Source organism: Salvelinus namaycush, chromosome 20 (genome assembly GCF_016432855.1).
Source record: "Salvelinus namaycush isolate Seneca chromosome 20, SaNama_1.0, whole genome shotgun sequence".
Lineage (NCBI taxonomy): Eukaryota > Metazoa > Chordata > Actinopteri > Salmoniformes > Salmonidae > Salvelinus > Salvelinus namaycush.
The window spans coordinates 20,374,834-20,614,614 of NC_052326.1; the positions used below are offsets into that span (position 1 = coordinate 20,374,834).

At 42.8% G+C, this 239,781-nt stretch overlaps 6 protein-coding genes and 5 non-coding genes across 16 annotated transcripts; 3 read left to right on the plus strand and 8 right to left on the minus strand.

The window, feature by feature from the left end:
- Positions 1 to 9,985: 9,985 nt before the first annotated feature.
- On the plus strand, positions 9,986 to 49,951 carry LOC120065620 (coiled-coil domain-containing protein 3-like). The gene is made up of 3 exons (XM_039016676.1): positions 9,986 to 10,341; positions 39,746 to 39,920; positions 49,667 to 49,951. Exons 1-3 carry the CDS (start codon positions 9,986 to 9,988, stop codon positions 49,949 to 49,951), a joined length of 816 nt encoding a protein of 271 aa, XP_038872604.1.
- A 36,435-nt stretch (positions 49,952 to 86,386) lies between these two features.
- Positions 86,387 to 181,247, minus strand: LOC120065109 (calcium/calmodulin-dependent protein kinase type 1-like). The gene is made up of 12 exons (XM_039015835.1): positions 181,127 to 181,247; positions 161,783 to 161,896; positions 106,044 to 106,175; positions 95,498 to 95,572; positions 90,509 to 90,647; positions 89,889 to 90,015; positions 89,472 to 89,547; positions 89,211 to 89,323; positions 88,657 to 88,735; positions 88,418 to 88,505; positions 88,085 to 88,232; positions 86,387 to 87,710 (listed from the first exon to the last, which is right to left on the minus strand). The coding sequence occupies exons 2-12, from the start codon at positions 161,866 to 161,868 to the stop codon at positions 87,607 to 87,609; spliced, it is 1,167 nt and encodes a 388-aa protein (XP_038871763.1). The 5' UTR covers positions 161,869 to 161,896; positions 181,127 to 181,247; the 3' UTR covers positions 86,387 to 87,606.
- Positions 181,248 to 181,257: 10 nt separating this feature from the next.
- Positions 181,258 to 191,517, plus strand: LOC120065108 (serine/threonine-protein kinase Nek4-like). Of its 3 annotated transcripts, none has more exons than XM_039015834.1 (16): positions 181,258 to 181,327; positions 183,167 to 183,433; positions 183,594 to 183,791; positions 183,936 to 184,043; positions 185,286 to 185,440; positions 185,581 to 185,716; positions 187,709 to 188,368; positions 188,487 to 188,543; positions 188,662 to 188,799; positions 188,895 to 189,053; positions 189,767 to 189,833; positions 189,985 to 190,091; positions 190,185 to 190,276; positions 190,418 to 190,635; positions 190,780 to 190,913; positions 191,001 to 191,517. In XM_039015834.1, the coding sequence occupies exons 2-16, from the start codon at positions 183,320 to 183,322 to the stop codon at positions 191,097 to 191,099; spliced, it is 2,442 nt and encodes an 813-aa protein (XP_038871762.1). In that variant the 5' UTR covers positions 181,258 to 181,327; positions 183,167 to 183,319; the 3' UTR covers positions 191,100 to 191,517. The 3 variants fall into 3 exon arrangements, with proteins under 3 accessions (XP_038871762.1, XP_038871761.1, XP_038871760.1); XM_039015833.1 differs by lacking the exon at positions 181,258 to 181,327 and adding an exon at positions 182,418 to 182,788 and having other exon boundaries at positions 190,188 to 190,276; XM_039015832.1 differs by lacking the exon at positions 181,258 to 181,327 and adding an exon at positions 182,420 to 182,788.
- A 19-nt stretch (positions 191,518 to 191,536) lies between these two features.
- On the minus strand, positions 191,537 to 194,633 carry spcs1 (signal peptidase complex subunit 1). Its single transcript, XM_039015837.1, has 4 exons — positions 194,472 to 194,633; positions 193,863 to 193,922; positions 192,069 to 192,155; positions 191,537 to 191,820 (listed from the first exon to the last, which is right to left on the minus strand). Exons 1-4 carry the CDS (start codon positions 194,505 to 194,507, stop codon positions 191,695 to 191,697), a joined length of 309 nt encoding a protein of 102 aa, XP_038871765.1. The 5' UTR covers positions 194,508 to 194,633; the 3' UTR covers positions 191,537 to 191,694.
- A 1,993-nt stretch (positions 194,634 to 196,626) lies between these two features.
- glt8d1 (glycosyltransferase 8 domain containing 1) lies at positions 196,627 to 211,925 on the plus strand. Of its 4 annotated transcripts, none has more exons than XM_039015842.1 (10): positions 196,627 to 196,711; positions 199,521 to 199,567; positions 208,498 to 208,596; positions 208,779 to 208,995; positions 209,104 to 209,221; positions 209,669 to 209,753; positions 209,848 to 209,960; positions 210,126 to 210,292; positions 210,434 to 210,546; positions 210,960 to 211,925. In XM_039015842.1, exons 2-10 carry the CDS (start codon positions 199,552 to 199,554, stop codon positions 211,136 to 211,138), a joined length of 1,107 nt encoding a protein of 368 aa, XP_038871770.1. In that variant the 5' UTR covers positions 196,627 to 196,711; positions 199,521 to 199,551; the 3' UTR covers positions 211,139 to 211,925. The 4 variants fall into 4 exon arrangements, with proteins under 4 accessions (XP_038871770.1, XP_038871769.1, XP_038871768.1 ...); XM_039015841.1 differs by lacking the exon at positions 196,627 to 196,711 and adding an exon at positions 199,246 to 199,328; XM_039015840.1 differs by lacking the exon at positions 196,627 to 196,711 and adding an exon at positions 199,267 to 199,339.
- Positions 211,926 to 211,989: 64 nt separating this feature from the next.
- LOC120065111 (guanine nucleotide-binding protein-like 3) lies at positions 211,990 to 217,329 on the minus strand. The gene is made up of 15 exons (XM_039015838.1): positions 217,208 to 217,329; positions 216,940 to 216,998; positions 216,463 to 216,603; positions 216,223 to 216,339; positions 216,051 to 216,143; positions 215,747 to 215,882; positions 215,537 to 215,640; positions 215,205 to 215,355; positions 214,723 to 214,810; positions 214,266 to 214,443; positions 213,799 to 213,941; positions 213,455 to 213,591; positions 213,222 to 213,364; positions 212,906 to 212,981; positions 211,990 to 212,622 (listed from the first exon to the last, which is right to left on the minus strand). The coding sequence occupies exons 1-15, from the start codon at positions 217,218 to 217,220 to the stop codon at positions 212,519 to 212,521; spliced, it is 1,683 nt and encodes a 560-aa protein (XP_038871766.1). The 5' UTR covers positions 217,221 to 217,329; the 3' UTR covers positions 211,990 to 212,518.
- On the minus strand, positions 212,762 to 212,837 carry LOC120065760. The gene has a single exon (XR_005478712.1). It is a non-coding gene; the product is annotated as a small nucleolar RNA SNORD19 (small nucleolar RNA).
- Positions 213,077 to 213,149, minus strand: LOC120065762. The gene has a single exon (XR_005478714.1). It is a non-coding gene; the product is annotated as a small nucleolar RNA SNORD19 (small nucleolar RNA).
- LOC120065761 lies at positions 213,672 to 213,746 on the minus strand. Its single transcript, XR_005478713.1, has one exon. It is a non-coding gene; the product is annotated as a small nucleolar RNA SNORD19 (small nucleolar RNA).
- On the minus strand, positions 214,573 to 214,648 carry LOC120065763. Its single transcript, XR_005478715.1, has one exon. It is a non-coding gene; the product is annotated as a small nucleolar RNA SNORD69 (small nucleolar RNA).
- Positions 215,032 to 215,106, minus strand: LOC120065759. The gene has a single exon (XR_005478711.1). It is a non-coding gene; the product is annotated as a small nucleolar RNA SNORD19 (small nucleolar RNA).
- Positions 217,330 to 239,781: the final 22,452 nt, after the last annotated feature.

Here is a 239,781-nt window from a genome sequence, read left to right on the forward strand (position 1 = left end):
CCCAGCAAACATGTCCACATTGGTACGATGTGGGCCAAATACAGAAAATAATGTCCCTCCTGTATGTACTGCAGGCCGCCCACATTGGGCCAATGCTCCTTTTCTATTTTGTTTATGTCTTTTTTGTACGTTTTACACTCCTTTTTCTCCCCAATTTCATGATTACGATCTTGTCTCATCGCTGCAACTCCACAACAGGCTCAGGAGAGGCGAAGGTCGAGTCATGTGTCCTCAAAAACATGACCCGTCAAACCGCGCTTCTTAACACCCACTCGCTTAACCCGGAAGCCAGCCGCACTAATGTGTCGGAGGAAACAATGTTCAACTGATGACCAAAGTCAGGCACACCACAAGGAATCGCTAAAGCGCGATGAGCCAAGTAAAGCCCCCCGGCCAAACCCTTCCCTAACCCGGACGATGCTGGACCAATTGTGCACCGCCCTATGGGACTCCCAGTCACGGCCGGTAATGACACAGCCAGGGATCAAACCCCAGGCTGTAGTAACGCTGCAACACTGCTTTTTAATAGAAATGTGTTTATTTATAATTGAATTATTACAATTTAATGAAATGCATAAATTGCATCATTTTCAAGCCTAAAAGGTAATTAGGGAATATGTTACATTGTAGCAGAATGCCAACCAAGCTGATACTATCATACATATATTTTTACAAGAGAAACTGTTATGTTTCTCATATGTCATATGCACTTATTAGAGTCTTTTTGGCAGTGTACAATACTTTTTTTAAACTTCTGAATCAAAAAACATAACATTTAAACTGGAACGACAATCTCAGTATGTATGAGCCCCCGCCTCTAGCTTGGCATGATATGGTGTGGGCTATAGCCTGTGTTGGACTGGTGCGGGCTAGCCCGTGCTGGGCTCGGTGTGGGCTGGTCTGTGTTGGGTTGGTGTGGGCTAGCCCATTTTGGGCTTGGCGTGGGCTGGCCCGTGTTGGGCTGGTGTGGGCTGGTCTGTGTTGGGTTGGTGTGGGCTAGCCCATTTTGGGCTTGGCGTGGGCTGGCCCGTGTTGGGCTGGTGTGGGCTAGCTATTGTTGGGCTGGTGTGGACTTGATGTGAGCTCGCCCGTGTTGGGCTTGGTGTAGGCTAGCCTGTGTTGGACTGATGTGGACTAGCCTGTGTAGGGCTGGTGTAGGCTAGCCCGTGTTGGGCAGGTGTGGGCTAGCCAAGTGGTTCCCAACCTTATTTGGGTACTGTACTCCTAAAGCACTTTGACCTACCTGAAGTTCCCCCTCATGTGTGTGCGACCGGCGTGATTCATAGATCACGTGTAAATTTGACAAAAATGAGGTTAAACACTTTCACTGTGTCATTCAAAACATAATGTAACTCAGGACATTCTCTTGCTAGCCAATGCCTCTCTGTGAATGATACAGTGGGATTTATCTTCTTTATGTGGGCAATTAATCATTTCACTCTTCCAGCGCAGTGGCGATGCTAGCTTGTATGGCTCCCTGGGCGAATCCCCCCTTCAGCCCCCCCAACAACAACAAAAAGAACCATTCTGCACTAACTGTCATTTTTATTCAGACATTTGGAACAACAAATACATAACCATAACATTTAAAACTATATAAATATAAAAATACAAAAATAAGACTCATAAATATCAAAAAGAAGTAACAGAGACAAATAGAAACAAATTGTAGTATATAACTACAAATAAAAAATGTGCCCATGGACCTTTACCGTCCAATATTTCCTCCCATGTCCATGAATCCTGTGATCGCTGTTGCTTTCTCCCACGCCGCTTGGTCCTTTGTTAGTGGGTGATTCTGTAACGGCTGTCTAATTCCTCCTCCTCGGATGAGGAGAAGGAGTAAGGGTCGGACCAAAACGCAGCGTTGTATGATGACATACTGATTTATTTAAATAAAGACGAAACACGAAGAACACTTGAATTGATTACAAAATAACAAACAACGTAGACTGACCTGAACATAAGAACTTACATAAACACGAAGAACGCATGAAACAGGAACAGACTACCCAAACGAACGAACAAACGAAACAGTCCCGTGTGGTGCGACACAGACACAGGAACAATCACCCACAAACAAACAGTGAGAACAGCCTACCTTAATATGGTTCTCAATCAGAGGAAACGTCAAACACCTGCCTCTAATTGAGAACCATATCAGGCAACACATTTAACCCAACATAGAAACACATAACATAGAATGCCCACCCCAACTCACGCCCTGACCAACTAAACACATACAAAAACAAGGAAAACAGGTCAGGAACGTGACAGAACCCCCCCTCCCCCCCCCCTCAAGGTGCGAACTCCGGGCGCACCACCTAAAGTCTAGGGGAGGGTCTGGGTGGGCATCTGTCCACGGTGGCGGCTCCGGCTCCGGACGTGGTCCCCACCCCACCATAGTCAAACCCCGCTTCTGTATCTTCCTCCAAATGGCCACCCTCCAAATTAACCCCACTGGATTAAGGGGCAGCACCGGACTAAGGGGCAACACCGGAATGAGGGGCAACACCGGACTGAGGGGCAGCTCCGGACTGAGGGGCAGCTCCGGACTGAGGGGCAGCTCCGGACTGAGGGGCAGCTCCGGACTGAGGGGCAGCTCTGGCTGCTCATGGCTGGCTGACGGCTCTGGCTGCTCATGGCTGGCTGACGGCTCTGGCTGCTCATGGCTGGCTGACGGCTCTGGCTGCTCATGGCTGGCTGACGGCTCTGGCTGCTCATGGCTGGCTGACGGCTCTGGCTGCTCATGGCTGGCTGACGGCTCTGGCTGCTCATGGCTGGCTGACGGCTCTGGCTGCTCATGGCTGGCGGAAGGCTCTGGCTGCTCATGGCTGGCGGAAGGCTCTGGCTGCTCATGGCTGGCGGAAGGCTCTGGCTGCTCCTGTCTGGCGGAAGGCTCTGGCTGCTCCTGTCTGGCGGAAGGCTCTGGCGGCTCCTGTCTGGCGGACGGCTCTGGCGGCTCCTGTCTGGCGGACGGCTCTGAAGGCTCAGGACAGACGGGCGGCTTTGAAGGCTCAGTACAGACGGGCGGCTTTGCAGGCTCAGTACAGACGGGCGGCTTTGAAGGCTCATTACAGACGGGAGGCTTTGAAGGCTCAGGACAGACGGGCAGTTCAGGCGGCGCTTGGCAGACGGACAGCTCAGACGGCGTTGGGCAGACGGGCAGTTCAGGCGCCGTTGGGCAGACGGGCAGTTCAGGCGCCGCTGGGCAGACGGCAGACTCTTGCCAGCTGAGGCGCACTGTAGGCCTGGTGCGTGGTGCCGGAACTGGAGGTACCGGGCTAAGGACACGCACCTTCAGGCTAGTGCGGGGAGCAGCAACAGGACGCACAGGACTCTGGAGACGCACAGGAGGCTTAGTGCGTGGTGCCGGAACTGGTGGTACCGGGCTGAAGACACGCACCATAGGGCTAGTGCGTGGAGGAGGAACAGGGCTCTGGAGACGCACAGGAAGCCTGGTGCGTGGTGTAAGCACTGGTGGTACTGGGCTGGGGCGGGGAGGTGGCGCCAGATATACCGGACCATGCAGGTGTACTGGCTCCCTTGAGCACTGAGCCTGCCCAACCTTACCTGGTTGTATGCTCCCCGTAGTCCGACCAGTGCGGGGAGGTGGAATAACCCGCACTGGGCTGTGTATGCGAACCGGGGACACCATGCGTAAGGCTGGTGCCATGTATGCCGGCCCGAGGAGACGCACTGGTGGCCAGATGCGTTGGGCCGGCTTCATGACATCCGGCTCAATACTCAATCTAGCCCTGCCAGTGCGGGGAGGTGGAATAACCCGCACCGGGCTATGCACACGTACAGGAGACACCGTGCGCTCTACCGCATAACACGGTGTCTGCCCGTACTCTCGCTCTCCACGGTAAAATCGGGGAGTTGGCGCAGGTCTCCTACCTGACTTCGCCACACTACCCTTTAGCCCCCTCCTCCCCCAAGAAATTTTTGGGCTTGACTAACAGGCTTCCTACCGCGTCGTCGTGCTGCCTCCATTCGCCGGTATCCCTCCTCACACTGTGCCAGAGAATCCCAAGCGGGCTCCGGCACTCTCCTTGGATCGATCGCCCACCTGTCGATATCCTCCCACGTAGTGTAGCCCAGATCCTTCTCCTGCTTCCGAGCTAGCTCCTCAAAACGCCGCCTCTCTGCTTTCGCTGCCTCCAGCTCAGCTTTGGGGCGGCGATATTCTCCTGGCTGTGCCCATGGACCTTTACCGTCCAATATTTCCTCCCATGTCCATGAATCCTGTGATCGCTGTTGCTTTCTCCCACGCCGCTTGGTCCTTTGTTGGTGGGTGATTCTGTAACGGCTGTCTAATTCCTCCTCCTCGGATGAGGAGAAGGAGTAAGGGTCGGACCAAAACGCAGCGTTGTATGATGACATACTGATTTATTTAAATAAAGACGAAACACGAAGAACACTTGAATTGATTACAAAATAACAAACAACGTAGACTGACCTGAACATAAGAACTTACATAAACACGAAGAACGCATGAAACAGGAACAGACTACCCAAACGAACGAACAAACGAAACAGTCCCGTGTGGTGCGACACAGACACAGGAACAATCACCCACAAACAAACAGTGAGAACAGCCTACCTTAATATGGTTCTCAATCAGAGGAAACGTCAAACACCTGCCTCTAATTGAGAACCATATCAGGCAACACATTTAACCCAACATAGAAACACATAACATAGAATGCCCACCCCAACTCACCACATACAAAAACAAGGAAAACAGGTCAGGAACGTGACAGAACCCCCCCCCCCCCCCCTCAAGGTGCGAACTCCGGGCGCACCACCTAAAGTCTAGGGGAGGGTCTGGGTGGGCATCTGTCCACGGTGCCGGCTCCGGCTCCGGACGTGGTCCCCACCCCACCATAGTCAAACCCCACTTCTGTATCTTCCTCCAAAAGGCCACCCTCCAAATTAACCCCACTGGATTAAGGGGCAGCACCGGACTAAGGGGCAACACCGGAATGAGGGGCAACACCGGACTGAGGGGCAGCTCCGGACTGAGGGGCAGCTCCGGACTGAGGGGCAGCTCTGGCTGCTCATGGCTGGCTGACGGCTCTGGCTGCTCATGGCTGGCTGACGGCTCTGGCTGCTCATGGCTGGCTGACGGCTCTGGCTGCTCATGGCTGGCTGACGGCTCTGGCTGCTCATGGCTGGCTGACGGCTCTGGCTGCTCATGGCTGGCTGACGGCTCTGGCTGCTCATGGCTGGCGGACGGCTCTGGCTGCTCATGGCTGGCGGAAGGCTCTGGCTGCTCATGGCTGGCGGAAGGCTCTGGCTGCTCATGGCTGGCGGAAGGCTCTGGCTGCTCCTGTCTGGCGGAAGGCTCTGGCTGCTCCTGTCTGGCGGAAGGCTCTGGCGGCTTCTGTCTGGCGGACGGCTCTAGCGGCTCCTGTCTGGCGGACGGCTCTGGCGGCTCCTGTCTGGCGAGCGGCTTTGAAGGCTCATTACAGACGGGCGGCTTTGAAGGCTCAGGACAGACGGGCAGTTCAGGCGGCGCTTGGCAGACGGACAGCTCAGACGGCGTTGGGCAGACGGGCAGTTCAGGCGCCGCTGGGCAGACGGCAGACTCTGGCCGGCTGAGGCGCACTGTAGGCCTGGTGCGTGGTGCCGGAACTGGAGGTACCGGGCTAAGGACACGCACCTTCAGGCTAGTGCGGGGAGCAGGAACAGGACGCACAGGACTCTGGAGACGCACAGGAGGCTTAGTGCGTGGTGCCGGAACTGGTGGTACCGGGCTGAAGACACGCACCATAGGGCTAGTGCGTGGAGGAGGAACAGGGCTCTGGAGACGCACAGGAGGCTTAGTGCGTGGTGCCGGAACTGGTGGTACCGGGCTGAAGACACGCACCATAGGGCTAGTGCGTGGAGGAGGAACAGGGCTCTGGAGACGCACAGGAGGCGTAGTGCGTGGTGCCGGAACTGGTGGTACCGGGCTGAAGACACGCACCATAGGGCTAGTGCGTGGAGGAGGAACAGGGCTCTGGAGACGCACAGGAAGCCTGGTGCGTGGTGTAAGCACTGGTGGTACTGGGCTGGGGTGGGGAGGTGGCGCCAGATATACCGGACCATGCAGGCGTACTGGCTCCCTTGAGCACTGAGCCTGCCCAACCTTACCTGGTTGTATGCTCCCCGTAGCCCGACCAGTGCGGGGAGGTGGAATAACCCGCACTGGGCTGTGTATGCGAACCGGGGACACCATGCGTAAGGCTAGTGCCATGTATGCCGGCCTGAGGAGACGCACTGGTGGCCAGATGCGTTGGGCCGGCTTCATGACATCCGGCTCAATACTCAATCTAGCCCTGCCAGTGCGGGGAGGTGGAATAACCCGCACCGGGCTATGCACACGTGCAGGAGACACCGTGCGCTCTACCGCATAACACGGTGTCTGCCCGTACTCTCCCTCTCCACGGTAAAATCGGGGAGTTGGCGCAGGTCTCCTACCTGACTTCGCCACACTACCCTTTAGACCCCCCCAATAAATTTTTGGGCTTGACTAACAGGCTTCCTACCGCGTCGTCGTGCTGCCTCCATTCGCCGGTATCCCTCCTCACACTGCGCCAGAGAATCCCAGGCGGGCTCCGGCACTCTCCTTGGGTCGATCGCCCACCTGTCGATATCCTCCCACGTAGTGTAGCCCAGATCCTTCTCCTGCTTCCGAGCTAGCTCCTCAAAACGCCGCCTCTCTGCTTTCGCTGCCTCCAGCTCAGCTTTGGGGCGGCGATATTCTCCTGGCTGTGCCCATGGACCTTTACCGTCCAATATTTCCTCCCATGTCCATGAATCCTGTGATCGCTGTTGCTTTCTCCCACGCCGCTTGGTCCTTTGTTAGTGGGTGATTCTGTAACGGCTGTCTAATTCCTCCTCCTCGGATGAGGAGAAGGAGTAAGGGTCGGACCAAAACGCAGCGTTGTATGATGACATACTGATTTATTTAAATAAAGACGAAACACGAAGAACACTTGAATTGATTACAAAATAACAAACAACGTAGACTGACCTGAACATAAGAACTTACATAAACACGAAGAACGCATGAAACAGGAACAGACTACCCAAACGAACGAACAAACGAAACAGTCCCGTGTGGTGCGACACAGACACAGGAACAATCACCCACAAACAAACAGTGAGAACAGCCTACCTTAATATGGTTCTCAATCAGAGGAAACGTCAAACACCTGCCTCTAATTGAGAACCATATCAGGCAACACATTTAACCCAACATAGAAACACATAACATAGAATGCCCACCCCAACTCACGCCCTGACCAACTAAACACATACAAAAACAAGGAAAACAGGTCAGGAACGTGACAAAAGAGAATCAAATTATTACACTATTGCTAACAAAAAACACACAAATAAAACTAAATTGCACAAATCCTAAATCACACAAATACACAAATAGGATAACACACTTATAAAGAAGATAAGAATAAAGAAGATAACCTGATTATTACACTATTGCACTTCAAACAAGAAACACACAAACTAAATTGCACAACTAATTGCATGACTAATTGCATTAGTACTGTACAAAGTTAGAAGTGCGGTATTTGATAGATTCCCTGCTCCCCCTACCTCGGGCTTCCAGTGGGGAGTCCTGAGGTCAACCTACCCCGCCCCCTCTCCATCTAGTACTTCTGAGTGGGAGACCTTCCCAGACAGTAGCCTGCCTAGCTCACAAACTAGAATCAGAGCGCCCACTCAGACAAGGTTAATTGACCCACAGTCCCACACGGTGACATGATATCATTGACGTGCCGTGTAAATGAGCGATAGAAAACCGATCGCGCAAATGTCACCATTCGGAATATTATTATTATTATTTATTTATTTTTTGTGCGGGCGCCCCATGTCGCCAACGCAAGATACCCATGCCCATGTCGCCTATGCCTAAATCCGCCACTGCGAGTCCCAGGCATTGATGCAGCACGAACCGTGCACACATGAACACAGGATTTCCCAATCCAGATTGTGCTGTGAGAAAAAGGTGTCAATAACGTGAAACACATCCTCACCCGTAGTTCTCCCCATTTGCTTCTTGCAGAACAGAATGTGCTCATTAATTTCCTAAATGTTTCTGTATGGCACAAACGCAATCAAATTGCCTTCCCCAATAACATCAGTCGATTTGTCCAACTGCAGAGAAGATGGACCGGAATTTTAAAAAATTCAGCACTTGATAAACAATATCAACGCCCATGTCCTCGATCGTACAGCACACTATGCTATTTGACAATGGTACCGTCTTCAGTGCATCAACTGCTGTCTTATCAATCATAGTTTCTGCGAGGATAACAGCAGCAGGCACTCTAGCACACAGAGCAAAGGATCACGTGCACTCGGCGCAAGCAGAAGATCAACCATTGACCCAGCAGAAAAGCCCCCAGTTATCTTCTCTTTAGTAACCTCATCCAGGAACGAGATTACCCAGCAAACATGACCCCTATGTTGTTATTCGGTGGGCACGGGTATCCCACACTAAGCCCACACCAGCCCGACACAGCCTAGCCCACAACAAGCCCAACACAACAAGCCCATATTAATCCCACATCAGCCAGACATGGGTCAGCCTAAACCCAACATATAGGCTAGCCCAGTGTTTCCCAACCGGGGTAGGTGTACCCCTGGGGGTACATGGGCAGTCCCCAGTGAGTAAGTGGGAAGATTTTTTTTAAATGTGAAGAAAAAAAATATTGGGAAAAATATTACCAACAAAATATATGTTCAAGTTATTTAAATCTTAATAGGCAGGAAAACATTTACCGAGGTCACTGGTGTGAGATCTCTAGTTATTTTATATTTATAGGCCTATTTTTTAACTATAGTTTCTGCTAATGCGCGCCCGCCCTTTCTTGCTGGGAAGGACATTCCCATGACAGAGGTGCAATGCAGGGACACAGACATGATGTTCTGCCTGGGGCTTTTGAGCCTGAGACATTTGGGAAATGTACAGTATTCTTGACCTCTGACGCTTAGCAGCAACTCATATATTTTTCAGATACCAGACTGATTAGAAAGTTATCTGGTGGTCTAATTTGCTCTTAGGTGTAGCCTAATTTGTGACTGCAACCCCAACTTGTTATCACACGTGGAGTGGGCGGGCCCGTTCATCATATCTCAGAAGTCATGACCCCATAAGACATAGTTTGTGTCTGTGATAAGATTGCTGTTGTAAGGGGCTGAAAACGAATTTATTTTTGTACATTTTACAAGGCTAATTGTGATCGAAGAAATACAGAAGTATAGAAATAAACCCAATATTATGTGATGTTGGAAATGTATGGAAGTAGACCATGGTCTGCAATTTTGGAGGATTATAAAATAAAAACATTCGATAGGCTCTCAATTTTAAGCAATGGCACTGTTGATAACCCCGATCAATCAATCACATGTATCAGTAGATGTCAAAAAGGGCCGATACAGAAACCCAAACAGCAAGCAATGCAGCTGTAGAAGCACGGATTACCCCATGCATGTATAATTGAGAGAGGTTATGTATTATAAAGTGTTAGGTAATAGACAAGGTGTTCTCTTGGCTAGTCAGAATAGCCTACTTTAGTGCGTGTCAGATGTCAAGCGCACAGAGCGCCTCTACTCACAGGATCCAGGGAAGCTGCGCATAATTTTAGATCAGCACTCACAGTGTAGCCTAGCGTGCAGGAGGGGATGAGGGAAGAGGGTTTAGCATAAGTAACTGCTATTGTATTTGAATGCAACAACTTACTTTGTCACTTTCCTGATATTATTTATAAAAAGAGCATAGCCTACTTGTATGATACCTGTCACATATTGGTGCTGCATGCGCTGACAAGCCCATGGAATACAGTCGTGCCTGACAGTTTGATGAGAAGTCAGTGGTCCTGGTCCTGTAACTCTCATCAGCCCGCACACCCTTCACTGCCCCGAATTTGCGTTTCATAGTGGCTGCAATCGAAACCCGCAGTTGCCAGACATGGGTGCTATTTTTGCGTTGATTCTGGCGACCTGTCTGAGCGGGGTTTGGGGATGTCAGTTGGCCCACGACTGGAGACCCCAGACTGAGGCGTGCCGTGCGGAGCTCGCGGAGATCATCGTGTTCGCCAAGGTGCTTGCGCTGCACAAGGACTCGTACAGTGTGTATAACTACCTGCCTTGGCAGTATGACACGGACCTCTTCTTCTCCGCAGAGATCGAGCTGCAATGCGACCAGGCGTGGGGCAGCATGCTGGAGGTCCCCACCGGCTCCCGGTTCAATGTCACCGGGCTGGGCTACTTCCCCTGTTACTCCTACAGCGTCGTGGAGAATAGCTCTTACTATTTCTTTCTGAGGTAAGAGACCGTGAAGTCCTGGTGTTGATGGAGGAGCGTTTATCACTTTCAAGCAAGTTTAAATACTGAAAGGACACAAGTACAATACACCAGAATATAGACATATAGTGATTGATTGTTTGTGTCTAGATATAATATAACCCTTACATTTCCAGCGGTGTTAACCTTTTTACAGTTTAATGAGAAACTTTTGTCTGATGATAAGACACTAGGTGGAATAGAGTTGAAAGTGCTGGGTCTGCCCTTAGGATTGTCTTGGGATATGTTTTGACTTTGAAAGACCCAAGTGGCAAGCAAACACAGCAGGAAGAATAAACCAAACCGTGGGTATGTGTGTGCGCGCAATATTATAGTGTGTCATGTTATGTAGCTAGATTCCACAAACCGTTTCGCATGTGAGATAAATATCAACTGATTGAAAAGATGATCAGATTCAGGTCGTTTAGAAGTAACCCCTGTAAAGTTACAAATCACATTTTATTTGTTAGATCATTTATAAACAGCAGGTGTAGATTAACAGTGAAATGCTTACTTACAGGCCCTTCCCAACAATGCAAAGAGAAAAATCTAGAGAAAATTATAACAAAAGGAATAAATACACAATGAGTAACAATAACTTGGCCATGTACACGGGGTACCAGTACCGAATCAATCAATGTGCAGGACTATGAGATAATTGAGTTTGATACAGTGCCTTCAGAAAGTATTCCCACCCCTTGACTTTCTCCACATTTTGTTGTTACAACCTGAATTTATAATGGATTAAATTTAGATTTATGTGTCACTGGCCTACACACGATACCTCATAATGTTAAAGTGAAATGAATAGAAAATTAAAAGCTTAAATGTTTTGAGACAGTGAGTTCGCCTCTCCCGAGTCCGTATGGGAGTTGAAGCGATGGGACAAGACTGCAATTACAAATTGGATAACACGAAATTTGGGAGAAAACGGCCCACCCGCCACCCCCTTTGTTATGGCAAGCCTAAATCATTTCAGGAGTAAATAATTGCTTAATAAGTTGCATAGTATCACTCTGTGTGCAATGATAGTGTTTAACATGATTTTTGAATTGATTACCGCATCTCTGTACCCCACACATACAATTATCTTTAAGGTCCCTCAGTCGAGCAGTAGATTTCAAACACAGATTCAACCACTAAGACCAAGGAGGTTTTCCAATGCCTTACAAATAAGTGCACTTATTGGTAGATTGGTACAAAAAAAATGTTTTAAAGCAGACATTGAATATGCCCTCCATAATTATTGGGACAGTGAAGCACTTCTTCTTCTTTCGGCTCTGTACTCCAGCACTTCAGATTTAAAATTATACAGTGACTATGAGGTTAAAGTGCAGACTGTCAGCTTATGTATATTCACTTATGTATATTAAAGTAGTCAAAAGTTTAGTATTTGATCCCACATTCCTAGCACACAATGATTACATCAAGTTTGTGACTCTATAAACTTGTTGGATGCATTTGCTGTTTGTTTTGGTTGTGTTACAGATTATTTCTACGTTAATGTGGATGCTACGATGATTACGGATAGTCCTGAATGAATCGTGAAAAGTGATGAGTTATAAAGTTACAGATGCACAAATCATGCCCCCTCAAAAATTCTTACCTCTCCTGTTATTGTAATGGTGAGAGGTTAGCATATCTTGGGGGTATGATATTTTTTTGCGTCTGTAACTTTCTCACTCATCATTATTCACGATTCATTCAGGACTGTCCACAAACATGGTAGCATCCATATTGATGTAGAAGTGTTTAGAAACATATTCTATTATTATTTGTGATAAAAGTGACTCCAAAATTACACATGTGGAGTACATTTTTTATGTCACTGTCCCAATAATTAGGGCGGGCACTGTATCATTGAGCATGGTGAAGTTATTAATTACACTTTGGATGTTGTATCAATACACCCAGTCACTACAAAGATACAGGCATCCTATCAGAGAGACTTGAAAAGCAGAAATATTATATCTCTTACTGAAACGTGTCTGGATGTTGACGCTACACACGTAGTACTTGTTGGAGTCTCCATGCAGCGGCAGGATCATATGGCTGCTTCAGGAAAGTCGAAAGGAGGTGGAGTGGAGTGTGTTTTTTCATAAATAACAACTGGTGTTCTGCTTCAAGTGTGAAGGAAATCTCAAGCTTTTTCCCACCTGATATAGAATACCTCTGTCATGCCTGCTCCCGCTCTCCCTCTCCGGCGCTGGAGAGGCTAGGCTGTCCTTCATTTCGCACATCTGTCACCATCATTATGCACAGCAGTGCTCATTGGACTCACCTGGACTCCTTCCCTTTGTTAATTGCCCCGTCTATAACTGTCTCCTCCCCCGTTTGTTCCCTGTGTCCGCATTAATGTCGTTATGTGTTCTTGTCCAGACGCTGTCCTGTTCCGTTCCATGTCCGTTGATAATTAAATGTTCACTCCCTGTACCTGCTTCTCATCTCTACCAGCGTCAACCCTCACAACCTCATGGTAATCTGCTGACCCTTTAATCTATCAAGAGAGTTCTCATTTGAAATTATCATGGCTGTCTACGTGACTCCACAAGTCAACACCACTCTGGCAGTCAATGAACTGTATGAGGCCATAAACAAACAAGAAACCGCTTGCCCAGAGGCAGCGTTTCTGGTGGGAGGAGACTTTAATGCGGGGAGACTTAAAACTGTCCTTCGTCACTTCTACCTACAAGTCTCCTGCTCCACTAGGGGCACAAAATGGTCTCGTGGTCCCGTGTGGCTCAGTTGGTAGAGCATGGCGCTTGCAACGCCAGGGTTGTGGGTTCAATTCCCACGGGGGGACCAGGGTTCAATTCCCACGGGGGGACCAGGATGAATATGTATGAACTTTCCAATTTGTAAGTCGCTCTGGATAAGAGTGTCTGCTAAATGACTTAAATGTAAATGTCTAGACCACTTTTATTCTACCCACAGAAATGCATACAAGGCCCTCCCTTGTCCTCCCTTTGGCAAATCTGACCCGGACTCCATTCTCCTGCTGCCTGTTTACAAACAAAACTCAAGCAGTAAGTATCAGTGATGCGCTCAATACAGATGAAGCAGACGCGAGGCGACAAGACCGTTTTGCTAGTACAGACCGGGATATGTTTCAGGATTCATCAGATAGCATTGACGCGTTTACCACAACAGTCACGGGCTTCATCAATAAATGTATAGACGATTTCGTCCCTACAGTGACTATAAAAACGTTTCCAAACCAAAAACCATGGATTACAGGCAATATCCGCGCTGGGCTAAAAGCTAGAGCTACCGCTTACAAGGAACGGGACACGGACATGGACTCATACAAGAAAGCTTCCGACAAGACATCAAACATACAAATGGACAATATAGGATGAAGGTGGAATCCTGTTACACCAGCTCCAACGCTTGTCATATGTGTCAGGGCTTGCAGACGATAATGGATTACAAAGGGAAACCTAGCCATGCAGAACTCCCAAATGAGCTAAATGCCTTTTTATGCTCGCTCCAAGGAATATAACATGAAAGCCCCTGTTTTTTCAGATCTCACTCTCCATGGCTGATGTGAGCAAAATGTTTTAACAGGTTAACACTTACTAGGCCGTCAGGCCAGACGGAAAACCAGGGCGCATTCTCAAAGCATACCCAGACAAACTGGCAAGTGTCTTCACAAACATTTTCAATCTCTCCTTGTCCCAGTCTCTAATCCCAACATGTTCCAAGCTGACCACCATTGTCCCTGTTCCTAAGAGCTCCAAGGTAACCTGCCTAAATGACTACCGCCGTGTAGCAGCTTTGAAAGGCTGCTCACGACACACATCAATACCATTATCCCAGACACCCTAGACCCACTCCCATTCGCATACCGCCCCAAAAAATCCAATGTTGACGAAATCTCAATTGCACTTCACACTGCCCTCTCCCACCTGGATAACAGGGGAAATAACTAGGTGAGAATGCTGTTCATAGACTACAGCTCAGCCTTCAACACCATAGTCCCCTCCAAGCTCATCACCAAGCTAAGGACCCTGGGACTAAACCAATTCCTCTGCAACTGTATCCTGGACTTCCTGATGGGCCGCCTTCAGGTGGTAAGGGTAGGCAACAACATCTCCACCATGCTGACCCTCAACACAGAGGCCCCTCAGGGGTGTGCTTAGTCTCCTCCTGTACTCCCTGTTCACCCACGACTGCGTGGCCATGCACGACTCAAACACCATCATCAAGTTTGCTGACGACACTACGATGGTAGACCTGATCACCAACGGCGATGAGTCAGCTTACAGGGGGGAGGTACGAGACTTAGCAGTGTGACACAAGGACAACAACCTCTCCCTCAATGAGCTGATTGTGGACTATAGGAGAAAGAGGGGGAGAGCACGCCCCCATTCACATTGAGAGAGCTGTTGTGGAGCGGGTCGAGAGCTCCAAGTTCCTTGGCATCCACATCACTAAGGACTTAATTAACATGGTTAACACACACCGGCACAGTCTTGAAGAGGGTTTGGCATGGGCCATTGCAAAGCTCTACAGAGGATGGTGCGGACAGATCAGTACATGACTGGGGCCGAGCTCCCTGCCCTCCAGGTCCTCTTTATCAGGCGGTATCAGAGGAAGGCCCGAAAAATGGCCAAAGACTCCAGTCACCCAAGTTATAGACTGTTCACTCTGCTAACATCCCGCAAACAGTGACGGAGCATTGGTTCTCAGACCAACAGGCTCCGAGACAGCTTCTACCCCCATGCCATAAGACTAAATAGCCAATTAATAGTACCCGACTATCTACACTGACTCTATCTTGCACTGACCCTACACACACTCACTAGACTACATATACAAACCATATACACGCTCACTCACACACACTACATTGCCACTCCCAGACAAAACCCACACACATTTACATATATTACGTATGCACGCACACACACACACAAACACACACACGCATACTGACACAACACAAACATACACAGCACACACACACACTTTTACAATCATCATTTGCTGCTGCTACTCTGACTTTATTTTACTCTTATTATTATTATCTATCCTGATGCCTAGTTACTTTACCCTGCCTTCATGTACATATCTACCTAAAATACCTCGTACGTCTGCACATTGATCTGGTTCTGGTACTCCCTGAATATAGCTCCATTCTTGTATATTTTATTTATTTTATTTATTGTGTGTTACTATTTTTAAACTCTGCAATGTTGAGATGGGCTCATAAGCAAGCATTTCAAGGTAAGGTCTACACTAGTTGTATTCAGCATTTCAAGGTAAGGTCTACACTAGTTGTATTCAGCATTTCAAGGTAAGGTCTACACTAGTTGTATTCAGCATTTCAAGGTAAGGTCTACACTAGTTGTATTCAGCATTTCAAGGTAAGGTCTACACTAGTTGTATTCAGCATTTCAAGGTAAGGTCTACACTAGTTGTATTCAGCATTTCAAGGTAAGGTCTACACTAGTTGTATTCTGCATTCCAAGGTAAGGTCTACACTAGTTGTATTCTGCATTTCAAGGTAAGGTCTACACTAGTTGTATTCTGCATTTCAAGGTAAGGTCTACACTAGTTGTATTCAGCATTTCAAGGTAAGGTCTACACTAGTTGTATTCAGCATTTCAAGGTAAGGTCTACACTAGTTGTATTCAGCATTTCAAGGTAAGGTCTACACTAGTTGTATTCAGCATTTCAAGGTAAGGTCTACACTAGTTGTATTCAGCATTTCAAGGTAAGGTCTACACTAGTTGTATTCTGCATTTCAAGGTAAGGTCTACACTAGTATTCTGCATTTCAAGGTAAGGTCTACACTAGTTGTATTCAGCATTTCAAGGTAAGGTCTACACTAGTTGTATTCAGCATTTCAAGGTAAGGTCTACACTAGTTGTATTCAGCATTTCAAGGTAAGGTCTACACTAGTTGTATTCTGCATTTCAAGGTAAGGTCTACACTAGTTGTATTCTGCATTTCAAGGTAAGGTCTACACTAGTTGTATTCTGCATTTCAAGGTAAGGTCTACACTAGTTGTATTCTGCATTTCAAGGTAAGGTCTACACTAGTTGTATTCTGCATTTCAAGGTAAGGTCTACACTAGTTGTATTCAGCATTTCAAGGTAAGGTCTACACTAGTTGTATTCTGCATTTCAAGGTAAGGTCTACACTAGTTGTATTCGGCGCATGTGACAAATAACCTTTTATTTGATTTGATTTTTGTTATGCGTATGCTTGTCATCGGACTAGGGAGTTTTTTTTAGGATAAAAAGCAACGGAATAGAGCTAAGCACAGGCAAAATCCTAGTTGAAAACCTGGTTCAGTCTGCTTTCCAACAGACGATGGGAGACAAATTCACCTTACAGTGGGACAATAACCTAGAACACAAGTCCAAATATACACTGGAGTTGTTTACCAAGACGACATTGAATGTTACTGAGTGGCCTAGTTACAGTTTTGACTTAAATCGTTTCGAAAATCCATGGCAAGACTTGAAAATGTCTGTCTAGCAATGATCAATAACCAACTTGACAGAGCTTGACGCATTTTTTTAAGAATAATGTGCAAATATTGTACAATCCAGATGTGAAAACCTCTTGGAGACTTACCCAGAAAGACTCACAGCTGTAATCGCTGCCAAAGGTGTCAGGGTTGTGTGCGGCGAAGTAGCAGAGTCAAATGCAGGACACAGGTGTTGAGCGAAACACAAAACGTTTACTCAAAAATCACAGCAAAATTCCACAAAGGGAATAATTACAAAAACATCATAAGAAATAACAACAACCACTAACGTAACAAACAATCACGGACAAAACAGAAATGAAAGCCAGAGGGTTAAATAGGGAACATAATAGGGGAATTGAAACCAGGTGTGTAATTATGCAGACAAAACAAAACGAAACAGAAAAATGGATCGGTGGTGACTAGAAAGCCGGTGACGTCGACCGCCGAACACCACCCGAACAAGGAGAAGGGCCGACTTCGGCGGAAGTCGTGACAGTACCCCCCCCTTGACGCGCGGCTCCAGCAGCGCGACGACACCGGCCTCGAGGACGACCCGGAGGGCGAGGTGCAGGGCGATCTGGGTGGAGACGGTGAAACTCTTGTAACATAGATGGATCTAGAATGTCCTCCACCGGTACCCAGCATCTCTCCTCCGGACCGTACCCCTCCCACTCCACGAGGTACTGAAGGCCCCTCGCCCGACGCCTAGAATCCATGATGGCTCTTACGCTATACGCCGGGACCCCCTCGATGTCAAGAGGGGGCGGAGGAACCTCCCGCACCTCAGACTGCTGGAGCGGACCAGCCACCACCGGCCTGAGGAGAGACACATGGAACGAGGGGTTAATACGGTAATCAGGGGGGAGTTGTAACCTATAACAAACCTCGTTCAATCTCCTCAGGACTTTAAATGGCCCCACAAACCGCGGACCCAGTTTCCGGCAGGGCAGGTGAAGGGGTAGGTTTCGGGTCGAGAGCCAGACCCGATCCCCCGGTGCATACACCGGGGCCTCACTGCGGTGGCGGTCGGCACTCGCTTTTTGTCTCCTGATGGCACGTTGTAGCCGTACGTGGGCAGCGTTCCAAGTCTCCTCTGAGTGCCGAAACCATTCATCCACCGCAGGAGCCTCAATCTGGCTCTGATGCCATGGTGCCAGGACCGGCTGGTAACCTAGCACACACTGAAAAGGTGATAGGTTGGTAGAGGAGTGGCGGAGGGAGTTTTGGGCCATCTCGGCCCAGGGGATGTAAGCTGCCCACTCCCCCGGCCGGTCCTGGCAATAGGACCTCAGAAACCTACCCACATCCTGGTTTACTCTTTCCACCTGCCCGTTGCTCTCGGGGTGGAAACCTGAGGTAAGGCTGACCGAGATCCCCAGGCGTTCCATAAACGCCCTCCAGACTCTAGACGTAAATTGGGGACCCCGATCAGAAACTATATCCTCAGGCACCCCGTAGTGCCGGAATACATGGGTGAACAGAGCCTCCGCAGTTTGTAGAGCCGTAGGGAGACCGGGCAAAGGAAGGAGACGGCAGGACTTAGAAAACCGATCCACAACGACCAGGATCGTGGTGTTACCCCGCGACGGGGGAAGATCCGTCACGAAATCCACCGATAGGTGTGACCATGGTCGCTGTGGAACGGGAAGGGGTTGTAATTTCCCTCTGGGCAGATGTCTAGGTGTCTTGCACTGTGCACATACCGAACAGGAGGAAACATAAACCCGCACGTCCTTAGCTAAAGTGGGCCACCAGTACTTCCCAGAAAGGCAGCGCACCATCCGACCGATACCAGGATGACCAGAGGAGGGTGACGTATGAACCCAACAGATCAAACGATCGCGGACATCAAACGGAACGTACAGACGCCCAGCTGGACAGTCATGTGGAATGGACTCTGTACGTGACGCCCGTTCGATGTCCGCGTCCACCTCCCACACCACCGGTGCCACCAGGCGAGAGGCTGTAATTATGGGAGTGGGATCTGTGGACCTCTCCTCTGTATCATACAGCCGGGACAGTGCATCTGCCTTAACGTTCTGGGAACCTGGTTTGTAGGTAAGGGTGAAATCAAAACGGGTGAAAAACATGGCCCACCTTGCCTGGCGAGGGTTCATTCTCCTCGCTGCCCGTATGTACTCCAGATTGCGGTGGTCAGTCCAAATGAGAAAAGGGTGTCTAGCCCCCTCAAGCCAGTGTCTCCACGCTTTCAGAGCCATGACAACAGCCAGCAACTCCCGGTCCCCCACATCATAGTTTCGCTCCGCCGGGCTGAGCTTCTTCGAAAAGAATGCACAGGGGCGGAGCTTTAGTGGCGTACCCGAACGCTGAGACAGCACAGCCCCTATCCCCGCCTCGGACGCGTCCACCTCAACTATGAATGCTAAGGAAGGATCAGGATGAGCCAGAACTGGAGCCGAGGTAAACAGAGCCTTCAGGTGACCAAAAGCCCTGTCCGCCCCAGCTGTCCACTGCAGTCGCACCGGTCCTCCCTTCAGCAGTGAGGTAATGGGAGCCGCTACCTGACCAAAACCCCGGATAAATCTCCGGTAGTAGTTGGCAAACCCTAAAAACCGCTGCACCTCCTTTACCGTGGTTGGAGTCGGCCAATTACACACGGCTGAAATGCGGTCATTCTCCATCTCTACCCCTGACGCTGAAAAGCGGTACCCTAGGAAGGAGATGGATCGTTGGAAGAACAGACATTTCTCAGCCTTGACGTACAGGTCATGCTCCAACAGTCGACCAAGCACCCTACGCACCAGGGACACATGCTCGGCGCGTGTAGCGGAGTATATTAGAATGTCATCTATATACACCACTACACCCTGCCCGTGCAGGTCCCTGAAGATCTCATCCACAAATGATTGGAAGACTGATGGAGCATTCATTAACCCGTACGGCATGACGAGGTACTCATAATGCCCAGAAGTGGTGCTAAATGCTGTCTTCCACTCATCTCCCCCCTTAATACGTACCAGGTTGTAAGCGCTCCTGAGGTCCAATTTTGTGAAGAAGCGCGCCCCGTGTAATGACTCGGTCATACTGGCTATGAGTGGTAGCGGGTAACTGTATTTTACCGTGATCTTATTTAATCCTCGATAATCAATACACGGGCGCAAACCTCCATCCTTCTTCTTCACAAAAAAGAAACTCGAGGAGACAGGTGAGATGGAAGGCCGAATGTATCCCTGTCCCAGAGATTCGGTGACATATGTCTCCATAGCCACCGTCTCCTCCTGTGACAGAGGATACACATGACTTCTGGGAAGTTTAGCGTCTACCAAGAGATCTATCGCACAATCCCCCGGTCGATGGGGTGGTAATTGAGTCGCCTTCTTCTTACAGAAGGCGAGTGCCAAATCGGCATATTCGGGAGGAATGTGCATGTTGGAAACCTGGTTTGGACTTTCCACCGTAGTGGCACCTAAGGAAACACCTACACATCTACCTGAACACTGACAGGACCATCCCTTGAGAGTCCTCTGTTGCCACGAAATAATCGGATCATGAGAGGCCAACCAGGGAAGACCCAACACAACAGGAAACGCAGGAGAGTCGATCAAAAAGAGACTAATTCTCTCCTCGTGATCCCCCTGCGTTCTCATAGCGATGGGCGCTGTGACCTCCCCAATCAGCCCCGACCCCAAAGGACGACTATCTAAGGCATGTACAGGGAAGGGAACATCAACAGGAATAATAGGGATCCCTAATCTATGTGCTAAAGAGCGATCAATAAACTTCCCAGCTGCGCCTGAATCTACTAGCGCCTTATGCTGGGGATGCGAGGAAAACTCAGGAAATTCTATATGTAACCACATGTGCGCAACAGAAGACTCTGGGTGAGTTATGTGCCTACTCACCGGAGATTACCCATCAGTGCTCCGCCTGCTACCTCGACTACCAGGAGAAACACCCCAGCACCGGACAGCAGTGTGTCCTCTGCGTCCACAGTTGGTGCATGGAGTGGTCCTCCCTCCGGTCTCCCTTCTAGCAGCCCCTCCTAACTCCATCGGTGTAGGATCCAAGGGGCTGGGTAATGGAACGGGCGGACCCCGATCTAGACGTCCGCGGGAGGCCAACAGGTTATCCAGCCGGATAGATAAATCCACCAGCTGGTCCAGGTTAAGAGTGGTGTCCCTGCAGGCTAACTCCCTACGTACGTCCTCTCGTAGACTACACCTGTAGTGATCGATCAGGGCCCGCTCATTCCATCCCGCACCAGCGGCCAGAGTACGAAAGTCCAGGGCGAAATCTTGAGCGCTCCTCATCCCCTGTCTGAGATGGAACAAACGCTCTCCCGCCGCTCTCCCTTCAGGTGGATGATCAAAGACCGCCCGGAAGCGGCGAGAGAAGTCATCATAGTCATCCAGGGTTTGGCCCTCTCTTCCCCAGATGGCGTTGGCCCACTCCAGGGCCTTACCAGTCAGACAGGAGATGAGGGCGCCCACTCTCTCTCGTCCTGAAGGGGTCGGATGAACAGTTGCCAGGTATAACTCCAACTGTAGGAGGAACCCCTGACACCCGGCTGCTGTACCGTCATACGCTCCTGGGAGCGAGAGCCGAATCCCACTGGGTCCTGACGATGGAGGGATGACCGGTGGAGTAGGGAGAGGCGCGGGTGGGGGTGATGGGGTATGATTTACCGGGAGACCTCCTCTCTCCCATCGGTCCATTGTCTGCAGCACGCGATCCATGGCGGTCCCTAAACTATGTAACATGGTCGCGTGCTGTTGAACTTGCTCCTCGACTGGGAGAGAGGGGCTGGCTGTGCCTGCTGACTCCATTTGAAGTTTGGGTCCGTGATTCTGTCAGGGTTGTGTGCGGCGAAGTAGCAGAGTCAAATGCAGGACACAGGTGTTGAGCGAAACACAAAACGTTTACTCAAAAATCACAGCAAAATTCCACAAAGGGAATAATTACAAAAACATCATAAGAAATAACAACAACCACTAACGTAACAAACAATCACGGACAAAACAGAAATGAAAGCCAGAGGGTTAAATAGGGAACATAATAGGGGAATTGAAACCAGGTGTGTAATTATGCAGACAAAACAAAACGAAACAGAAAAATGGATCGGTGGTGACTAGAAAGCCGGTGACGTCGACCGCCGAACACCACCCGAACAAGGAGAAGGGCCGACTTCGGCGGAAGTCGTGACAAAAGGTGAATGTAACACGTATTGACTCAGGAGTGTGAATACTTACGTAAATTATTTATTTCTGTATTTAATTTTTTATAAATGTGAAAAAAATGATAAAAACATGTTTTCAATGTGTCATTATGTTGTATTGTGTGTAGATGGGTGAGAATTATTTTTTTAATCCATTTTGAATTCAGGCTGTAAAACAACAAAATGTGGAATAAGTCAAGGGGTCTGAATACTTTCTGAAGGCACTGCATCTCCCTTGGTGTTAGAACAACACAGCAGTCATAGAAAAAAGTGGCCATGGCTTTCCAGCTTGTGTAATTAGAGGCCGACAGTTCCCAACCGCTTAGGGGAGACCCTCAAAGCTAGGAGTTTAGGCTGATGGTGTTATCTCCACACCAACCACAGGCTGGCTGGGAAGTCTTTTGTTTCCCAAACACGGAACAACCCTGCTGAATAACACCAGCCTTCTGTTCTGGGAGATGAACTTGTGCCGACACGTTTAACTGATGTCTCAAGTCTTCCTGTGTTCCTTTCATTCTCAGCACCTAGAACAGATAAGTGCACAGTCATTCAAAGAGTTTTTCAAAGGCATTTCAGCTATCCCGCATGGAGGTTCACCGCCAAGTACAATAGTGACCGTGTGTTTAGATAGTCAGAGGGAAAGAGTGTGTGTGTGTAGATGAGTTGGATGGCCAGCTGCATTTTCAATCGTTTTTTGAATACCCCAGGTTCATAGGCCCCCTGCTGCCAATCCATATCCTCAAACACACGCACACACTCCCACATGAACACACAGACATTAACACAGACTACATGCACGCACGTTTTAAACACACACAGAAAATTGTGTGTTCCGTTTGAGAGGACAGGTTGATGGTGTCATGATGTAGCCCTTCTCCATTATTGGGAAATCCTAAAGGCATTATTGGGGGTTTTGCTGATCTGAAAGTGTCCTCAACTACAAGCCATAGGGATTAACCCTGCAATCAGTCAGCTACTATGGGAGGAAACAACCTAATAAGGGTTACAGTAAGACACAGACATATGGGCCCAAGGATTTAGGGTGCAATGAAAACTAGAATAAAACAGCCCGAGACATTGACATTTAGTGTGCTGTGTTAAACTGTCACTAAAAGTTCCTTAAAAAGCCAATATAAGAATACTGTATACATCCTCTGATGCATCTCTGAACTACATATGTCGGACCATAATTTGATCACTCTTTTGTTTCTGAGAATTTTCCTGCATAGCAGGAAATGCAAACTTGTAGTGTATTCAAGGTTTAAAAAGGCTTCTAAAGTTTGTAATTTCCACTTTAAAAGGTCAGACTTTATTTGCCCTAATGAAAAATGTATCAACAAAAATCCATTATACATAATAATTCACATTTCCTGTTGCTTCAGGATAATTTCCCTGCTGTAGCAAACGGGCTCAAATAAGATCCTACATCTGTACCTTCCTTCATTAGGATGCTGGGATGGAGGGGGATGTGTCTGCCTGAGCCTCTAGTGCTGCTCTGCAGCTTCTCAGCTAATCTCAGACCTCCGTCTTAAACTTTTAACAGAGGAGTCTTCAGTTCAAGTAAGCATTGTTCTCGTCATTCTGCAAACATGGTTCTCTCAGGCTTTGAATCAGCAAGCCAGTGCTGAAAAGTTTCCATCAGAGTCTCCAGTGAGCTCCCATTTCCTGTTAAAGCCCACCAAATGACACAGTCTGAAACAGCCTCTCCTAATCAATCGCGACTATGAGTGCCCAGGACAGGACTAAAGGATAGTTTAGCATAGGAAGAAATGCAATAAGGAATCTCCCACTGGACCCAAACTGTAGACTGGTTGATTGGTCTGCCTGTCTGTGCCAAATGTAGCAGTCTCACTCCCATAACATTGTTGCTGGTCTGCTGTTTAACAAAGTGAAGAAACAGATTATTATTCTTGGAGTAGAATGTGTGTGTTAAGGCTTTACAGTTAATATCATGGTTAGGACTTAATAGTTAATCTCTTGCTTTCATCTAACCAGATTAAGTGAAGGGGTCATGACAGCCATTCTTTCTGAACTCACAAGGGGGTCTTCACAAGTTACTGTAGGTCAATAAATCTCAATGCAGTGGTGGTACTCTGACTAGCTTTAAGCCTCAAGACACTCAGCTGCCTGCCGCTAGGGAGGCAGCTACTATAAACTGGAAGAAGTTTCCTACTATAAACTGGAAGAAGTTTCCTTCTCTATTTTCTAATTACTAGAATAACTGATCTGATAAGATAGAATAGGTGAAAGCATTGTCTGAGAGCAATAAACACTTGATCTTGTCTACTGCAGGGCTTTTGTCACAGTGCTATAATATCTCCATTGTGTTCAGTTCACTTACGTAAGTACGACTTGGTAACAGGCCCGGTCCTGGCTGATATGCCGCCCTCCCCCTAACCCAGCAAAGTAAAATAGTAGCCTAGTAGCCTGCAATGCACTTTTATGAATACCATCCATGTGCAAGTTATCGTTTGTTAAACAGGCTGTTGCATTTGCTTTATAGTCCTGATACCTGACAAAGACCTAAGAATAATCCTTCTTGCTATTCAAGCTCTGAATTTCAACTACTGTACCATAGCCAGCACATTTTAAAGTCAATTGAAATACATTTGCCAAAATTATATAATTACTCCTCTCTTTACAGAAATAAATACAATAATTTCAAAATAGTTCACCAGAAAGCATGACTTAGCTGCAGAGGATCATCAGCTTCTTAAAAAAAATTGCTGTGGTTTGTTTCAAATCACAAGAACGTAGGCCTATGCTTTGTTTGGAAGCCAGCAATTTGGGCAGCACGCATGGCAATAGCCCTAGCTGATTATTGAGTTGCAACTGTCAGGGAAAAGCATTTAAAATATGTGTGAAGATAATGTCATGAGTATATTGTGAAATCTCTCTCCAGAATGCACTCAGCACTCCATCCAGTTCTTGCGCATTTAATTCCCTCTGGGTACAGACGTTCACCATATATTCCACGTTGGCTCAACGTTCATTCAACCAGTGTGTGCCCAGTGGGTTGTTTCATTGTGTGAATTGTTTGCCCTTTGATTGTTTATTTTAATAAATTCCCCATTACATATGTAACCGGTGGTAAATTTACCGTTAATCCCTGTCATTTGGTTACATTCATTTATGAAAATGCATAAATTCATTTTCAGAGTGGAAAAGTTGTTTGCAGAATTCACATTAACCTGCTACACTTGTGAGAAGTAAGTTTGGGTTTTTGTTTCATACCATTTACAAGTTTTGTAAATGTTTTCCTTGTCTTTTGTTTGGAACGATCCATGTGAGCAGTGAACATGTCTCTGGTTTATTTCTCTGTCCTGCTAATGTTGACGGAGTGCGCGCGCCTGAGCACGCATAAAGTAGGATACTTCTGACTACCACTAATAATAAGCTGAGCTTCACCTCACCTCACACAGTAAGTCAACCAAGTCAGCTTTTTTTAACATCCATTGCAAATGATAGGCTAATAGTTCATGTCACACCCTGACCTTAAAAAGGCTCTCTATGTCTCTATTTGGTTTGGTCAGGGTGTGGTTTGGGGTGGGCATTCTATGTTTTGTTTTCTATGATTTTGTGTTTCTATGTTTTGGCCGGGTATGGTTCTCAATCAGGGACAGCTGTCTATCGTTGTCTCTGATTGGGAACCATACTTAGGTAGCCCTTTTTCCCTCCTTTCGAAGTAGGTAGTTGACTTGTGTTTGTGGCACTATGCCCTCGTAAGCTTCACGGTTGTTTATTTTGTTTATTGTTTTGTTGGTGTCATTCCAAAATAAAGGATAACGTACGCTTACCACGCTGCACTTTGGTCCACTTCCTTTGACGGCCGTGACAGTTCCTCACAGCATTTGAAAAATCTTTTCAACACTCTCCCCCTCGATAACCACCAGGCCTCGGTGTGAAAGAGCAAAATGTCATGCTTTGATGATTCCATATATCCTTTTGAAACATAATAAACTGCCTGAACACTTCCCTTGTGCAAAAAAACTGTCCTGAGCTCACTGGCATAGGAAAATTAAGGCCTGGTACAGGTTAGTTGATACAATGTTGCAAGTTCGCTAGTCACAGCTTCGGAATCTGGACCAATGACATGCAGTCCAGGTAGGAACTGTCTATTGAGCCCCATCCCCAGAAGCCCATACCCATCACTTTATTCTGCAGAACACGGAAGAGTGCATTAGTTTTATGGAAATTTCCATCATATGCAATGAGCAAAAAGCAAACACGGTGGCAGTCTCTAGATGGGTTGCTAACTGTTCATTCAAAGCATTTTATACTTCCACATAGTTGCCCCTGGGCCTGTTTCATGAGCTGGCACTCTCATCGTTGTCACGAAATGCCAACTTCTGTTTACCTAGGTAGCATGTAGTATTAATTAGCTAGGTCTTTCAAAATCTCACGGTTCTCTTTTTCCTTTGCACTGTGCTGATGTTCAATATCTGTTGTTCATTCAATGTCAAATCTATCCGTGAGCTGCCAAATTTCTTAAGAGCTATTGTATCTGGCTTTGGATGTGAGATACCGATTTCTCATGCTTGTTGAGTGCTATTGGCAAGTTATTTAAGTTACAGTAACCGACTCAGAGTTGGTTGCTAGCAGTGCAGCCACAGAGCCAGTCTTTCCATTGATACCACTCAAATTGAAAATATATTTCTATTTTCTGTCCCTTCCTTTGATGTAGGTCCCTAAACTCAGCCTAGGGGAAAGGTAGCCTCTAGTAATTTATATGTTAATAGATGGACGGTAACTACATAATATCTTCAGGCCGGTGATGCTGACACCGTTACGGTGCAACCAGCTGTCTACGTTGCTGAATGCTTGCTGATACGTTTTGCTATTTGCTGCCAGAGCCATAGCTATATTTGTAGTAGACGAGTACCATCCTTCATTTATTTTTGCCCTAGAAAATACACATACTTTTATGAGAACAGGCATGTTGTTTTGGGTTAGCAGACGAAGCCCCCAAATGCTAGCTAGCTACCCAACTTGCAAATCCGTGTCAGTTATCATTATCTTTGTCCGACTTGAAATTAGTTGGCTAGCTAGCTAACACATTTGCTAGCCAGTTCGAGTTGAAACATTATTGAAAGCAAGCTGGCTATATCCTATGATTAGTTAGCAAGCTTGTATCCAAGTGCTTGCCCTGTATTAACCCTAAATGCCAATGGGCTACAGTTAGCTGCTGTTAGAAAGGTAGCTAGCTAATGTGAGCTATGCACATCTCCCTCTTATATGCTACATCACATGTTAGCTTGGTTTATTTAGCTATTTACAGTATCTTTCCCCTTTCATCTGTGATATCATAGCTAGCCTGGCTCACTAGCATTAACAAATATTATACAACGGGTGGGTCTAATCCTGGATGCTGATTGGTTAAAACCCCATTCCAGCCAGTGTCTATTCCAAGATACCACCGGCTAAGGCTATGACGTTGAAATGCCTATTCACTATTTTCCAGTATTTGACTGTGCAATCCACTGTCTCATTAGCCAAACCAGGAAATGTATAAACTTGATCTCCACTGTAAAAAGCATCTAGACATTATCTCCCATTTCTTTCAGACTAGCATTTAATTTTCAACTGCGGAGATTTGTATTAACCTTGCTTGACAGGCAGCAGAAGTAACCATGTCTGATGTAATCCATTCCTGGCCATCTGGCAATATTGTTGAAATGCATTGGAAGTTTACACCAACTTTATGAAAGTCTATTTTATTACATTTTTTCCTTTTTATTCCAAGTACAAATTACAAAATCCAGCACAACTATTTGTTACACAGATTATCAGCAATCAACAATTTACATCACTACATCAAACATGTCTACCACAAAACAAAATGCATAGTTAAAACAAGAAGAGACCTTAAATAAAAAATAAAAATTGTAATTGTTTTCACTCAAAGAATCTCATAATAATTCAAGGACCATTTTTGTTATTAACTAGGGATTCAACTCAATCAGAAATATTTGTAATTTTGGTATAGCTTTCTGGAATTTTTGTTTATGTTTAATGTATTTGGTAACAAGATTGCAATCGTAACATACAATATCCTTCATGTCAACAACATTGGTAGTGTTCAAAAAGCTAAATATGTACTCCGCAAGGTTTTATCCAAAAATCTATCATAGATTTACATTCTTAGAAAAAAGTGCATGAGATTTTCACCTTTTTTGCAGAAAACACATACATATCATCAACATCAAGAAATGTGGACACCGTGGAATTATATGGATGTATAGTATCTTATGCATTAACCCTGCTTTTTCCAGACAATGTCAGGAATAAACATGTTCCAAACAATATGTACCTCTAGGCATAAATTTGTTCCTTGAATGGAAAGTGTCTTTATGTATTTGTTACAAGATTTCTCAAATAAGCCCACACCTTACAGGCTGAGTTCTGGATAAGCTTTGTGATCATCACCAAAGCTAAGATTAGTTTTCCTTAGTGTAGTCAGACCACTAGGAATGGCTTTGATCACAGAAATAAACTCTCTGAAAGGTATTGGAAACTCATTCAATGTAATAAATTGTTCGTATGAAAGAATATTACCCCTGTTGTCGAATACATATTTCATGCCAGCTAGGATAGAACAATGACTTACTCCTTACAGTTATTTCTGAATTATTCCACAAAAGAGCATTATGCGGGGAAAAGTTGTGAAGGAAAAATATTTTCCAGGACATTAAAGCGTGTTGGGGAAACCTACCTAATTTAGTAGGTGATCTTTCAGGAAAATAATTACATTTCAGTCAAAATGTAAGACCTCTCAACTTATTAAATACATTGTTTGGAATGAAATACCAAATGGATTCTGTATTGACCGAACATCGTTTCAACCAATTGACCTTGAACATGTTATTTTTGTCAACAAAATCCAACTGTAACGGTCGTTCTCCTCCTCTTCGGCCGAAGAGGAGGAGTAGGGATTGGACCAAAGCGCAGCGTTGTTATATGACATAATGAAGTTTATTAAAGTAAGACGAAACACGAAAACACTATAACAAACTACAAAACAAATAAACGATGTAGACAGACCTGACTTGAGAACTTACAAACTACGAAGAACGCACGAACAGGAACAGACTACATACACGAACGACAAACGAAACAGTCCCGTGTGGTAGACATACAGACACGGAAGACAACCACCCACAACAAACAATGTGAAACAACCTACCTATATATGGTTCTCAATCAGAGGAAAACGTAAAACACCTGCCTCTGATTGAGAGCCATACAAGGTCAATTAAACCTGACACTTAACATAGAACAAACAACACAGACTGCCCACCCAGCTCACATCCTGACCCACTAAACACAACTATACAAAAGGAAAACAAGGTCAGGAACGTGACACCAACACTACCAGACCTCCTTCAGATCTCTTATTTCAGAGTATAGACTTTTTAGTTTGTAAGACTTTTACAAATAAGAAATGCCTTGTCAATCTCATTACAGGTAGAGGGATTTACAAATAAAGACAATGAGACGGTACACAAAGTGAGACAGTCCCTCTGCTTTGGACAGAAGCACTCTTCCAAGTGTAGATAGATCCCTTTGTAGCCAATTATTAAATATGTACTTTGTTTTCTTAATTTTAGGGGAGAAATTCATATATGTTCCTAAATATTTAACGCAGTCCTTTACAGGAATATTTTATATTTCTTTATCATTAGAGTCATATACTGTAAACATAAGATTTCACATTTAGAAACATTCAGTTTTAATCCAAACGCGATAGAGAATGCATTAAGGGAATGGGCGACCTGGTCTTAGTCTCTTAAAAGAAGAGTAGTATTGTTAGCCAGCTGGTAAATTGTTATATCTCAGTCAAAAATTGATAAGCCATGCAAATGTGCATACCAAAATGAATAAGAAAGGTGAAGACAGACATCCCTGTCGTACATTTATGTTGATACCGACTCTTTTGGATATATTAAGGTTTAGTATCACAGAACTATTTAAATCTTTGTAAAACATGTGAAGGACTTTGATCACATTTTTACCGAAACCGAAAGAGAAATGAATGTTCAACTGTGTCAAAGGCTTTACAGAAATGCAATCTGAGTCAATTGCATCTGTACAATCCATAAGGTCCAACCCTAAACTAATGTTGAAACTTAATGTGACGGCCTTTCATAAAGCCTGTTTGAGTGTCATTTATAATTTGATCTATTAATTTCTTTAATCCTTTGGCATAAACCAGAGCAATCAATTTGTAATCAATGTTTAACGAAGTGATGGGTCTCTAATTGCCAATGAGAGAGGGGTCTTTATCAGGCTTCGAAATCAGTGAAATAAGGCCCTACTTCATAGTGGAAACCATTTCAGAAGTTTCAATGAAACCTTGAAACACATAAAAAGTAACTCCCAAAACTGCATATAAAATTCAACTGACAGGTCATCAGGGCAAAGTGATTTCTTTAATTGACACTATTGATTCGCAAACTGAGTGGAATTCATCCTCAAACACAGGGACATAGTTCTGAATGTAACTTTCTTAACCATCTACCTGAAGTTGTGAGTTGTAAAGGTTTTCATAAAAGGAATTGGCAAACGTTGATATTTCAGTGGGATCTTTTCATAATACATCATTCATTTTGAGTGCAGTTATAGATTTTCTTTTGTAGTTTCTATTTTCGAGTGCAAATAAATAACTGGTGTTTCTTTCCCCCTCTTCAATCCATTTTGCTATTGATCTGACAAAAGCACACTGCCAGATCTGTGTAAAACTGTTCTAACTCTAGTTTTAAAGATTTAAGTTCAGACTCTAATTCTTGAGATAAATTATCTTTCTTTAGAAGACTGTCAAGATTGCTCATTTAAAAACATTATCTAAGGGCGGTGCACAATTGGCCAAGCGTCGTCCGGGTTAGGGGAGGGTTTGGCCGGCCTGGTTGTCCCTGTCCCATCGCTCTCTAGTGACTCCTGTGGTGGGCCGGGCGCAATGTACGCTGACACAGTCGCCAGGTGTACAGTGTTTCCTCTGACACATTGGTGCGGCTGGCTTCTGGGTCAAGCAAGTATTGTGGCAAGAAGCAGTGAGGCTTGGCGTGGTCATGTTTCTGGGGATGCACAGCTCTCAACCTTCGCCTCTCCCGAGTACGTACAGGCAGTAATGGGATAAGACTGTAACTACCAATTGGATATCACGAAATTGGGGAGAAAAGAGGGGTTAAATAAAATAATAAAACACATTAAAAAACATTATCTAAGGTGCTTTAGGTGCTTCAGCTCTTTGGCATGTTTAATAGATTAAAACGCTGACTTTAAATTTGAAGAATTTCCCATTTACTTCCATGACCCAATTCTTCTCTCGCAAAAATGTATTTGGCTATTGATTTGATGTTCCCATTGAAAATAGGTTATTTAAGAAGTGTGTTGTTTAATTTCAAATAGCCTCGATTACCCTTAGATAATCTACATCTACAACAAATTGTAACAAAGAGGGGGAAATTAGGAATACATTTATAATAGATTTTAGTGACATAATTTTGTTGGTCCAGGTATAACCCCTTGCATCCAGATTGAAATAAGACCAGGCATCAACAACAGAGGGGGGTTGGAAAGTGTTCATATAAAGTTATAGTTCGAACGGTAAATTTACTATTGGCAGTACTCACAGTTCAAGTGTGGTGTCATGTCACAAGAATCAACCAGCAATCTTTCATCCTTCAATGAACACGTGGGCCCTTGAACCCAGCTTTTTGCCCTCTTGTCGAGCATTCTGTATTAGCGGCCACAGCTTCTCCCTGGGAGTCTGATCCTGTGGTATACAGAGCCTCTTTGATGCGAAGCGTCTTCTAGTCCAGCAACTTGTTCCCCTTGGCCGCTTTCCAGATGATCTCCCTGTAGTGGCGCATGGTGAAGCACAGAATTACATTGCGAGAAGGTCCATCAGAGTTTCGATTCCCAAGTCGATGAACCACATTGATCACATATCTTAGTTTGTCTTTGATGCACGGAGCCACCTGCCCCAGGATATGATGACGGCTTCCCTGATGTCCTCTCGCTCTACCTCTCTTACACCTTGGATTTTCAGATTCCACCTGCGAGAGTAACATTGAAGTTCAGCTACACTCTCACTCAGCTCCATGTTTTCTGACTGCAGTTTCTTCCCCTCATTCTTTAGAAACGTTATCTTTTCCTTGTTCCCGCTCACATCTGTGTGAAGCTGACGGACATTTTCTGACAAACCATCCATCTTCATTGATATTTCTTTGGTAGCCCACTCTATGGTGGACACTTTGGAGAATGTGGCGTCTTGTTTAGTAGTTAGGGTCTGGATTGCAGTGAGAAGTTCAGACATGGAAATGTCCATTTTCACTTTTTTCCGCCGGTGGACTTTTGCCTGAGGTAAAGAGGTTGCAAGTATCTCATCCTGGTCCATTTCCTTCTTTGCTTGCTTGAGCTCGCACCATTTTGTGTGTCCATGTTGCTCTAGCTGTCATCGTTGCTATCTAGCATGCCTGCCATCTTCTGTGAGACTTAGGTATGTCGTCTTCTGTTGTCTTTCTGTCGTGTTCTGCCCATTCAACTTGAGGAAAACAAACTCTAAACTAAACTTGCCATATATAGCTAAAACCAGTAATAGTTAGTTTAATGCTACATTGATAGCAAATATTGGACGAGCTAAATGTGCGTGCATTGCACTCATATGCAGACTTGACGATAAATGTCCACATGGCAGCTGGGGGCAGAGCAAAACATGTTGTCTCTGGGCAATTGGGTGTCATTGGCAAAAGTGGGCATGTAAGTATTCCATACTAGAGGTCTTCACGGATCCACCTTTACACAAATACCCAAGACCCGAACTTGGACCCAAGCGGGTCCGGATCTGAGATGATTGTCGGATCTGATATGATTGTCATAGGTCTCGGGTATTTGTAATTTTAACTGACTTGTCCGGAAGGGCCCATACAGATCCAAACGCGTCTGCTGCAGTAGAGAGAGAGAGAGAAATTGTATCATTTATACTGCTGCTCTTGCTTTTCACGAGCACTTGTGGCACTTGTAGCTTGTTGGCCAATCATAAGTCATCAAAGCGGCAATAGGCAGTCATAGATGATGAAACACAGAGAGATGAAAGATAGATAAATTATTATTCAAATTTTTTGGTACATTTTGGGGAGAAGGCTGGCTTCCCTTGGCATCCATGAATACACACCACTGAGGCTACAACAACCAAGAGCCAACAGGTAGGCAGGCTGCTACTAAATATTCTGAATTAAGTTATTGGTAACTGTAGGATGATAAAGATCATGCACTGCAGCCTCAGTTAGCTAGCTTAACTAGATTTTCCCAGGTTGATGCAGTCCAAGACAGGTACTACGTAATCATATTGATGTTAAATAACCTAGCTGTGGCAGCTATTAGTCTACTGTAGCACAAGTCGGCTTGATCGGTTGCGGTCTCTCGTATCTCCCTCCCTCCTCCCCGTGTCACTCGCTCACAGTACGGCTCCTCCCCCTCCCGCTAGAGTGGCACCTCTCTCCTTCTCTGGCTTTATCAGCTCTGGTTAATAAAGTAGCTTAAAAAATTACTTTTCTGCTGCTTCCCTAACTCAGACCTGGTCTGGATCCGACCAGGTCTATATGGAACGGGTCTAGTTGTCCTCGGGTACGTTCGGAACAGGATCCGTGAAGACCTCTAATCCATACCCAACCCTCCAGTAAATTGTGATGAACTCACTTACAAAACTCAGTTTGACAAGACTGACTTTATGACCAAAATTATGCTATTTACACTTTGTAGTCAATTTTGACACTAGAATTAATATTGCTGACTCATATCGATGCCACATAGGCCATTTCAAACCAGAGAAGTTGGTTCTAAGGGGCATTTGACCTTTCATATAAGGAATTTGATTTATAGCATTTACTTTGACTTAAGCATGACAATTTAGTACTTTTTCCACCGCTGTACTTAAGTACATTTAAAACCAGATACTTTTTGACTTTACTCAAGGATTATTTTACTGGGTGACTTTCACTTGAGTCATTTTCTTTTACGTTTACACAGATCAGACAGACAAGTGTGATACCTCAGATTCAAGGGTGTTTATTTAAAACAATAAAGAAAAAGAAGAAACAGGTTTCCTCCTGGTTACCGCATTCTGGGCTCGAGGGAATGCTGTCTCCTCTGGGGTAGATCACCGAGCCCCTCGGATCTAGCAGACCTTGAGTACGTCTATCCGGTAGCAACCTCTCACTATCTCCATCCCTCCCGTGTGCTGCCCTCATGGCAGTTTTATGGGCCCCGTACGGGTGGTGAGCAATCAGCCCCAAAACACCTCATTTGGTCTTCATCCACCTGGGGAGGGTCCTTTAGCCTGGCTGACTGTCGGATTGTGGAGTACGGTGGTCGGGTCGTCCTTAAGTCCCCTCCAATGGCTCCCGGACTCATCCTGCGTCCCCTTTAGCAGAGCCTCGGTATTCTGGTGCGTCTCCACGGCTCCCAAGAGGTCCTCCAAGGTCTGGGGCGTGCATAGGCTCGCCATCCTCTTCATTTTGCGAGGTAGCGTCTGTAAGAAGTGATCCATGACCACTTTGTCAGTAACGGGGAGGGTGGTTACGTCGATTAGGAGCCATGCCCTGGTGATGCACAGTAGGTCGCTCATCTGGGCTCAGGGGGAAAGCGTCGGCCACGAACCTCTAGTGGTGGACCAGTTGGGCCGGACGGGCCAGGCTGTACCGGTAGCGGCTGAGTACCTCCCTCTTGAGACCGTCGTAGTTAGCCACCTGTTCGGTGTTGAGGTCATAGTACGCCTTTGGTCGTCTCCGGACAGGGACGGGAACAGCAGACTCGCCCACTTCGCCTTGGGACATCCTTCCCGGAGTGCTGTCCGTTCGAACGTGCAAAGGTAGGTCTCGATGTCGTCATCGTCCATTAGCTTTATTAAAAATTGATTGGAATGCAAATCGATCTGCGTTTCTCCCCACAGCTTCCTGACTTCCTCAAGCAGGCAGACTTTCTGTAAAAGCTGTTCTCCCAGCGATCATTCCTGAATGTCCTGTTGCGCTTGTTGGGCCCAAACGAACTGAGCTGTCAACCCGTCCATGCTGATACCGCGTAAATGTCAACCCTGATCCGACCACGTTGTCAAATGCCGCGTTCTCCACCACTTGTGGCAGATCAGTGGGTTTACTCACCAGCCTCAATCAGCCCCAATTAGTCCTGGCCGGACCCGTCGAGACCTGGCACATCCAGCAGAGGGAGCCACTGCCGCTTGATGTAGACTCCGTCTGTCACCTGGCTTCAACGAGTCTCCCCCTGGTGGCTTATCCACTGTACGCCACATAAGGTATCGTAACTTTTATTCAAGTATGGCAATTGAGTACTTTTTCCACCATTGTGTGACCGCATCATGAACCAACCAGCCAGCTTGTTCCATTTCGGTAGGGCAAAACTCACCAGTCAAACCATAAAAGAAAAGCTAAGAAATAGGAGAGAGGCTGCATTAATTAAACCAACATGCTTTTGACTAAACAAGGTTATGACGAGAGGACAAGCTTTCCTATGAAGGAACAGGGTTTTATGTGGAGGGATGGGAGAGAGAGGGAGGTGAGCTGTTTAAAGTTGGGGAATTTGAGAGGGGATGTGAAAAGGGGTCTGAGGGTTTGAAACAAAGGATAATCCCTATAACTGCTGTCCCATTGACTCTACTGTATGTAGTTGATACCTTATGGTGAGGGTGTAATGTAGATGATACGTTGGTTTGGTAGAACTGCGACAATATAGCTAGCTAATACAGAAAGCGCATCCAGGATATTACTTAGCTAAGCCAGCATTTTTTCTACAACCATTGCCTGGGGAACTGTTTGGGAATGTACACAAGTGGTTGGGGCTTAATTATGTTTCTGCTAAGTGCCATGGAATTTGTAGAAGCTGAGTAGAAATTTAAACCAGTGGAAACATTGGCCTGTATTTACTAGTGCTGGTTGACATTAGTGCGCCCTCTGTGAGTATTTGATTGGTTTATACATCAGCTTGTAATCCAATAGGAACCAAATGTCCGGAGACATAGGCCTCATGCTAGACTTGAGAAGTAGGGGAAACACTGGCCATATGCAACAGAGCAAAGAGTGAGAGAGGAATGGATGGAGGAAGGGTGAGAGAGATCGGGCAAGGGATGGAGGAAGGGAGAAAAAAAGGGACAAAACGTACGGTTCATGAATGATGTGGTATAAAACAATCCACAAAGCCATGATTGTCAGGATGGGAAGTATCCATGTCTCAGGAGCATGGAATTAATTAAAACCAGTGCATCAGTTATTGTTTTGAGGGAGATATTGGTTCCAGCGTCCTTCAAAATATATAGTTAAATTAATTTCAAAGCTATTGAAATGAGTACACACAGACGTTCTCGGTGGTCTTGTATATTGTGAGCGTGTTATTGTGTCTGTGCAAAATAGTTAATTAGAACCATATGCATTTTTTGGGGGGGCCAACACAGTCAAACACAGAGTGTTATTCCCGCCGGATCCTCTCTCACCAGCCACATACAGTGCCATCGGAAAGTATTCAGACACCTTACATTTTTCCACATTTTGTTACGTTGCATTTTCTAAAATGTATTAGATAGTTTTTTTCCCTCATCAATCAACACACTATACCCCACAATGACAAAGCAAAAACAGGTTTAGACATTTTTTGCTAATTTACTAAAAATAATAAACAGAAATATTACATTTACATAAGTATTCAGACCCTTTACTCAGTACTTTGTTGAAGCACCTTTGGCAGCGATTACAGCCTCGATTCTTCTTGGGTATGACGCTACAAGCTTGGCACACCTGTATTTGGGGAGTTTCTCCCATTCTTCTCTGCAGATCCTCTCAAGCTCTGTCAGGTTGGATGGGGAGCATTGCTGCATAGCTATTTTCAGGTCTCTCCAGATATGTTGGATCGGGTTCAAGTCCGGGCTCTGGCTGGACCACTCAAGGACATTCAGAAACTTATCCCGAAGCCACTCCTGCTTTGTCTTGGCTGTGGGCTTAGGGTAGTTGTCCTTTTGGAAAGTGAACCTTCACCCCAGTCTGAGGACCTGAGCACTCTGGAGCAGGTTTTCATCAAGGATCTCTCTGTACTTTGCTGTGTTCATCTTGGCCTCGATCCTGACTAGTCTCCCAGTCCCTGCCTCTGAAAAACATCCCCACAGCATGATGCTGCCACCACCACGCTTCACCGTAGGGATGGTGCCAGGCTTCCTCCAGATGTGATGCTTGGTATTCAAGCCAAAGAGTTAAATCTTGGTTTCATCCGACCAGAGAATCTTGTTTCTCATGGTCTGAGAGTCTTTCGGTGCCTTTTGGCAACCTCTAAGCAGGCTGTCATGTGCCCTTTACTGAGGAGCGGCTTCCACCTGGCCACTCTGCCTGATTGGTAGAGTGCTGCAGAGATGGTTGTCGTTCTGGAAGGTTCTCCCATCTCCACAATGGAGCTCTAGAGCTCTCTCAGAGTGACCATAGGTTCTTGGTCACCTCCCTGACCAAAGCTCTTCTCCCCCGATTCCTCAGTTTGAACGGGCGGCCAGCTCAATGAAGAGTCTTGCTAGTTCCAAACTTTTTACATTTAAGGATGATGGAAGCCACTGTGTTCTTGGGACCTTCAATGCTGCAGAACTGTTTTGGTACCCTTCCCGAGGTCTGTGCCTCGACACAATCCTGTCTCGGAGCGCTACAGACAATTCCTTCGACCTCATTACTTGGTTTTTGCTTTGTCATGCACTGTCAGCTGTGGGACCTTATATAAACAGGTGTGTACCTTTTCCAAATCCTGTCCAATCACTTGAATTTACCACAGGTGGACTCCAATCAAGTTGTAGAAACATCTTAAGGATGATCAATGGAAACAGGATGCAACTAAGCTCAATTTCGAGTCTCATAGCAAAGGTATTTCTGTTTTAAATTTTTTATAAATTTGGAAAAATCTCTAAAAACCTGTTTTTGCTTTATCATTATGGGGTATTGTGTGTAGATTTATGAGGAAGTTTTTGAAAATTGTAATACATTTTAGAATAAGGCTGTAACGTAACAAAATGTGGAAAAAGTCAAGGGGTCTGAATACTTTCCGAAGGCACTGTAGCTCTTAGGGTTGACCTTGTGTTGCCTCTGCTAACATTCCAGTGCCGGAGTTGGCCATCATTATCAACGTTATGAGTGACCCCCACCGTAGGGACAAAACATCAGGCTATCTGGGTCAGACAAAAACATACAAACATAGAGCTCACGCACACACATACACACACATACATGAGGTGCCTTTTTATTTTGTATTTTTGTGCCATACTCGATTTTCGTTCACTACCCTCAAAACCCAATGTAACACTTCTCGCATGCAGCTACTGTCACTCATAACCTAGATGGAGTCTAGACATGGGCTGGGGTGGGGGGGAGGGGTTGGAAGCTGTTGATTGGAGAAGATACTGTAACATTTACTGTTCCGTGATATACTGTTTGTTCTGTGCTGACCGTCATTATTTGTACCTAACAGAATGCATGAGAAAAGTTTTCTCTGAAGAACACTGGTTCAAGCATCTGTCAGATGTTGATTGCTTGAATCATTTGAATAACACAGCTGTTTAACTCCTGATAATCACATTAAAAAACTATCTGTTTGGACAAACACACAATTTCCTTCCAGCTTTATAATTCAAAATGATGTCATACCAGCCCATTGAACATTTTCCTGCATTTGGAAACAATCCATGGAACCCACTTGTCCTTCCTTCACCGCAATGTAGGCTTGATTATTACTTATAATAAACTCTGCAGGCCATTTCGTGATCTATTCTCTGAAATTAAGTAGCTCAAACATAAATCTGAACTTTTCCTCAGGCTTGCCCTTGGAAAGCAGCCAAAGCTCACAGTAAAGAAAGGAGCAGTGCCCTTAACAAGAGGCAGACCAAATAAGTGTGTTATTTCTCCTCCTTTTATGCCAGGGTAACCATGGTGTTGTATTAATATGTATTTTGCCACCTTGAGAGATGTGATAACAGACTTCCTTCATTTGATGGGAGGCGTGCGCGTGCGCGTGCGCGTGCGCGTGCATATATGTGTGTGTGCAGATGTCTGCTTGGAGAGGTTATGAGTGACATTTTTAAAACACCACAATTAATAAAAACAACAGAACGAAAGAAGAGAGAATGTGAGACATAGAGAGAGTATGCCACTTAGTTTAGATGAGTTTGGATGTGACTTTCAATGTTTCACCTGGAGGTAAATGTAATTGTGCTGCCAAATGCCTTTGTAATGCTTAAGTAATTTTGTGTAGCTGCTGAAGAATTGTCATAATATTTTACTGCAGGTGCTCTAACTGTTATGCTACGGGTATTCCCCTCTGTGTCACACGATTGGAGGTTTTATTAGACAGCTGTGGCCCAAAGCATAGTTGAGATAAACAGATACCAAAGCCACACACTGAGGAGAATAAAATACATGTTATTTTAACCCTGTCTGACACCCCAACAGCCGCATCACAAAATCTGCCACACTTCAGTCTCAAAGCCTTACAGTATGAGTGTGTGTGTGTGTGTGTGTGTGTGTGTGTGTGTGTGTGTGTGTGTGTGTGTGTGTGTGTGTGTGTGTGTGTGTGTGTGTGTGTGTGTGTGTGTGTGTGTGTGTGTGTGTGTGTGTGTGTGTGTGTGTGTGTGTGTGTGTGTGTGTGTGTGGAATTCAAATGCAATGTATCTTGATCCCCTGTCTCTCTGTGTTCCTCAGGATGGATGAGAACTACAACATCATCCCCCATGGTGTTAACTTCCAAGATCCAATCTTCCCAGACACACCAGAGAACCACCGCATGTTCGCCAGCCTCTTCCAGTTCTCCAACTGCACGGCCGGAATCACAGTCCACACCTACACCCCAGAGTGGGAGGCTCAGGAAGACAGCCGGGTACGAATGAATCTTATCTATCGCTCTTGTTTTTGTGTGCCTTTGTTATAAAAGTCTTAACAGCACTGCTTAAACAGCAGCTCCTAAACCACCAAAGAGCAAGACCGGCAAAGAAAAACAACCTAGGTTGGAAGAATCTCATCAAAACACATGCAGGAAACCTTTGACAGACACACTATAAACAGCTGATCAAATTTTCTTGCCATTCCCCATGGCTGAGGTAGCATGCAGCGTTGCATATTGTAGCAAGTCTTCCATGATCACCTGCACTTGATAGACAGGAAGTTTTTAGCAAAAGGTAGCGCTGCATAGTATTATGTTTAACTTAAACTCCCCTTAACCCCCAATCAGGGAACAGTGCCTATAATGAAACAGAATGCAATAGGAGCAGTGGTGTTTTGAACCCCACATTTTTAGCCCCAAAAATATTAATGATACTTGAGTTAATAAAGCCTCCATACAAACATACAAACATGGTCTCTTTTTTGCTTTCTTGAGTAAAGCAGCTCCAAAATGCAGGTGTTTCAGCCTAGCTCAGTGCTTTCTGTGGTGGTGGGGCAGCCAGCGGAAAATGCGGAGCGTAGGGGTTGGTAATGTTCTCTAGTTGCGCTGTGATTGGTTTAGTGTTCTGTCACACATGGGGACACTACATCACTGACAAATCTAAGGGTAGAGCTACAAAATTCAAGCCCCTTGGGAGCTGCCATAGAGTTACATTATAAGTGCCCATCCAAGAAGGCTCAAGGTCATTGGCCACAGATAAAATGATGTCAAATCACATTATATCTACAGTAGCTTTGATTGGACATACTTTCAAAATCTTAGCTAAAAGTTAAGGGGTAGGTAACACATTCACCACGCTGATCCTCAACACGGGGGCCCCTCAGGGGTGCGTGCTCAGTCCCCTCCTGTACTCCCTGTTCACTCATGACTGCACGGCCAGGCACGACACCATCATTAAGTTTGCCGATAACACAACAGTTTGATTTGATTTGAGCATCATGAATCAAGTCAACAATCTACTGGCAAATCCTTTTTAATCCTTGTCATATGAAGCGAAATAATGAAGAGAAATTATATATAAAAAGTATCGGTGCTCATCGGGCATTGGACATAAACATTATACAGCAAGTTGGAAATCGTACCTTCAACAATGAGTGGTTTGGAAGGAATCAGTGGCTAACTGTAAGCATTGCAAAGCAATCACTAGCCTGTTATTCATTGGAGTGGGTATGTGGTCCCAATTCTCGGTTTAATGTTCTCTTTTCCAAGCTTAAAATTATAAACATTCAACATTGGCCATGCTGTCAATCCAGCATGATTTCTGTCACGCTCATAACAAGTGTTAACTCAGAACTGGGAAATCTGACTTCAGGGAGTTCAAGACAACTGGGAACTCAGGAAAAGACTAGCTCCGACTGGGAAAATACATTTTGAACGGTCATCCAACTTCCAAATTGGAATTGTAAATTGGGAACTCGGGCCTCATTCTAGAGCTACTCCAGGAAGATCACTGACATCCTCATGATTCAACCTTGTTTTTCCGAGTTCCTAGATGTTTTGAAAGCACCATAAATCCACAGAATGCCAAACTTTGATGATAAAGTTTGACAAAATTTGCCAACAGAGGACTGCCGCGCCTCCTTCCTGTTCAAGTGAGTACAGCACAACAAGGTGAGTCCATAAATGTCTTGTATGCTGCTGCACAAATTATGTAATATGCCAGGGAGATATGTATACTGGTGCTAAGAAAGTAATACTAAGTGTATGTTGTGTAGTAAGCTGTTAGTAGCCCATGTGCCTCACCCTAATAACTTGGTCTATTTTCCCCTCTGAATTTTGCCTACCGTTCTGACTTGTTGGTGCACATGTAGCCTATAACCTGTTTTAGAGGAATGTAATCATCAAATATTGTAAGAGCTTTCATTGTCGGCTTATATGCTCCCTTTATTTATCCTACGGTTCTGACTTGATGTCCAGGGAGAACACTGTAAAAATGTTCTGAACAAACAGTTATATTGACCAAATCCGTCCTAGCTCGCTCATTAACGTCTTAATCAAAATTACAGATTGCCTCTTATCCGCTTGTCGTCCCCTTATGCCATAGTTTGTACATCTCAATTGTCAGTAGAAACTACATTTGTTTTTAAGCATGTCAGCCATATCAGATATGTTTTTTTAAAGGCAGTACATTTTTTAAATCTGATTTCCCACTAGCTGATCATTGACTGCAGCGAGCTCTGTGCGTAGTGTAATGAGACAAACAGGGAGAAGTGGTCAAGTCGATTATCCACGCTTATAAACACAGGGTTGCTACTGTTATTGTTATTTGTGGTGGTAATCATTCTTTTTGAGTACATTTTATGAGGGGGGAAGGTATGTAAATTATTTTTACAGTACATGGGGATGGCCATGTGAAAATGTTTTTTACATCCCTAATAGTGGCTTTGTAGTCAGGGCTAACCACAATCTTCAAAGGTCCACTGAGGAGAGGCTTGTAAGTGTAATTTGTTCTTTGTGGCTGGGAGACCAGAATTCTTTAGGTGGTGGATAGAGGCCTTGCTCTGATGGTCCAGACAGTCAGACTCCCATTGGTTAGAGCTCTGCTGTGCTTCTCTCTAAAAGTGTCAATGCAGAATAGAGTATGTTGACTGGAGAGTAGGATGTGGGATGCGGCTGAGAGACAAGGAGAGGCATACAGGTTTTTTATCCATCTATGGAGTTTTCTACAATGAGCACAGAACAGAAATCTATTAGACTGTACTTCTTGTAATGGCTATTTGACCAAGAAGGAGAGGGATGGAGTGCTGCATCAGATGACCTGGCCTCCACAATCACCCGACCTCAACCCAATTGAGATGGTTTGGGAGGAGTTGGACCGCAGAGTGAAGCAAAAGCAACCAACAAGTGCTCAGCATATGTGGGAACTCCTTCAAGACTGTTGGAAAAGCATTCATCATGAAGCTTGTTGAGAGAACCCCAAAAGTGTGCAAAGCTGTCATCAAAGCAAAGGGTGGCTACTTTGAAGAATCTCAAACATAAAATATATTTAGATTTGTTTAACACTTATTTGGTTACTACATGATTCTATATGTGTTATTTAATAGTTTTGATGTCTTCAGTATTATTCTACAATGTAGAAAATAGTCAAAATTAAGAAAAACCCTTGAATGAGTAGGTGTGTCCAAACTTTTGACTGCTACTGTAGGTAAAACCTTTTGGTAAAACTTTATTTGGGTAGTCCATCTGTAGATACTCTACAGGCTATCAGGAACATTTCAACTTAACTCTTAACTTCTTATGGCTGGGGGCAGTATTGAGTAGCTTGGATGAATAAGGTGCCCAGAGTAAACTGCCTACTACTCAGTCCCAGAAGCTATGGGTATGCATATTATTAGTATATGTGGATAGAAAACACTCTGAAGTTTCTAAAACTGTTTGAATGATGTCTGTGAGTATAACATAACTCATATGGCAGGCAAAGACCTGAGAAAAAATCCAACCAGGAAGTTGTAAATCTGAGGTTTGTAGTTTTTCAACTCATTGCCTATTGAATATACAGTGGGATATTGGTCATATTGCACTTCCTAAAGCTTCCACTAGATGTCAACAGTCGTTAGAACCTTGTTTGATGCTTCTACTGTGAAGGAGGGGGGAATGAGGGCTCTTTGAGTCAGGGGTCTGGCAGAGTGCCATGAGCTGACCACGCGCGTTGACGTGAGAGTTAGCTTGCGTTCCATTGCATTTCTGAAGACAAAGGAATTCTCCGGTTGAAACATTATTGAAGATTTATGTTAAAAACATCCTAAAGATTGATTCTATACATTGTTTGACATGTTTCTACGGACTGTAACGGAACTTTTGGACTTTTCGTCTGCTCGCGCCTCATGAATTTGGATTACTGGGCTAAACGCGCGAACAAAAAGGAGGTATTTGGACATAAATGATGTACTTTATCGAACAAATCAAACATTTATTGTGGAACTGGGATTCCTGGGAGTGCATTTTGATGAAGATCATCAAAGGTAAGTGAATATTTCTAACGCTATTTCTGACTTCTGTTGACTCCAACATGGTTTTGTTGTCTGAGCGCTGTACTCAGATTATTGCATGGTTTGCTTTTTCCGTAAAGCTTTTTGGAAATCTGACACAGCGGTTGCATTAAGGAGAAGTCTATCTCTAATTCTGTGCATAACACTTGTATCTTATATTAAAGTTTATGATGACTATTTCTGTAAATTGATGTGGCTCTCTGCAAAATCACCGGATGTTTTGGAAGCAAAACATTACTGAACGTAACGCGCCAATGTAAACTGAGAATTTTGGATATAAATATGCACTTTATCGAACAAAACATACATGTATTGTGTAACATGAAGTCCTATGAGTGTCATCTGATGAAGATCATCAAAGGTTAGTGATTCATTTTATCACTATTTCTGCTTTTTGTGACTCCTCTCTTTGGCTGGAAAAATGGCTGTGTTTTTCTGTGACTAGGTACTGATCTAACATAATCGTTTGGTGTGCTTTCGTCGTAAAGCCTTTTTTGAAATCGGACACTGTGGTGGGATTAACAACAAGTTTATCTTTAAAATGGTGTGAAATACTTGTATGTTTGAGGAATTTTAAATATGAAATTTCTGTTGTTTGAATTTGGCGCCCTGCACTTTCACTGGCTGTTGTCAAATCGATCCCGTTAACTGGATCTTAGCCGATCTCAGCCATAAGAAGTTTTAACCTAACCCTAATCTTAACCCTAAACCTTACTCTAACCCTTTTTCTAAACCTAATCCTAACCGTAACCTTAGCAAGCAGTTGCTTAGCAACAGATAGTTTGTTGATAGTAGGACCATCTTTAGAGCATTTACAGATGAACTATCTGGACTGTTCAAATTAAGTGTGACCAAATTATTGGATCAGTTTCAAAGCCCTGTCCCGTGGTCCTGATTTGAAGTAGGTTGAGGGAAAAGTGTGCCTCATACGCATTGTAAGATACTGAATGCTAGTAAACATGACTATGAAGTCTACACATTTCTCCATAACCTATCCATGGTTCACCTCAGAGTTTCAGTGTCAAGATCAACGCCAGTGATTACATCATAGAGTCCTGTACGGTCCCTTTATAGAAACGAATAGTCTTTAGACGCCATTCATTGAATTCAAGATTTACATCAGTCTTCTCTGTTTCCAATCATGTGCTGACTGCACATAAAAGCCTTCTTTCACGGTGAAGGAATAAGAATTGGCTTATGTTTCCATTAATGACCACATCTCAGCTCAAATCTGTAATCAGAGTCAAAGCCAAGGAAATGCACAATGTTTTTCTTATGATTACACTCGTATTACAAAATAACTGGAAGGAATGGCTCGGCCCACAGGCTGCACTGTGTGACAGCACAACGCAATCATATACTGTCATCATGCCACACAGACATGACTGTTACTGCTGTGTAAGAATGACATTCTAGGGACTTCACATGTAAAACGAATGATAATTACCCAACACACATGCTGTTATGATTATAGTCGTCATTTTCCTGCGCTAGACTGAAAATCTCATGCCCATGGAGGTATCTTCAACTGGGACCCACAGCTGTTTTCCCTCAAAAACCTTTAAGATGTCCCTCTGATAACATGGGAAAATGTTCCACTAAGGCTGGAAATAAATGTATTAATGAAGAGATGAGTGTCAAAATTGCATGTTATGTCAATGATTCTATGGAACCTGGGTCCCTACCATTATGACCACAGTGATACATCATTCATCTGCCACTTGTGATTAGTGTTTTTTGGTTTGGTTGCGTAAACATTTGAATGTATCAACATTTTTCTAACTGGGTTGGCTGCCATGTGAAAGATATGATAGGGATAGCATTGAAAGATGTCTACGGCTATTATGTAGCTGTGGTGCAGGTGTGGACCATACGTTGGATAAAGATGCACAGATCACAGTCCAGATTTTTCAACTCCAGACATTTTCAAGGGCAATTAAATAGGTATGTGTCCACAATGGAGCTTGTTCTGGAAAACCATAGCATTTCCAAGAACAATGACAGAAAGATGTGGAAATGGGGACTTTACTGTGGGTACCTCTGGTCTGAATGAAACACATACTCAGGCAAACAAGCTCCATCTCTCCTTCCAAATGTTTTGGTTACCTGGAATTTGCTGTTAAGAGTTACCTGCTGAGTGGCCTGGCTGGTCTAGCAGTAATGACGCAGCCTCCAGCACATACTGTATATACTATATACTGTATACAGTGTCGGCATAGGTTCGAATCTGGCCTACTGCTATTTGACAAAACCTCATTGTTTTTTCCCTATTTACTCAGTGGTCGATAGAGCTATAGATACCATATCTTATGACAAACAACTTACAGTGCCCTCAGAAAGTATTCATATCCCTTTATTTTTTCCACATTTTGTTACGTTACAGCCTTATTCTAAAATTGATTAAATAAAAAATGGTCCTCATCAATCTATACACAATACCCCATAATGACAAAGCAAAAACTGTTTTTTAGACATTTTTGCAAATGTATTAAAAATAAAAACTTAAATATCATATTTAAGTAAGTATTCAGATCATTTACTCAGTACTTTGTTGAAGCACTTTTGGCATCGATTACAGCTTTGAGTCTTCTTGGGTATGACGCTACAAGCTTGGCACACCTGTATTTGGGGAGTTTATCCCATGCTTCTCTGCAGATCCTCTCAAGCTCTGTCAGGTTGGATGGGGAGCTTCGCTGCACAGCTATTTTCAGGCCTCTCCAGAGATGTTCGATCAGGTTAAAGTCCGAGCTCTGGCTGGGCCACTCAAGGACATTCAGAGACTTTTCCCGAAGCCACTCATGCATTGTCTTGGCTGTGTCGTTGTTCTGTTCGGAGGTGAGCCTTTGCCCCAGTCTAAGGTCCTGAGCACTCTGGAGCAGGTTTTCATCAAGGATCTCTCTGTACTTTGCTACGTTGATCTTTCGCTCGATCCTGACTAGTCCCTCAGTCCCTGCATCTGAAAAACACTGTAGGGATGTTGCCAAGTTTCCTCCTGAATCGTGTTTCTCATGGTCCTTCAGGTGTCTTTTGGCAAACTCCAAGCGGGCTGTTGTGTGCCTTTTACTGAGGAGTAGCTTCTGTCTGGCCACTGTTCATCAAGCCTGGATTGGTGGAGTGCTGCAGAGATGGTTGACCTTCTGGAAGGTTCTCCCATCTCCACAGAGGAACTTTGGAGCTCTGTCAGAGTGACCATCCGGTTCTTGGTCACCTCCCTGACCAAGGCCCTTCTTCCCCGATTGCTCAGTTTGGCCGGGTGGCCAGCTCTAGGAAGTGTCTTAGTGGTTCCAAACTTCTTCCAATGAAGAATGATGGAGGCCACTGTGTTCTTGGGGACCTTCAATGCTGCAGATATTTTTTGGTACCCTTCCCCCGATCTCTGTCTCGACACAATCCTCTCTCGGAGCTCTACGAACAATTCCTTCGACCTCATGGCTTGGTTTTTGCTCTGACATGCACTGTCAACTGTGGGACGTTATATAGACAGGTGTGTGCCTTTCAAAATAAATGTCCAATTGAATTTACCACAGGTGGACTCCAATCAAGTTGTCGAAACATCTCAATGATGATCAATGGAAGCAGGATGCACCTGAGGTCAATTTCGAGTCTCATAGCCAAGGGTCTGAATTCTTATGTAAATAAGATATATATATTATTATTTTTTAGACTTTTGCAAACATTTCACTTTGTTATTTTGTTATTTGTTATTTGTTATTGTGTTATTGTGTGTAGATTGATGAGGGGAAAAAAATATTTAATTCATTTTAGAATAACAAATTGTGGAAAAAATCAAAGGGTCTGAATACTTTCTGAATGCACTGTATATAGGAGAGGTCGCAATTTACGCGATCAACAGTCCATGCCAACAGCCAGCCACAAAATAAAATGAGCCAGGCTCTTTTACGCCCTCTTCCGAATGGTAGCTATAAAGGCAGAGGTTGCGCACAGTGCAGCAATATGATGAAGTGTGAAAGTTTCTGCCACCCACATAGAGGAAAACAGTTCCAAATAAATGACATTGTTACATGCTCCACCACCCATGTTATCTACATGATTATATGTCCATGTGGGCTGTGTAGGTAAAACCTCTCGTTCTCTGAAACAGAGAATTAGTGAACATCAGGAGAAACGACAGGGATTTTCCAGTCGCAGTACATTTTAATGACCAAAAACATGACATTTCTACCTTTTAGATTTTGTGGCACAGAGAAAGTTAAGATATCAGACAGGGGAGGGGATATAAATAATACCCTGAGCGACAGAGAATGTTTTGGGATTTTCACCCTCCAGACATTATTTCCTGAAGGTCTTAATGATGAAATGCCCATGCATGTTATGTTGTAAATGTGAACATGAATTAATGCCACCACTTCAGATGACTCTGACGTTTTTCTTGCGCTGTACCCAATGATTTGTGAAAACTTGCTTGATGGGTCGATGTCCTCATTGTGGTTTTACAGATGTGTTTAATACGTTTTATGTACACACTTTTCGAATATTTATGAAATGCGCATTGTTTTATTTGGTAACACTTACTTATTTTCCCTTGACTCCAACCACATTCGATGTATTGAACGGATGTGGGTGGAGCTATGTCTACATAAGGGTGCTAATTTAAAAAACTCACAAAAGCTTTGACGAAGGCCGATACATAAAGCTTAATTAATAAATAGCAGTGATACTATCAAGAGCAGTGTGCGGGTTTCTTCTTTTTTCTCATCTTATTCAACTGTTACCATGCACCTGCAAAAAAGCTAGCTCAGATGTGCAAGTGTCTTTTGAATTTTAGAACTACTGGCTATAAAGTATCCAAAAGAACCAGGGAATCTCTTTAAATACATGTAGACTTTACTGTTGGTCTTAGAAGATTTGACACTATCAACAAACATGATAGGTTACTCTCCTCAGTACTACCACTGTTAACTGATGACACCTGTCATCATTCTGAAGAAATGACCTTGTGTTTATCGTTAATCATTAAAGTTGTGCGTCATGTGTTTTGAATGAAGGGGATATTCTTCAGTTGGATGGTATGTTCACCTACAACTTAGCTGTAGAAGTTTCTCACTCGTTCTCTTTGAGATGTACTTTATCTCATAGCAACCTGATTTTTTAAAATTAAAGTAAAAACACAGTAAATTAGCAGATATCTTTCATCCTCAATCTCAGTGTATTCTCTTTCAAAGGATTAGGTCTAATTCGTGACATATGAGGTGAAAAATTATTAGAATCTGTCTCAGACCTTCCATCACTGAAGTGGAACAGTTTCTAGGTTTTAGTTTTCCATCTCTATTGTTTGGCACAGAATAAATTGTGGCTTGACATGACCATTTTAGCATATCCCCCCTACAAGGCAAGCATTTGTTTTCTGAAATATGTTTCAAAGAAAGGAGATGAATATATTGGCCTTTTGAATTAAATTATAGATTTCCAAACATTAAGACTGTATCAGGAACTTGAGTAACCATAGGATCTAAAGATTCAGGACTGAATTAGTGTAACAACTTGGTTGGGGTTTGTGCAATGGATCATCAAAGGTCTAAAACAATGATGGGAGCAGCATGCTAAACAACAGCCTGAGACTTTATTCTCTGAACTCACACATCATCTGAATCAATTATGATCAACTTCAATCTGGTAAATTAGCATTTTGCTCACTTCCTGTTGACTGACTTCCTGCTTCCTGTTTTTTTCCAGCTGCTGTGCTCGACGGTGCAGAAGGCCCTCTTTGAGGAGGAGGAGCGTGTGAAGACTCTCTCCCAAAAGGTGCGTTCTCTGGAGAAGGCCAACAGCCATCTGCGGGACAAGGTGAAGAACATGAAGCGCCTGCTACGCCAGGCCAAACGAGACACCAAGGACCAGAAGACCCTTCCAATGAAACAGCTGCACAACCCCGAGCCCCCCCACCCACACCAGGACACCACACAGGACCAGAAAAGACCCGCCCTCAAAAAGATCCTCACCAAGACGCTAAAAAACTGAGCCTAAACCCACCCCTACCACCACCACCTGTTGCACTGCAGACATGGACAGGCTTAAAAGGATATAAGAACTGTATAGAATGTGACATCAGGAGAAGGATAAGTAGGCTATAGACAGGTATTGTATGTAATAGTGTATCATGTCAAAAGCTTTGGAGATAGAGGAATTGCATACCCTTAATGTGATGCAGACTAGGCACACCTCTGTTACAAGAAAGTGCATTCAGCAAATCAGAATGTTTTGTATCCTGAAAAAAACAACGATGCAGTAAAACAACGATGGAGGTTTCTTATTATTTTTCCCTTCAATAATATAAACCTATAGAATAGCCTTCATAATTTCTAAATATAAATCAAGTTATTTCACACACATATACTCGGTATGGATCTATAAGGAATGCATACACTACAATGTGATAAGCATTTATTGTCATTGCAATCACATTGTGTCACTCTGTGTTTACCACAGGAAGAGTAGCAGGACAATTTGAGGAAACCCAGCTAGCAATGAGGAATCGGCCCAGAAACGGCCCTCTTCCGGGGGGGCGGAACTGATTGAATCGGCTGCCCAGAATCGGCCCAAGTACATCGGCCGTTTCTGTCTACCGGAATTCAGCCGACTTTGCCGGCATCTTACCAGAATCCCCCCAGAAGCGGCCTGATGCAAATGTAAATAAATGCGTTCAAAATTACCCAATTTCGTCATTTTAAATATGACTATTATACATTTTATACATACAAATTATACCCATCCACAAAAAAACACCATACACCTGGTGACCGTGTCAGCGAGTCGCTACAGCGTGATGGGACAAGGACATCCCAGCCGGCCAAACACTCCCCTAACACGGACAACGCTGGGCCAATTGTGCGTCGCCTCATGGGTCTCCCGGGCGCGGCCGGCACGGGTCTCAGACCAACATCTGTAGCTCCATCCACAAAGTTTTTAATGCTTATCAATTGCCTTGCACAAAGTATCAAACTTCTAAAATACTACACAGGACGCTTAAAGAATAAAATAAAAAAATTGTATCACAGAAACAATGAGAAAATATGGAAAAAATGTATAATGAAATGTTAATTATATAAAGCAGCCCGTGTAATCATCTGCCAGAGAGTAGCCGCAATCGGCCTGAGCCTAAAGTAATACATTTGGGCCAGATAACTCTCACCGGAATCGACCCGAGCACCAAGTTATACATTTGGGCCAGATAACACACACCGGAATAGGCCCGAGCTCAATCCCCGCATCCTAGCCATAAGTAATACTGCCAAAGGTGGCCCAGACTCAGTGCCCCGACTCTCAGCCGGAATCGGCCCAGATCCACTGTGCTAGCTGGAAAACGTTGTCTTGGGATCAAATGTGATTTCCACACACAGGCTGAGACGGCACTCTTGCTTCATTACGACTCACTGGTTATAGAACAGTGAGAACAAAACAGACGGGGGTTCGCTTCGATTGTTGACAACATGTAAGCTGTATTTAGTCTCCAAATGATTATTGAAAACATAAATACATTTGCACAATGAGGACTTCTCTCAAACACATCGTTACACTTTTTGGATAGCAAGCTAGTGAATTTTTGCCATTTTGGAATTGACATGAAATCAATGAAAACACCTCAAAACAAGATATGTTATCAAGAATAAGATAAAACAAGATAAAACTAGCTGAAACGAGCCAGCTACGAATCGCAAAATGGCATCTTCTTGTCATTTTTGCTAGCTATCTGATCATTCAGAATCATAACAAAGCAAGGCCACATTGATGCACACTCATAATTTCTGTGACGTTGTCAGCCAACCCGTCTATACAACTGCTTTGTTACAAACATGTAAGCTGGGGGATATGGTAATCACAAAGTCTCATCCCACCGGGCCTTCCTGACCCCCTATCTCATCCAAACTTTGCTCCCATACTCCCCCCCCCCCCCCCCCCCCCCAGGTCCCCCCAGGCCTTATCCTCCTGTGAGGGTATAATATTGAAAAAATTAATAACATTCTGATAAATAAGGTGAGGTGTTTGAGCTATGTTGGCAGGTCAAAGTCTCCCCCTGTAATTTTACACACCTCTCACACCCCAAACATGCCCAGGCAAAATATTCTGCCTTCCCCAGAGTGGAGTTCGATGCCAGTCTCCATGCCAGGTGAGATGCTGCCATGGTAGCTGACACCTTTTGGAGAACTAGTGGGAAAGTCAAAGAAAGGCCTACAGGTGTGCTGGCAAAACCATGTCAAGGACCTCACACTGCTGCCCTGAGGATGTGAAACCCAAAACAGTCATACTGGTTAAGAACATCTGCTAAATGACTTGAGAGTTACATGTAAAAGGTTACATTCTGTCCTTAACTTAACTGATGCTGGATCACCTCTACAGAGTACAGGGAGTTTGATTTAGTGACAACACAGACGATAGACAACACAGATGCTAAACTCTTAATACTGCATCTATGGCTCTGATAAGCTCTCCCGAACCTTCCCTCCCCAGTCCCAACTATAACCATTACACACTAAACAACAAATTCTGTTGAAATCTAGATGTTTCTCATTTTGCCAGTTATATGGTTATTATTTATCAATAATAACTTTATCCCAAGGGCTTCCAGGTTTATTTGTTATTTTTTTAAGATCCCAGCTTTTTGTGGGTGGTTTATACATTTCTATTGAGTGAAACATTTGTTTTTATATTTGAAACGGGGTGCTGAGCACTCAATAAATACAACCACTAGCCAATGAGGTGTGATGTGGTACAGTAAAATATTTTTCTGTGTCAGAACTGAGAGGCGTCCCTAGTCTCCTATTATGTGTTGTACTTGGCTTTTATGTTTGTCCTCTTCAAACAATAATCATTTGGTTGCCTTTAACCTTAGTATATTCATGTATGACAGCAAATAATGAAAAAAATAAACATACATTTTTTTACATTTGTATTGCCATCTTGCAGATTCTCAATAGTATGAGCTTGTAGTTTTATTATTAGCGAAAATGTTGTGATTGACTTCCAGGCGTCCATATCTACTGTAGCATCGCAAAGATCAACATTGATCATTCCCTAAATCTGATCCTTGCCACATACAGTATCTCATTAAAGACCAGTACTGATTAGCAACAAACAGGTCACTGCATCCCAATGGAACAAGATTGTCATAATCGAGCAAAATAATTAAATTCAATGCCTGCAGGACGTTATTATTTGGCACACTTCAGACACATTGAGGCTCTTACGATATGATAGGTGTTTGTTAGGTCAAGCCCACACTTCTCGCATACACTAAATATACAAAAGTATGTGGACACCACTTAAAATTAGTGGATTCGTCTATTTCAGCCACAACCTTTGCTGACCGATGTATAAAATCGAGCACACCGCCATGCAATCTCCATAGACAAACATTGGCAGTAGAATGGCCTTACTGAAGAACTCACTGACTTTCAACTGTCATAGGATGCCACCTTTCCAAAAAGTAAGTTTGTCAAATTTCTGCCCTGCTAGAGCTGCCTCAGTCAACTCTAAGTGCTGTAAGTGCTGTTATTGTGAAGGGGAAACATCTAGGAGCAACAACAGCTCAACCACAAGGTGGTAGGCCACACAAGCTCACAGAATGGGACCGCCGAGTACTGAAGCGCCTGTTCTCGGTTGCAACACTCACTACCGAGTTACAAACTGCCTCTGGAAGCAACTTCAGCACAAGAACTGTTTGTCAGGAGCTTCATGAAATGGGTTTCCATGGCCGAGCAGCCACACACAAGCCTAAGATCACCATGCGCAATGCCAAGTGTCGGCCGGAGTGGTGTAAAGCTCGCCACCATTGGACTCTGGAGCAGTGGAAACCCATTCACTGGAGTGAGGAATCAGGCTGGACCATTTGGCAGCCCGACAGACAAATCTGGGTTTGGTGGATGCCAGGAGTAAACTACCTGCCCCAATGCATATTACCAACTGTAAAGTTAGCCGTCTTTCATGGTTTGGGTTAGCATTTCGCTACACCCGCAATAACGTCTACTAAAGATGTGTATGTGACCAATAAAATTTGATTTGATTTGATGAGGGATGACGCTTTTTTTTCTTCAAAGTAGCTACCCTTTGCATTAATGACAGCTTTGTACACTCTTGGCATTCTCTCAACCAGCTTCACATTTACATTTACATTTAAGTCATTTAGCAGACGCTCTTATCCAGAGCGACTTACAAATTGGTGCATTCACCTTATGATATCCAGTGGAACAACCACTTTACAATAGTGCATCTAAATCTTTTAAGGGGGGGGGGGGTTAGAAGGATTACTTTATCCTATCCTAGGTATTCCTTAAAGAGGTGGGGTTTCAGGTGTCTCCGGAAGGTGGTGATTGACTCCGCTGACCTGGCGTCGTGAGGGAGTTTGTTCCACCATTGGGGTGCCAGAGCAGCGAACAGTTTTGACTGGGCTTCACGAGGAATGCTTTTCCAACAGTCTTGGAAGTGTTCCCACATATGCTGAGCACTTGTTGGCTGCTTTTCCTTCACTCTGCTGTCCAATTCATCCCAAACCATCTCAATTGGGTTGAGGTCAGGTGATTATGGAGGCCAGGTCACTCTCCTTCTTGGTCAAGTAGCCCTCACACAGCCTGGAGGTGTGTTTGGGGTCATTGTCCCGTAATTTCTTTTGAATGATAGTCCCACTAGGCGCAAACCAGATGGGATGGCATATCGCTGCAGAATGCTGTGGTAGCCATACTGCTTAATTGTGCCGTGAATTGTAAATAAATCACTGACAGTATCACCAGCAAAGCACCATCACACCTGCTCCTCCATGCTTCACGATGAGAATCGCACATGCAGAGATCATCCGTTCACCTACTCTGCGTCTCACAAAGACACGGCGGTTGGAACCAAAAATCACAAATTTGGACTCATCAGACCAAAGGACAGATTTCCACTGGTCTAATGTCCATTGCTTGTGTTTCTTGGCCCAAACAAGTATTTTCTTCTTATTGGTGTCCTTTAGTAGTGGTTTCTTTGCAGCAATTCGACCATGAAGGCCTGATTTACGCAGTCTCTTCTAAACAGTTGACGTTGAGATGTGTCTGCAACTTAAACTCTGTGAAGCATTTATTTGGGCTGCAATTTCTGAGGCTGGTAACTCTAATGAACTTATCCTCTGCAGCAGAGGTAACTCTAGGTCTTCCTTTCCTGTGGCGGTCCTCATGAGAGACAGTTTCATTGTAGTGCTTGATGGTTTTTGCGACTGCACTTGAAGAAACTTTCAAAGTTCTCTAAATGTTCTAGATTGACTGACCTTCATGTCTTGAAGTAATGATGGACTGTCGTTTGTCGTTGGTTATTTGAGATGTTTTTGCCATAATATGGACTTTGTCTTTTACCAAATAGGGCTATCTTCTGTATACCACCGCTGCTTGTCACATCACAACTGATTGGCTCAAATGCATAAACCTCTACGGGATCGGTGTCCCTAACCTGGGACGGTTGTTGCTAAAGTGCGCTAATGTGACTAGAATGATGTTAAAAGTAACAGCCAACTTTCCAGGACATATACATGTCTTGTTAAGGCAAAAGGCTTAAATTCTTGTTAATCTAACGGCACTGTCCAATTTACAGTAGCTAGTACAGTAAATAAATACCATGCTATTGTTTGAGGGGAGTGCACAGCAACAAACACTTTTATCACGCCAACTGGTTTGATACATTCACCTCTGAAGGTAAATAATGTACTTACAGTACATTCAGTAATCTTTTTGTTTTGTTTGTTTGTTAAAATCCATTTTTAAATTCAAATGTAGGAACTGGGTTCTACAGTTTGAACCCCTGCTGTCTCTGTTTGTCTATTGTTGTGACCTAGATGAAAATCAGATCAAACTTTATGACCAATTTATGCAGAAATCCAGGTATTCCCAGAGGGTTTCCATACTTTTTCTTTCCACTGTATACAGGTCAGAGTGTCTAGCTAGCTACATTTTCAGATAGCATACATTTCTAATTTTGTCAGAAAGTAATTTTCATTGCAAATTAAAGCGTACTGTTAGCTAGCTAACATTAGCTGGCTGGCTCACTAGCTAACTTTACGTGTATGATATGTGTAGTAAGGGAAGTCCCCCCTCAATTGTACAAAATAACATGGCAACTTATTGGCACCGAGCGGACCATATACACGATGGGATTGTGTGGGATTTCATATTACATCCGGCGCTGTTTCGTCCAAAGTTGATGACAAATGCCATATTGTAAATGAGCTGTGTAACACCCCAAAAATCCTATAGTGGGCGAGTGTGTTCCATCTTAATTTTTCATAGGCTTACTGTAACGCAAGTCAAGACCCAAGAGTCATATTTTGAAATTTTGAAATATTGAAAGTTTTGGCAAAAACTTATCACCCCCTTAAAAAAGTGCTTTCTGGACCGTTTTTCGAAATTCTTTCGATTTTTATGTCAATTACACATGTGTAAGAACTGTATGAAAATACTTTTGTCAAATTTTATTAACATAATTTTTTTTACATTTTTATTTGGACTTAAGGAATATGTTTTGTGCATTTGGAATGTGATTTCTTAGGAAGTCAAAAGTCAAAAGTCAAAAATGTCAAAAATTTGGAAAAAACGTATCACCCCCTTTAAAAAAGTGCTTTCTGGACCGTTTTTCGAAATTCTTTCGATTTTTATGTCAATTACACATGTGTAAGAACTGTATGAAAATACTTTTGTCAAATTTTATTAACATAATTTTTTTTACATTTTTATTTGGACTTAAGGAATATGTTTTGTGCATTTGGAATGTGATTTCTTAGGAAGTCAAAAGTCAAAAGTCAAAAATGTCAAAAATTTGGAAAAAACGTATCACCCCCTTTAAAAAAGTGCTTTCTGGACCGTTTTTGAAATTCTTTCGATTTTTATGTCAATTACACATGTGTAAGAACTGTATGAAAATACTTTTGTCAAATTTTATTAACATAATTTTTTGGACATTTTTATTTGGACTTAAGGAATATGTTTTGTGCATTTGGAATGTGATTTCATAGGAAGTCAAAAGTCAAAAGTCAAAAATGTCAAATATTTGGAAAAAATTTATCACCCCCTTTAAAAAAGTGCTTTCTGGACCGTTTTTTGAAATTCTTTCGATTTTTATGTCAATTACACATGTATAAGAACTGTATGAAAATACTTTAGTCACATTTTACTGTCATCATTTTTTATAAATGTTTACTTGTACTTAAGGAATATGTTTTATGCATTTGGAATGTGATTTCATAGGAAGTCAAAAGTCAAAAGTTACAAGTCAAAAATGTTAAAAATGTGGAAAAAACGTATATTCCATTTAAAAAAGTGCTTTCTGGACCGTTTATTGAAATTCTTTCGATTTTTACGTCAATTACACATATATAAGAACTGTATGAAAATACTTTAGTCACATTTTACTATCATAATTTTTTATAAATGTTTACTTGTACTTAAGGAATATGTTTTGTGCATTTGCAATCTGATTTAATACGAAGTCAAAAATGTGAATAAATTAGAAAAAACGTATCACCCCCCAAACCTCCATAAATCACTCAGGCCAGTACCCAAAAACGTATCACCCCCCAAACCTCCATAAATCACTCAGGCCAGTACCCATTGATTTTTGGCCGTAGAATAGTGCTCCCAGAGCGGGTATGGAGGTCTGGATGCCCCTAAACGCAATTTCAACCATCTTGAAACATGGCACCTGGTAACCCCAAAAAAATACCAGGTGCACGAACAGTTTGGACTTGTGTGTGTGTGTGTGAGCTTTTCTTTGACATCTGTTTAGAGAAATGACTGATTTACACTTCATGAGGGTTGCCTAATCACACACTTAAAGTTTTGGAAAGATCTGACTTTTTTAACCCTTTGAAACAGCACCTATGACCCCATTTTAAGGCACTTCCGGTTGGCACAGGAAGCTATAAGTAAATACCTATCCTGATCGGGGTATGCTTTTACAGAATCCTGAGTTTTAAGTCTATACGTTAAGAACTGACTGATTTACACAGGGTTGAATGCACTATATATCACAAACTGCTGGTTGGGTATGGCAAAACCCTTTTAGGGTGATTTTATCACTTCCGGTTGCTCCAGGAAGCTTAGAATCAACACAGGTAGACCTCATAGTGGCTTGATGGATTGTCATTGAAGACAGGTTCATAAGACATTCATAACCCACATAGGGTTTATTTAAAGAATGCACGTTACATTTGCATATGATTCAACAGTGAAAAACACCACATCATATTGCAAACATAACACACTGTTGAATCATATTGCAAACACACACTGTTATATTTGCAATATGATGTGTTGAATCATATTGCAAACATAACACACACTGTTACGTTTGCAATATGATGTGTTGGATCATATTGCAAACATAACACACACTGTTACATTTGCAATATGATGTGTTGAATCATATTGCAAACATAACACACACTGTTACGTTTGCAATATGATGTGTTGAATCATATTGCAAACATAACACACACTGTTACATTTGCAATATGATGTGTTGAATCATATTGCAAATCTAACGTGCATTTGCAATATGATGTGATGTTGAATCATATTGCAAATGTAACGTACATTCTCTTAAATACTTTAGAAATGCAAAAGTCAACGTCCTGATGACCTCAGGATGGCCGGGCAGTGATAGTGGTTCCTCTCCATCGCTCGTTGTGTTAAATTTCATCATGTCGCTTTTTCCTCATGGTACCTCCCCGTTGAAACATATTGCAAATGTACAAAAGTCAAGTAGCAAGTCGGTGTCCATCAGTCAATTAGATATATTCAGACACCAAACTGATACCATCTGACACCAAACTCACTTTTACCAACTCCTTTAGAAGCCAACTATCACATATTTCAGAGCAGGCCCAAAATTCACAGCGCCTTCCATTTAAACCATAATAAAACAAATAATACGTAGTTATGTTCTAGCTGCGGGTCCAATATTCACATTATGTTTAGCCCTATGTGAGGCGACCTGGAATCCCAAGTTTCGGCTCGATAGGTCATTCGGTGCCCGAGCAAAACCCTAATTGGTGCTGAAAATCCACTTTTTTCCATGCCTTGCTACGGGGTGCTTGAATGAGCAATCGGACAGAATCGTTGAGGTCCATCTCTATGGGCCGAGCCGGTTTCAATGCACCTAGTCTTGAGACTCTGGGACTTTTCTAAATGTCGTCCGTTTCGTTGAGCTGAAAATGAATTGAAAACATAGCAAATACACGAGGCTGTTTATCGGTCTGAGAACCTTCTAGAGCCACATAACTCACCGTGCACAATCGACCTGAGGTCTAGAACAGGTTTGTAAATTTTCAGAACTCTAGGTCTGACGGTTCTTTAAAAGTTGGAACAAAAGTAACTACCACAGGCACTGTCTGCCTCTTAGCCCCTCAGTGTGTCCCTCCATCATTTCTGTTTGGGTGTGTAAATTTTTCTTTGAAATCTGATGGGACTAATGACTGATTTACAGTTCAGGAGGGTTGCCTAATCACAATTATGAAGTTTTGGAAAGATTTGACATTTTTAACCCTTCAAAACAGCCCATTTGACACCAATTATGGCACTTCCGGTTGGCACAGGAAGCTGAAAGTAAAGACATATACTCACTGGAGTATGCTGTTACAGAATCCTGAGTTTTAAGTCTATATGTTAAAAATTGACTGATTTACATAGGGCTGAATGCACTATTTCTCTCAAATTGCAGGGTGCTTATTGCAAACACTTTTAGGGTGATTTTAACCACTTCCGGTTGCTCCAGGAAGCTTAGAATCGACACAGGTAGACCTCATGGTGGCCTAATGGACTGTCATCAAAGACAGGTTCATAAGACATTCATAACCCACATAGGCTTCAGGTTGAATTTAGGGGAGCAGTCAATGTATTCCTATGGGGCGAAATGTCATTGTAAACTGTTTGATGTAAACACCTTCTTTTAACTGTGAAGGGTTAATGCCACAAGGTCAAAGTTAGGCTTGCACAGATCGGGAGGACCTTAAGAACATTCCTGAGGTGAAATTGTGTTTCTAACCTTAACGGTTCTCTCTCTGTCTCCCAAAAGCAAATAAAATTGACATTGAGGTCAAAAGGTCATTCGTGTCCGTTCTCTTGTAACGGTCGCTGCTCTCAGACCGAGTGAGCTACGGTCAAGCGGGGCATCTCGTTGAACTCGGCACGGCCTAGGGATAATGGGAATGCCATTGCCGGCTTTGTGTGTCTTTAAGCACCGTACTTTTTCACTCCATCATTGCTTTGTGTGTGTGTTTTTGTGTGAGAGAGAGCTTTCCTTTGACATCTGCTTAGAGAAATGACTGATTTACAGTTCATGAGGCTTGTCTAATCACACAAATGAAGTTTTGAAAAGTTCTGACCTTTTTAACCCTTCGAAACAGCACCATGACAACATTTTAAGGCACTTCCGGTTGGCACAGGAAGCTATAGGTAAACACATATCTTGACTGGGGTATGCTGTTACAGAATCCTGAGTTTTAAGTCTATACGTTAAGAATTGACTGATCTACATAGGGTTGAATGCAGTGATTTTCAAAATTGCAAGTCATGTATATCTGGACACTTTTTAGGGTGATTTTAACCACTTCCGGTTGCTCCAGGTAGCTTAAAATCAACACAGGTAGACCTCATAGTAGCCTGATGGATTGTTATCAAAGACAGGTTCATAAGACATTCATAACCCACATAGGCTTCAGGTTGAATTTAGAGGAGCAGTCAATGTATTCCTATGGGGCGAAATGTCATTGTAAAATGTTTGATGTAAACGCCTTCTTTTAACTGTGAAGGGTTAATGCCACAAGGTCAAGGTTAGGCTTGCACAGATCGGGAGGACCTTAGGATTGTTCCTGAGGTGAAATTGTGCTTCTAACCTTAACGGTTCTCTCTCTGTCTCCCAAAAGCAAATGAAATTGACATTGAGGTCAAAAGGTCATTTGTGTCCGTTCTCTTGTAACGGTCGCTGCGCTCAGACCGAGCGAGCTACGGTCAAGCGGGGCATCCCGTTGAACTCGGCAAGGCCTGGAGAATATGGCGATGTCATTTTAGTGGTGATTTCAGAATGCTATTTTGGTGCATTCATGGAAGGCGCTGTGAATTTTGGGCCTGCTCTGAAATATGTGATAGTTGGCTTCTAAAGGAGTTGTAAAAAGTGAGTTTGGAGTCAGATGGTATCAGTTTGGTGTCTGAAAATATCCAATTGACTGATGGACACTTGCTAGTTGACTTTTGTTGACACTTGCTAGTTGACTTGCTAGTCGACTTTTGTACATTTGCAATATGTTTCAACGGGGAGGTACCATGAGGAAAAAGCGACATGATGAAATTTCACGCAACGAGCGTTGGAGAGGAACCACTATCACTGCCCGGCCATCCTGAGGTCATCAGGACGTTGACTTTTGTATTTCTAAAGTATTTAAAGAATGCACGTTACATTTGCAATATGATTCAACATCACATCATATTGCAAATCTAACGTGCATTTGCAATATGATGTGATGTTGAATCATATTGCAAATGTAACGTACATTCTCTTAAATACTTTAGAAATGCAAAAGTCAACGGTCTGATGACCTCAGGATGGCCGGGCAGTGATAGTGGTTCCTCTCCATCGCTCGTTTCGTGAAATTTCATCATGTCGCTTTTTCCTCATGGTACCTCCCCGTTGAAACATATTGCAAATGTACAAAAGTCAACGAGCAAGTCAGTGTCCATCAGTCAAATAGATATTTTCAGACACCAAACTGATACCATCTGACTCCAAACTCACTTTTTCCAACTCCTTTAGAAGCCAACTATAACATATTTCAGAGCAGGCCCAAAATTCACAGCGCCTTCTATTTAAACCATAATAAAACAAATAATACGTAGTTATGTTCTAGCTGTGGGTCCAGTTCACACATTATGTTTAGCCCTATGTGAAGCGACCTCGAATCCCAAGTTTCGGCTCGATAGGTCATTCGGTGCCCGAGCAAAACCCTAATTGGTGCTGAAATGCCACTTTTTTCATTGCCTTGCTACGGGGTCCTTGAATAAGCAATCAAACAGGCTCGTTGGGGTCTGTCTCTATGGGCCGAGCCGGTTTCAACGCACCTAGTCTTGAGACTCTGGGACTTTTCTAAAGGTCGTCCGTTTCGTTGAGGTCAAAATGAATTGAAAACATGGCAAATACACGAGGCTTTTTATCGATCCGAGAACCTTCTAGAGCCATATAATTCACCGTGCACAATCGACCTGAGGTCTAGAACAGGTTTGTAAATTTTCAGAACTCTAGGTCTGACGGTTCTTTAAAAGTTGGAACAAAAGTAACTACTGCAGGCACTGTCTGCCTCTTAGCCCCTCAGTGTGTCCCTCCATCATTTCTGTGTCGGTGTGTATTTTTTATTTTTGAAATCTGATGGGATGAAGGACTGATTTACAGTTCATGAGGGTTGTCTATTCACATATATGAAGTTTTGGAAAGATTTGACATTTTTAACCCTTCGAAACAGCCCATTTGACACCAGTTATGGCACTTCCGGTTGTCACAGGAAGCTATAAATAAACACATATCATCACTGGAGTAGGCTGTTACAGAATCCTGAGTTTTAAGTCTGTATGTTAAAAATTGACTGATTTACATAGGGCTGAATGCACTATTTCTCTCAAACTGCAGGTTGGCTATGGCAAACACTTTTAGGGTGATTTAACCACTTCCGGTTGCTCCAGGAAGCTTAGAATCGACACAGGTAGACCTCATGGTGGCCTGATGGACTGACATCAAAGACAGGTTCATAAGACATTCATAACCCACATAGGCTTCAGGTTGAATTGAGAGGTGCAGTCAATGTATTCCTATGGGGCGACATGTCATTGTAAATTGTTTGATGTAAACACCAGCTTTTAACTGTTAAGGGTTAATGCCACAAGGTCAAGGTTAGGCTTGCACAGATCGGGAGGACCTTAAGAACATTCCTGAGGTGAAATTGTGCTTCTAACCTTAACGGTTCTCTCTCTGTCTCCCAAAAGCAAATAAAATTGACATGAGGTCAAAAGGTCATTTGGGTCCATTTTCTTGTAACGGTCGCTGCGCTCAGACCGAGTGAGCTACGGTCAAGCGGGGCATCTCGTTGAACTCGGCACGGCCTGGAGATAATAGTCATGCCATTGCAGGCTTTGTGTGTCTTTAAGCACCGTACTTTTTCACTCCATCCTTCCTTTTTTTGTGTGTGTGTGTTTGTGTGAGAGAGCTTTTCTTTGACATCTGTTGGGAAAAATGACTGATTACACTTCATGAGGGTTGTCTAATCACACAAGTGAAGTTTTGAAAAGATCTGACCTTTATTACCCTTCAAACCTGACCCTATGCACCATTTTAAGGTACTTCCAGTTGACATAGGAAGCTGAACGTGAACACATACCCTCCTTGGGGTAGGCTCTTATTTAATATTGAGTTTTAAGTCTTTATGTTAAGAACTGACTTATTAACAGAGGGTTAAATGAGTGTGTGTTACTTCATAAAATCACATAAAATCACAGAATTCTCGCAGAGCTTCGAGACCCACTTTAAAAATGTTCGTGTGAACAAACTGCAACTGGATCTGTGAATTTTTTGAAAAAAAAATTCCTCTTCGTGAACATCACCAAATGGACAATGTACGATTTCTCTTAAATTACGATAGATAAACGGCTGGTTCTTTTTTTCCTGACACCGTATGCTTATGTACTTTGACGTGAAGCGGTCAAATTGCACCCTACTTTGTGTTTTTGACCTTTAATCCCAGAAAAATGGCCATAACTCAAAAAGCGCAGAGGCCTCGACGCCATCTTGTTCGGGGCCAACTTCCCTTTACTCCAAACCTACGCTCGCCGAGTTTCGGCTTCGAAATATTTTCCGTTTAGGAGAAAAGGCTGCGCTCGTTTGCCCCGTGTTCGTGCGCCTGCAATATGATTTATTTGCCCCCTTGTGGGAATTTTCGAGAATGCAGAGTCCAAGTCAAAAATTTATTATTTTTATAAAACGGTGACTGAACGTCCGAGACGATTTCTTCGATGACTTCCTGAAAGAGCTCCCCCCCGCCCTCGGCCCGACGCCGTCCGCGATTTTCCGAGACGAAGTCGGACGTCTAGTAAGGGACCGTACATTCGCAATGGGAGAATCTTCACCGATCATATGGCTCCCGTCTCACACTTCCCTTATGTATGTAATATTATTTGTCTCTCAGAAAGCCATTTGCATTGCTAGTTATAGCCTAATATTAGCTAGCTAACATTAAACCTAGTTGGTTAGCTTTAGCTACAGTGCCTTGCAAAAGTATTAATCCCACTTGGCTTTTTTCCTAATTTGTTGCATTACAAACTGTAATTTAAATAGATTTTTATTTGGATTTCATGTAATGGACATGCACAAAATAGTCCAAATTGGTGAAGTGAAATGAAAAAAATTACTTGTATCAAAAAATTCGAAAAAATTTAACATGGATAAGTGGTGCGGGCATATGTATTCACCCCCTTTGCTATGAAGCCCCTAAAAAAGATCTGGTGCAACCAATTACCTTCAGAAGTCACATAATTAGTTAAATAAAGTCCACCTGTGTGCAATCTAAGTGTCACATGATCTGTCACATGATGTCAGTATATATATACCTGTTCTGAAAGGCCCCAGAGTCCGCAACACCACTAAGCAGGGGCACCACCAAGCAAGCGGCACCATGAAGACCAAGGAGCTCTCCAAACAGGTCAGGGACAAAGTTGTGGAGAAGTACAGATCAGGGTTGGGTTATAAAAAAAGATCCAAAACTTTGAACATCCCATGAAGCACCATTAAATCCATTATTAAAACATTTAAAGAATATGGCACCACAACAAACCTGCCAAGAGAGGGCCGCCCACCAAACCTCATGGACCAGGCAAGGAGGGCATTAATCAGAGAGGCAACAAAGAGACCAAAGATAACCCTGAAGGAGCTGCAAAGATAAGCAAACATGTTTGGTGTTCGCCAAAAGACATGTGGGAGACTCCCCAAGCATATGGAAGAATGTACTCTGGTCAGATGAGACTAAAATTGAGCTTTTTGGCCACCAAGGAAAACGCTATGTCTGGCACAAACCCAACACCTCTCATCACCCCGAGAACACCATTCCCACAGTGAAGCATGGTGGTGGCAGCATCATGCTGTGGGGATGTTTTTCATTGTCAGGGACTGGAAAACTGGTCAGAATTGAAGGAATGATGGATGGCGCTAAATACAGGGAAATTCTTGAGGGAAACATGTTTCAGTCTTCCAGAGTTTTGAGACTGAGACGGAGGTTCTGCTAAAGCAACACTCGAATGGTTTAAGGGGAAACATTTAAATGTCTTGGAATAGCCTAGTCAAAGCCCAGACCTCAATCCAATTGAGAATCTGTTGTATGACTTAAAAATTGTTGTACACCAGTGGAACCCATCCAACGTGAAGGAGCTGGAGCAGTTTTGCCTTGAAGAATGGGCAAAAATCCCAGTGGCTAGATGTGCCAAGCTTATAGAGACATACCCCAAGAGACTTGCAGCTGTAATTGCTGCAAAAGGTGGCTCTACAAAGTATTGACTTTGGGGGGTCGAATAGTTACACACACTCAAGTTTTCATTTTTTTTGTCTGATTTCTTATTTGTTTCACAATAAAAATATTTTGCATCTGTACCTGCATATTCATGCATGGTAGTAACGATATGAGTTGGGATTATGGTTCCTTGTTTATCTAGCTAGCTAGCTAGCTACATGTCTAAACAAAAGACTCCACTACGCAAGTAACTGTTCCGTTTACACCTTCTGTATCCTGTTCATGTGACAAATAAATGTTGTTTATCAAACACGGTAATGTGAAGAACAACATGACCTTCACCAAAGTTAAATTAGGATATAACATTAGGCCAACAAGACAGCGTCCAAGTTCTAAAATTCTCTGGTAAAATGCCCTGCTTTTATTTTGTCACACTCACAACCGTAAAACATTTCTGTAATTAGCTCACCATTAACTTGTAAATAATGATCGTGTTGTGAGTTTATTTTCCTGTAATAATGAACCAAAATTTGCTGAAGTTAAGACGTTGTCAGCTATGATATGGTCATTATTTAACTTAACCTTAGCTAGCTAGCTATCAAGCTAGAAACTAACCAAAACATTGTTTAGAAAGTTGATTTTAGTTGCCTGGTTTGCTAGATTGACATATACAGAATACATTTTTAAACCAATGGGTTAATTGGTGTTAAAATAGACCAGTTATGCTATTTTGGACCACCAGGATGCTGATGTCATGCAGCCTGTTGTTTTTGTGTTTATACTTTTTCATAAAGACAATGACAAGTTTGATGTTGGATGACAATAGAATGTTCATGATGTCACTGCGACAACTGTCTACAGACATGTCAATAAACGTAGTATAAACCAGGCTTTAGTCTTGAAATATTTGGTTGTTTAGTACACTACCATACTCACTCTGTTTAGCACATAGTCTCACATGTGAATTCTTAAAGAGATGAGTGGGGATAAGGCTTAAGAGGGTATGAATGATGCTGAATGGGTGTAGACAAAGAAGAGCTCTTCAGTAGGTGTATCAAAACATTCAAGGGCCATCTTCTCATAAGTGGGGTTACAAGTTTATCAACTTTCAAAGCCCTTTGTTCCTCAACTGTAGTGTATGATATTTCATTTTCTAGCTCTGAGTCTCTACTTTTATCCAATGTAAAAAAAAAAAAAAACACATAAGACCGAATCGAGCCGGTCAGTCACAAATGGTTTGTTGAGATCGGTTAGGAAGAACTTGACTGGCCTGCACAGAGCCATGAACTCAACCCCATTGGAATGAATTGGAACAGCGAGCCAGGCCTCATTATTTATTTTTTAACTAGGCAAGTCAGTTAACTTTTTAGGGATATGACTGCGTGCTCCTCGTTGTTTTTCTCCGGTATTGGAAACAGTTTATTCCGTCTTAAATTTGATCGATTATTTACATATTAGGGTACCTGAGGTTGGATTAGAAACGTTGTTTGAAATGTTTGGACCAAGTTTACAGGTTACTTTTTACATTCCTTTGTAGGCATGTTGGGCGAGTTGGAACAGGTGTATTTCTGAATCATACGCGTCAAATAGACTGACATTTTTGGGATATAAAGAAGGACTTTATCGAACAAAATGACCATTCATTGTGTAACTGGGACATTGGGGATTGCAAAAAGATGAAGATCTTCAAAGGTAAGTGATTTATTTTATCTCTACTTCTGGTTATTTATCTCCGGTATTGAATATACTATTTTCCGTCTTAAATTGTATCGTTTATTTACATATTAGGGTACCTGAGGATTGATTAGGAACGTTGTTTGACATGTTTGGACCAAGTTTATTGGTAATGTTTGGGATTCATTTTGTATGCATTTTGAACGAGGGGAAACCGGTGGATTATTGAATGAAGCGCGCCAAATAAACATACTTTTTTGGGATATAAAGAAGTACTTTATCAAACAAAATGACCATTTGTTATGTAACAGGGACCCTTGTGATTGCAACCAGATGAAGATCTTCAAAGATAAGGGATTTATTTTATCGCTATTTCTGACTTTCGCGATGCATCTGCTTGGTTGGAAAATGTTTTTAATGCTTTTGTTTGCGGGGCGCTGTCCTCAGATAATCGCATGGTGTGCTTTCGCCGTAAAGCCTTTTTGAAATCTGACAACGTGGCTGGATTAACAAGAAGTTTATCTTTTAAATTATGTATGACACCTGTTTTTTCATGAAAGTTTAACATTACGATTTCTGTCATTTGAATTTGGCGCTCTGCAATTTCACCGGATGTTGTTGAGGTGGGTCGCTTGAGGCACGCCTAGCCCAAATTAAGATCAAATCCTTATTTTCAATGACAGCCTAGGAAGAGTGGGTTAACTGCCTTGTTCAGGGGCAGAATGACAGATTTTTACCTTGTCAGCTCAGGGATTCAATCTTGCAACCTTTCCGTTCCTAGTCCAACGCTCTAACCACTAGGCTACCTGCCGCCCCATAATTGCCCAACATCAGTGCCTGACCTCGCTAATGCTCTTGTGGCTGAATGGAAGCATGTCCTCGCAGCAAAGTTTCAGCATCTAGTGGAAAGCCTTCCCAGAAGATTGGAGGCTGTTATGGCAGCAAAGGGGGGGACCAACTCAATATTATTTCCCATGATTTTGGAATGAGATGTTCGATAAGCAGGTGTCCACTTACTTTTGGTCATGTAGTGTATGTGGTTGGAAGGAGAGACAAAACAAATATTGCTGAAAAATATAAATGCAACATGTCAAGTTTTGGTCTCATGTTTCAGGAGCTGCAATAAAAGATCCCAGAAATGTTCCATACGCACAAAAAGCGTATTTCTCTCAAATTGTGTGCACAAAGTTGTTTACATCCATGTTAGTTAGCATTTCTCTTTTGTCAATATATTCCATCCACCTGACAGGTGTGGCATATCAAGAAGTTGATTAAACAGCATGATCATTACACAGGTGCACCTTGTGCTGGGGACAATAAAAGACCGCTCTAAATGTGCAGTTTTGTCACACAACACAATGCCACATATGTGTCAAGTTTTTAGGGGGCGTGCACTTGGCATGCTGACTGCAGAAATGTCCACCAGAGCTGTTGCCAGAGAATTGAATGTTAATTTCTCTACCATAAACCACCTCCAACGTAGTTTCAGAGAATTGGCAGTATGTCCAACTGGCCTCATAACCGCAGACCTTGTGTAACTATGCCAGCCCAGGACCACCACATCCAGCTTCTTTACCTGTGGGATCATCTGAGACCAGACACCTGGACAGCTGATGAAACTGAGGACTATTTATGTCTGTAATAAAGCCCTTTTGTGGGTAAAAACTAATTCTGATTGGCTGTGCCTGGCTCTGCAGTGGGTGGGCCTATACCCTCCCAGGCCCACCCATGCCCAGTCATGTGAAATCCATAGATTAGAGCCTAACTAATTTATTTCAATTGACTGATTACCTGATATGAACTTTAACTCAGCAAAACCGTTGAAATTGTTGCATGTTGCGTTTATATTTTTGTTCACTATATATAGTGAAATAACTAGATACTGTATATTATCTACAGATTATCACCTCCTATTCCCAGAGAGCTATATAGAACAGTGCTGATATACAGATATGATAACGCAGTCAGCCAAAGAGCTTTCAGCACAGAGATGAAGTGAAAGAAGTTCCATGTTAGACTGAGGCATGAAAGCAGTCTCGTCCCTCTACTCCCCCGCCACTTGGAGCAGATTTGTGGTGTACACTATACCCTAGAACTAGACTGGAGGATCAGTGAATCCATGGGATTTCCTGGAGCCATCGGTAAACAGTTGAGGAGAATTTGTTTGGGATTTAGAATTCCAAGGGGTACCATATTGACACCAAAGGTTACAAAACGATTACATACATAGTGTCATGGAATGTTTGGTGCCAACAAGGATAGTTTGCCAAACTCTTTTTATCTATGGATCTGTTATTTCAACATAGATGTGTACAGCCAAATGTTAGAGCTACCACCGGGAGAACTTAGTTGCAAAGAGAGCATACAGAACAGACTCAAATCAAAAACAGACAAGATGTTTCCTCTGTTCTGCTGTGTGACAGCTTGTGATAGATTCCTTCTGGCATTTATGGGGTCTGCAATGTGATACAAAGTGAATAAATCATGATTTCTTTTGCATGAATACAAAGCAGGATTCTAAATAGTCAGCCCAGATTTGGACCTTTTCCTCGAAAATATCCTTTTGTACGGAGTTAGGTATAGCGACGGAGGAAGGATCATTTCCGATCTGGAATAATCTTGGCAGACAGTTTTCTATAAAAACTTTCAACACAATTTCCAGGAGAGAACTGAACCCAATCTCTTCCATATAGGCCGTTTCATAAAAGAGAGGGAAAGGGGAAGTAAAACTCAGAAATGACAACATTAAAAACACATTTTGCAGTGTGTAAACCTCTTCCAGTGGTGAAAAGGGAGACATATCACAGATAATATGAGTGTGGGCGACTTTTACGAGCCCTTTCTCTCTGTTTGGGGCCTCTGGCAGGCCTCGGTTGACCTCCGAAGGGGAGACAGTTACAGAATATAACTCTCTCCATTTCTCCTCTCCACTCTCTCAAAGCACTACATCAGACAGTTTTGCCTGCAGGAATATGTCATAGCCCTGTGGAAGTGGGCCAAAGATGATACATGTACATACACTGCCTTTTCAACATAAAACCCTCGCGCCCCGGCAAGCTGCTGCAAAACAGATGTCAGACAATATGGCCGCATTTGTGGTGGTCCTCCCTGGCGCATTCAGCCTAATTATAGACCTGGTTTATTTATCTTATTTTATTTATGTGGTTTGGGATTTTGTTGTTTTTATGTCTCTTCGTAAACTGTTTCATACAATTTAAATGTTGGAGTATTCTGATTACTGGTATAATAAACGGTAAGGGGATTTCTGTCAGTCTTCTCTTGGAAATATAGCATTAATTATCTATGTCAAATAGCTAGGTTGGTTTCAATCCGATCCTAGGTTATTGGCATGAAGGTTTTTAAAGAAATGTTCCCATTCATGGTAAACGCTGTATATGTTGGCTCAATCGGAAATTACCTTTGAAAGCTGCAATGCCTATAGCCCATGATCGGATCGAATCCTGGCATAATTTCATGCAATATACAATTCCATACACATATAGTTCGTGAGAACCTCATTAGGTTCTCAAACCATCTTTGTATCACTTCTATGTATATTTTTGTATCTCTCTCTCTCCCTCTCCTGTTTCCTCCTGTCATCTGTCTCAGGTCTCTACCTTGTGTTATTAGACAGTTGAGGAAAAACAAATGATTGAAGAAAATGAGATGGCCCCCTGTTCCCTATAAAGTGCATTACTTTCGACCAAAGCACTATGGGTCCCCGTATGATACATGTTTCATTGTGTAATGGTTGAACCTGTGATACATCACCTCCTGAAGGTATTATATGAATCGCTTTGGCAACAGTGCAGTTTGGCAATGTCAGTTGTTACGTACAGACATGCTAATGAAGCATTATTGGTTTGAATCTACTCAAATGTATATTATGGTAACCCTAACCCTGACAAGCTCAGCTCAGATTTGAAGTGCATGCATGCCTTTTCCAGCTGAGTGTGTTTCAGTGAGGACTAGGTGATTTCCATCATTGCTTGTCTGTGTCTGTTTCAATAAGGAGCAGGGAAGTGTGTATTTTTCCTCTGGTCAAAAGTAGTGCACTATGAAGGGAATAGGGTGCTATTTGGGATGCAGATATGGAGATATTATACAGATTAATTATTTTGTTGGCAAATATAGTGTCTAGTCAATAAGATTCCTCTCAACTGGCTCAACCAACTCCCTCCCCCCCAAAAAATGCAGACAATTACAGTTTAGAATCCTTTTCATGGCTTCTAAATTCTGCTAAGTGGTTTAAAAGATGGTTGGTGTCATTGATCAAATTGACTGTCTAGTTAATAGGAGAAATTGTGACACTGAAGCACTGAAGGAAACACCAGGGTTGCATTCCAAATGGCACCCTTTTCTCTATGTAGTGCACTTATTTTGAAAAGGGACCATAAAGCTCTGGTCAAAAGTAGTGCACAACGTAGGGAATAGGGTGCCATTTGGGACATAAACCAGCTCGTCACCTACACCACGAAGTTCAAAGTGCTTTACCCAATATACAATTATCTTTGCTCCAACAGGCATCCATATCTTCAAAGATAAATCTTACTTACTCGTTATGTCATACAGAATAAAGTATATTAACTCAATATAATAAATATGTTATTTATCCAACCTAAGAGACATCTACCATGTGAACATGAACAGTCTCTGGTCTAGGTCACATCTGCTTCTGTTGGTAATAACTCAAATATGTACCATAGGAGCCAACACTTCCTTTTATGCACAGGAATTCCAGTTCCTTTAGGTTTTTAATCACTCACCCTACAATAAAACCCCAGTCTCTGGCACACCAGTGTGATTTTCCTACATTCCTTCAGGCGCACTGGCAAGCAGCTTGTACAGCTCCAAAGCTGTATGATACATGTTTCATTGTGTAATGGTTGAACCTGTGATACATCACCTCCTGAAGATATTTATAATCGCTTTGGCAACAGTACAGCTTGGCAATGTCAGTTGTTACATACAGACATGCTAATTAAGCATTATTGGTTTGAATCTAAGCAAATGTATATTATGGTAACCCTAACCCTGACAGGCTCAGCACAGATTTGAAGTGCATGCATGCCTTTGTCTTTATCTTAGCGCTTTTCCAGCTGAGTGTGTTTCAGCGAGGACTACTGTAGGTGATTTCCATCATTGCTTGTCTATGTCTGTTTCAATAAGGAGCAGAGAAGCATGTCTTTTTCCTCTGAGGCTGCTGTCATTCCTATAGTTCTCTGTCAGACGATGATTACAATACCAGGCCTCCTAAAAGGAGAAGAAAAGAGCAATATCCATCAGGCCGAGACAAAAGCTGCTCTGACCTGAGCTGTATCTCTCTTTACAGAGTAGGATACTGGTGCTCTCTCCTGACTAAACGACTCAGACAGTGGAGACAGTTTCAGTGCCTTCGCGTGAGGAAATCACGCACACATAGAGAAACACACGCTCACATCTGGGACAGTCATTGAGAACTCTGACAAAGTACACACCCTCAAAGTTTGCCGATGACACACACCAGTCTCACACACACAGTCTCAGAACACATTGGTTTTGGTATGCCCAGCACGCAGCAGTAAAATACACTGTGGTGGTTATTGGCATGGAGGGAGCAGCAGAGATCAGCTCAGTTCAGTCCTGCAGAGGAAAAGGACACATGCCGGTTGTTTTCTCAGTGCTCATCCCTTCTCGTTTTAAATAACACCTGCCAGATTACCACCAAAAAGGCCTACAGTATATACAGTCAGCATGGGGAATGTTTACACTACAGATGTAGGATCTTCATTTTTGAAAATTTGCTATAGCAGGAAAATAATCCTGCCACAGGAGGAAAATTGAATTATTATGCGGATTATAATTAATTGACATTTTTCGTAAGGGAAAATCAGGTCTGAAAATTCTAAGTGGAAATTAAAAACTTCAGAACCCTTCAGAACCCTTCAGAACCCCAGAAACCTCAAATACAAAATGTCCTGCATTGCAGGAAAGTTATCCTGCAACATTTACATTTAAGTCATTTAGCAGACACTCTTATCCAGAGCGACTTACAAATTGGAAAGTTCATACATATTCATCCTGGTCCCCCCGTGGGAATTGAACCCACAACCCTGGCGTTGCAAGCGCCATGCTCTACCAACTGAGCCACACGGGACCAACAAGATGATCAAATTAAAATCCTACATCTTTATTCATCAGATTCTGCTTGGATTGTGTATTTGTATTTGTGTATGTTGTTTTGTGAAGGTTTACTGTATGTACAGCACATGTGAAATTCCCTTGCTTTCCTTTGATTTCCCTGCTTCCCTTGCTTTCCAAGGCTCTACATATAGCCTTACTGTTAAGAGTAAATGTATGCTAAACTCCAGAGGAGGGCCACAATGAATTGATTGCAAAGAAAAGCAGGGGGAAATGAGCTGGAACCAGGTGGGGGAAGTTAATATAACCATGGAGGGAAATGTGCAATATTTTCACTGGCTATGACATCAAGCTGTACAAACAGAAGGATCCTGGGCATTATTACCAGACAAAGAGACATGTCGGTCAATAAGAAGTAGACTTCAGCATTTCATTCAGTGGATGCTCTCCTGAGTAATGTAGCTAGTTGATCACAAACAGGATATAAGAATGTGTGAGGCTTTTGTCAACCATATGTGCATGCATGCATGTCTGTCTGTGTGTGTGTCTGTGTGTCAGTGTGTCTGTCTATGTGTGTGTCAGTGTGTCTATGTGTTATTTGACTTTGACATAACAGTACACCTTCCGGCTGCCATCCTCTCTCCTATAGACAATAAAAGCAGTGCACTGCCAAGAAAAGCTAAGCACAACACTCTCCTAATGAAGGGATGGTCCAGTGCCAGGTCACAACAGCCCTCTGTCAGGAAGAGGAGACAGAGAGAGTTATGCTTTTTATACAGATGACTGGTCTGTAATGTGAATGTGGTTGTTTTACATCTCAGCATATTATTGGATGTTGAAGATATTGAGCAGTATTGGCCTGGTACATTTATTTGTTTTTGTTTGTTTGTAAATGTACTTGAAATTTAGTTTGTTTGGGGTATTGTTTTTTTCTTTAGTTAGCAGTGGTCACTTGCACAAAAGGATCCCTAACATTAACTTGAGCCAATAAGATTTAAGAGATTTTTGTTGTGTTTCCGTCTGAACTCTTAAGATGACACAGACGATTTCCCAAGAGTTTCTCTGATCTGCAGCCACCATCCCTCACAATAAGGAGTGTTGTCTGTGGGGAGATCTAAACAAAGCCACTGGCTGCTGTGGAGGAGTTTATGTACAATGATGGAAAGAACTTGATGGTGATGAGTTAAGGCTTTGATCGAGATAGTACTTACTTCTAGTTTATTGTCTGTATTGTAGCAATTACTTCAACGACATATTGTTTGGTTTCCATATTGTGTGTCAGAGTTAGTTTACTGTAAGAGTGCAGGAGTTACCTCTTTTACGCCTCTGATGGCTACCATTTGGTAAATTATCAAACAGTCCCATCATGACATGATTAACTCAGCCTTCTCCTAACACTTCACTGACCGCCTTCCATCCACTCTCTTCTCTCCCTCTCTCTTCCCTCGCTTTTACTGCTCTCTGTTTTCTTTTCTTGTCTGGGCCACAACATAAGCAGCATGTGACTTCATGTGTTTGTTGTTAGCAGTGCATAATTGTGTTTTAAATCTATTCGCTGACTAGGGACGAATTAGGTTAACGTTCCCATATTTTCCGCCCCAGTTGTTTAACCTGTTTGGGATAGGGGACAGCATTTTCACGTTCGGATGAAAAGCGTGCCCAGAGTAAACTTCCTGCTACTCAGGCCCAGAAGCTAATATATGCATATTATTAGTAGATTTGGATAGTTTCTAAAACTGTTTGAATGATGTCTGTGAGTATAACGGAACTCATATGGCAGGCGAAAACCTGAGAAAAATTGAACCAGGAAGTGGGAAATCTGAGGTTTGTAGTTTTTTAACTCATCGCCTTTCTAATATACAGTGTCTATGGGGTCATATTGCACTTCCTAAGGCTTCCACTAGATGTCAACAGTCTTTAGAACCTTGTTTGAGGCTTCTACTGTGAAGGGGAGAGAATGAGAGATGTTTCAACCAGATGTCTGGCAGAATGCCATGAGCTGGTCACGCGCGTGGCCGGGAGAGCGACCTGCGTTCCATTGCATTTCTAAAGACAAAGGAATTCTCCGGTTGAAACATTATTGAAGATTTATGTTAACTTCTTATGGCTGGGGGCAGTATTGAGTAGCTTGGATGAATAAGGTGCCCAGAGTAAACTGCCTGCTACTCAGGTCCAGAAGCTAAGATATGCATATTATTAGTAGATTTGGATAGAAAACACTCTGAAGTTTCTAAAACTGTTTGAATGATGTCTGTGAGTATAAACCAACTCATATGGCAGGCAAAAACCTGGGAAATCTGAGGTTTGTAGGTTTGCCTATCCAATATACAGTGTCTATGGGGTCATATTGCACTTCCTAAGGCTTGCACTAGATGTCAACAGTCTTTAGAACCTTGTTTGATGCTTCTACTGTGAAGGAGGGGGGAATGAGAGCTGATTGAGTCAGGGGTCTGGCAGAGTGCCACGAGCTCACTCAGGCGCGCCCCTGTGAGAGTTAGCTGCGTTCCATTGCATTTCTACAGACAAAGGAATTCTCCGGTTGAAACATTATTGAAGATGTATGTTAAAAACATCCTAAAGATTGATTCTATACATCGTTTGACATGTTTCTACGAACTGTAATGGATTTTTTGGACTTTTCGTCTGGCCTGCGCGTCATGAATTTGGATTTGTGAACTGAAGACGCGAACAAAAAGGAGGTATTTGGACATAAATTATGGACTTTATCGAAAGAAAAAAAACATTTATTGTGGAACTGGGATTCCTGGGAGTGCATTCTGATGAAGATCATCAAAGGTAAATTAATATTTATAATGCTATTTCTGACTTCTGTTCACTCCACAACATGGTGGGTACCTGTATGGCTTGTTTTTGTGTCTGAGCGCCGTACTCAGATTATTGCATGGTGTGCTTATTCGTAAAGCTTTTTTGAAATCTGACACAACGGTTGCATTTAAGAGCTTGTGAGAGATTGTGTGGCTCGTGTTTTCACGGCACGGACCAGAAAGCCTTTCTTGATTGATGTTGGACAGTGTCGTTCCTGATTATTAATGTTCAGCTCGATGCCCAATCCTTCTTTTCCTCTGGGCCTTCCTCGACACCTCATCAACCACTAAAGCCATATATCTCAGGCTTGGTGTATTCAAAACAAACTCATTGTTGCTGTTACAATATCTTATCAATCATTACACACTGCAAAGAGGATTCTATGCATGATCAAGAACGCAATCAAACAAAAAACAAGTTCAGGTCATACACCCTCTTATCCCTGAATAATGTTTAGGATTGCCTATGATTCTTCATGACGAAAGAATAACAAACTGGAGAATTCCTAATGTTACCATGATTGTAGTTGGGGTGTCAGTATGTTTTGAGTTGACTTAAGCCAATGTGACGTTGTCTTGCCAGGGCAATAGAGTAGTTGATGCAGAAACGTCAGGTATCTATCTACCTAGGCTACGATTGCTCATGGTCTACAATTTAGGCTTCAATCACAACCTTAGTTATTCCATCATGGCCATGGAATGAAAGATTAGAATTAAGGATTAGTAATGAGTATCATTGCTCTGATGTCTCTACGCTACAAAATGACCGTCAATGAGGCAACCCTTAAAAAAACATGAAAAAACACTTGCTTTCCATACACTTGTGAACAAATCACATTTGGTTTTCAGACGTGTGTTTTTTTGCACTACTTCCAGCTACATCTGGTCTCCCATTCAAGGACCAATCAGGATGAATCCTGCTTAGCTCCAGAGACAAATCCACAGTGGGATGCAGGGTGATATGTTGCTGGAATGAATGTGCCAAAACTTGTAACTGTAAAAAAGGTAGCAAAAGCAAAGTCCAGGAAAACATAACCAAAAATAGGGAACATTGCAGGAAAGAGGGAGGCATTATATTTAATAACTTTATAATAAAATCACTAAGAACAATTTATTTGTTCTCGCATTTCAAAATGATTTCCGTGCAATATTTTGTTTTGCTATGTCGGCCTTCCGCATCTGCGGTGGAAGGTGGCAGAACTTTGTCTGAGGTCGATATCGCTGATGAGCCAACTTCTGTCTGTAGCGTCTGAACCATTTGGGCTACACACTAATATGACCCTTCTATGGAAAGATGAGACCACAGTTTCTAAACCAAACATCTTGAGAATTCCGGAAACACTTGTGAAACAGACCAAGCAGACCTGGCTGGGTTTAACATTTTTTGGGGGGGTTGTTCATTTTCTTGAAATCTAAAGGCACAAGCTAGATTAGAGCCAATATCTTAAGTAGTTGAACATGTTATTACTCCAACCTCGTGAAAGTGACAAACTGACACATTTTCATTTTCGTCAAAAACAACTTTATGTCGAAGTAGTGCCTTTGATCTGATGGCCTACACATGTGCATGCAGTTTGGCACGAGACGACTGTTAGACACGATGACGTGTTTCTGCGCATGCGCTCAGCTAGCCAACGTCGCCATAACAAGTGTGATCAGGGATTTCTATTGGAGAACAGTTTCTGCCTATCTTCATACTGTACTGTTATTGATGAGACTCTCATGAACTCAATGGTGTTCTCTGTTTTGCTCTACAAACCCAAGTGTCACGGGACTCGTCTGGAGGTAACCCGGTACCTAAAACGTATGGAAGTGAATGGGGCATTTCCACATCAAAGGTATACGGATAATTCCACGTTTTTTCTGTCCACTGCTCCGCGAATGTCCTGCACAATCATTCCCTTGTCCGCATTTGGGCTTTTAAGATGTGGTCAACATGTTAACACCATATTTTCACGTGAGGAGAATAACATTATTTCACCCCCACATGTGAACATGCAATTACACATGTGAATATTTTCACATGTGGAGTTTTCTTGCATGTGATCCTGCAAATTAGATTTTCACAAGTGAAACTGCAATTCTCCTCACATGTGAAATGGTGGTGTTAACATGGTTTCACGTGTGAAATGTAAGCTCAGCATGTAAAACAGCAAATTTAACATGTGTTTTTTGTAAGGGCACACTTCCTTGGTATCTGAGGGTCACGTTCAGAATGTGGCTATATATAGTTTATTTTCCCCAAACTGCTGTTGGGACATGGCTGCTTAGGGGGAACCTGATCAGCCTATTTCGGGATGATATAATTCATACAGGGCTTCAAACACATCTGTGGGGAGGTGGGAGGAAGAAGGGTTCACATGCTGATCTCTGTTTCTCAGCCCAGTGTCAGCCAACTGTCATTCATCCTGGCCAGGCTGGTGAGGTAATGGCAATCAGATCTCCCTGTCTGCTGGACTGTGGATCCGGAGGCCAGAGCAGCTTCATTCAGAGAGTCAGAGAGGAGACATGGGACTCTGACCGGACACACTGAACTCCTGACCATGTGCTCATTCCCAACCCTCCCTCGCCCCCCCTCCTCCTACTCTCTCCCTTCCTCCCTCCCTCTCTCCCTCCCAAACCAGGTCAGCAGGTTCAGATACATAGAGAGGAAGAGAAAGAGACAGAAAGAGACAGAAAAGAGAAAGAGAGAGAACAACACAGCAAGCAAGGGAAAGAAGAGAAAGGGAGAGAAACATTGACAGAAAGAGAGAGAGAGGGAGGCATAGTGAAATCATAGCAGTTTATGATGGATGGCAGGAAGAGATGGCCAGTACATTTGACACACTGCTCTCTGACCAGACCATTGGGAGGACCAGACATTACCAGAACTTTGAATCCTTGGTAACTGTCTCCTTGTAACAGACATGGAGAGAAAGCAATCCTTAAAAAGGCGTTGTTGTCTGCCATGAAGCATCAATGTGTACACACCAAACGTGTTATCCCGCTGCTGCTACTGGGATAAGCATGAGTCATTCTGGATGAGACCCTGGAAAAGGATTCAGGATTCTGGGCGGAGCACGCCCGAATTTGTACGTTGACATCAGCATCAGCACCTGATCTTGTAAAATGTGGTAATGTCCAGTGTGAACTATAGTTACCTCTTCCGTCCTGTTCAGGGACATTATGCCATATTAATTATTTCCCATTTGTATTGGTCCATCAATGAAATCTATTCATCTACGATGCCTATTCAACTTTATCTTCAGACTGTTGTCAACAACAGATTTGTAATTTGTGATAAATACCTGGCCAACTGGCACATTGAAACACAGGAAGCATGGTAGAATGATTAAAACAATCACTTCAACACGGATCTATTTAGATCACAGAATTTAGAAAAGTCCTAGAGAAACCTTCTGCATATTCTAAACACACACACACTCACACACACACACACACACACACACACACACACACACACACACACACACACACACACACACACACACACACACACACACACACACACTATTTGCTCGTTCATGCACCTCCTCCTCTGTAGCTCTCCCAAAATGTCTGTATATTTATGAGACCTGAACGCCACATAAATTCTCCTTCACAGGACGGTTGGCAGCAGCACCTCTTTTCCCATCCCAGGCCTTAAACCCAGAGCACCTCACACACACACACACACTCACTCACTCACTCACTCACTCATGCACCTACACACACACGTGCGCTCTCACACACACAATGCACGCTCTCACAAACAGTGGGTCGTCTGTCTGGCCTGCCTTTGTGAGCGCTGATCGGTTCGGTTCTGGGAAACTCTCCCTTTCCTCTCTCTACATCACCAGTAAAAGCTCCCCATGAAAAAAGGTCTGAATGGCCTGTAGACACGGAACAATGTGAAGACAAGGTAATGGAAGGATTCTGTGTGGGCTAGGGTTATTTAAACACAGATATCGTAAATTAAGATGGATGTGACTGTAAACGACAGACAATGTTTGTTACTGTCTAACGTGTGTTTGAGTGTGTTTGTCACAGAGGAAACATCATGTCAAGACTAAAGTATTATAACTAATTACATTTGGCATTTGCTGTTGATTTACACTATACTAAATGTGCACATTTTAAAAGGTACTTGCATGACAGCTAAATGTGTTTGTGTGTGCGGGTGTGTGTGTGCATATTGTATGTATATGTGTGTATAACCCAGCTTGTCCAATCAATGAGAAGGTGTTCCTGTCTGTGTACACATTGCCCCGAGGAACTCAAACGACCCATGGCCCTGAAATTCCATTCTCTCTCTGGTCCTTTCATCCATTGTTCTAATGGAAGCATTCTGAGAAGAATCGCATTCTAAAGAGGTAAGACTACGGGTACGGAAAAAAACACTCATTCATAATTCTCTTTCTATCCCTCTCATTCCATGCTCTCTTCATAACCTCCATTTTCCCCCTCTATTTCTGACACTCACTTGGGAGCTCTGGGCTGTCTGTTTGCCTGTGTATGTGAGAGTTTTGTAATAATTCCACTTTTCATAAAGAGTAGGGTATCAAACCTGTCAGTAATACAAATAGCATGTGTCAAGTGTCTGGCAGGGTTTGATCCACTCTGATGGGACATAGACCCCTGAAAGTGGAAAAATAACCCATTCTCCTGCGCTCACTCTCTCTCGCTCTCTCTCTCTCTCATCCATCTCTTTTGACTGCAACAAGTAGTTTGATAGATGGTTTCTGTTAGATTTACCAGCAAACATCCGCCTGCAGACAGATAGGCTAGAATGTAAGCAGGTTGAAAGATAAATGTGTAGACTGACAGATGTACTCATCATAACAGACAGGTAGACAGGCAGGCAGGCAGATAGACCGACAGAGAGACAGTTCACACATTTCCCCAACTCCCTATTCTCCTTTCAGAAACCTACTTGTAAAGGTTCTGGATTTATTTTGGATCCAACATTGGACGATTGACAATATCTAGGCCAAATTAATATTTTTTGTCTAGAGAAAAATGAAGAGGCGCATTTATTAATGAGAAAGGTTTTACGTTCACAAGCCAGCCTTTTTCACTGTTGCTCTGGCACCTTGCGGAACACAACGTTCCAGGTTTCGGACCAGGAACCCATCTCATATGTATATACTGTTTTCTATACTATTCTACTGTATCTTTGTCCGTTCCGCTCTGACATCGCTCGTCCATATGTATATGGTTTTAATTAATTCCTACTTACATTTGTGTGTATTGGGTATACAGTATGTTGTGAAATTTGTTAGATATCACTTGTTAGATATTAATGCACTGTAGGAGCTAGAAGCACAAGCATTTCACTAAACATGCAATAACATCTGCTAAGCACGTGTATGTGACCAATACAATTTGATTTGACTTGATTTGAAAACATGACCTTGTCCTGTTCGACAGCCCTGTGAACACACACTGGACACACCCCGTGGTGACTTCATAGTACCCTCTGGGGAACTGAGGTGGCGTGACTGCGCGGTGACGCAGCTCTAACCAACCTCTATAAAATAAACATAAGATATTTGATTGATGGGTCAGTGAAGTAACTACACATTTGCGTATTTAGGGTAATTTAGGATTACATTTATGGTGGTAGAGATAGAAATATAGAACCAGTGTCCAGGCACTTTCAGTCCCCAAGTATAGATGGACACAGGGGGCACATGTAACTCCCGGCAGCGCTGGCAGACACGGACCCAATGTGGTACTGACGACAGGCGTATGGGCAGTGAGAATGACATGAGGTGTGTGTGTGCACACCATGAAACATATAATTTATTCCAATACACTCCAGGCCCAGGCCTTTGACATACTGTGAGCAAGATAACCTTGGATATTGAATAGTAACATTTAATTATAGAAGCAATAAAGGCCTAGTGAGCAAATTTTGTGAGAGAAAAATAACATTATTTATCAGCAACACTACTTCCCACGGCTATGAATGAGTGGTCATTGGTCAGAGTTTATATGAGGTCCAAGGTCAAATTCTCAGGTCAAATCTTCAGTCCATCAGGTCAGCAGGTGAAACCAAACATGTTTCCCCTGGGCTTACACTCAGGTGATAAAGTATTCCCTGTTAGAACAGGTTTTAGGACTCTACTAACGAAAGAACAAGGGAGGGAGCTGAGGGCTTTCAAATTGATCGTGTCACTCCAAAACCCCAACCGTGAGATCCTGTCTGAACAGTAGAAGATTCAAGAGGAAGTCTTAACTGGATATATCCACGTGTTAAATGGGGAACTGGGAGGTGGGGCAGCCCTATTGTGGGGGTTAAGGTTGTGGTTGAGGGTTAGGATGTGGACATGAAGCTAAGGTAAGAGTTAGGTTTATGGCTAGGGTTAATGCTGAGAGTACAATGTATTAAAGACCAATGGAGGGATCGGAGAGAGTCCTAGCAAGGGCTTAGGAGCTTTATTTGTATTGTCCCTATTGGTCAGGTTGGAACTGGGGCAGGTGAGGTGGCCTCTGTTGTCTCTCTTCCTCTCAGTCTCTCTTGTTGTCGATCTCTCTCCCCCAGACAGGAGGAATGCTGGGTAAATGAGGCTGTGGTGAGATGAGGCAGGGGAAGACTACTGCAGATAGACAGAAGGAGTCTGGCAGTCTCAGAAGATAACTCACAGGGAAGGAATTATGCTGGTATTGCCAGGAAAATGTTACTGATTAAAAATAGAGAGTGGGACGATGTGGATTTTTATAAAAAAATGTAACCTTTATTTAACTAGGCAAGTGAGTTAAGAACAAATTCTTATTTTCAATGACGGCCTAGGAACAGTGGGTTAGTGGGGCAGAGGAACAGTGGGTTAGTGGGGCAGAGGAACAGTGGCCTTGTTCAGGGGCAGAACGATGATGAAGGTGAGAGAGTGAAAAGATGCAGAGAGGAAATGATTGTTAGGCAGAGATGTAGGGTTAGGGTGAGACCACACAGAGAGTGGATGGGGTCCCACTCTCTGGTTCTACCCAAAGTTCTCCCTTCCTAGGGGGCCATTGAGCACTTTGCATTATCTGAAATGAAATTGATTTGTTGAATTATCACTTGATTTTGCTGAGTCACCCCACTCCCCCTCACTCTCCTTCCTTCTTCTCTCCTTACTCTCATCATCCCTCTGTACTTCGGACTCAGCTTCCCAGCCCGGCCCAGGGCCATAATTTCACATTGCTGACATTAATCTAGGGTTTTCATCCAAGCCACCAAGTCTCCCCCTCCCTTTTAAGGGGAAGAGAGATAAGTTTCAGAAGGCTGAGGTTAGTGGGGTATAAACCACTAACATCTGAGGGAAAGTTACATGGCCGGTAGTTATGCAGGAAACCTGAACATCCAAACAGCAAAGAAAAAAAATATTCATCATCAAAGTGAGTGTAACGGAGTGCGTACTGGCGGCAGAGAAGTCAGGCGCAGGAGAGCGAAAACTGATTTACAACGGTGTCGTTTAATAAACATAAAACCCACCGTAAACAGAACAATCAATGAATGGGTCAAACAAGACCCGGTATCCACCAGCATAACGTACACAAGCACTACAAGAAACAATTCCGGACAAGGACATGGGGGGGAACAGAGGGTTAAATACACAACATGTAATTGATGGATTTGAAACCAGGTGTGAGGGAAGACAAGACAAAACCAATGGAAAGTGAAAGGTGGATCGGCGATGGCTAGAAGGCCGGTGACGTCGACCGGCGAACGCCGCCCGAACCAGGAGAGGGACCGACTTCGGCGGAAGTCGTGACAGTGAGTGAAACTTGAATGAATTCACTATCCTGGTGTACTTTGTCTGCAACAACAGCATCATATCAGACTTTTAGGACACAGCCTGAGTATCAAGATGGACTTCAAGGGCCAATAAGCTGTAAAGCAGGACACAGTTAGACAGACAATGCATAGACAGAGTAGTTTTAATATACCATCCGTTTACAAATCAGTTCAAAGTACAGTACAAATAATTGGCTTTGATACTTAACAATACTCCGCAGTTAATATTCAATAGCTCACAATGCATTGCATCCGTGCATTAGTATTGTAGCTTTTACAAAAAAAATACTATATTATATACTTCACTATGCATACACATATTCATTTATATAATTTACTTCCAATAAAAAACATAAAGAACAGAAAATATAACTAAATACACTTTTCTTATCAAAGAACTTGTTCAGATTGTTAATTTGGAGTAAGCAAATGTCAATGTGTAAACTCATCAAATAAACATCAGCTATCAAATAACCATCACCTATTTAGATACAGTGAAGCCCTTCATATACATTTTGAATACAGAATGTTTACCACTTGAGGTAAGGCTAGAATGCCTTGTGATGTGCAAATGTGACAATAGCGTCCTCTCTAAAATACCTCTAGTCTTCATCTACTATTCGGCTACAAGAAACTACTAAACTATGCCTAACTGTATCCTCTAGAACTGTCTGTTTCTATTCCTTCATCTCTCTCTACCCCTCCTTCTCCTCTCTCAGTCTCCCTCTCTCTTTATTTCTCTCTAATCAGAATGAATGGGTTAAAGCCCTGGGCAGTGGACATAGAGGGTTAACTGCCTCCTCCAATCTACCCACCCTTGTTCGGACACTCTACCCTCACACACTCTATCACAAACTACTTCACTATCCAAACAAATTAGTGGAGATCAAATAGAAGATAAAGCCAATAATACATTTTAAAGAATTACTCACAATTGTTACTGTTAGTCACACTTGAAGATATGACAACTTGCACTGCCCTTGTCTCTGTCCACATGTCAAGCATCCAATTTGATGAATGTAATTTATCTAAAATAAAACATCTGTTGGTATGAAGATTCCTAATTTCACTATACTGTATACAGAACAAATAAGTATTTTAATGTGTGTAGCTTGTGCAGTGTTTGCACAATACATGTTTTATTCTCTCTCACACATTTTGATCACACCATGCAGCAATTGGACAGGCTACAGTTAAAATTGTTAAATGTCTTTTACAAATGGCACTCACTATTACCGTAGTTTAACAAAGGAAACAATCACAGAATCAAACGATACATTCAGGGGGAAAGCTAGGGTTGGAGAAGTTAGCCTCTCTTTTAATTTTCAGAACATCACTGAGCAGAAAGAGATCAGTCCCTGTCCTCCACTTTATCTGGAAGACCTCAACATGTAGTCAGTCTCATTGGTTTCCAACATGTCAATCTCAGCTCATGAAACCAAATGTTGGCACCTTTTTAGTGATTAGCCATTAACACTGTACTAATTTGACTTGAAAGTCATTCCTTAATGAAAATGGCACTACTCTTAGTTTAATGAATGTCTCTTTAAAAAATAACTGACGGGGCATTGTGCAGAGTAGACCATTGAGTACACTACATTGAGAGCAAAACTCAATCAAAAGGTCTATGTTGTGACAGCTCAATATCATCAACAAGCGGAACAGCACAGCCAATGAGAATTTAGAACCAACACACTACACAAAAGCCACTGAAACAGGAAATGTCAAGGCAAATTTGTGTCAATCATTTAGCTTTGAATGCAATGCAGGCTATGGCAAGTAGGTCTGTAGAGTCAATGCCTGTGTGTTGGACTAGCTAGAGTGAGGACAGAGAGGATGTCCCTCTAGTCTCGCGTTGCCACACTTCCAAGTCTTGTTCACTTGGCTATTGAAATTAACGTGTAAAAATCCTAAATCTTACTTACAGAAGGAGCTACAACCCACTGGACTGGACTGGTAATGGAAACACATTGTACCCTTCTCATCAGAGAATTCAATCAAGTCAGTATGTGTTTATTAAAAGTGTAAGCATTATATGGCAGAGCCATCGTCAGCTAATTTGAGTACAGTAAATGTATGAAGATGATGGATTGAATGTAAACTGAACTGTTGAAAAAACAAAGGAACAATAACAAATGAGTAAAGTGAAATTCTTTGATATAAAATCCTGCATTCTCTTTTAGGTAACCAAAAGTATGTTCTAAATGACCTTATAAACTGGGTGGTTCAAGCCCCGAATGCTGATTGGCTGACAGCTATGGTATATCAGACCGTATACCATATGTATGACAAAACGTTTATTTTTACTACTCTAATTACCTTGCTAGGCAATAAGGCACCGCGGGGGTTTGTGGTATACTGTATGGCCAATATACCACGGCTAAGGGCTGTATCCAGGCACTCTGCGTTGCGTCGTGCAGGGAACAGCCCATAGCCGCGGTATATTGGCCATATACCAGACCCCCTTGTGCCTTATTGCTTAATTATGATGAGTGAGAGAGAAGAAATGATGAGGTGAGACAATGAGATGTATATTTACATTCTTTAATTCAAGTTCTCTCTGTACAGATACAAAGGCTTGAAAAAATGAAGTATTAACTAGTACTAAGAGGAATGGCTGTGTATTACACTTCTCAACTGGAAAAGCGATCTGGACAGATCTGGACCGAGGTGAAAGTCTGTATTTAACGATAGAATTGCCACATTGAAATATATACAAACATACAATTATAGAAATGAAATAGTCGCTAATGCTCCTTCAACTGTGCAGAGATATAGAAATGTATCTTCAGATTTCTAAAAGCCACCAGAAAATAAACATTTGATACTGTTCTAAAGGCACCATAGAGAAGAAGTCCCTGTGCTGAATTTGTTAAAATCAGAAAGCCTTCTTTTGTTACAAGCCTGGGGTGGGAGCACAACTACAAACGTACAGTTGTGAAACACAACCATGCTGAGAAAAAAAAGAAGAAAGAAAGAACAGATCTAGCTAAATGCTGGGTCTACCGTATACTAGCCCAATGGATGGACTATTCTCACATTGATTATCCAGATGTGGTATTAGGTGAATGCATCTACGGCTACATTTATATATAAAAAGAATATTAAGATACAACAAAGCCATACAAATGTAATGCTGAAGGACTAAATTCATTAAGGTCATAAAGATGTGTATCTGCAGTACAGGAACTATAACATAATGATTACCACCATACACGATTTTGCAATAGACTCTTCACGCTATAAAACACCTGCTGCCAACATGCAAGGGGACCTGTCACCTCATCATGCAGATATCATCCGTGGATTCTGTCAAAGTGGAAAGACAATGAAGATAGAAAACACCATGCACATAAATGCAGAGATATAAAAAGCAGACGCACATTTCAAAAGGATGAGTAAAACCCTGTCCAAGCTCTGTCCCGCTACCAAAATATATGAGCCAGGATTATTCTGGGCACCACACCTCTCTTTCTCAATGTTCTCCTCCTTTCCTTTCCTCTCCTCTCCCCTCTCATCTCATCCTCCGCTCTCACCCAATCCGTTCAAATTACCTCCTCTGTTGACATCGAGTCCCTCCTCCCTCCTCCCTCCTCCCCACCCTGGATTCATAACCTGCCTGCCCCTCCTGGTGGCGGGTTGCTGGAACAACTCTGTATTTCTGGCCAGACAAGGGAGTTCTCTGGTCTCCAGAGGTAAATGGGAAAGTCATTGGTTGGCCTCGCGTGGCCTGGGTGAGCAGGGATCAGACCCGGCTGGTTGGATGGCAGCGGTAGGTGCAGTTGGAGAGGTGGTCGCGCTCCGCCCCCCCATCAGCACTCTGGGAGCAGCCCCCCTCACACGGAGACTCTGGAACACAGAGAGAGAGAGAGGATGATCACCACACATAGATCTGAAAACTCTTCTACACTACAAATCTGCTTCTTATTAGCCTTTTTCAGCCTGGAAACTAGGCAAGGATTACATATCAAAGTGTTACTGAGTGAGACAGTGTTTTGAGACGTGCGTAATCCTGAGCCTAATACACTGTGAAAGGGACTGGTTATTTTCTGGAAACATACTGTACCTAGCAACAAGACCCACTGAGGATGAATGAACAAAACAGAACAGCAAAATTAAGTATTTTTCACAATATCAAGTCGTGTCTCCACAGATTCAAATAAGTTTTGCTACACTTGAATAGTCCTAACTTGTGTGGTGTGGCGGTGCTTTGACCCACTGACCGGTGGTGTCCTCTGTTTCTGTGGCCTCAGACAGCAGCAGGTGGGCTCTGAGAGGGCTGGACAGGGTGGTCTGACTGGTGGACTCCTGACTGGTGCCCAGCTGCAGACGCCTCATGTGACGCACCACCGACGTGGCATTAAACGCTTGCTGCAGGGCAGAACATTTTTCAGAATTTTGAAAAGTGATAAATGATAAATGCCATAACAACTGTACTGACTTAATAATAGTCCGCTGAATACTGCAGGATCTTTAGTATTTTACTAATATACTAAACACAGCACACCAGCAAAAATGTATTTGCATTTTGACGAGGACCAAAAAAAGTAACTCACCCTCCACTTGCTCTTGGCAAAGTTCTTCCTGATCTGAGCACTGACAGACTCATGGATGTTCTTATCTAGAGCGGTGTCACCAGCGATCCTGAGGGACAGAGAAAGACATGAGGGGACAACTTCTGCTGGTTGTCACAAGAACAGGTGAACACTTGGCAAAAGTACACATTTAGTTGATTATTCTCGACATGATAAAGTCGTGTTGTGTGTGTATTGACGGAGAAGATGGTGTGCACTACCAGGGGTGCTGCAGAGCCTGGTCACATGTGTAGCGTATCCTGGGGTCCTTCTCCATCAAGTGGACTATGAAGTCTTTGGCTGAAAACACAGAATGAAAAGTCATATATTTAACTCAAAGGCAATGTCTTTTTTGAAACATACATTAGATATATCTAATGATGCTACTTACACAGAATAAAAAGGTAGCTGAAGCATACATAGACTCCTAGGCTACAACAGTAAAAGGAGCTTCACTGCAGCAGAAACACTGTCCAGACTGACTTGACAGTAAAATACATAAACTGGCCACATGCCTTTGGCCTGACTTCAGAAACTCCCCACAGGACTATGTACTGTACCATGACCCCCAGAGCTCTATGTAATGGTGATCTCACAGGGCCTCAGTGATTGTTCTATGGCCAGTGAGTGTATTATGGTTAATCCCATCACACACACTGACAGCTTGGCAGGAACACTCAAACCATAACAAACCCCAAAACCAAGGTAAGTCATTTCCAATAATATGAAACTGCTGACAAACAGAACTAACAATGACAACATAGGTCTACTGGACCTGAGTCAGAGATATCGTCCCAGTAAGGAGAGTCAAACTCATATTCAGCCTTCAGAATCTGCTCAAAAAGCTTGGCGTCGTTCTCGTCATAGAATGGAGGGTATCCACACAAACTGCGTCAGAATAAGAGCACAAAGGCATCATGTGAGAGTTAGGGAATGAGTTGATTGTTGAAAACAATGAAGTGGAAACTAGTGTAACACAGTAAGACTGGTAGGAGAAGGACTGAAGTGAAAGAGCCAGTCCAACCCCATGACTCACAGGATGTAGGCGATGACACCGATTGACCAACAGTCCACCGCCTTGCTGTAGGGTTTCTGGGCCAACACTTCAGGGGCTGCCAACGATACGAGAGCAGTGTTTTCATCAGCATCATTACACATATAGCCTGACATGATCACTGGGTGTGCGCTTGCTCTCAAAACAGAGGGCTCTTTTCAATCTGTATTGCTGAAGTGATTGTAGCGCTATAAATGTAAAGGTAATTTCCTATTGAACCGTTTACAGTGAGTGCAGTCTCCGCTAACGCGGGAACAATGCCTTTCAATTTAAACCACGCTAAAATGCTGGATTTCCGCAATACAGATAGAAAAGAGCCCTAAATCATAGAAATCATGCTCTTGAAACATAGACAGACACACACAAAGGCATGTACTGGTCAGTACCAGTCCTCCTTACCGACGTATCCTGGTGTTCCGCAGGCTGTGGACATGACACTTCCAGATCCCTCGATCTTCGACAGGCCAAAGTCACTGATCATGATCTTAGAGTCCTCTTCCATGCTGTAGTACAGAAGGTTCTCCGGCTGGAAAAGAAGACAGAGAATTCAATCAACTTTATTGTTCACTAACATTTTATAAACAGACACACACAAACTGGGGAAATAATTTGTTATTCAAACTAATGATCAATCAGTTTACACACTGCTGAACTGCCTGTAAACAAATTATCTCATTAGAGGAGTAAAGATAATTAATCTAATTTAAAGGCACTGAAGTATGATTGGGACAAAGGCATCATGTGTCTAGGCAACAAACATGTTCCATACTATAAGGTCATCCTTAAACCTCTAGTAATTTGTAATACACTAATCGCAAAATGGTTGAAATTCAAAGCTACAATTTTCATGGCACACCTGGTGTCTTCATCCTATAGAGTGGCTATCATACATCCAGTCTTGTGACTATTCAGTCATTGGACAGAAAGAAGAAGGTAACTGACTCCAGTGTTAAACACTGAAATCTCCTCTTTCACTGTTATACACACCACCTGACCCTTGACCCCTAACCCAGGCTCACCTTCAGGTCGCGGTGTACGATGCCCATGTCATGGAGGTATTTGACAGCGTCCAGGATCTGCTGGATGAGCTTGCTGGCATCTTTCTCTGTGTAAAAGCCCTTCTCCACTATCCTGTCAAACAGCTCCCCACCAGACACCCTGGACAGAGAGGAGGAAGGCGTCTGATGTACACCTGCTATGTATGTCCATCTAACTTCCTGGTATAAGCCTACATCACCACTAGGTGGAGGCATTGCTTCTTCCTAGATAAACCCACCACTGCTCTTTGTGTTTCGGCTCCAACAACAAGCTAAAGTCATTTCATGCTGCCTCCCAGAGAGAGAAAGAGGAGAGAGAAAGAGAAAGAGGAGAGAGAAAGAGAAAGAGAAAGAGGAGAGAGAAAGAGGAGAGAGAAAGAGAAAGAGGAGAGAGAAAGAGAAAGAGAAAGAGGAGAAAGAGAAAGAGGAGAGAGAAAGAGAAAGAGGAGAGAGAAAGAGAAAGAGGAGAGAGAAAGAGGAGAGAGAAAGAGGAGAGAGAAAGAGGAGAGAGAAAAGAGAAAAGAGAAAAGAGAAAGAGAAAGAGGAGAGAGAAAGAGAAAGAGGAGAGAAAGAGAAGAGAGAAAGAGAAAGAGGAGAGAAAGAGAAAGAGGAGAGAGAAAGAGAAAGAGGAGAGAGAAAGAGGAGAGAGAAAGAGAAAGAGGAGAGAGAAAGAGAAAGAGGAGAGAGAAAGAGGAGAGAAAGAGGAGAGAGAAAGAGAAAGAGGAGAGAAAGAGAAGAGAGAAAGAGAAAGAGGAGAGAGAAAGAGAAAGAGGAGAGAGAAAGAGAAAGAGGAGAGAGAAAGAGAAAGAGGAGAGAGAAAGAGGAGAGAGAAAGAGAAAGAGGAGAGAGAAAGAGAAAGAGGAGAGAGAAAGAGAAAGAAAGAAAGAAAGAGAGAAAGAGGAGAGAGAAAGAGGAGAGAGAAAAGAGAAAAGAGAAAAGAGAAAAGAGAAAGAGAAAGAGGAGAGAGAAAGAGAAAGAGGAGAGAAAGAGAAGAGAGAAAGAGAAAGAGGAGAGAAAGAGGAGAGAGAAAGAGAAAGAGGAGAGAGAAAGAGGAGAGAGAAAGAGAAAGAGGAGAGAGAAAGAGAAAGAGGAGAGAGAAAGAGAAAGAAAGAAAGAAAGAGAGAAAGAGGAGAGAGAAAGAGGAGAGAGAAAAGAGAAAAGAGAAAAGAGAAAAGAGAAAGAGAAAGAGGAGAGAGAAAGAGAAAGAGGAGAGAAAGAGAAGAGAGAAAGAGAAAGAGGAGAGAAAGAGGAGAGAGAAAGAGAAAGAGGAGAGAGAAAGAGGAGAGAGAAAGAGAAAGAGGAGAGAAAGAGAAAGAGGAGAGAGAAAGAGAAAGAGGAGAGAGAAAGAGAAAGAGGAGAGAGAAAGAGAAGAGAGAAAGAGAAAGAGGAGAGAGAAAGAGAAAGAGAAGAGAGAAAGAGAAAGAGGAGAGAGAAAGAGAAGAGAGAAATAGAAAGAGGAGAGAGAAAGAGAAAGAGGAGAGAGAAAGAGAAGAGAGAAATAGAAAGAGGAGAGAGAAAGAGAAAGAGGAGAGAGAAAGAGAAATAGAAAGAGGAGAGAGAAAGAGAAAGAGAAAGAGAGAGAAAGAGAAAGAGAAAGAGGAGAGAGAAAGAGAAAGAGAAAGAGGAGAGAGAAAGAGAAAGAGGAGAGAGAAAGAGAAAAGAGAAAGAGAGAAAGAGAAAGAGAAAGAGAAAGAGAGAGAGAGAGAGAGAGAGAGAGAGAGAGAGAGAGAGAGAGAGAGAGAGAGAGAGAGAGAGAGAGAGAGAGAGAGAGAGAGAGAGAGAGAGATAGATAGATAGATAGATAGATAGATAGATAGATAGATAGATAGATAGATAGATAGATAGATAGATAGATCCATTGGACTCCCCAATTACTGACCAGGAGCTCTATAAGAAACTTCAGGCTCTCAAATTTAAAAAAGCATGCAGACCTGATGGCATCCTAAATGAGATGCTCAAACTTACTAGTGCAAAATTTCAATTGGCTATATTAAAACTGTTTAATTTGATCCTGAGTGTAGGTTATTTCCCTGACATCTGGAATCAAGGACTCATAACCCCAATCTTTAAGAACGGAGACAAATTTGACCCTAACAATTACAGAGGCATTTGTGTGAACAGTAACCTGGGGAAGGTTTCTGTAGAATTATAAATGTAAGAGTTCTAAACTTCCTTAATAAGCACAGTGTCTTGAGTAAAAGCCAAATTGGATTTACACCAAAACATCGCACCACTGATCATATTTACACCCTACACACCCTGATAGATAAACATGTCCACCAAAATAATACCAAAATATATGCTTGCTTTTTCGACTTCCAAAAAGCATTTGATTATATTTGGCATACAGGACTGTTCTACAAAGTTATTGAAAGTGGTGTAGGGGGTAAAACATATGACATAATTAAATCAATGTATACTGGAAATACGTGCAGCATTACAATTGGCAACAAAATAACAGAATTCTTTAACCAGGGGCGGGGCCTTCGTCAGGGTTGCAATCTGAGCCCTGCACTCTTCCATATTTACATCAACGAATTGGCCACTATTCTAGAAAAATCCTCAGCCCCTGGTGTTAGTCTCAACGATTCAGAAGTTAAATGCCTACTCTTTGCAGATGACCTATGCCTGCTGTCACCCACAGCACATGGCCTACAGCAGAGCCTGGACCTGCTAGAGCAGTACTGCCAGACCTGGGACCTGGCAGTAAACCCCAAAAAGACTAAAATAATGATTTTCCAGAGAAGATCCATATCTCAGGGAATTAGACAAAAGTTCTCAATTGGTACAAAATATATAGAGTACTGTACACACTACAATTACTTAGGTTTAAAAATAAGCTCAACTGGACACCTTAATGAGGCAGTGAATGAACTGAGAGAAAAAGTACGCAGGGCATTCTACGCCATTAAAAAGCCAATTCAAATTGAAATACCTATTAAAATTTGTCTAAATCTAATTGAATATATCATTGAACCAATTGCACTTTATAGCAGCGAGGTGTGGGGTCCACTTGCAAAACAAGATTTCATCAAATGGGACAAACACCCCATTGAAACCCTGCATGCAGAGTTCTGTACGATTCTCCTACATGTCCAGAGGAAAGCTACAAACAATGCAAGCAGGGCAGAATTAGGCCAATATCCACTATTAATAAAAACTCAAAAAAGAGCAATTAAGTTTTGGAAACATCTAAAATACAGTGACCCCCCTCTCATATCATTAGCAAGCCCTGCAATGCCAAGAGCTGAACAAAGAAAAGAGTCCCCTCATCCATCTGGTCCTGGGGCTGAGTTCACAAACCTGTTCTACTAACACACTGAAGCCTCAGGACCAGAACATCCAATCAATCAGAATAAACCAAATTACAACACAGTCAAAACAAAACTACATTGCTTATTGGGAAACACAAGCACAAACACAAAGCAAAATACAGTGCTATCTGGCCATAAATCGACAGTACACCGTGGCTAAATATTTGACCATGGTTACTGATCAAAACCTTAGAAAAACCTTGACAAAGTACAGGCTCAGTGAGCACAGCCTTGCCATTGAGAAGGGTAGACACAGGAAAACCTGGCTCCTTGTAGAGGAAAGGCTGTGCAACCACTGCACAACAGCAGAACCTGAGACGGAGCTGCATTTCCTGACAAAACGTAAAAAATATAAAACAATTAGAGTGTCATTTTCCCAAATTTGAAACCCTTATTCAAGGTTTCAAAGACCTCGCTGATGAGGATAGGCTACCCGTCTTGTTGGGGGAGGACGCAGAGAGCTGTGGGTTGGCAGTGCACTACATTGTTGAGGGACAGTGTCTGACAGACCAATCAACCTGCACATGTACTCTACTGTATGCTTATTGTTATTCTTGAATGTATGGTTATTGACAATTTTGATTCTCATTTTATTTATTTTTATATTGTATATATCCAAAATAAGCTTTGGCAATATGTATGTACATTGTTACGTCATGCCAATAAAGCGAATTTAATTTAATTGAGAGAGAGAGATGGATGGATGGATGGATGGAGAGCGAGAGAGAGAGAGGGAGAGCTAGAAAGAGACGGAGAGCTAGAAAGAGACGGAGAGCTAGAAAGAGACGGAGAGCTAGAAAGAGACAGAAAGCTAGAAAGAGACGGAGAGATAGAAAGAGAAGGAGAGCTAGAAAGAGACGGAGAGATAGAAAGAGACGGAGAAGGAGGGAGAGAGAAAGAGACAGAGAACGAGGGAGGGAGAGAGAAAGAGACAGAGAACGAGGGAGGGAGAGAGAAAGAGACAGAGAAGGAGGGAGAGAGAGAGGAGGGAAGGAGGGGAAGAAAGAGACAGAGAAGGAGGGAGAGAGAGAGGAGGGAAGGAGGGGAAGAAAGAGAGAGATAAAGGAGATTTTTATTCGTGCGAACCCCCAACTGTTTTTTGGTTAAATCTGACTGCCTTTACAGCAGTGTTGCTAAAGTGAACACAACCCCCCCCCCCCTTCATCTCACCACCCACTGTTTTCAACCGTAAAAGCAATCTCTATCTCTCTCACACACCACTCTTTCTCTCTGTCTCTCACTCGCTCCACCTTCTGACATTTCAGGAAGAGAGATGGGTGGGGGGCAAAGAGGCTGCAGGTGTAGGGCATATTCATTCCCCAGTGGTTGTCAGCAGGCACGATGCTGAGTGTGTGTGTGTGTGGGTGGGGGGCAGTCTGTGACTTGACTTCTGTTGGGATCAGTCAACAGAAAGGCCCCTGAGCCCAGAGAGTAATTATTGGAGAACCGGTGGGAGACAGCGCAGGCAGGGAGTCTAATACACACACGCAAACACACATACATTGCGGAGGAATAATCTTGAAAGTTTTCAAACTGAAGGCTGCCTCTTCACAAGGCAGAGAGTGAGTTGGTTGAGGGACAGAAAGGGGTAACATGGGTAGAAGGAGGACAGAGAGAGAAAAAAGAGGCAGGTAATAAAGCCTGCAGGATCACTCACAGCTGCATAACCAGGTAGAGGTGAGATTTACTCTCAAAGATGTCCTCCAGGGAGACAATGTTGGCATGTTTTAACCTAGAGAGAGAGAGAGAGAGAGAGAGAGAGAGAGAGAGAGAGAGAGAGAGAGAGAGAGAGAGAGAGAAAAAGAGAGTCAGAGTCACAAACATTGTACATTACCATTAGAAATACAGAACTGTCTGAGAACGTGTGATCGTTAAACATAGCATTCTGTGATTTTCTCTGAGATCATTCTCATTAACAAACAAGCTGTTTATTGAGGGTTGTGATTTGATGTTTGTTATTTACTGGTTGGTTTACTTTCCAAGATGGCGTGGCAGTCAGACGTCCTTTGTCCTCGTCTTGTCCCGTGTTTATATATTTTATATCTTTTTATCTTTTTCTTCGCATATCTTTTTATATATTTTTTTCTAAAAACTCAACTTCAAAACACTCTCCTGCAACCCGCCTCACCAAATGTGGTGGGGATCTGTTTTTTTCAAAAGTATTATTCACCTCGTATCTGAAATCCACAACATAAGCATAAGAAGGTAGCCAGCTCTCTAGCTAACGTTAGTATTCAGCTAACCATGGCTAGCGGTCATCAGCTATCCTTTAGCTCGGAAAGCTATCGCCAGTTTTGTACAACGCGACTCAGACCAGAGCATACCTGACCTATTTTCTCTCCATATCCCCGGATTTCTACCGCAAGCTCTAGACATTTACACCTGGATCTTGCAGCTAACTAGCTGCTATCCGAGTGACTATTGGCTAACGTCGATTCCGGAGCAAACACCAATTATCCCGGAGCTAGCCAGCTGAAGAGTTCCATCAGCCACTCCTGGGCTACAATCACCTATCCGGACCTGTTTTACTGCTGATGCGGAGCCCCACCGGGCCTTCCGACGTTATCTGCCCGAGGGAGTTATTCAACTGGCCCCTCTATCGCGACGTAACCTGAACGCCCATCTGCTAACTGCGGGCCGCTAATCGTTAGCTGTCTTGAGCATATCGGCTGCTATCTGAACAGGTCTATCGAACAATCTTCTTGGGCCACTATAACTATAACTATTTTGACAATTGGATTGGTCCCTTCTACCACACGGAACCCCACTAATTTACCGACGTAAACGCACGGGGTGGCAAAAATCAGACCTCCATCTTCTGCTAGCTTGCTACCCATGGCTCGGCTAGCTGTCTGAATCGCCGTGACCCCAACCAACCTCACTACTCACTGGTCCCTTATGATCACTTGACTAAGCATGCCTCTCCTTAACTTCTTTATGATAGGGGGCAGCATTTTCACTTTTGGATGAATTGCGTGCCCATAGTGAACTGCCTCCTACTCTGTCCTAGATGCTAATATATGCATATTATTATTACTATTGGATATAAAACACTCTGAAGTTTCTATAACTGTTTGAATGATGTCTGTGAGTATAACAGAACTCATATGGCAGGCAAAAACCTGAGAAAAAATCCAAACAGGAAGTGAGAATTCTGAGACTGGTCAATGTTCAACTCATCGCCGATTCAATTTCTTGTAAGATATGGATCTGTTTGCACTTCCTACGCCTTCCACTAGATGTCAACAGTCTGTAGAACGTGGAATGAAGCTTATGCTGTGTTGTGGGGCCGGATGGGAGGGGAATGAGTCAGTGGTCTGGCAGATTGACAGTTCCTGGTCATGCGCTTTCCTCATGATATCGCCTTGCGTTCCATAACTTCTACAGACATGAAGGAATGCTCCGGTTGGAACGTTATTGGATATATATGATAACAACATCCTGAAGATTGATTCTCTACTTAGTTTAACCAGTTTATTCGACCTGTTATATACATTTTTGAAGTTTTCGTCCGAGTTCGCCTGCATTTGCGCGAGCGTTTGGACATGTACACTAAACATGCTAGCAAAAGTAGCTACTTAGACATAAGTAATGGACATTATCGAACAAAACAACAATTTATTGTCGAACTAGGATTCCTGGGAGTGCATTCTGATGAAGATAATCAAAGGTAAGGGAATATTTCTGATGTAATTTCGTATTTCTGTTGACTCCAACATGGCGGAGAAATGTTGTTGTTTGAGCGCTGTCTTAGATTATTGCATGGTGTGCTTTTTACGTAACGTTTTGTTTTTAAATCTGACACAGCGGTTGCATTAAGAACAAGTGTATCTTTAATTATATGTAAAACATGTATCTTTCATCAAAGTTTATGATGAGTATTTCTGTTATTTGACGTGGCTCTCTGCAATTTCTCCGGATATTTTGGAGGCATTTCTGAACATGGCGCCAATGTAAACCGAGATTTGTGGATATAAATATGCACATTATCGAACAAAACATAAATGTATTGTGTAACATGATGTCCTATGAGTGTCATCTGATGAAGATCATCAAAGGTTAGTGATTAAAGTAATCTCTATTTCTGCTTTTTGTGACTACTATCTTTTGCTGGGAAAATGGCTGTGTTTTTCTGTGGCTATGTACTGAGCTAACATAATTGTTTGGTGTGCTTTCCCCGTAAATCCGTTTTGAAATCAGACATGTTGGCTGGATTCACAACATGTCTAGCTTTAATTTGGTGTCTTTCATGTGTGATTTCATGAAAGATTGATTTTTATAGTAATATATTTGAATTTGGCGTGCTACATTTTTTCTGGCTTTTGGCCAAGTGGGACGCTACTGTCCCACATATCCCAGAGAAGTTAATGTCAATATGCCTTGTCTATTGCTGTTCTGGTTAGTGTTTATTGGCTTATTTCACTGTAGATCCTCTAGCCCTGCTCATTATACCTTATCCAACCCTTCAGTTCCACCACCCACACATGCGATGACATCACCTGGTTTCAATGATGTTTCTAGAGACAATATCTCTTTCATCATCACTCAATGCCTAGGTTTACCTCCACTGTATTCACATCCTACCATACCTTTGTCTGTACATTATACCTTGAATCTATTTTATCGCCCCCAGAAACCTGCTCCTTTTACTCTCTGTTCCGGACGTCCTAGACGTCCAATTCTCATGGCTTTTAGCCGTACCCTTATCCTACTCCTCCTCTGTTCCTCTGGCGATGTAGAGGTGAATCCAGGCCATGCAGTGCCTAGATCAACTCCTATTCCCCAGGCGCTCTCTTTTGATGACTTCTGTAACCGTAAAAGCCTTGGTTTCATGCATGTTAACATTAGAAGCCTCCTCCCTAAGTTTGTTTTATTCACTGCTTTAGCACACTCTGCCAACCCGGATGTCTTAGCCGTGTCTGAATCCTGGCTTAGGAAGACCACCAATAACTCTGAAATCTCACATCCCTAACTACAAAATTTTCAGACAAGATAGAACGGCCAAAGGGGGCGGTGTTGCAATCTACTGCAGAGATAGCCTGCAGAGATCTGTCCTACTATCCAGGTCTGTACCCAAACAATTTGAACTTCTACTTTTAAAAATCCACCTCTCTAAAAACAAGTCTCTCACCGATGCCGCCTGCTATAGACCACCCTCTGCCCCCAGCTGTGCTCTGGATACCATATGTGAACTGATTGCCCCCCATCTATCTTCAGAGCTCATGCTGCTAGGTGACCTAAACTGTGACATGCTTAACACCCCGGCGATCCTACAATCTAAGCTTGATGCCTTCAATCTCACACAAATTATCAATGAACCTACCAGGTACAACCCCAAAGCCGTAAACACGGGCACCCTCATAGATATCATCCTAACCAACTTGCCCTCTAAATTCTCCTCTGCTGTTTTCAACCAAGATCTCAGCGATCACTGCCTCATTGCCTGCATCCGTAATGGGTCAGTGGTCAAACGACCTCCACTCATCACTATCAAACGCTCCCTGAAACACTTCAGCGAGCAGGCCATTCTAATTGACCTGGCCCGGGTATCCTGGAAGGATATTGACCTCATCCCGTCAGTAGAGGATGCCTGGTTATTCTTTAAAAATGCCTTCCTCACCATCTTAAATAAGCATGCCCCATTAGAACAGATACAGCCCTTGGTTCTCTCCAGACCTGACTGCCCTTAACCAACACAAAAACATCCTGTGGCGTTCTGCATTAGCATCGAACAGCCCCCGTGAAATGCAACTTTTCAGGGAAGTTAGAAACCAATATACACAGGCAGTTAGAAAAGCCAAGGCTAGCTTTTTCAAGCAGAAATTTGCTTCCTGCAACACAAACTCAAAAAAGTTCTGGGACATTGTAAAGTCCATGGAGAATAAGAGCACCTCCTCCCAGCTGCCCACTGCACTGAGGATAGGAAACTCTGTCACCACCGATAAATCCACTATAATTGAGAATTTCAATAAGCATTTTTCTAAAGCTGGCCATGCTTTCCACCTGGCTACCTCTACCCCGTTCAACAGCACTGCACCCCCCATAGCAACTCGCCTAAGCCTTCCTCATTTCTCCTTCTCCCAAATCCAGTCAGCTGATGTTCTGAAAGAGCTGCAAAATCTGGACCCCCACAAATCAGCCTGGCTAGACAATCTGGACCCTTTCTTTCTAAAATTATCTGCCGGAATTGTTTCAACCCCTATTACTAGCCTGTTCAACCTCTCTTTCGTATCGTCTGAGATTCCCAAAGATTGGAAAGCAGCTGCGTTCATCCCCCTCTTCAAAGGGGGACACACTCTTGACCCAAACTGCTACAGAACTATATCTATCCTACCCTGCCTTTCTAAGGTCTTCGAAAGCCAAGTTAACAAACAGATCACCGACCATTTCGAATCCCACCGTACCTTCTCCGCTATGCAATCTGGTTTCAGAGCTGGTCATGGGAGCACCTCAGCCACGCTCAAGGTCCTAAACGATATCTTAACCGCCATCGATAAGAAACAATACTGTGCAGCCGTATTCATTGACCTGGCCAAGGCTTTCGACTCTGTCAATCACCACATCCTCATGGGCAGACTCAACCGCCTTGGTTTCTCAAATGAATGCCTCGCCTGGTTCACCAACTACTTCTCCGACAGAATTCAGTGTGTCAAATCTGAGGGCCTGTTGTATGGGCCTCTGGCAGTCTCTATGGGGGTGCCACAGGGTTCAATTCTCGGGCCGAATCTCTTCTCTGTATACATCAATGATGTCGCTCTTGCTGCTGGTGAGTCTCTGATCCACCTCTACGCAGACGACACCATTCGGTATACTTCTGGCCCTTCTTTGGACACTGTGGTAACAACCCTCCAGACGAGCTTCAATACCATACAACTCTACCTTCCGTGGCCTCCAACTGCTCTTAAATACAAGTAAAACTAAATGCATGCTCTTCAACCGATCGCTGCCTGCACCTGCCCGCCCGTCCAGCATCACTACTCTGGACGGTTCTGACTTAGAATATGTGGATAACTACAAATACCTAGGTGTCTGGTTAGACTGTAAACTCTCCTTCCAGAATCACATAAAACATCTCCAATCCAAAGTTAAATCTAGAATCGGCTTCCTATTTCGTAACAAAGCATCCTTCACCCATGCTGCCAAACATACCCTCATAAAACTGACCATCTTACCTATCCTCGACTTCGGCGATGTCATTTACAAAATAGCCTCCAACACCCTACTCAACAAATTGGATGCAGTCTATCACAGTGCCATCCGTTTTGTCACCAAAGCCCCATATACTACCCACTACTGCGACCTGTACGCTCTCGTTGGCTGGCCCTCGCTTCATACTCGTCGCCAAACCCACTGGCTCCGGGTCATCTACAAGACCCTGCTAGGTAAAGTCCCGCCTTATCTCTGCTCGCTGGTCACCATAACAGCACCCACCCGTAGCACGCGTTCCAGCAGGTATATCTCACGTGTCACCCCCAAAGCCAATTCCCCCTTTGGCCGCCTCTCCTTCCAGGTCTCTGCTGCCATTGACTGGAACGAACTATAAAAATCTCTGAAACTGGAAACACTTATCTCCCTCACTAGCTTTAAGCACCAGCTGTCAGAGCAGCTCACAGATCACTGCACCTGTACATAGCCCATCTATAAATAGCCCAAAAACCTACCCTCTTCCCCTACTGTATTTATTTATTTATTTTGCTCCTTTGCACCCCAGTTTTTCTACTTTGCACACTCATCTACTGTCAAATCTACCATTCCCAGTGTTTTAATTGCTATATTGTATTTACTTCGCTACCATGGCCTATTTATTGCCTTTGCCTCCCTTATCTCACCTCATTTGCTCACATTGTATATATACTTATTTTTCTACTGTATTATTGACTGTATGTTTGTTTTACTCCATGTGTAACTCTGTGTTGTTATATGTGTCGAACTGCTTTGCTTTATCTTGGCCAGGTCGCAGTTGTAAATGAGAACTCTTTCTCAACTTGCCTACCTGGTTAAATAAAGGAGAAATGAAAAATAAATACAAATAAATACAAAATTCTGTATCTAAATAAACATCATAGGGAGCACTTCATATGAACAAGTATTATTTTATATTAAAAAGGTACTTCATATATGTCACGTTCTGACCATAGTTCTTTTGTGTTTTCTTGTTTTAGTGTTGGTCAGGACGTGAGCTGGGTGGGCATTCTGTGTTTTGTGTTTCTATGTTGGGTTTGTTGTTTGGCCTGATATGGTTCTCAATCAGAGGCAGGTGTTTGCCATTGTCTCTGATTGGGAACCATATTAAGGTAGCCTGTTTTCACTGTTGGTTTGTGGGTGGTTGTTCCTGTTCGTGTGTTCCTGTTCTTGCGTTCATCAGTTTTTGTGTTCTCTAGTTCAGGACTGTAGCTTCGTTCGGTTTTCGTCTGTTTATTGTTTTGTTCATTATAGAAAAAGTATTCTAATAAATATGGATACATACCACGCTGCGCTTTGGTCCTCCTCTCCTTCTACCGACGGAAGCCGTTACAATATATATAATCTCGGTTATATATAATCTTGGTTAACCCAGAGCTAAAGTCTCATGTAATTGGTCAGATGCTTGATTAAGTTCTGGGTCCATGTTAAGAGAAGGAAAGAAGAGCTCAACCCTCTCTCTTTGCAAGTTATGACAAATCTATAGGTCAAAACCTCCCCTTCTGAAATTCGAAAGATGCTAACACCTGCAAAATCCTGATTTGTCCAAAGCACCGGAACTAATGCTGCTCATTATCTCACATCTTCCATTGTATCATGACAGCTCTACGGTACCATTTCTGGTTACACAGTCCGTCTACGAGAGATTACAATATGTATGATACTAATTATCACTAATATTAGTTTAAGCTGGAGCTAGAGTTGTGTTGCCAGTGTTGTCAGACTGTGTGGTGGCAGGCGTCTCTCTAATTGGTTGAGCAGTGTATTCCGACGCCCCCCTGAGAGTCATTGGCGTGGAGACAGAACAGAACACTGAGCAGGTGAGTCACGGCTCTGGAGGTGGCTTTCTTCCATCATCCCCATGCTGCCCACCTAAAACACTTCACCTTAAACTCAAAGAATGAGAAAGACTGTTTACACACACACCCCCAGACACGCACACACACATACACACTCACTATTCACTCACTCACTAACTCTCTCTCACTCAGACACTCCTCACAATCTTCTTTACTGTCATTTTTCAATCTTTGGTTTGAGCTCAGTTTGAGTGTAGGAGCCATGAATGGGGTAGAAAGCTAACAATGCTCTAACACAAGGCCAAATCCTCCTATGACTACAACAGAGTAGCTCCTCTATCAAAAGGTGTCTCTCTCTCTACACCAAAGTATCATGGCACAGCGCAGGTAGAATACATTGCTTTCCCCTTAAGCTACTGATAGTCCATCCATCTGTGTCACTATATTTTGAGATGGCAGGCACCCCAGTGATGACAGACACTTGTCACACTGGCACGGCTCGGAGAGAGGCCAAAACAAAAATGAAACCGCACCGCAGTATCAATTTTGTATCACGTGTGTTCCTATGTCCTGCCTGAAACATTGCTGCCTGGGGAAAATCACAACACATTATCATTGGCAGGGATCCAACTGAGACAAGAGGGAGATTATAAAAGCCTTTCAATTTCATTATGGTCTCTGTAAAGTGTTTCATTGAGTTGAGAGAGTGAGCAGAGGTAATGAATTGCTCCATACAGGGGCTGACTAATGGTTTTGTGCAGGACTCTGGGGGATACATGCAGTACAGTGCAGTACAGTACAGTAGGCTAAACTAGAGTAGAGTAAGGGAAGTTAGCGGCACAGCCCCTTCAACAGCTATAAAGGGTTATCCTTATCTCTCTCTATCTCAGTAAGAAGTAAGAAACTGTCCCTCTTATTTGTTTAAACTTGATTAACACTTTGCCATGTGATGTTACAGATCTATGAGGGACCATGAAGAGGTTTGTAGGGGCTCGGGGTTGATTACAGACTGTTAACTTTTTAGGGATAGGGGGCAGCATTTTCACTTTGGATGAATAGCGTGCCCAGAGTGAACTGCCTCCTACTCTGTCCCAGATGCTAATATATGCATATTATTATTACTATTGGATAGAAAACACTCTGAAGTTTCTAAAACTGTTTGAATGATGTCTCTGAGTATAACAGAACTCATATGGCAGGCAAACACCTGAGAAAAAATCCAAACAGGAAGTGGGAATTCTAAGGCTGGTTGATTTTCAACTCATCCCCTATTGAAATCCCAGTGGGATATGGATCTGTTTGCACTTCCTACGGCTTCCACTAGATGTCAACAGTCTGTAGAACGTTGAATTAAGCTTCTACTGTGATGTTGAGCCGGATGGGAGCTGTTTGAGTCAGTGGTCTGGCAGAGGGCCAGGTCCTGGTCACGCGCATTCCACATGATATCGACTTGCGTTCCATTACTTCTATAGACACAAAGGAATTCCCAGGTTGGAACGTTATTGAATATTTATGATAACAACATCCTAAAGATTGATTCTATACTTAGTTTGACAAGTTTATTCGACCTGTAATATAACTTTTTGAAGTGTATCTTTAATTATATGTAAAACATGTATCTTTCATCAAAGTTTATAATGACTATTTCTGTTATTTGATGTGGCTCTCTGCAATTTCTCCGGATATATTGGAGCCATTTCTGAACATGGCGCCAATGTAAACTGAGATTGTTAGATATAAATATGCACATTATCGAACAAAACATACATGTATTGTGTAACATGATGTCCTATGAGTGTCATCTGATGAAGATCATCAAAGGTTAGTGATTAATTTTATCTCTATTTCTGCTTTTTGTGACTCCTCTCTTTGGCTGGAAAAATGGCTGTGTTTTTTGGACTTGGCGGTGATCTAACATAATCATATGTTGTGTTTTCGCTGTAAAGCATTTTTAAAATCGGACACGATGGGTAGATTAACAAGATATTTATCTTTCATTTGCAGTATTGGACTTGTTAATGTGTGAAAGTTATATATTTAAAAAAATATATTTTAGAATTTCCCGCGCTGCCTTTTCAGCGGAATGTTGTCGAGGGGTTCCGCTAGCGGAATGTGTGTCCTAGAAAGGTTAACAGATAACTATCCACAACCCTTCCCACTGATATCAACTACCCACTATATTCTACACAGTTTTTTACTTCATGCTGTCTGATGCAACTCTGGGTGACTAAGCAGCTTTGTCTTGTTTCATTGCCTTACTACCCAAAATCATCGCTCCAGCAAAACGCTATGCCACTCCCACGGACTATAGTTTCTTCTCCGCTATGAGTCTGGATCTGAGTACCTCCCCTACGATTTCTAGAACGTGAACACATTCTAACCATTCTGGTTGGTCGCAGAAACTGATGGGTTGGGCCAAAGCCAGAACACAAAGCGGCATTTTGAAAATTCGTCATTGGCTTTGATACTCTGATTGGTTAGAGATGATCCGATCGCTGATGACTTTGTTTTGTATAACACCCCTAATTTTGACGTCACCACAAACGACTTCAACGATGGCAGTCTCGGACTGAAGTATTTGGCGAACATAGAGCAGAGGAAGAATTCATTTTGAGTTGTCAGACAAGTTGTTTCATGGGTGCAGTGGTGATGTCCTCTAACAGATGTTTTACACCGTCATTAAGAGGCAGCCATCTTGCCTTGAGTAATTGGGTAAACAGACAGAGTTCAGAATCTCACTTCAGGTTTCTCTGACAGTTCATGACCTCATGGGAATACACCAATGGGAAGAGTAGGAGGCTGTGTCACTACTAGAAGAATGAGGTTATCTGCAATGAAAATGTTACAATTCTGGCTTAATTTGACTTTTAGGAGTTTAAGGTCTCTCTCTGTATCTCTCTCTTTCTCTTTCTGTCTCTCCCTCTCTCTCACTCACAATCTCTCTCTCGTCCCCACGTTCTCAGTTCTAGAAATATCCCTGTATATTCACTAGGCCTGTGTCTCATGTAACCCAGGTAACAAGAGCACTATAAATAGCTTAAGCCCCTCTAGTTTCGTAGTTTCCGGCTGTAGTCCGTAATTCCACAGTTTTAAAGGGAGGTATTTTAACCAGACTGTCATTACTGCAATTGTAGTCACTATTCGTCTCAGAGTTAAATCACTTGCTCACCTAACATCAATAAGCAACAAGGGCGTGTAAATGTGTGTGTGTTCATCACTCACTTGTGCAGGACAGCGATCTCATTTTCTATGCTGTTCTCTTTGCCTTCCAGGGCTTTCTTAGGGATGCATTTGATGGCCACCAGTTTCTGTGTCCTCTTCTCTTCCGCTAGGACCACCTCGGAGAATGCCCCCCTGAAACACAAAGACAGGTCAGCCAAAGACATCACAGACCGCCAATCTTATTCACATCATTTTTCTCAGCAACCATTTTAATTAGTAATCCAGGCCATCCCTCCAAGAGAAAACAGAGGAAAAAGTCCTTGTAAAAGGTTATGAACCAGAAAGAGCCCAGCTCTACAGTTGGAGCCCATTGTCCATTCAAACCATTCTAAATGTTACTAAGAGGCCTAGATAACAAGAAAATATTTTCTTCATTTCTCCTCTAAATGAATACTGAGGAAACTAGACATTTGCCTGGGAGGATATTGGTTGGCATTACTATGTATATTTTCAGTGCTCCAGTACCCATTCTGAAGTCAGTGGAGCAAGATCTGGAAAACCTCTCGCAATCTTGTCTCAACAAGCAGCGGTTACAAAACCTTTTTTGCAATTTTACTCAAATAAAACAATTTTCTAGTCTCACTAGATAAAATATACTATATTTCTGGCCAGATTCTAAACCCACAGTTGGCCGTGACCCAGGAGGCTTTTGCCATGATGACATACCACTGGCTGCTGATGCATCATCTGGGAAACACCATAGGTCAACTCGTGAGAGAGATAGACACAATGAAGAATGACAGAGAGAGTGGGAGAGTGAGAGTGTGTGTGAGAGAGAGAGAAAGTGAGAGAGAGAGAGAAAGTGAGAGAGAGTGAGAGAGAGTGAGTGAGGATGTTCCCCAATGATGGAAAAGTTTGGGAACCACTGATCTAACTACTGTGGAAATGGAACCCAGCTGCAACCCAAGGGGACTGGCCACAGTCCACCACTTAGGAAGCACTGTTATAAACTGATCATTATGATTCTGGGCCCAAATCTAGCCCTGCATCAGGGGGTGGGGAGGTTACCAGTTCAAATTCCTCTCTAGAATCTGGGGCAGTTGCCATTCTGAACTATGAAGCCGCCCAGGAGAGACCAGACAAGAAATGGCAGAGCGTGCAATCATTCTCCAAAAAAAGACCCGTGATAATGACAATGATGGATGATGATAATGATAATGATGATCTCATAAGCTTGCCAGTCTGTTTCAGGATTAGCCAGCTCTATTGACAGTACCACACCCTCTCATGTGTCAATGTGTTCTGTTTACTCAGAAGATACGTAATTACAGAGAGTAAACATGATCTAGTCTAAACAGTACATTTAGATGTATGACTGATAACGATGCCTTAGAAAAAAACATCTAGAAAGATTTACTCACCTATAAGTATTTCATAACCAAACAACATTGATCGCTCTGATTAAAGCAGAAAATCCTGAGGGATGTTAAGAAAACAAGTCTATGCAGTATGATTACTAATTCATAAGAACAGAGCAAGTGGTTTTGGTTCAGTGACGTGCTGTGGGTCTTGGCTGAGATGGAGCAGAGCAGAGTTGTGGGTGTGTTTACTGAGCTGATCCTAACAGGATGTTCTTATCATCACCAAGAGACACAAGTCCGGGAAGACGCCTGGCCCTGATGCTATTCAACACTAAACTGTCTCAACATACTACTAATACCAGCAGACAGAGCCTCCTCTGAGATACACTCACATAGACACTAACCAAACACACACCTATCACAACAGCTCACAGCTGTGCTCTTCTATACAGACTACGGTACTAGTCAAATAGTCAACTAAACTAACAATTAGTCAAGAGTATTTCAGTCAGTCAACAGTTAAAACAGCCAATTGTTCACATAGTCAAGCATCCTAGCAGAAATGTATTTTAACAGCCAACTATCCCTTCACAGTCAGTCTCTAAAATCAACATTTTGCTTCAGAGCTTCTAAAGACAGTCTGTCACTATGCTGACAGTCTAGTGTCCCAACGGAGCCTTAAGATCCTCACTGTTTGAAAGCAACACTTGTACATAAGCATAGCCAGGTCCCTAGGGGAGGGAGTAAACAATACACTCAAAGCCAATTATATTGAAGCTATAGTCTCAGTGAAAAAGTATTGTCCTCTAACACTGTCACGCCCTGATCTGTTTCACCTGTTCCTGTGATTGTCTCCACCCCCTCCAGGTGTCGCTTATTTCCCCCAGTATATTTATCCCTGTGTTTCCTGTCTCTCTGTGCCAGTTCGTCTTGTATGTTAGTCAAGTCAACCAGCGTGTTTTTCCCGTACTCCTTTTGCTATTCTCTTTTTGTTAGTCTTCCCAGTCTTGACTCCAGCCTGACTCTGGACTACTTTCCCGCCTGCTTGATCATCCTGCCTCCACTGACCTTGATTCTGCCTGCCCTTTAGTACCTTCCGGACTCTGAATTGGTTTTGACCCTTTTGCCTGTCCACAACCATTCTCTTGCCTTACCCTATTGGATTAATAAATATTAATATATTGTAAGACTCCAACCATCTGTCTCCTGTGTCTGCATCTGGGTCTCGCCTTGTGTCGTGATAGTACAAACTGGCCATGACAGACCCAGCAGACTTGGACCAGCTCTGCCAAGCTGTCTCCCTGCAGGGAGCCACCATTGGGAGACCTTAGGAGTTGCTACAGGGCCTTTTGGAAGGGCTCAGTTCCTTGACGGAATGCCACGACCATGGGTTAAAGGTTATTATGGAGAAAATCAGGGAGTTAGCTCAGAGACTGTCTGCCACCTCTGGAAAAAAAACAATCACCCAGTAATTTTTTCCCTATTTGTGGTGAGTTTGTACAGCCTATCCCGTCTCCCCGTGAACCCCGCGTACCTCCTCCAGAGCGATATTCAGGGAATCCTGGTACCTGCCAGGGTTTTATTTCGAAGTGCTCGCTTATTTTTGAGCTACAGCCATCTTAGTTTTCATCAGACCGATCAAAGATAGCATATATAATTACGCTAATGTCAGGAAGGGCGCTCTCCTGGGCTTTGGCAGTTTGGAAACAACAATCTGCCATTTGGGGTCCTTTTGAGGAATTTATGGCAGAGGTGAGAAAGGCTTTTGAGTCTCCAGTATCTGGGAGAAAGGCTGCCAGCAAACTGCTTGACTTACGTCAAAACTCCCGTAGTGTGGCAGACAACGCGGCAGACTTTCGCACGTTGGCCGCTGAGAGTGCCTGGAATCCGGAGTCTCTTTTCGATACTTTTCTGCACGGATTATCTGAGGAGGTAAAGGATGAGCTAGCTGCTCGGGAACTGCCGGTGGACCTCGACTCCCTTATCGCCTTAACCATTATAATTGATGGACACCTAAGAGAACGCAAGAGTGAGAGGAGGTCTGGTCTCGGGCAAACTCGTGCACCCGATATGGCACGTTCACCTTCTATGGAATCCGGAAGTTTCCGAAGGCACCTCTTCCTAGAGGAGTTGAAGCCACCTGAGCTCTCTCTCGTGAATCTACGACGGGTGAATTGGATACTCCCTGAGTCTATGCAGTTGGGAAGAACTAGGCTATCAGTTTGGGAGCGCTCACGGAGGATGAATAATAACTGTTGTCTGTACTGTGGAGGGGCAGGACATTTTATAGCTACCTGCCTTATTAGGAAATTCTTGTCTCTCGTGGGTACCAGTTCTATAGTGAGTCAGACTGAGAGTTCTCTAATTCCCACAACCTTTTTTGTGCTTGTGCTGTGGGGAGACCAATCTAAGTCTCTCCGAGTGCTCATTGATTCTGGGGCTAATGAAAGTTTGATGGATGCCACTATTGCTTCGGAGCTTGGTATTCCCTCTCAGCCTCTCTCTGTTCCCATGGATGCTAGCGCACTGGACGGCCGCTCTATAGGGGAAGTCACCCATAGTACTGTTCCCGTTCAATTATGGGTTTCTAGTAACCACAGTGAGACCATACAGTTCCTCCTCATTGCAACGCCCCATGTTCCAATTGTTTTGGGATTTTCCTGGCTCCAAAAGCACAATCCTGTGATTGACTGGACCACAAGCTTCATCCTGGGTTGGAGCCCATTTTGCCATTCCCACTGCCTTCAAGCAGCACAGCCTTCCCCTAGTCGCCTTCCTCAGGAGGTTAGCAAGACTGTGGATGTCTCTGTTATCCCCACGGAATACCAGTGTTTAGTGTTTAGCAAGGCACGTGCTACTTCCCTTCCCCCGCACCATCCTTATGATTGTGCCATTGATCTTCTCCCAGGTACTACACCACCTCGGGGTCGGTTGTACTCTCTGTCCAGACCAGAGACCATTACTATGGAGAAGTACATTGAAGAGTCTCTGGCCACTGGGGCCGTCCGTCCGTCTGCATCTCCTGCCGGCGCAGGGTTTTTCTTTGTGGAGAAGGACAAGACCCTGCGCCCGTGCATTGACTACCGGAGACTTAACGATATCACTGTCAAAAATTGTTACCCCCTACCTCTTCTCTCCTCGGCGTTTGAACCATTCCAGGGGGCCACCGTGTTTTCCAAGTTGGACCTTCGGAATGCCAACCACCTGGTTCGGATACGCGAGGTGGATGAGTGGAAGACAGCCTTCCACACAGCCAGTGGACATTATGAGTACAAGGTCATGCCATTTGAACTCACCAACGCCCCCGCTGTCTTCCAGGCTTTGGTCAATGATGTGCTTCGAGACATGCTAAACTGGTTTGTGTTCGTCTACCTGGACAACATCCTGTTTTTTTACCGATCTGCCCAAGAACATGTACTCCATGTCAGACAGGTCCTTCAGGGCCTCCTGGAGAACCAATTGTTCGTGAAAGCCGAGAAGTGAGTTCCACTGCTCTTCTACCACCTTTCTGGGATATGTCATTGCTGAGGGCAATATTCTGATGGATCCTGGAAAGGTAGATGGATCCTGGAAAGGGGAAAGCAGTGGTGGATTGGCCTCATCGAACGTCCAGGGTGCAGTTGCAACAGTTTCTTGGTTTTGCAAACTTCTACCGCCATTTAATTTGGGATTACAGCACCCTGGTGGCCCCCCACAAGATAGCCGGTGGTAACTTGTGGAATAGACACCGGCTGGAATGCGGTTTTAACCAATCAGCATTCAGGACTAGACCCACCCATTGTATAATGAGTCATAATTCACTTAAATGTTTTCTTTTTTTCTTGTTTTGTTTTACCAAGTTAAATTATCTAACATCATTGGCAGATAATTAGATCATTTTGCATATTGTAAACTAAAAAAGGCTTTATACATGTAATTTATCTTATTTCAAGATAGTTTTCAGGATATTGTACATTAAGATGATTAAGGTAAAATATCTTAAAATAAGAAATAACTTGTATTAAGCCTATGCTAGGTTAAAATAAGCACACATATCTGCCAATGACATTAGAAAATTTAGCTTCGTAAGAAAAACTGAAAAAAACGAATTTTAAGGAAATTACCACTTAATATAAGATATTCAGGCTTGCTTACATTTCACTTTTTGCAGTGTAGAGCTAGCACCCCTTCACTACTGTAGGTCTGCAGAACATACACACCAGCTCTAATGCACACAGTATACTATATACAGCCATGGTACAGTGTGTGTATAAGTAATCGCTTCACAGCCATTATGCAAACAACTGTATCTGTATTCATGTTCATGCCTATACGCTACATGCAAACTATAGTCTACTATTTGTAAAGGCTATAATCTATATGCAAACTACAGGTTCAGAACTAAGAGAGTTGCATTGTATCTTTCCAAGTCATCACACAGTCATCATGTCATACAATACCTTATTACCAACCAATAGAAACGTTATTATGTACCAATAAAACAGTCACTGAATCAAGCAAACAATACAACGAAGCAAAATACACAAAAACAGGACGTACTGGCCAGAATGTGCACAGAGCTTTATCTTTATCAAAACGTGGGAAGTTGAAACACTTCTCCTATCTGTTCTTATGACACATTAACACTGACAAGCAAAGGGTATTTGATTTACATGAAACAAAACTAACATTATAATAATCAAGCCATTTAATCTCTACGTGGCTGGCAGCAGAGTAGTGTTAGAGAACATTTTCTCTGTCTGCTAATAGAGCTTAAAATAAAGACTTGGTGTTGCTTAGCTTCCGTCGCTAACAGCAACCCCCCTGTGAGTGTGGTTTGGTCTCTCTCCCCTCTCTCTCTCTCTCTATGATTTTAATGACTTTGCTGTGCATCAAAGGAATTCAAAGCTTAACACACTCTCTTACACACATGCACATAGAAAAAGCGTACACGGATACAAAACAAACACACACACAGGCAAACACCCATCCACACACACACACTAACGAGTGTGGTCTTGAGGCAGAAATAAAGGTCAAATGAAGTACTACCAGGCTAAGATAAGAGCAGTCTCTGCTCATGTTTAAGATTCTGGGAAGCAGACACAGAGCTCCCCATTAGTAAGGGGAACTAGGATAGGAATTCACCATCTTGGGCATTTGCTCTTATTTCCTTCCTGCTGAACATGGGCCTGGTGTTGTCTGCACCATTCACCAACTGAGCCATCTGTACAACTAAGACTCTTGGCCAAGCAGAAAGGAAACAAGAACATATGAGCCAAATGAAGCAAGGCAAAGGAAAGGTCAGCCAGGCCCACAGAGAGCCATCTGGTTCAGAGGTACCACACAGGGAGAGGACTACTCAGGACCTCCATGTCCAAGACAACACCACCGGGCTGACCACACCCTCTCCGCCATGCCATTCGTAGCAATCGTTTCTTACAACAACAAAAAATCACCACGTTATGTTTCATAATTCAGCAGTCGGGAGCTTGTTTCCTCAGCTCTACTTTGAGAAAATGAGATATGAAGAAATGACAGCCGTGACTACAAAAGATAGGATAAGAGAACCTTGATAGAGCGGTGTTTATCAGTATGAGTGACAGCATGTTACATATAGTGAGGATGACAGTTCTCTGTGTGGTACTAATCCCCCTCAGGGTTAGCTCTCAGCTAGCCCGGGGTGCCAGTCTGTTCCTGCATAAGCCAGTGACGACAGACCAGAACCCACCGTCTGGCACCCATGCTATAGCCCTACTGAGGTGGACATGCCAAACCTCCCTCAGCACCTCTGATAACATGTACACCTGCCTGACAGAAACAATGGTCCTGGTTAGCTCATTAAAGAGACCACACTCATTCCCCTGCTTTCTCTCCTTCCTCCGCTCTTCTCCTCATCCCTCGATCCTATCCTCCACCCCTCCGCCAGATTGATCAAAGTGGCTGCTTCTCTTCCCCTGCTTCTGTCTCTGAAAGTAAACCTAGGCTGACCGAAATGCTTACATTTGTGCCAGCCCCAGAAAACTGGGCTAAAACTAAAGACGTGTTATTAGAGAAAAGGCTGATCAAGTTAAGACATGAGCCTTCTTCAGAAGAGGGATACTGTCGTACTTTTAGTTATTACTGGAGATATCTTCTAATCCACACATGAAGGAGATAGGCACAGCTAGGAAGACTTGCTAGCTTAAGAAGAGACCTCTCATAGATATAAGATACTCACACAGAGACGTGGACCACGCACGACGACAGGTAAGATTTCCGAACTCACAGTTTAATCTCTGTACTTATTGATTACAGTTGTAGGCGCACTCTAGCTCAGACAGAGCGGGAATATTTTGACCATCCTAACAAGCCAACTTGAGTGTACACCATACAAAACTATAACAAAGCGGATATTACGCAATACATCCTTATATAGTTTTGGCTAACAGGAAACAGTTACCAGTAATCACAGTAACGCAAACTGTAGTAACCCTCGTTACAATATGAAGAAGTTCTCAGAAGAATCTGTGTTATGATCTGACAAGCACACAAACATTGCTGGGAGAGGTAGTCACATATAGTGTGGAAGCTACTGGAACAAAGAAAGGTTCAGCCAAAGGAAATTATGTGCTGATAAGTGATACAGCAGACTTTCATTAAGTCCTACTGAACTACTGGGTCGTGTCAGGTAGGACGTAGACGTCGGACGTAAAGGTAACGTAAAGGTAATGGCGGACTGAACGAAGTTATGTAGAGCACCTCAAGATAAAACATAATATTCGAAATATCTGCTAAATTAGACTAAAATATTAGCACTAAATAATCTGGTGGGTGATAACCTTCAATCTGGATAATAACACAAAACAAATCCTAAGACTAGAGACATTTATCGACAAATATTACGAAAACAAGCAACACCCAAACATGACGGAGAGTAAGACAGGGGAACCGATTCAAAAACGAAAACGTGACTCCTCAACCGACACTGATGATCTAATATTCTCACCACCGGTAATGGTAAAGGTCGAAACCGATCTGTTAAAATCAATAAATGACAAACTGGGTATACTTGAATTAGTTAGTAAAGATATAAAAGAGTTGAAGGCAAGCCTAGAGATGAGTGATGAAAAAGCTGCGGCTTTGGAGAAGGAAACACACGCGCTAAAAGGGACAGTCAATAAGATTGAAACCGAAATGAATGAATTTAAAAAGGAGAACAACGTTCTGAAGGAATGCTTACTGGACATACAAACTAGATCCATGAGAGAGAATTTGGTACTTACAGGTATCCAAGAGAAAGAAGGAGAGGTTCCTGAATCTGTAGTTAGAGAGTTCCTTTTTGCAGCGCTTCAGATTCCACGCGAAGTTATCGATAAGATCCAACTTGAACGTGTACACCGCCTCGGACAGAGAGGGCAGAGGTACGAACGCCCAATCGTTGCCAAATTTGCTTCATTTAAAGATAAAATAATGGTTAAAAGCCTGGGTAAAAGACTTGCTGGGACCAAAATTGGCATGAATGATCAGTTTCCGAAAGAAATTGCAGAACGGCGCAAAGTTCTGTATCCAATTTTCAAAGAAAATAGATTAAAAGCGAAACGAGTAGCTCTCGTCGTTGATAAACTATATATTGATAACCAGTTGTTCAGAGACACAAAGATTACTCCATGGTTATTTTAAAAATTACAAAGTTCTCATAGATGAGGAAAATAAACACAATTCAAGCCCGGTTACTGATTGTAACAATACAATACAAAATATAGCTTTTCTATAAATCTTCACATATAACTAATTGAACACAAGCACTATTTCTACATAGTGAAGATAAAAACTAAGTAAACAGAAGGCACAGTATGTGTGGATGGTGTGGTGTGTGTTTATTTTTATTTGTTATGTTTGGAAAGTTGAGTGAGTGAGTAATGAAATAGTTGCATATCCCAGAGCCAGTGTATTGCTGTGGGCCGGGTATGAGAGGGCTTTCAATGTTGTTCAGATGATGGATATACTTTTATAATGAATTATACGTCTTATTTATTTATTGTCCTATCATGGGGAACTACATTTTTAAAATAAATTATATCTAATTATTTATTATCCTATTTTTAATGGTACGGTCCATGGCCCTATACCCTAGACACCCACATGAATGGCCCAGATACTAAGGAGAAGTCCCTAACTGTTTTATGTGCATGCTGTAAGCGGTCTGTATGCAGCCAAAATGAGGTCAGGGACCAAGAGCAGCACTGCCCCCTCAAGATTCTGAGCCTGCTTGGCAGGGTTGGTCCTGCAAAGCCAAAGCCCCCTAAAGGGAGAGCATAATAAACAAGGAAATTCTCAAAGCTGCTAATGAGAACCTTGACGACCTTGTACCTAGCCGGTGGGGATTCCGGTGGGGTGCCCCCACCCAGGCAGTGGCAGTGCTGGCAACACTAGCTGCAGTAACCCATGGGGAGGGGGTCACACTCGGACATTCAGAGAGGGGGTATATTATTGTGGCCCTGGTGGCACGAAACCAATCGGACTGCATGGAGATGCTTGGGAACATGGTCAAAATGGATGACCGTATTGTGGGTGTTTCAGGAAGAAGGTGTACATTTGACCTCCATCATCTAGGATGTGACAATGGTAAATAAATCTCTACATTTATGCTCATTTTTTGCGCGGTCTTGCAGGCCTTCTCATGCAGCTGCAACTGCAAGTACATTTGTAAATCATGACCCATCTTGAGTTGGGCTCTGGGATGGTGCAATTGTTGAGAGGGTGAGCTTATGGTTGTGTGGGGGTAAGGGCTGAATGTGTGTGGGTGTATGTGTGTATCCCACAACTGTTGCGAAGGAAGAAGTAAAAGATGTTAGGGACTATAGAGGATGATTCACAGCAATATGTAATAAAAATCGAGGTGAGGGCGATGGAAATGCATTTGGCAATGGATCTGCTTCGGTTCGGTGGATGGCGCTGTGTGCACTTTTCGAAGGATGGATCCCAGTCGGTCCGGGGCTGTGCGATGCGGGGGGTCGGGGGTGGTCTGCCGGGCATTGGGATGACAACCCAACTCGAGATGGGGGCTTTTGGCGGGTGGAATAGTGGGGACCAATTGGAGGTTTGCTTAGTGGAGATGCAAATGTCATGGTACAACTATATAGAAACTCAATCATTATGTTACTTTTTAATAGGACGTTTACAAACATATATTTTGATAAAAATAATTGAAAGGTGTGTCTCATTATGGTAAGTGGTGAAATAAGTATAGCCAGTTACAATTGTAATGGCTTAGCAGATAATAAGAAAAGACGATCAGTATTTACCTGGCTAAAAGAGAAGGATTATAATATCTACTGTTTACAGGAAACCCATTCGACAGTTTTAGATGAAGTTTTGTGGAAAAAGAACTGGGGGGCGAAATATATTTCTCCCATGGGCAAAGAAATTCAAAAGGGGTGATGGTTTTAATTAATAATAACTTTGATCCAAATGTGCAACTTGTCCAAACAGATCCTCAAGGTAGATGGATTATTTTAAATATGTTATTGGACAATAAACATATATGGCTTATTAACCTATACGGTCCGAATAATGATGATCCAAGCTTCTTTGACAATATATATAAGAATGTATCAACTCTACAAGCAACACTAGACTCTATTATTATAGTGGGAGATTTTAATACGGTCTTAAATACCTCTATGGACCGGAAAGGAAATCACACTACAAACTATCACCCTCAGGCACTTAAGGAAATCAGGAATGTCATGGATATATTGGAATTAGTGGATATATGGAGACTTAAATACCCTGACCTAGTGAGATATACATGGCGGAGGCTTAATCAAGCTAGTCGCCTTGACTACTTTCTTATATCATTCTCTCTGGCACCAAAAGTTAAAAAGTGTTTGATAGGGGACAGAATGCGGTCGGACCATCACATAATTGGCATATATATTACTCTTACAGAATTTCCACGTGGGCGAGGATATTGGAAATTTAATTCAAAGCCTACTAGATGATAAATTGTTTAGAACTAGGACAGAGGAATTTATAACTGACTTTTTTAGACATAACATAGGTACAGCAGATCCCCATATTGTATGGGACACTTTTAAGTGTGCCTTTAGAGGCCATGCAATTCAGTACTCATCTATAAAACAAAAGCAATTTCGATCAAAAGAGTCCATATTAACAAAGGAAATTGAAGGACTAACAGTACAGTTAGATAACAATAAAAACGGTACCATAGAGGCACAGAATAAGTTAGAGGAAAAACAAAAAGAAATGGAGGAACTTATTCAAGAAAGATCCAGTGTAATATATTATAAAAATAAAGCGAACTGGATGGAATATGGGGAAAAATGCACCAAATTCTTTTTCAATCTTCAATATAGAAATGCTACCAAAAAAAACGTATTAAAACTTGTTACAAATGATGGAGTCACGCATGATTCACCAAATGATATTTTGAAAGAGGAAGTAAAGTACTTTAAGAATATATTTTCGTTTCAGGCTCCTCCATCTCCACTAACTGAAACTAATTGTATGGATTTTTTCCCTAATAATAATGTAAAATTAACATCTGTACAGAAAGACTCATGTGAAGGCCTAATTACAGAGGAGGAACTACTTGATGTAATTGGGGCCTTTAAGGATGGGAAAACTCCAGGACTGGATGGCATACCAGTGGAAGTATACAAACATTTTTTTGATATACTCAAAGGACCATTATTAGCTTGTTTTAACCACTCCTATATAAATGATAGATTATCAGACACGCAACAAGAAGGTGTGATATCATTATTACTGAAACAGGACCCAAGTGGTATATATAAAGATCCAGTCCATTTAAAAAATTGGAGACCTCTTACACTTCAGTGTTGTGATGCAAAAATCCTAGCAAAATGCTTGGCGCATAGAATAAAAAAAGTTTTGTCAGATATTATTCATCCTAATCAGACAGGTTTTTTACATGGACGATACATTGGAGATAATATAAGGCAAGTACTGGAAACAATAGAACACTATGAAATATCGGGGACACCAGGCCTGGTTTTCATAGCTGATTTTGAAAAGGCTTTTGATAAAGTACGACTGGAGTTTATATATAAATGCCTAGAATATTTCAATTTTGGGGAATCTCTTATAAAATGGGTAAAAATTATGTATAGTAACCCTAGGTGTAAAATAGTAAATAATGGCTACATCTCAGAAAGTTTTAAACTATCTAGAGGAGTAAAACAAGGTTGTCCACTATCGGCATATCTATTTATTATTGCCATCGAAATGTTAGCTGTTAAAATTAGATCAAACATTAATATTAAGGGATTAGAAATCCAGGGCCTAAAAACTAAGGTGTCATTGTACGCTGATGATTCATGTTTTCTTTTAAAACCACAACTAGAATCTCTCCACGGCCTCTTAGAGGATCTAGATACATTTGCTATCCTCTCTGGATTAAAACCAAATTATGATAAATGTACCATATTACGTATTGGATCACTAAAAAATACACATTTTACATTGCCATGTAGTTTACCAATTAAATGGTCTGACGGTGATGTGGACATACTCGGTATACAAATCCCAAAAGAAAGAAATGATCTCACTCCAATAAATTTTTATAGAAAGTTAGCAAAAATAGATAAGATCTTGCTACCATGGAAAGGAAAATACCTGTCTATTTGTGGGAAAATCACCCTGATTAACTCTTTAATCATATCACAGTTTACCTATTTGCTTATGGTTTTGCCTACACCTAGTGACCTGCTTTTTAAATTATATGAACAAAAAATATTCAATTTTATTTGGAACGGCAAGCCAGATAAAATTAAAAGGGCCTATTTATATAACGAATATGAATTCGGAGGGCAGAAATTATTAAATATTAAAGCATTAGACCTCTCACTAAAGGCATCAGTCATACAAAAGTTATACTTAAATCCAAACTGGTTCTCTAGTAGATTGGTACGAATGTCTCATCCTATGTTCAAGAAGGGCCTTTTTCCCTTTATTCAGATTACACCTGCTCACTTTCGGTTGCTTGAAAAGGAAATAATCTCCAAAATATCTTTATTTTTTAAACAAGCCTTAGAAAGTTGGTTGCAATTTCAGTTTAATCCACCTGAAAGGACGGAACAAATAGTACAACAAATCTTGTGGTTAAATTCAAATATAGTAATTGATAAAAAAAACTGTATTTATCGAAGAAATGTTTAAAAAAGGTATAATTTTTGTGAATGATATCATAAATAGGACTGGTGGAGTAATGTCACACATGCAGCTAACACAGACATATGGAAATGTCTGCTCTACCCAAAATTACAACCAATTAATTGCAGCATTACCACAAAAATGGAAGAGGCAGGTGGAAGGGGATAAAAGTAAGGAACTTGTATGTCGGCCTTATATTAAAGAACATAAATGGTTAAAAAAAAGTGTGATAAATAAAAACATATACCAATTTCATTTAAGGACCAAAAAACTTACAGCTGTGCCATATAAATTGCAAAATAGTTGGGAAGAGATTTTCGATGTACCCATTCCATGGCACATGGTTTATGAATTGATACGCAAAACAACGCCGGATTCAAAACTTCGAATTTTTCAATTTAAATTATTGTACAAAATTCTTGCAACTAATAGAATGTTATATATATGGGGGATACAATCTTCCCAGCTCTGTAGATTCTGCTGTGAGGAGGCAGAGTCATTAGACCATTTATTTTGGTATTGTCCGCATGTAGCTCGTTTTTGGTCACAGGTCCAGGAATGGTTGAAGAATTGCAACATTTGCGTAGAACTAACGCTACAGATAGCAATACTGGGGGATTTGAAAAGCCATAGTCAATCAATCAATAATATAATAATTATTTTAGCAAAAATGTTTATTTTTAATTTACAATCCGTGGAAGCTATGAGAATAGGAAGATTCAAATCTTTTGTGAAGCATCACAGCACAGTTGAAAAATATATGGCAAATAAAAATCCGAAATGGATGATGTTGGAAGATAGATGGGAAAGGTTGAGTGGAGCTGAAGGGTGGGACTAATAACAAGATAAACAATGTAGGGCATACGGGATCTGTGAAATGTGTATAGGTGCGGAGCTATTGTGAAATAGCACAGTTACAAGTGGAAATCAAACTGGATGGACAACAGAAATAGAGGAAGGACTAAGAACAAACAAGAGAGAACTATTATAAAGTAGACTGTGTCTGTAAAATGTGTATAAGATGTATAAATTGAAGGTAAAAACAGAAATGTTTATCAGTTTACTCCAATTGGGGGATCGGTGGTAGGGTTTGCGGGGAATAATAATAAAGGTATACTCTTTAAAAAAAGTATGTATGTCTATGTAGGTATGTGTATGTATATATGTGTATATGTATGCATACGTGAATGGATATATATATTTACCCAAAAAAATATGGGGGATTGGAAATGATGCAGACAATTACATTGGAAGCAACATTCTTTCCGCAATATTAAGCTGATCCACCCCACCAAAAAAAAAAAAAAAAAAAAAAAAAAAAAAGTCCTACTGAACTAAATACAGACAGATTACTTTTTTTCCTCTTTGGCAACTTTGGGAAAATCTCCCTCATGTCAAATTTTTTATTATGAGACATGCCAATTTGGAGAAAAAATATAATGTGTCATGTTCGTTATAATGAGTGGACCAAAGCACAGCGTGAGTCGAGGGCTATCTATGGTCAGGGCGTGACAGTACCCCCCCCCCCCCAAAGGTGCGGATTCCGACCGCAAAACCTGAACCTAGATGGGGAAGGTTAGGGTGGGCAACTAGCGCCGGTGGCGGCTCCGGTGCGGGACGTAGCACCCACTCAGACCGCTGATCCGGCCAAGAAGCCGGGATGAACGCCGTACCCGGACTGGGCACCGGAACAGAGGAAGGCTCCGGCCATGGAGCGGGACTGGACGCCTGCCTGGTCTGGGCACCAGCGCAGAGGAAGACTCCGGCCATGGAGCGGGACTGGACGCCATGCCTGGACTGGGCACCGGCGCAGAGGAAGGCTCCAGCCATGGAGCGGGACTGGACGCCATGCCTGGACTGGGCACCGGCGCAGAGGAAGACTCCGGCCATGGAGCGGGACTGGAGGCCGTGCCTGGACTGGGCACCGGCGCAGAGGAATGCTCCGGCCATGGAGCGGGACTGGACGCCGTGCCTGGACTGGGCACCGGCGCAGAGGACTCAGGGCTGGTGACACGCTCTTCAGGGCGAGTGCGGGGAGCCGGCACAGGACATACCGGGCTGGGAAGGCGCACTGGAGGCCTGGTGCGTGGAGCCGGCACAGGTTTCACCGGACTGATGACACGCTCTTCAGGGCGAGTGCGGGGAGCCGGCACAGGACGTACCAGGCTGGGGAGGCGCACTGAAGGCCTGGTGCGTGGAGGTGTGCAGGGCTGTAGCTACATATGAGGACACCGAGGTCCAGATCTTGGTAATTTTATCAAATTCAAAAAATATATATAAATATTTCATTTTTTTAATGTGTTTTTTTAGGAACTCAGTCAGGGTCTCAATTTACTCTAGAAAAGTAGAATACACAAGGTGCAATTTCCAAAGGTGGTTGTGCATCAGCAGTTTTCCTCTTGTTATATATCAATCACTGACAGTCACTCAATTAGCCCATATCAGCTAAAATAAAAAATGTTGAATGGTAAATTAGTCTAGTTAGTCTAGCCAGCCATCTAAACTTGCAGTAGGCTAATCATGGCCAAATTACTATCACTCTCACTCAGATATCATATAAACATGACAAAATGTATAGAAATGCACGTAATTAGCTCTAAAATGTGTGGGATGTGGGAGCGCCGACAGAGATGGCCGCCTCGCTTCGCGTTCCTAGGAAACTATGCAGTATTTTGTTTTTTTTATGTATTACTTCTTACATTGTTACCCCAGGAAATCTTACATTTTATTACATACAGCCAGGAGGAACTATTGGATATAAGAGCAACGTCAACTCACCAACATTACGACCAGGAATACGACTTTCCCAAAGCGGTTCCTCTGTTTGGTCCGCCACCCAGGACAATGGATCGGATCCAAGCCGGCGACCCAAAACAACGGCGCAGCAGACGGAGCGGTCTTCTGATCAGGCTCCGTAGACAGGCACATTGCGCACCGCTCCAGAGTATACTACTCGCCAATGTCCAGTCTCTTGACAACAAGGTAGACGAAATCCGAGCAAGGGTTGCCTTCCAGAGAGACATCAGAGATTTTAACGTTCTTTGTTTCACGGAAACATGGCTCACTCGGGATACGTTATCAGAGTTGGTAGAACCACCTGGTTTCTTCACGAATCGCAACGAATCGCGACAGAAACAAACATCTCTCTGGTAAGAAGGGCGGGGGTGTATGCCTTATGATTAACAAGACGTGGTGTGATCATAACAACATACAGGAACTCAAGTCCTTTTGTTCACCTGACCTAGAATTCCTTACAATCAAATGCCGACCGCATTATCTACCAAGAGAATTCTCTTCAATTATAATCACAGTCGTGTATATCCCCCCAACGAGACACATCGACGGCCCTGAAAGAACTTCATTGGATGCAAACTAGAAACCACATATCCTGAGGCTGCATTTATTGTAACTGGGTATTTTAACAAGGCTAATCTGAAAACAAGGCTCCCTAAATTTTATCAGTATATCGAATGCGCGACCTGGGCTGGCAAAACCCTGGATCATTGTTATTCTAACTTCCGCGACGTATACAAAGCCCTCCCCCACCCTCCTTTCAGAAAATCTGACCACAAATCCATTTTGTTGCTCCCAGCCTATAGACAGAAACTAAAACAGGAAACGCACGTGCTCAGGTCTGTTCAATGCTGGTCCGACCAATCAGATTCCACGCTTCAAGATTGCTTCGATCACGTGGACTGGGATGTTCCGCATAGCGTCGGACAATAACATTGATGAATACGCTGATTCGGTGAGCGAGTTTATTAGCAAGTGCATCGGTGATGTTGTACCCACAGCGACTATTAAAACCTTCCCCAACCAGAAACTGTGGATTGATGGCAGAACCACGGCTTTTGATCAGGGGGGCAAGGCGATCGGAAACATGACCGAATTCAAACAGGGTAGCTATTCCCTCTGCAAGGCAATCGAACAAGCTAAGCTTCAGTATAGAGACAAAGTAGAGTCGCAATTCAATAGCTCAGACATGAGAGGTATGTGGCAGGGTCTACAGTCAATCACGGACTACAAAAAGAAAACCAGCCCCGTCACGGACCACAATGTCTTGCTCCCAGACAAACTAAACAACTTCTTTGCTCGCTTTGAGGGCAATACAGTGCCACCGACACGGCCCGCTACCAAATCCTGCGGGTTCTCCTTCACTCCAGCCAACATGAGTAAAACATTTAAACGTGTTAACCCTCGCAAGGCTGCCGCCCCAGACGGCATCCCTAGCCGCGTCCTCAGAGCATGCGCAGACCAGCTGGCTGGTGTGTTTACGGACATATTCAATCAATACTTATCCCAGTCTGCTGTTCCCACATGCTTCAAGAGGGCCACCATTGTTCCTGTTCCCAAGAAAGCTAAGGTAACTGAGCTAAATGACTATCGCCCCATAGCACTCACTTCCGTCATCATGAAGTGCTTTGAGAGACTAGTCAAGGACCATATCACCTCCACCCTACCTGACACCCTAGACCCACTCCAATTTGCTTACCGGCCCAATAGGTTCACAGACGACGCAATCGCAATCACACTGACCTAACCCATCTGGACAAGAGGAATACCTATGTACGAATGCTGTTCATCGACTACAGCTCAGCATTTAACACCATAGTACCCTACAAACATGTCATTAAGCTCGAGACCCTGGGTCTCAACCCCGCCCTGTGCAACTGGGTCCTGGACTTCCTGACGGGCCGCCCCCAGGTGGTGAGGGTAGGAAACAACATCTCCACCCCGCTGATCCTCAACATTGGGGACCCACAAGGGTGCGTTCTCACTGGTGACCTCTCCTGTACTCCCTGTTCACCCATGACTGCCTATGCCATGCACGCCTCCAACTCAATCCCCAAGTTTGCAGACGACACTACAGTGGTAGGCTTGATTACCAACAACAATGAGATGGCCTACAGGGAGGAGGTGAGGGCCCTCGGAGTGTGGTGTCAGGAAAATAACCTCACACTCAATGTCAACAAAACAAAGGAGATGATCGTGGACTTCAGGAAACAGCAGAGGGAGCAGCCCCCTATCCACATCGACGGGACAGTAGTGGAGAAGGTGGAAAGTTTTAAGTTCCTCGGCGTACACATCACGGACAAACTGAAATGGTCCACCCACACAGACAGCGTGGTGAAGAAGGCGCAGCAGCGCCTCCTCAACCTCAGGAGGCTGAAGAAATTCAGCTTGTCACCAAAAACACTCACAAACTTTTACAGATGCACAATCGAGAGCATCCTGTCGGGCTGTATCACTGTCTGGTACTGCAACTGCTCCGCCCATAACCGTAAAGCTCTCCAGGTAGTGAGGTCTGCACAACGCATCACCGGGGGCAAACTTCCTGCCCTCCAGGACACCTACACCACCCAATGTCACAGCAAGGCCAAAAAGTTCATCAAGGACAACAACCACCCGAGCCACTGCCTGTTCACCCCGCTATCATCCAGAAGGCGAGGTCAGTACAGGTGCATCAAAGTTGGGACTGAGAGACTGAAAAACAGCTTCTATCTCAAGGCCATCAGAATGTTAAACAGCCATCACTAACATTGAGTACAGGACATACTGACTCATCTCTAGCCACTTTAATAACTAAACACTGGATGTAATAAATGTATCACTAGCCACTTTAAACAATGCCACTTTATATAATGTTTACATACCCTACATTACTCATCTCATATGTATATACTGTACTCTATACCATCTACTGCATATTGCCTATGCCGTTCGGCCATCGCTCATCCATATATTTTTATGTACATATTCTTATTCATTCCTTTACACTTGTGTGTATAAGGTAGTTGTTGTGAAATTGTTAGATTACTTGTTAGATATTACTGCATGGTCGGAACTAGAAGCACAAGCATTTTGCTACACTCGCATTAACATCTGCTAACCATGTGTATGTGACAAATAAAATTTGATTTGATTTGATTTGATTTTGAAAATGGACGAAAAGTGAATAATTCTGTACACCAAAAGTTGTTAATGAATTTTGTACATATGAAATTATAGTTTTAAATCCCGGCGCTGAGTTAATGTGAGGTAATGTGAAGCGGCTAATTGTATAGCTAAAACAGGCTATGTGTTTGTAGATTGACTGAGGTGAATGAAGCTACAGCAAGCAATGTGATAATAGCTGGGGTTATTTTGGCTTGTTTTTGCTGTTCTTCAGTAAATGAGCTTGAACTTTCTTAACATTTATTGGATCCTTCCCATGCTATCGCTGGTGGACATCAAAGTAAAGAGAGATCTATGGCCCCTCAGGGGTGCGTGCTCAGTCCCATCCTGTACTCCCTGTGCACTCATGACTGCACAGCAGGCACGACTCCAACACCATCATTCAGTTTGCTGATGACACAACAGTGGTAAGCCTAATCACCAACAACGACTAGACAGCATTGTCACGGCCATTGAAAGATGAAGACCAAGGTGCAGCGTGGTGAGCGTACATTTTCTTTAATTTATCAAAATGACGCAGACAAAACAATAAACAATACAAAACAAACCGTGAAGCTCAAAGGCTATGTGCCCTAAACAAAGTAAACTTCCCACAAACACAGGTGGAAAAAAGAGCTACCTAAGTATGGTTCCCAATCAGAGACAACGATAGACAGCTGTCCCTGATTGAGAACCATACCCGGCCAAAACATAGAAATAGAAAATCATAGAAACACAAAACATAAAATGCCCACCCCAACTCACACCCTGACCAAACCAAAATAGAGACATAAAAATAATTTCTAAGGTCAGGGCGTGACAAGCATATGGGGAGGAGGTCAGAGACCTGGCCGTGTGGTGCCAGGACAACAACCTCAAGACAAAGGAGACGATTGTGGACTACAGGAAAAGGAGGAGCGAGCACGCCCCCATTCTCATCGATGGGACTGTAGTGGAGTAGGTTGAGAGCTTCAAGTTCCTTGGTGTCCTTGGTGTCCACATCCACAAACTAACATGGTCCAAGCACATCAAGACAGTCATGAAGAGGGCACAACTAAACCTATTCCCCCTCAGGAGACTGAAAAGATGTGACATGGGTCGTCAGATCCTCAAAAGGTTCTACAGCTGCACCATTGAGAGCATCCTGACTGGTTAAATCACTGCCTAGTATGGCAACTGCTCAGCCTCCGACTGCAAGGCTCTACAGAGGGTAGTGCGTACGGCCCAGTACATCACTGGGGCCAAGCTTCCTGCCATTCAGGACCTCTATATCAGGTGGTGTCAGAGAAAGGGCAACAACAACAAGCCACCCTAGTCTTAGACTGTTCTCTCTGCTACCGCACGGCAAGCGGTAGGTCCAAGAGGCACTAAACAGCTTCTACCCCCAATCCATAAGAATACAGAACATCTAATTAAATGGCTACCCAGAATATTTGCAATGACCAGCCCCCACACACTCTTTTACGCTGCTGCTATTCTCTGTTATTATCTATGCATAAGTCACTTAAATAACTCTACCCACATGTACAGTTTAAGTCAGAAGTTTACATACACTTAGGTTGGAGTCATTAAAACCTGTTTTTCAACCGCTCCACAAATTTCTTGTTAACAAACTAGAGTTTTGACAAGTCGGTTAGGACATCTACTTTGTACATGACACAGGTCATTTTTGCAAAAATTGTTTACAGACAGATTATTTCACTTATAATTCACCGTATCACAATTCCAGTGGGTCAGGAGTTTACATACACTAAGTTGACTGTGCCTTTAAACAGCTCGGAAAATTCCAGAAAATGATGGCATGGCTATAGAAGCTGAATTTGAGTCAATTGGAGGTACCTGTACCTGTGTATTTCAAGGCCAACCTTCAAACTCAGTGCCTCTTTGCTTGACATCATGGGAAAATCAAAAGAAATCAGCCAAGACCTCAGAAAAATAATTGTAGACCTCCACAAGTCTGGTTCCTCCTTGGGAGCAATTTCCAAACGCCTGAAGGTACCACGATCATCTGTACAACCAATAGTGCGCAAGTATAAACACCATGGGACCACGCAGCCGTCATACCGCTCAGGAAGGAGACACGTTCTGTCTCCTAGAGATTAACATACTTTGGTGCGAAAAGTGCAAATCAATCCCAGAACAACAGCAAAGGACCTTGTGAAGACGCTGGAGGAAACAGGTACAAAAGTATCTATATCCACAGTAAAACGAGTCCTATATCCACATAACCTGAAAGGCCGCTCAGCAAGGAAGAAGCCACTGCTCCAAAACCGCCATAAAAAAAGCCAGACTATGGTTTGCAACTGCACATGGGGACAAAGATCGTACTTTTTGGAGAAATGTCCTCTGGTCTGATGAAACAAAAATAGAACTGTTTGGCCATAATGACCATTGTTATGTTTGGAGGGAAAAGGAGGAGGCTTGCAAGCCGAAGAATCCCAACCCAACCGTGAAGCACGAGGGTGGCAGCATCATGTTGTGGCGGTGCTTTGCTGCAGGAGGGACTGGTGCACTTCACAAAATAGATGGCATCATGAGGGAGGAAAATTTGGTGGATATATTGAAGCAACATCTTAAGACATCAGTCAGGAAGTTAAAGCTTGGTCGCAAATGGGTCTTCCAAATGGACAATGACCCCAAGCATACTTCCAAAGTTGTGGTAAAAGGCTTAAGGACAACAAAGTCAAGGTATTGGAGTGGCCATCACAAAGCCCTGACTTCAATCCTATAGAAAATTTGTAGGCAGAACTGAAAAAGCCTGTGCGAGCAAGGAGGACTACAAACATGACTCAGTTACAACAGCTCTGTCAGGACGAATGGGCCAAAATTCACCCAACTTATTGTGGGAAGCTTGTGGATGGCTACCTGAAACGTTTGACCCAAGTGAAACAATTTAAAGGCAATGCTACCAAATACTAATTGAGTGTATGTAACTGGGAATGTGATGAAAAAAATAAAAGCGGAAATAAATCACTCTCTACTATTAATCTGACATTTCACATTCTTAAAATAAAGTGGTGATCCTAACTGACCTAAGACAAGGAATTTTTACTATGATTAAATGTCAGGAATTGTGAAAAATGTAGTTTAAATGCATTTGGCTCAGGTGTATGTAAACTTCCGACTTCAACTGTATGTATTCTTTGCTATGAAGCCCCTAAATAAAGTCCACCTGTGTGCAAACTAAGTGTCACATGATCTGTCACATGATCGCAGTATATATACACCTGTTCTGAAAGGCCCCAGAATCCACAACACCACTAAGCAAGGGGCACCACCAAGCAAGCGGCATCATGGAGACCAAGGAGCTCTCCAAACAGGTCAGGGACAAAGTTGTGGAGAAGTACAGATCAGGGTTGGGTTATAAAAAATATCAGAAACTTTGAACATCCCACAGAGCACCATTAAATCCATTATAAAAAAATGAAAGAATATGGCACCACAACAAACCTGCCAAGAGAGTGCCGCCCACCAAAACTCACAGAACAGACAAGGAGGGCATTAATCAGAGAGGCAACAAAGAGACCAAACATAACCCTGAAGGAGCTGCAAAGCTTCACAGCGGAGATTGGAGAATCTGTCCATACGACCACTTTAAGCCGTACATTCCACAGAGCTGGGCTTTACGGAAGAGTGGCCAGAAAAAAAGCCATTGTTTAAAGAAAAAAATAAGCAAACACATTTGGTGTTCGCCAAAAGGGATGTGGGAGACTCCCCAAACATATGAAAGAAGGTACACTGGTCAGATGAGACAAAATTTTGGCTTTTTGGCCACCAAGGAAAACGCTATGTCTGACGCAAACCCAACACCTCCCATCACCCCGAGAACACCATCCCAACAGTGAAGCATGTTGGTGGCATCATCATGCTGTGGGGATGTTTTTCATCGGCAGGGACTGGGAAACTGGTCAGAATTGAAGGAATGATGGATGGCGCTAAATACAGGGAAATTCTTGAGGGAAACCTGTTTCAGTCTTCCAGAGATTTGAGACTGGGACGGAGGTCCACCTTCCAGCAGGACAATGACCCTAAGCATACTGCTAAAGCAACCCACGAGATGTTTAAGGGGAAACATTTAGATGTCTTGGAAGGGCCTAGTCAAAGCCCAGACCTCAATCCAATTGAGAATCTGTGGCATGACTTAAAGATTGCTGTATACCAGTGGAACCCATCCAACTTGAATGAGCTGGAATAGTTTTTCCTTGAAGAATGGGCTAGATGTGCCAAGATTATAGAGACACACCCCAAGAGACTTGCAGCTGTAATTAAAGGTATTGACTTTTGGGGGTTGAACAGTTATGCACACTCAAGTTTTCAGTATTTTGGTCTTAATACTTGTTTGTTTCACAATAAAACATATTTTGCATCTTCAAAGTGGTAGGCATGTTGTGTAAATCAAATGAAACAAACCCCCCAAAAAATTATTTGAATTCCAGGTTGTAAGGCAACAAAATAGGAAAAATTACAAGTGTGGTGAATACTTCCGCAAGCCACTGTACATCCTGGTACAGACTCGGAATTGTTAGCATGGAGTTAGGGGACCAGTCTCAGAGAATCAAGTTCAAAAGTTTAAAATAATTGAATTCCCCAGCTGTAGTATTTAAACAATACTTTAAAATTACATTAAAGCCTAATACTTAAAAAATAAATTAGACAGAAGGACATAAAGCTAGCTGAGACAAAAATGTATATTTCCATTCCTCCTTTCATATGGTGAGGCTAAATTGGTACTGGTTGCCTCTCACAGGACAATGACCTGACCTCTTAATTTAACCTAAACATGACCCAATGCTTGCATGCAATGCTGTCATTAGTGATTCTCTGAAACCACAAGCCACAACAACAGGCCCCATACAGTCACTGCAGTGTGCATGTGCAGGTCTCTCCCAGTGTTAATTTCATCAACAAAAATAATGACTAAAACATTCGTCAAACACCTATTTTTCAGTGGAAAGATGACTATAACTGACTAAATAGACCCAGAAAAAACTAGAACTAAACGAAAATGATTTTCATTTCAGTTGAATAAAACGAGACTACATTTTCTATGTGGCTATTAAGTGCTGGACACGAGTTTTCGGAGAGATTGAGAACTTTTCAGTGATAAGTAAAATTAATATAAGCACCACAAATGTGCAGAACAGTTCTGTTTCGGCAGTGTGAAGGACGCACAACACCCGCCACACAGCCTACATCAGCTGGTGAGCTGCGGGGTAGCAAGAGATGAGTGTAGGCAGACATGCTCCGCTCTGGCTCCGCCTCAGATTATACACATCGCAGAGAGCTTTCTTGCTTCCCCGTAGCTAAGCAGTCACCACCAGCCTTCTAGCTAGCTACACTTTGCTTGGTTAAGAAACACAAGCTGCTTTACTAAATGTAAAACAATAGCAGCATTGAGTTTAATAGTAAAACAACAGTCTCTCCACGTTTTTCTCTCAACAATGATTAGTCCCTATTCTACTTCTGGATATCAATGTGGCTGCGCTGTCTGTGGAAACGTTGATAACAATGGCAATGACGCGACTGAGTGACGGAGGTGCAACCCATACTACTTTTCCAATAATTTGCGGCACCATCTGGTGATTGAGTGACTGTCTCTCTCTCGCTCTCTCTTGCTCTCTCCCTGACTCTCTCTCTCTCTCTGCGCTTGTGTGTGCAGAGAGAAACTATTCAGACCCCTTCCCTTTTTCCACATTTTGTTACAGGAAATTATTTGGAAAGGCACACACCTGTCTACATAAGGTCCCACATTTGACAGTGTATGTCAGAGCAAAAACCAAGCCATGAGGTCGGAGGAATTGTCCGTAGAGCTCCGAGACAGGACTGTGACGAGGCACAGATCTGGGGAAGGATACCAAAACATTTCTGCAGCATTGAAAGTCCACAGGAACACCGTGGCCTCTATCATTCTTAAATGGAAGAGGTTTGGATCTACCAAGACTCTTCCTAGAGCTGGCCGCAAAGCCAAACTGAGCAATCGAGGGAGAAGGGCGGTTCTTGGTCAGGGAGGTGACCAAGAACCTATGGTCACTCTGACAGACCTCCAGAGTTCCTCTGTGGAGATGGGAACAACATGCAGAAGGACAACCATCTCTGCAACACTCCACCAATCAGGTCTTTATGGTAGAGTGGCCAGATGGAAACCACTCCTCAGTAAAAGGCACATGACAGCCCGCTTGGAGTTTGCCAAAATGCACCTAAAGGACTCTCAGACCATGAGAAAAAAAATGATCTGGTCTGATGAAATCAAGATTAAACTCTTTGACCTGAATGCCAAGCGTCACGTCTGGAGGAAACCTGGTACCATCCCTACGGTTAAGAATGGTGGTGGCAGCATCATGCTGTTGGGATGTTTTTCAGCGGCAGGGACTGGGAGACTAGTCAGGATCGAGGGAACGGAGCAAACTACAGAGAGAGCCTTGATGAAAACCTTCTCCAGAGCACCCAGGACCTCAGACCAGGGCGAAGGTTCACCTTCCAACAGAACAACGACCCTAAGCACCTAGCCAAGACAATGCAGGAGTGGCTTCGGGAGAAGTCTCTGATTGTCCTTGAGTCCTTGAGAATCAAGGCTGTAATCACTGCCAATGGTGCTTCAACAAAGTACTGAGTAAAGGGTTTGAATACTTATGTAAATGTGATATCTGTTTTTTATTTTTAATACATTTGCAAACATTTCTAAAAACATGTTTTTGCTTTGTCATTATGGGATATTGTGTGTAGATTGATTATAAAATATATATAAAAAACAATTTTTTGAGGAATAAAACTGTAACGTAACAAAATGTGGAAAAAGTCAAGGGGTCTGAATACTTTCCGAATGCACTGTATGTAGGCTGAATTAGGAATTTACATGGCAAGATCATTCTTATATGTTCTTATATATATTTGTCATATTTCTGCTGTTGGTAAGAGAATAGGCTGTTATGCAGAAAAATATGTTGGTAGGACAAGGCTATATATATGTTTGTGCACTTAGAAGTCACATTTGTATTACCTCATTAATCTACAGTATAGTAAACATAAATCACTGATGTGACTAAAATGTGACTAAAATGGACCACCGTTTTCGTCATTTTGACAATAACTAGACAAAAGCATTATTCAAATGACAAAAATGCGACTAAGTCTTAATGATATTTGAGGTTTTTTTAAAGTGCCAAAATGAACACTGGTCTCTCCCTCAGATTCCTATTGTTACCAAAACATGTTGCTAACAGGAGGAGCTTACTAGGGCCAGAGTAAACAACCCAGGTATCTACACTCATCCTTTCTCCTTCTCTCTCTCAATCTGTTTCCCTATATCTCTACCTCTGTCCTCTTCTCTCTCTCTGTCTCTCTCCCTCTCCCTCATCCAACTCTCTCCTACTTTCTAGCACACTTCTCCCTTACGTTCACAAGTTACTATTTATATCACCCTTTCTCAGTCTCTTTCCCTCCTTTTCTCTGTCACAATCTCTTTCTCTTTATATATGTCAAATGCTAGTCATCTGTAAACCAAATGTGATGCAGTCAACAACAATCAGAAAAATTGCATATGCAAAGCAGAGTCGAAGCTGAAGTGCTTGTTGTTATTTTGCATTTGTGGATTGTTTTCTTTAAAGGGATAGTTTGGGATTTTGGAACCCTAACCCCCCCCCCACACACACACACAAATACACACACCATCCCCTCTACAACCTTCCATCTCCAGGATCCAGTTACCACCGTGATAATGGACAGAAAGTGAGGTCGCCACCAGAGAGGTGGGCGGTCTGGTCATATGTTGCTGACCGCAACCAGCTGGAGACCTAGAATGGGACTGTTATACCTGTGACTCAATCTGGGGAACAGCCAATTACACACAGAAAAAACCCAGAGGAGCCACCATACAGGACCCAGCTAATGACTGGCTTCTTATTTATTAAAGAAAAGAATAAAGAGTCACGGGGAGGGCAGTTAGTCAAAACACAAAGAATTCCTCAAGACACTGTGTTCTCTTGACTGATCCTTCCCATGCTATCGCTGCTGGACATCAAAGTAAAGAGAGATCTATGGTGGTGGCGGTAGGCCCATTAGCAACTGATGAGCTCACAGAATAATTACATCCTGGTACAAACTCTGGAGGAGTTGTAGAATCAAGTTAAAAGGCTCAAAATGCACTGTGACTTGAATTCCTCAGCTGTAGTATTTAAACAGGCATGTTAAAATTACATTAAAGCCTAATACTTAAAAATAAATGAGAGAATGGCATTGAGCTAGCTGAGACAAACGGTGATATTTCTATTCCTCCTTTTATATGGTGAGGCTAAATTGGTACTAGTTTCCTCTCACTGGACAGATGACCGATTGACATGACCTTTTAATTTAACGTAAACTTAACCCGCTGCTTGCATGCAATGGTGTCATTACTGATTCTCTGAAGCCACAACAACAGGGCCCATGCAGTTACTACAGTGTGCATGTGCAGGTCTATCCCTCAGAATCCTCCTGTTACCAAAACATGTTGCTAACAGGAGGAGCTGCCTAGGGCCAGAGTAAACAACCCAGGTATCTACACTCCTCCTTTCTCCTCTCTCTGATTCTAGTTTTCCCTCTGTCCTCTGTGTGTTTATCTTCCGGTCTCTCCTTTATCCAACTCTCTCCTACCTTTCAGCACCTCTCACCTTCCCAAGTGACTATTTATATCACTCTTCTTAGTCTATTTTCTTCCCTTCTGTCAAACTCCCTTTCTCTCTATATACAGTATATTGTATATTAGCCACAGTAATATACAATATTGTAAAGGTATTGTGGAGACAATGTCCCCATGTCTCTTCGTATCCATAACAGGCCCACTGCATGTGCTGACCTGGTGTTTTCAGGCTTTTCTCAGAGCCTATCTCACTCTCTCTCTCACACACACACAGCTCACTCTCAAACAATCCCAGCTTTATTGATTTTAAACAAATTCCAGTGCTTTCCCTACCTCCCTGTCTCCTCTTCGCTTCCCCCTCTCCTCCTCCCACGCTCCGTTTCCTGCTCCCCTTCTCTCTGCTTTGCCAGGCATTCTGAGATTGTACAGAATAGCTGTATTGAAACTGTGAAATATTTTCCCTTCGTAAGCCTGGGTTTACTGCCAGGGCCCGGATTGTCCTTTCTATGTATTACTAGGCCATTGAGAAGGTAAAAATGGCACTGGCTAAGGCAGTTGTACAGTATACAGTTTGTTGAGAAACCCAAGAGTCTACCCAGAGAGGTCACTGAGAGTGTGGGAACAGACACTCAAGATCCGCCTGTTCCCTGAACACAGCTGGGAACGTTTAAAAGAGAACCACTACTACACAACACATTATGGGCGGAGAATGAGGCTGGTTAGGGAGTGCTATGTAATTTGTGGGCCATGCCCAGTGTGAACAATATACTGATAAACAGTAAAGCAGCTGACAGGCTATAGGTCGCTGTGTCATCAGAAAGCAACAACAATGAAAGATACACAGCTATTAAAATACCATATAATCAACCAAGACATTCTGCCAAGAAAATATAAATGGCGATCAATTAATAATATTTGCTCATGGATCATTCAAATATTCCTCTTTGGAAATTGCCTGAGGGGTCTAAACATTTTCAGTTATTTTTAGTGTGCATGCCTATGTTTATGTGTGTCAGTGTGCTTCTGTTTCCATTGAACTCTTGCCTATCCTACTTGTCTATTTCAGGATAACACTCACCCTACATAAAGTCAGTCTGTCATCTATGGAAATTATCAATATGTGTTTTTATGTTTCACTCCTCCCATCAGCCTGTACAGTAGCCTACAGCACTGGAGCTCCTATTTTAGCTTCACAACACACTCCAGGGCCCAGTGGCATATAAACCCCTGTGTGAAAACTACTACTGATTATGAGGCAACTTGGGAGAAGAGAGATAACGAGAAAGAGATGAACATAGTGCAGGGGAGAGGATTTTAGTTGATTGGAGTTAGGTAAGGGCTGGACAATATATCGAATGAATTAGAATTTTTGTTTTTGCACGATATTCCAAATGCCTGTATCACAAGAATCGAGGTTTGGTTATTTTTCATTTTTATGAGCGTTTATTTCCGCTTGTTCTCCTTTGCTCCTTCTGTGCTATGTGCAACTTCCCATTTACACCAGAGATCTGTATATAATGAAAAGATGTACGTCTCAGCCCTAACAATGGGAGGCGTTGTCCCAAAGGCAGGAATGCAAGCGACAAGCTTAGGTCCAAAATAAGCCCATAGAAACGCAGAGGGCTTATTTTAGACAGATTTTTACGCTTTGCCTCTTCCTCTATGGTATACACACACTAAGCCCCTCCCCCTGCCTCTCACGCCAACATAGTTGAGAGATCACTCTGACAAGCGGTTTCAACTGGCTATTTGCATTTGAGGTTAAGTCCAACATATTCGGTCATATGGAACACCAAAACACATTGGGACCTTATTTTACTGTAATAGAGAAGAAGTTACTTTTTCTAACGATACCCTTTTATGTCTCAACTACTCAAATTGCATGCAGAGCAGACACTACCAAAACGAGAGTATCAATGAGGTACCGCTAGCAGCATTTTAGCCAAAGACTGTTATACTAGCGGTCCAGTCTGTGTTTTATAAATGTGCAATAAAACACCATTTATATAAGGAATTGGCAACTAAAAGCCTCATTCTGAGAAATAAGGTAAGCCACTTGATTTCAACATCTGAACAAAGTGGACAGGCTAACAAGCTTTTCAAACAATTGGAGACAGACAGAAGGATGTGTTCATAACAATTCAACTGTTCAACCTAGTTTGTTGACAAATAGATCCAAGTTGGCTAAACTTCAGATATAAAGATTAGCTGGCTAATTACTAGGATGAGGACTTGAGAGATTGTTGATGAGACCTGTGTTCATTTTCTATAGCCTGCTACAAGAAGTTAGTCATTAGATGTCAAGCCCTTAACCAACAATGCTGATTTTTTTTAAAGAAAGAAAATATTTGCAAAACAAATGTATCTAAAATAAAAGAAACGCAATAAAAAAGTAACGCAATAAAATAACAATGTGTCTATATACAGGGGGTACCAGTAACGAGTCAATGTGCGGGGGTACAGGTTAGTCGAGGTGAGGTAATATGTACATGTACAGTCGTTCCTCCTTTAAAAGTTGTGTCATACTGCGGCACACCTTGCGTGCTGCTGCAGCATTCTGTGGAACGTCATTTAATAGTCTGCCATTTTTTTCTGTTATTGCTAGTTTGACAACCAGAGGGAATCTTTGAGAAGCATTTGATAGTATTCCATATGGGCATTACCAGAGAATTTAAAACATTTTTTGTAATAACATAGTATATGGGATTGATTTTAAGAAATTTGGCTTAATTAATTTGGTTAATATGGTGTTTCTATTCAGAGAAAAACGAAACCCTCAGCGTTTCCGTTAGGATGGAATGGAAAATATGGTGCTGTACAACGTGACGGTCGGGAGTAGGCTACAGGATTGGAAGATTCTAAATTGTTTGCCTTCATTAGACAACTTTGTTCCAATATTTCTGTAAATCAGTGATATTTATTCCCATAGTAATTCGTTATGGATCCATAACTAAATCAACATCTGCATTTTGAAGGAGTATTTTTTTAATCATTTATTTTATTAACGTAATGTGTATTCGTTTATTAGGCTACTGTGCAGTCTACAATACATACTGTAGTAAACATAGAGAAAGTGCCTAATTCCTTACATAAAGGAGAGCAGTCCGTGTCTGTACTACAGAAACATGGGAGACCGGTTATTTCATAGTTGTGATGTCTTCACTATTATTCTACAATGTTTAAAATAGTAAAAATAAAGAAAAATCCTGAAATGAGTAGGTGTGTCCAAACTTTTGACTGGTACTTAACTTGATTAATATTATGGTGTTTCTATTCCATGAGAAATTAAAAATCCTCTGGGTTTCCGTTAGGATGGAACAGAAATATGGCGCTGTACAACGTGACACAAAAATTCAGAGCATTGTCAGATTGTCAGTTTGTAAATTCAGACCGTTTTGCTCTTGGACCGCACACTGGACGTTCGGGCCAAGGAGTTGGGTTGATTTGAGCATTCTGGCCTTACAACGACAGTCAAGCACCCAAGCTAACGTTGGCTAGCTTGCTAGCTACTTCCAGACACAAATGAGACCAGTCTGACCTTTTAACTCGCCCTAGCAGAGCTGGTAAGGCAGTTTTCGTGTTAACTAGAGCGTTGATGACTGTAACTGTGCTGCTGAAAACAATTTAATTACGCTTTCTTTGCCGACAACAGCAATATTCAACGGGTGATGAGCGCTTGTAAATTAACTATTCTGCGCTCTGGCACACTCAGATGAGAATGCTCTGAAATCGGTGTAGATAGCCAGAGCGAATTTACGAAAGCACCCTAATGTCCATTGAGAACACACAACAACTATACCATTTACCTACACTAAGAATGACGGGAATAATCAAGTCAATAAATGTTGGGTAGTTAGATGTATAACTACTAACATTAGGTAGCTAGCTAACATACCGGTACATACTGCTGTAATGATATGCTATGTGGTTCGTAAGCACAGCATAGCTAACAAATTGTCAGCCAACATAACGTGTAAGGTAACTTATTTGAAAAATCATTACTTTATTACATTGAGTAGCAAGCTACCCCTTGGTCGTTAGGGCAAATCTGGTCTGTGATAGGAGGGGGGGGGGGGGGGGGGGTTCACACCTAGCTCGGCTATTAGCCTATTCTTTAGTAAAGGTTGAATAGTCCTATTGTTCAGCTATTAGCCCCCCTCCCCAACTTGCAACAAATTGTTGTTGTTCCCATCTCGTTCCTTTCCCTCTTCCATGCGTCATCATTCTGCGCTTGAATGGCTCGGTTGTGGGCATGCTGGCAGGATATGGCAGCATCTTCGGTTGTGCGTCAAGAATTGTGCATACAGTAGCACGTTTGTATGAAGGTGTGGTTATTCACAGGCAAATTGTTTTATACTATGGAGGTATATTTGTCTTTTGGTCGAGAGCAAAACTTTTTTAAATTTTCAATCAAAAATAATTGTTCTGAAAGCAACTTATTTCCGATACAAAGTAAGTCATAGCGGACACCTACGAAGAAGGACTGTGTGATGATGACATCTCAGGTAAGCAGCACTGGGTGTTCTTCCGTCCAACTTATACATAGCTAGTAGTTAGCTCCTACGATTCAGTGTCGGTTCATAACATTCTACTACATTACATACATACCGTAGAATGATAAATCATGCAAATATTATTCTCAAGCTAACCAAAAGCATTTAGCTACGAACGCCTGTTCTCGCCATTTTCAGTTGAATTAATCTAACTTTCTTTCATGGCAACTCATAAGCAGGCCACGTCATATTTGTTTCATAGTCGATATATACAGTGGGGCAAAAAAGTATTTAGTCAGCCACCAATTGTGCAAGTTCTCCCACTTAAAAAGATGAGAGAGGCCTGTAATTTTCATCATAGGTACACTTCAACTATGACAGACAAAATGAGAAAAAAAATCCAGAAAATCACATTGTAGGATTTTTTATGAATTTATTTGCAAATTATGGTGGAAAATAAGTATTTGGTCAATAACAAAAGTTTATCTCAATACTTTTTTATATACCCTTTGTTGGCAATGACAGAGGTCAAACGTTTTCTGTAAGTCTTCACGAGGTTTTCACACACTGTTGCTGGTATTTTGGCCCATTCCTCCATGCAGATCTCCTCTAGAGCAGTGATGTTTTGGGGCTGTTGCTGGGCAACACAGACTTTCAACTCCCTCCAAAGATTTTCTATGGGGTTGAGATCTGGAGACTGGCTAGGCCCCTCCAGGACCTTGAAATGCTTCTTACGAAGCCACTCCTTCGTTGCCCGGGCGGTGTGTTTGGGATCATTGTCATGCTGAAAGACCCAGCCACGTTTCATCTTCAATGCCCTTGCTGATGGAAGGAGGTTTTCACTCAAAATCTCACGATACATGGCCCCATTCATTCTTTCCTTTACACGGATCAGTCGTCCTGGTCCCTTTGCAGAAAAACAGCCCCAAAGCATGATGTTTCCACCCCCATGCTTCACAGTAGGTATGGTGTTCTTTGGATGCAACTCAGCATTCTTTGTCCTCCAAACACGACGAGTTGAGTTTTTACCAAAAAGTTATATTTTGGTTTCATCTGACCATATGACATTCTCCCAATCTTCTTCTGGATCATCCAAATGCTCTCTAGCAAACTTCAGACGGGTCTGGACATGTACTGGCTTAAGCAGGGGGACACGTCTGGCACTGCAGGATTTGAGTCCCTGGCGGCGTAGTGTGTTACTGATGGTAGGCTTTGTTACTTTGGTCCCAGCTCTCTGCAGGTCATTCACTAGGTCCCCCCGTGTGGTTCTGGGATTTTTGCTCACCGTTCTTGTGATCATTTTGACCCCACGGGGTGAGATCTTGCGTGGAGCCCTAGATCGAGGGAGATTATCAGTGGTCTTGTATGTCTTCCATTTCCTAATAATTGCTCCCACAGTTGATTTCTTCAAACCAAGCTGCTTACCTATTGCAGATTCAGTCTTCCCAGCCTGGTGCAGGTCTACAATGTTGTTTCTGGTGTCCTTTGACAGCTCTTTGGTCTTGGCCATAGTGGAGTTTGGAGTGTGACTGTTTGAGGTTGTGGACAGGTGTCTTTTATACTGATAACAAGTTCAAACAGGTGCCATTAATACAGGTAACGAGTGGAGGACAGAGCAGCCTCTTAAAGAAGAAGTTACAGGTCTGTGAGAGCCAGAAATCTTGCTTGTTTGTAGGTGACCTAATACTTATTTTCCACCATAATTTGCAAATAAATTCATTAAAAATCCTACAATGTGATTTTCTGGATTTTTTTCCTCATTTTGTCTGTCATAGTTGAAGTGTACCTATGATGAAAATTACTGGCCTCTCTCATCTTTTTAAGTGGGAGAACTTGCACAATTGATGGCTGACTAAATACTTTTTTGCCCCACTCTATATATATACAGTATATAATCATATTTCATGACAGTGTAACGGTTAACTTTTTTTTACAGAAGGATGACAGAACACAATATGTTTGTCAGGGAATGCTATTCTGATAAGTCAGATGAAGAGTTACACCAGAAAGTCAGCACCCTTAAGGCAAGGATGCCCCATGCGGGCTTTAGAATGGTCAAAGAAGTCTCAGAGCAATGGGCCATCATGTACAATGGAGAAGAGTCTTTGCAGTGTGTAGATGGTGCAGGTATAATTGCATATTTCCCATCACCTAATGAACAACCACAATACCAGTCTGGTGTTAAGCTTTCTGTGCTGTATTGACGTATCCTGAAAATGACATCTGCTGCTTTAGATTGAACGGTCATATCTCAGTTATTGTTTTCATATCTGCAAAAAATAAGCAATTGTCTTTATTTTCAGAGAGCGAGCTGATCAAGGGGTCGAAAATGTAGATATTGCCAGATGTTCACTGTCCGAGGAACAGGCCATGGACGCTTTATTGCTGGCAAAAGTGTCCATAACCAGAGGTAATTAAACTGTTCTGTGTTTTTCTCTTTTCCTCTCTGCCTGTTTTGTTGTGTGGAACCTGTCTCACATGTATTAATTTAAAAAACCTTAAGATGTCAGCTGCTAATTTTCAGATTTACACCACATAAACACAGCCATTTCGACTGGGCTATCTGTTGCTGCCAAGTCATGATTTCCCTGGGGGTTAGCCTTGCAATAACCAAGTGGTGAGACACATAGCCCTCTATATTTAAATGTTTCAAGTACACTCCGATAGGTGTCTGCGTCACATACAGTATCTTCTATTGACATTATCTTCTATTGTCGTGTCTGTTTTTCAGCACAAAGTACTCTGTAGCCACTTAGTGTAGACACCAGGTGAGACCACACACACACAATAACAGTCTCTCTCCTTCACTTCATCCCTCTCCCCCTTCTCCCTAAATCCTCTAGGTTATATCAGCTGTGTTGGTGAACCCCTCCCGCATCTGAACTGGCAGACACAGAGGGCACAGCATGATCACAAGTGAGAGGTCACTTGGTCGGGTCGACAGGAAGTATTATTAAAGAGATGCTTTACATTGAAATACAGATAGAGATGTAGTAGTCCCAGAGTTAATGATCCAAGGTCAGTTTTGCATTTCACCTCCTGATGATTATGATGACTGACCGTGTTAGAATAAAAAAAACAAGGCTTAATCATGCTCTCTCTCTATCCATCTGTCTCTCGTCTGCAGGTATGTTTTGATGTGAGAGAGGAAGCCAGTCCCGTCATCGCCACCTCACCTGCTCTTAAGATAATCTTCGGGCCAACTGGGGGCCCAAGGCTGGTTAGGAGACACTGTAATTGTGATGAACTGAGAGAATATTAGGGTAGCACTGTAATTCATTAATCATATGCTGTCTGCCTCTGTTCTTACCTCTTTCCCTTTCTGTCTTCTACACCTCTCTCCCCACCTCGTCTTTCTTCCTAGTTTTATAATGAACACCATATGTGCATTGACGTACAGATTGAATTTGTATTTATAATATTACAATTATCATAATTATAATGCATGCATTTATAACACCTGGATAATGAACTTCTTTCAATAAAGCGTTTCACATTCTCCACTGGTTGAAATTAAGTATCTCATTGAAATACTACAGATTAATGCAGATGAAGGGAGTTAGATATTTCTGTATATGAATTACAAATCAGCCTTTACTTAAATCATGTTTCTAGTCTATTGCATAGTTACAATGTGTAATCATTGATGTCCCAGGAGCAGGAGTGGTAAACACTGTTGAAGTGTATAATTGTAATACATACATGCAGACACAGCGTCCTTCAAAGAATGTTTGAGTTTGATATGACTGAAATAATGTCTCAGAGATTCATACCTGAAGCCCACCTTTATTTGCCAAGGAAGAGTACATGATCAGTGAATATATTCAATCTACAGGCTACAATGTGGGGATCTCATGCATGGCAATAACTACAGTACAGGTATATAGGAATTGCATACATGGCAAAATAAAGTTATTATATTCTACTCTATCCATAGGCTTCACTAATGCCATTCAGACTTGAAGTTGATACAACAACTATGATAGCTGAGGTTCATAGATTGGTATGAATATTAGTTCAGAACCTAACGTTTTAGGGTCCATACACAGATCGGCTACATAGTGTAGCTAGCTACACATCCATAGGCATACAATTATTTGTATCCTCCACTACACAATAAGCAAGTAAATAGTTAACTATGTTACTTCAGCTGCATTGCAAGGCAAGCTTATACAATTGTAAATTCATTTTGCAATACATTTTTAGCTAGCTAGATCCTTTACATCCACTGTTTCACAAGATGACAGCCTGGTTTGCTGGTTTTCTCAGGAGTCCCTAAAATATTAAACAACACGAATTACAAATGCATTCTCATGTCATATTACTAGCTAGCTAGCCAGCTAATGTTAACTTGTCAGATAACTTGCTAAATAGATAAATAAATAGCGATTTTCGTAAATTAACTTTATGACAAAAGAATATGCACAAGCGTTTGTCTCTACATTAACTAACATATTCCTCTCAATTGTAAATGTTTTGCTTGACTCGTTATAACAACTTACATTTAGTTTCGCCAGAATGTTTAGTCAGCCATCTTCACCCAGGGACCGTTGACTCGCGTCAAATTCGTCATTGGAACCACTCGATATGATTGGTCATATAAAAACCTTGGGACCCAAATGCATAATTAGTGCTCTAACTCCCCCTTGCAGTGGTCTGGAGCAATGAAGCCATGATGCTGGGTACCTCTAAGTCCCGCGGTGTAAGCACGCAACTTTTAAAGGAGGAACCACTGTAGTTAGGGATAAAGTGATCTGGGTAACCATTTTATTAACTATTTAGCAGTCTTAGAAGTTGGGGTAGAAGTTGTTAAGGAGCCTTTTGGACCTAGACTTAGTGCTTTGGTACCACTTGCCGTGCAGTAGCAGAGAGAACAGTCTATGACTAGAGTGGCTGGAGTCTTTGACAATTTTTAGGGCCTTCCTCTGACACCGCCTGGTATAGAGGTCCTGGATGGCAGGAAGCTTGGCCCCAGTGATGTACTGGGCCGTAGGCACTACCCTCTGTAGCACCATATCAAGTGGTGATGCAACCAGTCAGGATGCTCTCAATGATGCAGCTGTAGAAATTTTTCAGGATCTGAGGACGCAAGCCAAATCTTTCAGTCTCCTGAGGGGGAAGAGGCGTTGTCGAGCCTTCTTCACATCTTTGTTTATTTGGACCATGATAGTTTATTAGCATGTGGACGCCAAGGAACTTGAAGCTCTCGACCCGCTCCACTACAGCACCATCAATGTGAATGGGGGCGTGCTCGGCCCTCCTTTTCCTGTAGTCCACAATCAGCTCTTTTGTCTTTCTCACATTGAGGGAGAGGTTGTTTTCCTGGCATCACAAGCCAAGGAACTTGAAGCTCTCGAACCAAATCCACTACAACACCGTCGATGTGAATGGGGGCGTTCTCGGCCCTCCTTTTTCTGTAGTCCACAATCAGCTCTTTTGTCTTGCTCACGTTGAGGGAGAGGTTGCTGTCCTGGCACCACACTGCCAGGTCTCTGACCTCCTCCCTATAGGCTGTCTCATCCTTGTCGGTGATCAGGCCTACCACCGTTGTGTCTTCGACAAACTTAATGATGGTGTTGGAGTTGTGCGTGGCCACGCATTCGTGGGTGAACAAGGGGTACAGCAGGGGACTAAGCACGCACCCCTTGAGGGGGCCCTGTGTTGAGAATCAACATGGCAGATTCTTTTTTTTAAATTTAACAGTTATTTAACTAGGCAAGTCAGTTAAGAACAAATTCTTATTTACAACGACGGCCTACCCCGGCCAAACCCGGACGACTGTCACGTTCTTGATAATGGACGGACCAAGGCGCAGCGTGTGTAGAGTTCCACATCTTTATTACGGTGAAACAAAAAACAATAAACCAACAACGAAAAACGTGACATCAGTGGTGCAACAAACACAAACACAATATCCCACAAATATCCCACAAAGGGCTTCCTAAATATGATTACCAGCTGCCTCTAATTGGGAACCATACCATACAACCCAACAACATAGAAATAGAATGACTAGAACACCCCCCTAGTCACGCTCTGACCTAAACACCATAGAGAACCAAAGGCTCTCTATGGTCAGGGCGTGACAGTACCCCCCCTATCAGTACCCCCCCCTATCTAGGGTTTCTGGGATTATTAGTGAATGTGCATTATGCATCGTTCTTGTAACAAAAAAGGGCATTTTCATAGATAGACTTCAAAACCAGATCAGTGATTATTGCAACAAAAAAAGCAGGTTAAACTATTTCGATATAAAAATGACATTATTAGTGGGTCTTATAATTTTATTTAGTCTAGGTATAACTTCACAAACCCTGAATTCATTAGATTATTGCTGACTGTTTGGAATGCAGTGTATTTGACCTTTAATTGTATACCAACGCTTATTTAGATATATATATATTGTTTTATCAATATATATATTGTGAATCGGCCAAACGTTTGAAAAAAAGTTGAGATATTATTTTTAGGCCATATCGTCCAGTCCTAGTTGTGGTGATGTTAACTGTGTGCGCATCATTTATCCAGATCTGTTTTAATTACAGAAACACATGCAGCAGCAGCAGGACACTCACACATACACACAACAACACAGATTAACACACACATACACATACACACAAACACAAACATAGTTTATCATTGAAAAGGTAGGTTGTTCAAAGTCACCTTTACGAACTCTCCACATTAAGTCACATTCATTACCAGTACTGACAAATATTCACTTAATGGGACTCATTACATCCTAATAGAGGCACATCAGTACCTGTATCAATGTGGACCAAGACAGTGAGTAGAAAGAAAGTTGTTCTCCCAATAAGCCTCATCAGCCTCCCTCTGTGTGACAGAATACATCATTGGGTAGGTGGTAGACAAGGCCCTGAATTAGAATTTCTATTATTTAAATGTTTTGTGATTACAGTGCTTCATTACTATGAACGAGAAAATAATAGATACATAAATTCCTTGTACTTGTTAAGGGCAGATTGATCAGTCAGCTATTGTGTTGTGGAGTGGGGCTGAATAAGATCAAAACACAGCCGAGGACACAAACTGAGGCCATGATCAAAGAATTTCTGCTACAAAGGAATGGCATGAGGGGGACTATATGGTGAACACCACACATAAACACACACACACAGATTCGTCCCTCGTAACGGTCTGTCTGTCATCTATGGAAATTATCAATATGTGTTTTTATGTTTCACTCCTCCCATCAGCCTGTACAGTAGCCTACAGCACTGGAGCTCCCATTTCAGCTTCACAACACACTCCAGGGCCCAATGGCATATGAACCCCTGTGTAAAAACAGTTACTGATTATGAGGCAACTTGGGAGAAGAGAGACAAAATGGGATAGTTAAGAAGCAGCTAGGAATATGAGCTAAAATAAAGCTTTGTTTTGGTGAAGGAGAACGAGAGATAAAAACATAACGTTATGAATATAACTACTGCTCCCTAAAGGAGGGAAACGAGGTACAACATACTTTGGGGAGTTGCACTCTCGCAACTTAGGTTGAAGGATCTACAATCATGCCTAACAAGGCCAATGAAATCCACCCCTCGCTGGAATTCACGCGTGAGGCTCGGATTCATTGGCCGGCCGGGATGTCCTTGTCCCATCACGCTCTAGCGACTCCTGTGGCTGGCCGGGCGCATGCTTGCTGGCATGGTCACCAGGTTTACGGTGTTTCCTCCAACACATTGGTGCGTCTGGCTTCCGGGTTAAGCGAGCATTGTGTCAAGAAGCAGTGTGGCTTGGCTGGGTCGTGTTTCGGAGGACGCACGGCTCTTGAACTTTGCCTCTCCCGAGTCCGTACGGGAGTTGCAGCGATGGGACAAGACTGTAACTACCAATTGTATACCATGAAATTGGGGAGAAAAAGGAGTAAAAAGTAATTATCATAAAATTAAAATAAGAATTTCAGGAAGGATGTACGGATAACGTGTGCAGGTTCTCAACACGATTATCCGAGGCCAAAGCCATGAGCAGGTTTTGTAGGAGGATCTTCAGATCCACCGACTCCCGAGGCTCAAAGGGGGCCGCACACAATACCTCCAAAACCAGTGCCAAGTCCCATGTGGGCGCAATAGGTTTAGAGACCAGTCTGATATGACATTCACCTTTCAGGAACTGCACCACCAGGGGGTGGCCCCCAGTGAGGTTCCGTCAATTCCCACATGACACGCTGAGACAGTCGCCATGCACACTTTAAAAGTGGAGAATGCTTGAAAAGCTCATGTAGGAACATAAGGATGTCCCTCACAGAGCACTGAAATTGAACAAGTCCTTTATATTGGCACCAGAGCTCAAACGTTTGCCACTCATGGAGGGTGCCCTTGCAGACTGAATGGTAGCAATAACATTTAGAGGTAAACCTCTAGCCATCAGATTGGCCTGCTTACGAGGCAGGCCCATAGGAACCAAATATCTGGCCTCGGTTGCCAAACCTGCCCGTGCGCCTGGGACAACAAGTCCCTGCAAAACGTAAATTTCCACTGGTCTCCGCCTAAAAGGCGAATGATCTCTGCAAACTAAGGCTGCCTGGGCCAACAGGGAGCCACAAGAATCAATGGTAAGCCCTCCCGGCGCATCCACTTCAACATGGGCTGAATCAGAACTATTGCCGTAAACGCGTAAAGGAGGGTCCGAAGCCACTTGTGCACCAGAGCGTTCATTTTCAACGGGTCACTTAGGTCCCTCATCGAGAAAAATAGAAGACAGTGCACGTTGTCTCGCAATGTGTATAGATCTACGTCGGCCCTGCCAAAAATGTCCCATATCTGGCAGTGCCTCCACCCCTGAGAGGGTCCCAGCTGGATAAAAGATCTTCCCCCGAGTTGAGGCAACCGGGGACATGCGTTGCCCAAAACGAAAGCATGTGCGCACTGCTCCCTAGCAACAGGGAGCAAGCCAAGGTTAAGAAGGTGAGAAACAGAGTCTGTCCCCATCTGTTGATGCATGCCACCACATATACACTGCTCAAAAAAATAAAGGGAACACTTAAACAACACAATGTAACTCCAAGTCAATCACACTTCTGTGAAATCAAACTGTCCACTTAGGAAGCAACACTGATTGACAATAAATTGCACATGCTGTTGTGCAAATGGAATAGACAAAAGGTGGAAATTCTAGGCAATTAGCAAGACACCCCCAATAAAGGAGTGATTCTGCAGGTGGTGACCACAGACCACTTCTCAGTTCCTATGCTTCCTGGCTGATGTTTTGGTCACTTTTGAATGCTGGCGGTGCTCTCACTCTAGTGGTAACATGAGACGGAGTCTACAACCCACACAAGTGGCTCAGGTAGTGCAGCTCATCCAGGATGGCACATCAATGCGAGCTGTGGCAAGAAGGTTTGCTGTGTCTGTCAGCGTAGTGTCCAGAGCATGGAGGCGCTACCAGGAGACAGGCCAGTACATCAGGAGACGTGGAGGAGGCCGTAGGAGGGCAACAACCCAGCAGCAGGACCGCTACCTCCGCCTTTGTGCAAAGAGTAGCACTGCCAGAGCCCTGCAAAATGACCTCCAGCAGGCCACAAATGTGCATGTGTCAGCATATGGTCTCACAAGGGCTCTGAGGATCTCATCTCGGTACCTAATGGCAGTCAGGCTACCTCTGGCGAGCACATGGAGGGCTGTACGGCCCCACAAAGAAATGCCACCCCACACCATGACTGACCCACCGCCAAACCGGTCATGTTGGAGGATGTTGCAGGCAGCAGAACGTTCTCCACGGCGTCTCCAGACTCTGTCAGGTCTGTCACATGTGCTCATGTGCTCAGTGTGAACCTGCTTTCATCTGTGAAGAGCACAGGGCGCCAGTGGCGAATTTGCCAATATTGGTGTTCTCTGGCAAATGCCAAACGTCCTGCACGGTGTTGGGCTGTAAGCACAACCCCCACCTGTGGACATCGGGCCCTCATACCACCCTCATGGAGTCTGTTTCTGACCGTTTGAGCAGACACATGCACATTTGTGGCCTGCTGGAGGTCATTTTGCAGGGCTCTGGCAGTGCTACTCTTTGCACAAAGGCGGAGGTAGCGGTCCTGCTGCTGGGTTGTTGCCCTCCTACGGCCTCCTCCACGTCTCCTGATGTACTGGCCTGTCTCCTGGTAGCGCCTCCATGCTCTGGACACTACGCTGACAGACACAGCAAACCTTCTTGCCACAGCTCGCATTGATGTGCCATCCTGGATGAGCTGCACTACCTGAGCCACTTGTGTGGGTTGTAGACTCCGTCTCATGTTACCACTAGAGTGAGAGCACCGCCAGCATTCAAAAGTGACCAAAACATCAGCCAGGAAGCATAGGAACTGAGAAGTGGTCTGTGGTCACCACCTGCAGAATCACTCCTTTATTGGGGGTGTCTTGCTAATTGCCTATAATTTCCACCTTTTGTCTATTCCATTTGCACAACAGCATGTGCAATTTATTGTCAATCAGTGTTGCTTCCTAAGTGGACAGTTTGATTTCACAGAAGTGTGATTGACTTGGAGTTACATTGTGTTGTTTAAGTGTTCCCTTTATTTTTTTGAGCAGTGTATATTGTCGGTTCTGACCAGCCCAAGCAGGCCTGACAAAAACAGGGGGGAGCGCCTGAACGCCAGATACTCCAGGTAATTGACCTACAGTGCACTTTGCACCAGTGTGCATACCCCCCGAATCGAGTTGCCTTCATACAGCGCACCCCACCCTCGGGGGATGCGTCTGCCGTGATCACCCTGTTGGACACAACTCAGCCCATGGGAGCCCCCTAACAATAGTCGAGGGACCCACCACAAGGCCATGGCCCAAAGCGACCCGCTTAGGCAGCGAGATGCAGCCGCCATCATCCACAGGAGGCATAGGCACTGGTGAAAACGCACAGTGTGACCCGACTGAAATTTGTCTAAGCGGAGCCGGAACCCAGACACCCTCCGTGGGGATAGAAAAGCGTGATACGCCAGTGAGTCTAGCTCGAGACCCAGAAACGGAATGCATTGAGATGATGTCAGAGAGCTCTTATTCTCGGTTTCTCATGAAGCCTAGAGACTGAATACGGGACAGTAGCATGGATGTGTGTAATTCTGCTTGTCCCCTCGACCATACTCCACCAGCCAATCACTGTAATAGCCAGCTGCTTGTGAGTATTCTGAGTTTGTAAACTCTGAGGTGCTTGCTGAGAGCACTTAGGTCTAGAATGTCCCGTCCCTTTTCGTATGTCCCGTCCCTTTTCGTAACCAGGAATACCGGCTGTACAAGGCAGTCCATGATGTTCGACATAGGAACCACACGGATTGCCTGCTTCTGGTGACGGGAGGATATTTCCTCCCTCAAAACGGGCACTGAGGCCTCGGGATAAGTCGATGTGATGACGCTGCCAGATACGCACAACAAATTGTAGCCTGTTCCTTGACGTCACTGTTCGCATGATCCAGGGCGACACTGCCTATGTGCGCTATCGGTCGGAACAGACAGCGAGATTCCCGTGAAGTGACGGGATACCACTTTGTGGACTGGGAGAGAGTGGTTCTTCTCCCATTTCCACCAACCTTGACAACCATGTGTCTGAAAATGGAAAAGGAACACTTTTCATAAAACTCACATATGGGAGACAACACTTTTAACACCAGCGAAGACTGTGGAAATCGGTTGAAAAAACAGTTTTTATATGCCAAGGTTTGCCTAAAGCCCGGCCCACCTGGGCACACGGGCTCCGGCGACCAGTGACGTACCCTGATTGGCCGTGCCACTTGGGGGTACTGTTGTGACAACGAGCCTCACTCGGTTCAGGTGGTAAGATGCGTTCCAGTAACCGGCTGTCACCGAGCGCTGGACCGCACACATAAAAATAGATGCAGGGAAAAAACGTTATCATGGAGGTTACCAGGGGGTGAGTATGCTCTACCAGTATGGGACAGTTTAGTTGGCGCAACGTAACAGACAGTATCATTTTCAAATGTTTTGTTTTAGTAGCGGGAATCGTTCTTGTCCCCTACCGAGGGGAAGAGCTGAATAACTGAAGGAATTAATCCGAGCCTCACGCTTATCACCTGTGGAAGGTGGAGCTTCCAGCGAGGCGCAGATTTCATTGGACTTCTCAGGCATCATTGTAGATCCTTCAACCAAAGTCATGAGAGTGCGACTCCACATAGGATTTTGTACCAAAGTTGACTGACTGAAAGGGAGGAGAGGACATAGAGGGAATGATAGAAAGTGAGACAACAGCAGAGGAGAGTGATTAAGATAAGGAGCATAAAATAAAGAAAAAGAGAAAGAGATTCACAGGGGAGAAGATTTGAGTTGATTGTAGTTGTGGTGATATTTTATCCAGATCTGTTTTAATTATAGAACCAGATGCAGCAGCAGTAGGACACTCACACATGCACACAACAACACACACACAGTTTATCATGGAAAAGGTATTGTTCAAAGTTACCTTAACAAACTCTAGATGAAGTCACATTCATTCCCAGGAGTGTACTTTAATAGTATGTCACAAATATTTACTTAAAGGGACTCATTACATCCTAATAGAGGCACATCAGTACCTGTATCAATGTGGACCAAGACAGTGAGTATAAAGAAAGTTGTTCTCCCCAATAAGCCTCATCAGCCTCCCTCTGCATGACAAAATACATCATTGGGTAGGTGGTAGACAATGGCCTGAATTAGAATTTCAATTATTTAAATGTTTTGTCATTAGAGTGCTTCATTAGTATGAATGAGAAAAATAATAGATACATCCATTCATTGAACTTGTTAAGGGCAGATTGATCAGTCAGCTATTGTGTTGTGGAGTGGGGCTGAATAAGATCAAAACACAGCCGAGGACACAAACTGAGGCCATGATCAGAGAATTTCTGCTACAAAGGGATGGCATGAGGGGGTGGAGGGTGGGAGGGGAGTCACACACACACACACACACACACACACACACACACACATCCTTTATAAGGCCTATTTGTGAAAGAACGTCAAAGAGGGAGTTTCAAGGAATTCAGCTTTGCTCCTAGCAGAGACATTCAACAGTGTATACAATGAGGGCATTTCACCGCCCCTCACAATGCTCACACATTCACACACCAGGATTATTAATAGCAAATACAAACTTTGTTTCCATAGTGATTGTTAGAGTCCATATGGAAAGTGTCTCCTCCTGTTGCTAAGACAACCAGCCAACGGAGAACTCTTAGCTGACAACGTGGTGAGCTGGTGATCTTTCCATAAACAGGCGGTCAACCCCATCGACAGACCAGTGGATATGGAGGAAAGGAAACCTAAGCATACCCGTCACATACACAACTTTATCTAAAAAATGTTTAACACCTGAAGTCAAGAGAAAAGGTGGTTTATCCAAAATGTTTGACCATCACGATGATAGGAATGAGACAAGCACTGTGGTAGAAATATCCTAATCAAATACTTATACCTGCACCAACATAGGAGCTTTGGGAACACATGGTATCATTGGGCTACATTAGGTAAACTGTGTTATGGATGATGTTTAAATCCTCACTAACAAGGATCCAAGTGTGTACTTAATGGAAACTTCAAATAATGTATGTCTAATGTCAGTGCACCTTATGTAAACATCCTGTTTCATTGGAACAGTTCATCGCTCAGTGCTAATGTATCAATAAGGCTTTACCATTCCAGTGTGCGTGCACTGTCACCAGACATACGAGGAGATACTCATATTTATCCTTTATTTGGCAAACATTTACCTGATATTTAGAGTAGAAACTGCATGGCAAAGGACATTCTTTAATAATAAAATATAGATAATAACCTCCTGGTTTCTTTGTGATTCACAAAAAACATGACACTTTGCACAAAATAGAGTAGGCTCAAGCTAGAACTTACAGAAGCTATGAATGTAAAGGATGCAAATAGTGTCAAATAAGAGACAAGCAGTGTAGAGATAACACCAGGAATTGTTCTGCCATTGTAAACAGAGTTAAAAAAATTACAGTACCAGTCAGAATTTTGGACACACCTACTCATTCAAGGCTTTTTCTTCGTTTTAATATTTTCTACATTGTATAATAATAGTGAAGATATCAGAACTATGAAAAAACAGATATGAAATCATGTAGTAACCAAAAAAGTTATAAACAAATAAAAATTTAAATTCAATTTTCGATTCTTCAAAGTAGCCACCCTTTACCTTGATGACAGCTTTGCACACTCTTGGCATTCTCTCAACCAGCTTCACCTGGAATGAAGGAGTTCCCACATACTCTGAGCACTTTTCGGCTGCTTTTCCTTCACTCTGCGGTCTAACTCATCCCAAACCATCTCAATTGGGTTGAGGTCAGGTGATTGTGGAGGCCAGGTTATCTGATGCAGCACTTCATCACTCTCCTTCTTGGTCAAATAGCCCTTACACAGCCTGGAGGTGTGTTGGGTCATTGTACTGTTGAAAAATAAATGATAGTCCCACTAAGCGCAAACCAGATGGGATGGCGTATCGCTGCAGAATGCTGTGGTAGCCATGCTGGTTAAGTGTGCCTTGAATTCAAAATAAATCCCAGACAGTGTCACCAGCAAAGCACCCAAACATCATCACACCTCCACCTCCATGCTTCATGGTGGGAACCACACGTGGAGATCATCTGTTCACCTACTCTGCGTCTCACAAAGACACAGCGGTTGGAACCAAAAATCTCAAATTTGGACTCATCAGACCAAAGGACAGATTTCCACCGGTCTAATGTCATTTGCTCGTGATTCTTGGCCCAACCAAGTCTCTTCTTATTATTGGTGTCCTTTAGTAGTGGTTTCTTTGCAGCAATTTGACCATGAGGGCCTGATTCACACAGTCTCCTCTGAACAGTTAATGATGAGATGTGTCTATTACTTGAACTCTGTGAAGCATTTATTTGGGCTGCAATTTCTGAGGCTGGTAACTCTAATGAACTTATCCTCTGCAGCAGAGGTAACTCTGGGTCTTCCTTTCCTGTGTCGGTCATCATGAGAGCCAGTTTCATCATAAAGCTTGACTGTTTTTGCAACTGCACTTGAAGAAACTTTCAAAGTTCTTGACACTTTCAGGATTGACTGACATTCATGTCTTAAAGTAATGACTGTCATTTCTCTTTGCTTACTGGAGCTTTACTTGACATAATATGGACTTGGTCTTTTACCAAATAGGGCAATCTTCTGTATACCACCCATACCTTGTCACAATACAACTGCTTGGCTCAAACACATTAAGAAGGAAATAAATTCCACAAATTAACTTAACAAGGCACACCTGTTAATTGAAATGCATTCCAGGTGACTACCTCATGAAGCTGGTTGAGAGAATGCCAAGAGTGTGCAAAGCTGTCACAAGGCAAAGGGCGGCTACTTTGAATTTCCAATATCAAATATATTTTGATTTGGTTAACAATTTTTTGGTTACTACATGATTCCATATGTGTTATTTCATAGTTTTGATTATTCTACAATGTAGAAAATAGTAAAAATGAAGAAAAACCCTTGAATGAGTAGGTGTGTCCAAACTTTTGATTGGTACTGTAAAGATTATATATACACTGCTCAAAAAAATAAAGGGAACACTTAAACAACACAATGTAACTCCAAGTCAATCACACTTCTGTGAAATCAAACTGTCCACTTAGGAAGCAACACTGATTGACAATAAATGTCACATGCTGTTGTGCAAATGGAATAGACAAAAGGTGGAAATTATAGGCAATTAGCAAGACACCCCCAATAAAGGAGTGGTTCTGCAGGTGGTGACCACAGACCACTTCTCAGTTCCTATGCTTCCTGGCTGATGTTTTGGTCACTTTTGAATTCTGGCGGTGCTTTCACTCTAGTGGTAGCATGAGACGGAGTCTACAACCCACACAAGTGGCTCAGGTAGTGCAGCTCATCCAGGATGGCACATCAATGCGAGCTGTGGCAAGAAGGTTTGCTGTGTCTGTCAGCGTAGTGTCCAAAGCATGGAGGCGCTACCAGGAGACAGGCCAGTACATCAGGAGACGTGGAGGAGGCCGTAGGAGGGCAACAACCCAGCAGCAGGACCGCTACCTCCGCCTTTGTGCAAGGAGGAGCACTGCCAGAGCCCTGCAAAATGACCTCCAGCAGGCCACAAATGTGCATGTGTCAGCATATGGTCTCACAAGGGGTCTAAGGATCTCATCTCGGTACCTAATGGCAGTCAGGCTACCTCTGGCGAGCACATGGAGGGCTGTGCGGCCCCACAAAGAAATGCCACCCCACACCATGACTGACCCACCGCCAAACCGGTCATGCTGGAGGATGTTGCAGGCAGCAGAACGTTCTCCACGGCGTCTCCAGACTCCAGACACGTCTGTCACATGTGCTCATGTGCTCAGTGTGAACCTGCTTTCATCTGTGAAGAGCACAGGGCGCCAGTGGCGAATTTGCCAATCTTGGTGTTCTCTGGCAAATGCCAAACGTCCTGCACGGTGTTGGGCTGTAAGCACAACCCCCACCTGTGGACGTCGGGCCCTCATACCACCCTCATGGAGTCTGTTTCTGACCGTTTGAGCAGACACATGCACATTTGTGGCCTGCTGGAGGTCATTTTGCAGGGCTCTGGCAGTGCTCCTCCTTGCACAAAGGCGGAGGTAGCGGTCCTGCTGCTGAGTTGTTGCCCTCCTACGGCCTCCTCCACGTCTCCTGATGTACTGGCCTGTCTCCTGGTAGTGCCTCCATGCTCTGGACACTACGCTGACAGACACAGCAAACCTTCTTGCCACAGCTCGCATTGATGTGCCATCCTGGATGAGCTGCACTACCTGAGCCACTTGTGTGGGTTGTAGACTCCGTCTCATGCTACCACTAGAGTGAAAGCACCGCCAGCATTCAAAAGTGACCAAAACATCAGCCAGGAAGCATAGGAACTGAGAAGTGGTCTGTGGTCACCACCTGCAGAACCACTCCTTTATTGGGGGTGTCTTGCTAATTGCATATAATTTCCACCTTTTGTCTATTCCATTTGCACAACAGCATGTGAAATTTATTGTCAATCAGTGTTGCTTCCTAAGTGGACAGTTTGATTTCACAGAAGTGTGATTGACTTGGAGTTACATTGTGTTGTTTAAGTGTTCCCTTTATTTTTTTCAGCAGTGTATATACACACATATATATATACACACTACCGTTAAAACATTTTGGGTCACTTAGAAATGTCCTTGTTTTTTAAAGAAAAGCACACAAAAAAATCCCATTAAAATAACGTCAATGTTTGGACATTATTAATGTTGTAAATGACTATGTAGCTGGAAACGGTAGATTATTTATGGAATATCTACATAGGCGTACAGGGGCCCATTATCAGCAACCATCACTCCTGTGTTCCAATGGCACATTGTGTTAGCTAATCCAAGTTTATCATTTTAAAAGGCTAATTGATCATTAGAAAACCCTTTTGCAATTATGTTAGCACAGCTGAAAACTGTTGTCCTGATTAAAGAAGCAATAAAACTGGCTTTCTTCAGACTAGTTGAGTATCTGGAGGGTCAGCAATTGTGAGTTCGATTACAGGCTCAAAATGGCCAGAAAAAAAGACTTTCTTCTGAGAAATGAAGGCTATTTCATGCAAGAAATTGAAGATCTCAAACAACACTGTGTACTACTCCGTTCACAGAACAGCGCAAACTGGTTCTAACCAGAATAGAAAGAGGAGTGGGAGGCCTCGGTGCGCAACTGAGCAAGAGGACAAGTACATTAAAGTGTCTAGTTTGAGAAACAGACGCCTCACAAGTCCTCAACTGGCAGCTTCATTGAATAGTACCCGCAAAACACCAGTCTCAACATCAACAGTGAAGAGGCGACTCCTGGATGCTGGCTTTTTGAAAATACCCAAAACAATGAATTTAGCAGTATTCATTTTATTATTATATTTGAGAAAAAGAACACAGCATTATCCATGGCAAAATGCATAGAATTGCAGGAAACTAGCTTTAAATTTGCAACATTTTCTCTCAGGTCCATGGCAGAATATGTATTGTAGATTTGAGGGAATTTTGCTTTAAAATTGCAACATTTTCTCTCAGTTAACCCCCTTTTTGATCCAGAATCTTTTTTGAACACATTCCCAAGTGACATTGCTTCAAATGCATGTTGAAACGTGCAGACTGGTACACCAAAGCCTTTTAAACAGTTCAACTGGATAATAGGTTTAGCCTGATTCCATTATCCAGGCACCAAGAAGAGATCAGAACACAGATTATTCAGCAGTCTGAAGACAGGCTTTATTGGTCACATACACGTGTTTAGCAGATCTTATTGCGAGTGTAGCAAAATGCTTGTGTTTCTAGCTCCGACAGTGCAGTAATATCTAACAATTAATATCTAACAGTTTCACAACAAATACCCAAAATACACATAAACCTAAGTAAGGAATGGATTAAGAATATATATACATATATGTCAGAGCAGCATTGGACTAAGATACAGTGGCATAGTATAGAATACAGTATATACATATGAGATTGGCGATGCAAAATGTACACACAATTAAAGTGACTAAGATATCGTAGAATAGTATAGAGTACAGTTTATACATATGAGATGAGTAATGCAAGATACGGAGACATTATTAAAGTGGCTAGTGATTCCTAATCTATGTCTATAGGCAGCAGCCTCTGGAGATGGCTGTTTAACAGTCAGTTGTGTAGTATATAATACAATACAGTATATACATATAAAATGGGTGATGCAATATGTAAACACAATTTAAAAGTGACTAAAATATCATAGAATAGTGTGGAGTACAGTTTATACATATGAGATGAGAAATGCTAGGTAAGTAAAAATTATTAAAGTGGCTAGTGATCCATTTCTACAAGTGGCCAGTGATTTCTAATCTATGTCTATAGGCAGCTGCCTCTGATGTGCTAGTGATGTCTGTTTAGCGGTCTGATGGCCTTGAGATAGAAGCTGTTTTCAGTCTCTCAGTCCAGCTTTGATGCACCTGTACTGTCCTCACCTTCTGGATGATAGCAGGGTGAACAGGCAGTGGCTCGGGTGGCTGATGTCCTTGATGATCTGTTTGGCCTTCCTATGGCATCAGGTGCTGTAGGTGTCCAGGAGGGCTTGAAGTTTGCCCCCGGTGATGCGTTGGGCAGACCACACCACCCTCTGGAGATCTTTGCGGTTGTGGGCGGTGCAGTTGCCATACCAGGCGGTGATACAGCCTGACAGGATGCTCTCAATTGTGCATCTGTAAAAGTTTCTGAGGGTTTTAGGTGTACAGCCAAATTTCTTTATCCTCCTGAGGTTGAAGAGGTGCTGTTGCGCCTTCTTCACCACACTATCTATGTGGGTGGACCATTTCAGTTTGTCAGTGATGTGTACGCCGAGGAACTTGAAGCTTTCACCTTTTCTACTGCGGTCCCATCAATGTGGATAGGGAGGTGCTCCCTCTGCTGTTTCCTGAAGTCCACGATCATCTCCTTAGTTTTGTTGACGTTGAGTGAGAGGTTATTTTCCTGGCACCACACTCCCAGAGCCCTCACCTCCTCCCTGTAAGCTGTCTCATCGTTGTAGGTAATCAAGCCTACTACTGTTGTGTCATCTGCAAAGTTGATGATTGATTTGGAGGCGTGCTTGGCCACGCAGCCATGGGTGAACAGGGAGAACAGGAGAGGGTTGAACACGCACCCTTTATTAAACAGCATCGCAATACAGTTCCTCACAGGGCGTCTTACTGCCTGTTTGAATTTGTATTTATTAGGGATCCCCATTAGCTGCTACTCTTCCTGGGGTCCAGTAAAATTAAGGCAGTTTATACAGTTTTAAAAACATTACAATACATTCACAGACTGTGTGCCCTCAGTCCCCTAATCCACCACTACCACAGATACATTTGAAGTCGGAAGTTTACATACACTTAGTTTGGAGTCATTAAAACTCGTTTTTCAACCACTCCACAAATTCCTTGTTAACAAACTATAGTTTTGGCAAGTCGGTTAGGACATCTACTTTGTGCATGACACAAGTCATTCTTCCAACAATTGTTTACAGACAGATTATTTCACTTAGAATTCACTGTATCACAATTCCAGTGGGTCAAAAGTTTACATTAATTGGAGGTGTACATGTGGATGTATTTGAAGGCCTACCTTCAAAGTCATTGCCTTTTTGCTTGACATCATGGCAAAAATCAAAAGAAATCAGCCAAGACCTCAGAAAAAAAATTGTAGACCACCACAAGTCTGGTTCATCCTTGGGAGCAATTTCCAAACGCCTGAAGGTACTACATTAATCTGTACAAACAATAGTATGCAAGTATAAACACTCAGGAAGGAGACGCGTTCTGTCTCCTAGAGATGAACGTACTTTGGTGTGAAAAGTGCAAATCAATCCCAGAACAACAGCAAAGGATCTTGTGAAGATGCTGGAGGAAACAGGTACAAAATAATCTAGATCCACAGTAAAACCAGTCCTATATCCACATAACCTGAAAGGCCGCTCAGCAAGGAAGAAGCCACTGCTCCAAAACCGCCATAAAAAAGCCAGACTATGGTTTGCAACTGCACATGGGGACAAAGATCATACTTTTTGGAGAAGTGTCCTCTGGTCTGATGAAACAAAAATAGAACTGTTTGGCCATAATGCCCATCGTTATGTTTGGAGGAAAAAGGGGGAGGCTTGCAAGCCGAAGAACACCATCCCAACTGTGAAGCACGGGGGTGGCAGCATCATGTTGTGGGAGTGCTTTGCTGCAGGAGGGACTGGTGCACTTCACAAAATAGATGGCATGACGAAACAGGAAAATTATGTGGATATATTGAAGCAACATCTCAAGACATCAGTCAGGAAGTTAAAGCTTGGTCGCAAATGGGTCTTCCAATTGGACAATGACCCCAAGCATACTTCCAAAGATGTGGCAAAATGGCTTAAGGACAACAAAGTCAAGGTATTGGAGTGGCCATCACAAAGCCCTGACCTCAATCCTATAGAAAATTTGTGGGCAGAACTGAAAAAGTGTGTGCGAGCAACAGGCCTACAAACCTGACTCAGTTACAACAGCTCTGTCAGGAGGAATGGGCCCAAATTCACCCAACTTATTGTGGGAAGCTTGTGGAAGGCTACCCGAAACGTTTGACCAAAGTGTAACAATTTAAAGGCAATGCTACCAAATACTAATTGAGTGTATGTAAACTTCCTACCCACTGGGAATGTGATGAAAGAAATAAAAGCAGAAATAAATAATTTTCTCTAGTATTATTCTGATATTTCACATTCTTAAAATAAATTGATGATCTTAACTGACCTAAAACAGGGAATTTATACTAGGATTAAACGTCAGGAATCGTGTAAAACTGAGTTTAAATGTATTTGGCTAAGGTGTATGTAAACTTCCGACTTCAATTGTATACAGTACAAAATCCATGTGTTCGTGTGTGTACAGTGCATATGTTATCGTGTGTGTGTATGCATACGTCTGTGCCTATGTTTTGTGTTACTTCACAGTCTGTTCCATAAGGTGTTTTTTGTATCTGTTTTTTAAATAAAATGTTACTGCTTGCATGAGTTACTTCATGTGGAATAGAGTTCCATGTAGTACTGTGCGCCTTACATAGTCTGTTTTGGACTTGATGAAGTCAATCTCTCCTCCACTTTGAGCCAGGAGAGATTGACATGCATATTATTAATATTAGCTCTCTGTGTACATCCAAGGGCTTGTTAACCAATCTTTTACATGAAAAAACATTACAGGTTTAAAACCCTCTTTAGATCAGATACACGCAGACAGACCCACAAACACACAGGGAACAATATTCTCATCATCACTGTTGATGGGAGAAACAGAGCCACCCATCCACCACTCGGGGCTAAATGAAAGGCCCTGTCCACTGGATTAGTCAACACTTTAGTGTAGAAGGCCGACCCCCTCAAACCTAAACACAGAGCTGTTGAAAGGACAGACTTCAAGCTACAACTGGCACTGACCAAGCACGGGATGTCTCTCTGAACACCTGATTGTATGGAGCTACAGCTGCCCCCCGATTGCATGTTTCCTGTCTTTTCTCTCTGTCTGCTCCTCGTATATGTTAGGCATTCAGTAACTCTCAACCTCTCATTCCTCTTCAGCAATGGCCTGAGCTAAGCAAAGATATTGATAAAATATTTATTTCCCTTGTAAGGCCTTTTTATGTGTTAATGTATGGTTCCTCACTATAAGTGGTCCCAGCATGAATATAGTTTGTCTCTCCTGTAGATTCTGGTTCCTGTCTGTCTCTCTCTTTCTCTTTCTCTCTCTAAGTCAGGGAAAGGGCACCAAAGTCCCTCTGCTAACTGCTTCCTAGGTCAAGGGTCAGCTCACACGTCGACACACACACACACTGAGCAGGAAAACAACATCACTGAAGAATGTTCTCACCCACCAGGGACCATGTCAAAATAGCACAGCTGATGTCAGCTCTATAAAAATGTAACATCTCTGACAATGTACAGTATTTTAGCTTGCACTTTCATACTTGATGTGGCCCAGAATACCTAGCACGCCAGTGATGTCCTTTCCACTCAAATCACATACAGACATGAAACACAACACACTCTGGAAACTACAACAACAACAAAAAGCTAAATATGAAAAGCAAAAGTGCAAAATCCCCCCGGGCCATATATAATTCAGTGAAAAGACATGTAACACATCAAAGTACTGCTCAGAGCAAGGCAGGTTCGGATGTTAGAATACATTAGCAACTGGACCAGACTGACTCGTACTAAGGACACATGAGAGCCTAGACACACACAAACACCTCAACAGTGTAATCTAAAACCATGGGGGAATTTTCTTCAATAGGCTAGTAGACCTCAGCATTAATAATAACCAGTCATGGGCATGACGTCAAGGTAGAGTCCTGATCTGAGCTCACTGCATTCAGAGCCAAAGGGCTCTTAGTGAAGAGAATATCCCCCAATCACTCAAACTTTAATAGACTCTATTAGCAACTTTCTGCCCACACGCCTGCATTAAACATGACCAATATACCTAAAGAGGTCGTCAGTCTGTGTTAAACATGCAAAAAGGTAGAGGTACAGAAAACACATGCAAATGTCCCTCTGTATTTATAGTGGTGTAGCCTGAATCTGAATAACACTGCTAAGCGTTCCGTGTGAACTCTTTATGGTGCTTAAATGAGCAGAGAGATAGCAAAAGGCTCAGACCCATGCATGCTAGTTATACTGTAAATTCCCTATTAAACTATATCCTCAACAACAGAATGGCCCCTTAGTGAGATATGATTTCAACACTTACGTCCCCAGGATCTCCTTGAAGTTGAAGTTCTCCTTAACATCTGACGTTTTCTTCTTCCAGGAATGTCCATCGTCACCCAAAGGCATCTTTCTTTTCTGGTGGTTGGATACAATACTGGAGAAGAGGAGGGAAACTTAAATCACTCACTGTTCAACATGGGGAAAAACTGGTCAGGCAAACACTCTTTCTGGATAGTTGTGTACCCAAATATTTGTCTATGTATTAATTGTAATTGAAAGAATAAGGGTTCTTGTTTTTGAGGATAACAGAATAGCTTTGTCATTCCACACTAAAAATGTTTAAAAGTCAAAGAGATAATGGATGACTAAAAATGTAACTGGACTGTACATATTTTGGCACCTTTTGATTGACACACAAATGGTTTAGACTTACCTGGAAACTAAGTCTGATAAAGTGAGCTGTCAGACACTTAAAACCATTAGAATGTCACCAAGAATGTACAAACTTCTACAAATTGCTTCAGGTGACGAGGGTTTGCGGTCAGTCCTGCTCTTCCTTTACCTCATAATCCTGAATGAACACAATTTAAGCTTCCCTTCAACATCTCTTATTGCTATTCTTACCAGTCTGTGCACCAAAAATAAGTAACTTTTGTAACTATAGTTGACATACTCACTCGCACTCTCAGTCTCACATTGAATATCCCTTTGAGCATGGTGAAGTTATTAATTACACTTTGGATGGTGTATCAATACACCCAGTTACTATAAAGATACAGGCATCCTTCCTACCTCAGTTGCAGGAGAGGAAGGAAGGAAACCACTCAAGGATTTCACCATTAGGCCAATGGTGACTTTGTGAAAGGAGAAACTGATGATTGATCAACAACATTGCAATTACTCCACAATACTAACCTTAACGACAGAGTGAAAACAAGGAAGCCTGTACAGAATACAAATATTACAAAACATGCATCCTGTTTGCAATAACGCACTAAAGTAAAACTGCAAAAAAATGTGGCAAAGAAATTCACTTTACGTCCTGAATACAAAGTTGTATGTTTGAGACAAATCCAACACAACACATCACTGAGTACCACTCTTCATATTTTCAAACATGGTGATGGCTGCATGATGTTATGGGTATGCTTGTCACCGGCAAGGACTAGGGAGTTTAAGATTTAAAAAAACTGAGCACAGGCAAAATCCTAGAGGAAAACCTAGTTCAGTCTGCTTTCCAACAGACACTGGGAGAAAAATTCACCTTTCAGCAGGACAATAACCTAAAACACAAGGCCAAATATACACTGGAGTTGCTTACCAAGACAACATTGAATGTTCCTGTGTGCCTAGTTACGGTGTTAACTCAAATCGGCTTGAAAATCTATGGCAAGACTTGAAAATGGCTGTCTGGCAATGATCAACAACCAACTTGAAAGAGCTTGAAGAATTTAAAAAATAATAATGTGTTCATATTTTACAATCCAGGTGTGCAAAGCTCTTAGAAACGTACCCCAAAAGTCACTGCCAAAGGTGATTCTAACATGGATTGACTGAGGGGTGTGAATACTTGTGTAAAATAGATATCTGTATTTCATTTGCAATAAATTTGAAAAATTAAATAAAACAGGTTTTCACTTTGTCATTATGTGGTATTGTGTCTAGATGGGTGAGAAAAAAAATATTGAATACATTTTGAATTAAGGCTGGAACAACAAAATGTGTAATAAGTCAAGGGGTATGAATACTTTCTGAAGGCACTGTATTTGAGACTTGTTTTATTGAGTTTTTATCTGAAATTGCAGTAACAGCTTCTTACATCATGAAATTGTCGCAGTAGCTGCCGGCTTCACTAAGCCACGTCAAACAATGGAAGGCCATTTCCGATACTACCTCAAAATGTAGAGATATGTAATTCAACATTTTAGATACGCAAGTCAGACTAGATAATACATAGAATATGTTTTTTAATTTGTAACATTGTGTGGTGATTTCAGACATGGCACCAATGACTATATATGAATGAACAAAGCCATTGATCACGCGACACCATTCATTCCAATGTGAAGACTCAATAGTGCATTGGCCAAATGAAGAAGTCGGTTAAGACAGCGTCTCATGGAAACATAACATGCGCAGTTTATGCTACTCCAGGAAGTGAAGTTGCAGGCTAGCCCAGTGCTGCCCCATCTCATTGAGTAACACAAATTTAAGGTTGACTGGGGTACTGCAGGCTGCCATTTGTATTTGTATTTATTATGGATCCCCATACTCTTCCTGGGGTCCAGCTAAATTAAGGCAGTTATACCATTTTAAAAACATTACAATATATTCACAACAGATTGCACAACACAGATTTCACAACACATTAAGTGTGTGCCCTCAGGGCCCTACTCTACTACCACATATCTACAACACAAAATCCATGTGTATGTGTGTGTGTATAGTGCGTATTGTGTGTTTGTATGCATGTGTCTGTTGCTGGCATGTCATACCTACATTTGGTAGTCTTGCCAATGAAAAAATCCTTAAAACAGTTGGCAATATTTTTTGTGAGTAAGGAGCCATCTGATTCAATGAATGGAGTGGAGTTTGCCTTCTTGCCCAAAATTTCATTTAAGTTGCTCCAAAGTTTTTACTATCATTCTTTATGTCATTTATCTTTGTTTCATAGTGTAGTTTCTTCTTCTTTTTATTCAGTTTAGTCACATGATTTTTCAATTCGCGGTATGTTTGCCAATCGGTTGTGCAGCCAGACTTATTTGCCATTTATTTTGCCTCATCCCTCTCAACCATACCATTTTTCAATTCCTCATCAATCCTGGGGGATTAAACAGTTTTTACAGTCAATTTCTTAATGGGTACATGGTTATCAGTAACTGGGATGAGCAATTTCATAAATGTGTCAAGTGCAGCATCTGGTTGCTTCTCATTACACACCACAGGCCAACAAATATTACTTACATCAATAACATAGGAATCACTACAAAACCTATTGTATGACCTCTTATACAGTATATTAGGCCCAGCCTTTGGAACTTCGATTTTCCTAGATATGGCAACTATATTGTGATCACTACATCTGATGGATTTGGATACTGCTTTCAAGCTAATTTCTGCAGCATTAGTAAAGATGTGATCAATACATGTTGATGATTTCATTCATGTGCCTCACCTAAAGCCAGAATGGGCTTTAGGTGAGGCAGATGAACCTGTAGCCATATTGATTCAACAATATTTAACATGAGATCCTCTCTAAGCTTTACAGAAATGTGGTTCTGAATATAGAAGGCCACATCTCCACCGTTGGCATTTCTGTATTTTCTGTAGATCTTATAACCATGTATTGCTACCACTATATTCTCGGGGCTCCTGAGTGGCGCAGCGGTCTACGCCACTGCATCTCAGTAATAGAGGCGTCACTACAGACACCCTGGTTTGAATCCAGGCTGTATCACAACCGGCCATAATTGGGAGTCCCATAGGACGGTGCACAATTGGCCCAGCATCGTCTGGGTTTGGCCGGTGTAGGCCGTCATTGTAAATAAGAATTTGTTCTTAACTGACTTGCCTAGTTGAATAAAGGTTAAATACATTCTTTTTTTTTTTTTAAGTATTATCTAAGTGAGTTTCAGAGTTTGTCAGAATATATGAAAGTCAACTGTTAATAGCAAATGATTGATTTCATGAACCTTGTTTCTTAAACTACATATGCTAACTTGGGCTTTTTTAGCACTTTTCTGGGATGCTTGATTGCTAAGTTTCCCAGTAAAGCAATAAAAACAGAGGTAGACATGCTCAGGTTATTTACAGTGCATATATTTACAGTTTACACACAATACCCCATAATGACAAAGCAACAAATAGTCCGGGTAGCCATTTGATTAGCTGTTCAGGAGTCTTATGGCTTGGCGGTAGAAGCTGTTAAGAAGCCTTTTGGATCTAGACTTGGCGCTCCGGTACCGCTTGTCGTGTGGCAGCAGGGAGAATAGTCTATGACTACGGTGGCTGGAGTCTTTGACAACTTTTAGGGCCTTCCTCTGACCCCGCTTGGTATAGAGTTCCTGGATGGCAGGAAGCTTGGCCCCAGTGATGTACTGGGCATACGCATGGATATGAGGTCTGCCTTGATTCTCCCCAGGGTGGCACTACAGGACCCAGAGTGGTGGGGGTAAACAGTTTTCCTGGGGCCAAGTTTTTCCTGATCTGGTAGGCTAACCTAACCAGGTTAAACTCGGGGTATGACATAGTAAAGAATGTGCTGTAATTATTTTTTGATATGGGCTATCATGGTACCCTAAAAAAAACTTCTGAAAAAACTACTGGGCCTAGGTAGGATGAAAACAACAATAAAGTCCTGTCAAGAAAATGATGAATCAAATCATTCTAAACAACAGTACTTATCCCTCATGAACACTTTTCTGTCAATATTGTTTAGAAGCGCTGGTACAAATGCCAGCTCGCCAACTGTTTGCCGGCGGCCCTGCTGTGCTGATCGCTGCAATGTGGATAGATGGAAATCGCCACACAATGCTATAAATGAAGAAACATAACCTATATGTATGATCTACTGTCTATGTATTTTATTTTTAGAATTGGCTTCCATATAGAACAGCTCAACATATCAACTCCTCGTGAATTTAATCCATTTTGAACTCAGGCTGTAGCAACAAAAAGTGGAATAAATCAAGGGGTATGAATACTCTGAAGGCACTATTTAACCGATTATGTAAAATGTCATCCTAATAACTCTATTCAGTGAGAATAAGCCCTGTCAGTCTGAGCATGCCATGCAGGATGATATAATACATTGTTTTGGTTTTTATCTGCCAATTCAGTAGCCTGGTATGATTACATATCAGGCTCCTGAATATGGTGGTTAACTATTTGTCTAGTGAGTTTTTCCCCTCATCATAGTGGTCTCTGACTTGTGGTCAGACTCCATGACGTGAAAAAAAGAAGAAAAAAACAACAACTTTTTCTTCAATGCTGAATTCAATGTCATTGAGAAAATGTATTTTTTTTCTGCTAAAATAATTTCTGAATTTAACAGTAATTCAAGTACTAACTGTAATCATCTAGTTTTTCAAAAGTATCTATAATCTGATTACAATATTTTTGCTGGTAACGTAACCGATTACAGTTAGTTTCTTGTAATCCGATGACATGTAACTGATTATATGTAATCAGTTACTCCCCAACCCTGTTGCTCGTATAAACAGGGAGTCTCACGGCATGTGCTAAACCCACGTAGATGTGATGGGGTACAGAAGGTGACTGCTGCATGGTGTTATCAGTGCCACCCCATGAAACCCTTAGGAAACGTAATGTCTGCCTCTTTCTTATCATGACCAGCCCCCACCAGCAGCTAATGACACTGCTGCTAGGCGCACACACGCACGCACACACACAAGCGCACAGACAGACAGACAGACAGACAGACAGACAGACAGACAGACAGACAGACAGACAGACAGACAGACAGACAGACAGACAGACAGACAGACAGACAGACAGACAGACAGACAGACAGACAGGAACGGTGGGAACCACACATGCGGAGATCATGTGAAAAGCAGCTAACAAGTGCTCAGCATATGTGGGAACTCCTTCAAGAATGTTGGAAAAATATTCCAGGTGAAGCTGGTTGAGAGAATGCCAAGCGTGTGCAAAGCTGTCATCAAGGCAAAGGGTGGCTAATTTGAAGAATCTAAAATATAACACATATTTTGATTTGTTTAATAACATTTGTGTTATTTCTTAGTTTGTCTTCACTATAATTCTACAATGTAAAAAACCCTTAAATGTGTAGTTGTGTCCAAACTTTTGACTGGTAGTGTATTTGCTTTACATAATTTTGCCCGCCAGTGAAGGCTATATAAATGAAAGGAACAGAAATAAGAAGTAGGCATCATAGACCAGCATGCAAAGCAATTTGCTTGGGGAAGCAGTAAGAGGAAGTCTAGTCAAATGTGTGACAGAGAAAGCCCTGTCAGTTATTTATGTTAATAACACAGGAAGTCTTCTGGGCCTTTCTGGTCTGGTAGCTTGTCCTGCATCTTAATAGTCTAGTGCAGGGATAGGCAACTAATTTCCCTCCAAAACATTTTTACACACATTTTAGGAACTCAGTCAGGGTCTCAACGTACTGTTGTTAGTTAGAATAGTAGAATACAAGGTGCAATTTCGAAATGTTGTTGTTCATCAGCAGTCTTTCTCTATGTCAGTCCAAATGTGTGGAATTGCAGGAAATTAGCTGTAAGAGAACTAATTTTCCACTCCGCCCCATGGCAAAATGAGTAGAGTTGCATGAAATTAGTTATAAAATTGCAAAATCTTCTCTCTGCCCCCTGGCAAAATGTGTAGAATTGCCGCAAACTTGCTCTAAAACAGCAACATTTTCTCTACAACCCATGGCAAAATGTGTAGAATTGCACAAAATTAACAATAAATCTGACATTTCTATCTGCTGTCAATAGGGGCCACTAAAATGTTTTGCTCGCAATGGGTGTGTGTGTGGGGGGCCCTCATGATGACTTCCGATTTTTTATGGCCCCTATCCCATTCAAAGTTGCCCATCCTTGGTCTAGTGGCTTCTACGCTCTCCTCTTCTCCTCTCCCTCGTCTGCACTAAGCTGAAAGGACGGAATAGCTGAGAGAAACATGGTGGACATGTACAAGGGTATTCGCTTACAACATGTTCAGTTATTATAGATCAGAGCAGATGAAGGAAAGTAGCCATATACAGTATACAGTATGATCTCTGAGTGCCGGTGTTATGCGCCCTTAATTGACACAGGTGCAGAGGTAGGGCTAGACGATGTGGCCTAAAAATCATATCTAAATTTATTTAAATGTTTTCTCTAAATAAGCTTTGCTGTACTATTCAAGGTAAAATAGATTGCATTTCAAACAGTCAGCAATAATCAAATTAATTCAGGGCTCGTGAACATCAGAAAAATATAAGTAGGGTTGCACATTTTGGGGAATATTCAGAGGTGGAAACTTTCTGTGGGAATTAACGGGAATATATAGGAATTTACAGGAATATATGGGAATTAACGGAAATATATACAAATTAATATTAATACCATTTAAAATGTAGATGTTTTTTTGCATTGGAAATATTTACCATATCATATGGAGACGGAAACAAACATTTCACCTCATCATAAGTAGACATAATTGCAAATGATTAAATCCTTCCAATAGAAATTTTAAAAACGATTTAGTTACAAATTGAACTTTAATTAAATGAGTTAACTCTTCACATGGGTTGATTTCACTGAACAACAAAAGAAAGGGAATATTGAATGATCCCCAATGATCCATCGCATCTCCCAAACATACATCTGTATGATGCAACATACATGTACATCTGTAAAATGATTGTCTAGAAACTAAAGCTTTGGGTGTCTTCCCCTCAGGCTTCCATGTCTTCTCCCTGGACTTCCTCAATGTCCACATCTTCAACATCAGACTATGAGGCCTCATCTTCATTGTCACTTCGCAACCTTGTTAAGGATGGCTCATTGTCAGGCTCAAAAAGCCTCAAATTTGCCCGGATGGCCACCAATTTTTCAACACTTTTATTGGCCAGCCTGTTGCATGCTTTGGTGTGTGTGTTCCCAAACAAGGACCAGTTGCGCTCTGAGGTGGCTGATGTTGGTGGGATTTGAAGGATGATGTAGGCAACAGGGGAAAGAGCCTCAGATCCAAAAAGTCCCTTCCACCAGGTGGCTGATGAGATATTTTGGCACAAATGCCGTATTTGCATCTCCATCCCAAAGCCCTTGCTTGAAGGTGTACTTCGCCAGACTGCCAAGAACCTTGCCCTCATCCAGGCCAAGGTGGCGAGACACGATAGTGATGACACCATATGCCATGTTGATCTTTGCACCAGACATGATGCTCTTGCCAGCATACTTGGGGTCCAACATGTACGCTGTGGCGTGTATGGGCTTCAGGCAGAAGTCTTCACGCTTTTTGATGTATTTCAGAACTGCAGTTTCCTCTGCTTGGAGCAACAGTGAAGTGGGCAGGACAGTGCAGATGTCTTCTCTTACATCTGCAAGCAGAGTCTGAACATAAGACAATGCCATCCTGTCTCCCTCAATCTGTGTAATGGCTACTGCTATAGGGTTCAGGAGTTTAAGGCTGCTTACCACTCTCTCCCAAAATACATCATCCAGGAGGATCCTCTTGATGGGGTTGTCCATATCGGCAGACTGTGATATGGCCATTTCTTGAGGAGACTCCTTCTCCTCCAGGAGACTGTCAAACATGATGACAACACCCCAACGGGTGTTGCTGGGCAGCTTCAAGGTGGTGCTCTTATTCTTCTCACTTTGCTTGGTGCGGTAGATTGCTGATATAACTTGATGACACTTCACATGCCTAACCATTTCATTGGCTATCTTGTAGAGTGTATCCATTGTTTTCAGTGCCATGATGTCCTTGAGGATCAGATTCAATGCATGAGCAGCATAGCCAATGGGTGTGATTTGAGGGTAAGACTCCTCCACTTTAGACCAAGCAGCCTTCATGTTCGCAGCATTGTCTGTCACCAGTGCAAATACCTTCTGTGGTCCAAGGTCATTGATGACTGCCTTCAGGTCATCTGCAATGTAGAGGCCAGTGTGTCTTTTGTCCATTGTGTCTGTGCTCTTGTAGAATACTGGTTATGGGGTGGAGATGATATAGTTAATTATTCCTTGCCCATGAACATTTGACCACCCATCAGAGATGATTGCAATACAGTCTGCGTTCTCTATGATTTGCTTGACCTTCACTTGAACTCTGTTGAATTCTGCATACAGCAAATTAGTAGATAAAGCATGTCTGGTTGGAAGGGTGTATGCTGGGCGAAGAACATTGAAAAATCTCTTCCAATACACATTGCCTGTGAGCATCAGAGGTGAGCAAGTTGCATCCACACCTCAAGCAAGACATTCATCAGCATTTATCTGACTATGTTCTTCCATTGAGTCAAAAAAACTTCTGATTGCAGGAGGACCATGAGCTGTTGCTATCGATAAGGTGTCTGATTCATAATTTTCACCTCGAATAGAAGTAGAGGGACTTTTGTCAGAGGTTGCTTGTTGTGAGCTCTGAGGGAACTTTATGCACTTGGCCAGATGATTCTGCATCTTTGTTGCATTCTTCACATATGATTTGGCACAGTATTTGCACATGTACACAGCTTTTCCTTCTACATTAGCTGCAGTGAAATGTCTCCACACATCAGATAGTGACCGTGGCATGTTCCTGTCAAGATCAGAAAAAAATAATTTAAAAAAAACAAATACAATTCCATGTACAGATAAATAGTTATACAGTTAGATTAAACAACTCCTTTGTAATATTTTTTTAATGAAACATGTATGGAAACAGGTGAAGTAACACTCCTCAGTTAGCAGGCTCAAGCAAGCTAAACCCCACATGGTAGCAAAAACTAACTGGCAGAAATTGTTAACAAGTTAGAAATGATTTAAACACACTTTGCTGTAGGCTACTATTTACTTGTTAACATAAAATATATTCACCCCACCTAGTATTGTAATCAAAACTTACCAGAAAACATGTAGTCCTTGGCTCAGACAGTGTAGTAGTGTGGGCTCAATAGCATCTCATTAGTTTGCAAGATCTTGAGAATCAGATGTACATGTGATTGAAGACTACACTGCACATGTGATGGAAGAATGCACTGTGCATGCATAGAGTTGCAATTCCATTGAACTGGGAATAGTTTAACCAAAATATGCCACAAGACCTAGAATTGCCTTATGTGTATCCCACAAAAAAAGGTTCACTGTTATAAGCTACATTTTTGATGAATTTAAGCAAAATTCCTGGGATTAAATACCCAAGGAAAATTTCCAGGAAAACTATTTTTTAGATGAATGCCAGCAAAGCCACTACACAACACTAAACAATACATTAATTGCACTATAATGGTGACAAACGGTGCCCACAAACTGTGACGGCCTACAGAACACTGTCCCAACAGCAGAGCTTTCTTTTCAGCACCATTGAGTGGATCCTTACCACCTCTAAACCTGGCTATCAGCGGAGCCTTGTCTGGCAGAGAAAGAGTTCATTCATCCTCATTTACTGCATTAAAAAAAAACATAGCTGATTTGGCTGACTTGCTTAAACAAATGTGTTTTTTACCAACAATTAATTAGACAAGCAGCCCTGAATGACGGGTCGCCACTGCATAGGACCCACTAATAATTTTATTATTTTATCAAAATAGTTTAAGCTGCTTCTTTGGAATAATCACCAATCAAGTCAGTCTATGAAAAGGCCCTTTTTGTTACAAAATTTAACCAGAACCATGCATAATGCACATTCACTAATAATGACTAACTTCTTGTTGCATGCATTATAGAAAATGAACACAGGTCTCATAAAACAATCTCTCAAGCGCAAGCCCACGTGCTAGTGAGTAAGTAACCAGCTAATCTTTATACTTCAAGTTTAGCCAACTTGGATCTATTTGCTAGCTAACAAGGCAGAACAGTTGAATTTGTCATGAACACACCCTTCTGTCCATCTCCAACTGTTTGAACAGCATGCTAGCCTGTCCTCTTTGTCCAGATGTTGAAATCAAGTGGCCTACCTTATTTTTCAGAATGAGAACGAGTTGCCAATTCCTTATACAAATGCATATTTTTATTCTTATTGCACATTTATAAAACACAGACTAGACAGCTAGTATAACAGTCTTTGGCTAAAACGCTGCTAGCAGTACGTGGTACTGCAATGACGCACACCACAAACTGAGCATTCATTTTCCAGACCCAATGATCACTGATACTCCAGTTTTAGTAGTTAAGGGTTAACTTCTCCTCTGTTACAGTAATGTCTCAATGTGTTTCGGTGTCCATATGACCAGTTATGTTGAAACAAACTTCAAATGCAAATAGTGAGTTGAAACCGCTTGTCAGAGAGGAAGAAGTGATCTCTCATCTTTGTTGTTGTGAGTGGCAGAAGGAGGGGATTGGTGTGTGTGGAAGGAAAGAGGAAGAGGCGAAGCAAGAGGTTTCACTCTCACCAAAATCTGTCAAAAATGATCCAAATGCATTTCTATGGGCATATTTTGTACCTAAGCTTGTCGCCTGTCTTCCCGCCTTTGGGACAATGACTCCCATTGCTAGGGCAAAGACATGAGCATATCATGAGCATATCAAAAACATGAATTTGAATTCATCAAATTAATTCAATATATCGCCCAGCCCTAGAAAGAGGTATGAGCAATGAGCAATGTGGTTCAGAAATATCAAAGCTACTATAGCTGGCAATGACAGCTAGCTGGTTTAGAAAGTACGGTAGGGGATTATACTTTCATGACTTCAATTACGGTATACTTGCCTGACCGAAATTGAGGTTGATGCATTTTGCATGTTTCTATGTCAATATCATGTAATAAGCCCATGATAAAAATGCTCTGGATAAAAGCATCGACTAAATGACCAAAATGTAAATGTAAAATGAATATTGCATGCTGGGTGTTATTCTAATGAGCTCATCCCTCAAACAAGACAAACTCTTTGACCAAACAAAATATGGTCAGTTAATTTCTATATTAATTAATCTAGTGCACATAAAGTTCCGCCGAGTTAAGTAAATTCTACAACAGACAATTACATTCCGCCATAAAACATGAATAGTTTGTGTAACGTTGCAAAATTTAAGGGAAGCCGAAATCACTTTTATCAGTGTTAGCAGTTGATGTTATTCTGTAATAACACAGATCTCAAAGCAAATCAGGGGGAGGAAAATATATTTATTCAAAGAGAACAAATCATAGTTGTTATGCTGGAAAGTAGATGGTTGAGGTTTACTCTTCCCTGTCCTCGGTGTTTTGTCCACTGAACAAAGAGACAGGATGTAGTTTATACCCAAGCCTAGCCTGTGGTTGACCATTTAGAAGTCCTTGCAGTAAAATTGGACCAATGACCAAATACCAAGTATCCCGTTTCAGGCTCAATGTATAGACAGTTTGGAGCAATGAGAACTTGCCACATGTAGCTATGAGTCCCGGACTGAAATTCCTACACAAATCCGAAACAGATGTTGAACTGAAAAACACTAGTTGCATTGCTCTCTAGCCCTCTTGACCTCAAGTCTTCTGCATTGTGTTTTTATCTTAGAATATTCTTACATCAGTGTACCTCGCACTTAAACACTGTCAGAGCCTAAGCATGTTGATGTATTGTATATATATGTTTATTCCACTGTACTGGCAAAATATTTTTATTTTTATACAGTGCATTCGAAAAGTATTCAGAACCGTTGACTTTTTCCACATTTTGTTATGTTACAGCCTTATTCTATAATTGACAAAATAACTACAAATCCTCATCAATCTACACCTTATCCCATAAGGACAAAGGAAAAACAGGTCTTTACAAATTCATGCAAATGTATTACATATAAAAAACAGAAATACCTTATCTACATAAGGATTCAGAACCTTTGCTATAAGACTCAAAATTAAGCTCAAGTGCATCCTGTTTCCATTGATCATCCTTGAGATGTTTCTACAACTTGATTGGAGTCCACATGTGGTAAATTCAATTAATTGGACATGATTTGGAAAGGCACACACCTGTCTATATAAGGTCCCACAGTTGACAGCGCATGTCAGAGCAAAAACCAAGCCATGAGGTCAAAGGAATTCTCCGTAGAGCTCAAAAACAGGATTGTGTCGAGGCACAGATCTGGGGTAGGGTATCAAAAAAGGTCTACAGCATTGAAGTTCCCCAAGAACCAAGTGGCCGCCATCATTCTTAAATGGAAGAAGTTTAGAACCACCAAGACTCTTCCTAGAACTGCCTGCCCGACCAAACTGAGCAATCGGGGGAGAAGGGCCTTTGTCAGGGAGGTGACCAAGAATCTAATGGTCACTCTGAGAGAGCTCCAGAGTTCCTCTGTGGAGATGGCAGAACCTTCCAGAAGGACAACCATCTCTGCAGCACACCACCAATCAGGCATTTATGGTAGAGTGGCCAGACGGAAGCCACTCCTCAGTAAAAAGGCACATGACAGCTCGCTTGGAGTTTGCCAAAAGGAGCCTAAAGAGTCACAGACCATGAGACACAAGATTCTCTGATCTGAAGAAACAGAGATTGAACTATTTGGCCTGAATGCCAAGAGTCACGTCTGGAGGAAATCTGGCTCCATCCCTACGGTGAAGCATGATGGTGGCAGCATCATGCTGTGCGGATGTTTTTCAGCGACAGGGACTGGGAGACTAGTCAGGATCGAGGGAAAGATGAACAGAACAAAGTACAGAGAGATCCTTGATGAAAACTTGCTCCAAAGTGCTCAGGACCTCAGACTGAGGCGAAATTTCACCTTCCAACAGGACAATGACCCTAAGCACACAGCCAAGACAACGCAGGAGTGGCTTCGGGACAAGTCTCTGAATGTCCTTCAGTGGTCCAGCCAGAGCCCGGACTTGAACCCGATCAAACATCTCTGGAGAGACCTGAAAATAGCTGTGCAGCAACACTCCCCATCCAACCTGACAGAGCTTGAGAGGGTCTGCAGAGAAGAATGGGAGAAACTCCCCAAATACAGGTGTGCCAAGCTTGTAACCTCATACCCAAGAAAACTCGAGGCTGTAATCGCTGCCAAAGGTGCTTTAACAAAGTACTGAGTAAAAGGTCTGAATACTTATGTAAATGTGATACCAGTTCTTTGATTGCAAAAATTTCTAAACACCTGTTTTTGCTTTGTCATTATGGGGTATTGTGTGTAGAATGATGAGGGTAAAAATTGATTTAATCAATTTTAGAATAAAGCTGTAACGTAACAAAATGTGGAAAAAGTCAAAGGGTCTGAATACTTTCCGAATGCACTGTATATAATACAGTATACATATGCAGTATGTGCAGTATATATGCATTGCTCCAAAATGCCCAATAGACTTCTGTAACTCAGTTGAACAGTACAAGCAAATGAACACAGACAATTGTAAATTTTACCAAGACCCAGAATATGTACATCTCAACCCATTGAATCTCAGACTCACAGGGCTGAAGTTGAGCTCTCAAAAAAGGGACAAATGGCCAAAGGTTCCATAAGTACACTACATGACCAAACGTATGAGGACACCAGCTCGTCGAACATCTCATTCCAAAATCATGGGCATAAATATGATCCCCACTTTTCTGCTTGAACAGCCACCACTCTTCTGGGAAGTTTTTCCACTAGATGTTGGAACATTGCTGCGGGGACTTGCTTCCATTCATCCACAAGAGCATTAGTGAGGTCGGGTACTGGCTTTGCAGTCAACGTTCCAATTCATCCCAAAGGTGTTCGATGGGGTTGAGGTCAGGGCTCAGTCAACGTCTTCCACAACGATCTCGACAAACGATTTCTGTATGGACCTCAGTTTGTGCACAGCGGCATTGTCATGCTGAAACAGGATTTTTAAAAACCTTTATTTAACTAGGCAAGTCAGTTAAGAACAAATTCTTATTTACAATGACGGCCTAGGAACAGTGGGTTAACTGCCTTGTTCAGGGGCAGAACGACAGATTTTTACCTTGTCAGCTCTGGGATTCGATCTAGCAACCTTTCGGTTACTGGCCCAACGCTCTAACCACTAGACTACCTGCCGCCCCAAACGGCCATCCCCAAACTGTTGGAAGCACAGAATTGTCTGGAATGTCATTATATGCTGTAGCGTTAAGATTTCCCTTCACTGGAACTAAGGGGCCTAGCACAGACCATGAAAACAGCCCCAGGTCATTAGTCCTCCTCCACCAAACTTTACAGTTGGCACTATGCATTCGTACAGTTAGCTTTCTCCTGGAATCCGCCAAACCCAGATTTGTCCGTCGGACTGCCAGATGGTGAAGCATGATTCAGAATGCGTTTCCACTGCTCCAGACTCCAATGGCTGCGAGCTTTACACCAATCCAGCCGACGCTTGGCATTGTGCATGGTGATCTTAGACTTGTGTGCGGCTGCTCGGACATGGAACCCCATTTCATGAAGCTCCCGACGAACAGTTATTGTGCTGACATTGCTTCCAGAGGCAGTTTGAAAGTCAGTAGTGAGTGTAGCAACCGAGGACAAACGATTTTTATGCGCTACGCGGTTAAGCACTCGGCGGTCCCATTCTGTGAGCTTGTGTTGCCTAACACTTCGCGTCTGAGCCGTCGTTGCTCCTAGACGTTTCCACTTCACAATAACAGCACTTACATTTGACTGGGGCAGCTCTAGCAGGGCGGAATTTTGACAATCTGACTTTTTGGAAAGGTGGCATCCTATGACAGTGCCACGTTGAAAGTTACTGAGCTCTTCAGTAAGGCTATTGTACTGACAATATTTGTCTATGGAGATTACATGGCTGGGTGCTCAATTTTATAGACTTGTCAGCAACGGGTGTGGCTGAAATAGCTGAATCCACTAATTTGAAGGGCTGTCAACATACTTTTGTATATATAATGTATCTTAAAACAAGCAAGAATTCTTTCATATCAAAACAGTAGGGCTTGAGACTTGCATAGGAGGCGACAGGAGCAGATAGGAGCCCAGTAATAGAGGGAAGTTGAAGGAGAGCACATGCAGGTAGAGCTGATGACAAGGTTCAGAGAGGAACAAGCTTTTCTGTTTGATTAGATCGTTTGCGTTTATCAGGAAATTTCAAGAGGCCCAGCGACATATCCGGGAGGTCACAGGATCGAGCAGGTTTTATGGATATAAAGATATAACCATAACCTCATTCCTAAGAGCTAGTTGACATGCAGCATTCACCGTTGTTAAGCTTATTGAGAGAAACGCTGTACTCACTGGTTTCCCATTGCTGCGCAGTGGACAGAAGAAACACACACATACAGAGAAGTGCTGTCATGTATGAGGAGGTTTGACAAAATGGGACTATCTGAAACCTGTGACCTCACAGGCTTGCAGCAAAAGAGATAAGGAGTGCCATTTTAGATGTACTCAAACTACACACACACACACACGCACACAAAGTAGATGGCAAAGTAATTGGCTCATCACCCATTGGCTCATCTTCAGTGCACTCATAAGCGCTCTTGCTTAATAAGCCTTCAGTAACATGCAATGCAAACTAATTTATATGAACCTCATCACTGAGTACAATCTGTCTTTAAAGATTTCCCAGCTTATTGCTCTTTATTGTATAAAGTCATCACTCACTTACTGATACAGATCCTTTCCTGATTACACACTTTCCATAAATGATGTGTGTTTAGTTGTCATATCAATGTGTGTGTGTGTGTGTGTGTGTGTGTGTGTGTGTGTGTGTGTGTGTGTGTGTGTGTGTGTGTGTGTGTGTGTGTGTGTGTGTGTGTGTGTGTGTGTGTGTGTGTGTGAATCCGAGGACCAGTCAGAGCAGAGGTCACAGAGAATAGGGACAGAGGTGCGCAGAGGAACAATGGCAATTGAGGTTACACAAAGTAACAAAAATAAAACAAATCTGGTTAAAAACATGGTAAATTATAAAAATCCTTCAATTTTTTTATGGCAATAAACATGCTATACGTTTTCACAATCGCTCTAGCCTAACATAGCAACTCCAGACAAGTCTTGAGAAAATCCATGGTGTATCCCCAGTCGCTTTTATCCACTTTAGTGAAAACACCTTCATATGTTTGGTCTATTGATATAACTTTACACCCAGTGGGGGCTCCTCAGAGGAGGAAGGAGAGGACCATCCTCCTCAGTGAATTTCATAAAAATAAAAATAGGTTATCCTGTTTAGATAAAACTACTTAATATATTAATGTCACCAAATAATGGATTAAAACACACTGTTTTGCAATGAAGGTCTACAGTAGCCTCAACAGCACACTCTGGGGTCGCACCATGGTGTATCCAGAGGAGGACAGAAACTAGCTGCCCTACGGCTAAACAATGGTGCTACCCCAGAGTGTGCTGTTGAGGCTACAAAATCTAGGAGGCTAATGGTTCTCACCCCCTTCCATAGACTGACAAAGTATTTATGATGACTTCCGGAGGATGTCCTCCAATCTTTCAGAGCTCTTGCGGCATGAACTGACATATTGTCCACCCAATCAAATGATCAGAGAATGACTGAAAGAATAACCTACAGCTAGCTTGCACTGCATAAAATGTGGAGAGTAGTTGACTCAAAGAGAGAAAAAGACAATAGTTGAGCAGTTTTTAACAAATTATTTATTCAAAAATGAACGACAAGCAAGAGAGAGATAGAGAGCTAATTATATTTAGGTTTATTTTTTTTTCACTTTCACTTTCACTTACTTAGCTAGCGAATGCAGCTAGCTAGTTTATCCTACTCAAACAGAGACGGATTGTTAGCTAGCTGGAACTCTTCCAAGTCAAGGTAAGATTAGTTGTATTAATTTATTGCCACCAGGGAATTCCAGTGTAACTACTAAACTGCTTGCTGTACACTGTACTGCATAATTGTAGCATGTTTAGTAACGCATTTAGATCTAGTAGCTATGTTGACTATGATATTAGCTAATATGGTGACAACGGTGTAGGCTGTGTGTACCGGTTAGAAGTTATGGTATGAAGGTTTTGCTTAGAATGTTTTTTTAGCCTGGTCACAGACAGCTGTTATTTTTTAATTTAAATTATATTTAACTAGGCAAGTCGGTTAAGAACAAATTTGTATTTACAATGACGGCCTACCCCGGCCAAACCCTAACCCAGACAACACTGGGCCTAGTTGTGCGCCGCCCTATGGGACTCCCAATCACGTCCGGTTGCACTGAAGTCCACAAGCGAAGGGAAAAGGTGAGAGGAGGAGAGCGCGTAGATGTGAGAAGGAATTATACAACGAGCATTATTCATTGATATGCTGCAACATCTACTCTGCCTCTTTCCATTCGTTTTGGCAGAGGCTGAGGCTTACGTACAGGAGAGCAAGTGACAACATCTGACTTTTTTCTCCGTTTTTTTTCTCTTTTGTCTCTTCATTCCAACCGATTCTGTTGAAAAACTTTTCTTAAATGGAAGCAAACGAAACGGGGATAAGCATACCTTAATTTGTCCAAAATAAACTCTCATTTGCAACTGTTTGGACTAATTACACCCTAAATCAGATAGATGAAGGCAAGAGAGTGCAAGGCGGTATTGAATGTGTCACTTCACCTTGATTAATAAAATGCTTATTTTATTTTAGGCTAGGTTGTAGCAACCTCATGATGGGTATAGGTAAAATGTTAGTATCATGTAGTAGCCTAAGCCTATCAATTTCACATTGATCTGGGTGAATGGAATATGAATGACAGTCATCCAATATCCTGTAATAGAAATAAGATCATGCTCCCCCCCAAAAAAACTGTTTACACCCTATGACAAAAAGGCAAGAGCATGTAGGCTAGCCTAACTGATACCTCCACATTGAGAGCTGCAACATCACAGTGTCTCTGTGTTACAGTAACATCTCACTGTCCACTCACAAATATCCCATTCTCCTTGTCATGATAACATCTTGATCTGAACCACAAGCTCATCAGGGACACCGGTGTCTATGACACTAAGCAAATCCCTTTCAAAATGAGCTTTTTAATTGATAAGCCGCATTCTCCTTCCGAGCTGGCTCATGGAACGTGAGCGAGGATGTATGTGTGTGTCATGTGTGTGTCATGTGTGTGTGTGTGTGTGTGTGTGTGTGTGTGTGTGTGTGTGTGTGTGTGTGTGTGTGTGTGTGTGTGTGTGTATAATAGACTGTATAAAAAATTATGAGCGCTTGAAGGAGAGAGAGAGAACGCAAGCAGAAGACAAAAATACCTCAAGCATTCTAGTTAAGTAAGACACTAAAATGGGAAAATTGTTACAATAAGTTGTAATACATTCATGAGGACCTACACTCTAAAATGTCAATGATAACTTTGATGCAAAATTAAACACTACTATCAGTTTATACTCTTTCTATTGGTTTGCACACACTCCATCAGTGGCCTCTGATCTCTAGTGAAAAATATGCTTAGTACCATAAACCAATATGCCCGCAACTCTTTAGTATCTGGGCTATGTAAATACTAATGTTAAACACTGGCATGCATATTAATATGAATGAACGTTCCATATGATGGGGCACTGTCTGTCTCGTAGCTTGTTTCAGTCTGAGAGGTCAACCAGCTGCGAAACAATTACTTTCAATACATTATTAATTTAAACTATTACGAAACTATAGTTATAAAAGCAATAAACTATTTAGGCTATGGTTTAACATTTCAACTAGGTTTTTTATTGTCAATCAGGCAGACCAGAAACGTAAACTATTCTCGCATTCAGGCCATTTTTCCATATAGCGACTACATCTGAATTATACATTTGAATTATGCCATACATTATAATAATGTCCACACAATGTTCTAATCAACATAACAGAGATTCTTACCTGTGAATTGTACGATTTCAAAGGTTGTTCCTTTCTTCCTGTTTCACCAATGTTGGACTCGCGTCGCTCGCGGAAAAACTGGATTCGAAACCTCCAACAGCACTCTCATGACGTCAGGGCAATGGGCGGAGGGAGTGGCAAACACAAGGGGCCAGATCATTCTCGTCCAACATCAATGAACAACCTGTTTGTGGCACAAAGGTAAGCATGCTGCTTCATTATCGTTTTGTTTTTTTTAAATTCTGCTTAATAAGGTAGGTGTCTTCTCTATCCAAGGCCTACGGACAGGGTAAATTGTCCCAGTTGATTAGCTTAATCGTTTGGTCAAAGTGTTAATAGGCTATCGAGATAAACAATAAAAACATCCAAGAAAGTAAAGCCCACTAAAAGCATCCAACAAATAATTGTGTTACAATGATGACAAGTCATACACAAGTAGGCTACTTCATTCACTCTGGAATTTTATTCAATATGCTCTCCCATTATTGCCACTATAGACTTACACTGTAAGAGGAATAGGCAACATAAATTAGAATGAAATCAAACAAACTCCTTGCACTACCAACTTTGTTAGTATTGTAATGAAACAGGCAGGGAGCAGGTCTCGAACCCTCGACCTCCTAGCCCGAGGTCCGGCGCGCTATCGACTGTGCCGCAAAAGCATGCTCCAGCGGCAGAGTCGATTTCCGCGCTTATAAACACAGGGTCGTTACACTACTCCCTCCTTTCAAAGAGCGCGTCCTCGCGCTAGCTTGCGACTTTACGTCTTACAGGAACGCGCTCACCGGCCAAGCACACGCACTGTCGTGGATGCGAGGTCCGATCACTTCCGACACCAATGTAATGAAACAGGCAGGGAGCAGGTCTCGAACCCTCGACCTCCTAGCCCGAGGTCCGGCGCGCTATCGACTGTGCCGCAAAAGCATGCTCGAGCGGCAGAGTCGATTTCCGCGCTTATAAACACAGGGTCGTTACAGTATCATCTGCCCTCTAGTGGAGTTACCTTAGCCATCAATTACTCAATATTTTCCATCCCTCTGTCAAAACCCCATTCATTCATGCATCCGTCAATTACATTATAGGGACTAAATGTAGGCTATTGAATACAAGTTGGGATGATTATAAACAACACTGTTTGAAATGAAAAAAAATCTGGAAATCGATGTAATCCGTGATGTGTGAAAGGCAGACGGACAATAAAAAATCTTTATGTAATGTCCGGGGAACACCATACAACAACTGCAACAACATTTATAACAAACAGCTCATGCTCTTTTTCTACCCTAGATGGGGCTATGGGATAAATGGGGGCGTTTGTTTACGGGTTCGTACACCCCTCTAACCAACGTCAACTTTCATGTGCCAGTTGCCTAGTGACGAAAAAGCCAGTGATGATTTCCTGTGTTTTGAAAGTTGTCTTGTTGGTATATTACCCTGCGCTAAATAAATTCGAAATGTGAATTTATAGTGTGCAGAAAATGGGAGATATTCACAGCCGTGTCTTCAATTAGTTAACTAGATTCTACCCTTTGAATTTGGGGTAACAGTTAACGTTAGACTGTACGATTTGAAGTCATGAATAATTACATGTTTATCAGAGTTGTTGGAAAGGGGAGTTATGGAGAGGTGAATCTGGTGAAACACAAAACCGACCGTAAGCAGGTAAGAATACAACAATCCACTTCAAAACATGGTTTGAAAAACGTTAAAATAGTTTTGTTTGACTCGGACACATGTATTTCCTTCCCTGAATCCTCGATATCACAACAAGTTAGCAACTAGCTAGCTAGTTAAACTTAATGTTAGCTAGGCAGTTAACGTTAACTAACCAACGTTCATATATAGTACTGCCTATGGGATCTACAAATAAGGTCGATACGTTTGCCATTTAGAAATAAAGAACTGTGGCAAATGTTGCGAACATTCTGTCTAGACGCATTTGTGACAACTGTCTAGACAGAATGTTGGCCACATGCGTCTAGACAGAATGTTTGCAGAGTGAAATATGTTGATCGAACTCGTTCCTCCTGTTTTCCTTAGTATGTCATAAAGAAGTTGAACTTGACCACGTCCTCGAAACGTGAGCGGCGAGCCGCGGAACAAGAGGCTCAGCTTCTCTCGCAACTACGACACCCAAACATCGTGACATACAGGGAGTCGTGGGAAGGAGAAGACTGCCAGCTCTACATCGTCATGGGCTTCTGCGAGGGAGGCGACCTCTACCATAGACTCAAGCAACAGAAGGGGGAACTCCTACCTGAAAGGCAGGTGGTGGAGTGGTTCGTCCAGATAGCTATGGCCCTCCAGGTACATTGAAGTGCATCAAATCATAGCTGAGATTGTATAACAATTGTTTGATATGCTGCAACATCTACTCTGCCTCTTTCCATTAGTTTTGGCAGAGGCTGAGGCTTACGTACAGGAGAGTTAGTGACAACATCTGACTTTTTTCTCTGTTGAATTGTAGTATCTACATGAGAAGTGTATCTTGCACCGGGACCTGAAGACCCAGAATATCTTTCTGACCAAGACTAACATCATCAAAGTGGGGGACCTTGGCATTGCCCGTGTTCTGGAGAATCAGAATGACATGGCCAGCACCCTCATAGGAACACCATACTATATGAGCCCGGAGCTGTTCTCCAACAAACCCTACAACCACAAGGTACGGTGTACTTAGTAGATCAATACTTGAGATCATCACTGTTTAGAGAAGCAGTTCTATTGAGCCAGACACAATCTGAGTAGATTGCTGTTGTGTGCACTAGACCTTTTCATTTGCCAACTTCAACCCTCCTTTTCTCCCCAGTCTGACGTGTGGGCACTGGGCTGCTGTGTGTATGAGATGTCCACCCTGAAACATGCCTTCAATGCCAAGGACATGAACTCACTGGTGTACCGCATTGTAGAGGGAAAGGTCAGTCCCTTACTTCTTTTCCCAAATCAGTGTTCCCTCTAAGTTGTGCGCTCCCCGGGACTGCTACGCTGAAGAAATATCATCCTGCGCAGAGAAGCACAAGATTGAACTTTCTAGTTTTCCCCTTTGGTTAACACTATCAACGCTTCCCTCTACTGTGGGAATTGTGATCTAATCATCGCAATATTAGCCACTTTCAATGCAACATACCGAAACAAAATGATCTATGCAAGACTTAGTATGCAAAATACTTTCTTGTTGGCAGAACGCATTGGAGTAGGATTCTATTGCATTGACAGGCAGGACTCAGACCCATACTCTACACAGACCAGTGCAGCATAACCAGTCAGAGCTGCAGTAGACCTATATGCAAATAGATCTGTGCCATTCCCTTTGAACTGGATTGTGTTTACAGCATGAGTGGTCGTGAGTAGTTGCACATGTTTTGAGATTAAAGTGAGAGCTGCATGTAGCCACGTGTGCACATTTGTTCATATGCTTTGCTATTAAGTGAGTTATTATCCCAGATATAGCTCATTTCTAGTCCTCAATGGGGGAGTGGTTGCTTTCTACAAGAGCACAAAATGTGTGCATTTCTAGCCATCTTTGAAAAGCGAGTCAGGTAAATAGCTTTTTTTTTTTTTTTTAAGGGGTAGTGTTGTATTTTGAGACAGTCTTGAATAAGCTAAGTAGCCAATAGGCAGAGGGTAGCATAATTTGTCTGATTCTCTGTAATAAAGGTATGGGAATAATAATGTTTTGTTTTTTTGTTGTAAAGTGGTTTCTTGCATCAAACAACACATTTTCAGTCGCCTCCTTGTCTGAAGGACAAGTGGATAAACCGGTTAATGTCTTGTTCAATGTAGGCCTACATTCCACACCACACATTGTAGGCTGTACTGTACTGTAGGCTGAATGATAGAACAGCTATGTTAAAATGTTATGTAATGCATTCTCTCCATAGTTTTTTTTATGGTGGGCCACTCTGATAGGCCTACATTATGATCAATTAGCCACAGTATCCTACGTGGCCACTGTTATAACTGTAACTTAAAGCTGATACAGACTCAGTGTTCACAGTAAAAGCGCAACAGAAGTTGCACACAATTTTCAAAATGTTAAAAGTTTGCGCTCAGCAGACCTGAAATTTGCTCAGTGCTGAAAAAAATTTGAGGGAACATTGGTCATGATGAGATTATTTGTTTGCTACTAGATTCATTGATCTATTTTCCTGTCATCCAGTTGCCTCAGATGCCGAGTAAGTACGACCCTCAGCTGGGAGAGCTGATAAAGAGCATGCTGTGTAAGAGACCAGAGGACAGACCTGATGTCAAACATATCCTACGTCAGCCCTACATCAAACGACAAATCGCAATGTTTTTAGAGGCCACCAAAGAGTAGGTGGCATCATCTGTTGTAGTACCTGGCTTACGCTTTCTTTCTCTCTCGCTTCTTTGTATGTTGAACAAATATTTAGTCAATTAAGTGTGTAGGATTTATGTCATCTTGGATATCTTGTTTGTTCAAATCACTCTAGGAAAACTGCCAAGTCCAGAAAGAAAGCTGTTGGTGGTAGTAGCAGACCCAGTGCAGCGTCTATGGTTTCGTCTAAGCCCAGGCCTGAGCCCCCCCCTCAATGTCCCCAGCCAGACCTAAACACCAAAGGGAAAAGGGTGAGAGTGAACAGCTAACAGAACAGCACTAAAATACTCTGGGAAAACATATATATATATATATATGTGTGTGTGTGTGTATGTAATAAATCAAAATCTATTTTATATTTGAGATTCTTCAAAGTAGCCACCCTTTGCCTTGATGACAGCTTTGCACACTCTTGGCATTCTCTTAACCAGCTTCACCTGGAATGCTTTTCCAACAGTCCTGAAGGAGTTTCCACATATGCTGAGCACTTGTTGGCTGTTTTTCTTTCACTCTGTTTGGGATGAGTTTCACAGCAATCTCAATTGGTTTGAGGTTGGGTGATGGTGGAGGCCAGGTCATCTGATGCAGCACTCCATCACTCTGTCAAACATATATACATATACACATATATACTACATTTCAAAAGTTTGGGGTCACATAGAAATGTCCTTGTTTTTTTAAAATGTCCATTAAAATAAGTTCAAATTGATCAGAAATACAGAGGCGACTCCGGGAAGCTGGCCTTCTGGGCAGAGTTCCTCTGTCCAGTGTCTGTGTTCTTTTGCCCATCTTGATCTTTTCTTTATTGGCCAGTCTGAGATATGGGTTTTTCTTTGCAACTCTGCCTAGAAGGCCATCATCTCGGAGTCACCTCTTCACTGTTGACGTTGAGACTGGTGTTTTTAGTTTTTACTCTAATGTACTTGTCCTCTTGCTCAGTTGCGCACCGGGGCCTCCCACTCCTCTCTATTCTGGTTAGAGACAGTTTGCACTGTTCTGTGAAGGGAGTAGAACACAGCGTTGTACGAGATCTTCAGTTTCTTGGCAATTTCTCGCATGGAATAACCTTCATTTCTCAGAACAAGAATAGACTGACGAGTTTCAGAAGAAAGTTCTTTGTTTCTGGACATTTTGAGCCTGTAATCGAACCCACAAATGCTGATGCTCCAGATACTCAACTAGTCTAAAGAAGGCATTTTATTGCTTCTTTAATCAGAACAACAGTTTTCAGCTGTGCTAAAGTAATTGCAAAGGGTTTTCTAATGATCAATTAGCCTTTTTAAAATGATAAACTTGGATTAGCTAAAACAACATGCCATTGGAACACAGGAGTGGTGGTTGCTGATAATGGGCCTATGTAGATATGCCATTAAAAATCAGCCGTTTCCAGCTACATTTACAACATTAACAATGTCTACACTGTATTTCTGATCAATTTTATGTTATTTTAATTGGCAAAAAATTACATTTCTAAGTGACCCCAAACTTTTGTGTGTGTGTGTGTGTGTGTGTGTGTGTATATATATATATACACACACACACAGTTTGGCATATCAAGAAGCTGATTAGACAGTTATCATTATACAGGAGCCCCTTGTGCCGTGGACAAAAATCCACTCTAAAATGTGCAGTTTTGTCAAACAACACAATGCCACAGATGTCTCAAGTTTTGAGGGAGCGTGCAATTGTCATGCTGACTGCAGGAATGTCCACCAGAGTTGTTGCCAGATAATTGAATGTTAATTTCTCTACCATAAGCCGCCTCCAATGTTGTTTTAGAGAATTTGGTAGTATGTCCAACCGGCCTCACAACCGCAGACCACGCCAGCCCAGGACCTCCACATCCAGCTTCTTCACATGCAGGATTGACTGAGACTAGCAACACAGACAGCTGATGAAACTGAGGAGTATTTCTGTCTGTAATAAAGCCATTTTGTGGGGAAATACTCTTTCTGATTGGCTGGGCCTGGCTCGCCAGTGGGTGGGCCTATGCCCTCGAAGGCCCACCCATGGATGCACCCCTGCCCAGTCATGTGAAATCCATAGATTAGGGCCTAATTAATTTATTTCAATTGACTGATTTCCTTATATGAACTCATTAAAATTGTTGTATGTTGTGTTTATATTTTTGTTCGAGAGAGAGACAGTGAGAGAGAAAGGCCATAAAGTAAAAATTATGCTCATCAAGTGTCTTAATTGTTTTCATTGTGGTGTGTTTGTTCTATTTCTGTTCTCATTCATAGGAGGAGATGAACTCACAAAGCCGTAATGGATACAATGGAATCATAAAGGACGCCCCACCCAAGACATATCTAACACCCAAATGCCCTGCATCAGACATTCTCAACACCACTGGTGCATCCTTAGCAACCATCAGTAACATTGACATTGATATCCAGCCACAGGAAGAGGAGAGAAGGGCCCAGAGAGGGGATCCTCCCCAGTTCGTGCCTAATGCCAGCTCAGATAATGACACTCTGTGTCAGAGACCCATAGAGGAGCTGAGGGGAGGGATACAGGATCCCTCCCACCCTCAGCCTCCCCCTCGCAGGCTGCTATCAGGTGTCAGTAGCAGGGTAGAGGAGAGGAGGACCGCCAATGGACCTCTAATGCAGTGTGCTTTGAATCACAGAGACGGAGTCAGAACCTCTGTAGAGAGAACTGTGAACATGGACGATAAGGATGACACAATGGAGCTACTCAAAGATGTGGTCATTGAGAGCCCTGTGCCTGAACAGACCGTAAGTCTAAATGTTTCCACCACCTTGCCTGAATCAAGGTCTGCAGGGGAATTCAAAGTGGAATCCACTGGACAGACTTTTGAAGTAAATATCAATAACAAAGATGACACCATGAATCTTCTGAAGGAGGATCCCACACAAAAACATCCTGCAGATGTCAGAGTAAGTGCCTGGTTTGTGGATAGGGAATGATAGTCATGTGCTGCACATACATTAGTAAATTCTGTGAATGAGAGTTGTAGTAGTTGTAAGCCTCTGTGTTATTGTCTTGTTTTTAAAGGAGAGCTTGGAATCCACAGAAAAGCTCCTAGAGCCCCTTCCTCCTGTTATAACACTGGTAAGAACCAGTTTGTTCTCATATTGTGGGAATTAGTTTATTCTGTAGGCTACCACACTCCATATAGCACATCCTTTAGAGGTCATTGATGCTAGTTATGTTTTATCTGTGTATGTAGGAACCCTGTCACATGGAGCCCCTCTCTCCAGTCCCAGACCAGGACACACTCCCTCTGTGTACGCCCTCCTCAGAGCCATTTGTCTCCCGGCAACGCAGGCAAAAGGACAGAAGGTGGATACAGAGTGATCCGGACAAGGTGAGGACAGTGACTGGGGGACTTTATCATGGCTTTGAGCTGTCAAAGTGCTTTGGAACCTAAAGGCTCTTCAACCCTTGCTTGTTCTTTCCCAGTGTAAAGTGGCAGGTCCTAGACCTCTACCGCCTCCTCCTGTTGATGCAATGGTAGTGGAGGAGAAGAGGAGCAGGGCAAACACAGAGAAGAAGGCTGCCACAACAAACTCTTCAACAACCATCAGCTCCTCCAAGGACAGCAACATTCCACTGACACAAGTGAGGTCAATGCACTAAACAGCTACTGCTCAAACATAGGGTTGAGGTCTTGAATATACACTGAGTGCACAGAATATTAAGGACACCTCTTTCCATCACATAAACTGACCAGGTGAATCCAGGTGAAAGCTATGATCCCTTATTGATGTCACCTGTTAAATCCACTTCAATCAGCGTAGGTGAAGGGGAGGAGACAGGTTAAATAATTATTTTTTTAAAGCCTTGAGACCGTTGAGGCATGGATTGTGCATGTGTGCCATTGAGGGTGAATGGGCAAGACAAAATATTTAAGTGCCTTTGAATGGGGTATGGTAGTAGGTTCCAGGCGCACCGGTTTGTGTCAAGAACTGCAAAAACAAAACCGTTTTCACCGTGTATCAAGAATGGTCCACCACCCAAAAGACATCCAGCCAACTTGACACAACTGTGGGAGGCATTGGAGTCATGGGCCAGCATCCCTATGGAACGCTTTTAACACCTTGTAGAGTCCATGCTCCTGACTAATTGAGGGTAAAAGGGAGGGGTGCAACTCAATATTATGAAGGTGTTCCTAATGTTTGGTATACTCAGTGTATACTGCTAATTTTATATTGTCAATTATGTTTCCTTTTTGTTGAAATAAAGTTGGTCCAACTTTACAGTAAGTTTAATGCCCATGTATTTAGATGGTAATTGCATAGGCAGGTGAAGTTTAATATCTCTACTGCTTCCAGGAGCGTCCTCTGTCCGCCAGGGAGAGGAGAAGACTGAGGCAGTCCCAGGAGAACCCAAGCCAACCAGGTTAACTCCTCTGCCCTGTGTTGTCAATATATCATATGACCATAGGACCAGACAGAATTGGCAAGGGCCATTTTGTCATATTAAACAATAAAGCGGTAGCTATGCTTTGTATTGCTCACTGTAGTATTCTTTCCTGCGGTTGTCAATACAGTAAGAAGGGCGTCGAATGATGTTGCCTCGTTACATAATAAGCAGCCAGAGTTCCAGAACCCCACTGTCACTCGCTCTGTATCTGACATGGGCAAGGAAACAAACAAGGTAACTATAGGTTGATCTCCATTGTTTTACTGTTAGAGTAAGATAAATCGGTTTATATATGGCTTCAGTCTATGACAGTGGTGTATTCTCTAGCAGGACAGGTTGCTGGGGCGACCGTCTGACGACGATGAATACAGCTCCTCCACCAGCTCAACCGATCACTCAGAGAGGGACTGCAAAGAGGGGTAAAAACAACTTGTTCTGGCTCTTTGGGAGCAGTGCCACCCCCCACCCATAGAAGCACAAAGCCCTTTAAGTGTTGCTGGTAATATGCACATTTAAATCTGACATGTTTTTTTTGTTTTTTAATTATAATTTTTTTGCAGAAAGAGTGAATCCGGTGATATGCAGGACCTGGTTCAGATGATGGCCCATACATTGCGAATGGATGGCAGAGATGCTGTTAGTGAGCTGGATGGTGGTAGTAGATCTGGCTCTACTCCACTGGCTGAGTTTAAGTTGAACAGGAAGTACAGGGACACCCTGGTGCTGCATGGGAAAGCTAGAGAGGAGCAGGAGTTCTACTTCGGTGAATTACCCAACGGTCAGTCTCAGCCAAAACAGTCTCCCTGAGCATCCTTAGCAGATTCAATGCAATATTGCCCGGTTTATCACTGAGAAATCAATTTATTTCTACATAAGAAATAAGTGGATTCAAATTTTTTATATTCAACCCACCTCTTACAAGGCACCACATCTGGACCGGCGAAGGTCCGCAGAGCCATTGAGCACCTGAGAACAGATGTGGTGAAGGGACTGGGGGTGAAGCTGTTGAACAGAGTCCTGGACATAATGGAGGATGATGACGAGGACAAACGAGAGGTTAGGATTCAAAATGACATCCATGATACAGAGTGCTTCCAGCTAGACATGGCTGTAATCTCAGTTTTATTCTTTCTCCACACACAGCGGTGTCTTCGGGAGCAGATGGGAGAGGACAAGTACCAGTCATATGCTCTGATGGTGCGGCAGCTAAAGTTCTTTGAGGATGTTTCGTTCAAGGGTTAAGTTCAGCTAATGAACAATGCAATACATTTGTATAGACAATCGCATCTCCATATCCTATATACAAGTTCATGTAGACTATTTTTAAACCTCACTTTAAATATAAATACATAATCTAATTTTCCATAAAGGTTACAATATGCAATGAGTCTTCTGTTACTGTTTTTCTACCTGTCAGGTAGATTGCATTATAAATATTTCATTACAATAAAACTAGTGCGACAATAATTGTACCTATAAACACTACATAGTAAATTCTTAATTTCCTGATTGAATATAAGTTGCAGGACGTAGAAGTACTGTATTGTAGATATTTCCATCCCCTTTGACTTTATAATAAATAATTTAAAGTTCTTTATTTATCCTTACATTACATAGATTCTTATATCTGCATTATTAAACAGTTGGGATGACAACATGAGTGCAGTCTACAAAGTATCCACAGTAGCAAATCTGTTTATTGTACATTGACATTCCACCACTGTTTGGCATAATACCCTGTAACAAAGGCTTCCTTCAAACAAGGATTTATTGTACAGACATATGGTTATTTTAAGTCAAAAAGTGTATTGGGCAAACTGGTACAAACAGTCATGATCTACTTGTGCTTCTTCTTCTTCAGATTCTCCTGAGGCTTTTGCAGGGTTTCTCCTGTAGTCTCTGGTAGGGCTGGCTGCCAGGAGAGGGGGTTCTGTCTGTACATGGGCCAGGGGGGCAGGGTCAGCTGAGACAGATAAGGGGAGAGAAGGTGGAGACATGGGATGAGGGAGAGATGTTGAGAAGAGGGTTAGTTTGGTCCCGTAAAATGTTTTACATTGCAGATTAGAATGTAATGACTACAGAGTTTACATTTTGAATAAACCTGAGTCAAGGTTGGTCTGTGGGTGCACTCTTTGCACAGGTGCAACATTTTCTGCTTGGCACAACGTCAAATACACATATTCAGGGAGGATGGAATGAAACTTAACTCACCAAACAAGACACAGCAAAACCTCCTAACACTATGTACACAGTCCACCCAAACTGTTCAATGATGAGGCCATAAGCGAATCCGATCACCTGGAGGGTAATGCAAGGGGTTAGCCTAATAATGGACTAAAGGAGCCTAATGTTACTCCTTCCATTCCAAGATATTACATGTTCTGTTAAAAGACAAACTGGCTTTGGAAGCCAAAACAGCCAAATACATATAAATGTGAATCGATTGTCAAGTAGGTTCTAGAAACATAAATCCCTCTACTTTCAATTTTAAAAATGGAGGATACACACTTACTGTACACTGTTTTAACACAGCTGCAGCCGACAGTATTTTTGTGACATGTTTGTGGCGTTCATCTTCCGTTACAAACAGGTGTTCAGAGACAGATGGCAAATTAGCACAGGTAGTCCACTCTCTTAGATAAACAAGCACTGTAGCATGGAAATGCAACCTGGTCTCAGAGCATTTTCTATTATTCTGTATGTAAATCTAAGAATCCAATTTAGAATTATGTTACATTTCGTATGGTGTGTATTAATTTGTGGATCTCCATCACCGATTCCGTATATGTTATGAATTTGCAAAAAGTACAATGTTACAAATTTGTAAATACTTGTTATGAATTCTAGCTAGGTGGCTAACATTAGCTAGGCTAGGGGTTGGTTTTAAGGTTAAGTTTAGGAGTTAGGTTAAAGGGATAGTGTTAGCTAACATGCTAAGTAGTTGCAAATGAGCTAAAAAAGTAGTAAGAACACTGAACAAAAATATTAACGCAACATGTAAAGTGCCGGTGTCATGAGCTGAAATAAAAGATCCCAGAAATGTTCCATATGCACAAAAAGCTTCTCTCAAATGTTTTTGTTTACATCCCTGTTAGTGAGCATTTTCTCCTTTGCCAAGATAATCCATCCACCTTACAGGTGTAGCATATCAAGAAGCTGATTAAACAGCATGATCATTACACAGGTACACCTTGTACTTGGGACAATAAAAGGCCATCCTAAAATGTGCAGTTTTGTCACACAACGCCACAGATGTCTCAAGTTGAGGAAGCATGTAATTGGCATGCTGACAGCAGGAATGCCCACCCGACCTGTTGCCATAGAATTTAATGTTAATTTCTCTACCATTATGTTTTAGAGACGTCCAATCGGCCTCACAACCACAGACCTTGTGTAACCATGCCAAGCTAGGACCTCCACATCCGGCTTCTTTACCTGCGGGATCGTCTGAGACCAGCTACCCGGACAGCTGATGAAAATGACAACTATTTCTGTTTGTAATAAAGCCCTCTCATGGGGGAAAAACAAATTCTGATTGGCTGGGCCTGGCTCCTAAGTGGGTGGGCCTACATGTCATGTGAAATCTATAGATTAGGGCCTTATTAATTTATTTAAATTGACTGATTTCCTTATAAGAAATGTAACTCAGTAAAATCGTTAACTGTTGCGTTTATATTTTTCTTCAGTATAGTTGAAAAGTAGCTAATTAGCTAAAATACTAAAGTTGTCTGAGATTCAACCTTTGGGTTGCTAGATGTTCACGTTATTTTTCCTTAAGTAACCATCTGTCTTGTGTAACCAAACGTAACATATCATACTAATGAGTGTCTTGGATTTACGTTTACTATGCTACGTCTAGTCTGAGACCAGGCTGGGAAATATGGCCACGTGGGAACCCTAACCATATGGAACTGGGAGTCGTGATCAACGGCTAGGGTTAAACCTAGTGTAAAAACAACACACTGAAAAGTACATTTTAATAGGCATGTTTGTCAGGCCACTCACCGCTGAGGCAAGTATGATTCCTTGGAAGATCTGCTCCGCCAGCTTTTGTCCTTTATAATCCTAAAACATCAAGCCATTTGCAAAGTTTATCATTTTTGAGGAAAAACTGGTAGATTGTTACATCACAACTGGAACACTAATATCTGACGTGTCAATCAATAATCAAGACAGATCAAGAAGGTTCATCAGAAGTGGTACCTTGAAGAGTAGTATTATTATAGGCTTTGTGATTGGGGATGCATTTATACATTTGGTTATAACTACTAGAACTCTAGGGCATCCACAATAACACATGGGATCTAGCGGTTCATAAATGTGCCATATTGGCATCTAGCTGGCTAGCATCCAAACAATGATCAATGTTTGATTCCAACAATATGACATGGATTTATGGTTGGATGAATAATTAGCTAATTATTATACTCTTAACAATGTTCAATATTATTTTTGCTTCGAACTAGTTTATACGTTATTGCTCCCTAGCTAGCTTACTGCAACTGCTTGAAATTGTAGCAAACGTTAGCTAGCCTTTGATTAATCTACTCATGCTTTTTTAATTTGTAGCTATTTGCAACAGTTGGTGAATTCAGTAATAATTAAAATTCTTACCATGTGTGTTGGAATGGAGTTAAATATTGACAACATCTTTCTACGTCAGATAGCTAATCAGCTTAAAGTAAAACTGCATACAATTTGTCTGGTTAGACTTCCGGTTTCAAAAAGCATACGTAGTATTTCGAAGGACCTAAGACTGTTGATGCATTCAAGCCAATGGCCGTATTAGAGAGCATCAACACGACCGCCAACTGACTGATCTACAAATCAACTTGCATCATAAATAATTACTTATTATTATTTGTAGATCAGTCAGTGACAATTTACCCATGAAACATTGCTGTTTTGAGCCATAGACTGTAAAAGGAAAGGGGAAAGTCTTCGATCACGTGACACAATTCAAATCTAAATCAAATTGTATTTGTCACACGCGCTGAATACAACTGGTGAATACTTTACATTGACATGCTTGCTTACTACCCCTTCCCAACAATGCAGAGTTTTAAAATAAAATACTAAGATAAGGAATAAAATAAAATACACAAGAATATAGCTACAGTGCATTCGGAAAGTATTCAGACCCCTTGACTTTTCCCACATTTTGTTACTTTACAGCCTTATTGTAAAATTGATTCAATTGTTGTTTTTTTCTCATCAATCTACACACAATACCCCATAATGATGAACTCAAACCAGGATTTTAGAAATGTTTGCATATTTATAAAAAATATAAAACTGAAATAACACATTTATATAAGTTTTCAGACCCTTTACTCAGTACTTTGTTAAAACATCTTTGGCAGCGATTACAGCCTCGAGTCTTCTTGGGTATGATGCTACAAGCTTGGATCACCTATATTTGGGGAGTTTATTCCATTCTTCGCTGCAAATCATCTCAAGCTCTGTCAGGTTGGATGGGGAGCGTTGCTGCACAGCTATTGTCAGGTCTCTCCAGAGATGTTTGATCGGGTTCAAGTCCGGCTCTGGCTGGACCACTGAAGGACATTCAGAGACTTGTCCCGAAGCCACTCCTGCGTTGTCTTGGCTGTGTGCTTAGGGTCGTTGTCCTGTTGGAAGGTGAACCTTCGCCCCAGTCTGAGGTCCTGAGCACTCTGGAGCAGGTTTTCATCAAGGATCTCTCTGTACTTTGCTCCGTTCATCTTTCCCTCAATCTTGACTAGTCTCCCAGTCCCTGCCACTGAAAAACATCCCCACAGCATGATGCTGCCACCACCATGCTTCCCATAGGGATGGTGCCAAGTTTCCTGCAGACGTGACGCTTGTCATTCAGGTAAAGGAGTTCAATATTGGTTTCATCAGACCAGAAAATCTTGTTTCTCATGGTCTAAGAGTCTATCGGTGCCTTTTGGCAAACTCCAAGCAGGATGTCATGTGCCTTTTACTGAGGAGTGGCTTCCGTCTGGCCACTCTAGCATAAAGGCCTGATTAGGTTCTCCCATCTCTACAGAGGAACTCTGGAGCTGTGTCAGAGTGATCAATGGGTTCTTGGTCACCTCCCTGACCAAGGCACTTCTCCCCCGATTGTTCAGTTTGGCCTGGCGGCCAGCTCTAGGAGGAGTCTTGGTGGTTCCAAACATCTTCCATTTAAGAATGACGGAGGCCACTGTGTTCTTGGGGACCTTCAATGCTGCAGAAATGTTTTGGTACCCTTCCCCAGATCTGTGCCTCGACCCAATCCTGTATTGAAACTCTACGGACAATTCCTTCGGCCTCATGGCTTGTTTTTTCCTCTGACATGCACTGTTAACTGTCAGACCTTATATAGACAGGTGTGTGCCTTTCCAAATCATGTCCAATCAATTGAATTTACCACAGGTGGACTCTCAAGGATGATCAATGGAAACATGATGCACCTGAGCTCAATTTCGAGTCTCATAGCGAAGGGTCTGAATACTTATTTAAATAAGGTATTTCTGTTTACTGTGAGGTAGCAGAGAGAACAGTCTATGACTTGTGTGTTTGGAGTCTTTGACCATTTTTCGGGACTTCCTCTGACACCGCTTGAATGGCAGGGAGCTCGGCCCCAGTGATATACTGGGCCGTAGGCACTAACCTCTGAAGCACCTTGCGGTCGAATGTAAAGCAGGTGCCATACCAAGCAGTGATGCAGCCAGTCAAGAGGCTCTCAATGTCAAAACCTGTCGACATTTGTTTTTTAAGGTCTGTGGGCCCATGCCAAATCTTTTCAGCATCCTGAAGGGGATGAGGTGTGGTCATGCCCTCTTCACGGCGAGTGTTGGTGTGTGTGGACCATGATAGTATCAGGAATCAAGGTAAGACCCAGATGCAGACACGTCGAATTGACAATGATTTAATATTCCAACAAGGGCAGGCAATAGACAGGTCAAGGCAAGCAGGGGTCAGTAAACCAGAGGTGGGGCAATGGTACCGGACGGCAGGCAGGCTCAGGGTCAGGTTAAGCAGAGGTCAACAATCCAGAGATGGGGCAAAGGTACAGGATAGCAGTCAGGGTCAGGGGCAGGCAGAGTGGTCAGGGTCAAAACCAGGACGGCGAGAAAAAGAGAGACTGGGAAAAGCAGGAGCTGAGAAAAAAAACGCTGGTTGACTTGACAAACAAGACTAGCTGGCAACGGACAAACAGAGAACACAGGTATAAATACACAGGGGATAATGGGGATGATGGACGACACCTGGGTTTGGGGTGGAGGCAATCACGAGAACAGGTGAAACAGATCAGGGTGTGACAGATAGATCCTTAGGGATTTGGACACTGAGGATCTTGAAGCTCTCGACTCGCTTCACTACAGCCCTGTCGATGTGAATTGAGGTGTGCTCGGCCCTTTGTTGATTGTAGTCCGCGATCAGCTCCTTGTCTTGCTGACATTGAGGGAGAGGTTGTTGTCCTTCCACCATACTGTTTAGTCAACAGACTTAATGATGGTGTTGGAGTCGTCCGTGGCCACGCTGTCATGGGTGAACAGGGAGTACAGGAGAGGACTAATCACACACCCCTGAGGCAGCCCATGTTGAGGGTCAGCGTGGTAGATTGGGTCAGCGTGGTGGATACAGACTGGGTCAGGGAGAGGTTGAAAATGTCAGTGAAGACACTTGGCAGCTGGTCAGCGCATGCTCCGAGTACGCGTTCTGGTAATCCATCTGGCCCTGTGGCCTTGTGAATTTTAACCTGTTTAAAAGTCTTACTCACATCGGCTACGGACAGCATGATCACACAGTCAACCGGAACAGCTGGTGCTCTCATGCATTGTTCAGTATTGCTTGCCTCGAAGTGAGCACTGAAGGCATTTAGCTCGTCTGGTAGGCTCCTGTCAGTGTGCAGCTGGTGACTGGGTTTCGCTTTGTAATCTGTGAAAGTTTTCAAGTCCTGCCACATCCGACGAGCGTCAAAGCCAGCATCCGGATTAGAGCCAGCATCCGGATTAGTGTCCCGCTCCTTAAAAGCGGCAGCTCTAGCCTTTAGCTCAATCCGGATGTTGCCTCTAATCCATGGCTTGTGGTTGGGATATGTACGGTCACTGTGGGGACAACATCGTTGATGCACTTATTAATGAAGCCGGTGACTGATGTGGTAAACTCCTCAATTCCATCGGATGAATCCCAGAACATATTCCAGTCTGTGCTAGCAAAACAGTCCTGTAGCTTCGCAACTGCTTCATCGGACCACTTCCTTATTGAGCGAGTCACTGCTACTACAGTACTTCCTTTTGAGTTTTTACTTGTAAGCAGGAATCAGGATAGAGTTATGGTCAGATTTGCCAAATGGAGGGTGAGGGAGAGCTTTTTATGCATTCCTGTGTGTGGAGTAAAGGTGATTTAGAGTTTTGTCTCCTTGTTGCACATGTGACATGCTGGTAGAAATGAATTAAAACGATTTCTGTTTCCCTGCATTAGATAAGAAAAAATAAGAAACCTGCACACTACTCTTGCTAGTATCACTGCTCTTTATTAAGCTTGACGTATCGGCCTCAAGGCTTTCATCAGAGCTTTTGTCAGTTATTTTTTAAATTAGCACCCACATCCGTTCAATGCATCGCATTAAAATCACCGGCCACTAGGAGCATTTTCTTATTTGCTTATGGCTCTTAACAGCTTGTTGAGTGTGGGCTTAGTGCCAGCAATGGTTTGTCGTGGTAAATAGACACGAAAAATATATTAAACTCTAAAGAGGTATTCTAACTCAAGCGAGCAGAACGTGTGGATTTTAAATAATCGGTTCAAAGACATACATCTGGTTTATTAGAAGCAATTATTGGTACCGTGATTGTTAAAAAAAAAAAAAAGAAGATCGATATTTGTCCATTCACTATAACCGGGGATCCTCTTTTCTGCGAAAAATGCCTGTAGTACCCTGCAGTAATGCGGTTGCCTTTAATGAGGGGGCATTCGTTCTCCCCTAATTGAAGCGCGATGCTTTGAAAGCTTCACACTGTGCTTCTCGTCCGTTTATCAAGCAATCCCACTTCATATACGACATACAAATATCTAAATACTGATCAAATTCAACGTTAAACTGATGTTGTGACAGTGAACTCCTTTGGAATGTATCATTATTCTACGTTAGACTTCGCGATTTAAATACAGGCAAATACGTAGGCAACTATCTTTACCGGCCATTCAAGGGAACGGGGTTTTCCACTAGATAGCACAGCTACAAAGTCAAAGTTGCCTTTAAAAATTCATTAAACTAAAATTAGGTTTTTGGTCTTAATTTTTGGTTAGGGTTAGGCATAAGGTTAGCAGTGTGGTTAAGGTTTGGGTTAGGTTTAAAATATTTTAAGAAGATAAATTGTAGAAATGGGCGGGGTTTATGACTTTGTGGCTGTATTAACTAGTGACAACCAGTAACGGGTGACAGACTTGTTGATGTTGAGTTGGCACTTTGGCTTTTGATGTGATTGTTTTTTCATGTCTGTGAGTAGGAGGCATGTGTTTATATATTATTTTAAAACGAATTTTACTTATTCATAGCGGATCCATCCCACTTGTGCATGTGCTTATTTGTGAGACGGTGGGCAATTCTCCGTTATAAATCAAAGTACTTCGTTTTCTGTATGGATCATTATTACATATTCTGCTTCATTACTTCGTTTACTTTTTGTGCAGGCTAACAAGGAGAGCAGCAGATGACGACGCGATGTCATTACGGAGAGGTCAGTGTTGTTACATTACATACATTTGCAACAATGTGGGGTAACTAGCCCCCCTCCCACACACACACAAGAAAAAATTCCATTTACTGAAGAAGAAAAAAAGCCATGTTTGGTCAAATCTGGTGTGTGTATGATGGTCATGCTTAGGCAAACAAACTATGAAGGGAAATAAGTGGCTACAGTTTACACTATTTTAGTTATTTAATTAAATGTCACTTTTAGAAAATGAAGTTTTTCCCAAGTAAATAAATCAAATATTGAAACAAAATGGTAGTGCACATCTCACTATTAATATCCTCACAGTAACTAGGTTTCCTTCCAATTGGTGACAAATTTTCATGTGAATATTCAAAACTCCGCATAAAGAGAATATGTACATTTTCCCACCATGGTGTTTCCACCGAACTGACTTGTTGCAGATAAAATCAGTGTGGGATGACGCAGTGCACATGTATTTTTTTCGCTTACGTTTTCATATACCGAGGGCCTCTCGAGTGGCACAGCAATTTAAGGCACTGCATGCAGTGCTAGCTGTGTTACTACAGATCCTGGTTTGATACCGGGCTGTGTCGCAGCTGGCCGCGACTGGGGGACCTGTGAGGAGACGCACAATTGGCCCAGCGTCTTCCGGGTTAGGGGAGGGTTTGGCCGGCAGGGATGTCCTTGTCCCATCGTGCTCTAGCGACTCTTGTGTTGCGGGCCGAGCGCATGCATGCTGACATGGTCGCCAGGTGTATGGTGTTTCCTCCGACACATTGGTGTGGCTGGCTTCCGGGTTAAGTGTGCATTGTGTCAAGAAGCAGTGCGGCTTGGCAGGTTTTTTTCGGGGGACTCACAGCTCTGGACTTCCGCCTCTCCCGAGTCCGTAAGGGAGTTGCAGCGATGATACAAGACTGTAACTACCAATTGGATATGGCAAAATTGTGGAGACAAAGGGGAGTAAAAAAAAATATATATATATATGTATACTTGTCATCGAATTTTTGACTTGTCACAAACCGTTGCATTAAATAGTAATTGTGCCTACTTTGGTCTTGGTACATGCGCTCTAGCCAACAGCTCTCAGATACAGTGCAGGTATGCGACCTGCAAGATAAAGCAAAGCAGTTCGACACATACAACAACACAGAGTTACACATGGAGTAAAACAAACATACAGTCAATAATACAGTAGAAAAATAAGTCCATATACAATGTGAGCAAATGAGGTGAGTTAATAGAGGTAAAGGCAAAAAAAGGCAATGGTGGCGAAGTAATTACAATATGGCAATTGAACACTGGAATGGTAGATGTGCAGAAGATGAATGTGCAAGTAGAGATACGGTGGTGCAAAGGAGCTATATAAATAAATACAGTATGGGGATGAGGTAGTTGGATGGGCTATTTACAGATGGGCTATGTGCAGTGATCTGTGAGCTGCTCTGACAGCTGGTGCTTAAAGCTAGTGAGGGAGATATGAGTCTCCAGCTTCAGTGATTTTTGCAGTTTGTTCCAGTCATTGGCAGCAGAGAACTGGAAGGAAATGCAGCCAAAGGAGGAATTGGCTTTGGGGCTGACCAGTGAGATATACCTGCTGGAGGGCGTGCTACGGGTGGGTGCTGCTATGGTGACCAGTGAGCTGAGATAAGGCAGGGCTTTACCTAGCAGAGACTTGTAGATGACCTGAAGCCAGTGGGTTTGGTGACGAGTATGACGCGAGGGCCAGCCAACGAGAGCATACAGGTCGCAGTGGTGGGTAGTATATGGGGCTTTGGTGACAAAACGGATGGCACTGTGATAGACTGCATCCAATTTGTTGAGTAGAGTGTTGGAGGCTATTTTGTAAATGACATCGCCGAAGTCGAGGATCGGTAGGAGGGTCAGTTTTACGAGGTTATGTTTGGCAGCATGAGTGAAGGATGCTTTGTTGCGAAATATGAAGCCAATTCTAGATTTAATTTTGGATTGGAGATGCTTAATGTGAGTCTGGAAGGAGAGATTACAGTCTAACCAGACACCTGGGTATTTGTAGTTGTCCTCATATTCTAAGTCTGAACCGTCCAGAGTAGTGATGCTGGACGGGCGGTCAGGTGCATGCAGTGATCGGTTGAAGAGCATGCATTTAGTTTTACTGGCATTTAAGAGCAGTTGGAGGCCACGGAAGGAGAGTTGTATGGCATTGAAGCTCGTCTGGAAGTTAGTTAACACAGTGTCCAAAGATGGGCCAGAAGTATACAGAATGGTGTAGTCTGCGTAGAGGTGGATCAGAGAATCACCAGCAGCAAGAGCGACATCATTGATGTATACAGAGAAGAGAGTCGGCCCGAGAATTGAACCCTGTGGCACCCCCGCAGAGGTCCGGACAACAGGCCCTCCGATTTGACACACGGAACTCTATCAGAGAAGTAGTTGGTGAACCAGGCGAGGCAGTCATTTGAGAAACCAAGGCTGTTGAGTCTGCCAATAAGAATGTGGTGATTGACAGAGTCGAAAGCCTTGGCCAGGTTAATGAATACGGCTGCACAGTAATGTCTCTTATCAATGGCGGTTATGATATCGTTTAGGACCTTGAGCGTGGCTGAGGTGCACCCTTGACCAGCTCTGAAACCAAATTGCATAGCGGAGAAGGTACGGTGGGATTCGAAATGGTCGGTGATCTGTTTGTTAACTTGGCTTTCGAATACCTTAGAAAGGCAGGGTAGGATAGATATAGGTCTGTAGCAGTTTGGGTCAAGACTGTCTCCCCCTTTGAAGAGGGGGATGACCGCGGCAGCTTCCCAATCTTTGGGGATGTCAGACGATACGAAAGAGGTTGAACAGGCTAGTAATTGGGGTTGCAACAATTTCATAAGATAATTTTAGAAAGAGAGGGTCCAGATTGTCTAGCCCATCTGATTTGTAGGGGTCCAGATTTTGCATTTCTTTCAGAACATCAGTTATCTGGATTTGGGAGAAGGAGACATGGGGAAGGCTTGGGCGAGTTGCTGTGGGGGGTGCAGTGCTGTTGACCGGGGTAGGGGTAGCCAGGTGGAAAGCATGGCCAGCCGTAGAAAAATGCTTATTGAAATTCTCAATTATAGAGGATTTATCGGTGGTGACAGTGTTTCCTAGCCTCAGTCCAGTGGGCAGCTGGGAGGAGGTGCTCTTATTCTTCATGGACTTTACAGTGTACCAGAACTTTTTTGAGTTTGTGCTACAGGATGCAAATTTCTGCTTGAAAAAGCTAGCCTTAGCTTTCCTAACTGCCTGTGTATATTGGTTCCTATCTTCCCTGAAAGTTGCATATCATGGGGGCTATTCGATGCTAATTTAGAACGCCACAGGATGTTTTTGTGCTGGTCAAGGGCAGTCAGGTCTGGAGAGAACCAGGGGCTATATCTGTTTCTGGTTCTACATTTTTTTGAATGGGGCATGCTTATTTAAGATGGTGAGGAAGGCACTTTTAAAGAATAACCAGGCATCCTCTACTGACGGGATGAGGTCAATATCCTTCCAATATGATCCAGGTCGATTTGAAAGGCCTGCTCGCTGAAGTGTTTTAGGGAGTGTTTGTGATGAGAGTTGGTCAGACCCATTACGGATGCAGGCAATGAGACAGTGATCACTGAGATCTTGGTTGAAAACAGCCGAGGTGTATTTGGAGGGCAAGTTGGTTAGGATGATATCTATGAGGGTGCCCGTATTTATGAATTTGGGGTTGTACCTGGTGGGTTCATTGATAATTTGTGTGAGATTGAGGGCATCAAGCTTAGATTGTAGGATGGCCAGGGTGTTAAGCATGTCCCAGTTTAGGTCACCTAGCAGCACAAGCTCTGAAGATAGATTGGGGCATTCAATTCACATTTGGTGTCCAGGGCACAGCTGGTGGCAGAGGGTGGTCTATAGCAAGCGGCAACGATGAGAGACTTGTTTCTGGAAAGGTGGATTTTTAAAAGTAGAAGCTCGAATTGTTTGGGTACAGACCTGGATAGTAAGACAAATCTCTGCAGGCTATCTCTGCAGTAGATTGCAACACCACCCCCTTTGGCAGTTCTATCTTGTTGGAACATTTTATAGTTAGGGATGGAAATTTCAGGGTTTCTGGTGGCCTTCCTAAGCCAGGATTCAGACACGACTAGGACATCCGGGTTGGCAGAGTGTGCTAAAGCAGTGGATAAAACAAACTTAGGGAGGAAGCTTCTAATGTTAACATGCATGAAACCAAGGCTTTTACGGTTACAGAAGTCAACAAATGAGATTACCTGGGGAGTAGCAGTGGAGCTAGGCACTGCAGGGCCTGGATTAACCTCTACATCACCAGAAGAACAGAGGAGGAGTAGGATAAGGGTACGGCTAAAGGCTATCAGAACTGGTCATCTAGTACGTTCGGAACAGAGTAAAAGGAGCAGGTTTCTGGCTGCGATAGAATAGATTCAAGGCATAATGTACAGTCGTGGCCAAAAGCTTTGAGAATGACACAAATATAAATTTTCACAAAGTCTGCTGCCTCAGTTTGTATGATGGCAATTTGCATATACTCCAGAATGTTATGAAGAGTGATCAGATGAATTGCAATTAATTGCAAATGAACTGAATCCCCCAAAAACATTTCCACTGCATTTCAGCCCTGCCACAAAGGGACCAGCTGACATCATGTCAGTGACTCTCTTGTTAACACAGGTGTGCGTGTTGACGAGTACAAGGCTGGAGATCACTCTGTCATGCTGATTTGAGTTTGAATAACAGACTAGAAGCTTCAAAAAGAGGGTGATGCATTGTTCTTCCTCTGTCAACCATGGCTACCTGCAAGGAAACACGTGCCGTCATCATTGCTTTTCACAAAAAGGGCTTCACAGGCAAGGATATTGCTGCCAGTAAGATTGCACCTAAATCAACCATTTATCGGATCATCAAGAACTTCAAGGAGAGCGGTTCAATTGTTGTGAAGAAGGCTTCAGTGCACCCAAGAAAGTCCAGCAAGCGCCAGGACCGTCTCCTAAAGTTGATTCAGCTGCAGGATCGGGGCACCACCAGTACAGAGCTTGCTCAGGAATGGCAGCAGGCAGGTGTGAGTGTATCTGCACACACAATGAGGTTAAGACTTTTGGAGAATGGCCTGGTGTCAAGAAGGGCAGCAAAGAAGCCACTTCTCTCCAGGAAAAACATCAGGGACAGACTGATATTCTGCAAAAGGTACAGGGATTGAACTGCTGAGGACTGGGGTAAAGTAATTTTCTCTGATGAATCCCCTTTCCGATTGTTTGTGGCATCCGGAAAAAAGCTTGTCTGGAGAAAAGGTGAGCGCTACCATCAGTCCTGTGTCATGCCAACAGTAAAGCATCATGAGACCATACATGTGTGGGGTTGCTTCTCAGCCAAGGGAGTGGGCTCACGCACAATTTTGCCTAAGAACACAGCCATGAATAAAGAATGGTACCAACACATCCTCAGAGAGCAACTTCTCCCAACCATTCAGGAAAAGTTTGGTGACGAACAATGCGTTTTCCAGCATGATGGAGCACCTTGCCATAAGACAAAAGTGATAACTAAGTGGCTCAGGGAAAAAAACATTGATATTTTGGGTCCATGGCCAGGAAACTCCCCAGACCTTAATCCCATTGAACTTGTTGTCAATCCCCAAGAGGTGGGTGGACAAACCAAAAACCCACATTCTGACAAACTCCAAGTATTGATTATGCAAGAATGGGCTGCCATCAGTCAGGATGTGGCCCAGAAGTTAATTGACAGCATGCGAGGGCGGATTGCAGAGGTCTTGAAAAAGGGGCAACACTGCAAATATCTAATTTTTGCTTCAACTTCACGTAATTGTGAATAAAAGCCTTTAACACTTATGAAACACATGTAATTATACTTCAGTATTCCATAGTAACATCTGACAAAAATATCTAAAGACACTGAAGCAGCAAACTTTGTGGAAAATAATATTTGTGTCATTCTCAAAACTTTTGGCCACGACTGTACAGACCGGTATGGTAGGATGTGAGTACAGTGGAGGTAAACCTAGGGATTGAGTAATGATGAGAGAGATATTGTCTCTAGAGACGTTTAAACCGCATATGTGGGAGGTGGAACTAAATGGTAGGTTAAGGCATGTTGAGCAGGGCTAGAGGCTCTACAGTGAAATAAGACAATCACTAACCAGGACAGTAATGGAGAAGGCATATTGATATTAGGGAGAGGCATGTGTAGCCGAGTGATCATAGGGGTCCAGTGAGTGGTTGGGCTGGCTGGAGACACGGCGACTCACACAGCTAGCAGGCTGGGTCTAGCAGATGGGCCTTAGAGGGACGTCGCGACGGAGGAAAGTCTCTTTTAGCCTCCACGTGCGGTGACGTCGATAGACCAGTCGTGATGGATTAGTAGGGTTCTGAGTAGCAGAGGGGTCCAAGTCCAATTGGGAAAATAGGTATAGTGGCCCAAGAAATTGGCCGATGGATCTATTCAGCTAACAGTCCAATATGCTCTAGACAGCTAGCAGATGGCATTCAGGGGACGTCGCGACGGAGGGGCCTGTTGGGGAAAAAACCTCGGGCAGATTACGTCGGTAGTCCAGTGATGGATAAGCATGGCTTCGTTGAGTTAAAGGGGCCCAGGCCAATTGGTAAAATAGGTATAGTGGCCCGAGAAATTGGCCAATGGGCCTGTTAGCTAACAGCTCGATATGCTCTAGACAGCTAGCAAGCTAGCATTCAGGGGACGTCGCGACGTAGGGGCCAGTTGAGTACCCCCTCGAGCAGATTGTCGGTTGTCCAGTCGTGAAGAATCGGCGGGGTTCCGTGCCCCGTACCGGCAGAAGAAGGGGTCCGGGTATTGTAGCCCAGGAGTGGCTGATGGGCCTCTTCAGCTAGTCGGGATATGGGCCTAGCATTGGCTAGCTCCAGGCTAATTGGTGCTTGCTTCGGGACAGACATTAGCCAGGAGTCACTCGGATTGCAGCTAGCTAGCTGTGATGATCCAGGTGAAAAGATTCAGAGCTTGTGGTAGGAATCCGGGGATATGGAAAGAAAATAGGTCCGGTATGAATCGCGTTGTACAAACTGGCGAGAGCTTTCCGAGCTAAAGGTTAGCTGATGACCGCTAGCAGTGGTTAGCTGGCTAGTAGCTAGTGAGCTGGCTAACTTCTGTTGGGGGATTCCGGTTCCGAGGTAAATAAAAATACTTTAGAAAAAACAGATCCACACCACATTGGGTGAGGCGGGTTGCAGGAGAGTATTTTGAAGTTGAGGATTAGAAAAATATACAAAAGATATGCGAAGAAAAATATATAAAATGATATATACATGGGACACGACAAGACGAAGGACAAAGACGTCTGACTGCTACGCCATCTTGGATTCAAGATAATCATGTCACCCAGTGGTGTAAAAATACTTTAAAGTACTACTTAAGGAGTTGTTTTGGGGTTATCTGTACTTTACTATTTATATTTTTGTCAACTTTGACTTTTACTTCACTACATTCCTAAAGAAAATAATTTACTTTTTTACTCCATACTTTTTCCCTGACACCCAAAGGTGCTCGTTATATTTTGAAAGGAAAATTATCCAATTCACTCACTTATCAAGAGAACACCTCCTGTCATCCCTACTGTCTCTGATCTGGCGGACTCACTAAACACAAATGCTTCGTTTGTCAATTTTGTCCGAATTTTTATTTTTTTTACCTTTATTTAACTAGGCAAGTCAGTTAAGAAATAATCTTATTTACAATGACAGCCTACCAGGGAACAGTGGGTTAACTGCCTTGTTCAGTGGCAGAACAAATCAAATCAACAAATCATTTTTACCTTGTCCGCTCGGGGATTCGATCCAGCAACCTTTCAGTTACAGGCCCAACGCTCTAACCACTAGCTAGCTACCTGCCGCCCCAAGTCAATAAAAAATAATAGGAAAATTGTGCCGTCTCTGGTTTGCTTAATATAAGGAATTTGAAATGGTTTATACTTTTACATTTGATACTTAAGTACATTTTACCAATTCCATTTACTTGTGACACTTAAGTATATTTAAAACCAAATACTTTTAGACTTTTACTCAAGTAGTATTTTACTAGTTTACTTTTTTTTTTACTGGGAGTCATTTTCTATTAAGGTATCTTTACTAAGTTTGAGTACTTTTTCCCACCAATGATGTCACCAGAATATGACTCAAGATTTATTGAAAAGGAGCATCAAGATCACCGTGCACTTTCACCACCATGTGAAGTTCATCATAATTTATTTCATCTGTAGCCTAATAAACTGCATGGTTTCCCGAGTCAAAGTGGGAGGATTACACACCATGTCATTGCATCACTCCAAGTTTACTTCGATATAATGGTTGTTACAGTATATCATTATTTGCGCATAGTGTTTCCACTGCCATTTCTCGCATAATTAATTTTACAGACACAAAAAGATCCCACTATGTTGAACGAACAAATGATCTGTTGGCATATTTTAAATTGTAAAGAAAATTACTGTTTCCATCACAGCTGTTGTGATTTTTTTATATGGTATGATTTTACTCTCTTAAAACCTGTGGATAAAAATGTGGTTTGTGAGGACCCTCTTTTAATTTTCACGCCAAATCATGTCCAAATCATCCTACAGCAGTCAAAGAAAGTGTTGGGATAATTTTTTGTGACAAAGTGGCTTCTGTGAGAATTACATGAGGGGGCGAACAATTCAAGGAGCTTAAAATATATTTTTGTTTTTATTTCTATGGTGCTATAATTAGTGTTCAGTGTTGTCAGGAAAGGGATCCGTGACTGAACTGTAGGGAACACTTTTCTTCAGTAGGATGAGAACATCTAAAGAGTAAGTCCAAAGGCCGGCAGATGGCGATATTGAGTTGTTTCATCTTACTGTCCAAAAGATGAAGATGAAACGACTCAATATCGCCATTTTCTGGCCTTAAGGCTGTCTCTTAAGATGTTCTCATCCTTTCTTCTCCCTGCTCTGTATTTTTCAGTAAATGTGGCCGTCCTTGTGCTGCTGGCTGTAGCATTTCTGATCATCGTGCAACGGAATCTCCTGAATCTCAATGACTTCCTTAGAAGTGAGAATCCAGGTAAATGTTTCCATATCTGGTAGTGGGGGTAATTTTTCAACACTCTGTTTTCTCAAATAACATTTATGGTGCTGATGGATAATGTGTAGTGTTCTGCATTGTGTGGTTTTTATACCACTGACTGCATTACAGATCACCCTGATCTAAACTGAAGTGAATTGAACTGAATGTTCTTCTTACAGATGCAGTGCCAGGTATGATTCTGCCATTTGAGTCTGAGTTTTCTCCTGAGCTCAGACCAGACCTTGTGAGAACTGGGGAGAAGATCCCAGTGGTCATTACTGCTGCAGAGGAGAGACTGGGAGCTGTGGTGGCTGCCATGAACAGTGTCTACCAGAACAGCAAATCCAACATTGTGTTCAACATTGTGACCATGAATGACACTGTGGATCACCTCAAGTGAGTGATTAACACGTTACCTCTGCCATGCTGTTAATAAAAAGCACAACAGAGACTTGTTTGAGGCTGAATGATGTTAGCGTTTTTAATGCCCATTTCAATCCCCAGGGTGTGGATGACTAAGACCCAGCTTAACAATGTCAAGCACACGATCATCATATTTGAGCCCCAACTTCTCAATGGGAAGATTACCAAAAATCCTCAGAAGCTTGACTCTGTGAAACCGGTGAGGCAGACCACATGTATTATCAGTGTTATAGATGTTGATATTCATAGATAATACAGTGAGCTCCTAAAGTATTGGGACAGTGACAATTTTGTGTGACAATTTATTTTGGCTCTGTATTCTACCACTTTGAATTTGAAATGATACAATGACTATGAGGTTAAGTGCAGACTGTCATCTTTAATTATTACTATTTTTTACTTTAATTTATTTGGTAAATATTTTCTTAACTCTTTTCTTGAACCTTATTGTTGGTTAAGGGCTTGTAAGTAAGCATTTCATGGTATGTGACAAACAGTTTTATTTCAATTTGAGGGTATTTTCATCCATATCGGGAGAACTGTTTATTCTATTCTTATTTACAATAAAAGTTACTCCAAAATGACACAATATACATACTGCTGTTAATATTAATACTACTCGTTTGCTTTATTTGTTTTGTTTTAGTTGACCTTTGCCAGATTTTACATGCCGGTATTCATACCAGATGCAGAAAAGGCCATTTATTTGGATGATGACATCATTGTACAAGGTAGCTCTTAACTGAACATAATAATGTTTGGCACAGTAAGAATATTTCTTAACTGAAAGAGAATAAAGAATGAGAAGTAAACATATGTTTGCAGGGGACATCCAAGAGCTTTTTGACACAAGCCTAAAGTCAGGTCACGCAGCTGCGTTCTCAGACGACTGTGATTCTGCATCCGCAAAGGGCATCGTTCGAGGGGCCGGGAACCAGGTACACAACGCCAGCTGTAGACTCTTAAAAAATTACAAATAAATTTAAAAGAGTGATTAAAGCCTTGTATAAAAACTAATGATGTGAAAGCATATTGTTTTGTACTTTGTGTCATATATCAAATATTGGCAATGATTTAATCATCTCAAGTATGTTTTCCTTTAGAACAATTACATTGGTTTCCTGGACTTTAAAAAAGACGCCATCAAGAAGCTGGGCATGAGGGCTAACACGTGTTCCTTTAATCCCGGAGTGATCGTGGCCAACCTGACGGAGTGGAAGCGTCAGAACATCACCAACCAACTGGAACACTGGATGGAGCTCAACGCACAGTAAGTCACCTGGAGGGCCACACAGCCACAGTGGCAGAATTCCCACAGCCCTCCAGAGATGAAAAAAACCTCCCACAGATTGTAGACTATTGTAAAGTACTCAGTTTGAGTTTATTTGCTTTTATTTTATTCCATTGTCAGAGAGGACCTCTACAGTAAGACCCTGGCAGAGAGTATCACCACACCTCCCCTGCTCATTGTCTTCTACAAACACCACTCCAGCATCGACCCCATGTGGCACGTCAGACACCTAGGTAAGAACTGTTACTATGGTCTGTCGAGAAATGTGTATTTGATTAGATAGCCTTCATATCAGATTTCATATAATGTAGCGAGTTTTCCCACCAATGTTTTTGCACTTGCAGTGGAGAGAGCACACGTGCGGGGGTAAGGGAAGTTAAGCTCGCTGAGGAGGAACTGTTCACGGGGGGGGGTGCTTTGCTGTCTGTCTCCATGTTTCCCTATTAATGAGCTGCAGACAGCCCTGGCACACTTAGTGATGTGATGTTGTATAATAAAGTACAAACAAAGGTTATTGTTACAGTATCATCATTGCCCTTTCTGACTGGCAGCCTAATTTATTGGCTTGTACAGTTTATAGTCCTATAAACTAGCGAGCTATTGGCCTTTGTTTGCATAGAAACACTCAGTATTGCTCTATTTTCAGGGGCCACTGGTGCTGGAAACCGCTATTCTCCCCAGTTTGTGAAAGCTGCCAAACTCCTCCATTGGAACGGACATTACAAACCATGGTCCAGGACCTCTTCATTCACCGAAGTCTGGGACAAGTGGTATATTCAGGACCCCATGCGTAAATTCCATCCAGTTCGGAAACATGCAGACTAAAGCAGGGATGTGACCAGACGACAGCTAGTCTGCCTCTACCTGTCTGTCCTCCGAGTGACTTCTCAGGAACCCTAACGTGATGCAAGCCCATTCCAGTGAAATGTCTGTTTACCATGCAGTGGTGTTGTCGATCTCAGGCAGAGACAGGGGCATGTTCCATACGATACATCTCAATAGTCTAGTAGTGGTCTTGTCTTATTTTTTCACATCAGTGCAGATGCACCAATGGTTCTATGCTTAGCTTCATAAGAAAAAAAATAATCATGTGCCTGTGTTCAGGAACGATCCCTCTAACAAATTGCCTCTACTTTGATTCATTATTCTGTCGGATCAATGTTTGTTACTGCCGGTTGTCTCGCACTTTAACTCTTTTGTATATCACTACCACAACACTAAACTTTACACAAATAGTTATAAACAAGCTTGAAACCTACTATCCTTTCTCTTGATTGCATTTGACAAAGGATGGTATACACAAACCACTATGGTGTCGAATAGCTTATTTACGTCATTGACACTTATCTAGAGTGCATACATTCTCGTACTGGTTGCCCGTGGGTATCAAACCCACTATGCTCTACCAACGGAGTCACATGGGACCAACTCCTATGGTTTTTATTTTAAAGTTCTCAAGCGCTACATGCCTCCTGATAATGTGATTGCTTACAGCTGTTACAAATCAGGGCTTATTTTTCTACTCTGTACAAAGGATTATTCTAGCAGATATAAATATTCAAATTGTGTCATCCTTTTGTAAAAGAAGCTTAATAAAACCAAGTCAACTACCTGGAGTCTTGGTTAAATTATCAACCCCATTTTAACAGAATTAGTGGAATGAAAGCACAACTTGGGGCAAATTATGGATAAATGTATTTGTTTTGAGGCTATATACACAATAATTCACATTGTACAGATCATGGACCTTTAGGCAAAACATTTACCAACTCATTATACAGGTTAGTCAGTTGATTCTAATAGCCTGTAACCAGGTGTCATGGAAATGCTACACAGGGACATTAAGTCAATCTTTACTCTTAATAAACAATTAAACTGGAGATGTTCTAACAAACTTGATGCATCATCGTACACGTCTGTCAGGAACTCTCGGGGCAGTCCTGTTAGATCTCATACTGGTTACAGACACGTTGCATAATTCATTGGGTTGGTTCCGGCAACATCTATCTTAACTTAAAGAACATATTCTGGGTGTTTTAGGAGAGGGTCATGTCACCTCCCCCCCATATCTTTACCAGGCAAGAACCAAGGATTATTTAAGCCACTAAAATAGGATTTTCCATCACACAGGTTTACAGAACAGATGGTGCCAGTACGGTTTAGACATGACGAGGAAAATACTTAAGAAACAAAAAGGACAGATGTTCATTTAAAATCTGTGTTGAAGTCATAGGTGTCATCTGTGTGGACTGAGGAGATGTCAATGTTGACTGGGACAGGAACCTGTAACCTCACCGTGGCTTGTTTGTCTGCAAAGGATAAATAATTTCTTAAGTGACATTGACAACACACTTGTTTGGGAATGTAACAGGAATCGAGCTTTGCCCTGAAATACAAAAAAATGTATCATCTAAATTCATAATAGATTCCAGACAAGGTACTCTGTCTGGCTCAGCAGTGGATCAGAGTTGGATTAGAAGTCTTCACTTGAAATTCAGACTTGCGTTATTGTCCTCATTTCCACACAGACTGACTCTACATTAACTAGGCATGTAACAGGAATGAAGCTGGTTTTCTTTTATATTGATTTACTTGTGACTGGTGTCTTTATTTGTGGTTCATCTGTTTCCGCAGTCACTTCCTCAGACATCTCTTTAACCCCACCAGCCTGAAATTAAGAGGAAGATATTGCAGTAGTAACTCAGCGTTTGCCCTGAAAAGACATTTGGTTTAGGTGTTTACCAAAAAATGCATTTGATTATTGACTGCAGGGGATCAGAGTTGGATTAGAAGTCTTCACTTTAAAATCAGACTTGCGTTTTTGTCCTCATTTCCATGATAGCACAGACTGACCCTACTTTTATCTGATTCATCAGGTTAGAAACATAAGCAAAAAATGTTCAGCTACCTCTTGGTTTTCACAGCTACCCTCCATATCTTCCTCAGTGGGCTCTGGAGCAGGTTTGTCCTCAACAACGTCACTCAGCACTCCGGCGGTGGGGCCTTTAGACAGGAGAACAATGCTGCTGGCCTGGTTTGGGAACTTTACACCTGGGAGGAGAGTGGGTCAGTCATCATCACACAACACTCATTACTGTAAAATGAAACAATTTAGTATTTTCTCTAATAGAATTAACATACTTCTTAGAGTCTCCTCGTTGCCTTTTCGCAACTTGTCCAAGTCCCACCCCTTCTGCATCTCTCTTACAATGTCTTCAGAGAGGTATGGGGGAAGGCTTGGCTTCTCAGGGGATTTGCAGTGATAACTCAGCTTTGCACTAAAAATATAATTTATTGGTATAATATATATAAAAAATATAAATAAATATCATTCTAGTTTCCAGGCAAGGTACTGTGGCTCAGCAGTGGGATCAGAGTTGGATTAGAAGTCTTCACTTAAATTCAAGAATTGCGTTAATTATCCTCATTTCCCATGCTAGCCTGAATATAAATGGGTAATAAATTGTTACGATGACAACACTTACCCTGTCCAATCATTGAGGAAGGTAGAGGCAGCCAGTTCTGTGTTGGGGACTCCACCCTTCTGTAAAAACCCACGCTTCTTGGCAAAAAAGGATAAAAACTCCAGGGAGTTTCTAAAGTCTGGAACATTGTACTGAAGCATTACCTGAAAGACAAAGTCCATGATTACCTATCAGTATGCTCAGCAGAGCTAGGGCTTGATCTTAAACTTGGCAGTAAAATGTCCTTACACCAGTTTTATTTAACTAGGCAAGTCCGCTAAGAACAAATTCTTATTTACAATGACGGTCTACCCCAGGCCAAACCCTAACGACGCTGGGCCAATTGTGCACCGCCCTATGGGACTCCCAATCACAGCCGGTTGTGATACAGCCTGGGATCAAACCAGGGTCAGTAGTGACACCTCTAGCACTGAGATGCTGCGCCACTCGGGAGCCCAAGTGAGTAGCAGGGATCTCCCTCGTCTCACCTGTTGCTTGTTGCACTGTTTGAGCAGGGTCCTGACGGCCTCTAGAACGGTCTCCTGCTTATCCTCCACTTGGAGACTCCTCAGCGCCATGGCAGCTTTTGGGTTAGACTGGGCTGCCAATATCCCTGGGCTGTCAATCATTTTGACATTCTTAGATATGTGGACGTCTTGGAAGCACCTGCAAGGGTCAGACATCAGGTGTGTTAGGTGGGAAGCTTCAAATGACAGTCATGCTTTGAGCAAATTCAGGAAAAGAGACAGCCAAATGTTTGACTGTTTTGCCCTAAGTGGCAAGACCCAGATGAAGTGTATGAAGCTCAGTGTTGGATTGAATATAGACTCCACGGTTTTGTCAGATCTTCAACTTCATCACGCTTCATACAATTCCTCACCATCTGCGAATAAAACAGACCCCAATCACTATCATGAATTATTAAAATGGTTCAGCTTCACTCACTTGGTGATCCCTCTCTGAACTCCTGCATTACAGGCCCTCATCCCCTTCAGGCTGTTGATCAGACTGCTCTTCCCCACATTTGGGAACCCTGAGGGGACAGAGGAGGGCATCAGAGGTGGAAGTCATAGACAACGGGTATTTATACTGTGCAGGATAAACCCTTAAAGATTAATCATATTGTCAAGGGGTCCTGATATAGCAGACATAATGTGCTAATTTGTGCATGCAGTCATGATATAATTGATCAAATAAACTGAAAGAACACAAATAAGAGATCAGACATAGGGTACCCAACAGGGCACTGTGATTGCTATGTATGAGATCAGAGTTGGATTATTAGTCTTCACAGACATCAGTAGTTCACATAAATCCTCATCATTTCTCATCCACAACCCTTTAATAACACCACTTGAGAGCCATACTAATCAAGGGAAAAGATGCTGTTCATGTTTGAGTAATGGTTAGGGGAGTAATTTACTTACCAACTAAGCCCACTTTTAGTGAGCCCTCTCTCCCTGTTGCATTTGCATAGTCCCCCAGGAGCTGGAGAAGACTGCTGCTGCCATAACAGGCCACTCCTTTTGTCTGGTCTACTACTCCGTTAAGAGTTGCAAACCTGGCCTTCTTCTCTTGCTGTTTAAAAACAAACAAAAAATAAACATGTAAATACATTAATTATCAATATTCTACAGTAATGACCCATATTCTACATTCTGCGCAGGTGACTGAAGCTGGTCATCAATATGGAACCCCCCCCACCCAAGTAGTCAGTGAAATTAATCGCATTAAAATATTTGGTACTGCATTTACATACCACTGTTTTGTCCTGTAGTTGTGTGGATGCCTTGAACGCCACAGCAGGGAACTCAAGCTGAAGACACTTTAGCCACTTCTCCACATTATCTTTAGGGACAAGATCTGAAGGATGGAAAATGTAATTTACGGTATTAAAGTTTAACTACTTTTTGAAGTTAAACTTAAAATATAATTGACATGAAAGAATGTTATCCCATAAGGTTATTACCTATTTTGTTCAACAGGAATAGTAGCTTCTTGTTTCCTTCCCCCTTCAGCACAGCTTCCTCTAGCTGTGGGCATCTGCAGCCAAGGGGATCTCTTGCATCTAGGATTTCAACTATGATGTCAGAGGCATCAATCACCTGGAGTAAATATGAGAGTAGCCTAATGAATATTGATTCATTGGGACACTCAGGTAGGGCATGTTTTCATGATAGCTTCTGTCTTGCAGAGCAACTCAGCCAGACAAGGGCTATCCTTTCCTTAACTAGGACTTAATGCCAACAGACATGTGGATGTAATAATCTCACCTTGTTTAATTCTGAACAAAGGTGCTTCTTCGAATTCCTTGGGTCACTTTGCTTCACCATCTGTTTCACAAGGGCCTCCTGTGACGGTAACTCCTGTGGAGTTAAAAAGTGGAGTTAAAATAGTGTCAAGCTACACGGAGGGCATGATCTTTGACGCACCCATTTTCTTTACCTTTCTAGCTTTCTTTGCTTTAGGGTCTGCATCCCTGCCGGCAGCGTTTTCCTTCTTCCTCTTCTGGGCCCGTTCTTGTTGCTTGGCAAGCTTCTTTTTCTCCTTTTCTTCTTCAAGCTGGGTTGGAGAGAAGGTAAAAAAAAAGAATCATAGACCTAATTGTTTTGCCCCCTAAAATATGAAAGTGATGAGCCCACACATGTACCTGGATGTTATCCCAAAAACAGTTAATGGCCTCACCTTTGACCTCCTCTGTTCTGCTTCCCTCAGAATATCCTCTTTGAATGGTGCTTTGTTGGGAACTCCAATATCCTTTTTCACTTTTTTGCCAACTCCTTTCTTTTTTGCATCTTTTCTTAGTTTTTTGTTGTGTTCCCGGACCTAAAAACAAAAAAATTAGATTAGAAATCATGGCAAGACAAAATCGCTTTCATTCATACATTATATATGCACATCTATCATACAACAAGATGGCGCCGACAGCTTTGCCTCTATCTCCTAAGCAATTTACAAGCTTTTGATACACCCGCAATAACATCTGCTAAATATTTGTATGCGACCAATACAATCTGATTTTGACACTATGTCCAACTGAGTTAACGTTGGCTACCTACCGTTAACAATGTTTTTTTTTTTAACGTTAGCAATGTATAACATCAGCTAGGAGTCGCCTTAAAGAGAGTGGTGACAGTAATGAGTGCAATTCACAATGTTTACCTTTTTCTGTATTTTGTAACGTTTGGAGCAAGACACGCGTTTACTTGCTTTCTTTAACCCTGAAAAACATTAACGAAATTCTAGCCAGGGTTGCCTTCCTAACAACCTCATGCTAGCTAGAGACCTAACGTTATGACTGTATAGCCAGCATTGGCTAACTGGCAATGAAAATGTATTCAACTGAACCACAACAAATACTACATTAATTGTAATTAATACAGAAAAAAACAATGTTCAAGCCAAATATAAAGACTTTAGCTACACTTACCTGGACGCTTCATTGCAGTGCTATAGGTCTGACAATGCGACTACAAAATTCTGCTGCACGTGGAACCAGGAGCTAGCTGTCGGAATCTCGTCAGCAACACCAAAAAAAGTAGTTCCGGGTCACGGCATTTCCTAAATAAAAGTACCCCACGTAATACACTATAGGCATATCAATTACATATTGGCCTATAAACTATTCTAGGTGCCAAAATAAAAGTGGGGTTGGTATTATTCACTATCCCACTGGGTACACACTAGTTGAATCAACGTTGTTTCCACGTCCTTTCAATGAAATTACATTGAACCAATGTGAAATAGACATTGAATTGATGTCTGTGCCCAGTGGGTAGGGTCTGTAGAATCTCTATGTATGGTGTTATTTTATGAGGGAATGAGGTCTATATACCCAATATGTCCTACTCCATAACAGTAAATGTGCAATGCTAGAATGTGAAATCTGTGCAATTTGGTATCACTTTGATTGTGTTGTAAAAAGGATGTAGACTCCGCTACTATTCTATGCAACTCAGAATCATGTAGAGATCAATTACCACCATTGCAAAATTGATTATGTCTTAAAAGGAACTGTGACACATTTATACATTATGTTGATAGTGACAACAAGGTTAAATGAAACAAAAGGGTACAAACAGAGAATGTAAATTAGGCTCAGGTACAAACAGTGTTGCCAACTAATTTTCAGGGTAGGTTGCTAGAGGCAGGTTGATTTGTTGCTAAAAGTTGCTAAATTACGTTGTGATGTCATTGCGTGATAACGTAAAACCACGTCATTACGTAGAATACACAATAACGTTACTCAAATTGACTGGCCATGTCTGCAAAAAATATGATTTGACATTTCTGTACATTTTCTGTACAATTTTGATTGAAACTTGTTAATTGATGTTGTAAGTTCTGTTCAAGATCAAACATTCGTTACCAACTATATTCATTGGGTTTGGCTCGTCGAATCCGTGCTACTGCAGTCAGCCAACAATGATTTGCAATTTGCTGCTAGCCTGCTGCTGCCTGCTGCTGACGTCACTCAATGCACTTTTGCAGCCAGGCACGTGTGTTGTGACTGAGTGTGTGACAGAAAAAAATAGTTTTTGTGTCATTTAGAGGGAAAATGCGTGCATTTTAGCGTTTGAGTCACTTTTCAAAAGTTGCTAAAAGTTCCAAATACATTTTTAAAAGCAGCTAAATTTGTTGCTAGTTGCTGTTTGAAAAAAAAGTTGCCAGGGTAGTCTGAAAAGTTGCTAAATCTAGCAACAAAATGTCTAAATTGGCATCATTGGGTACAAAATCTATTGATTGAGGAGAGTTTAACCTTCAATCGAGAGTTACCTTCAGACGAGTCCCGTGACACTTGTTGGGGTTGTAGAGCAAAACGGAGATTATCTCCCATTTCCACAGTGGAAAATCCCAAACGGTACCGACGCTATTAACAGAAGTTGGCACATCAGCGTTATTGACTTCAGACGAGTCCAGTGACACTTGTGGGGGTCGTAGAGCAAATAGACGTTTTTGTGAGAAGACCGATTTCCGGGATGTCTCATGGTGTGACAAACACCGCTGTAGCTCATCCACCTTCTACCGCAGACAACCATAGGTGGAAGCGGTGGATTGAGACGCAGCACATGCAACCTGATATATCTAGTTTAAATGGACGGATTTTTATGGGAATTTTTGTATTATCTTACATAGATTGACACACCGGTCAATTGACCCACTTTTACATCGGCACATAGAATACTTTTTTCTATATAAGCCAATATGAAATGTATAGGTCTACAGTGTATTGCATTGGGACCAATATAATGCCTAGAGTAGAACGTGTTGCTTGGTATTTATATCTCAGTCCTCCATGAAATAACACCATATATAGATTCTGCACACCCTACTGAGTAATCCCAACCCCACTTTTACTTCAGCACCTAGAATAGTTTGTTCTCTATAAACCAGTATGTAATTTATAGGCCTATAGTGTATTGCATTGAATGGAGTGGGTGGAGTAGAAAGTGCTGCGATGTATTTAGACTAGTGCTAGATCAGTACGGTCTGTAGAATATTATGTTCTTTACGTTCATTTACTTAAGCTTCTCAATGTGCTCCACCTTATAATATTATTTATTTATTTTATTTATTTATTTCACCTTTATTTAACCAGGTAGGCCAGTTGAGAACAAGTTCTCATTTACAACTGTGACCTTGCCAAGCAAGATAAAGCATAGCAGTGCGACAAAAACAATATAGAGTTACACAAACAAACATACAGTCCATAACACAAAAGAAAATAAAAACAGAAAGATCTATGTACAGTGTGTGCAAATGTAGAAGAGTAGGGAGGTAGGCAATAAATAGGCCATAGAGGCAAAAATAATTACAATTTAGCATTAATACTGGAGTGATATATGTGCAGATGATGATGTGTAAGTAAAGATACTGGGGTGCAAAAGAGCAAGAGGGTAAGTAATAATATGGGGATGAGGTAGTCGGGTGTGCTATTTACAGATTGGTTGTGTACAGGTACAACGATTGGTCAGCTGCTCTGAAAACTGATGCTTTATTAAGTTAGAGAAGGCGATATAAGACTCCTGCTTCAGAGATTTTTGCAATTCGTTCCAGTCATTGGAAGCAGAGAACTGGAAGGAAAGGCGGCCAAAGGAAGTGTTGGCTTTGGGGATGACCAGTGCAGTATACCTGCTGGAGCGCGTGCTGCGGGTGGGTGTTGCTATGGTGACCAGTGAGCTGAGATAAGGCGGGGCTTAACCTAGCAAAGACTTATAGATGACCTGGAGCCAGTTGGTTTGGCGACGGATATGTAGTGAGGGCCAGCCATAGAGGATGAGAGCATAGAGGTTGCAGTGCTGGGTAGTATATGGGGCTTTGGTGACAAAACGGATGGCACTGTGATAGACTACATCCAGTTTACTGAGTAGAGTGTTGGGGGCTATTTTGTAAATGACATCGCCGAAGTCAAGAACCTTTAGGATGTTCAGTTTTACGAGGGTATGTTTGGCGGCATGAGTGAAGGAGGCTTTGTTGCGAAATAGGAAGCCGATTCTAGATTTCATTTTGGATTGGAGATGTTTAATGTGAGTCTGGAAGGAGAGTTTACAGTCTAACCAGACACTTAGGTATTTATAGTTGTCCACATATTCTAAATCAGAACCGTCCAGAGTAGTGATGCTAGTCGGGCGGGAGGGTGCGGGCAGCAATCGGTTGAAGAGCATGCACTTAGTTGTACTAGCATTTAAGAGCAGTTGGATGGCACGGAAGGAGTGTTGTATGGCGTTGAAGCTCGTTTGTTAGCACAGTGTCCAAAGAAGGGCCAGATGTATACAGAAGGGTGTCGTCTGCGTAGAGGTGGATCAGAGTATCACCAGCAGCAAGAGCGACATCATTGACATATACAGAGAAAAGAGTCGGCCCGAGAATTGAGCCCTGTGCCACCCCCATAGAGACTGCCAGAGGTCCGGACAACAGGCCCTCCGATTTGACACACTGAACTCTATCTGAGAAGTAGTTGGTGAACCAGGCGAGGCAGTCATTTGAGAAGCCAAGGCTATTGATTCTGCCGATAAGAATGCGGTGATTGACAGAGTCGAAAGCCTTGGTCAGGTCGATGAAGACGGCTGCACAGTACTGTCCTTTATCTATAGCGGTTATGATATCGTTTAGGACCTTGAGCATGGCTGAGGTGCACCCATGACCAGCTTGGAAACCAGATTGCATAGTGGAGAAGGTACGGTGTGATTCCAAATGGTCGGTGAACTGTTTATTAACTTGGCTTTTGAAGATTTTAGAAAGGCAGGGTAGGATATATATAGGTCTATAACAGTTTGTGTCTAAGGTGTGTCCCCCTTTGAAGACGGGGATGACCGCAGCAGCTTTCCAATCTTTGGGGATGTCAGACGATACGAAAGAGAGGTTGAAAAGGCTAGTAATAGGGGTTGCAACAATTTTGGCGGATAATTTAATAAATAGAGGGTCCAGATTATCTACCCCAGCTGATTTGTAGGGATCCAGATTTTGCAGCTCTTTCAGAACATCAGCTGTTCGGATTTGGGTGAAGGAGAAGCTGGGGGGGGGGGGTGCTGAGGTGTTGGCTGTGGTAGGGGTAGCCAGGTGGAAGGCATGGCCACCCGTGGAAAAAAGCTTATTGAAATTATGTATTATCATAGATTTATCGGTGGTGACAGTGTTTCCTATCCTCAGTGCAGTGGGTAGCTGGGAGGAGGTGCTCTTATTCTCCATGGACTTTACAGTGTCCCAAAACTTTTTGGAATTAGTCCTACAGGATGCAAATTTCTGTTTGAAAAAGCTAGCCTTAGCTTTCCTAACTGAGTATATTGGTTCCATACTTCCCTGAAGAATTGCATATCGCGGGGGCTATTCGATGCTAATGCAGAACGCCACAGGATGTTCTTGTGCTGGTCAATGCCAGTCAAGTCTGGGGTGAACCAAGGGCTATATCTGTTCTCAGTTCTACATTTCTTGAACGGGGCATGCTTATTTAAGATGGAGAGGAGAGCACTTTTGAAGAGCAACCAGGCATCCTCTACTGATGGGATGAGGTCAATATCCTTCCAGGATACCCGGGCCAGGTCAGTTAGAAAGTCCTGCTCGCAGGCCTCCCAGGTGGCGTAGTGGTCTAAGGTACTGCATCGCAGTGCTAGCTGTGCCACCAGAGACTCTGGGTTCGAGCCCATGCTCTGTCGCAGCCGGCCGCGACCGGGAGGCCCATAGGGCGGCGCACAATTGGCCTAGTGTCGTCCGGGTTAGGGAGGGTTTGGCCGGCTGTGATATCCTTGTCTCATCGCGCACTAGCGACTCCTGTGGCGGGCCGAGCGCAGTGCACGCTGACCAGGTCGCTAGGTGTACTGTGTTTCCTCCGACACATTGGTGCGGCTGACTTCCGGGTTGGATACGCGCTGTGTTAAGAAGCAGTGCAGCTTGGTTGTGTTTCGGAGTACGCATGGCTCCCGACCTTCGCCTCTCCTGAGTCCGTACGGGAGTTGCAGCGATGAGACAAGACAGTAACTACTAACAATTGGATACCACGAAATTGTGGAGAAAAAGGGGGTGAAAAAAGAAAGGCCTGCTCGCTGAAGTGTTTTAGGGAGCGTTTGACAGTGATGAGGGGTGGTCGTTTGCCCGCGGACCCATTACGCATGCAGGCAATGAGGCAGTGATCGCAGAGATCCTGGTTGAAGACAGCAGAGGTGTATTTAGAGGGCAAGTTGGTCAGGATGATATCTAAGAGGGTGCCCATGGTTACGGATTTTGGGTTGTACCTGGTAGGTTCCTTGATAATTTGTGTGAGATTGAGGGCATCAAGCTTAGATTGTAGGTCGGCCGGGGTGTTAAGCAAGTCCCAGTTTAAGTCACCTAACAGTACGAACTCTGAAGATAGATGGGGGGCGATCAATTCACATATGGTGTCCAGGGCATAGCTGGGGGCTGAAGGACGTCTATAACAAGCGGCAATGATGAGAGACTTGTTTCTGGAAAGGTGGATTTTTAAAGAAGAAACTCAAATTGTTTGGGCACAGACCTGTATAGTATGACAGAACTCTGTAGGCTCTCTCTGCAGTAGATTGCAACACCACCCCCTTTGGCAGTTCTATCTTGTCAGAAAATGTTATAGTTAGGGATGGAAATTTCTCGATATTTGTTGGCCTTCCTAAGCCAGGATTCAGACATGGCTAGGACATCCAGGTTGATGGAGTGTGCTAAAGCAGTGAATAAAACAAACTTAGGGAGGAGGCTTCTAATGTTAACATGCATGAAACCAATGCTTTTACGGTTACATTAGTCAACAAATCAATCAAATTGCAATCAAATGTATTTTTAAAGCCCTTCTTACATCAGCTGATGTCACAAAGTGCTGTACAGAAACCCAGCCTAAAACCCCAAGCAGCAAGCAATGCAGGTGTAGAAGCACGGTGGCTAGGAAAAACTCCCTAGAAAGGCCAGAACCTAGGAAGAAACCTAGAGAGGAACCAGGCTATGAGGGGTGGCCAGTCCTCTTCTGGCTGTGCCGGGTGGAGATTATAACAGAACATGGCGAAGATGTTCGAATGTTCATAGATGACCAGCAGGGTCAAATAATAATAATCACAGTGGTTGTCGAGTGAGCAACAGGTCAGCACCGCAGGAGTAAATGTCAGTTGTCTTTTCATAGCCGATCATTCAGAGTATCTCTACCACTCTTGCTGTCTCTAGAGAGTTGAAAACAGCAGGTCTGGGACAGATAGCACGTCCGGTGAACAGGTCAGGCTTCCATAGCCGCAGGCAGAACAGTTGAAACTGGAGCAGCAGCACGGCCAGGTGGACTAGGGACAGCAAGGAGTTATCAGGCCAGGTAGTCCTGAGGCATGGTCCTAGGGCTCAGGTCCTCCGAGAGAGAGAAAGAAAGAAATCAAGAAAGAGAGAAAACGAGAGAAAGAGAGAATTAGAGAGAGAATACTTAAATTCACACAGGACACCGGATAAGACAGGCAAAGTACTCCAGATATAACTGACTGACCCTAGCCCCCCAACAAATAAACTACTGCAGCATAAATACTGGAGGCTGAGACAGGAGGGGTCGGGAGACACTGTGGCCCTGTCCGACTATACCCCCGGACAGGGCCAACCATGCAGGATATAACCTCACCCACTTTGCCAAAGCACAGCCCCCACACCACTAGAATGATTTCTTCAACCACCAACTTACCATCCTGAGACAAGGCCGAGTATTGCCCACAAAGATCCCCGCCACGGCACATCCCAAGGGGGGGTGCCAACCCGGACAGGAAGATCATGTCAGTGACTCAACCCACTCACCTCTCCTAGGGACGGCATGGAAGAGCACCAGTAAGCCAGTCAACCCCTGTAATAGGATTAGAGGCAGAGAATCCCAGTGGATAGAGGGGAACCAGCCAGGCAGAGACAGCAAGGGTGGTTCGTTGCTCCTGTGCCTTTACGTTCACCTTCACACTCCTGGGCCAGACTACACTCAATCATAGGACCTTCTGAAGAGATGAATCTTCAATAAAGACTTAAAGGTTGAGACTGAGTTTGCGTCTCTCACATGGGTAGGCAGACCATTCCATAAAAATGGATCTCTATAGGAGAAAGCCTGCCTCCAGCTATTTGCTTAGAAATTCTAGGGAGAGTAAGGAGGCCTGCGTTATGTGACCGTAGCATACGTGTAGGTATGTACGGCAGGACCAAATCGGAAAGATAGGTAGGAGCAAGCCCATGTAATGGGCAGTAAAACCTTGAAATCAGCCCTTGCCTTAACAGGAAGCCAGTGTAGAGAGGCTAGCACTGGAGTAATATGATCACATTTTTTGGTTCTAGTCAAGATTCTAGCAGCCTTGTTTAGCACTAATTGTAGTTTATTTTGTTCTTTATCCGGGTAGCCGGAAAGTAGAGCATTGCAGTAGTCTAACCTAGAAGTGACAAAAGCATGAATACATTTTTCAGCATAATTTTTGGACAGAAAGTTTCAGATTTTTGCAATGTTACGTGGATGGAAAAAAGCTGTCCTTGAAACAGGCTTGATATGTTCGTCAAAAGAGAGATCAGGGTCAAGAGTAACGCCAAGGTCCTTCACTGTTTTATTTGAGACGACTGTACAACCATCAAGATTAATTGTCAGATTCAACAGAAGATCTATTTGTTTCTTGGGACTTAGAACAAGCATCTCTGTTTTGTCCAAGTTTAAAAGTAGAACATTTGCTGCCATCCACTTCCTTATGTCTGAAACACAGGCTTCCACGGAGGGCAATTTTGGGGCTTCACCATGTTTCATCGAAATGTACAGGTGTGTCATCCACATAGCAGTGAAAGTTAACATTATGTTTCCGAATGACATCACCAAGAGGTAAAATATGTAGTGAAAACAATAGTGGTCCTAAAACGGAGCCTTGAGGAACACCGGAATTTACAGTTGATTTGTCAGAGGACAAACCATCCACAGAGACAAACTGATATCTTTCCGACAGATAAGATCTAAACCATGCCAGAACTGGTCTGACGCCATTAAAAGGTAATTTACCACCTTCACAAGTGCAGTCTCAGTGCTATGATGGGGTCTAAAACCAGACTGAAGTGTTTCGCATACATTGATTGTTTTCAGAAAGGCAGTGAGTTGCTGCGCAACAGCTTTTTCTAAACATTTTGAGAGGAATGGGAGATTCAATATAGGCCGATCATTTTTTATATTTTCTGGGTCAAGGTTTGGCTGTTTCAAGAGAGACTATATTACTGCCACTTTTAGTGAGTTTGGTACACATCCGGTGGATAGAGAGCCGTTTGTTATGTTCAACATGAGGAGGGCCAAGCACAGGAAGCAGCTCTTTCAGTAGTTTAGTTGGAATAGGGTCCAGTATGCAGCTTGAAGGTTTAGAGGCCATGACTAAGAAATGAGAGCGCCTGGGGAATGGGAGTGATGCTGGGGGCTGCAGGGCCTGGGTTAACCTCTACATCACTAGAGGAACAGAGGAGGAGTAGGATAAGAGTACGGCTAAAGGCTAAAAGAACTGGTCGTCTAATACATTCGGAACAGAGTAAAGGGGGCAGGTTTCTGGGCACGGAAGGATAGATTCAAGGCATATAGTAGGATGTGAGTACAGTGGAGGTAAGCCTAGGCATTGAGTGACGATGAGAGAGGTTTTGTCTCTAGAAGCACCATTTAAGCCAGGTGCGGTCACCGCATGTGTGGGGGGTGGAACAACAGGGCTAGCTAAGGCATATTGAGCACGACTGGAGGCTCTACAGTGAAATAAGACAATAATTACTAACCAAAACAGCAATAGACAATGCATATTGACATTAGGGAGAGGCATGTGTAGCCGAGTAATCATAGGGTCCAGTGAGTAGCTAGGTGAGCTGGAGGAGATTCAGACAGCTAGCAGGCCGATGGATAGCAGCAGGCTAGCAGATGGGCCTCAGGGGGACATCGCTACGGGGGAGCCTGTTGAAACCCCCTCGGATGGTTACGTCGGCAGACCAGTCATGATGAATCGGCAGGGCTCCGTGTCGGCAGCAAAGGGTCCAGGCCATTTGGCAAAAGAGGTATTGAAGCCCAGGGATTATCTGATTGATTTCTTCGGCTAGCCGGGAGAGGCTAACTCCAGGCTAACTGGTGCTTCTATCGTTCATGTATCTTATATAAAGCAATCATTCTCTTTAGTTTTTTCTCCCGATGTAGTTATAATTTTGTAACGTAACTGTACCATTCTGCACTATTCAAAACTGCAAAAATTATGGATTTTGTATCAGACACATAGAGTTTTACTGCAGCCTTTTATTTTGAAGAGAAAATCGATGTTAATGTTGCTGACCGGACGCTAATGTTTTTACCGTGAAGCTAATCAGCTAGCTAACTTAATGGTTTATATACATCATTGAGCTAACCACTAGCGTACACGTTTCTTGAAATAAATTTGTATTGGCGGATCGCATCCAACTGAAAGGTACATACACTGCCACCTACTGTACTAGAGTGTGAGGCCAGATACAGCCTCCCTATACCTATCTATTTCTCTTATCTAGTATCCGCCTACTGTTCTGGAGTGTGAATTCATTACACTTTGTGACACAAAAGGGAAGGGAAAGAGGACAGGGAAAATGGAAGAAAAATGTTCCTACCAACTAACCATACACCCATTAAAACCTATTCCACTACTTGGTCCTATCTGATCCTACACCAAGCCGGCAGCCTGGGCGGACAGGACACTATCGCTCAACACACCTTGTAACTCTGCAGTAAAATCTCATACACCCATGTACATCTCTGCAGCTGCCAAAACAACATCTATTTTCTGTGATTTATGTTCCATTTCTGTTGATAATTATGGCTATGAACGCTAAAAATCCAACCTTACTGAAACACGTTATTCCTATCACACTCTATTGGCCTCGGCCTTCTCACAGGGAGCCTCTTAGGATCCCTCACCCTGGACCCATCTTTCTCTACTACTCTCGTCACTGCCTCAGCATACAACACCTTCTGTACTACTCTGATCCTGGTAACCTCGACCTGCCTTTCTCTCACCGGAAACTTCTGATTTCCATCACCATGGGTACCCTTACAGTTAACACACACAACGTTTTCCACCGATACGACACATTTGATTGTCTCATGCACTCCTGCACATCTAGGAATCTCCCTCATACACACTGCTGCAACATGACCTGGGCCGTAACTACAGTACATATGAGGACACAGAGGTCCGGAGCTCAACCTTTTATATACTTACAGTACCAGTCAAAAGTTTGGACACACCTATTCATTCAAGGGTTTTCTTTATTTTTACTATTTTATACATTGTAGAATAATAGTGAAGACATCAAAACTATGAAATAACACATATGAATCATGTAGTAACCAAAAAAAAGTTTTAAACAAATTGAAATATATTTTATGTGAGATTCTTTAAAGTAGCCACTCTTTGTCTTGACAGCTTTGCACACTATTTGTATTCTCTCAACCAGCTTCATGAGTTAGTCACCTGGAATGCATTTCAATTAACAGGTGTGCCTTGTTAAAAATACAATTGTGGAATTTCTTTCCTTCTTAATGCGTTTGAGCCAATCAGTTGTGCTATGACAATGTGGGGGCGGTATACAGAAGATAGCCCTATTTGGTAAAAGACCAAGTCCATATTATGGCAAGAACAGCTCAAATAAGCAAAGAGAAACAACAGTCTGTCATTCCTATAAGACATGAAGGTCAATCAATACGGCAAAAACCATCAAGCTCCATGATGAAACTGGCTCTCATGGGGAAAGGAAGACACAGAATTACCTCTGCTGCAGAGGATAAGTTCATTAGAGTTACCAGCCTCAGATTGCAGCCCAAATAAATGCTTCACAGAGTTCAAGTAAGAGACACATCTCAACATCAACTGTTTAGGGGAGACTACATGAATCAAGCCATCATGGTTGAATTTCTGTAAAGAAACTACTACTAAAGGACACCAATAAGAAGAAGAATATTGCTTGGGCCAAGAAACACGAGCAATGGACATTAGACCGGTGGAAATCTGTCCATTGGTCTGATGAGTCCAAATTTGAGATTTTTGGTTCCCATCACTGCGTCTTTGTGAGACGTAGAGTAGGTGAACGGATTATTTCCGCATGTGTGGTTCCCACCATGAAGCATGGAGGAGGAGGTGTGATTGTGTGGGGGTGCATTGCTGGTGACAATGTCTGTGATTTATTTAGAATTCAAGGCACACTTAACCAGCATGGCTACCACAGCATTCTGCTGCGATACTCCATCCCATCTGGTTTGCGCTTTGTGGGACTATCATTTGTTTTTCAACAGGACAATGACCAAACACACCTCCAGTAAGGGCTATTTGACTAAGAAGGAGAGGGATGGAGTGCTGCATCAATCAATCAATCAATCAAATCTATCAATCAAATGTATTTATAGAGCCCTTCTTACATCAGCTGATGTCACAAAGTGCTGTACAGAAACCCAGCCTAAAACCCCAAACAGCAAGCAATGCAGGTGTAGAAGCACCTGGCGTCCACAATCATCTGAACTCAACCCAATTGAGATGGTTTGGAATGAGTTGGAGTGAGTTGGAGTGAAGGAAAAGCAGCCAACAAGTGCTCAGCATATGTGGAAACTCCTTAAGGACTGAGGAAAAGCATACCAGGTGAAGATGGTTGACAGAATGCTTAGAGTGTGCAAAGCTGTCAGGCTGTGTAAGAGCTATTTGACCAAGCAGGAGACTGATGGAGTGATGACCTGGCCTCCACCCAATTGAGATGGTTTGGGAAACAGGGATACCTAGTCAGTTGTACAACTGAATGCATTCAACTGTGTCTGTGTCTTCTGCATTTAACCCAACCCTTCTGAATCAGAGAGGTGCGGGGGGCTGCCATAATCAACATCCACGTCTTCGGCACCTGGGGAACAGTGGGTTAACTGTCTTGCTCAGAACAACAGATTTTTACTTTGTCAGCTCAGGGATTTGATCCAGCAACCTTTCGGTTACTGGCCCAACACTCTATCCACTAGGCTACCTGCCACCCCAGACTGCAGAGTGAAGGAAAAGCAGCCAACAAGTGCTCAGCATTTGTGGGAACTCCTTCAAGACTGTTGGAAAAGCATTCATCATGAACCTGGTTGAGAGAATGCCAAGAGTGTACAAAGCTGTCATCAATGCAAAGGGTGGCTTGAAGAATCTCAAATAATACATATTTTTTGATTTGTTTAACACTTCTTTGGTTACTACATGATTCCATATGTGTTATTTCATGGTTTTGATGTCTTCACTATTATTCTACAATGTAGAAAATATTAAAAATAAAGAAAAACCCTTGAATGAGTAGGTGTGTCTGAAAATTTGAGTGATACTGTATATATTTAGGAACTCAGTCTGGGTCTCAATTTACTGTTGACAGTTAGAATAGTACAAATGTAGGATCTTAAATCACTCTTTTGTTGCTGAGAATTTTCTTGCATTGCAGGAAATGCTAACTTGTAGTGTATTTGAGTTTTAAAAAGACTTCGAAAGTTTGTCATTTCCACTTAAAAATGTCAGACTTGATTTGCCCTAAAGAAAAACTTGAAAAATTTGCCCTAAAGAAACCACTACAAAAATGTCCAATAATTAAATCCACATAATTCATATTTCCTGTTGCTGCAGGATTATTTAAGATCCCACGTCTGTACAATACACAAGGAGGAATTTCAAAACTTGGTTGTCATCAGCAGTTTTTCTCTTTTTATATGTCACTCACTGACAGTCACTACATTAGCCCATGTCAGTAATTTAGTTATTTATTGATAAATTAGTAAATTAGTCTCGCCACCTATCTAAACTTGTAGTAATCATGGCCGAATTACCAACTGGGCAAGTGCCCAGGGGCCCTAACCTCTAGGGGGCCCCCATTGATTTTGTTAGCCACTCTCACTCAGCTAACATATTAACATGGCATAAGTCATGGCAAAATCTGTAGAATTAACGTGTGTAGCGGCTAACTGTATAGCTAATAGGCTAAGTGTTTGTAGATCGGCTGAGGGGAATTTAAAATACAGCAACCAATGTGATAATGGCTGGGGTTATTTTAGCTTGTTTTTCCTGTTCTACTAATATCATTTTACATTTTACTGTATAGAAATGCAGTAAATGAGCTTCCATTTCTTAACATTTCTTGGATGACTGATCTGTCTACAAAACTGGCAAAATTGGCTTAGACTACTGGTTGTGTGCAAATATATATTTTATGGATTTAGCATGGCAGTATTGCCCTAAAAATGTATACTATTTTCTTGCATCAAATGAGGTAATAAAACCACGTCACTTTTCCTTATAGTACTTGACTGTCAATCTAAGGACCCATGATGCACTCTCTTCCTCAAAGGGATTTGAACATCACTGCACTGAAATGGACAGCGTTTTAATGTACATTTACATACAGTGGGGATCCAGAATTATTGGATACCTTGATAAAAATGAGCAAAAAAGCCTGTATAAAATAAATACAAATACTGAGCTATATTGGATGCAAATTCATTGCTCAGAGAAATAGATTTTGTTTAACTAGTAAGAGATAGAAAAGCTCATCGCAGTGCCTGAGGCATCACTACAGACCCGGGTTCGATCCCAGGCTGTGTTGCAGCCAGCCGTGACCGGAAGACCCATGAGGCAGCACACAATTGGCGTCGTTAGGAGAGGATTTGGACGGCTGGGATGTCCTTGTCCCATCGCACTCTAGCGACTACTTGTGGCGGCCTGGGCACATGCAGTCTGACTTCGGTTACACAGTAGAGATTAGGTCATTTCTGCATACTGTAAGCATTGTTCTTTCGAAGGCCAAACCCACAGTTGGTGTGCATGGCCAAAGAGCTCTATTTTTGTGTCATATGACCATCGTTGTGCCTGGGAAACCGTCCATAAAAGATTTAAGGGGCCAAACCATAAGGCTATGGGCCCAAAAGTATGACAGAGCTACTCTTGAGCACTCCACTCTTTGATATTCCTGTCGTGGCATTGGACACATTAATATGCAGAATATTAAAGCTTAGAACATGCAGGGAAAGTATTCTGTTAGATATCCTCTCCAGACCCAGACCCTTCTCCCTCTCTTCTCTTCAAGCCATGAACAAAAAGGGTGTGAATGAGACAAAGGGGTGAAGACCCTGGAGTACTCCATGCACAGATCACTGCTCATACAAGAAGACTAGTGACTGTAGGCTAGTGAATGACTTCTCCCACCCAGCTTTACCCACTAACGTTTGCACAGTGTTAGTCAAGTCTCCCCTAATGTGTCTGTGATGTATCTTCTCCCTCCAATATGTAGTCGATACCTTCATCACACTTTCACACTCAGTCTCAATCAAATGTTATAGAGATTGAGCGTGTTCTAGGAACTTTTTTCATGCAGGAGGAAGTTGGAGGGAACGATTGATTATAGTATTGATTACAGGGAGAAGAGGGAGTGAGCTGTCTACCATTGCCAGACATGGGCAGCCAAAGTCTTGGCAGAGTCCCCTCCAATCCCCCCACACCCCCCTTCCTCCCCACCTCTCTCCCTCTCCCTCCCTCCCTCCTTCTCCATCCTCCCTCCCTCTCCATCCTTGCTACTACCAGCACTACTCTGTAATTTAATCCATTTTGTCATGGCTCGGGATCAATATCCATTTTCCTGGGCCTTGGGGAGGGCCTCTTGATTTGCTGTTCTTTCACAGTGGCAGGATTAGCAGCCAATGAGCCTGCAGCATCCGTCTCCCCTGGGCCAGCAGGGCTACACAGAGCATGAGAGGAGAACACGTAGCTTACATTTGACGCTCACACACTCTGCGTTGTGTGACCTCTCGTGTGTGTTACTGGATTACACAAACATGGATGTGAAGTTGTCTGAACTCTGAAGCCGGTTTATAATGTGTATATAATCACATTTGAATGCCATATACTGGTATTCTTCATATAATAATGTAATTCAGTGAGTTGGTATTTGTATTTACTATGGATTCCCATTAGCTGCTGCCAAGGCCGCAGCTACTCTTCCTGGGGACCGGAAAAATTAAGGCAGTTATACAATTTTACAAACATTACAATACATTAATTACAGAATTCACAACACACTAAGTGTGTGACCTCAGGCCCATACTCCGCTACCACATATCTACAATGCAATATCATGTGTACATGTGTGTATAGTGCGTATGGTATCGTGTTTGTATGCATGTGTCTGTGCCTATGTTTGTGTTATTTCACAGTCCCAGCTGTTCTATAAGGTGTATTTTTCCTTGCAAGCAGTAGAATCAGATTTAAAAAGCATCAGTTACATGTAGTCATGGCTCTGTGTAGTACTGTGCGCCTCCCATAGTCTGTTCTGGGCTTGGGGACTGTGAAGAGACCTCTGGTGGAATGTCTTGTGGGTATGCATGGGTGTCTGAGCTGTGTGCTAGTATTTTAAAACAGACAGCTCGGAACCTACAGCTTGTCAACACCTCTTACATAAACAAGTAACGAGGAAGTCAATCTCTTTCACTTTGAGCCATGAGAGATTGACATGCATGTTAGTTTAGTCACCTCAACTTGCTCAATTTCCACATTATTCATTACGAGATGTAGTTGAGGTTTAGGGTTTAGTGAATGATTTGTCCCAAATACAATGCTTTTAGTTTTGGAAATATTTAGGACTAACTTATTCCTTACTACCCATTCCGAAACTAACTGCAGCTCTTCAGTGTTTCAGTCATTTCGGTTGAAGTAATAGCTGTGTAACATCTGCTTCCAACTCACACTCTCAAACACATCGATCCCCTGAACGCAGCTCACTTTCCAGCCCACACTCTCAAACACATAGATCCCCTCCCTCTCCAGATCCCAATCACCTGAATTCTGATCACCTGTATGTCATTTACACACACTATTTAGTTCAGTTCTTTGCACCCCATCATTGTGAGGTATTGTTTGTTTTGATACACTTTCTATTCGGAGCTCTGTTTATTTCCATATTAGTCCTCCCGTGTATCGTAGTTTTTTGGCCATCCTCAATAACAATGCTTTTTTGCTTATTCCCTGCCTGTACTCATATTTCCTGTCAACCTCTTGCTTGATGTCCCGGACTACGTTATTAGCCATTTCCCTGCCTGTACTGTTACCTTTTCGGAGTCCCTGTGTATGACCTTCTGCATGCCCCTGGACCCAGCTACCTGCCTCCTCCTGTGGTCCTTTACTAATAAACACCTGCTGCGCCCTGCACTTGAAACCAGCACTCTGTCTCCCATTGTACTCATTACAAGCTGACGTGTATAGTGTTGAGTCATCTGCATAAATAGACACACTGGCCTTACTCAAAGCCAGTGGCATGTCGTTAGTAAAGATTGAAAAAAGCAAGGGGCCTAAACAGCTACCCTGGGGAATTCCTGCTTCTACCTGGGTTATGTTTGAGAGGCTTCCATTAAAGAACACCTGTGTTCTGTTAGACATGTAACTCTTTATCCACATTATAGCAGGGGATGTAAAGCCATAACACGTACGTTTTTCCAGCAGCATACTATGATTGATAATGTCAAAAGCTGCACTGAAGTCTAACAAGACAGCCCCACAATCATTTTATCATCAATTTTCTCTCAGCCATTCATCAGTCATTTATGTAAGTGCCGTGCTTGTGAAGTGTCTGTCCCTTTATGTGTGCTGAAAGTCTGTTGTCAATTTGTTTACTGTGAAATGGCATTGTATCTGGTCAAACACAATTTTGTCCAGAAGTTTACATAGGGCTGGGCATTCGATTACAGCAGGATCTCTTTCACGTAGATGTCCAATGCATATAGGCCTTTCTACTTGTATTGTATCCATTTAGCATTTGAATGACATCAAGGTTGATTTGATTAAGGCAGATCAAATTAGTAGTGGGCCATTAAAAACTGATTTTTCTCATCTTCCGCTCTCATTGATTCAAAATCAGAATGCTTAAACAGTATCTGATCACCAAAAGGGGGAACAATCAATGTCATCCAGTAAAGTGATGACAGCACTTTGCTAGCTCTCCTCTCTCGGAGTTGATGGAATATACGTGTGCACCGACAGTGCCACTTTATGGGGAAAGTGATTCTCTTACACCTGCTCCTTTGCCTTGTGCATCTCCATGTATTATAGATGGGCTTATTAAACATACAGAGTCAAAATTTGCATGAAACTGATTTTCTACCTCAGCCCTTTTTTAGAAAAGTCAAAGGGACAGGTTAACAGTGTGCTTTTATAGCACACATATTGAACAACTGTAACTACCCAAAGAGGTAGATTAAATGGGTTGTGCCTGATATGGTTGTGTTTAGTTTAGTTTATTAGGATCCACATGACTCTTTCCTGGGGTCCACATAAAACTGACAAAGACAAGACAAAGTACAGAACAGTTATAGACAAGGACAAATTCCCACACAAAACAAGTTAACATAAAAAATAAATGAAAAAATAAGAGTTATATTGGAAAGACACCGAGACAACTAAAATTATATTTATTCACTATTCATATATATGCCTAACCACTTGTATAATCTATTTACGTACACTTCAAACAGACATGCATACCCCACCATACACACCACTATGGGTTTCTTCACTGTACCCAAACCATAGAGCCATGTCATCGTGGAATGCTCTGCCACCAGAGGTGACTCAGACAAAAAGTAAATTTAGTGAATATATATATTTCACTAAATTTGATATATATATATAGTTCACTAAATTTGATCTTTAGAAAGAGAAGAGGCACTGTGAAAAAGAAATATATTATATCTGTTTTTTAAAGCTAAACTTGCTTTTTGTCTGAGTCAATAAATAGATTATACAAGTGGTTAGGCATGTTCAACACACAAATGTTTCTTAAAACATGTTTGTTGATGTTAGTTCTATGTGTGCTGTTAAGGGCAAGGCATGCTGCTTTGTTTTGAGCCAACTGCAACTTTGCTAGGTCTTTCTATACTAGGCGGTGTCAGAAGAAAGCCCCAAAAATTGTCAAAGACTCCAGTCACCCAAGTCATAGACTGTTTTCTCCACTACCGCACGGCAAGCGGTACAGGAGCACTAAGTCTAGGACGAAAAGGCTCCTTAACAGCTTCTACCCCCAAGCCATAAGACTGCTGAACAATGAATGAAATGGCCACCGGATTATTTACGTTCACACCGGCGCAGGTGACAAATAAAGTTTGATTTGATTTCATAGTTTTGATGTCTTCGCTATTATTTTACAATATAGAAAAACTTTTGACGAGTACTGTATATCGTGAATTGCCCATCATTTTGAAAAAATCGAGATGGGACTGGGCAATATGGCCTACAAATCCTGTTTAAATTTAAAAAAATATATTTAATGAAGGTTAACTCTACCGTTCAAAAGTTTGGGGTCACTTCGAAATGTCATTGTTTTTAAAATAAAAACAATTTATTTGCAATTCCCAGTCTCACGGTCAACAGTGAAGAGGCGACTCCGGGATGCTGGAATTCTAGGCAGAGTTCCTCTGTCCAGTGTCTGTGTTCTTTTGCCATTCTTAATATTTTATTTTCATTGGCCAGTCTGAGATATGGCTTTTTCTTTGCAACTCGGACAGTTTTCAGCTGTGCTAACATCATTGCGAAAGGTTTTTTTAATGATCAATTAGCCTTTTAAAATGATACACTTGGATTAGCTAACACAACGTGCCATTGGAACACAGGAGTAATGGTTGCTGATAATGGGCCTCTGTACGCCTATGTAGATATAATATTTTTTATTTATTAAAAAGCCGTTTCCAGCTACAATGGTAATTTACAACATTAACAATGTCTACATTGTATTTCTGATCAATGTTATTTTAAAATGGACAAAAATAATTGCTTTTCTTTCAAAAACAAGGACATTTCTAAGTGACCCCAAACTTTTTAATGTTAGTGTAGGTCCTGGATGGCAGGAAGCTTGGCCATAGTGATGTACTGGGCCGTACGCACTACCCTCTGTCTTAATGTGTTTGGACCTTGATAGTACAGGGAGTACAGGAGGGGACTAAGCACACACCCCTGATGGGCCCCAGTGTTGAAGATCAGTGTAGAAGACATGTTGTTGCCTACCCTTACCACCTGGGGGCGGCCAGTCAGATAGTCCAGGATCCAGTTGCAGAGGGAGGTGTTTAGTCACAGGGTCCTTAGCTTAGTGATGCACTTTGTGGGCACTATAGTGTTGAACGCTGAGCTGCAGTCAATGAACAGCATTCTCACATAGGCGTTCCTTTTGTCCAGGTGGGAGAGGGCAGTGTGGAGTGCGACTGAGATTGCATCATCTGTGGATCTGTTGGGGCGGTTTGCAAATTGGAGTGGGTATCCGGGAGGATGCTGTTGATGTGAGCCATGACAAGCGTTTCAAAGCACTTCATGGCTACCGATGTGAGTGCTATGGGGCGGTAATCATTTAGGCAGGTTACCTTTGCTTCCTTGGGTACAGGGACTATGGTTGTCTGCTTGAAATATGTAGGTATTACAGACTCGGTCAGGGAGAGGTTGAAAATGTCATTGAAGTCACTTGCTAGTTGGTCCACGCATGCTTTGAGTACACGTCCTGGTAATCCGTCTGGCCCCGTGGCTTTGTGAATGTTGACCTGTATTAAAGGTCTAGCTCACATCGGCTACCGAAAGCGTTATCACACAGTCGTCCAGAACAGCTGGTTCTCTCATGCATGCTTCAGTGTTGCTTGCCTCGAAGCGAGCATAAAAGGCATTTAGCTCATCTGGTAAGCTCGTGTCACTGAGCAGCTCGCGGCTGGGATTCCCTTTGTAGTCCGTAAATCTTTCAAATCCTGCCACATCCGACAAGCATCAGAGTCGGTGTAGTACGATTCAATCATAATCCTGTATTGATGCTTTGCTTGTTTGATAGTTTGTCGGAGGGCATAGCAGGATTTCTTACAAGCATCCGGATTAGTGTCCCGCTCCTTGAAAGCAGCAGCTCTAGCCTTTAGCTTGATGCGGATGTTGCCTGTAATCCATGGCTTCTGGTTTGGATATGTACGTCCGGTCACTGTGGGGACGACGTTGTCGATGCACTTATTGATGAATCCGATGGCTGAGGTGTTATACTCCTCAATGCCATTTTATGAATCCCGGAACATATTCCAGTCTGTGCTAGCAAAACAGTCCTGTATCGTAGCATCCACGTCATCTGACCACTTCCGTAATGAGCGAGTCACTGGTACTTTATGCTTTAGTTTTTGCTTGTAAGCAGGAATCAGGAGGATAGAATTATGGTCAGATTTGCCAAATGGAAAGCAAGGGAGATCTTTGTATGCATCTCTGTGTGTGGAGTAAAGGCGGTCTATAGTTTTTTTTCCTCTGGTTGCACATGTGACATGCTGGTAGAAATTAGGTAAAACGGATTTAAGTTTGCCTGCATTAAAGTCCCCGGCCACTAGGAGCGCTGCTTCTGGATGAGCATGTTCTTGTTTGCTTATGGCCTTATACATTTGGTTGAGTGCGGTCTTAGTGCAGCATTGGTTTGTGGTGGTAAATAGATGGCTACGAATAATATAGAAGAGAACTCTTGGTAGGTAGTGTGGTCTACAGCTTATCATAAGGTACTCTACCTCAGGTGAGCAATAACTTGAGACTTCTTTAATACTAGACATCGTGCACCAGCTGTTATCGACAAATAGACACACACCCCCGCCCCTCGTCTTACCAGACGTAGCTTCTCTGTCCTGCCGGTGCATGGAAAATCCCGCCAGCGCTATATTATCCATGTCGTCGTTCAGCCACGACTCTGAAATATAAGATATTACAGTTGTTAATGTTCCATTGGTAGTATAATCTTAATCCTAGGTAATCCATTTTATTTTCCAATGATTGCACATTGGCCAATAGAATGGATGGCAGTGGGAGTTCTCACTCGCCTACGAATTCTCAGAAGGCAGCCCAACCTCCGCCCCCTTTTTCTCAGTCTTTTCTTCACCCAAATGACCAGGTTTTGGGCCCATTCCCGAGGGTAATCGCTGTTCTGATGTCCAGAAGATCTTTTTGGTCATAAGAGACGGTAGCAGCAACATTGTGTACAAAATAAGTTACAAAATAAGTTTCAAACAACGCAAAAAAACTAACATAGCACAGTTGGTTAGGAGCACGTAAAACGTCAGCCATCCCCTCCTGCGTCGTTCTACACATATGGAATCATGCAGTAACCAAAACAGTGTTAAACAAATCAGAATATATTTTATATCTGAGTTTCTTCAAAGTAGCCACCCTTTGCCTTTATGACAGCTTTGCACACTCTTGGCATTCTCTTAAACCAGCTTCATGAGGTAGTCACCTGGAATGCATTTCAAGAAATCTAAATATATTTTATATTTTTAATTGAAATGCATTCCAGGTGACTACCTCATGAAGCTGGTAATTTCTGGGTGAGGTGATGGTCTCTCTGGGCGGAGTACTGGCCACTCTGGGTGAAGTGATGGTCTCTCTGGGCGGAGTACTGGCCACTCTGGGTGAGGTGATGGTCTCTCTGGGCGGAGTACTGGCCATTCTGGGTGAGGTGATGGTCTCTCTGGGTGGAGTACTGGCCACTCTGGGTGTAGTGATGGACACTTTCGGTGGAGTGTTGGGCTCTCTGGGTGAGGTGATGGGCTCTCTGGGAGGAGTGCTGGGCTAAGTCATGGGGGACCATATTTTTCTCACCTCCATGCCAGGTAGCAGGTCTCTTTCCTGTAGATGTTTGCCATTGGAGTCACAGAGAATGACTCCAATCCCAGGTTGTTCTTGGAGCTGAGCTGAGGTTAGGTGGGAGTATTGGTTGAGGTAGCAGAGGTGGTAGGGAGGTTGTTATTTGTTGGAGTGAGATTTTCTGGAGGGTTGGTGTTGGTTGGAGAGGGATCTTCTGGAGGAGACTGGTTGGTGTTGGTTGGAGAGGTATTGGGTGGGGCGGGATCTCCTGGAGAGCTGGTGGGGGTGAGTGGGTGGAAAACAGGCAGAAGTGGGCTGGGGTTAGTGACCCTGGGTAGCTGCTCCTTCAGGGCTTGTGTGGTTTCCTCTTTCCTCACTGTTCTTCAGGGCCTGTATGGTTTCCTCGCTGTTCTTCAGGGCCTGTATGGTTTCCTCGCTGTTCTTCAGGGCCTGTATGGTTTCCTCGCTGTTCTTCAGGGCCTGTATCGTTTCCTTTCTGTTCTTCAGGGCCTGTATCGTTTCCTTTCTGTTCTTCAGGGCCTGTATGATTTCCTCTCTGTTCTTCAGGGCCTGTATGGTGTCCTCTCTGTTCTTCAGGGCCTGTATGGTGTCTTCTCTGTTCTTCAAGGCCTGTATGGTTTCCTTTCTGTTCTTCAGGGCCTGTATGCTTTCCTTTCTTTTCTTCAGGGCCTGTATGGTGTCCTCTCTGTTCTTCAGGGCCTGTATGGTGTCCTCTCTGTTCTTCAAGGCCTGTATGCTTTCCTTTCTTTTCTTCGGGGCCTGTATGGTGTCCTCTCTGTTCTTCAGGGCCTGTATGGTGTCCTCTCTGTTCTTCAAGGCCTGTATGCTTTCCTTTCTTTTCTTCGGGGCCTGTATGGTGTCCTCTCTGTTCTTCAGGGCCTGTATGCTTTCCTTTCTTTTCTTC

Coding starts and splice junctions, on each gene's coding strand:
- LOC120065620 (XM_039016676.1), top strand. CDS start 9,986: ATGGGTGCTATTTTTGCGTTGATTCTGGCGACCTGTCTGAGCGGGGTT. Junction 10,342..39,745: donor TCTTACTATTTCTTTCTGAG/GTAAGAGACCGT, acceptor TGTGTTCCTCAG/GATGGATGAGAACTACAACA. Junction 39,921..49,666: donor AGGCTCAGGAAGACAGCCGG/GTACGAATGAAT, acceptor GTTTTTTTCCAG/CTGCTGTGCTCGACGGTGCA.
- LOC120065109 (XM_039015835.1), bottom strand. CDS start 161,868: ATGCCTTTGGGTGACGATGGACATTCCTGGAAGAAGAAAACGTCAGAT. Junction 89,548..89,888: donor CGGAACACCAGGATACGTCG/GTAAGGAGGACT, acceptor TATCGTTGGCAG/CCCCTGAAGTGTTGGCCCAG. Junction 88,506..88,656: donor CAGGCTCTGCAGCACCCCTG/GTAGTGCACACC, acceptor TCTGTCCCTCAG/GATCGCTGGTGACACCGCTC.
- LOC120065108 (XM_039015832.1), top strand. CDS start 182,702: ATGAATAATTACATGTTTATCAGAGTTGTTGGAAAGGGGAGTTATGGA. Junction 188,544..188,661: donor TTCCTCCTGTTATAACACTG/GTAAGAACCAGT, acceptor CTGTGTATGTAG/GAACCCTGTCACATGGAGCC. Junction 190,636..190,779: donor CTTCGGTGAATTACCCAACG/GTCAGTCTCAGC, acceptor ACCTCTTACAAG/GCACCACATCTGGACCGGCG.
- spcs1 (XM_039015837.1), bottom strand. CDS start 194,507: ATGTTGTCAATATTTAACTCCATTCCAACACACATG. Junction 193,923..194,471: donor ACTCCATTCCAACACACATG/GTAAGAATTTTA, acceptor TTGATGTTTTAG/GATTATAAAGGACAAAAGCT. Junction 191,821..192,068: donor GTTTTGCTGTGTCTTGTTTG/GTGAGTTAAGTT, acceptor TATCTGTCTCAG/CTGACCCTGCCCCCCTGGCC.
- glt8d1 (XM_039015839.1), top strand. CDS start 199,406: ATGTGCTTATTTGTGAGACG. Junction 209,754..209,847: donor TGATGACATCATTGTACAAG/GTAGCTCTTAAC, acceptor ATATGTTTGCAG/GGGACATCCAAGAGCTTTTT. Junction 210,547..210,959: donor GTGGCACGTCAGACACCTAG/GTAAGAACTGTT, acceptor CTCTATTTTCAG/GGGCCACTGGTGCTGGAAAC.
- LOC120065111 (XM_039015838.1), bottom strand. Junction 216,340..216,462: donor CAGAACAGAGGAGGTCAAAG/GTGAGGCCATTA, acceptor TCTCCAACCCAG/CTTGAAGAAGAAAAGGAGAA. Junction 215,883..216,050: donor TTTGTTCAGAATTAAACAAG/GTGAGATTATTA, acceptor TATTTACTCCAG/GTGATTGATGCCTCTGACAT.